General features: G+C 48.6%; 14 protein-coding genes and 3 long non-coding RNA genes across 41 annotated transcripts in view; 7 read left to right on the forward strand and 10 right to left on the reverse strand.

The window, feature by feature from the left end:
- The window catches only part of SP1 (Sp1 transcription factor), a 33,929-nt gene extending 1,853 nt beyond the window's left edge, over positions 1 to 32,076 (reverse strand). The window contains exons 1-4 of one of the 3 annotated variants that reach the window (XM_069580713.1): positions 31,879 to 32,076; positions 30,665 to 30,819; positions 28,847 to 30,362; positions 2,221 to 2,389 (exon numbers count right to left, since the gene is read on the reverse strand). In XM_069580713.1, coding sequence (XP_069436814.1) covers positions 2,221 to 2,389; positions 28,847 to 30,362; positions 30,665 to 30,819; positions 31,879 to 31,885 — 1,847 coding nt within the window. In that variant the 5' untranslated portion in view covers positions 31,886 to 32,076. Of the gene's footprint in view, positions 1 to 2,220; positions 2,390 to 28,846; positions 30,363 to 30,664; positions 30,820 to 30,912; positions 31,376 to 31,878 lie in introns of those variants that run through there. The other 2 variants (XM_069580715.1, XM_069580714.1) reach the window with 2 other exon arrangements.
- On the forward strand, positions 31,522 to 34,748 carry LOC138435737 (uncharacterized). Its single transcript, XR_011255212.1, has 2 exons — positions 31,522 to 31,608; positions 34,574 to 34,748. It is a non-coding gene; the product is annotated as an uncharacterized lncRNA (long non-coding RNA).
- Positions 34,749 to 72,832: 38,084 nt separating this feature from the next.
- SP7 (Sp7 transcription factor) lies at positions 72,833 to 80,491 on the forward strand. The gene is made up of 2 exons (XM_069584304.1): positions 72,833 to 72,897; positions 77,584 to 80,491. Exons 1-2 carry the CDS (start codon positions 72,877 to 72,879, stop codon positions 78,856 to 78,858), a joined length of 1,296 nt encoding a protein of 431 aa, XP_069440405.1. The 5' UTR covers positions 72,833 to 72,876; the 3' UTR covers positions 78,859 to 80,491.
- Positions 80,492 to 84,795: 4,304 nt separating this feature from the next.
- Positions 84,796 to 98,890, forward strand: AAAS (aladin WD repeat nucleoporin). Of its 4 annotated transcripts, none has more exons than XM_069584308.1 (17): positions 84,797 to 85,095; positions 85,722 to 85,849; positions 90,829 to 90,884; positions 91,196 to 91,287; positions 91,475 to 91,521; positions 91,664 to 91,687; positions 91,778 to 91,876; positions 92,193 to 92,336; positions 96,542 to 96,662; positions 96,972 to 97,096; positions 97,278 to 97,338; positions 97,492 to 97,582; positions 97,769 to 97,862; positions 97,949 to 98,016; positions 98,165 to 98,246; positions 98,349 to 98,433; positions 98,557 to 98,890. In XM_069584308.1, the coding sequence occupies exons 1-17, from the start codon at positions 84,973 to 84,975 to the stop codon at positions 98,782 to 98,784; spliced, it is 1,668 nt and encodes a 555-aa protein (XP_069440409.1). In that variant the 5' UTR covers positions 84,797 to 84,972; the 3' UTR covers positions 98,785 to 98,890. The 4 variants fall into 4 exon arrangements, with proteins under 4 accessions (XP_069440411.1, XP_069440409.1, XP_069440410.1 ...); XM_069584307.1 differs by having other exon boundaries at positions 84,847 to 85,104; XM_069584310.1 differs by lacking the exon at positions 91,664 to 91,687 and having other exon boundaries at positions 84,796 to 85,095.
- A 190-nt stretch (positions 98,891 to 99,080) lies between these two features.
- MYG1 (MYG1 exonuclease) lies at positions 99,081 to 106,198 on the reverse strand. Its single transcript, XM_069584311.1, has 7 exons — positions 105,749 to 106,198; positions 105,456 to 105,568; positions 102,781 to 102,940; positions 100,006 to 100,158; positions 99,758 to 99,880; positions 99,459 to 99,640; positions 99,081 to 99,306 (listed from the first exon to the last, which is right to left on the reverse strand). Exons 1-7 carry the CDS (start codon positions 106,088 to 106,090, stop codon positions 99,108 to 99,110), a joined length of 1,272 nt encoding a protein of 423 aa, XP_069440412.1. The 5' UTR covers positions 106,091 to 106,198; the 3' UTR covers positions 99,081 to 99,107.
- A 395-nt stretch (positions 106,199 to 106,593) lies between these two features.
- On the reverse strand, positions 106,594 to 110,592 carry PFDN5 (prefoldin subunit 5). Its single transcript, XM_069584312.1, has 6 exons — positions 109,985 to 110,592; positions 109,676 to 109,778; positions 109,342 to 109,373; positions 108,164 to 108,238; positions 107,970 to 108,075; positions 106,594 to 106,796 (listed from the first exon to the last, which is right to left on the reverse strand). The coding sequence occupies exons 1-6, from the start codon at positions 110,054 to 110,056 to the stop codon at positions 106,720 to 106,722; spliced, it is 465 nt and encodes a 154-aa protein (XP_069440413.1). The 5' UTR covers positions 110,057 to 110,592; the 3' UTR covers positions 106,594 to 106,719.
- A 954-nt stretch (positions 110,593 to 111,546) lies between these two features.
- ESPL1 (extra spindle pole bodies like 1, separase) lies at positions 111,547 to 133,248 on the reverse strand. The gene is made up of 31 exons (XM_069584306.1): positions 133,195 to 133,248; positions 132,674 to 132,766; positions 131,452 to 132,495; positions 131,067 to 131,171; positions 130,787 to 130,907; positions 128,354 to 128,490; positions 127,256 to 127,449; positions 126,736 to 126,975; positions 126,370 to 126,514; positions 125,917 to 126,055; positions 125,577 to 125,716; positions 124,198 to 124,332; positions 122,901 to 123,020; positions 122,231 to 122,402; positions 121,734 to 121,862; positions 121,447 to 121,603; positions 120,722 to 120,831; positions 118,688 to 119,685; positions 117,944 to 118,271; positions 117,592 to 117,747; positions 117,013 to 117,226; positions 116,721 to 116,911; positions 116,013 to 116,140; positions 115,767 to 115,889; positions 113,665 to 113,820; positions 113,384 to 113,554; positions 113,155 to 113,259; positions 112,870 to 112,985; positions 112,520 to 112,603; positions 112,198 to 112,362; positions 111,547 to 111,912 (listed from the first exon to the last, which is right to left on the reverse strand). The coding sequence occupies exons 2-31, from the start codon at positions 132,752 to 132,754 to the stop codon at positions 111,711 to 111,713; spliced, it is 6,306 nt and encodes a 2,101-aa protein (XP_069440407.1). The 5' UTR covers positions 132,755 to 132,766; positions 133,195 to 133,248; the 3' UTR covers positions 111,547 to 111,710.
- A 6,268-nt stretch (positions 133,249 to 139,516) lies between these two features.
- Positions 139,517 to 142,365, reverse strand: MFSD5 (major facilitator superfamily domain containing 5). The gene is made up of 3 exons (XM_069584319.1): positions 142,337 to 142,365; positions 141,683 to 142,256; positions 139,517 to 141,105 (listed from the first exon to the last, which is right to left on the reverse strand). The coding sequence occupies exon 3, from the start codon at positions 141,085 to 141,087 to the stop codon at positions 139,735 to 139,737; it is 1,353 nt and encodes a 450-aa protein (XP_069440420.1). The 5' UTR covers positions 141,088 to 141,105; positions 141,683 to 142,256; positions 142,337 to 142,365; the 3' UTR covers positions 139,517 to 139,734.
- Positions 142,366 to 144,629: 2,264 nt separating this feature from the next.
- Positions 144,630 to 155,642, reverse strand: LOC138437298 (uncharacterized). The gene is made up of 3 exons (XR_011255852.1): positions 155,593 to 155,642; positions 147,132 to 147,309; positions 144,630 to 145,537 (listed from the first exon to the last, which is right to left on the reverse strand). It is a non-coding gene; the product is annotated as an uncharacterized lncRNA (long non-coding RNA).
- Positions 147,307 to 147,978, reverse strand: LOC138437297 (sperm mitochondrial-associated cysteine-rich protein). Its single transcript, XM_069584320.1, has one exon. The coding sequence runs from the start codon at positions 147,898 to 147,900 to the stop codon at positions 147,388 to 147,390; it is 513 nt and encodes a 170-aa protein (XP_069440421.1). The 5' UTR covers positions 147,901 to 147,978; the 3' UTR covers positions 147,307 to 147,387.
- A 55-nt stretch (positions 155,643 to 155,697) lies between the features above and the next one.
- Positions 155,698 to 176,499, forward strand: RARG (retinoic acid receptor gamma). 5 transcript variants are annotated; one of them, XM_069584313.1, is made up of 11 exons: positions 155,698 to 155,750; positions 155,861 to 156,083; positions 156,836 to 156,902; positions 160,102 to 160,433; positions 171,493 to 171,641; positions 171,849 to 171,990; positions 172,650 to 172,810; positions 173,006 to 173,182; positions 173,564 to 173,768; positions 174,384 to 174,542; positions 175,209 to 176,499. In XM_069584313.1, exons 4-11 carry the CDS (start codon positions 160,250 to 160,252, stop codon positions 175,406 to 175,408), a joined length of 1,377 nt encoding a protein of 458 aa, XP_069440414.1. In that variant the 5' UTR covers positions 155,698 to 155,750; positions 155,861 to 156,083; positions 156,836 to 156,902; positions 160,102 to 160,249; the 3' UTR covers positions 175,409 to 176,499. The 5 variants fall into 5 exon arrangements, with proteins under 5 accessions (XP_069440414.1, XP_069440416.1, XP_069440419.1 ...); XM_069584315.1 differs by lacking the exon at positions 156,836 to 156,902 and having other exon boundaries at positions 155,730 to 155,750; XM_069584318.1 differs by lacking the exons at positions 155,698 to 155,750; positions 155,861 to 156,083; positions 156,836 to 156,902; positions 160,102 to 160,433 and adding an exon at positions 166,768 to 167,210.
- A 1,874-nt stretch (positions 176,500 to 178,373) lies between these two features.
- On the forward strand, positions 178,374 to 193,151 carry ITGB7 (integrin subunit beta 7). Of its 3 annotated transcripts, none has more exons than XM_069584321.1 (15): positions 178,374 to 178,608; positions 184,207 to 184,410; positions 186,167 to 186,368; positions 186,453 to 186,623; positions 187,752 to 187,993; positions 188,356 to 188,514; positions 188,766 to 188,861; positions 189,030 to 189,119; positions 190,132 to 190,281; positions 190,584 to 190,777; positions 191,108 to 191,331; positions 191,568 to 191,787; positions 191,911 to 192,119; positions 192,443 to 192,603; positions 192,881 to 193,151. In XM_069584321.1, exons 1-15 carry the CDS (start codon positions 178,393 to 178,395, stop codon positions 192,959 to 192,961), a joined length of 2,619 nt encoding a protein of 872 aa, XP_069440422.1. In that variant the 5' UTR covers positions 178,374 to 178,392; the 3' UTR covers positions 192,962 to 193,151. The 3 variants fall into 3 exon arrangements, with proteins under 3 accessions (XP_069440422.1, XP_069440425.1, XP_069440424.1); XM_069584323.1 differs by having other exon boundaries at positions 178,587 to 178,908; XM_069584324.1 differs by lacking the exon at positions 184,207 to 184,410 and having other exon boundaries at positions 178,538 to 178,608.
- A 1,974-nt stretch (positions 193,152 to 195,125) lies between these two features.
- Positions 195,126 to 204,355, reverse strand: ZNF740 (zinc finger protein 740). 5 transcript variants are annotated; one of them, XM_069584334.1, is made up of 7 exons: positions 203,308 to 204,355; positions 202,142 to 202,454; positions 199,629 to 199,778; positions 199,202 to 199,291; positions 198,298 to 198,421; positions 197,883 to 198,001; positions 195,126 to 196,902 (listed from the first exon to the last, which is right to left on the reverse strand). In XM_069584334.1, the coding sequence occupies exons 2-7, from the start codon at positions 202,148 to 202,150 to the stop codon at positions 196,813 to 196,815; spliced, it is 582 nt and encodes a 193-aa protein (XP_069440435.1). In that variant the 5' UTR covers positions 202,151 to 202,454; positions 203,308 to 204,355; the 3' UTR covers positions 195,126 to 196,812. The 5 variants fall into 5 exon arrangements, with proteins under 5 accessions (XP_069440435.1, XP_069440436.1, XP_069440439.1 ...); XM_069584335.1 differs by having other exon boundaries at positions 201,942 to 202,454; XM_069584338.1 differs by having other exon boundaries at positions 199,629 to 199,810; positions 201,942 to 202,454.
- On the forward strand, positions 202,727 to 228,152 carry CSAD (cysteine sulfinic acid decarboxylase). Of its 7 annotated transcripts, none has more exons than XM_069584332.1 (17): positions 202,751 to 202,888; positions 202,987 to 203,075; positions 203,315 to 203,413; positions 218,555 to 218,691; positions 218,978 to 219,104; positions 219,182 to 219,272; positions 219,593 to 219,699; positions 220,125 to 220,240; positions 220,910 to 220,989; positions 221,301 to 221,355; positions 224,636 to 224,752; positions 224,828 to 224,892; positions 225,180 to 225,261; positions 225,684 to 225,883; positions 226,013 to 226,064; positions 226,214 to 226,303; positions 227,378 to 228,152. In XM_069584332.1, the coding sequence occupies exons 4-17, from the start codon at positions 218,566 to 218,568 to the stop codon at positions 227,549 to 227,551; spliced, it is 1,482 nt and encodes a 493-aa protein (XP_069440433.1). In that variant the 5' UTR covers positions 202,751 to 202,888; positions 202,987 to 203,075; positions 203,315 to 203,413; positions 218,555 to 218,565; the 3' UTR covers positions 227,552 to 228,152. The 7 variants fall into 7 exon arrangements, with proteins under 7 accessions (XP_069440430.1, XP_069440427.1, XP_069440433.1 ...); XM_069584331.1 differs by having other exon boundaries at positions 202,825 to 202,888; positions 203,315 to 203,562; XM_069584329.1 differs by lacking the exon at positions 203,315 to 203,413 and having other exon boundaries at positions 202,727 to 202,888.
- Positions 228,153 to 246,073: 17,921 nt separating this feature from the next.
- SOAT2 (sterol O-acyltransferase 2) lies at positions 246,074 to 256,126 on the reverse strand. Of its 4 annotated transcripts, none has more exons than XR_011255213.1 (15): positions 255,891 to 256,114; positions 255,387 to 255,442; positions 254,736 to 254,872; positions 254,329 to 254,388; positions 253,871 to 253,978; positions 251,924 to 252,200; positions 251,440 to 251,509; positions 250,772 to 250,856; positions 250,241 to 250,344; positions 249,902 to 250,031; positions 249,207 to 249,304; positions 248,038 to 248,136; positions 247,388 to 247,523; positions 246,742 to 246,887; positions 246,074 to 246,525 (listed from the first exon to the last, which is right to left on the reverse strand). XR_011255213.1 is itself a non-coding variant. In XM_069580717.1 (15 exons), the coding sequence occupies exons 1-15, from the start codon at positions 256,009 to 256,011 to the stop codon at positions 246,475 to 246,477; spliced, it is 1,620 nt and encodes a 539-aa protein (XP_069436818.1). In that variant the 5' UTR covers positions 256,012 to 256,126; the 3' UTR covers positions 246,074 to 246,474. The 4 variants fall into 4 exon arrangements, 3 of the variants coding, with proteins under 3 accessions (XP_069436818.1, XP_069436821.1, XP_069436819.1); XM_069580717.1 differs by having other exon boundaries at positions 250,241 to 250,286; positions 255,891 to 256,126; XM_069580720.1 differs by lacking the exons at positions 255,387 to 255,442; positions 255,891 to 256,114 and adding an exon at positions 254,956 to 255,185 and having other exon boundaries at positions 250,241 to 250,286.
- On the forward strand, positions 251,080 to 252,487 carry LOC138435739 (uncharacterized). The gene is made up of 2 exons (XR_011255214.1): positions 251,080 to 252,173; positions 252,266 to 252,487. It is a non-coding gene; the product is annotated as an uncharacterized lncRNA (long non-coding RNA).
- Positions 256,127 to 257,276: 1,150 nt separating the features above from the next.
- Positions 257,277 to 261,447, reverse strand: IGFBP6 (insulin like growth factor binding protein 6). The gene is made up of 4 exons (XM_069580731.1): positions 260,688 to 261,447; positions 258,594 to 258,733; positions 258,317 to 258,436; positions 257,277 to 257,587 (listed from the first exon to the last, which is right to left on the reverse strand). Exons 1-4 carry the CDS (start codon positions 261,010 to 261,012, stop codon positions 257,462 to 257,464), a joined length of 711 nt encoding a protein of 236 aa, XP_069436832.1. The 5' UTR covers positions 261,013 to 261,447; the 3' UTR covers positions 257,277 to 257,461.
- Positions 261,448 to 265,126: the final 3,679 nt, after the last annotated feature.

Here is a 265,126-nt window from a genome sequence, read left to right on the forward strand (position 1 = left end):
CTTGTGCCCCTTGCAGTGAACGTGCAGAGTCTTAACTACTGGACCACAAGGGAATTCCCAAAAGCCTTCACTTTTAATATCAACAGCTAAATCTTTATAGTCAATTCCAATGTGTGATGTCATTTTCAAGGTGACTTGTGAAATCTATGAGGCATTTTCCTGTATTTTTCTGGATGTTAAGTCTCAATATATGCATTTTCCATGGTAGCCACTGTGAATATGGTGATGTGGTGATATTTTTGACTGGGAACTTATTAGTGAACAAAAGGTCTCTCCATTAAGCATTTGGTGGAGAACTTTAAAACATAATATTTTACAACTACAAAGCTTTCCCTTCTCCAAAATAAAGGTCAAGAGCCAAAAGGTAAAGATTAAAAGCTGAAAAGATAGAGTACTATGAGAGACATCAGTGGAAGAAGATGGGATGGAAAAAAGTTAAAAAGGGGAAAAAAGGACCATAACTAATTCAAGGTATATTTAAAAAAAAAAAAAATTCCCTATACGGAGCAAATCCTAAGCTCCTCTCCGGAAATCAGTTCTGAAATGTTTTTGCCAAACCAATTTGTACCATGTGTGATCCATTAGTGGGCACTATGGAGATTTCCAAAAGAGATTTGCCTTGGGTTTTAACAGCACACATTAGCAGAGGAGCAGAGAAAAAAAACATAACAGAAATGAAATCATACTTAGGTGGAAGTCAGAGAATTTCTTTCAAAAACTTAAATCCACTTGAAGCTTTGTGAGAGGGAAACTCTACTGTACTCAAGAGCTTTTTTTCCCCTTTTAATTAAATTTTGGGGGGTGCTATGCAACAGGCAGGATCTTAGTTCCCCGACCAGGGATCGAACCCATGTTCCCTACACTGTAAGTGTGTAATCTTAACCACTGGACCACCTGGGAAGTCCATGTACTTAAGTGTTTTTGATTCGGGTTTTTTCCATAATATAGAGTAACCTACAAAGAATTCAAATTGGTTTTTGTTTTTGTACATTTCTTATTTTTGTGCTTATTTTTTTCTTAAGTTCTTTTTAAAAAAAAAAACGTAATTTCTTTACTTTGGCTGTGCTGGCCCTTCGATGCTGTGTGGAGGTTCTCCAGCTGCAATGCGCAGGGGCTTCTCCCCAGGTGCAGCGGCTTTTCTTACTGCAGGGCACGGGGCTCAACAGCTGTGGCACCCAAGCTTAGCTGCTCTGCAGCATGTGGGGTCCGCCCAGATCAAGGACTGAACTTGTGTCTCCTGCCTTGGCAGGCAGATCCTTTACCACTGAGCCACCAGGGAAACTCTGTCATATTATTATTATTATTATTTTAGTATTTATTTATTTACTCAGCTGTGTCAGGTCTTTAGCTGCGGCATGTAGGATCTTTCACTGCGACACATGGACTCTCTAGTTGTAGCGTGTAAGCACAGTTGCTTGGCAGCATGTGGGACCTTAGTTACCTGACCAGGAATCAAGCTGAGTCCCCTGCACTGCAAGGCAGATTCTTAACCACTGGATCACCAGGGAAGTCCCCTGTGCTTATTTTTAATGGGGCAAAACTTTAACAGACTTTTTTCAAAGGCAATTAGAAACCTATATGACTTTCTATTCTCTTTCAAAGTCAGTGACTTGAAGAAAAGAGAAATAACCTGGAACTCTTCAGAGATAATATTGTATAGCCAGCACACTAATGCGAAAATCTATCAGAAGTCTGTTTTGTAGGCGATATTAGATTATTTGATTGAAGAATTTTCTACCCAGAATAAGTAGTTTTATCTATTTTGAGGAAGAAAAAAAAACAAACTCATGATTTTCACACAGTCACTGTAAAATAATCATTACAGTAGGTATGTTTCCGTTTCTTTGCCAGGCTGTTTTATAAGCTATCTTGTTAAAACCATCTCACCAACAGAATTTTTTTAAAGAGTAAAAACAAACATCTCAAAACAGACATAAAGTAACACTCATTTGACCATTTGGCTCCATGTGACTTCCTTGTCTCTAACAGAAAGCAGGCATCTCTGAAGGTCCAGGGTCTAAGAGTTGATGAAAGGACCAGAGCTGGAATCAAGACCACATGCGGCCTAACCAAATGCACTATACTATCTCTGATCCCTGTGTAACCCTGCCAAGTCTTAAAGTTAAAACAAAACAAAACAAAACAAACCACTTATTTTTCCCTCCTAATCTACTAATTTTTCATCCTACACTCTTAAAGAGACCGGCTGAATCAACTTACCTTCCTTCACTATCTTTACAGTAGGGGCAAGTGCATGCTTCCCGCCGGGTCCTCCGACCAGCTTGGGGTTGGGGATCTGGACTGTTCTCTCCTTCCTCTCCACCTGTTGGGTCATCATGTATTCCATCACCACCAGCCCCATGGAGGCCAAGCTGAGCTCCATGATCACCTGAAATTAAGAGAGTACAAGGGTCAAAGTGGGAAGGTCATCATAGCCACAGGTATCATCACAGCCACAGTGACCCTTGACTTTTACAGCACCATTTCTTCAAAACTTTGAAGTCACCTTCACTGATATTGCCTATACTTGAAATCTCAAAAATCAGCACTGCAGAGACAAAGAAACAATAAGTCTATGAAAACATACTCAGTCTCAAATTTTAAAACACAATTCTATTTGACTTTTATGATTGCTCTAGCCTACCAGGTTAAAAAGGTAAAACTCTAACAGTGTACAGCACTGGCAAAGATACAGGGCTTCCCAGATGGCTCAGTGGCAGGTGATGATAAATTAGCACAACCTTTTTTTTGGGGGGGAGGGTGCACCTGAGCTGTGTAGCTTGTGGGATCTTAGTTTCCCAACCAGGGACTGAACCTGTGCCCTTGGCAGTGAAAGTGCAGAGTCCTAAGCACTGGACTGCCAGGGAACTCCCTGTATGATCTTTCGAAGGCCAATGTGGCAATATCATTAAGTGCACATCTTCAAAGAAATTTCACTTTCAATCACAATGTCCTAAGGATGTGTTCATGAGAACACAAACATACGAGACAGTAAAGTTTTCTGTAGCCTTATAACGAAAAACTGGAAAAAAATCAAAATGTACACAACTGCTGAACTTCTTAAGTAAATTACAATAAACTTATGTGGACTACTATATATGCATTAAAAAGAATGAGATAAAGTTACACACTGCTATATAAAGAGGTTACAACAAATCTCTTACTCATTCCCAGAGCTAATGTATTATGGAACCAACAAAATGGAAGTGACTAAAAATAAGACTTCACGGGACTCTAAACTAGAAACTGTTCAAAACCAGAAAGGGGAAACTTCCTGAAATGAGCAAAAAATTGTTCTGAATATTCAGCGGGAAACAGTACATACATATTACAAATTTTGACATACAGAGAAAATGAATGAGCTGAGGTCAAAGTTAATTCCTTTTTTTTGGCCATGTGGAGCAGCATGTGGGATCTTAGTTCCCTAGCCAGGAATCAAACCCAAGCCCCCTGCAGCGGAAATACAGAGTCTTGACCACCAGGAAAGTCCTCAAAGTTAATTCTGCGTAGCTAGCTATATACATGCCAGGAAGGTTTTGGTTTGGGATTAGATGCTTTTCAGAATGCTACAAAAAAGAAGAAAACACCATACATACATTCTGTTAGTTGATGTCATTTCCTTTTAAAGATAAATTTGTCTTAAAATCACTATAATTTCTCTCCTGGTAAAATTAAAATAGATAAATTCTATGAAGTTCCAGGACAGTGTTTTTCAAACTTTTCAAACTTGCAACATACAATAAAAATATATATATTTGACAATGTAATCTAGTACATATATATATAATTGAAACAGTAGTTTCATGAAAACGTCTATCCTTATGTTAAGCAGTGTATTCTAAAATTTTCTAGACTCTATTTTTTTTTTCCTTAATGCCGGTCATGACCCAGTATATTGATTTTATGAGTTACTAATGGGTCGCATTTGATATTTTCAAACAGTGCTCTAGGCCAATAGACAGAAACAATGGTTTAAAGGAATAGCTAACATTCTTCTCCAGCTTTCAAATCTACTATCAATAAGCATTCACCTATGAAAGCATTTTGCAAATAAGTTAAAAACTCTATATCCATACTTAAGATTCTAATAAATGGGGAGTGTTGAACTGGCCTGCTTTATCTATTTTATAAAGAAGGAAACTAAATAAACATCTAGAATCCTAGGCTCCTGACTTGTGTGCCTCACTGCACTCTTCTCAGCTGATCACCAGGACTCTAGCAGATAGTGGGCAGCTCTCCCTGCGCTTCTCACTCTGCCACTCCCCAGCGCCAGCTCACCACAGTGAGATAGACTCGATTTCAATATTCTGAGATTTCCATGATACTGGCAGAACGAAAACTGGGAAGTACTGGAGTACAAGTTAAAAACCAGTTTAGAAGTAAGACAGACCCTAGATATGAGTCCCTGCACTACGTACGATTAGCTTTTCTGGTAATGATCAAATAAGTTCTCTGGTTATCAATTTCCCCATCAGTAAAGTTCGGATGAAATATTATCAATCTCATAAAGTTACTGTGAAAAACAAATATGGACATTGCTGAGCATAACCCAGAAAACACTGCGCTGCCACACAGCACACATTCAGTACTCTGCATCCATCACTATTGGGGAAATACCCTGTGGAAAAACACAGTGAGAAATCACAGAACAAGATACGCCAATAGTTCATTCTGCTTAAAAATTATGTGCGGCCAAGTGGAAACTCCCCCTAGTGGGGATGGAGAATTTATCCTTTAAAATAAGCCCTAACAGCTCAGCAGATAAGGTAGGATTCTAGTTAGTACTGCCAATGGTTACCTACCAAAAATTACCTTCAGAAGAGAAATTTATAAAACTATAGATCTGACTATCTATAATAGGTCTTTAGAAACAAGATAAAATTGTGGTGCATATAAGCAAATCATCTTCTTTGATATATTTTTCAAGCTAAACTAACTATTAAAATTTGAGAAGCAACTTATCAATCCTCAAAGTTCTCCCTTGCCCCAATCAACTCAAAAGAAGCAAACCTTTCTCCATTTTATTGAAACATAAGAATAAAATGGACTTCCCTGGTGGCTCAGACGGTAAAGCGTCTGCCTACAACATGGGAGACCCAGGTTCAATCCCTGGGTTAGGAAGATCCCCTGGAGAAGGAAATGGCAACCCACTCCAGTGTTCTTGCCTGGAGAATCCCATGGATGGAGGAGCCTGGTGGGCTACAGTCCATGGGGTCACAAAGAGTCGGACACGACTGAGCAACTTCACTTTAAGAATAAAATACTTAGATATCAGAACTACTAAAAGTAAATCTCTAACCCTCTTTCAATTCTTACAAAATGGACAGTCAAAAATTAATATCCTCCTGGACCCCTACAATGATTTCAATTTTTTCAAGCTAAGAAAATTGAGAATGGGGTTAAATCGAATGAACAATTTTTAATTTCATTTAACAAAAAGAAGGGATAAAACGTCAACAGAGTATCAACATCAGACCAGAATCTGTTTCCTGCCTCTTTAATAACAGTTTTAGAATAAGAACAGTTTTATCTTAAAATGTGGTACTGGTTAGGCAATGAAATAAATTAAAGATTTTCCTTTCCATGATTAAAATAACTAGTAAACCAAAGGCACAGCTTAATGACAGTTTTGCCCAACTCAGTGGTTGCCTCTAGCATCGGTTTCTGAAATACCCATGGCAGTTACACACTTTTTTAGTTTCCTCAAAGTGAAGAAGTGTGCTGAAGTTATGAACTTTCAAGACCACCACCTAGCAAGTCAAACACCCTCTTCTTCTCTGAGAAAAAAACTTGGGTAACACTAAAATTAGATGAAATAAGAAGCTTCTCAATAATTTCCAAAAGGGCGGTTCCCATACACTTCCTTATTTATCTGCTTTCTGAAATGACTTTGGGAACATTGTGTTCTTTAATTCGTTAAGTATTAATACAGTAAGACTGAACTTTAGAATGATACCTATATTAAGCACACACTGGGTTTTCTCAATGTTTCATTTTACACAACAGATTTAACTCAAAGAAGAATATCTCAGACCACAAAATGTTTGTGTCTTTTCAGCTATGTTGAGACAGAATACTGGTAACAATACATGAGGAACAAGGTAACCAGAATAAGGCTCCAAATCAAGAAATAAAAACCTCCACAGTGTAGCATTTCCCTGGTGGTACAGTGTATAGGAATCCATTTGCCAGTGCAGGGTACATGGGTTTGATCCCTGGTCTGGAAAGACCCCACGTGCTACAGAGCAACGAAGCCAGTGCGCCCCAACTACCAAGCCTGTGTGCTGCAAGCACAGGGGGCCGAGCATGGCAATGAAGAGCAGCCCCCGACACAGCTGGAGAAAGCCTGAGCGCAGCAGCGAAGGCCGGGTGCAGCCAAAAATAAATAAATGAAGATTTAAAAAGAATGGAGAATGGGCACCAGAAACTTAATTTCCTTCTGTTCCAGAATGCAAGCCCTTGCTAATTCATCAGTAAGTTATGCTCTATAAAAATTTACATATACACATGTATCTTGCTTCTAAACTTAATTACACATTAAATATTTCCTGTTCATCATCATAGCATATTTTATACCTATAGACATGTATAAATGATCATTTATAGGGTTTCCTATATACAAACTTCCTTAAGACCTTATCCCTACAGTGCCATGTGGACTCGTTAACTGCAATCTGTAAAAGTGCTTATCAATTGTTTCCTGTCTACTGATCCAGGTACTACACTAAGCTCTGAAGATTCAAAGAAATAGTTTTCACTGTGGAAGAGCTTGCAGTTCACTAGAGAAGAGAAACAGATAATTTCAAAATAATGATATAAACCTTATACTAAAAGCCATTCAAAGATTTTCCAGAACTGAAAAGGGTAATTTCTCCAGTTTAGAATTTCAGAAAAGGCTTGTTTCCTAAAGGAACAGAGATTTAGGCCGAACTTCAAAAAATGCACAGGAGTTAGCCAAGTGAGGAATGCTGGCAAGGGAAGGGTAGTTCCAGGCAAAGGGAAGACTACGAGCAGCATAAGGAATGTAGTGGAGTGTGGGATGGCGGAGGAGTAGAGGGAGGATGTAGGTGAAGAGATGAACTTCAAAACAGATGATATTATTAGATGCAAGACAGATATTTAAATGACTGATTTTTTTTAAAGGTGATGGTAGAGAAAGTATGGACAGATAAGCACTTTCATACATCAGCCAGGGAAAGAGCACGTTTCCTGTGTGTGTAGGGCACACTGGCAATATAGGGCAGGTCTTTAAGATGTGACTAATACTTAACCCAACAAATAAGGACATGTGCCAGACACTGTAAGCTCTGGAGAGACTCCGATATAATCCTGGCCATTGAAGAGCTTCCCAGCTTCATTATCTCACTTGGGAAGACACAAAATGAAACCAACAAATATAATATCTGTCCTATAACTTGTATAATAAAGTGATAATAAAACACTCTATTAAGAGAAGTATTAGAGTTGGGAGGGAGAGTGTTGGAAGGGGAAAAATGGAATATACTGGTTACTCCATTTGATAATAACGAGAGGTAATAAAAGTCTAAAGTAGGGCAGTGGTTCCGGTAAAGAAAAAGGCATGAGTAAAAAAGTATTGAGGATTAATGGGACTTCCCAAATGGTCCAGTGATTAAGAATCCATCTTCCAATGCGGGGGACGTGGGTTTGATCCCCAGTGGAGGAGCTAAGCACACCGCAACAAAGACCCAGCACAGCCAACAGGGGAAAGGTCAGAGTACATAAAAATGCTCATCAATGAAAAAAAACCAACTATGGAAAATGTCAGGTTTCCCAGGTGGCGCTAGTGGTAAAGAACTTGTGTGCCAATGCAGAAGACCCGATCCCTGGGTCGGGAAGATCCCCTGGAGGAGGAAACAGCAACCCACTCCAGTATTCTTGCCTGGAGGATCCTATGGACAGAGGAGCCTGGCAGGCTACAGTCCACAGGGCTGCAAAGAGTCAGACACGATGAGGCAACTGAGCAAACACATGGAAAGAGTCATCTGAAGAGACAGTCATCAAATGATTTACAACAGCAATACAAGAAATGGATTAAAATGTAAATAAACTGTTCAAGGAACCAGATGGACTACTAGGCAGTCAGCAAAATTATGATTAATTGAACTCAGAATAAATGCTTATACTGTATTATTCTTTAATGATAGGGTTATATATATTACAACAACCTAAAAAAATGCTTATGCTACATTATTACTGAACAAACCAAGAAACATATAACAGGCATACTAAGAAAGTTATGCTAAAAAACGCATACATTAAAATTTATATCAAGTAGAGCAATTTGGTCACACCAAATCGGTGACTGCAATGGGCAGTGCTATTAGTTTGTTTTTTTCCCCTTTCTCTTTCTCATATTTTCTATAGTATAACTCTGTAACTTTTATCATTAAAAACACCTATACAGCAGGAAACAAATTAGTCTATGCATCTTCTCATATTAACAGTGTTAAAAAAGTATGAAGATAATTCCTTAGTGAAAGTGAAAGTCGCCCAGTCCTGTCTGACTCTTTGTGACCCCATGGACTATACATTTGATGGAAATCTCCAGGCCAGAATACTTGAGTGGGTAGGCGTTCACTCCTGCAGGGGATCTTCCCAACCCACAGATCAAACCCAGGTCTCTTGCATTGCAGGCAGATTCTTTACCAGCTGAGCCACCAGGGAAGCCCCAGAATACTGAAGTGGGTAGCCTATCCCTTCTCCAAGGGGATCTTCCCAACCCAGGAATTGAACCAGGGTCTTCTGCATTACAGGCGGAGTCTACCAGCTGAGCTACCAGGGAATCCCTTAATTCCTTAAGTACAGGGCAATCTACACAAAGATGGCAAAGGCTTTCACCAGTAGGTGTCACTGTAACTAAGCGATAGATGTTTTAAAAGCCCACCCTCCAAGGACAGAGGTTTAAGAAGAAACAAAGATGGGCATGGATGTGCAGTATATGCACAAATTTGAAATGCAACCATTTAAAAAACTATAATTCAGATGGCTTTCCATCAACCATCATGATTCCAAAGCTACAGATTTCCCTATTTTTCATCTCCAAGAAAACCAAGGATTTGAAATCTGATTATTAGTAAAATAGTGAAGTTCTTGTAAATTCCAAGACTTTCATCTACTTCCCATCTCTGTCAACATCATTCCATAGTGAAAACTGTTTTTCACGACAAAGAAATGAACAAGAATTGTCTTACCTTTCCTCCCAGCTCTCACCATACTGATATCCTGGGAAAGGGGATTCACTTTAACATCCCTCCCAAACTAACTATAATTACCTATTATTATTCAGATTGTTATGATTAAAATTTAATTTAGGGAATTTCCTGGTGGTCCAGTGGCTAAGACTCTGAGTTCCCAATGCCGGGGGCCCAGGTTCCATTCCTGGTCAGGGAACTAGATCCATACGCTGTATCTAAGAGTTTGCATACCTCAACCAACAGTCTGAATACCACAACTAAAGATCCTGTATGCCTCAACGAATATGGAAGACCAAAAATTCCAAGTGCTGCAACGAAGACTCGCCGTAGCCAAGTAAACAAATTTAAAAATAAAATGAAATTCATTCAAATATATATTAATATATACCAGAGGAAAGCTGTGGAGGAGGAACACAAAGGTTAAGAGAACCAAGTTGGGAATTCCCTGGAGATCAGGGGTTAGGACTCTGTACTCTCACTGCTCAGGGCCCGTGTTCACTCCTTGGTCAAAGAACTGCAAGCAGTGCGGCACGGTGGAAAAAAGTTAACACACACTTTAGATGAACTGACGGTCCAGTGGTTAAGACCCCATACTTCCAATGCAGGCGGCACAGGTTCGATCCCTGGTCAGGGAACTAAGATCCCACATACCAGGCAGCAGAGTAAAAAAAAAAAAAAAACCAAAACAGATAAAAACAGATAAACATTAATTCTAACTGTTCATATTCAACAACTGACATTTTAAATTACTGAGAGCCTCTGATGATTAAAATTAATAAGGGCCATTACATGCACTGTACATGGTACAACTGGACAAACCTAGGTATGACTCCTGGTTTCATCACTTTCTGTCAAGGAACTTCTCTGAGCCTTCACTGGCAAAAAGGATACTGAGATAACTACTGACATTACCTAGCACTGTTCCTGGCACTTAGGAGGTGCTCAACAAATCACTATATAGTAAGAAAATGAAAGAAAGGTTAAATGTGAATTTTAATGTTGTTTTCCTCCCATCTATACATGTACCCTTACTATCCACAGTATGTTCTTTTGAATTTATGTAAGGGAGTTATAACATCAAGTTCAATCATTGTTTAAAATAGCAACAATAAAATACTATAAAGCCAAGAATAAAATGCATAATACTAATCTAACATTTTGTTTCTACTCACTGGATTTACCACTGAAAAAGGATAATCATATTGAAGTCTTCAAATTATATATAACTCATTAATTACGATTAAAACTCACTTGGGGTTGATTAGTAATGCAAAAATAACTTCTGAATGCAGTGTAGTTTTGAAAAGAAAAGTGTGGATAAAATTTCATGTTTTCAGAAAATTTCCTAGATAAAATATAGCCAGGAGATGCTGTGTGACAATAAAAGCATGAAAAAATGCTGAAGCAAAGCAGAGATATACACAGTAGAGAGAAGTATCTCATACTCAAATATCCTAGAGGCTCTCAGTAACAGGACCAAATTAATTTCTCTAGTGGGTCCCAAAGAAAAATTCATAATAGTAGCTATCTACCAAGATCCCCTGGAGGAGGAAATGGCAACCCACTCCGGTATTCTTGCCTGGGAAATCATGGACGCAGAAGCCTGGCGGGCTGCAGTTCACAGGGTCACAAAAGAGTGGGACACAATGTAGCAACTAAACCACCACCACCATGTTCTAATAAAATTCCTTTTTTTAAGCTTTTTATTTTATACTGGAGTACAGTTGATTAACAATGTTTTGACAGTTTCAGGTGTACACCAAAGTGATACAGTTTATATCTACATGTATCTATTCTTTTTCAAATTCTTCTCCCATTTAGGCTGTTACATAACATTGAGCAGAGTTCCCTATGCTATACAGTAGGTCCTTGTTGGTTATTTATCTATTTTTTTTTTTGGCGTGCCACATGGCATGTGGGAACTTAGTTCCCTGACCAGGGACTGAACTCAGCCTCCACAGTGGAAACGCAGTCTTAACCACCGGACCACCAAGGATGTCCTTGGTTATCTATTTTTAAATACAGCAGTGGGGGATTTCCCTGGTGGCATGGTGGATAAGAACCCGCCTGCCAATGAAGGGGACATGGGTTTCATCCCTGGTACGGGAAGATTCCACATGCTGCAGAGCAACTAAGCCATGTGCCACAACTACTGAGATCACGCTCTAGGGCCCACAGGCCACAGCTGCTGAAGCCCACACACGGCAACTACTGACTCCCATGTGCCCAGAGCCTGCACTCTGCAACGGGAGACACCACAATGAGAAGCTTGTGCACCACAACTAGAGAGTAGCACCCGTTCTTAGCAACTGGAAAAAAGCCCACACGCAGGCAATGAAGACCCAGCACAAGCAAACATAACAAACAAATTATAAAATAAATAAATACAGCAGTGTGTTCATATCAATCCCGAACTACCCACAATCCCTTCCCCCCCTTCTCCCCTGTGAATAAGATTCTTAAAAATACAAGCAGAATAGTAATAATAAAGTACTATTAACAGTGGTGGTCATTTAGTCACTTTAGTCGTGTCTGACTCTCTGCAACCCCATGGACTGTAGCCCACCAGGCTCCTCTGTCCACGGAATTCTCCAGGCAAGAAAACTGGAGTGAGCTGCCGTTTCCTTCTCCAAAAAAGGGGGTGAATATATCAAAAATTGTACCATCCCAACAAATTATTATCTTTTTCCATCTTCCCCTCAACTACTACTTATCTGCACAAATAAGCTTTACATGTAATCATAATACAGTAGCTTTAAGCATAAAAATCTGAACCGATATTAAGAAGTAACTCTTTAGAGGACTCCTGGCGGTCCAGTGATTAAGATGCTGCACTTCCAAGGCAGGGGGGTGTGGGCTGGATCCCTGGTCAGGGAACTAATATTGTACACGCTACATGGCACAGCCACACACACAAAAAGTAACTCCAGATCCATACTATCCTGAGATGCCTGAAGTGAACATGTAAATAGGCACTTACATGTTGGGTACCTTTTAATGATAGGGCTAAGTTTATGCATGAGTAATGCCCACAGTATAATTATATAATATGATGTAGTACAGCTGATATTTTAACACTCCCCACCATAAACTGCAAGCTAACTTTTAATATAACTAAATTTCCCTTCGTCTTAATTTGTCCAGATTACTAGATAAATACTGAAAGCAGAAAACTCTCATTTACACCTAGTGTTACAGGAACACATCACAGCTTTAAACTGTCAATGACAGTATGAGAAAAGGAAAAAAGACAGAAAAGTTACTCCATGAAAATATACAGATGCTCATTTATGCATCTATGTACTCCTTTTCCTAAATGGTTTCCTTCAACTTTTGCTTACTATGACAATGAATAATTTAGATGTATGCATTTTATTCAATATATTTTGAGCTTTCTGTTCTCTGTTCTTTTAATATTGATTATATAATGAACCAATCAGCAAACATACTCCTAAGGAATATTCTTATTCTAAGAAAATGACTTAAAATAAGAAAACTATGCTCTATTATATTCTATATTAAAAATGTAGAAATTTTTAAACTACTTGAGTATTTAATATGACAAAAGAGAAATAAGCTGTGGCAAACAACTTGATAAAATATTACACAGTAATTTAAAATCACTCCTCTGGAAGTGAAATATATAACAAGGATCCCTACTATTGTGATTGTTATTTAACAAGAATGAAATGAGGTGTAAATATTAGCAAGGAGTAGGTAAAATTATTTGTAGTTGACATGACAATATACCTGGAAAATCACTAAAAATTACTGAAAGCAGTAAGACTGCAATGTAGCCATTATAAAATGAACACACATAAACCAATATTATTGGCTGAATAATGCTTCATCAAATGGATAGACTACTTTTGTTTACCCACTGGACATTTAGGTTGTTTCCACCTTTCAGCTATCATGAACAGTGCTGCTATTTCTGTGTGGATGTGTGTTTTCATACATTTCTGTGTGAATGTATGTTTTCATTTCTCTTAGAAATATACCTAGGAATAGAATCACTCACTTAATAAAATTTTTATCTAAGAAGTATGAACAGTGATGTTCATCACAGCATTACTTGTAACAATGAAATTTTAGGGTGGAAAAAAAGTACATCAGTAGAGTTAAGCATATCCTAGTACTAACATCGGAGAAGGCAATGGCACCCCACTCCAGTACTCTTGCCTGGAAAATCCCATGGACAGAGGAGCCTGGTAGGCTGCAGTCCATGGGGTTGCGAAGAGTCCGACACGATGGAACGACTTCACTTTCACTTTTCACTTTCATGCATTGGAGAAGGAAATGGCAACCCACTCCAGTGTTCTTGCCTGGAGAATCCCAGGGACGGGGGAGCCTGGTGGGCTGCCGTCTATGGGGTCACACAGAGTCGGACATGACTGATGCGACTTAGCAGCAGCAGCAGCAGCAGCTGCAGTACTAACATACCATGAAATTTCCATACAATCATTTTAAATGATGATGATGTTTATTATTTATGAAAAATGTGTATGATATACTGTTCAGTAAAAATATTATGAAGCACTATAAAGAGTATAATACTATTTTAGTATTAATAAAATATATAGACTTCTTTGTAAATTGTACACAAAGGTACAAAAACATGGCTGGAAGGACGATCACCAAAATTTTAACAATGATTATCTTTGAATAGTTAAAGTTCAATTAATTTTTACTTTATTTTCAGAATTATTTTTATTGTTTAATGTTTTTACCAATACCACTTAGCCAAGTTATTTAAAAATATATTTAGGGAGTTTCCTGGTGGTCTAGTGGTTAAGATTCCAAGCTTTCACAGCCTTGGCCTGGATTCAGTTTCTGGTTGGGGAACGAAGATCACACAAACTGAGCAGTGTGGCCAAAAAAAAATTAATTAATTAATTTAAAATATTTTTTCCTATCATCAAAGGTAATGCTCAAAATCCTTCAAGCTAGGCTTCAACAGTAAGCGAGCTGAGAACTTCCAGATGTACAAACTGGATTTAGAAGAGCCAGAGGAATCAGAGATCAAACTGCCAACATTTGCTGGATCATAATGGGGAAGGAAATGGCAACCCACTCCAGTGTTCGGAGCCTGGTGGGCTGCCATCTATGGGGTCGCAGAGTCAGACACGACTGAAGCGTCTTAGCAGCAGCAACAGCTGGATCATAGAGAAAGCAAAGGAATTCCAGAAAAACACCTACTTCTGCTTCATTGACTACATGAATGAAGTCATGTGGATCACAAAAAACTTTGGGAAACTCTTTAAAAAAAGATGGGAATACCAGACCACCTTACCAGTTAGAACTAGACATGGAACAATGGACTGGTTCAAAATCTGGAAAGAATACATCAACACTGTATATTGTTACCCAGCTTATTTTATTTAACTTCTATGTAGAGTATATCATGCAAAATGCCAGGCTAGATGAATCACAAGGTGGAATCAAGATTGCCAGGAGAAATATCAACAACCTCAGATATGTACACGATACCATTCTAATGGCAGAAAAGGAACTAAAGAGCCTCTTGATAAGGGTGAAAGAAGAGTGAAAAGGCTGGCTTAAACTTCAACATTCAAAAAACTAAGATATGGCATCTGGTCCCATTACTTCATGGCAAACAGAAGGGGAAAACAAGGAAACAGTGACAGATTTTTTTTCCTTGGGCTCCAAAATCACTATGGATGGTGACTGCAGCCATAAAATTAAAAGATGCTTGCTCCTTAGAAGGAAAGCTATGACAAACCTAGACAGTTTATTACAAAGCAGAGACATCACTTTGCTGACAAAGCTATGTATAGTCAAAAGCCATGGTTTTTTCAGCAGTCACGTATGGATGTGAGAGTTGGACCATAAAGAAGGCTGAGGACCAGGACCAAAGAATTGATGCTTTTGAACTGTGGTGCTGGAGAAGACTCTTCAGAGTCCCTTGGACTGCAAGGAGATCCAACCAGTCCATCCTAAAGGAAATCAACCCTGAATATTCACTGGAAGGACTGATGCTAAAGCTCCAATACTTTGGCCAACTGACGTGAAGAGCCAATTCACTGGAAAAGACTCTGATGCAGAGAAAGACTGAGGGCAGAAGAAGGGGTGACAGAGAATGAGATGGTCTGACACCAGCATCACCCACTCAATGGACATGAGTTTGAGCACACTCCAGGAGTAAGTGAAGGACAGGGAAGCTCGGCATGCTGCATGCAGTCCATGGAGTTGCAAAGAGTCAGACATGACTAAATGAATGAACAAGTTTTCTAATTTTAGCTCTAGAGAGCTCTATAAAGTAAATGCTTTGAATTTTTCCATTTTCCATACTGAACTGTAATTTACCTAGCAGTCCTTTGTGAGCAACCAGTGTTTTCCCTTTAGATAAGTTATTCTGTATCCATAGGTTTGTGCTACCAAACATGCTCTGTATAAAGAAAAGCAGAGGTGGTTCCTGCCCTGTTTCTGTAGGCATTTAAGATCTAAAACACTGACATACCTAAAACTGTACAAAGAACAGCTACCAAATGTCTCAGATATCCGTATGTACTACAGATATCTACATTAAGAATCTACATTACCACAAAGAACTGAGAAGAATATAATCATCATCCTTGCTCTGTAGATGAACAGAAGTCAAGAAGTTCCAAAATCAGTAACTTAAGTTGGTTCAGCCCTAACCAGTTTCTCAATTTTCTACTCTGCTTTTGCAACAGAAGATTGAAACAAGTGAGTTTACACACACAATCAAAACAATCATTAACTGATAAAACCACACAGTTTAGCAGCAATTTTTTATAATCTTAAGAGGGCAGACAAATTTTGTGAGTTTTAATATTTGTAATATATCATTTTGTGAACTGGGATAGGGATAAAAAAAAAAAAATTTCATTGTATTATCCTTCAAACCTGCCTAGATGTCCTAAATCATTTCACAATCAGTTTTGAAGGGGTGGGCTTTTTTGGGGTGAGGGGGTGAGATAGGTGAGACAGGAATTAGCTGAGAGTGAAAAAGAAAGTAAAACAGTGATTTAGTAAAACCAAGTTCTAGAAAGGTAAAAGGAAAAAATGAAACTGTCTCAATGTATAGAAAACCAAACAACTCAAGAACACAGGGACAGAAAAATAACTCACTGAAACAAAAATTAAGAAACCTAATTATCATTAGATGGAGAGTCAACAAAGTGTTCATCAAGAATGTTTTTCTAGCAAACAGTCTGCACCAAGGTTATAACTGATCCAACAAGAGATAAAGAAACAGAAAATTTATGGGTAATTCAACTGCTGTTTTTACCAGAATGGTTTATGAAAGAACAAAGCATACTGGCTGGAGTTTATTCCCTTTGGCAGTTATTGTAGTTTAATGACTACACCAATGGTCAAGAAATATAATGGGCAAGAAAGAACGCAAAGATCTTAGACACAACTTTAAAGAGCAGCCTTCAGCTAAGTAATCAAAATTCTGCTTTTAACTGAATGGGAGGACAGAACTTCTACTGAGATATGGGCACTAATGTGTGTTGAGGATCAATATTATGTTATCTGATGCTGCTAAGTCGCCTCAGTCGTGTCCGACTCTGTGCAACCCCATAGACGGCAGCCCATCAGGCTCCGCCATCCCTGGGATTCTCCAGGCAAGAACACTGGAGTGGGTTGCCATTTCCTTCTCCAATGCATGAAAATGAAAAGTGAAAGTGAGGTCGCTCAGTCATGTCCGACTCTTCACGAACCCATGGACTGTAGCCTACCAGGCTTTTCCGTCCATGGGATTTTCCAGGCAAGAGTACTGGAGTGAGATGCCATCGCCTTCTCCATTATGTCATCTACCTCATTTAATCCTAGTAATTCCATGGGGGTATCATACTAACCCTCTAGTATAGAGGAGAGGATGAAGAACTTCCCCTAAGTCACGTAGCCAGCTAAGCAGCAAAGCTATGATTTATCCAGATCCTAGTATGTCACTCCCCTGTCCATACTAAGTATCTCCCTCAGGACACACTTTTTCTTTCACAAAGGATTTTCAATTACTGCTAGTTTCAGAACTGGACTTACTTCATCCAGCTAAACTGTTTCACCTTATACAACACAGGATGTGAGATGTGTTCATCTTCAAAAACAATATTTCAAACAAAACCCCACAGAATTTTGGCTCTAAGATCCCACTTATAGTCAGTCATCTATTTCTCATCCAAAACAGTACTAACTAAACAGAATAACTTTCCAACAACTGTTCCCAATCTCTCAATAATTTTGTGGATTTTTATATTGTACTTTCAAAGAGTCATTTCATTTTCCCTCCTAACAGCATCATAACAACAACAAAAAAAGAGTTCTCTTGAGCAAGCACCTGAGTTTGTTCATAGTACCATGTCTCACAGAAAGTTGGGAATAGAAATAGGGGTAGTGGGGAGGGGATATAAGAAAACAGGAGACAGGACACAATATGACTCATTCATAAACACACCTATTCATGTGCAGCGGTAGGTTTCATCACCAACTTCCATTTCAGGTTTCAGAATGCAACTGCAAGGGCCGGATGGTGCTGTTTGAACCAGAACTAGAAAAAGCCTCTAAACCTGACTTCTGAAACAGAAGCTTATGCTTTCCAAACATAACCTTTAATTGGGTTGGCCAAAGTTTGTTCAGGTTCTTCCATCACATCTTATGGAAAAACCCAAACAAACTTTTTGGTCAACCCCAAATTTTGGTTTCCTCTACGTACAGTACTGTAGAGCATACTGAGCACAATGCCAAGTATGTCCAAACAATCTTTACAGTGGCCCTGGGATGTCTTCCTTTTATGAGGGGGTTTTCAGATGATGCAACATTAGTAATCCTTCAGTGACATTGTTATCAAGAGAATCATTCTGGACAAAGTTATCTATAATACTGAGGTTTTATGGGGCTTAAAAAAAAGTCTGCTATAAGTTTGATGCTTAGCTTTTTGGAAATGGACAAATCTCTTGGCTGGTACCACTTTTATTTAATATTATTTTTAAGAACATTTATTTGGCTGTGCTGAGTCTTAGTTATGGCACATAACATGGGATCTTTAGTTGCAGCATGTGGGATCTAGTTCCCAACCACAAATTGAACTTGGGCTCCCTGTCCTGGGAGTGCAGAGTACTAACCTCTGGACCACCAGGGAAGTCCCAGTACCACTTTTATTTATTTAATAAATATTTACTTATTTATCATAGCACAGGCTCGAGGGCAAGTGGGCTTCAGCAGTTGTGGCACATGGGCTCAGCAGCTGTGGCTCCTGGGCTCTAGAGCACAGGCTCAGTAGTTGTGGCGCATGAGCTTAGCATGTGGGATCCCCTCTGGATCAAGCCATGTCCACTACACTGGCAAGTGGATTCTTTACCACTGAGCCACCAGGGAAGCCCCAGGACCACTTTAACCAGCATCAAATTCCTTTGCAAGCAAAGTAATGATTAAAACCAAACAGTCCATGGAGTGATAATTTTCAGTACTAAGAAAGTAGTACTGGAAAAAAAAAAAAGAAAGAAAGTAGTACTGGAAATGAAGGTGCCTATTTCATATAATCTCTATTGCATGTGCCTACTTCTTAAAAGTTTAAATAAATGCCTAGTTCTTAAATTTTAATGGTAAGACACATCTAGATAATGTGATAGAATAATATTTTATAATACCTCCATCCTGGTTATTCTAATAAAATTTTAAGACTTAATTAGTCATCATGATGTTTTCAGGAATAAATCAAAGACCTATTAGTAATTAAAGTCTGGATGCATCTGAATTTCACATTTCAGTTAAAAATAATACAATGTGATCATATGTTAGTGCTTTTATTAAAGATAGCTCTGATCGGGTATTTGACTAAAAGATTAATTACCACTACACCAAGATACCTGGCCATGCTACAATTTCCTAAACCTCTATATGAGCTAGAGGAGGATATCCAATATGGGATAAAAGGACAATTTGTCATTTTCTGGGGCTCAGAGGGGTCAATGAATCAATTCCAAAAAGGGAAATGCTTGCCAGCAACAAGCCATCTTTGTTTTCTGCAGTCATTTGTATATAAGGAATCAAAATAAGAAGGTAAGCAATTACCAGTTACCTAAGCATGATTTATCTTTAAAAGTACGCTTGGGACTTCCCAAGAGGTCGAGAAGTTAAGACTCTCTGCTTCCACTGAAGAGGGCCCAGGTTCAATCCCTGGTCAGGGAACCAGATCCCATGTGCTGCAACTAGGAGCTCACATACTATAACTAAAGATATCACGTGCTCCAATGAAGACCTAGAGTAGCCAAATAAATAAATACTAATAGATAAATAAGTGACTTTTTTTAAAAAGGAAGGAAATCCTGTCACATGCTACAATATAGTTGAGCTTAGAAGACATTATGCTAAATGAAATAAGCTTGTTGCAAAAAGACAAATACTGTATGATTCCACTTGTATGGTATACCTAAAGTAATCAAATTCACTGAAATACAAAGTAGAATAATGACTGCAAAGGTCTGGGAAAGGAGGGGAAATACAGATCTTAAGAGGTATAGACTGTGTTTCAATTTTGTAAGATGAAAAAGTTTTGGAGATCTGTTGCATAACAACATGAATATACCTAACACTACTGACCTGTTCACTTAAAAAGGGTTAAGATGGTAAATTTTATGTTACATGGTTTTTTTCCTAACAATAATTACTTAGGGACTTCCCTGGTGGTCCAGTGGTTAAGAATCTGCCTTCCAACTCAAGGAAAACAGATGTGATCCCTGGTTGGGGAACTAAGATCCCACATGCCACAGAGCAATGATCCCGAGCGCTGCAATGACAGGGCCCATCTGCCACATCTACTGAGCCCACGCACCGCAATTAGAGAGTCTGTGCGCCTCAACGAAAGATCCCACATGACTCAACTAAGATCTGATGTAGACAAATAAATAAGAAAAAAAAATCAGTTTTAAAAAAAAGCAAACTATATTGCCTTGCATATTCTTTCATTTTAAACAATTTTCCCCTAAAACTACATAAATGCCAGGGATTTAACAGTGACCAAAGAAAAATATCATTAAGTACATCACAAAATTTATACAAATTTCTTCCCTCTTGCCATGGATCTGCTTTTACAAACTTGAGCCAAAATTATAGGTAAAAACAGTTTAAGTATTTAAAGGGCATGGCAACATTTTTAATTAAAAATTAATAACTGACAATACATGACACAGTACAAGAAGACTAATTTAAATCCAAAATACTGTGGAGCCTATTATCTCATTTACTTTGCTGTAACTCTCATGATTAGTTGTGGAAACTGTATATATGGTTATTTGTTCAGTCATATCCAACTCTTTGTGATCCCAACAACTGCAGCCCACCAGCCTCCTCTGTCAGGCAAGAATACTGGAGTGGGTCGCCACTCCAGTGGGATCCCCTGCTTCTCCAGGGGATCTTCCCAACCCAGGGATTAAACCCAGGTCTCCCACATTGCAGGTGGATTCTGAACTGGTCCCCCTTAAAATGTATTAAGTGTAGGTAACTATAGCACAATAGCAACTGGAGCTCCAAGAAGGCAAGAGACAATATCATCTGTTCAATGAATTCCAAGAGCCTAACACATTTGATATACAATAAATGCTCAATAAATTTCATTAAACTTGTCTATGAACGAAGCATCAAAGTTAGAACCCACTTCCACTTAACACTTTTGCATCTAATTCTTAAGCCTTGTAGGGAACAGTTACATTACTAAGTATACTGGTGTTAGTTAAATGCCTATGTAAGTTAACTGAACCATGAGTATTACTGCATTTCTTAACAGCATTTAAGAATAAATAAGGAGGCCATTCAAAACGTAATAATGCCAACAGATAATCCTTTAAAAGAATACCAAAAGAAAAAAATTTCTTGACAATATAAAAAATTTTCAAATAGTTTTCAGAGTTACAGGCTTTTTACCTTCTTTAAGACGAATGGGATGAATAAAGATTCAAAAAAAAAGAAGACAAGTGGTCTGTATACATTTGAAGTACATTTTTCTTCACAAATGCAAGAAACTGCCAAAGAATCCTAAGCAGATTACTTTCAGATGTATCACCAGTAACTGTAAGAAATATTATGCATTGTCTGTCTAGGGCCTGGACAAAATCAGGCCCTATACAGTTTCTCCAAGGTTTTTTTAGGACTTCGCTGGTGGTCCAGTAGTTAAGAATCCGCCTGCCAACCCAGGGGACATGGATTCAATCTCTTGGGGAACTAGATCTCACATGCTGAAGGGCAACTAAGACCATGCACCACAACTACTGAGCCCCCAAACCCTAGAGCATAGGCTCCGCAACAAGAGAAGCCACCACAATAACTTGCACACAGCAACCTGAGTAGCCCCACTTGCCGCCAACTAGAGAAACCCCATGCACAGCAACCAGCACAGCTAAAAATACATAATTTTTTTAAAAAAAAAGGTTGTTAAACCATATCCCCTAGTACATCAAGAGATATACATATACTATTTAATCAGAAATATGGGAGCAGAAGGAAGGCACTGAAAGGAAATTTTCAGAATAAAATGGAAAATAGTAGGGACAATAAGGAGAAAGTTTGCTATCAAAACGTCTCAAATCCATCAAGGAAAAAATTAGGTACAATCAGGGAAACATATCACATCTTCCTAGTAAGGGGAAAAAAAAAGGAGGGTTGGGTAATGTGCTGTGCTGTGCTTAGTAGCTCAGTCGTGTTCAACTCCGTGACCCAATGGACTGTAGGCTGCCAGGATCCTCTGTCCATGGAGATTCTTCAGGCAAAAATACTGGAATGGGTTGCCATGCCCTCCTCCAGGGGATCTTCCCAACTCAGTGATCGAACACAGGGTTCCCCCACTGCAGGCATATTCTTTACTGAGCCACCAGAATAACACTCTCACGTCAATATAACAGCGGACCTTCATGCTTTCAAAAAACTGATTATGAAAATCTCTGACTTCTCTTTTACCATCTTGCTCCTTCCTTCCTTAATGTACTCATATCATTGATTATTTACATTACATTTAATTACAGATTAAATAAATTCAAATTAATAGATCTGGTTGTAACAATTCTGATCCATAACAAAGTTTATAAAAAGGCTGTTGATTTAACCATGCTTTTTGCTTCTTTTTTTTTCAATTTTTTGTCTTAAGTTACAATTTAACTCTTCAAAATAACTGAATTGGGTCAAAAAACAAATCGATGTTTCTACAAGAGAGTAGTAGTGTGGTGGAAATGATATTGATCTGAAGTCAAAAGATCTGTCACTGTAAATTTTGTCAATGACCTCTGACAAGTTACTGAATCTTTCTACACCTTAGGTTTCAAAAGAAGAGTATTGGAGGGGATGAGGGTTTCCAACTCCAGCAATCTTCAGTTTAACTGCTATTAACATGGAGAGTCTGGTTTAATTACAATATGTTTGCAAAGAGCTATAACTTCTAAGCAATCCAAACAGTGTCAAGTTAATGAAGAACACATGGAATAATCTGAAAAGCTCCATCTCAATAGCATTTTACCTTATCTAGATTACTTGCAGCAGACATTTGATTTACTGTGAAAACCATTAAATTTTTTTTTCTCAGAAATGTAGATTTGTTTGCTTTGCTTTTGTTTTGGTTTGGCTGAACCTCGAAGCATGACCAGTGATTGAACACAGGCCCACAGCAGTGAAGGCCCTGAGTACTAACCACTGGACCTCCAGGGAATTCCTGGACATGTAGATTTTTAACTGATTCTCTCATCTCATAAAGGGCACGTCTTTGTCTTGACCTGGGTATTTTATATTTTAACCCCTTCTTCGAAATTGTTAAATTATTATTTATTTTGTACATGTTAAATTATTAATTTTGTATACAGGTATAGGGTGAGAAAGATTCAGAATAAATCAGATAGGTATACCCAAACTTGTCAAACAAGTAATATTGCCAGAGCTTAAAAAACACTGGAACAGAAGTACAAATTCAAATTATAGTCCAGATTTGCAACCAATTCTGAAGGAAAAAACTTCCTTCAGAAACTTTTTCAGGGTCTTCTAAAAGGACCAATTCTTAAAACCTAGCATGGCATTAACAATGTAGTCACAGTATGGACATGTACCTGTTAAATAATGCTGCAGATCTAGTATAATAATGTTAAATGTTAGGGATAATACTATTCTGACATCGGTTCAGTTCAGTCACTCAGTCGTGTCCGACTCTTTGCGACCCCATGAATTGCAGCACGCCAGGCTTCCCTGTCCATCACCAACTCCCAGAGTTCACTCAAACTCACATCCATCAAGTCAGTGATGCCATCCAGCCATCTCATCCTGTGTCATCCCCTTCTCCTCCTGCCCCCAATCCCTCCCAGCATCAGTGTCTTTTCCAGCGAGTCAACTCTTCGCATGAGGTGGCCAAAGTACTGGAGTTTCAGCTTTAGCATCATTTCTTCCAAAGAAATCCCAGGGCTGATCTCCTTCAGAATGGACTGGTTGGGTCTCCTTGCAGTCCATGGGACTCTCAAGAGTCTTCTCCAACACCACAATTCAAAAGCATCAATTCTTCGGCGCTCAGATTTCTTCACAGTTCAACTCTCACATCCATATAGGAGACAGGGATCAAGACCATCCCCATGAAAAAGAAATGCAAAAAAGCAAAATGGCTGTCTGGGGAGGCCTTACAAATAGCTGTGAAAAGAAGAGAAGCAAAAAGCAAAGAAGAAAAGGAAAGATATAAGCATCTGAATGCAGAGTTCCAAAGAATAGCAAGAAGAGATAAGAAAGCCTTCTTCAGCGATCAATGCAAACACATAGAGGAAAACAACAGAATGAAAAAAGACTAGAGATCTCTTCAAGAATATCAGAGATACCAAGGGAACATTTCATGCAAAGATGGGCTCGATAAAGGACAGAAATGGTATGGACCTAACAGAAGCAGAAGATATTAAGAGGTGGCAGGAATACACAGAAGAACTGTACAAAAAAGATCTTCACGACCCAGATAATCATGATGGTGTGATCACTCACCTAGAGCCAGACATCCTGGAATGTGAAGTCAAGTGGGCCTTAGAAAGCATCACTACAAACAAAGCTAGTGGAAGTGATGGAATTCCAGTGGAGCTATTTCAAATCCTGAAAGATGATGCTGTGAAAGTGCTGCACTCATTATGCCAGCAAATTTGGAAAACTCAGCAGTGGCCACAGGACTGGAAAAGGTCAGTTTTCATTCCAATCCCAAAGAAAGGCAATGCCAAAGAATGCTCAGACTACCGCACAATTGCACTCATCTCACACGCTAGCAAAGTAATGCTCAAAATTCTCCAAGCCAGGCTTCAGCAATACGTGGAACCATGAACTTCCAGATGTTCAAGCTGGTTTTAGGAAAGGCAGAGGAACCAGAGATCAAATCTCCAACATCTGCTGGATCATCGAAAAAGCAAGATCGTTCCAGAAAAACACCTATTTCTGCTTTATTGACTATGCCAAAGCCTCTGACTGTGTGGATCACAATAAACTGTGGAAAATTCTGAAAGAGATGGGAATACCAGACCACCTGACTTGCCTCTTGAGAAACCTGTATGCAGGTCAGGAAGCAACAGTTAGAACTGGACATGGAACAACAGACTGGTTCCAAATAGGAAAAGGAGTATGTCAAGGCTGTATATTGTCATGCTGCTTATTTTTACATACCTTCCACAAGAAATATGAAAAATACACTTTTCAATTAAATGGCAAACTGAAAAATTTCAACTAATTATTATCTATTAATGTTTACACAATCAGTAACTTACAGAACATTATGTAATACAGCTTTTCTACAGGTGTTCCTCTTACATTTAAAATATTTTCAAGGAGGGACAACAAAACAATTAGAACCAAGAAATGAGCAGAACTACATTTTTAGTGCCAACATTTATATGCTACTTTACAATGTAGAATAAAGAGAAAGGGAGATCTGAGAACAGAACAGATACTAAATTTTTCCAAAACACTAGGCACCCTTGTGCTCTTGTTATTTAATTAAGAACTAAAAGGACCACATTACACAATGCAATGATATTTAACAATGACGTCATTGACAGAAAGCCATTGGAATAAATAAATAGGAACAAATGAAAAACTCTCAAGACTGTCTTCTCAGTCTTTCCAAATCAATCAAGGCACCTAGATTTTAAAGATCTTTTCTACTTACACTGAACTCATTTAAATTACACTTATAAAATCACACTAAAGAAAGCAAATGATGCTGAAACATTTGATGTTATAGTCAATAGAAGTATATTATTTTAAAATAGAAAATTCTCTTGTATGACCCTTTGCACTAGAATGATAATTCTGGACACATTTAAACCAACTAAACCCACTTAACACTTATGTTCAAATGAACTAGTCTAAAATACAACTCTGTTAACAAAATAGGTCTCAGCAATCTGACCCCAAGTTTAGCGACACTGTTGGCAAACCAACTCTGGTATCGCATTCAACTTAACTTCTAAGAGGAGACATTTTCCTGACCCCAATAAAACTAAGCAGATGTGAAATTTTTATTTTTAGTGTCTGAAATTTGCTTCATGAGTCAATTATAGCTATCAAGGAAATATGTTTTATTCTCTTGCCAAAGCCCAGTCCCGCACTCTTTGTTAGGCAGAACTCCCACGAAGTCATCCAAACTAAGTCTTTCAAAACTGGCCCCTCCTCAACCTTGGGGAAGAGTTTTTTGAACTTAGCCAGGGCTGAGAAAAAAGTCTGAAGCTTAAAAAAAAAAAAACACAAAAAACCCAGAACCGAGATCAGAGCGTATAACTACCAAATGAGAGGAAAAGAGTGTTGATACAAGGATAAAGGGGACAGGGTGTTAATTTTTTAAAAAAGGAAAAGCTGCTCACTTAAAAAATAACAACAAAAACTAAGAGCCAATAGATCATTCCACGGGTGGTCCCTACTTCACTATCACCCACCAGTGGCAGAACTGTGAAAAACAGGAATACAGAGATGGGTGGCTGATTTGGGGTCTAAGTTTGTGCCTTTGCCTGTATATTCAAGCTAACAAATAAATATAATAAAAGTCAACAAGAGAACTTAGAAAAGTTTTAAAAGATGACTTTTAAAAATAATAAATGTGGAAATTCCCTGGCCGTCCAGTGGCTGGGACTCTTCAATTTCACTGCTAGAGGTGGGAGGTGGGGGTGTAAGGGTTCAATCCCTATTTAGGGAACTAGGATCCTACAAGAAGCCATGCGGTAGGGCCAAAAAAAAAAAGACTAAATCTATTAAGTGACACAGAAGCTGCAGTCTTCCACAACCATTTAAAAATAATGGCTCCCTTTGCAGAATGCTATCTACTTACCTATCTTACAACATGAGCTCATATTAATCGCTCTTTCCACTACATCATACTGCCAAGAGGCTGAATTTTTCTAATAAAATAACTATATACCAGAAAAAGGGGTAAAATGAGAGACTTTGTAGCAGCCAGGCAACAGCTAAAGAGCACTAAGCTTCCAGGAAATGACTGCATTATCTTTCATTAAGGCTGAAGTCAGATCAATTGAAGGGGAAAACATGTTGCACAACTATGACTAACCAGAAAGGAGGAAACACATATCTTCAAAACCACTATTAACAAAGCAATCTCAACTCTCACAAAATGGCCTTTCAGAGCTTCATTCTCTTCTTAGTGAATGTCAAGCTGCTACTATCTTATAGAAAGGCATGCGTTTTCTAGAGCTCAGAGACCATCAATAACAGCTAGGAAGGTAGCCCTATCCTATGACAAAGTAAATGGCAGACTTCCCCAGACCATGATTTAGCAATGAAAGTGTCTCATAACTGTTCCTTGGAGCTCAAGTTATCAACCGTTTACACACTGCAAGGATCCAAATTAATACTATCTGCAACAATCTCAATAACTTGAGACCAAAGAGAAAACAAACACACAAACGTAGGTTGCCCAGAAAGTGTCTAATTTTCAAAGCTGTTACGTTCAGTTTTTATAAACTTTTCCTATTTCTACTCACATAATTTTTAGTCTATAAACACTTGCCAGCTCTCTAGCCTTAAATTTCAAACTAACAAAAGATATATTTTCCAAAAGATTTTTAACAATTTAAAGCATGTCCCAAGTTGAAACATGACATCTCTTGTCCCAAGTTAAAATTAATAGGTAATGGATGCGCCAGACTAGAACTAACAGTGAGTAGTCTCATAACATACGTGCTTCCAGTATCTCAAAGTCCTTATCGGGAAAATAAGGCAGGAGTATGAGATGATTCCTAAGGTCTCTTTCAGCTCTAACCTTCTATTTTAAAAATTCCAATTCACTAACAAAATTTCTGTCTGTTAAGGCTCAAAATGTAGTAATTTTAAACATACAAGACTGTAAGAAAGCAGTGAACTTGAGCAGAACTCCCCACCACAGATTTTCCTAAGCTGCAGGAAGCAGGAAATATGGTTGCCTATTTGTTACCCTCTCTTACATAAGAACCAATCTAAACAGAATGAGAACTCTATAATAAAAGTAAACAATTAACAAATCCACAGATACACCAACAGAAGTAGAAGTTCAGTGGTATTAAACTACTTCTCATCATAATTTCTATATATCATGCCAGAATATAAAGATGCATATGTATCCTAATGTGCTTCATTAAAGATTAGTTCTATCACCATGAAATTTAAAATGATAAACTCTAAATAAATTCTCACCGTTTTAAATAGAGGTTTTAAATTTCAAATTAACCAATACTAGTAAAATACAGTTTAAAATAAATGACTGAATAGTGTCAACTGATTCAACATACATTCCAATATATACATCTCCTTCCTTGACAATTCTCTTTCCCCCTCAAAGTTCTTACTTCTAATTCCTCTCAATTCCATCTCCCCACTCCACTCTGTGCCCCACTTCTGTTCTCTCCTACCTTTCAACCATACACTAGTTTCAAAGCAGTCTAGAAAGTGGCTCTCTAATCTAGAAAGTATTAGAATCACTACCTAGGAGGCTTAAGAAACAAAACAGAAGAAAATCACCTAGGAAGCTTATTAAAAATACACATTAATACTTTCAAGCTAAGTAGGAGTTGAAAAAATTAAACCTCAAAGGGTAGCTCTTCTGGTTAACTAAAAGATTAACCAGGGAACTTAGTTTGTTGAAGTCCTTTGGAATCCATCAGTTTTCCCCTGCTTACAGTTTGTGAGAAATATCTGATGATTTAATAACTACCCTACAGATAAGTTTATAATCCATTCCTATCAGCAGAGAAGAACCCTCAAGCCAAATAAAGCCCTCAAGGTAAGAATATTTTATATTTTTAAAAGGTTGCAGAAACAAAAAAGTACACATAACTGAGAACTTATGTGGCCCACAAGGCCTAAAATATTTACTATCTGGCCCTTTAAAGAAAAAGTTTGCCCACTCTTGTACTGTAGTACCAGGCACTGAAAGTACAGACCCCAAGGACACTGCCCAGAAATGCTCCTTTCTGGACAGATTAACTGAAGAGGAAAAAGTTCTTATTAAGTCAGCTCCAAATGACTTAAAATCATTGCTATTTCTCTAAATGACTTGCCCTCAGAAGCACTGCCCTCAAAAGATTCTACTCCCTCTTCTTTAGACTCAGTGGTTTCAGCTGAGATGCTAAGTAGCTCTAGAGATAAATGCACAAGATTTCAAGTCTTACCTGAGGCATTTGCTATCGCCAAGGGCAGGCTTGGAAGCTGGTGGACCTGGATTCCTGAAGCACCCAATGCACTGAGGTTAATGGTCTGGAGGCCAGGCATGGAGGAGAGCTGAGCAGCATTCACAGTGACTGTGCCGGCAGGGATGGAGGCAGCTGAGGCAATAGGTGTAAGGGTGGTATTGCTGCTGCTGGTCTGCCCCAAAGAAACACCCTGCATTGGGGCCAAGGTGATTGTCTGGGCTTGTGGGTTCTGAACTTGGAGGTTCTGCAGCTGAAGAGTCTGCCAACTGACCTGTCCATTGGGCCCCACTGTTGGTGTCCGGATGATGATGGGGCCAGAGTTTGGAACAGCCTGAAGCTGAAGGTTCTGGAGGGTTTCCTGGGAGATAGCTTGAGTTGTAAAGGTCTGCCCTGACAATGGGGCGGCTTGGAGGGCCTGAAGAGCCTGTCCCCCTTGAACCAGCTGAGGCTGGATGAGAATTTGTTGTTGTTGCTGTGTCTGCTGGTTTTGCTCTCCCTCTTTTTGCTGACTTGCTTGCAGTGAACCTCCAGATGTCTGGTTCTGCTGGATGTTCAGAGTATCAGATCCCTGAAGCCCACTGACCCTCTGGGGTGTCTGGCTCTGAGAGTTGGTCCCTGCTGATCCGCTGGTGGTGAAGTTCATAATTCCCATGTTGCTGGTGGTAGTAGTTGTTGAGTAGCTATTGGCATTGGTGAAAAAGGAGCTGGAACTGGCTTGTGAAGATACCAAACTGGCAGAACTGATGGCAGTCCCTGAGGTGACAGGCTGTGAGCCACTCTCCTGGGACCCAGAGCTGCTGATCGTGACTGCCTGAGAGCTAGGAGTCAAGGTAGCTGCAGAAACGCTGTTGACAGGCAGCAAGGTGATATTCCCATTCAGGGCCACTGGTACATTGGTCACATACTGAGTCTGTCCTGAGAGTACATTATTAGCCAGGCCTTGAAGGGGGACAGCCTGCTGGAGTAGGTTTGGCATAGCAGCAATGATGTTGCCTCCACTTCCTCGATTTGTGATGATCTGTTGGTTTGCACCTGGTATGATCTGTATCTGACCTGAACCATCCTGCTGCACTTGGGCCCCAGTGGCAGCAAACTGCAGCTGTTGCCCATCAACGGTCTGGAACTGTGGGATTACTTGATACTGAATATTAGGCATCACTCCAGGTAGTCCTGTCAGGACTTGCTGGTTCTGAAGGTTAGAAGTGGCAGCCACAACATACTGCCCACCGGAGACCGTGCGATTCTTTGAAGACTCACTGCCATTGTTGCCGTTGGTACTGCTGCCACTCTGTTCCTTCGAGGTAGGGGTAGCCCCAGAGGAGGAAGAGATGATCTGCCAGCCATTGGCACCCTGGGAAAGTTGTGTGGCTGTGAGGTCAAGCTCACCTGTGCCCCCTGACTGGCTTGGGCCCTGGGAGTTGTTGCTGTTTTCATTGGGTGACTCAATTCTGCTGCAAGTTGCTGCCAGCAGAGCCAAAGGGGATGGCTGGGATTCCTGGCCAGAAATAAGGGAGAGGAAAGGAGTTACTTTAGTGATACCCATTTGCCAGACGAGGGGGCAGTGTAACAGCGCAAACGGGGAAAAAAAAGAAAAACCCAACCAACCAAAAAGTTGGATCTATCTATACTGTTGAAACTCTCATTTAGGGGGATCTCCAAGTCACTTGTCTCTGTGCTTACTTCCCTATTATAAAATGGTTTAGCCCTTCCCCAAAATTTTTTCTGTAAAAAGACAGTCATCTAAGGATATTTACAGCCTCTCAGCACCTTCCCCATTCTGTCAGGATCATCACTTACCTGCCCTCCTCCTCCGCTGCTGCTGCTACTGCCTGCGCTGCTGCTTCGAGCCTGAGAAAAGGCACCACTACCATTTCCATTGCCCCCGTTATTGCCACCAACTCCTTTTTCAATCTTCACCACTGCTGTCATTTCATCCATGGAGTGATCTTGGTCTAGAAATAATTTTTAAATAACTTAAAATTGGATAAAGCAAACTTAAAAAGTGAGAAAGGATAAAAGAAGCTGTGATGAAACAAATGACTAACAGGAAGGTGAAAGGCGCCAGTATTAAAAAAAGGATTCGGGGAGAAGGAACAGTTGCAGACCAGTAGGATGTGATCTAGGCTCAGTGATGCCAAAACTGGACCTCAATTCTCCCTTGCACAAAATTAAACTCAGAAAACATTGAAAAGGTGCTTTTGGTACAGGAAATACGAGGGTCGGCGGGCATGTTGAAAAAGTAACTTAGGGGGGAAAAAAGGATAGATAAGGCATAAAACATGTGGGTGGATGGAAAGTTTGCTAAAAACTAGGGTCAAAGGAAATGGAGAAAGAGAAAAACTCAAGTGTAAAAAGTAACAAGAGGAAAGGAGGAGAAAGGGGAAAAGAACAGATAAAAAGTTTGGGTGGGGAAACATTTATAAATACTAATAAGGGGCTAAAGAGGTCCAGGGGTTAGAAATCAAGCGATTCGGGGCGGCTAGAGGGCGGGCCCTAGAGGGAAAGGGCGGTTTCGGGGTGTGGGGCGTGGAAAGGGCGGGACGGTAGGGGGGAGGGGTAATTTACGGGGGGAGGGGTAATCTACGGCAGGGGGGGAAGGGAGGAGGGCCTTGGGGCCGGCGGCGACCAGAGGGCGGACCAGGGAGACGGTTGGCCCGGGCGGGGCCTGCTCTGCTCGGGCCGCCCCCGCGGCTCCAGCCCCCGGCAGGAGGAGCCTCAGGCGGGCAGCCGAGTAGTGGGGGGTAAGGCCCGTCCCCCGTGGCCGGGGCGGGCAGGGGGCGGGCGAGGCCACGCTGCCCCCTCCCCCGGGGCGGGTGGCCCATCCCCCTCCTCCTCCTCGGAGGCCCCGCCACTGCCCCTTCTCCCTCCCTTCCCTCCGCCCCGGGCGGGACCAAGGCCGCCGCCGCCGCCTCCCGCCCGCCCCCCCTCACGGCGGGGACCGCCCGGTCAGCCCTCGCGCGCGCCCCCTCACTCCCCTCCCACCCCTAAGCTTGGAGTGGACTCATCCTTACCGCTCATGGTAGCAGCTGAGGGACGAGCTCAAGGGGGTCCTGTCCGGGGGGGTTGGGGGGGGCCAGGAAAAACGCGGACGCTGACGAGGCAAGCGAACCCGGACCGGACAGGGAGGGGGGGGTAAGGAGGAGGGAGCAGCGCGCCACAAGCCCGGCCTAGGCCCCGCCTCTTTACTGCTGCCCCGCCCAATGAGGGAGGGAGAAAGGAGGGACTTGCAGAAGAAAGACGGACAGATTGCCCAATGCCAAGGCTCGCTTGCTCTCTAAGGCGTGTAAGACAAAGTTGCGTGCGTGGTGTCCGCCCCAAAAGATCGGCCTCTCAGTTTTAGAGGCCAATGAAAGAGGCAGGAAGTGAAGGTGGGCAGGAACTAAAGATGATGGGCTTGGGGAAGAAGCCAGTCAACTGCCAGGCGGGCTCCGTGAGTAGGAGGGATTGGAAGAGCTTTCATTGGAATGACAGAACAACAACCAACCAGGAGCTCGGACGTGCCTGGGCAAAGTCCTAGTGGGAGGAGATAAGAAGTAGACAGGAATGGGATAGGATGAAGCAGATCAAAACCAATCAGAAATCAGGCGGGCAGCCAGGAAAGTTATGATTGGATTAACACTGAAAAGAGACGCGATAGGACGCAAATTGACGTGTATAAAAGCCAATCCAAAGCCGCCTGAGCTCCGAGGGCAAGAACCTGGAGTGGGCAGAGGAGAATTGGCCTCTGCCTCAGTCGTTCGGTCCAATGAGGTGGCGCGGGGGAAAGTCAGCCACCGCCTCCACTTGGCTGATGGGCGTTACCAGAGCCGGGAGGAACAGGGCTGTGCCAAGAGGAGTCCGTCGCCATTTTGGCCCTCCTCTGGGGACGTCTTTACAGTGATTAGGTAGCAACGCTTCAGCTGAATCGTGCAGCTCAACAAGTGTCAGGCCGAGCCTCTCGGCGCAAAGTTTTGCTTTGACACCAAGGCTCCTTTGAGTCTTAATTTAACCGCTCTTAAAAGTACTTCTCGAGTCTCACCCCTTTAGGGGTGGGCGGAGAGGCAGGCGGATGCCTCTAAATGTGGTGTAAGCCCTGTGGGTACAGGCGCAAGAACTCTGGTGAGAGTTCTCACACAGCCAGTTAATGAGGTGACCGATTTGCGAGGTCTTTGTGAGACTCCACCAAACGCCATTTTATTAAATTCTCCCAATTTGTCTGGTGCTGGCTACTTAAGGGGTTAAGTTTTCAACAGCTTGCATTTGGAGCTAAACTATGTTGGAGAACCTCCCATAATCAAGGTCTTATAAGCCACTTTCCGCTGCCGCTGCCGCCTTAATTGTAAATACGCTGTAAGCAAAGCAAAGTAGCAAAATAAAGTTCTTGCTTTTTGCAAGTGCATAAAAGGATTTTTCCTGAATTTCTGGCCTCCCATTCTGCCTTTCCTTTATCCTAGTTTTTGTGGCGGCAGCCTGGGTGACTTGTCAATAACGTGACAAGGTCATATGTTTTCTCACTTGTATGTTATATGTTGTCACTTTATTTATCTACAGTTAAGCACTTAATATGTTTTAAAGTCTGGATTCCCCGAAACTGAGGCTTCATGTTTCTCTGGGCAAGACCAGAAGGTAAAAGCCTACAGAGTTAGGTGCCTAGATCAGCTAGGTATCTTGCATTCCTAATGTCATTCTCATGAGGAAGTTATTAGTATTAGAGGCTAGTAACTATTTTGTACGTTGAGATAGTAGTATTTTTTAAGTTAAGAAATTGAGGCTAGGAAGTAACTTCCCCAGGATCACAAATCTAATGAGTTGTGCCAAATTTCAACTCAGAATAATCCCACCGGAAGTCCTATACGTTCTTAAATGAATAATGCCTGTATAACCATTTATAAAATTGAGCTTAATTTTTTTTTTGAGCTTAATTTTTTAAATGGGTTTAATAAACTTTTTTTTTTTTTAAGAAAAGCTTTTTGTTACCTTCTAGCTCTTAAAAAAATCCTGCACGTACTTCCTGGATAGCTTACATGGTATCATCTTCTTTTATAACTTTATTACAAAACATCACATTACATTTCTATTACTAGCATTTCTAAGTCAAAGTTTCTCAAAATAGAACATCAAGGAATCTTTATCTGTATCCTCTGGACTGCTTTTTTTTTAAAAAGGTAGATTCCTAGACCCCATCTTAGGCCTAATAAATGATAGTCTCTGGAGAGGGACAAGAGAATACAACTCTTTCAGGTGATTGGTCCCTAAATCACAGTTTAAGAAGCACTAAAGGAAGAAACTTGAGAGAAGAAACTTCCAGAAGGAAAGAAACTTCCTGGAGGGAAGAAACTGCATTGCTCATCTTTGTAAACCAAGCTCTGGAGATTCCAACAGCTGTTTAGTTTATTTAGCAAAAGACCACACCCAAACTTGCTGAGGCGGGAGGAGGGAGGAGGAACTAAAACTGTGGTGTAGTCCTCCGAACATTTCTAATTTAATCCTTTCAACCAATGTAAGAAATTGTCATGCTCTTCTCCAGTACTTTAAATTATGACTGTTTTGGTTAGTTTCAAAGCTTTTTTTTTTTTTCCTTTTCCCAATAGTTCTAAGCTAGTCTAAGCCAAAAATGGGAACTAGGGTTTGGTTTTATTCCAGGTAATGAGAAAAAAGACCTAGCTTTAGACCCAGAAATTCAAGAGCCACGCTCCTTTACACAATACTCTCTCTTTGCTTCTCCAGGAGGAGACAGAATTCAGAACCTGGCCTGTGAGGGACGTCCTCAACATAAGCTTGTTTAATAACAGTTTCTGAGAGCAAATGGACATGTTGTCCAACTCATCTGTGAAAACCTGAATAGATTTTCTTTCGACTAAACAAAAAAAAGAATAAACTTGTTTCAAGTTTGTTTTCATAACCGTTGGTGAAATCATTTAAATAACTCCTAATGACTGTGTTTAAAAAGAGCCATGTGGATTGAGGGTTGTCTTCATTCAAAACCACTCATAAGAACGCAGGCACCAAGTGCTGACGCTCCAGTGTGGTAATCGGCCTGCCTTGCACCTATTCAGGCTCATCTTCCCTGTCTACTACACTTTGAGCCTTCACTTTGTTCTTTGTTGAAGTTTTCTGCTAAAACATGCTTTCTTGGGTCTCCCAAAATTTAAAAGTACAGTTCACTGAGCTGGTCCTCCTTCTGGGCTCATAACTCTTATCTTTGATATAAACGAATTTTAATGCAGTCTTTGCTAACTCCCCCAGTTACCGTAAACTCTATCCACCATGCTCTTTTTACATACATCCATTAAAGGTATCTAAATATCACATCTCCAGTCAGACAGAGTAATCTTGAGGGCAGGGGGTGATGCCTTTTCACTATGTATCCTCAAGGCCTAGGATATAGTTCACAGTAAACACTTGATAAATGAAAGGGGAAGCCCAGTCCCCCAAATCCTGAATAGGTCTTCAGATAGTACAACGCCAAGGATTGATTCTCAGCCTTGGGTTGGTTGCCTTTTTCAAGTTAAACCTGATTTTGAAGATACTCTTTGAGTTTAGCGATTTCCCATTTAGCAATCTGGTAACAGGAATATTTTACAAATTAAAATATACAAATTCAAAACTCTTCTAGCGTCATTGTAAACTTTAACAGCTGTTAAGAACAAAACACTAAAATTCTGTTTACCTGTCGTACCTACTCTAAGATAAAGAAGCTTAGGAAAGAAAAATAATCTCTGACAAGAAAATAAATTCTCAGAAAATCTTTATTTTTCACATCATAAACATTTCAGGTCATTTACAAGGTAACTGGTGACTGGAGAAGCTAAATGGATCATCACACATCCCTCAGTCTTTTCAAGACCCTGAAAACGCAGGTAACTAAGAACTCTTAAGAAGTCAGGTTTCTTTGAGAAGCTCAGAAACTGTTGATGAGAAATTCAGGACAGGCTACAGATATTCTTTACTATTATTATTTAAAATGACTCATTCTGCATCTTTGCTGGGTTTGTTTCCTTATCTGAGAAGCATTCAGGTTCATCCCTGCCTAGAACTAAGAAGCAACTAGTACCAGTGCAACTAGTCCTGGTCCGTGGCTCTGGTGGTCTTGAAGGTGCTGGAGAATAAAGAAAGGCTGGAGGTAGGGGTTTCTTTTTAGAGCTGAGTGGCATCGGCAAGAACACTAGTTATTGTTGGAGCTGAACTCTGGCCCAACTTTCTGGAATATTCTTTTCTGAAGACTGCAAGAACACAGGCCTGACAGTAAACTCAGTTCATGGTCCCTGCAGCTTGAAGACCTTTTGGCAAATAAAAGCAGAGGTGGTTTAAGGGATGGTGAGAAAGAGGAAGAGAGAAACTGTCCAGAGACACGATCCATCTGCATTCTTGAGAGCTAGAGGAGGCAAGCTGGAGGAACCCAAGAGGTTCAGAGAGGAGTCTGGACCCCACTGTGAAAAAGCCGCTTCACTGAACAGTTAAATCTGACCCCTAGGGACTCCAGCTTAAAACAAACATAATCAAAACATATCCCTCACCCCAAATATCTAACCTTTTCTGGCTCCTCTGCTCACCAGTCCTGGAAACCTATGCTTACTGCCAAGTTACCCTCACCAGTTACCCCCACCCCCACTCGGCTTCGGACTTCTGCACCCCAAGGGTGAGTGGGGTCCTGCCTGACAGCATTTAAAAAAAAAAAAAAAGTTCCCTTTTTAACCAAAAATGAAGCAGTTTCCTTTTCTCCTTCCTCTCCTGGGACAAGAAGCTCTGCATTCTCTCCAGAATCTAGAGCTGAGGAAAGAGCTAAGCCACCTCCCAGCTTCCCACTCCCAGTAAGGAGACTGGCCCCGACTGGCTCAACAGGTCTATAAAAAGGACTTGCCCTCCACGGACATCCAAAGCCCAGGCTGGAGGAAGGAAGGGGAGGGGACCGGAGGGGGCCGGCCTGGGGCTCGCCCGGTTTCCCCCTCCCACGGGGCCACTCTGAGGGCGGGCGAAGGGCCGGGCTGGGGGTGGAGGGAGCTGGATACATAAACAAACCCGCCTGGCCCACGAGGTGCCCAGAGGAGCGGGGTGGGGTTTGACGGCCTCTGGGACCCAGTCTGGAGCTAGAAGACGGGCGTGGGCCGAGCCTGGGCCTCTCCACCCCCAGCTTCCGGCTAGGGGTGGACCAGCTGGCTCTCCCCAACCGCAAACCCCTCCTTCCTGCTTTGCCCTCCCTCCCTCGGGCCCCAGAAGTCCGCTGAAGCTCCTAGAGGCTTAACACCTGACTTTTCCTCTCTTCTTCCGGAAGCTTTCACTGTCTGCTAGGCAAGTGGGTGGTTCCTGTTGGGGAAAGGCTCTGGCACTGCCTGTTCATGCCTTTTTGGGTGCCCAGAGAGATGGTGGAGAGGGCCGGAGCTTTGCAGGCTTTTGCTTCCAAGAGACATTTTCCCACCGCTACCCTGAGGCTTGATCCCCAGCCTAGAAGTAACCTTTACCACAGCCAGACTTCTCTCTGTATTCCTCTCCTGCACCATTGTAGGAGATCAGAGGTTCCTGGACAAAGGTCCTTGGGCGTCTTCCACGAAGAGCTTAACCTTCAGTCACTCACAGCTAGTAACTGATACTTGTAGATAGTATAGTGTCTCTGTCCAACTCTTTGCGACCCCTTGGATTGTAGCCTGCCAGGCTCCTCCATCCATGGAATTCTGGCCAGAATACTGGAGAGGGTAGCCTTCCTTTCTCCCAGGGATCTTCCCCACCCAGGGATCGAACCCTGGTCTCCCGCATTGCAGGTGGATTCTTTACCACCTGAGCCACCAGGGAAGTCTCTTTCTTACTGACTGGGAAATAAATTTAGGACTTAAGAAGTGTGTCCAACCAAGGTCTCAAGGCAGAGCGAGGTGGGACTCCCTGATGCAAATTTTTCTCTAGCATTTCTTTTCCAAAGTGTGGTGGCAATGAACATTTTTGTATGTTTTCTTTTAATAAATTTTTAGAAAGAAATTGAACTACCTATGAAGCCTGTCATTTCACAGGTGTTATTGTTTAAGATGAAAAAAAAATAAATGGTATGCTATGGAACAAGCATGGAGAAGGCAATGGCAACTCAGTCCAGTACTCTTGCCTGGAAAATCCCATGGGTGGAGGAGCCTGGTAGGCTGCAGTCCATGGAGTCGCAAAGAGTCCCACACGACTGAGCGACTTCACTTTCACGCATTGGAGAAGGAAATGGCAACCCACTCCAGTGTTCTTGCCTGGAGAACCCCAGGGGCGGGGAGCCTGGTGGGCTACTGTCTATGGGGTCGCACAGAGTCGGACAGGACTGAAGCAACTTAGCAGCAGCAGCAGCATGGAACAAGGGGAACCTGATCATGGTAAAGATAAGAAGGTGGCATGTGATGGATGGACCTAGAGATTATCACATTAAGTGAAATAAGCCAGACAGAGAAAAACAAATATCATATCACTTCCATGTGGGATCTAAAAATATGGTACAAATGAACATGTTTACAAAACAGAAATAGACTCACAGACATAGGAAAAAAAAAACTTATGGTTACCAGAGAAGATAGTGGTGGGGGCGGGGGTGGGGAAGGATAAATTAGAAGTTTTGGATTAACATATACTCACTACTATATATAAAATAGATGAACAACAGGGACCTGCTATATAGCACAAAGAACTATACTCATCTTGTAATAACCCGTGATGGAAAAGAATCTGAAAAAGAATATATGTATATAAAACAGTCATTTTGCTGTACACTTGAAACTAACAAAATACTGTAAATTAACTAGACTTCAATACAAATTTTTAAAAAAGAAGAAGAAAGTAGAATGTGAATGACGACTGAAGAACTACATGGTAACAATCCTGGTCTCACCGTCTTACAGCAGCTGTTTTTAAGAAGGATAAGGGAGAATGAGGATACTTGGGTGAGGGGCTAGTCCAGATGATCCACAAGGGTTCTTCCAGCCCTGACATTTTAAACTTTAAAATCAGTCAAAGCGTATTTAAAGCAGAAACTGCAGGTTAGGAGATAAGAAAACCTGAGCTAACAGAGGCAGGAATTTTCTGACCCACACCACCACCACCACGGCCACTATAGATTCCAGAGTAGAAGAGGACACTTCCTGCTCTCCATAGTGGAGAGTGCAGGACATGGTGAACAGGTCTTGAAATGGTTTTTCTCCCCTCAGTCCTGGGGAACTCTGCCTGGTTAGTCTCCTCATTTCTGCAAGGTACACACAGCAGGGCTGAAAGGAAGAACTGCCAGTGTGGTATCCCTATCCCAGAGGACGGGGCCAGTCCAGGCTGCCAGCATCAAGCTGATGCTCCTGAGTGGCTCCTCCCTGACTTCAACCCACGCTGTGTTGCCAAGGGCAGCAACCACGGAGACTGGGGTCCAGTGGGAGCTCAGCCTCCAGATCCATAGATGGTTAACTGCCTGTATCCCCTCAGGCTTAGCTTCCCCCCAGCTAGCTTCAAAAACACAGAACCCCAGACCACCAGCCACAAGCTTTATGCGGCCCTGATGTAAGGCAATAAGAACACTGCTCCACCTAACAAATATTCTTCCCTGAATCTAAGGAATTCTTTAGATCTAATTTCCAGTTTGCAGAAAATGTGGGGGCTGGAGGAACAAGGTAAGTGAAAACACAAAGAAACTAATTAGAAAAATTCCAAAGGCAATTTGGGGTGACTGTTTCTTCAACAAGTCAATGGCATGGAAAAGGAGGAAGAGCTGCTCTTACTTAAAGGAGACTTAAGAGGCAAAACAGTCACAAGCAACGTGATCTTTGAACAAGACTACAACAGTAAAAAGATCTTTGGGGGATAGTTGGGAAAATTTGAATATGGACTATTAGGTCATATTAGGGAATGATTAATGGGAAAGACTGAAGGAAGGAGGAGAAGGGGACGACAGAGGATGAGATTGTTAGATGGCATCACCAACTGGATGGATATGAGTTTGAGCAAGCTCCGAGAATTGGTGATGGACCGGGAAGCCTGGCGTGATGCAGTCCATGGGGTCGCAAAGAGTTGGACACGACTGAGCAACTGAATTGAAGGAATGATTGTTAATTTGGGGGGAAACGTAAGAGCATTGGGATTATATAAGAACAAGTTTTTATTAGCAATGCATATTAAAATATTTCAGGATTTAACTCAAAATGTCTGTAAATTATATTAAAATACTTTAAAAAAAAAAAAGAATAACTGAGGGAATTCACTAGTGGTTTAGTGGTTATGACTTTGAGTTTCCACTACAGGGGCCAGGATTTGATCCCTGGTCAAGGAACTAGGATCCCTCAAGCTTCATGGTGAGGCCACACACAAAAAATAATAAGTAAATAAATACTAACTGACCTAAATGTGGCAAATATTAATATAATTACTTTTTGACCCCCCCTTCCCAAATAGTAATAATTGTTAAGTCCAGATGATAGTTATATCAAATTCATTTTCTTCACCATTCTGATTTAAATGCTTTTTTAGTAATACAAATAGTTTTTAAACTAATTAAATAATAATAAAATTCCCAATTTCAAATGTTTATTATTTGGTTGTGTCAGATATTAGTTGTGGCACACAGGGTCTTTTTAGTTTCAGTATGTGCGATCTGGTTCCCTGACCAGTGATTGAACCTGGGCCCCCTGCTATGGTTTTTCAAGTAGTCACATATGGATGTGAGAGTTGGACCGTAAAGAAGGCTGAGCGCTGAAGAATTGATGCTTTTGAACTGTGGTTGTTGGAGAAGACTCTTGGGAGTCCCTTGGACTGCAAGGAGACCAAACCAGTCAATCCTAAAGGAAATAAACCCCAAATACTCATTGGAAGGATTGATGCTGAAGCTCCAATACTTTGGCCACCTGATGCAAAGAGCCGATTCTTTGGAAAAGACCCTGATGCTGGGAAAGATAGAAGGCAGGAGGAACAGGAGACGACAGAGGACAAGATAGTCGGATGGCATCAGCAACTCAATGGACATGAGTTTGAGGAAGCTCCGGGAGATGGTGAAGGACAGGGAGGCCTGACGTGCTGCAGTCCATGGGGTTACAAAGAGTTGGACATGACTAAGTTACTGAACAACAACAACCCCTGCATATGGAGCATGTACACTGACCACCAGGGAAATCCTCACTTCTCCTTTTATGGCTGAAGTCTCAGGCCCATGATCTCCTTTCCTTACTGCAGGAGCTCACACTCCTTTGGTTATCCTCTTTTGCCCCTGCTTTACCAGCCTATGGCATAGTACCAAAGACATGCCACCTCTGGCCATGTCTCTCTCGCATTTGTTGATTTAGAAGAAGGGAGTAGAAATCTGAGGCTCCTCCCGTGGTGCCTTTTTAGAATCCTTTTCTGGGTGGTGGTAGTAGAATTTGGGGAAGACACTCTTCCCCACACAGCAGCCACCCATGTGTGAGCAGTCAGCATCACAGCATCTATCACACACTGTGGCTAACCCAGAAAAGTAAAGAACTCAGGGGGAAAAATGAAGTAATTTCCCGAGCGGCAGGCTTCTGACCAAGGCTGAACAGGGAGGCACTAAGCTGGAGAACTTCCTGCCTCCCAGCTTGTGTGATTATCCCCCACCAAGGAATTTCCTAGTGGTCCACTGGTTAAGACTTCTCTGTTTTCACTGCCAGGGTCCCAGGTTTGATCCTTGGTCGGGGAACTGAGATCTCAGGCAGCCAAAAATAAAAAATAATTGTATCCCCTACCATTCCTTGCTCCCCAAACGAAAGCCAGTCTCTCTGCTGTGCACTTTTATTCAGAGTTGAACATTTCTATACAAGATAGGGCTATAGACACTGGGGAAAATAAAACAAAGGAGACACGATACTCCCTTAAGGAAATCATGGCTTAACAGAGGAGGCTGACTCATACTCAGCTAATTATAACATCCTGTCTCAAAGGCGTGCTTGCGTGCATGAATGCTTAGTCCCTCAGTCATGTCTGACTCTTTGCGACCCCATGAACTATAGCCCTCCAGGCTCCACTGTCCATGGAGTTCTCCAGGCAAGAATACTGGAGTGAGTTGCCATTTCCTCCTCCAGGGGATTATATCCTGTCTTACATGCAATGAAAGAGATATGTACACAAAGGATCCTTTTTGGGGGGCCTACCTGTGCAGCTTGTGGGATCTTAGTTCCCCTACCAGTGATTGAACCTGGGCCCTTCACAGTGAGAGTGCAGAGTCCTAACCATTGGACCACCAGGGAATTCAGAAAAGGATTCCATTTTAAGGGATCTTGTGCTCAGTTTTCTCCCCAACAAATTTGTATTCTCTCTTCAGACCTCCACCATCCTCAGTCACTGAGTCTCATCTTCTATCGTCAGTCACTGAGTCCCGTCAATCTTACTCCACAAGTATCTCAATTTCATCCCTTCCTCCTTCTCCATATTCTTAGCCACTATCTTAGTCAGGTGACCCCAACATTGTTTATTTGTTACTACAGACAATAGATTCCTTATCTCCAAGTTGACCCTCTTCAAGATAGGCCCCAGGGAATCTTATATTGATAAGAAATAGCTCATCATCCGTTCAATTCAGTTCAGTCACTTAGTCTTGTCCCACTCTTTGTGACCTCATGGGCTGTAGCACGCCAGGCTTCCCTGTCCATCACCAACTCCCAGAGTTAACTCAAACTCATGTCCTTTAAATCAGGGATACAATCCAACCTTCCCAGCCTCTGTTATCCCCTTCTCCTCCTGCCTTCCATCTTTCCCAGCATCAGGGTCTTTTCCAATGAATTGGCTCTTCACATCAGGTGGCCAAAGTATTGGAGCTTCAGCTTCAGCATCAGTCCTTCCAATGAATATTCAGGACTGATTTCCTTCAGGATTGACTGGTTTGATCTCCTTGGAGTCCAAGGGACTCTCAAGGGTCTTCTCCGACACAACAGTTCAAAAGCATCAATTAGTCAGTGCTCGGCCTTCTGTATGGCTCAACTCTGACATCCATACATGACTACTGGAAAAAAACGTAGCTTTGACTAGACAGACCTTTGTCAGTAATGTCTCTGCTTTTTAATATGCTCTCAACTGGCCAGAGTGCCCCGACCAGTAAGGAACAAGAGACTTTATTGACCTCTCTCTTTTTCCTCTACTTAACCCTTCTTATCCTTCCCTGTTTTTCTGGTCCCCTGGTCCTGGACGCAGGAATCTGATTGAAGGGCCCTCAGCCTGAGCTGAGGATTGGAGACTGATCACCTCCTCTTGGCAGAGAACTCGAATTCTGGTTCCGCTCTGGTCTGATTTCTGATAGGGCCGAGTTCCAGTCCTCCCTTCTCTGGAGGCCCAGGGAAAAGTCCCATAGCACCTGGGCATCTGTAGGTGGCCACCCCTTTCAACCCCCTCTCCCCCTCCTCCCCCTTCTTCTTTCAACCTGGCTTCCTTTCCTCCCTTGAAATCTTTGATGTTAGTACTTGGATCTGAAGTTCTGTGTCTCTATAGGAGGTTTTCTGAGAGACTGTATTCTTGTATTTAAGGGCTTCCCTGGTGGTGCAGAGGTTAAAGCGTCTGCCTGCAATGTGGGAGACCTGGGTTCGATCCCTGGGTTGGGAAGATCCCCTGGAGAAGGAAATGGCAACCCACTCCAGTATTCCTGCCTGGAGAATCCCGTGGACGGAGGAGCTTGGTGGGCTACAGTTCACGGGTGGCAAAGAGTCGGACACGACTGAGCGACTTCACTTTCACTAGTAGGTTGGTCATAGCTTTTCTTCCAAGGGGCAAGCTGCAGTCACCATCTGCAGTGATTTTGGAGCCCCTCAAAATAAAGTCTGTCACTGTTTCCATTTTTTCCCCATCTATTTGCCAGGAAGTGATGGGACTGGATGCCATGATCTTATTTTTCTGAATGTTGAGCTTTAAGCCAGCTTTTTCACTCTCCTCTTTCACCCTCATCAAGAGGCCCTTTAGTTCCTCTTTGCTTTCTACCAGGAGGGTGGCGTCATCTGGATTTCTGAAGTTATTGATATTTCTCCTGGCAATCTTCCAGCTTGTGCTTCATTATCAGTACAAGTCAGTCAAATGTTTTCAGGACTAACCTTTCACCTAGAAAGCAAAGCTCTCCCACTCAACTATCATTCATAAAGTAGGTCAAATGGTTTGCTCCATGCCATCCTATTTACACACATACAGATGTGTGCCTGCAGTGGCCTTCCTTGTAGTAGTAGTTCAAGAACTCACTTTCTGGGAATTCCCTGGTGGTCCAGTGGTTAGGACTCTGGATTCTCATTGTCAAAGGCCCAGTGGAGAGAAGTGAATTGGGTCTTGGAGCCACAGATCAAAGCTCATATCCAGTCTTAGAAGGTATGTAACTTGAGGCAAGTAACTTTTTGGAGCCTTAATTGCTCATCTATAAAATGAGAATATTATTACTTGTCTGGAAGAGTTGTAGAGAAATTAAGTGGAAATGTAGTCAATCTTTTTTGCTTTTGTTGTGGGGGTGGTTTCTTTCTTTCTTTCAGTCTGCTTGGTTTTTTACTACTCAAGTAATACATGACATCAGGTCTTTGTATAAGATTTGAGACAGTCAGTTTGCTCCCATCATGAACCTACCCCCCACACACATAATAGATAGTAAATATTTGGCCTTTTGATTTTTTACTTTATACTGCAGTGTAGTTGATTAAGGTAACTCAGATGGTAAAGAATCTGCTGCAAGGCAGGAGACCCGATTTCCATTCCTGGGTCGGAAGATCCCCTGGAGAAGGGCTAGGCTACCCGTTCCAGTCTTCTTGGGCTTCCCTGGTGGCTCAGTCGGTAAAGAATCTGCCTGCAAAGCAGGTTTTGATCTGGGTTCAATCCCTGGGTTGGGAAAATCCCCTGGAGGAAGAAATGGCAATCCACTCCAGTATTCTTGCCTAGAGAAACTTCACGGACAGAAGAGCCTGGCAAGCTACAGTCTATGGAGTCTCAAAGAGTTGGACACAACTGATCAATTAAGCACAGCACATGGCATTTAAGACAGCAGCGAGCTGTATAGCATAATGGTTCAGAGTACAGATTCTGGAGACAGGTGCTAATCCTGGCTCTGTAGCTATTATGACCTTGGGCAAGTCACTTAACCTCCTTTTCTTCCTTATCTATAAAATGAGGAAACAAGAGTATTTAGTGGGTGGAATGGGTGAAGTGTGGGTGGAATGGGTGAAGTATGGTAGGAATCCCAGCACACAGTTAAGTACATGTCAGTATTATCAGTATGAAAGTAAGTAAAAGTGTTGGTAGCTCAGTCTTGCCCCACTCTTTGCAACCCCATAGACTGTAGCCTGCCAGGCCTCTCTGTCCATAGAGTTCTCCAGGAAAGAAATGCAGAGTCAAGACATATTTAAAATTTGATACATTGCTAAATTATCTTCCAAATATATTTCTAGTTGCACTCATATCAACACTGTGAAGGTGAAAATTTCCCTGAATTCTCAAACAATTTTTAAAATTGCTGTTCAGACTTCCCTGGAGGTTCAGTGGTTAAGACTCTGCGCTTCCAGTGCAGAGGCCAGGGGTTCCATCCCTGGTTGGGAATTAAGATCCCTAATGCCTTTAGGCTAAAACATTACAAAAAAAAAAAAAACTTTGTCAATCTAACAATTCCATTATTGAAATTTGTTTTTTCCTGATTAATTGAGATTTACAAGAACAGGCGTCTTCTGTTACTGTGCATTTGTGTTTTGTCTTCTGTGAGTTGTCCTTTATGTACTTTGTCCATTTTTCTATTGAATCCTTTGACTTAAGCTCTTACGTATATGCCGTATTCTTTGTTAACAATATGTCAAATATTTTCTCCCTGTCAGTTGTCATGTTTTTGTTTGCTTGCTTTTGAGATAGAAGACAATCAACTTCAGTGAGGTATGATTTTTATACAATAAAATGCCTTCATTTTAAATATGCATCTTGATGAGTTTAGACAAATGTATATATCCATGTAACCATCACAACAATCAAGATACAGAACATTACCCTAAATAGTTCCCCATGCCCCTTCCCTTTGAACAATCCATGCCAACTCTCTTCTGGCCTCAGTCCCTGGGCAGCCACTGACTTGCTTTTTGACTTCTAAAATTGATTCTAGAAAAAATTATATTTATCTTGTCTAGGGTTTCCCCAGAATATAGTCTTACGCTATGTACTTTCTTTTTTGCCCTAGCTTCTTTCTTCAACATAATGGTTTCAAAATTCTTCTACATTGTCAGGTGTATCAGTAGCTTAGCTATTATTACTTAGTAGTATTATGGTGGAGAAGGCAATAGCAACCCACTCCAGTACTCTTGCCTGGCAAATCCCATGGACAGAGGAGCCGGGTAGGCTGCAGTCCATGGGGTCGCTAGGAGTAGGGCACGACTGAAGCGACTTAGCAGCAGCAGCAGCAGTAGTATTATGGTAAAGATATGTTTGACTTTATAAGAAACTGCCAAATTGTTTTCTAAAATTGCTGTCTTTTATTTTGTTTTAATCTAATTTATTTATTTATATTTATTTTTGGCTACAATGGGTCCACGTGGCTACACTGGGGCTTTTTCTGGTTCCTGTGAGTGGCGGCTACTCTCTAGTTGTGGTGCATGGGTTTTCATTGCTGTGGCTTCTGTTGTTGTAGAGCACAGGTCTAGAGCGTGGGATTCAGTGGTTGTGGTGCACAGGCTTAGTATGCCCCTTGGCATGTGGAATCTTCCTAGACCAGGGATCGAACTCATGTCCCCTGCATTGGCAGGTGGATTCTTAATCACTGGACCACTGGGGAAGTTCTATTTTACATTTTTAAATATACATAAATACTAGATACTAACCCTTTAAAAAAAGTATTAGACATATTTTCTTCTATCAGTTGCCTTTTACTTTTGTTATTGTTATCTATGCAATAAGACCTGTTTTTTAACAGATCAAATCCATCTTTCTTTTTGTACTTTGTGTGTGCGTATTCACTCACTCAGTCATGTCCAACTCTTTTCTATCTTATGAACTATAGCCCACCAGGCTCCTCTGTCCATGGGATTTTCCAGGCAAAATAGTGGAGTGGGTTGCCATTTCCTATACCAGGGGATGTTCCCAATCCAAGAATTGAACCCACATCTCTTCTGTGTCCTGCACTGGCAGGTGAATTCTAAAGGTCCATCTAGCCAAAGCTATGGTTTTTACAGTATTCATGTATGGACGTGAGAGTTGGACTATAAAGAAAGCTGAGCGCCGAAGAATTGATGGTTTTGAACTGTGGTGTTGGAGAAGACTCTTGAGAGTCCTTTGGTTGGAAAGGAGATCAAACCAGTCCATCCTAAAGGAAATCAGTCCTGAATATTCATTGGAAGCACTGATGCTGAAGCTGAAACTCAAATACTTTGGCCACCTGATGTGAAGAACTGACTCATTTGAAAAGACCCTGATGCTGGGAAAGATTGAAGGTGGGAGGAGAAAGGGACGACAGAGGATGGGATAGTTGGATGGCATCGCCAACTCAGTGGGCATGAGTTTGAGTAAACTCCAGGAGTTGATGATGGACAGGGACGCCTGGCATGCTGTAGTCCATGGGGTCACAAAGAGTGGGACACAACTGAGCGACTGAACTGAACCTGGGAAATCCTTGGGTCATATTTACCAAGTATCACCAGCACCTGGATGTGCTGGAACAAAAAAGACCCTCAGTTAGTGTTTACTGGATGATGCAACAACAGTGAGAAGTTACACTGCCATTCTGCAGGAGTCAGTAAATACAGTTCAATTCTAATCCTTTAGCTAACTAGTCACAGAGGATGGATTTAATCATCAGTAAAAGACTACAAGAGGAAGATCCCCGGAAATAGGGAAGGGCAACCCACTCCAGTATTCTTGCCTGGAAAATTCCATGGACAGAAGAGCCTGGTGGGCTACAGTCCATGGGGTGGAAAAGAGTCCAACAGGACTGGGCACACAAGACCTTGCCAGTTGTTGCCCTGCTGCACATCATCAGTGTGAACAGACTCCAAGATATCATCTGCAAAGGAGAGGCTGATAAAATTTGGGAACACTCAAATCTAATCTTGGCTCCACTGTATATCCGCGGAGAGTGTTCTTTAAAAAGTTCATCTGATTATACTACACTGCCTTGCTTAAACCTTTTCTAGGCCTTCCGGCACCCTTGGGTTAAAGTCTCCCAACTTTAACTTGGCCTCTAAGTCTCTGAGTCAACTAGGCTTCAAGTTTGGCCTCCATTTCCCCCTTCCCGCCCATACATGTTTTCAGTTCTTCGCACATACCATGATCTTCCCCCAGCCATTGTCCTACTTCCGCTACTCCTTCTGCCTGGAGCTCTCCTCTCTCCCTCCACCCCCAACTAACTTCTAGTGTTCTTTCTGCACTCAGTTTAACTCTTAACTCCTGGGGAAACCTTCCTTCTCCAACTCCTGAAACAGGAGTTTCTATAACCCTGTAATTATTCATTCAACTTGTGTCTTCCTCCCAAATTGTAAGCTCCACAAGAGAGATTGTGCTCCTCTTACTTGCTTCTTTGTCTCCACTGTCTTCTAGAGTGCCTGACTCATAATAGACACTTGATGAAGATTGAATGGATAAATGCATTAAAGGTGAGCTGGGAGTAGGAGGAGTTGTAGGATTCATTAAGAAGTATGGATTTTATCTTGGGCGGTAATGGAAGTCATTAAAAGATTTGAAGCAGAAGAGTAAAACATAAAAGGCTCAATCAATCCCACTAGGCTGAGATGAAATATTCAGATAACTGAACAATAGAAATTGCACAGTGATAGAGCTGAACGCTGAAGAATTGGTGCTTTTGAACTGTGGTGTTGGAGAAGACTCTTGAGAGTCCCTTGGACTTCAAGGAGATCCAACCAGTCCGTTCTGAAGGAGATCAGCCCTGGGATTTCTTTGGAAGGAATGATGCTAAAGCTGAAACTCCAGTACTTTGGGCACCTCATGCGAAGAGTTGACTCATTGGAAAAGACTCTGATGCTGAGAGGGATTGGGGGCAGGAGCAAAGGGGACGACAGAGAATGAGATGGCTGGATGGCATCACTGACTTGATGGATGGGAGTCTGAGTAAACTCCGGGAGTTGGTGATGGACAGGGAGGCCTGGCATGCTGCGACTCATGGGGTCACAAAAAGTCGGACACGACTGAGGGATTGAACTGAACTGAACTGAGAGTAAACACATAGAAAGTGTTAGTCACTCAGTGTTAAAGTGTTAGTCCGATTCTTTGTGATCCCATGGACTATAGCCTGCCAGACTCCTCCGTCCATGGACTTATTCAAGCAAGAATACTTGAGTGGATAGCCATTCCTTTCTCCAGGGTATCTTCCTGACCCAAGGATCCAACTCAGGTTCCCCATAGTGCAGACAGATTCTTTACTGAACCACTTTTCACTTTCTTTTTCTTTTCTTTCAGATAATTGGACAATAGAAATTCCAGAGATAAACACATAAGGGGACCTTAATCTAGCCTGGAAACCCTGAACTGAGTTGGAGTTCATGATTCTTAACTTACCTGCGGATCTTTTAAAAACTGCTCATACATGACCCCACTCCATTCCAATTAAATCAAGTACCTCTGGGGTTGGTTGAGGCTCAGGTATCTATATATTTTTTTCAAAGTTATTATAAAATATTGATTATATTCCCTGTGCTGTGTGTTACAATCCTGTGACTTATTTATTTTATAACTGATAGTTTGTACCTCTAGGTATCCTTCACCTCTGGCAACCACTAGTTTTTTCTCTGTACCTGTGAGCCTCTTTCTGTTTTATTTACTTGTTTTGTTTTTTTAGATTCCACATATAAGTGAAAATATACAGTACTGGTCTTTCTCTGTGTCTATACATTTTTAAGGCTTGTAACATCATTTCAATGTGAAGCCAGAGTTGGAAACCAGTTATAAGGATATTTCAGACAGAGCAAAGGCAACATAGCTAAGTATTGCTAGACACTTAAGTTCTAGACATAGAGAGACTTGGACTTTATCTTCTAGATTATGGAGAATTTTGAAGTATTTTAAATGGGAAAATGAGAGTCCAGAACGTATAATTATTAACTTTTTCAATCTAGGTGCAAAGAGTCAATAAGTTAATCATATTTTTTGGTTCATAGTGAAATAGGAGGAAGACAGTAGGGCACAATCTTTAAAAGAATGACATATTATGGCTATGAGGTTAGAGATATGTTGTAGGAAGGGGGACCCCTTCCAGGGCCCCAAGAATTGTCCAAGGAGACATGCTTGCTGACAAAGCAAGAGACTTTATTGGAAAGGGTCCCCTGGGTGGAGAGCAGTAGGGTAAGGGAGCCCAGGAGAACTGCTCTGCCTTGTGGCTAGCAGTCTTGGGTTTTATGGCGTTGGATTAGTTTCTGGATTGTCTTTGGCCAATCATCCTGACGCAGGGTCCTTCCAGGTGGTGCACTCATTGCTCAGCCAAGATGGATGCCTGCGAGAAGGATTGTAGGAGGTGATCGGACACGTGGTGTCTTCTTTTGACCTTTCCCGAATTCTTCCGATTGGTGGTGGCTTGTTAGTTCCATGTTCCTTACAAGGACCACCTGTCATAAAATAACTCACACAAATGGTTACTACGGTGCCTGGCCAGGTTTGGCAGTTTCAGTCAGTGTGCGTCTCCTAACAGCTAGATGGGCTCCTGGCTGGCCAGCTGATGTTTGTCAAGTGAAGTAAAATTGAAGCTTTGTTCTCACCCAGACACTTCAAGGACAAAGCCAGTGGCAGAAGCTGAGCTCTGCTGGAATGAATAGATACGATGAGCACTCCTGAGATCAAGGAAAACTTCCCTGTCTACACATACTCAGGAAGGCTCCTTGAGGGGTCAGAAAGGGAGGCAGTGCAACCCCATAATAAGTGTGGACATACCCACAGGCCTCTGCAGTAGGATCCATTTTAACGAAAAGTTGCAAATGTATATTGGGGAGAAATCCTAGAACAGATTAGGTGTGCAAAAAGAAACAAGATAATTGACCAAAGGTAAACAAAAACCTGGAAGGACTATTTTATATAAAGGATTTTTAAAAATATTTTTATTTATTTCTTTGACTCATCAGGTCTCAGTTTCAGCAGGCCAGATCCTTTAGAAGTGGCATGTGGAACCTTGTTCCCTGACCAGGGACTGAACATGGGGTCCCTTCATTGGGAGTGCAGAGTCCTAGCCACTGGACCACTCAGGTAAGTCCCTATAAAAGAGATTTAAATCACCTCTTGGGCTTTTCTGATGGTCCAGTGGCTAAGACTGCACTCCCAACGCAGGGGGCCCATATTCAATCCCTGGTCAGGGAACTGGGTCTGGCATACCACAACTAAGTTTCCACACCCTGCAACTGAGATGGAAGATCTCACGTGCCGTAGCTAAGACTCAGTGCAGCCAAATAAATTAAAAAATTTTTTAAATAAATCACCTCTTTACTGAACTCCACCTCATCAGAGAGGATGCCCATACATTTCTCTCTGGATGTGTATTTCTGCCTTGCTTTTTACTTAAATAAAACAATCTTCTCAGTGTGCTGTCACACTTGTAATGTGTCTCTAATGATGAAGCTTTTACAATTTTTGCCTCCTTGAAACATTTTTGCTTTCAAACAGGAGAAAGAGCCAGGGCCACTTTGCTTCTAGCCTCTAGCCCTTGGTGGTTTAGTAGCTGGGATTCCTGAGTTTCATTGAGGCTACCCTTAGTTCCTGGGCAGGGAACTAAGATCTCTCTTCAGGACTGCTCACTGTAGTTTCTTCAAGATCAATTAGAACCAAAGAGGTTCAAGATAACAGAAGATTTAACATCTAGCAGACCTTAGACCTCATTATATACTCATTGTAATACATTCCTGGAGAAGGAAATGGCAACCCACTCCAGTATTCTTGCCTAGAGAATCCCATGGATGGAGAGGCTTGGTGGGCTACAGTCCACGGGTCGCAAACAGTCGGATACGACTGAGCGACTTCACTTTCACTTTCACTGTAATACATTTGTTGTTGTTGTCTTTGTTCAGTCGTGTTGGACTCTTTGCAGTCCCAGGAACTGCAGCATGCAAGGCTTCCTTGTCCTTCACTATCTCCTGGAGTTTGCTCAGACTCATGTCCATTGAGTCAGTGATACCATCCAACCATCTCACTTTCTGTTGCCCCTTTCTCCTCCTGCCCTCAATTTTTGCCAGCATCAGGGTTTTTCCGTATGCAATACCTTTTAGCATATGCTAAATGACACACCCATTAGTGGCATGACAGCTCTGAGGCCAACCATAAAAGGCCAAAAGTGGGTGGTGGCCCAATTCCTAGAAATCTCCGCCCCTTCCCTGAACTAACTGGAATAATCCTCCCACTCAGCCTGAGTTCTGGCTGGGTTTGAGTTCCTGCCCCCTGGGTTCAAGTCCCATTTGAGGTGCATTGTTTTTCAGTAGTACACTATCCTGACAGTTAGTAAAGAGAAACCTCATTCAAAATGGAGTCTGGAAGTGAGAAGAGGGAGCTCTCACACCCTACCACTTACTATTATCAGCAGGAGGAAGAGTTTCTCCTTGCCCAGCACAGCACTCAACTTCCAGGGGCCCTCAATAGACTCTCTGTAACAGGCGCTCTATATAAAGTAGGGCTCCTCTCCTTCTCTGTACTTACCTGTGGGTCACCATAGATTGCAGGCCACCGTAGATTGCTTGTCCTGAATTGCAATTCTTTGCTGTTTCAGAACAAACCTATTTTGATGGTAAAATAACTGTTTTATTGTTTTAGGTTAACATGGTCATCATTTGAGTTCATACAAGACCCCTCTCCATTTTATTTTTTTTCCCATCTTCATTCCTAGGCCGTCTCCCTCCTCCTTATAAGCATCACGCTAATGTATTTCTTTGTCCCTGAATATATATACATGTTTGTTTTGTGGATGTGTTTAATTTGCATGTAGAATTTAATTGTGTTGTAATTGTTTTATCACACAACACTGTAAGATTTATCCATGTTACAATGGATATGTCTAGTTCATCACTTCTGTTGCACAAGCTTCTCTTAGGGATAGAGAAAACAGCTTCTCAATACCAAAAGGCTTTCATGAATATCCTCACACATGTTCCCTTTTGTTCCTGGCAATATTTTCTCATGGTGATAGTTTTAAAATTAAAATGTGGTTGAAACTTCCATGGAGGTCCAGTGGCTAAGATTCTGCACATCCACGGCCCAAGGCACAATTCAAGCCATGTTAGAGAACTAAGATTCTTGCTTGAGGCGCCACCGAAAAAGGATAAAGGTATGGGGGGCGGGGAAGAAACAGAACAATACTTACCTAACTGATAAGGTATTTGTAAAGATCAAATGAGTTACTGCAGGGGACGTGCCACTATAGCCTGGAAAGAACTGTGAAAAAACAATTGTATTGCTAGACTGTCTTTTAAGGTTTTTGGTTTGTTTGTTTTTTTTTCTCCTCACAGCAAGCATGTTTATTTTAGCTAGACTTTGAGAAAGTGAAAGTGAAGTCACTCAGTAGTGTCAGACTCTTTGTGACCCCATGGACTGTAGCCTGCCAGGCTCCTCCATCCATAGGATTCTCCAGGCAAGAATACTGGAGTGGGTTGCCACTTCCTTCTCCAGGGGATCTTCCCAACACAGGGATCAGGGATCGAGCCAGGGTCTCCCACACTGCAGGGAGACTCTTTACTGCCTGAGACTTGAGAGGAGTGGTGTAAAAATGTGGGTGTTAGGGACTTCCCCAACAGCCCAGTGGTTAAGACTCCATACTTCCCCTGCAGGGAGTGCAGGTTCCCTCCCTGGCGGGGGAACTAACATCCCACATGCCTCATGGTATGGGAAGCAAAAAAACAAATCTGTGTAGTAAGGAGTGGGCAGTCCACCACAGATGGACTCAGTATTTATTGGGTATCCTGAATGAGAAGGCCAGAGGTAAGGAGGGTCAGACTAGCAAGGTTTAGAGCAGGAAGTATGGGGCCCTGCCCTTTTATCTTCTCTACCTCTGCAGGCTTCATGAGATAAGAGGTCAGGCCTTTATTTATTTATTTTTCATTTATCTTTGTTATTTCTTACAGTGTTTGAAATGTTTGGGGACAACAGAGGATGAGATAGTTGGATAGCATCACCATCTCAATGGACATGAGTCTGAGCAAACTCTGGGAGTTGGTGATGGACAGGGAAGCCTGGCGTGCTGCCATTCATGGGGTCAAAAAGAGTCAGACACAACTGAGTGACTGAACTGAACTGAGCTGAACAATGTTTGAAAGAGGCTCAGAGTAGGTACTCACTAAATGCATGTTGATTCCTGGAGAGAATCCAGATTACATCAGCCTGAACTCCAGACAGTAACCCTTTTCCATGTCCCGGTTGCTGGTAAACTAGAGTGTGCATTCATCCCCCCAGTTTGTCCATCTACTCCTTCTCTGGGAATCTCCCTCTATCCCCACCCACTGATACCTCTTCTCCCCCCTTACTCTCTAAATCTTCCACTCATCCTTCAACTTTCAACCCAGAGGTCACCTTCTCTGGGTGGTGACCTCTGGGTAGAAAGTCTCCTCAAGAGTAAGCTGGGTACTGTTTCCCTAGTGTTTAGCACTGATAATAAGAGTTATGTGAGTAGTGAGTTCTTAGTCTTGTCCGATTCTTTGTGAGCCCGTGGACTGTAGCCCGTCAGGCTCCTCTGGTCCATGGGATTTCCCAGGCAAGAATGCTGGTGTGGGTTGCCATTTCCTTCTCAAGGGGATCTGCCCGACCCAGGGATCGAACCCATGTCTCTTGTGTCTCCTGTCTTGGCAGCCAGATTCTTTACCGCTAGCCCCGCCTGGAAAGCCCCATCAGCTATGTGGCAGACAGTGAATTTTATTTCATTTAAAAAAATTTAGGCAGTGAATTTTTATATAACTTCTTTTGGGTCTTCTATGAGAGTCATTCACTCCCATTTTGCAGACAGGCAGACTGAGGCTTACAGAATTTGCACAGTTAGCAAGTGGTGGAATTTGAATTCACACCTAAGTCTGTCTGACATTTAAGACAGCCACTTTTACTACCCCAGACTGCCGCCATATCACAGAAGCATGGATGTTTACCAGGTTTCCTTCTACTAGATTGCACATTTCCTGTAAAATACTATTGTGGACACTTCTAGCACATGTCTGGCACATAGTAGATGCTCAGGGAATGTCTGTGAAAGGCTGGTGGGCTGGTGGGTGGGGCAAAAAAATAGATCCCTGCTTGCTGAATTCTGGCCTAGGAATCTGGACACTTTTAAACCTTTGACAAAAGTCTTGCCTTCTCTGAGTCAAGACTGGAGGAGAAGGTGCAGAACCAGAACCAGAACCCTCAGGATTCTTCTCACCCCAGCCCTTACCTTGGCACTGGCGACTCTGCTGATGCCACCTGCAAAAAGCGCCCATGCTGTGGCGGTGTGAACAAGCCCTGGAGAGTGGGAGCTAGATCGGGTCACTGGGCAGCTCACTCCTGCCACCTGGTGGTACTGAGCAAACTTGAACCCTCTTCTTTTAGACCTTAGGATCTAGAAGTCTGAAAAAGTCTAAAAGCTATTTGCCCACTGCCCTTATCACCAAAGGTCTTTCTTTCATTGGAATCCCTTTCCATTTGCAGAACACACTGCGCTGAGTTGGACGGAGTTAAGACTTTAAAGATCCTAAGATCCAAAAAGATTACGGTACGGTGTACCTCTCTAGCAAAATGGCTTCAAGATACAAAAAAATACTAAGTAGGAGTAAGGGTGTGACACAAAATTCTGGCTTCTCTTTTGATGACCATTTTAATGCTTTTATTTTTTTTAATGACAGATTGTCTCAAAATTTCCATTTATTTTAGTGTCCCTGCTTTGCTGCCCTGTGTACTAAGCACTACTGGGTAATGCTAGGTACTAAGGTAGCACCCCACAGACCCTGCTTCAGAAAAGAGAATCTTCCTAAAAGGTAACACACCATGGCCTCCGCCTTGGAAAAGAGACTAATTTAAGCCTGTGAGCTACTCGAGGATGAGGGTTTTTGTATTTTAGACATATTTGTCTTTCCTGGGACCCCACAGTCCCTGGGAGGTGATAGGTCTGTGCGCTCAGTTGCTCAGTCATGTCTGACTGTTTGTGACCCCATGAACTGTAGCCCACCAGGATCCTCTGTCCATGGCATTTTCCTGGCAAGAATATTGGAGCAGGTTCCCATTTCCTACTCTGAGGAGTCTTCTGGACCCAGGGATCCAACCCAAATCTATTGTGTCTCCTACATTGGCAGGCAGATTCTCGACCACTGTGCCACCTGGGAAGCCCCAGGATATAATAAAAGATACTAACTAATGATTTTTTTTTTAAATCTTTAATTGAAATGCAGCCTTGGCTGGCCTGTTGTCAGGACACTTGGGAGACCATCTCTATGTGGTCACTGTCTATCTGGGTGTTTAATACCTACCTGCCTATCTCTCTGCATCTTTAATTTTTCTCTTTGCAAGTCAGAACCCTCCTTCCCCACTCCAAGAAACCTGATCTCAGTTCAAAGAAAGGATTTCAAAACCCTAGAACTTTGGAGCTAGAAGGACCCAAGATATTAATAACCCCCACCATTTGTTGAACACAATTTTTTTCAAGTGCATTTTATTAAGAATAGTCATTTTTCAGGGACTTCCCTGCTGGTCCAGTGGTTAAGAATCTGCTTTGCAATGCAGGGGACACTGGTTTGATCCCTGGCCTGGGAAGATTCCATGTGCCAATGCGCAGCTAAGCCTGGGTACCTCAACTACTGAGCCTGAGTGTTCCGGAGGCAGTGTGCCACAATAGAGGGTCTAAGGGCTGCAGCTAACACCCAGTGCAGCCAGATAAAGTTTTTTTTAAAAAAAGAATAGGCGTGGGGTGGGGACAAAAAAGAAAGAAAGAATAATCATTTGGGGGGACTTTTCCTGGTGGTCCAGTGGTTTAGACTCTGAATCCTAAGATCCCACATTCTGCACAGTACAGTCAAAAAAAATTTTTTTCTAACTATCATTTTGCTTTTTAAAAAAAATTGAGGGGAGAATTTTTATTTTTTCTTAAAAAAATGTTTTTAACAATAGCCATTTTTAATTTTGTCAAATGTGTTCTTTAGTTCAGTTCAGGTCAGTTGCTCAGTCATGTCTGACTCTTTGCGACCCCATGAATTGCAGCACGCCAGGCCTCCCTGTCCATCACCAACTCCTGGAGTTCACCCAAACTCATGTGCATCTAGTCAGTGATGCCACTATCCAGCCATCTCATCCTCTGTCATCCCCTTCTCCTCCTGCCTCCAATCCCTCCCAGCATCAGGGTCTTTTCCAATGAGTCAACTCTTCGCATGAGGTGGCCAAAGTATTGGAGTTTCAGCCTCAGCATTAGTCCTTCCGATGAACACCCAGGACTGGTCACCTTTAGGATGGACTGGTTGGATCTCCTTGCAGTCCAAGGGACTCGCAAAAGTCTTCTCCAACACCACAGCTCAAAAGCATCAATTCTTCGGCGCTCAGCTTTCTTTATAGTCCAACTCTCACATCCATACATGACCACTGGAAAAACTATAGCCTTGACTAGATGGACCTTTGTTGGCAAAGTAATGTCTCTGCTTTTCAATATGCTGTCTAGGTTGGTCATAACCTTCCTTCCAAGGAGTAAGCGTCTTTTAATTTCATGGCTGCAGTCACCATCTGCAGTGATTTTGGAGCTCAGAAAAATAAAGTCTGACACTGTTTCCACTGTTTCCCTATCTATTTGCCATGAAGTGATGGGACCGGATGCCATGAACTTCGTTTTCTGAATGTTGAGCTTTAAGCCAACTTTTTCACTCTCCTCTTTCACTTTCATTAAGAGGCTTTTTAGTTCCTCTTCACTTTCTGCCATAAGGGTGGTGTCGTCTGCATATCTGAGGTTATTGATATTTCTCCCGGCAATCTTGATCACAGCTTGTGGAGAAGGGAATGGCAAACCACTTCAGTATTCTTGCCTTGAGAACCTCACGAACAGTATGAAAAGGCAAAATGATAGGATACTGAAAGATGAACTCCCCAGGTAGGTAGGTGCCCAGTATGCTACAGGAGATCAGTGGAGAAATAACTCCAGAAAGAATAAAGGGAAGGAGCCAAAGCAAAAACAATACCCAGTTGTGGTGGATGTGACTGGTGATAGAAGCAAGGTCCGATGCTGTAAAGAGCAATAGTGCATAGGAACCTGGAACGTTAGGTTCATGAATCAAGGCAAATTGGAAGTGGTCAAACAGGAGATGGCAAGAGTGAACGTCGACATTCTAGGAATCAGCGAACTAAAATGGACTGGAATGGGTGAATTTAATTCAGATGACCATTATATCTACTACTGTGGGCAGGAATCCCTTAGAAGAAATGGAGTAGCCATCATGGTCAACAGAAGAGTCCGAAATGCAGTACTTGGATGCAATCTCAAAAACGACAGAATGCTCTCTGCTCGTTTCCAAGGCAAACCATTCAATATCACAATAATCCAAGTCTATGTCCCAACCAGTAACACCGAAGAAGCTGAAGTTGAACAGTTCTGTGAAGACCTACAAGACCTTTTAGAACTAACACCCAAAAAAGATGTCCTTTTTATTATAGGGGACTGGAATGCAAAAGTAGGAAGTCAACTGATACCTGGGGTAACAGGCAAATTTAGCCATGGAGTACAGAATGAAGCAGGGCAAAGGCTAATAGAGTTTTGCCAATAGAACACACTGGTCACAGCAAACACCTTCTTCCAACAATACAAGAGAAGACTCTACACATGGACATTATCATATGGTCAACACCAAAATCAGACTGATTATATTCTTTGCAGCCAAAGACGGAGAAGCTCTATACTGTCAGCAAAAAGAAGCCCAGGAGCTGACTGTGGCTCAGATCATGAACTCCTTATTGCCAAATTCAGACTCAGATTGAAGAAGGTAGGGAAAACCACTAGACCATTTAGGTATGACCTAAATCAAATCCCTTATGATTATACAGTGGAAGTGAGAAATAGATTTAAGGGACTAGATCCGATAGATAGAGTGCCTGATGAACTACGGACGGAGGCTCATGACATTGTACCGGAGACAGGGATCAAGACCATCCCCATGGAAAAGAAATGCGAAAAAGCAAAATGGCTGTCTGGGGAGGCCTTACAAATGGCTGTGAAAAGAAGAGAAGCGAAAAGCAAAGGAGAAAAGGAAAAATATAAGCATCTGAATGCAGAGTTCCAAAGAATAGCAAGGAGAGATAAGAAAGCCTTCCTCAGCGATTAATGCAAAGAAATAGAGGAAAACAACAGAATGAAAAAAGACAGTTCAAAAGCATCAATTCTTCAGCGCTCAGTTTTCTTCACAGTCCAACTCTCACATCCATACATGACTCCTGGAAAAACCATAGCCTTGACTAGGCGGACCTTTCTTGGCAAAGTAATGTCTCTGCTTTTGAATATGCCATCTAGGTTGGTCATAACTTTTCTTCCAAGGAGTAAGCGTCTTTTAATTTCATGGCTGCAGTCACCATCTGCAGTGATTTTGGAGCTCAGAAAAATAAAGTCTGACACTGTTTCCACTGTTTCCCCATCTATTTGCCATGAAGTGATGGGACCAGATGCCATGATCTTCATTTTCTGAATGTTGAGCTTTAAGCCAACTTTCTCACTCTCCACTTTCACTGTCATCAAGAGGTTTTTAGTTCCTCTTCACTTTCTTCCATAAGGGTGGTGTCATCTGCATATCTGAGGTTATTGATATTTTCCTGGCAATCTTGATTCCAGCTTGTGCTTCTTCTAGCCCAGTGTTTCTCATGATGTACTCTGCATAGAAGTTAAATAAGCAGGGTGACAATATACAGCCTTGACGTACTCCTTTTCCTATTTGGAACCAGTCTGTTGTTCTATGTCCAGTTCTAACTGTTACTTCTTGACCTGCATACAGGTTTCTCAAGAGGCAAGTCAGGTGGTCTGGTATTCCCATGTCTTGCAGAATTTTCCACAGTTTATTGTGATCCACACAGTCAAAGGCTTTGGCATAGTCAATAAAGCAAAAATAGATGTTTCTCTGGAACTCTCTTGCTTTTTCGATGATCCAGCAGATGTTGGAGATTTGATCTCTGGTTCCTCTGCCTTTCCTAAAACCAGCTTGAACATCAGGGTGTTCACGGTTCACGTATTGCTGAAGCCTGGCTTGGAGAATTTTGAGCATTACTTTGCTAGCGTGTGAGATGAGTGCAATTGTGCGGTAGTCTGAGCATTCTTTGGCATTGCCTTTCTTTGGGATTGGAATGAAAACTGACCTTTTCCAGTCCTGTGGCCACTGCTGAGTTTTCCAAATTTGCTGGCATATTGAGTGCAGCACTTTCACAGCATCATCTTTCAGGATTTGAAATAGCTCCACTGGAATTCCATCACCTCCACTAGCTTTGTTTGTAGTGATGCTTTCTAAGGCCCACTTGACTTCACATTCCAGGATGTCTGGCTCTAGGTGAGTGATCACACCATTGTGATTATCCAGGTCGTGAAGATCCTTTTTCTACAGTTCTTCTGTGTATTCTTGCCATCTCTTCTTAACATCTTCTGCTTCTGTTAGGTCCATACCATTTCTGTCCTTTATCGAGCCCATCTTTGCATGAAATGTTATCTTGGTATCTCTAATTTTCTTGAAGAGATCTCTAGTCTTTTTTCATTCTGTTGTTTTCCTCTGTTTCTTTGCATTGATTGCTGAGGAAGACTTTCTTATCTCTCCTTGCTATTCTTTGGAACTCTGCATTCAGATACTTACATCTTTCCTTTTCTCCTTTGCTTTTTGCTTCTCTATTTTTCACAGCTATTTATAAGGCTTCCCCAGACAGCCATTTTGCTTTTTCGCACTTCTTTTCCATGGGGATGGTCTTGATCCCTGTCTCCTGTACAATGTCACGAACTTCATTTCATAGTTCATCAGGCACTCTATCTATTGGATCTAGTCCCTTAAATCTATTTCTCACTTCCACTGTATAATCATAAGGGATTTGATTTAGGTCATACCTGAATGGTCTAGTGGTTTTCCCTACTTTCTTCAATTTAGTCTGAATTTGGCAATAAGGAATTCATGATCTGAGCTGAAACTGATGATATGACTTTTCTTACTTAACGTATTAACATGCTCTTTATTAATGACTTTCAAATTATTTATTTATTTATTTAAATTGGTGGATAATTACTTTACAATATTGTGATGGCTTTTTGCCATACATCAACATAAATTGGCCATAGGTATATATGTGTCCCTCCCCATCCTGAACCCCCCTCTCTATTAATGCCTTGTATTATTAAAGGCATATTCTAGCAGTCCCTAGATGAATCAGAAAGGAAACTTAGTGCTCACTGAAGTCAGTGTTTCTCAGTTAGATGTAGCCAAATTTGTTTATTTTCAAATGAGGAAAATGAGGAAAGTGGGTCATCTATGCTTTCAAACATGGTCCCATGTTTTTTCACCTTTTTTCCTTTGCCCTACCTAGGTTGTTAAGATCCTAAAGTGCAAGCACTAAAGGTTCTATGTAGCATTTTCTCTATAATATTTCACCCAAGGGTCCACTCAATAAATCTTACTGACTACTAAATTGATTAGTAGGCTTTTATCGCTGGAGCTAGAGCAAGAGGATGAAATGGTTCGATAGCGTCGCTGACTGAATGGACATGAATTCGAGCAAACTCTGAGAGACAGTGAAAGACAGAGGAGCCTGGTGTGCTGCGGTCCATGGGGTCACAAAGAATTGGACACAACTTAGCCACTGAACAAGAGCAAGAAGTTGCAGGTTAATAGGTAGATGGAAGATAGTAGCTATAACAAATAGAGGCCTTTAGATAGTCTAGAGGTAAACCATTCAACAAGTGAATAAAAATGGCTTGAAGCATACCCTCCTCAGGTGAGCCTGGGGATTTGCCTTCTAACTAGGCCACAAGACTGAGGGAAGAACTTAATGAGTTTTGGCTAGGCTGATGAGCTTTGATTCTTCTTACAATTATCACATTCCCTCATCTTCTTCCACTGTACTCTAGAGGTTTTGGAATTTTGTAGCTTCAGATATTTTCCTTAAACCAATGTGATGTTCCAGAAACAGCAGACAATGTATCTCCATCCTCAGCTTTTCCAATGCTCTGTCCCATATTGTATCCATGCCCAAATCTATACCCTTCTTAGCAAATGTCAAACACATAGGATGTAACAATTAGGCTCTTGAACTGGAAAGGCAGTCGGCAGGAGAGGGAAAGGCTAAAGAATGGGCTGAGTTGAATATAACAAAAAAGAAAAAGACTTACAGATATAGAGAACAAACTAGTGGATACCAGAGGCGAGGCGGAAGCAGGCAGTGGCGATATAGGGGTAGGGGATTAAGAAGTACAAACTAGTATGTAGTTTGTGCGTGTGTGCTAAGTTGCTTCAGACGTGTCGACTCTGTGATCCTATGGACTGCAGCCTGCCAAGCTCCTTTGTCCATGGGATTCTCCAGGCAAGAATACTGAAGTGGGTTGCCACGCCCTCCTCCAGGGGATCTTCCCTACCCAGGAACGAACCCATGTCTCTTATGTCTAATCTGTATTGGCAGGCAGGTTCTTTACCACTAGCACCACCTGGGAAGTCCATTAGGTAGTTTACTTACTTATGAAGTGAGCTACAAGGATATATTGGGAATATAGCCAATATGTTATAATGATTGTTAAGTGTAGTATAACCTTTAAAAACTGTGAATCACTATATTGTATGCACAATCAGTAGCACATTTGGCTATTAACTGAAAGACTGGTGGTTTGTGCCCATGCATGGACGCATCTCAACCTGGGGCTTCCCTGGTGGCTCAGATGGTAAAAAATCTGCCTGCAATGCAAGAGACCTGGGTTTGATCCCTGGGTGGGGAAGGTCCCCTGGAGAAGGGAATGGCTCCCCTTCTCCAGCCACAGGTGCCCAGGTCCCCAGGCTCCTGAAGCTCCTGGAGCTGCACCTTCTTGCCCTCTCTTTATCTCTTGGCTGCCATGACTGAGTCCACTGGATATCATATACTTCTTCTGCAAGGATTTGGAAGTACCCAGAAGATGGAGAAGGAAATGGCAACCTGCTAAGAGTCGGACACGACTGAGCGACTTCACTTTCACTTTTCACTTTCATGCATTGGAGAAGGAAATGGCAACCCACTCCAGTACTCTTGTCTGGAGAATCCCAGGGACGGGGGAGCCTGGTGGGCTGCCGTCTATGGGGTTGCACAGAGTCGGACACGACTGAAGTGACTTAGCAGTAGCAGCAGAAGATGCTTCAGAGAAGGCGATGGCACCCCGCTCCAGTACTCTTGCCTGGAAAATCCCATAGACAGAGGAGCCTGGTGGGCTGCGGTCCGTGGGGTCGAGAAGAGTTGGACATGACTGAGCGACTTCCCTTTCACTTTTCACTTTCATGCACTGGAGAAGGAAATGGCAACCCACTCCAGTGTTCTTGCCTGGAGAATCCCAGGGACGGGGGAGCCTGGTGGGCTGCTGTCTCTGGGGTCACACAGAGTCAGACACGACTGAAGCGACTTAGCAGAAGATGCTTGGAGGGTAGCACTGAGGGGGAGCATTGCAGTCTTCCTCTACCCCAGTTCTCGAAACCCTGGGAAGAGGGGTCAGGCCTGAGAACCATCCAGAAATGGAATGAGGTGGTAGATGCTGTCTAGCAGGGTTGGATGTCTCAGTCTGCGCCCTAACCTCTGTTAAGTAAGGCCTGCCTGCTCTATCCAGAATTCTTGGATTCCTAAGGTCTCTTAGATGGCAGGGAAGGCCCAGGGCCAAGGAGACTTCAGAGGAGTAAGGGAGTGGAAGGAGAGAGGGAGTGTGTGTGATCATCCATGTGTGTGTTGAATGTACTTATTTGACTTTATGTACGTCTCCTAAGACCTGGCCCTTGTGGTTGTCAGTGTTGCCATGAATGCCTATGGGTGTGTGATGGTGGCATGTGGTGTGTGCCTTTGTGTCGGGGCAAGGGCTCCCTGTGGTGTGCATGTGTGTTGGGAGGGGGTGATGGTGAGAGCCTGGCTCCCTCTCTTCCTCCCCCATCCTTGCTCCCATCTGGCCTTGATCAGTGGGTCCCTGGGGAGGGAGCCGCGGTTTCGGATACAGGAAAATGTTCCAGGAAGCGGCCACTGTGCTGGGCCCTGCTCCGGCTCCCCCAGCGGAAATTGTTCCAGGAGGGAGGGGGAGAGTGTTGAGATAGGATTAAGGGAGGAGGGGGTGGCTCTTGGCTTCCCTGTCCATTGGATAAAGCAGGATAAACTGATGGGAAGCTCAGGTCAGCCAGGAACCTGGATGCTGCCATCTAAATGTGTAAGAAAACTGAGAGTCCTCAAGAGGGTTCCTTTATCTCTTTATAGTGAAGTTTAACGACTGAGATCTGGTTGGTGCCTGGAAGACAGAGACCCCTTTTCGGGCCCTGCTAGCCTGTACCCAAAGCTGGGGACCAGAACACCTGGCTCTTGTCTGAAAGTGGTGTAGATTGATGGGGTGGGGGTGGGGGTGGGGGTGGGGGTGGGGGTGGGGGTGGGGGTGGGGGTGGGGGTAGGGGTGGGGGTAGGGGTGGGGGGGGCGTAAGCTTCAGCCCCTTCTCCTCACTGAAGGGGCTTTGAAGCTTGGATCCAGGACTGGGAGGGCTGCCTAATTGGGATAATGGAGGTTAATGGGGCGCCCGGAGGGGGTGGCCACGCTCCTAGATCAAAGAGGCCAGCTCTTCCCAACCACCACAGCTGGAGGTCACAGCTGGAGGGGGAGGGGCAGGGGCTTCGGGCCAGCCAGCAGGGGGTGCTCTGGCCCCTGAATGTGGGTCCTTTTGAGTCTGACCCATTCTTCGCTTGGAACTACTTTTGCCTAGAGAGTGCTTGTGGGAAGCGGGGAAGGGGGGTGGTGGTGGTGGGTAGAAGTCCTGAGATTCAGACTCTTCTTTGTGTGGGTGGATAGGGAAGAGAAAGGGCACGAGAGGCTGACAGCCTGGGGTCAACGGGATGTTAGCGCCTTCAGGATCTCGGTCCTGCAGGGTCCAGAGGAGGACGCCTGGGTTGGGAAGGCAGGACTCCGGTCCCAGGTTCAGGCCACGGAGAGAGGTCTGGGCGGGGCAGCTGGGGGCGCTGGCTGGGGCGGAGGGGAAAGGGGCACACAGAGCTCCCCGCCGCCGCCTCCTCCCCCTTCCCCGGGTTGGCGCTCCCTCTCGGGCTCTAATCGGCGCGGCGGCCGCAGCGGGCAGAGTCAGCGCCGCCAGTCTCCGGGACGCGACTCCCAGCAATTGTGGTCGGGACCGCAGATATGCAGCTGCCTCCTGCCCGGGCGCCCGGCCCGGCCGGCCCCGCCCGCGCCCCGCCCCTCGCCCCCCGGCGGGCCCGCCCCTCCGTCTCCAGCCGCGCGCGTGGACACTGAGGCACGGCCCGGAGGCCCCAGGCCTCGTGATCTGCCGGTCCAGAGGCACCCATCCGCGCAACAGCTGGAGATGGGGCTGAGATCACCAGACTTGCCTCGGCTATACCGCTCGCCCGTCTTCAAACCTACCCGCCAAGAAACTCAAGCAGTGCTTGCTTGGGGATCCAGCGGGGGGCGTCCGACTGAGAGTGCTTGGGGAAGAATGCCTGAGCCTCAAGGACTCTCATTAACCCGGGCAGTGGAGAAACGAAGGATGGAGAAGGGTGGCCTGTGCAGAGTCTAAACTTACAGAGAGTTCCTTCGTAGGAGAGGAGAACGGCGGTGGGTGCAGGTTGAAGGCGGTTGTTGGGGAGGTGGGGGACAGGGATGGGGGAAAAGGAAAATAAAGAGAGGCTGGGGCTGAGTGTGTACTAGGGACCCTCCTGGGAGACTGGGAGCAGGTCCTCAGATGCAGCACGGCCCTTCGCTCTGTACACCAGGCACAGCGGCTGGCTATCAAGGGCCACCCTCAGAACTGAGTAGGTGCCTGTCACATGCTCACATGTCCTGTGTGCCCGTGCCCACACCAACACACGTAGCAAGAGAAGTCACCCTCGATTGCTTGGTCTCCCGCATTGCTTGGTCTCCTTCTCATAGCTGATCATTCACCATGTTCTCTCTATACCAGCTCCTTAAATATCACCTTTCCATTGACTTTTCCTCATGCCCTCTGCTGGTGTGGGCCACACCTTCTCACCTCTTGCCTGGACTGCTGTGGTCAACTGGTCTTGCCTCTGATTTTGCCCTCCTCCAAACTCTGACAATACTATTAGGCACCATTTATGGAACAGCTACTGAGTGCCAAGCCCTGTGGTAAGAGTTCCACACGTATTATTCCTAATCCTTATAACAACCCTGGGAGGTTGCTGTATTAAGTTTCCCCATTCTAAAGAAGAAGGATCCAAGGCATCAAAGGTTAAACAGTGTGCCCAGCCTTACACCATAGTAAGCGGTTGATCTGCCCAGAACTGCCTGGCTCTAAGTCCCTATTCCATTCTCTCCTCTGCAGTCAGGGTCATCTTTCGAAAATACCAATATTCCCATATGTTGCCCTGAGCATCTGGTTCAGATCCCTTGTACAGTTGATGAGACCTTTTCCATCAGCCCCTACTCTTCATACTCTAGTTGAGCTCAACTTTCAGCTCCTCAAAATGTCATTAATCCCTCAGACTTCTGGGCCTCTGCATACACTCTTCCCCTTGCATATAACACTTTTCCTCTCTTCACTTGACTCCTTTTCACCCTTCAGTTTCTTCTTCTTCTTTTTTTTTTTTCCTTCAGTTTCTTTACCTGTGCATCCCTACTCCCAGGAAACCTTCCTTGATTCTCTCAATACTGACTTAGATTCATTATTTGGTTCTCCCATAACATCCCGTACTTACTCTCTTAAGATACTTCCCACTCTTTAGGTTGGTTGTAGGTTTGTGTGGCAAAAGACTGGATCTGTCCGATTTGTGATTGCAAGCCTAAGTTTAGTCCTGCTATGCCTGGCACAAAGTAGGTGCTTGCTGAGCATTTGTTGAATGAACGAATGTTCCTGGATCTAGTCTGCATTAAAAAAAAAAAACTGTTCTCCCAAGAAGAATTTAAGCAGGTCAGAGAAATCAGGGAGAGTGGGGTGGAGTATGTCTAAGACTTTGAAGAACCGTTTCCTTGAGTTGTTCAGCCTCATCACTAAGGATAGAAACGGTGATCAGGACTCTATAACCTCAAGTTCTCTTTGTTTAAAGACAGTAATATATGGGACTTCCCTGGTGGTCCAATGGCTAAGACTTGGTGCTCCCAATTCAGGGGGCCTGGGTTCAATCCCTGGTCAGGGAACTAGATCCCACATGCCTCAACTATGATTTTGCACACCACAACTAAAGATATCTTGCATGTCACAACGGAGATCAAAGATTCCATGTGCACCGACTAAGGCCTGGCACAGCCAAATAAATATTTTTTTAAAAGACAGTAATATATTTTGTGTATCAGATTCCAGGGTATCATTCTTACACAGAAGCACTTGCTGGTGATAACCAGGGTCTTTTTAAATTTTAAAAAATATTTTTTCAACTGCATCAGATCTTCGTTGCCACCTGCAGTCTTTCATTGCAGCATGCAGGATCTTAACTTCCTAACCAAGGATTGAACTCATGTGCCCTGCATTGGAAAGCAGATTCTTAACCACCGGACCACCAAGCAAGTCCCTGGCCAGCATCTTAATTTCAGGCTGAGCCTTTCAAAATGCCTACCCAGTGCAGGTTCCTCTATTCCCTATCAGGCCTCTCAGTGTTACCCTTCCCTCTTTGTCTCCTCTCATCCTTGCTCCTTCCTAGCCTTACCAGCGCATTTCTTCTGATTCTAGATCTGCGTCCCCTGGAACTGCTATATTATCTCCTATCCTGGGGCTCAAATGTCAACTAAAGAGACTGAGGCTCAGAGCAGAGAGGAACCAGGGCCAGCAAGAGGAGTCCTGCCTTGTAACCCAGGCACTGGAAGAGGGGATGGGGAGAGCCAGTGGAGAGGGAGGGAGCTGAGATAACACAGATGTGTAAATATGCTTATGTGAACCTTAGGGTGGGGATCTCCTTTTTCAAGCAACCTTCTATAGAGAGGTTGGGGATTCCCAGGTGGTTCAGTGACAAAGAATCCACCTGCCGATGGAGGAGCCCCAGAAGATATGGGTTCGATTCCTGGGTTGGGAAGATCCCCTGGAGGAGGGCATGGCAACCCACTAGTATTCTTGCCTGGAAAATCCCATGGACAGAGGAGCCTGGCAGGCTTCTTCCCTGTATCCTCAGCTTTGCCTCCCACAATGGGATTCTCTTGTCCAAGCTTCCTGAGCCTCAGCTCAGAATGTCAAGGCACTGGGCAGTGTCCACATCCCAAAGTCATGAGTGGACATTCCCCCGGGTCATCAGCCCTGTTACTTTTGGAGGACCCTCTTAGATTAGCAGCTGTCCTTCAAGGCCTCTGATCTGCATCCCTACCGTCTCTGTTCTTCCTCTTTCCCTTGGTCTTTCTATTTTCCTGACTCTGGGTGCCTTCTTTCCTGTCCCCTCTGTGTTCTCTGTCGCTAGTGTATCCACTGGAGACAAGGGCTGGGCCTGGGTGCACGGGGGTGGGTAGTGGCCAGACTAGGGGCCCGGGACGTGAGTGCAACTTTCCAAGCGTCTCTTCCAGGCCCCTGTGGTTGGGGAGCTCCAGAGAGGGAGAGATGAGTCAGCGGGCCGCAGAGCAGGGGGGGGTCTGGGTGGGGGTGGGGATGCCGGGGTTCCCCAGGGCCAGGGAGTTTACCGAGCCCATGTGGGTCTCTGACTTCTGGTGGATATGGAGGATAAAGGATCAGCAAGTCCCCAAAGTTACCGGCGAGTTTCCTACACTGGTAGGAATTGCAGGCAATAATGTGTAGGACTGGCAGCGCCTGCCACATCACCCTTATGTCCAGATTCTTATACGAAGAAGAGTTCCTAAATCCCCTAGATTTCTAGAGCTCTAAGGTTGTGATGACAGACCTGTGTATGTATATATATGTGATATTTGCCACATATGTAAAAATGTGTATTGAGAGTCTGTGTGAGTCTCTGTAGGTGACTGTGGGTCTATAGGCATGTATAGGTGCTAGTGTGTGCATTTTTGTGACTGGAGGTTAGGGTCAGTGTCTTGGTGTGAGCATCATCTGTACAATGTATGTATATATATCAGTGTGTGTCAGTGTGGATGCCTGCAGACTGTATGTATATTCATAATTCATGGCATGTGCAAGAGCATATCTGAAAGGGATACAGACTCATTAAGTCTGTATCAGAGAACGTGCTGATCTGTATCTCAGGACTCTGTTCCCGGTTTGCTGGTGACTCTCTAGGGTAGCCAAACCCGTGACAACAACAAAGAAACAGTTAGCAGTCCTCTTGGATTGGGGCTGTCAGAGGAAGCCCAGGGTGGGCAGAAGGCAGGGAGGTGGGAGGAAGCACTTCCCTGAGGAGAAGGGAGATATAGGTCTCCCACTCTCCCAAGGGTCCACTTTCCCTACCCCCACCGACCTTTCCAAAAAAGAGCTAAAGAGAACTGAGGCAGGTTCCAGATTCAACCCCCTCTAACCTAGAAATCCCACCCTGCTTCTTCTAGGGAAGGGAGGCAGGGAGGGAAGGGAGCGTCCCTGTGGTTCAGCTCGGTCCTGGGGTTGAAAGATCAGAAAGGCACCATCCCACCCCTTCCTTCAGGGGCGTCCATCTCTGGAGCTCAGTGTCTGGGTGGCCATGGGCGGAGGCTGAGGGGCCCCCAGGGTGGTGGGGGGTGGTGGATAGAAACCAGATGCCTAGGGGGTTTATACTGGAAGGACCAGAGCCGCAGCCTCTACCCGCCCCTGCCACATGGCGCCTCTGCCTGGGCTGCCCCACCCCCTGGGAGGCCGGGCTGAGGGAGGCCTGAGAGAGTGGAGGCAGGTCCTTGGTAGGGCTCCCAGTTGCTGACCCCAGCCCCTGGGGAAGCTGGGAAGGGCGTGTGTGTCTGGGCCCAGGAATAGCAGGGTCTGGACTACAGGACTATCTTAAACAGGGTGTGGAAGTCAGAGTCCAGGGTCCTGAGGGAGGGAGCTGGGAGCTTCAGGCAGCCCCTCTGCCCTGGTTTCAGCACAGACGTTTGGGAGGGGGCTCTGAGTCCAGGCACTGTCCCACTGGGGTTGACACATCAGGGGCCCTGGCTCACATCTTCCAGGGATCCTGCTCCTTGCCCTTCCCTAGCACTCCTGCTCCCCCTACCCCAGTAGGATTAGGGATCCAGATCCCCAAATGAAGTGGAGACGGCTGGCCATACCTGTCTCCCCTTACCCTCTTCAACCCCATACCTCCTCTCCTCCTGCCTCCATTTCCTTTTCCGTTGCTTCCTTTCTTCCCCAATCTAGTTGGAGCCTCAACCTCTCACTCACCTACCATCTCTTCTCTGGAGTCTAGACTTTGCTCCTCTGCCTCAGTGGCCTGCCTGGTCTAAAAGCGGGATGGCTTTCTGCTGGTGATGAAGTAACTTGCCCAAAGCTTCCCCTTTTCCTCACCAACTTCGGAGCTGGGCTTGGGGAGGGGGGCCCAGAAATCCATCTGGCACCTCAGGCTCAGAAACACCCCCCACCAGGGGGAGACTTCGAGGTCATGGGACACCCCACCACGGGCACTTCCTCTTGGGCAGACGGGTGGGGTGGCCCGTGTAATCATCGGACACAATTATGGACTATTTATACTTCATCCCCGCCCCCCACCTGCCTGGCCGCTTTAACCCTCTGCCTCCGCTGGACCTGGCCAGGCCTCTTGCAGTTCTCCGTCTTGTTCTTCTGAAGCCATTGTCTCCTCATCTTTGTTTCTCTGGGCCTATTTCTGTTCCTTTTTTCTGCTGTTTGTGTGGTTTTTTTTTTAAGCCACATACTGGTCTTGTGTTTTCCTCTCTTTTCTCCATATTATTTCTCTAGTGTCTCTTCTGATTTTATTGGATTGTTTCATTTGCTCTGTATGCCTCTCAGTCTTTCTGTGTTTCTTCTTTTGCTTCTTTTCCTTTGTCTGCCAGTCACCTTGCTTCCCTAACCCTCTCCTCAAAAGTTGAGTCTACAGGGTTCTGTTAGAGAAGTCAAATCCTGGGGCTGGAAACCCTAACTCCCCCACCATCCTTCCCTGAACATTGACCCTGTCTGCTGGTTAAACTGCAGGTAACTCTCCCAGGACTTCCAGCTGCTCCTGCCCCCTCCTCAAGTTTGCCTTGAGAAGCTGAGCTGGGAGAGTATGAGGAGCCTGGAGGTGGGCACCCAGGAAGAGCAAGTGAGGGGACTGACTGGGGAATAAGAAGAGCAGGGAAGGACCAGGCTCCATTCCTCTGCTGGGCAGGGCTGGCCCGGGGAGAGGGGTGTGTAGGGGAATAACTTGCAAAACAACCTCGTCTGGCTGGGCCCCTCAGTGGGAGACATGCTGGTTCTTCCACTTGGCTGCCCAGTCTTCTCTCTCCCATAAACTTATCTCAGGGTCCAGGTTTCAATTCATAGACTTTTTTGCATTCCCCTCTTCCAACTGGGTGACTTTCTTTTCTTCCCCATTTTGATGAGAAGTCAAAGTTTGGAAGTCCTGCCTAAGCTCTAACTTCAATTCTTCCTGCTGCAGGGGGAATCAATGCATGACAGTGAGAAAGGGAACCAGACCCACTCCCAGGAGAGCATGAGCGCTCATGAGAACGATCCATCAGAGGTTGGAGACTGGATGTATGTGTGGCCAAGAAGGGCCTAGGACTGGTAATTGGCAAGAAATGATGGTGTCTGGGGTCTGTCTTTGGGGGAAAGGAAGTTGATCCTAAAAGGCCAGGCTCGGGCACGGATGCGTTGACCCAGTGACTTCCTACCCCCTACCCTCCTGCCTGCCTTAAATTTTCTCAGATATGCAAGATCTAGCTTCTGCCCCACAAAGGGAGGTAGGCCTAGGTGTCACTTCTCAAGACTGAAACTGAGGTACTGGGAGGAAGACTGGGGAGTCCCAAGCCTGTGCCAAGCCCTCCCCACCCTGTCCCTCCCTCTAGGCCTTGCTCTGGAACCTACCTACGTGACCCTCAAATGCTTGGGCAGCAGAAAGCCTCAACCCCAGAGCACACGCTCCCTCCTGACTTTCACAACACGGCTCTCCTGCTCTCGAGGTCGGTGACTGGGGAAGCAGGCATCTCTGTGGTCAGCTCGGATGTGTGTGTGGGGCGTGCGCGCCTACAGCCATGTCACTGCGATCATCTGTGTGTGAGTTTGTCTCTGTTCATTCATGACAGTGGCCGTGCCCCGGTGGGGAGCCCTGCGCGCGTGGACGTGCACATGTATCGTCCTGTGTTTGTCCGTGAGTGTGTATGTCAGTGTGTTCCAGTCTCTCTGTGTGAGTGTCGTCCCCAATCCCCCATCCCCCCCCTGGATCTCTAATTAGTGGTTTGGGGTTTGTTCCTTTTCCCTCCTGTTCCTTCCCTCGGCGGCAGCAGCGGCGGCGGCAGGAGCGGCAGCAACAGCAGCAGCAGGAGCAGCAGCCGCCGCCGCCACCCGCGGACCCGCAGCCAGGACTCCGGAGTCAGAGCAGGATTCTAGGATCAGAGCCTGAGTGGGAACAGGAGTGCGGCTGGCCTAGGAGAGGAGCGGAGCCCTCCTCGGACCCGCAGGCGACCCCTTGCCAGCACTCCCAGTGCCAGACCTCCAGAGAGGAGAGACTCGAGACACCCAGCCCCTTATCCCCCAGGTACAGGACACTCGGGAGCTCTGTCTGGGAGGGATTCCCACAGCCGCCTATGGGATGGCTGGGGGCAGGGTGTGGGGCACCTGGGCCCACTCTGCATCTGCCCAGACCCTCAGCGCCCCTGGCATGCCCTGACACCTTGCCCTGTCCCTACCCCTCTTGCTTCCCTGGGAGCCCCGTTTCTCCTCTCCCGCCCAGATCCCTTCTTTGGGGGAGCTCAGCAAATGGAGCAGGAAACTTGGGCCCTCTGCCTCCCTCTCTCGCCCTGCTCATTGGATCCGGAGCCTTCTCCGCTGGGAAAGCTGTAATTAGAGGGTGGATCCCTACAGACAGAGAGCAGCCCCCCCACCCCCACCCCCTAGTCCCTTCTAACTTTAGATCTCTTCTCTCCCATTCTCCCATTCTCCCTCCCTCTCCCACTCCCTCTCTCCGGCTCAGCTCTCTCCATCTGCCTGGCTCCCTGGGACCCGTTCCCCAGCCTCAGGATGGCGTCCTCCCTGCTTGAGGTAACTGCCCCCTCCTTCCCCCAGGACACCAGCCTGGATCTTAATGGTCCTAATCCCTGTCCACTCCCACCTTCTAACTCACACAGACAGTTGCTGTGGTGCTTGTCACTTCCAGGGATCAGAGGACGGGTGGGGGGCAGGAGGCGGAAGAAAGGGGAGGAGAGAGAGCAGGGCAAGGGGTCACGGAGCAGTCAGAGGAGGACAGAGGGGATTAGGTTAGAAGAAGGCATGGACCCCTGAGGTCTGCCAAGCACACCAACTCTGAGGAGTGGACTAGGGATCGAGGGATTGAGAAAGGAAGGGGAGGGGAGTGAAGAGAGAGGAGTGGGAGAGAGATAAACTGGTAGGGGACGGTGGAGAGAAATAGGCCAGAGGACTGGCTGAGTGGGCACTGGGCAACAGTGAGTACATGGTTCTCTGGGGGTCCTGGCTCTCAGGACTCACCCTAAGCAGTGTCTTGTCTGGTTTGTAGGTGGGGAGGGGGCTGGGCTTCTGGGCTGGTAGCAGAGGAGGTGGGCAATGAGAGAAGGGAGAGGGCAGTCCATGTATGTGGGGGGGCTGACCAGAGGAACTGGGCCCAGGTCTGAGAGGCAACCAAGGAGGAGGGCCAGGGTCTGAGGCCGCCTGCCCGGCTCACAAATATTTAGCTTTCAGCCAAAGACAAACTCAGCTCTATTTTGGGAGTGGGAGGCTCCAGGGCGGACCGGGCCACTTCCCCTCCAGGCTGGGACCCCAGCATCCCTTGCCTCTGGCACTGAGGATGGAGGGAACTAGGGTACCATGGGGGTCAGGGCTTGGGGGCTTGAGAAACTGCTGACTCTGCCAGGGCTTCTGAGGGACTCATGGCACATCACAGTTGGAAAGGCGGACTCAAAGTCACTCAGAGGCTGTCTGAATGTCCTGAGTTCTCCTTGCTTCTGGATCTCTGACTCTGTGTCTCTGTTACCACTTCTACTTTCTGGCTCCCTCCATAGGAATTTGGGACCAGAGAGCCCTTCCCAAAGATCAACTCCCGTCAGTGGCCTTGACCTTCTCTATTCTTGGGCCCCTCTGAAGGCCCCATGTCTGCTCCTAGTATACCAGCTCAGGTCCAGGCTGACTCATTCAGCCTTGCAGGAGAGGTGTGTGGGAGATGGACCAGGAGTCTCTTAACATCTGTGTTCACTGGCCTGCCTGTGAGTGTCAGAATGTAAAGCAGCACACCTGCATGTGTGGCTGGCTCTGTGGGAGCACAGGTGTGTGTACAGGCTGGGTCACCCAAGTATCTGTTAGTCCAAGTGGGGAATGGTGTGTGTAAGGCTGGTGGATAGGGAGCCTGTGCCTGAGTTTGAGGGAATGGCATGCGAGGCAGTGGGGTGGACACCATGACCTAGTTGGGGGTCCTCAGGGCTATGTCTACCCTCTGCTGCAAGGAGGCAGATTGCTCACCCCACCATCTCCCCAAGAGACTCTTGATTGGGCCATCACTGAAATGCTGTGCTTGGTCTTGAGGAAGCTGGAGGACTAAGGTGCATGGAAATCCTGGGTCCACCCAAAGCAGGGGCCGTGTCAATGGGCGTGGGCTTCATGCCAGAGTTGCCAGCGTGGCACTGGTGCCTGCGGGAGTGGCTGGGCCAGAGGTCTGCTGGAAAGACATGGGATCAGGGTAGCATTTGGCAAGAGGAGCGTGTCCTGGAAACTGGACTTTCTTGTCCCTCACTCCCTGTAAGCTGGAGATGCCCCTAATACCAAGGCTTCCAGCCTCTGTCTCTTTCATCTATCTTGAGGGGCACCTGGGCCCTCAAGCTTCTTCTTATACCCCCATCAGGAAGTCCTCTTGGACAGTGGGAAGAACTTGGGGGTTCAGAGAGGGAAGCTTGACAGGAGGCTCACCTGGGCTGAGTGAGAGATGCAGAGAGAGGATCAGGGAGGAGGGAGAAATGGGGATGGGGGCTAATGAGGATGGAGACTTGGAAGCTGGAAGAACTAAACAATTTGGGAGGAGGCTGAAAGTGGAGAACTGGAAACTGGGACCTCAGGTGGCCAGTCAGCACTCAGATGTCCAAGTGAGCCTTGCAGTGCGAGGTCAGGGGAAAGAGGGCGGGGTCCCCTCCCCCTGTGAGAGTGAGAGCTGGGACAGCTCCTTGTCTTGTTCTTTCTCCAGAGATTCCCCCTTCAGTACTTAAAAACCTGTACTGGTGTGGTTGCCATTGTTTTCAATGGATGTGGGTGGAAGCAGGAGGAAAAGCAACTCGAAGGCGGGCTCCAGCCCCCGGCTCCCCCACATGGGGACACAGACGCACATATTTAGAATCCTTAACCAGGACCCTCTCCCTAGTTCTCGGGAGAGCCCAAGCAGCACGACAAGGACACTGAGGCTGCGATGAGCCTTAGCCAAGTGCCCAGCTCTTGGCCTCCAGAACCTTCTGAGCTGTCTGGTGCCCAGCTCCCCCTTCTCTGTTCCCCGGGCCCTGGGGCTCTCTGTTCCCCAGGGCGGGGGTCTGCTGTTGGCCTGGGGCTGCTTGCCTTCTCTCACCCCTCCTTCCCGCCCCATGGCTGGGTGGGGTCCTTGGGCTTGGCTGAGGCCCCTGTGGCCACAGTGTGAGGGCCGGGCGGGGGGGACCGCGTCGGCGTTTTTAAAAATAAACCGACCGCAGGGAAACCAACGGAGCCGGGCCAGGCAGGCAGAGGGGGAGGGGGTGGTCAGGGGGAGAAGGAGGGAGGAGTGGCCTGGTCTGGGGGTTTTCTGGAGCCCAGCACTGGGGGGATTTTCTCTTAGGTAGGAAATCTGCCTCCCCGGGACCTCCCCTCTTTTCTTCCTTCCCCCTCCTTTCTTTTCTCTGCTTTCCTGTGCCTTCCTTGCCCAGTCTGTTTCCATCACCTCTCTTTCTTTGTTTATTCTGCTTTCCTCTCTCTCCCTCCTTTTGTCGTTTTTTCCTTCTCTTCTCTTTCGCATCCCTGCCCATTTCTGCCCCTGTGGGCCAGCTCCCACTGTTTTCACTCCCCACCCCACCCCCTACCACCAGGGGCTTTAAGGTCAGGTTCTCTGCTCTGGTTCTATGGGTCTCTGCCCCTCTCCTTTGCACAATACGTTTCGACCTTTCCTTTCCACTAGGATTTGCCTCCTGCCCCAGCAGCTGCCCTGCCTTGCCCACCTCTGCTTGGGAGGTGGGAGGCTCCAGGGACACCCTGGCTGGGAAGGATGCAGGGCTTCTGTCATGGCCAGATTTGAGGACACTTTTGATGGTTCAAATTTGGGAGTCCATGCTGTCATCAGGACCTCAGAAAGAGGTCACTGGGCAGGGGAAACAGCAGGTTTCCCTTTGGGAGCAGGGCAAGGCTGGCGATTGCACACGCAGCCCTCACTGCAAGCCTCTAAACCTCAGATCTTCCTCTAGGATTGGTGTCACAGGCACAGACTATGCGCTAGGAGCTAGCAGACTGGCCTGGGAACCCTGCATTCTTGGGTTCTTTTTCAGTTTTACTGGGAAGGTACCAGGCACATTTTTGCTGTTGTCGTTGAGGGCCCCCGTCAAGGGACTATACAGGGTCAGCTTCTGACTTGCTTTTGGTGGGATTCTCAGTAATGGATGCCTATGCATGCCAGCCAGAAATCCAGGAGGGCACCATTTCCTTCTGGGATGCCCCAGAGCTGACTCAGGGAGGGGCACCATGAGTTCCTGAGGGATGGTGATCTCGGGGGGCTTGGCCTGGTAGCAACAGCACAAGGGGCATTTGGTATTCCTAAAAGACCCCTGTGCCCTGCATCTATACACGTTTCCCTCATTTCACTGTGCTGGAGGGGTCTCTACGTGTTAGGGGACACTGAGGCATGGAGGGAGGGGTGTGGCTATGAGCCACGATCATAGCCAATCCAATTCCCTGCCCTGGAGGGGTGTGAGGATTTCAGCTCTCCAAGCCCTCCCAAAGGGGTACCAGCTGGCTCCACAAAGCAGGAGGTGCCTAATGCCCGCTTGAAAGACATTCTTGCCTCAGCCACAGCCCTGGCTTGGCGGCAACCCTGTTCCCTCTCAATGTCCCAGTGTCTCCGCCGTCGCTTCCTCTTGCTCCCTGGCCCAGGGTTCCTGCCAGGAGAAAGAGATTCCTTACCAGGGACATGAGGACACTGCTTTAGGGTGACTAGGCCACTGCCTTAGTCAGGAGATGAAGTAGAGACAGGAAGTGAATAAGGGGTCAAGCTGGGAAAACCTGGAACAGGGGCAACTACGGTCCCCTAAGACTTCGGCTTTTCCCCACGCTGCTCTTTCAGCCTCGTCTTTCCTCTCCAAGTCCCCCACCATGGCCTCTGCTCCCAACCCACTTCCAGGGGTCAGGATCCCTAATACTCACTGCATCCAGGTGCTGCCTTGACCCCTGGCTCTTCTCATGGCTTTTTAAGAAGCATCTCCTGTTCCTCAGAGGCCCTTGCACATCCCCAGCATCACAGGGAGCTCTGCCTCCTGCCTGTTCGGTTGGGTGTTACCGCCCCTGTCTTGGTCCTCTGCTCTTTTTCCAGACTCTATCTGAGCTCTTCCCTGGGTCCCAGTCCTCACTGCCCATCCCCCTCCCTGACCTTACCTCTGAATCCCCGTCCTCTTCACCTCTTCCTCACCACCTTTGTTCTTCTGTTCTCCAGGTCTCCAGGCCTTGCAGCCCTTCTGCACATCTCCTTTTCTCCACCTAAACACTGCTTCTCTCTCCCCACAGGAGGAAGCTCACTATGGCTCCAGCCCCCTGGCCATGCTGACAGCGGCGTGCAGTAAATTTGGCAGCTCCAGCCCTCTGCGGGACTCCACGACACTGGGCAAAGCAGGCACAAAGAAGCCATACTCTGTGACCAGTGACCTTTCAGCCTCCAAAACCATGGGGGATGCTTACCCAGCCCCCTTCTCCAGCACCAATGGGCTCCTCTCCCCCCCAGGCAGCCCTCCAGCACCCACCTCGGGCTATGCCAATGACTACCCTCCCTTTTCCCACTCGTTCCCAGGGCCCACGGGCACCCAGGACCCTGGGCTCCTAGTGCCCAAGGGGCACAGCTCTTCTGACTGCCTGCCCAGCGTCTACACCTCTCTGGACATGGCACACCCCTATGGCTCCTGGTACAAGGCAGGCATCCACGCAGGCATCTCACCGGGCCCAGGCAATGCTCCTACCCCTTGGTGGGACATGCATCCTGGGGGCAACTGGCTCGGTGGCGGGCAGGGCCAGGGTGATGGGCTGCAAGGGACACTGCCTGCAGGCCCTGCTCAGCCTCCATTGAACCCCCAGTTGCCCACCTACCCGTCCGACTTTGCCCCCCTTAATCCAGCCCCCTATCCAGCTCCCCACCTTCTGCAGCCAGGGCCCCAGCATGTCTTGCCCCAGGATGTCTATAAACCCAAGGCAGTGGGCAACAGTGGGCAGCTGGAGGGGAGCGGTGGAGCCAAACCCCCCCGGGGTGCAGGCACAGGGGGCAGTGCTGGCTACGGGAGCAGCGGAGCAGGGCGCTCCTCCTGTGACTGCCCCAACTGCCAGGAGCTGGAGCGCCTGGGCGCTGCCGCAGCCGGGCTGCGAAAGAAGCCGATCCACAGTTGCCACATCCCAGGCTGTGGCAAGGTGTATGGCAAGGCCTCCCATCTGAAGGCCCACCTACGCTGGCACACGGGAGAGAGGCCTTTCGTCTGCAACTGGCTCTTCTGTGGCAAGAGGTTCACCCGTTCGGACGAGCTGGAGCGCCATGTGCGCACTCACACCCGGGAGAAGAAGTTCACCTGCCTGCTCTGCTCAAAGCGCTTTACCCGAAGCGACCACCTGAGCAAACATCAACGCACCCATGGCGAGCCAGGTCCGGGACCCCCAGCCAGCGGCCCCAAGGAGCTGGGGGAGGGCCGCAGCGCTGGCGAAGAAGAGGCCAGTCAGACGCCCAGACCTTCTGCCTCACCGGCACCCCCAGAAAAAGCCCCTGAAGGCAGTCCGGAGCAGAGCAACCTGCTGGAGATCTGAGCTGGGTGGAGGTCTCCAGCCCCCTGAGGCTGCCTTACCAGCCTCTCCTGGCTCTGTGGACCACTGCTTGCGCCTCACCCCCTCTGCCCCATGCATGTTGCCCTTTGCAACTCTATCCATCTCCGCCTCTTCCCACCCATTCTGGGCCTGAGTATCACCCTGCATGCCTCCTCAGTTTATTTCCTCCCCTTGCCATGAGACCCTTCTGCAAACTCTCATCTCAGGCCGTCACCTGGTGCCTGATCTCTGCACTCAGGGCTTCAGAAGCTCTTTCCTGGCCACTGCACAGTTTCTCTGCTCTTACCAAACCAACTCACTTCCCCTCCATCTGGGCTCCCAACACTTCATTTCTCCATTTCACTAACTCCTTTACGTGCATCTTTTATGCCTCCCAAGCTTATTTACCACTATTCCTTAGCTTTCAGGCTCCAATCTTCTCAACTTTGTAGTCCACTGCCTTCTATGCTCCAGAGCGTTTTTTTACAAACAGTCATGATGATGATAATGATAATTTATTGCCCCCTGGTGGCCTCTTCATTAGGGACCAGAGTTCGGGGGATTGGGGTAAGTGACCTGGCAGGGAGCAGGGTGCCAAGAGGGGGCAGACTGGTGGGGATCTGATCCCAAAGATGGGGTGACCCCAGGGTCAGGGAGGCTGCCCCCAGGCATGTATATTTAACCCCTATGTTCCAAGAGAAATGAATAGTAATAATAATAATTCTATTTATCTAAGTTATGATGACAGGTCAGGTAGAGTGAGCTAGGGAGGGAAGGGGGTCCATTTCTGCTATGGAAGTTTTAGCCAAATGCATCTCTGTCTAGAAAAAGTGATAGTGGAGATCTTGTTAATAGAACTTCTATCATCAGGGTCTCAGTTAATGGTGTTTCTCTTAACGGAATCTCTAATAGAGTGAATTAGCTAGATCTCTGTTAATGAGTTGATGGGGTATCTCACAACTAAGGGATCCCTAATATTTCCAGTCCTGGCCAGAAGCTGTGAAAACTCAAGCCCTATGGAGGGGAGAACTGGAATGTACTCCAGATTCCTTGACCCCAGAGCAGGTTCTTCCACTGCCCCTCCTGACACCATGACCCCATTAGGCTAATCCCTTGTTGCCGCCTTTAACAGAGCTTGCAGCTGCCATCTTAGACATGCTCTTTGGGGAAGCCCATCTAACCCAAGGAGGACATTAGTTTGGAAGTGTCTCTCCTGGAGAAAAGGCGAGGAAGGCTTCCTCTGGGATCAGATCAAGAAAATCGAGTATTTATTGAGTGCTTACTCTGTGCAAGGCACTGTGATAGGCTGGTGCCCAGAAGTCATGAGAAAGAAGAATTTATAGCTCTAGGAGGACAGAAGTCCCCAAGCTGACTTGGGGTTGCATCCACAGGCCGGCAACCTGGGACTTCCGATGCTCCCAACTTCACCTCCAGTGACTTTTAAAGCCGCTTCGTGCCTTTGAATGCCTTTCCTGTGACTTTGGATCCTCCTTTTCTACTTCTTGCTCCCTCAAGGCCCCAAGTTAAAGGGTTAAAGCCGCCGGAGCTTGGGGAGAGGGTAATATTGTGGAAGGGAAGGGATCAAGCCCTCATGGAGTCTTTTTTTTTTTTAATTTAATAAATAAAAGTTTGATTTTACATTTTGTCATGCTGAGGGAAGAGGAAGAAGAGGGGAGAAAGGTGAGCCACAGGATTTCTCCTTGGCAATCCGGGGAGTCACCAGGGGCATTGTGTCCTGCCTGTTTGCACGTTACGCCTGGGATAGAATACTTCGGCCGTCCCGCCTTGCGGCGGAGGTGTTTTTAACAGCCCAGAGCTCTCTGCGGAGTTGGAAAAGCAAAGAGGTTTCTTCCCCGGCTCTTCCTCGGGCTCGGAACCAGCGGACCTGGCCCGGCATTAGCCGGGACGCGCGCCGGCCCCGTGCGGAGTACCGCGGGGCCAGAGCCCGGCGCGGTGCGGCTCCCGCGGGCGGACCCGCCTGGCACGTAACCCGCCCCCGACCCGGGGCCTGCAATCAGTCGTGCCCGCCACGGAGTTAGAGGCGGAACAAAGGGCACTCTGTGGCGGCCAGCCCCCAGCCACAATAGGGCTTTGTGCGGCCCCCGCCCCCTAGGGCTCCCCCGCCAGGCAGAGGGGCTCACCCGCAGCTCCCCCGGCCTGGGCCCGACTGCGGGCGGCGCCCCAGTCCGCCGGTACCCCTCGGGGGCTCGGGAGAGGCCCGCCGCGCTGCAGCGGGGAGGGGTCGGCGGGTCCCAGGCGGCGATCCGGCCGAGCTCGAGCTGCCGGCCCCCTTCCCACCCCGCCCCTGTCCAGGTGCGAAATCTCCTGCCCTCGGGCGGGGCGCAGGGCTTCAAAGGCGCTTTGAAGAAGGATCGGAGTTCCGAGGACTCTCCCGCGGGCCGGGGGCCGCGGCGGAAGAGAGACTGAAAAGGGGCGGGGGACGCCTAGGCTCGCGGCGGCGGCCCGAAGTGGACCCCCGGGCTCGGCGCTACCCCGCTGGGCCGGCTCCTCGGGACCCCCCAGGGCCTGGCCTTCTCGCCTGCCGGTCTCCGCCTGTCCGGTGCCAGCTCCCGCCCGCCGCAGCCTCGCGGTCGTCCCCTCCCCGGCCCCTCGGCCCCTTTCATCTTCCCTAGACTCCGCTTGGGGTTTTGCTGGTTTCTGGGAGATAAAAACCGCCTCAAATAGCGGCGGCGCGCTGCCAGGACAAACAGGGCCGGGCGGGCCATGTGCGCCTGGTTACCGGCCCCGGGCCGGGGCGCCGGGCTTCGGCGGGCCCGGGGAAGGGGCGGCGGGCCGAGGTCCAGGCACCCAGGCTCCCGTGATGCCTCCCGCCTCTCAAAGTAGGGGGCCCATTTTAGAAGTTTCGGGCAGCGGCAGGGGCGCTGCCTTGGTTTCCCGCCCAGGTCGTAGGGAGGGGCTGGGGTGGAGACCGCCTGCTGAGAGCTCTGCGCCCCCGGGACTGTGGGTCTCAGTCACTGTGTCGCCGGGGCCACCGCGCCCCCTGGTGAAGTTAGTGGAGAGTGCGCTAGGTCCGGACTAGCCTCCCAAGACTCTGGGAATGGTGAAAAATCATTCAACAAACGTTAAATATGTATGGGCTTCCCTGGTGGCTCGGACGGTAAAGAATCCGCCTGTAATGCGGGAGACCTGGGTTCGACCCCTGGATTGGGAAGGTCTACTCCAGTATTCTTGCCAGGAGAATCCCCGTGTACAGAGGAGCCTGGCGGGCTACAGTCTACGGGGTCACAAAGAGTCGGACACGACTGAGCAACTAAGCACACACATGGGAGATGGTGACTGTGTGTGAATACACAGAGCACCGTTTCCTTCTCTCCAGGTCACATTACTGGTAAGAGGCAGGCACCTAACTGATAATTATAATGCAATCTGTTGGTGAAAATCAGGCTTCATTGAAGGGAGGGTGGAAGGTGCAGGCCCAGGCTGTAGTGAGTTTTGGGGGTTGGATGGTGCCAAGGTTAAGATACAATGAAACTGTTTGTGGGTGGGACTTCCCTGGTGGTCCAGTGGTTAAGAATCCGCCTGCCAGTGGGGGGGACACGGGTTCCATCCCTGGTGCAGGAAGATTGCACACAAGGAAGAGCAACCAAGCCCCATGTTGCCGCAACTCTAGGCCAGTGCTCTAGAGGCTTTGTTCCCCAACAGTAGAAGCAATGGCAGTGAGAGTCCCAAACACAAGGAAAGAGTAACTGCGACTGCCAGCAACTTGATAAAGCCCTCACACAGCGAGGAAGACCTGGTGCAGGCAAAAATAATTACATTAATTAAAAAAAAGTTTGGGAGTGGCATCTCACTGTTCTCCACAGATCTGTTGCAGTCACAGACTCCCACTTTCCCTTCAGTCCTATACTGCTTTCCTGTCTCAGCAAGTGCTTTCTCAGCCAGTTTCTCCAAACTACCCCGTTTTTATATTCTGCTCTTTTACACCTTTTGTGACTTCCTAGGCAACAGTAAGCTAATGGCCAGAGAGGGTACTCACAGTGTTGTCCGTTTCGTATCACCTGGGGACTTTTTGGAGCTACAGCTTCAGAGCTCCACCCCAGAATTTGTATTTTAACAAGATTCTCAGATGAGTCCCATGTTTATTAACCTTCTGGAACCCCTGGTTTTCTGACTCAGGGTATAAAGCTTGAGGGGAACTTTTCATGTAGAAAAGAGGGGCAGACAAAAATATTAAACCAGAATGTCTCTCCAATGAGGCTGGTTGCTCTTGGGAGTGGGGACTATGCCTTATACAGTTCTGTGTGCCCAGAGCCTGAGCCTTGGTATTGTTGAGTGTGTGTGTGCACACACATGCACACGTGCACGCACGCGTGTTCGGTCATGTTCAACTTTTTTCGACACCATGGACTGTAGCCCGCCAGGCTCCCCTGTCCATGGAATTTTCCAAGCAAGAATACTGGAGTAGGTTGCCATTTTCCTCTTCAGGTCATCTTCCCCACCTAGGGATCAAACTCTTGTCTCCTGCATCTCCTGCAGGGGGATTCTTTATCACTGTGCCACCTGGGAAGCCCTGGAATTGCTTATTAATATTTGTTAAATGAATGAACCAATGTCCAGGGTCACCTAGTTTGTGGCAGAGTTAGAGCTGTTTATCTCCTGTATCTGCTTAGTGCTTTACAATTTATTAAATGGCCTTGTTTTCATTTTTATGTATGGGAAACAACCATGTGTGAGCGCCCTCTGCAAGTGAGGGAACTGAGGCTCAAAGAGTTCAATGATTTTCCAAAGTTACACAGCTGTAAGAAGAGGAGCCTACAGTCTGCATTAGACACCAATTCTATTAATAACTCCATTGTTATGAATTAGAGTAAGATAAATATCACTTAAAAATTGCAGCATAGTTGATATACAACATTGTATTAGTTTCAAGTGTACAATTCAGTGATTTGATACTTTTATAGATTATACTCCATACAGTTATTATAAAGTATTGACTACTTTCCCTGTGATATATTGGCTACAATGTTTCAAGTGTACAAAGTAGTGATGTTATTTCTTTAAACTCCACACAAAGTTATTATAAAATATGGGCTATATTCCTTGTGTATTGCTGTTGTTCAGTTGCTAAGTCGCGTCCTGACTCTTTGTGACCCCACCAACTGTAGCCCTTCAGGGGCCTCTGTCCATGGGATTTCCCAGACTGGAGTGGGTTGCCATTTCCCTCTCAAGGGGATCTTCCCCGACCAAGGATTGAACCACAGGTTCTTGCCTCTCCTGCTTGGCAGTCGGATTCTTCACCTGGAGAAGCCCTGTGTTGTCATTACATCCTTGTAATTTATTTTTTACTTTGTAGCTTGTACCTCTTAATCCCCTTCACCTATTTTTGCCCCTCTCCTCTCCATCTCACTTTTATTCTGAAGGCAGAATTCCCGGTTTTGGTATTCTTAAGGTCCGATCTCCCCTGTGCCTCACTTTCCTGTTGGTAGTATAACAGTACCCATCTCATGGAGTTGTAAAGATTAGTCAAGCACTTATCATAATAAGTGCTCAGGAAATATTAGTTTCCCAACTGTTCCCGCTTTTCCTTCCAGGAAGCCTAACCCTGTGGCCTTTAGGTTCTGGCGGGCGCAGTACTTTCCCTCCTGACTTTCCTCCTAAGGGTGAGCGTCCCTCAACTTTCCAGCCAGCTGCCCGTGATAAGAGTCAGTATTTTCCTCTGGGCGATTCACAGTTCTGGAAGGGTTTAATTTAATTAGGTACTTCCCTGAACGTGGCTTATTTGGGGCTTTTCGAGTGCTGAGAGTGAGTGGGAGACTATGCTGGGGAATTCGGAACTGGGAAAACAGCAGTCTCACAGGAAACAAAACAAAACAAAAAAACCCGCTCCAACTCTTAACTAGGGGTCAGCGCTGCGGCTGTGTCGGCGCCCCTCCCTCTCCCACCGCCAGGCGGCGCGCCAGGACGCCGGAAGTCGATCCCAGAACTGCGCATGCGTCCTTCTTCTCCAGTGCTCTTCCGTTTACTTTCTTTGAGCTTTGTATTGCCGTTTGTCCCATGCGCCTACCCGTACGCATCCGAATCTAGCCCGGGAACTAAAAGTCAGAGGAGCGGGGATCTGGGAGTTTTCTGATTCCGGACGTCCTCGGGACCGGCAAGATGTGCTCCCTGGGGTTGTTCCCTCCTCCACCGCCTAGGGGACAAATCACCCTATACGAGCACAATAACGAACTGGTGACAGGCAGTAGCTGTGAGAGTCCGCCTCCCGACTTCCGGGGCCAGGTGGTCGAGGCGAGGAGGGAAGGACCTTTAGGCATGGGGGGCGGTGTCGGAGGGTATGCGGGAGCAGAGGCAGCGTGGGGGGTGGGGGGCGCGTCGCGGTCCCCAGACTGGAGGATTGGAAACAACCTCTCCCATGGTGGAGAAGAAGAGAAGAGATGGAATGTATTTTAGAGCTGGGATTGGAGGATGAGGGATGCTGAGGAGCTGTGGGGCGGGCCTAGCGGTGATGGAGAGAGTAGGGGCGAATCTAGGGGCCGTGACTGTGCAGGAGGACTTCTGAAAAGTTGGAGACAGTATCTGGGACAATTGGGAAGGCCCAACCTGGGGAGTTTTTTCCCCCGAGGTTTTCCTGGCAAGGAAAAGGAAGAGAAATGGACGTTTATTGAGCGTTTGCTGTGGAAAAAAGAGGCTCTGAGTCAGGTGTTCTCCACAAATGTTTTAATAATGTGATTTAATAATCACAGCATCCCTATGAAATATTATTCTGGTTTTACCGATAAGGGAGAGAAGACTTGTTTCCCCAGTTCCACAAGTGTTTCTTTTGTGGAAATGGGAAACAGGGGGGTTCAGTAGAGATCTGGGAAGGAGAACTCACTCACTGTCATACCTCTCATTTTTGGCTATAGTGGATCAATCTTCCTGTCCTAAACCTGACTAAGGAGCCCTTGAAGACCCCTGGAAGGCTGGACCATGGCACAAGAACTGCCTTCATCCACCACCGGGAGCAAGTGTGGAAGAGATGCATCAACATTTGGTGAGACTTGGCAAAGGGTCTCCTGGGCCACTGGCCTGCAGATCCTGGACGCAGTGGGGTCACCACCTCTCTGCCCTGGGCTTCCTGGCTCTCTCTAGCTCAGAGCTGTCTGTCATTCAACACATCAAATTATCAGTCCTTTCTGTGGAACTCAAGGCTGTGCAGCGGTAGTTCTGTTTCATCTCCAATGACTTGCTTTCCTTTCTGGTTTAATTATGTAAACTGGATCCCTCATGTCATTGTCACTTTCTGAGCCTTTACCTTAAGCTCAGAAAGAATAGGTATAAGGTTGCAGTGAATAATCTCATACATGGGTCATGCATTTTGTATGTGGATTCAGTTCCTGGCTGTGCCGCTTTTTAGCTGTGTGACCTTGAGCAAGTTACTTAATCATTCTGTCCCTCAATTTCTTCATCTGTAAAATGAAACCTGTCTTACAAGGTTCTAGTGATGATTAAATGAGTAAAACACATGTTAATCCCTTCAAGAGTTAGCCATTATTAGTATTATCCTCATCATTGTATGTAGGGGTTCAAAGGGTATGTTCATTTGTAATTTCATGAGCTGTTGCCATACAGTCCTCTAAGTTGTACATATTTATAGACCCACCAGCAGTGAGAAACTATGCTCCAAAAAAACCCTAAAAATGAAACAAAGCCAAAAAAGTGTATGAGAGTGCCTGTTTTCTGACACTTGTCTTACCAAACTTTGATATTTGATTTTGCATAACAGTTTCATTTGCGTGTCTCCTTGAGTGAAGCTAAACATCAGGTTGTGGTCTGAAAACCCATTCAGTCCTGGATTCTTTCTTGATTTCTGCCTCTATCGAGCTGCTGCTTCTCTTCTTGCTGTTGTGGTTTTTTTTTTTTTTTTTAATATTTATTTGGCTGCTCTGGGTTCTTGTTGTGCAGGATCTTACATCTTCGTTGTGGCATTTGAGATCTTTTAGTTGTGCTGCAGGATCTAGTTTCCTGACCAGGGGCTGAACTCCGGCCTCCTGCATTGGGAGTATGGGGTCTTAGCCACTGGATCACCAGGGAAGTTGCTTCCTGCTGTCTTTTATATGAATAGCTGTTTTTTTTTTTTTTTAAGTTCTGTTTATTTTATTTTTGCCGCGCTGGGGCTATCTCTAGTTGTGGCAAGCAGGGATTACTCTTCCTTGTGGGGTGCTAGGGCTTCTCATTGCAGTGGTTTCTCTTTTTGCAGAGCAGTGGCCCTAGGCATTCAGACTTCAGTAGTTGTGGTGCACAGGCTTAGTTGCTCTGTGGCCTGTGGGATCTTCCCAGTGCAGGGGTCAGACCTGTGCCCCCACATTGGCAGGTGGATTCTTAACACTAGACCACGGGGGAAGCAATGTCCCTGCTTTTTAATATGCTTTCTAAGTTTGTCATAGCTTTTCTTCCAAGGAGCAAGCGTCTTTTAATTTCATGGCTGCAGTCACCACCTGCAGTGATTTTGGAGCTCCCAAAAATAAAGTCAGCCACTGTTTCCATTGTTTTCCCATCTGTTTGCCATGAAGTGATGGGACTGGAGGCCCTAATCTTAGTTTTTTGAATGTTGAGTTTTAAGCCAGCTTTTTCACTCTCCTTTTTCACTTTCATCAGGAGGCTCTTTAGTTCTTTGCTTTCTGCCATAAGGGTGGTATCATCGGCATATCTGAGGTTATTGATATTTTTCCTGGCAATCTTGATTCCAGCTTGTGCTTCATCCAGCCCTGCATTTCGCATGATGTATTCTGCATATAACTTAAATAAACAGGGTAACAATATACAGCCTTATTGTACTCCTTTCCCAATTTGGAACTAGTCTGTTGTTCCATGTCCGGTTCTAACTGCTGCTTCTTGACCTGCTACACATTTCTCAGGAGGCAGGTAAGGTGGTGTGGTAATCCCATCTCTTGAAGAATTTTCCACAGTTTGTTATGATCCACACAATCAAAGGGTTTGCTGCTAAGTCGCTTCAGTCTGGCATAGTCAGTAAAGCAGAAGTAGATGTTTTTCTGGAACTCTTGCTTTTTCTATGATCCAGTGGATATAGGCAATTTGATCTCTGGTTTCCTCTGCCTTTTCTAAAACCAGCTTGAACATCTGGAAGTTTGTGGTTCCACATATTGTTGAAGCCTGACTTGGAGAAGTTTGAGCATCACTTTGCTAGCGTGTGAGATGAGTGCAATTGTGCGGTAGTTTGAGCATTCTTTGGTATTGCCTTTCTTTGGGATTGGAATGAAAACTGACCTTTTCCAGTCCTGTGTCCACTGCTGAGTTTTCCAAATTGGCTGACATTTTGAGTGCAGCACTTTCACAGCATCATCTTTTAGGCTTTGAAATAGCTTAGCTGGAATTTTATCACCTCCACTAGCTTTATTCGTAGTGATGCTTCCTAAGGCCCACTTGACTTCCAGGAATTCTGGAATTCCAGGAAGTCTGGCTCTAGGTGAGTAACATACCATCGTGGTTATTTGGGTCATGAAGATCTTTTTTGTATAGTTCTGTGTATTCTTGCCACCTCTTCTTAATATCGTCTGCTTCTGTTAGGTCCATGCCATTTCTGTCCTTTATCAAGCCCATCTTTGCATGAAATGTTCCTTTGGTATCTCTAATTTTCTTGAAGAAGAGATCTCTAGTCTTTCCCATTCTGTTGTTTTCCTCTATTTCTTTGCATTGATCACTGAGGAAGACTTTCTTATCTATCCTGCTGTTCTTTGGAACTCTGCATTCAGATGGGTATATCTTTCCTTTTCTCCTTTGCCTTTAGCTTCTCTTCTTTTCTCAGCTATTTGTAAGACCTCCTCAGACAACCGTTTTGCCTTTTTGCATTTCTATTTTGGGGGGATGGTCTTGACCACTGCCTCCTGTACAGTGTCACAAACCTCCATCCATAGTTCTTCAGGCACTCTGTCTATCAGATCTAATCCCTTGAATCTGTTTGTCACTTCCACTGTATAATTGTAAGGGATTTGATTTAGGTCATTCCTGAATAGTCTAGTGGTTTCCCCTACTTTCTTCAATTGAAGTCTGAATTTTGCAATAAGGAGTTCATGATCTGAGCCACAGTCAGCTCCTGGTCTTGTTTTTGCTGACTGTATAGAGCCTCTTCATATCTGGCTGCAAAGAATATAATCAGTCTGATTTCAGTATTGACCATCTTGTGATGTACATGTGTAGAGTTTTCTCTTGTGTTGTTGGAAGAGGGTGTTTGCTATGATCAGTGCGTTTTCTTGGCAAAACTCTATTAGCCTTTGCCCTGCTTCATTTTGTACTCCAAGGCCAAATTTGCCTGTTACTCCAGGTATCATTTGACTTCCTACTTTTGCATTCCAGTCCCCTATAATGAAAAAGACATCTTTTTGGGGTGCTAGTTCTAAAAGGTCTTGTAGGTCTTCATAGAACTGTTCAACTTCAGCTTCTCCAGTATTACTGGTTGGGGCATAGACTTGGATTACTGTGATATTGAATGGTTTGCCTTGGAAACAAACAGAGATCATTCTGTCATTTTTGAGATTGCACCCAAGTACTGCATTTTGGACTCTTTTGTTGACTATGAGGGCTACTCCATTTCTTCTAAGGGATTCTTGCCCACAGTAGCAGATATAATGGTCATCTGAATTAAATTCACCCATTCCAGTCCATTTTAGTTCACTGATTCCTAAAATGTCAATGTTCACTTCTGCCATCTCCTATTTGACCACTTCCAATTTCACGTCCCTGATTCATCGACTTAACATTCCAGGTTCCTATGGAATATTGTTCTTTACAGCATCGGGCTTTACTTCCACCACCAGTCACATCCACAACTGGGCGTTGTTTTCGCTTTGACAGCAGGGAAGCCCTCTGCTATCTTTTAAATGTTGGTCCTGAACTGGACTTGCACCACACCTTGGTGTTCACTTGTCTGTTCAAAACCCTCAGTTGGATATTCTACAGGCTTCACACACTCAGCACGTTCAAAATCAATCTGTTTTCCTCTCTATGCCAGTGTCTTCCTTGTGTTTTTCGTCTCAAGGAATGCCCTTCCTAGTCATATAAGAATAAGTGGTTTGAATGTAGGCTTTGGGACAGACAGACAGATTGAATCCTGACTCTGCTTTTTCCTACCTAGTTCACCTTTGATAATCAACCTTTCACACTCCCTGTTCTCTCATCTAAAAATGCAGACAATAACAATCCCTGTTGTATAGGGTTGTGGTAATAGCTAAGTTAGATGTTGCGTGTGAAGCTGTAGCCCAGCCCTGGCACAGTGTAATCAGTGTTGGATGCTATAATTATCATCTAGGTGTTTCCCTTGATATTGCTCTTTACCTTACTAATGTTGAATTAGTCCTCCAGTCCTGTCCGTTCTACTTCCTCAAGCTCTCAAACTTGTCCTCTTTTCTCAACCCCCAGTGGTTTAGGCCACTTTGGCGTTTCTTCTAGATTCCTGAAGTAGCTTCTTGATCTATTTCTTTCTCCCATTCTTGTCTCCCTCTAATCTGCAGCCAGACTGATCTTTCTAAAATGCCTGTGTGATCAGTTTATTTCTCAAATGAAACTCCTTCAGTGGCTTTCCATTCATTGTCTTCGGGCAAGTCCTGACTCGACAAAGCCCTGACAGACCTCTGAGCCTTAATTGTCTCATTGAGGAAATGGGTAGAATGAAAGGACAGTATAAAGTGTTTGACATATAGTTGCCACTCATTAAATGGAAGTGCTCTTATTTATTTTTTAAATATTTATTTATGTATTACTCACTTGGCTGCACCAGGTCTTCGTTGCAGCATGCTGGATCTTATAGTTGCAACATGTGGGGTCTAGTTCCCTGACCAGGGATGGAACCTGGGCCCCCTGCATTGGGAGTGTGGAGTCTTAGCCACTGAGCCACGAGGGAAGTCCCTGATCTTATTCTGAGTACATGTTGCTTGAATGAATGAATGAATGGAGGAACTTAAAGGGGAGACTGAAGGGATCAAAGCTGTCTAACTCACAGTTCCCTCTCCTCTTCAGGCGTGATGTAGGCCTTTTCGGGGTGCTGAATGAAATTGCAAATTCAGAGGAGGAGGGTAAGTGTGTTTACCTCCAGCCTTCTCTAGTTTTGTGGTTGCCATCTCCCCTCCATATTCTCCGTGGTTCATCCCAATACCTGTTGGCCCAGCCCCTTTCCCTTCAGCCCTGTATTTCTGGTCCAGTTGTCTCCACTGGTGCTATCTTCTCTCACCTCTACCTACCCCTCATGCCGCAGAGTGGGTGTCCAGATCACTTGTTGGGTGGAAGGGCCTGGAGAGTGCTTGCCCTTGCTCAGCCCTTACCTAGGAGGGTGCCCAGTGAGAGCCCTGTGAACGATTTAATCACAGCTGCTTCCTCAACCCCACAGTGTTTGAGTGGGTGAAGACGGCATCCAGCTGGGCCCTGGCACTCTGTCGATGGGCCTCCTCCCTCCACGGGTCCCTGTTTCCCCATCTGTCTGTAAGTTTGGCTTCTGCCACTGGCTCTCCCTATTGCTACTCCTCTACTCCTACCATTTTCTGTGCCTTAGGTTCAGGCTGTGATGGGAAGATGGCAGAGGGTGGGAATGGTCCAGCTCCCCGTGGGAGCTTTGAGGGGATAAGCTCCCTTTTTCCCAAGGCATCCTCTGTCTGCTTTGTTATTACAGCTTAGGAGCGAAGATCTGATTGCTGAATTTGCTCAAGTCACAAATTGGTGAGTGTACCAGCTCTGGGGCTTTTGTTAAAAGGAAGTCCTGAACCTTGAAACTTCTTTTGGGGAGAGGGAAAACAAGGCAGAGACTCCTCCCACCCCTTCCCTGACTGTTCCTCATGTTCTCGTTCCTTCTACCTCCCAGTAAAGAAAGAAGCAGCAAAAAATGGTAAACGGTCTCATGTGGAAGGCAGCCTGAGCTCTGGGCCCAGGTATGGTGAGGTGCAGTTCGGACTCTTCACTCTCACTCCTGCCCCAGGTCCAGCTGCTGCTTGCGGGTCTTTGCATGGCACCCCCACACCAACAAGTTTGCCGTGGCTCTGCTGGATGACTCAATCCGTGTGTATAATGCCAACAGGTGTGTGTGGCACACTGGGTGGGCTCTGACTCTTTAGTCTCCATCTCTCAGCCCCCTCTTCCTTCTCCAGCTCTGGTGCCCGGGGAGTCCTGTAATTCCTGAGCCTGCTTTGATGGCTCTTTTCAGAACTGGGGTCAGGGAGGCCCCACAGCTGGATGCATCCTCTTTCCAAACCCAGCCTTTATCCTCCTGTCCCACCAGACCCCCAGGCGCTGGATGGCCTGCTTTCTTCTCTGGATGTCTGTCCTCAGTTATACTCAGGTCCCCTGCACCTTAGCGTCCCTGATTGACTCTGTCCCCTCCCATTTCACCCCAGCACTATAGTCCCCTCCCTGAAGCACCGGCTGCAGCGCAATGTGGCAGCCCTGGCCTGGAAGCCCCTCAGTGCCTCTGTCTTGGCTGTGGCCTGCCAGAGCTGCATTCTCATCTGGACTCTGGACCCCATGTCCTTGTCTACCCGGTGAGTCCCAGCAGTCTCTTACCTTGGCCCGAGGCCATGGGGTGGTGAGGAGGTCTGGGAGGAAAAGTTCTTTATCCTCACAGCACTTCCCATGGCTATGGAGAGCAGACCTAAGGCCAAGGTAGAGGTTCTACCAAGCGGTAATCTAGAGAAAGGGGCAGAATAGGGGCTTCTGGGAGTGTGGGGAGTGTGCACCTGTGGATCATGAAGTGTAAAGAAAGTCTCTTTGGGAGGACTGCCAGATGCAAGTTTAACAGAAGGGAGAAAGGCAGTTAATGTAGATATGGAATTAATAGGGATTTGAGCTGAAACCAGTGAAAATGGAAAAAGAATCTAACTAACTAAATCTAACTAACTAACTAACTAGAACTAACTAAATATAAAACCAGAAACTGGTTCTTTAAATTTTGAGTAAAGATTTTGGCTCACTTTATTAAGGCAAAAGAGAAAATCAAAGTATACTATTTTCAGAACGGGAAAAGAGAGAACCACGAATATGGAAGAAAATAGAATTATTAGAGAATATTTTATACATTTAGACCAGCACATTTGAAAATCTAAGGAAATGTTTGATTTTCTACCAAATATGTGTTACCAAAGTGGATGAGTTGTACCACTAAAAAAGATGCCAGACTGAGATGATTTTCTGATAGTTTGTCTAATTGTCAGAGAAAAGATAATCTCCATGTTATTGGAACTAACCCAGATCATAGAAAAATTTGGAAAGCCTCCTGATTTGTTTCTTCCTTTTAATAAACTTTCTATGGATAAAGTTTTAGATTTTTGGAAAAGCTGCAAAGATAGGACAGAGGGTTTGGCTGTACCTTCACAGCATTTCCCCCATTGTTAATATCTGACATTACCATGTTATATCTGTCAAAACTAAGAACTGACATTTGAACGTTGTTATTAACTAAACTGTAGACTTTGTTTACATTTCACCAGTTTTCCCATTAATGTCCTCTTTCTGTCCCATCCTGATTTGTTTTTTATAAAGTTAATGTGACCCTAAAACTGAAACCTGACAATTACTGATTTTAAAATCCTAAATAAAAGACTATCAAAAAGAATCCAAAAGCATATATTTTTAAAAAATTTTAACCTAGTGGAATTTTCCAGAAATTAGAAACTATTTACCATTAGGACATATATTAAAATGATTTATTACACTGGCAAATTAAGGGAGAAAAATGTTTGTGTTAATAAATGCCCTTGAATAAGCAGACATCCTGCTGAATGCATAAAGTAAATAGGAGTACAAAGAGATGACCTAAACATAAAGAGTATATACTCAAAATGAGTGGCTGCCATATTAAACGGTGAAATAGCAGATACTAAGTTTTTCCAGTAATGTCAAGATAAAGACAGAAGTATCATTGCCACCATGTTAATCAACAGTAGTTTTCGATGTTCTTGTGAGTGCAGTAAGACAAGAAAAAGGAATGTGGTATAAGTCTTGAGAAAGATAAAATTAATTTTTATTTGGAGATATGATTTTACACCTAGATAAAAGAAGAGATTCAACTAAAAGAAACCTGTTTAATCTGGTAAGAAATGTAAGTAGAACCGTAATTGGATCCAGGAAACTGAAAAGGTCATAGCTTTCCTTGTACTAGTAAGAATCAGCTGAGAAATTGTGATGAAAAATATGTTCTATTACAACAGGTCCAATAATTACTATAGGTTACTAGGAATAAATTGTTAAATTTATTTAATGTTAGACATCTGAAGAAAGTGGTTGAAAAATATTAAAGGAAGAAAGTGAAGTTGCTCAATCATGTCCAATTCTTTGCAACTTCATGGACTGTAGCCTACCAGGCTCCTCTGTCCATGGGATTTTCCAGGCAAGAATATTGGAGTGGATTGCCATTTCGTTCTCCAGGAGATCTTCCTGACCCAGGAACTGAACCTGGGTCTCCAACATTGTAGGTGGACGCTTTACCGTCTGAGCCACCAGGGAAGTCAATATTAGACAAGAATATTAAACAAAAGCTTAATTAATGGTGGGACATGCTGTATTCCTGGATAGGAAAATTTAATCATAAAGATGTCAAGTTAAGTGTATTTCCGATTAGCATTCTACTGAATTGTTTTTGTGAACCTGACAAAATGCTATTTAGAGTTTTTATGAAAGCATAAATATAGAAGGATAGCCACGAATGTTTGCAAAGGAAGCATATTGAGAGGAGACTTGCCTCTAGGTATTGAAATGTTTCATGAAGTCACAGTAATACAAAGATATTGTCATAAGATAAGACAAACAGATCAGTGTATCAGAACAACATTCAGGAACTGATCTAGGAATTTATGGAAATTTAATACATAATGAATTTGGCTTGCATTGCAATAGACAAGTTCAGATTTCTTTTTTTTTTAGTGGTTTTGACAAAATTGGCTATCCATTTAGAAAATGATAAAGTTCGGCCTTGCTTCACATTTTATATACAAATAAATTCCAAGCTGATAAAAAAACTAAGTGTAAAAATACATAATTAAAAGGACTAGAAAAATACATGATTTTTTTTTTTGCCCATTCAGAATGACAGTATTATTAAAATTGAAATGTTTGATAACATCCATTATTAGCATGAGTAGGAAAAATGGCACAGTGTGGTACAAGCTTTTTTTTAATTAATTTATTTATTTTGGCTGCACTTGGTCTTTGTTGCTGTGTGGGCTTTCTCTAGCTGCAGTGAGCAGGGGCTATTCTCTAGTTGCAGTGTGCGAGCTTCTTATTGCAGTGGCTTCTCTGATTGAGGAGCACAGGCTCTAGGGAACACAGGCTTCAGCAGTTGTGGCACCTGGGCTCAGTAGTTTCTGCTCCCGGGGTCTAGAGCTCTGGCTCAGTGGTTATGGTGCACTGGCCTGTGGAATCTTTCTGGACCAGGGATTGAACTGGTGTCCCCTGCATTGTGAAGCAGATTCTTAACCGCTGGGTCACCAGGGAAGCCCCACAAACTTTTCAGAAAATAATTTGTTGGAAAAAATTTGTTGGCATATTTATCTTTTGAAAGGTGCAATTCCACAATGCCATTTTAATACTGTATTCTACACAAATAATGACATGAGTACATAAAGATATAAAGAATACTTTTGCAGTACTATTTGTAATTAAAAAATCACCAACAACTGAAGTGTCTGTGGAAGCACGACTGAATATATTATAGTTCATCTATTCAGTGGAATACAGTGAGGCCACCGAAAAGAATGAGATGGATCTCTGTAAACTGATGTATTATAAAATTAAGAGAGTAACTGTAGACTGGTGACCTCATTAGAGCTAAAGGTGGGTGTATAGTTGGGAGGAAAAGGGACAGAGTGGCATTAATTCAGATAGTAGCCTGCGCTTTTTGGGCCAAGTATGTCGCTCTGGAGATTCAGAGCTGACTGACACAGCTGGTGGCCTCAGTTTGTTCCCAGCCTAGTCACACGCGCCATCTTTGATGAGCAGAAAACGAGGCAGAGCACCGAGGAGGGAAAGTAACTGTGACAAGGAAACACAGAGAGAGAGGTTTGGGAGCACAGGGTGAACTCTGAGGAGTGGCAGATAACTAGAAAGATAAGAGATGGGAGCTGTGAGGTGATGTCATGGGCTATCCTGGCCTCCAGGCAGGATGGTCCTGTGGAGAGAGGGTTCTCACCCAGAGCAGAGCATGCATCTCCCCAGCCCAGCGCCACCGAGCTTTACTTGTCACAAGTTCTTGTCTCTTTCGGACCTCCCTGATGGCTCAGTGGTAAAAAATCTGCCTGCCAGTGCAGCAGACACAGGTTCAATACCTGATCCAGGAAGATTCCCACATTCTTCAGAGCAGCTAAGCTTGGGAGCCACAACTATTGAGCCTGTGCTCTAGAGCCCAGAAACCACAACTACTGGCCCACATGCCCTAAAGCCCATGCTCTGCACCAAGAAGCTCCTCTAATGCAGCTAGAGAAAACACCCACATAGCCACAAGGATCCAGCACAGCCAATAAATAACGGGAATAATAAAGTTCTTGTCTCTTTCAGGTTTACCCCCTTTCACCCTTTCTGGGCCTCCTCGTAGTGACTGCCCTTGCTTCCTTCTTGTTTTCCTTTAACTTCCATTATTCTTATTCCTGCACTCAGAGGGGCCACAGGGATTGGGCATTTTTAGCAGGCGGAGGCAAGGGAATAGTCACAAGGCTTTCTTCTTGTCTTCTGACCCGACACCGTTTCCCTTCTGCAGACCCTCTTCTGGCTGTGCCCAGGTGCTCTCTCACCCTGGGCACACACCCGTTACCAGCTTGGCTTGGGCCCCTAGTGGGGGGCGGCTGCTCTCAGCTTCCCCTGTGGATGCTGCCATCCTGGTAAGTTGGTCCCCACACCTCTTGGGGTCACTTCAGCCACACCCCTCAGACTTGAGGGAAGAGCTGCCTTTGCCTGGTGGTGGGAAGTACGCTGGGGGAGGTGAGGAACAGTTATCCATTCAGTCTTAAACTTATCCAAGGTGCAGCACCAGCCCTGCTCCTCACATGTAAAATTCTGCTCGCTGTTTCCTCCTGTTTCAACCCTTTCCCACTTCCTCCCCTCTCTGGTTCTTTGTACCTCAGGGAAGGGGGTCTGTGAGGTGTTGGGGATACTGTCTCCCTGTCTCACTCTCCCCGCCTCTCTCCTAGGTATGGGATGTCTCAACAGAGACCTGTGTTCCCCTTCCCTGGTTTCGGGGAGGTGGGGTTACGAACCTGCTCTGGTCCCCAGACGGCAGCAAAGTCTTGGCTACCACTCCTTCAGCTGTCTTTCGGTGAGTGTGGGGAGAGCGGGAGTGGGCAGCAAGGACGTGGAGAAAGGCACTAGGCTTCTGGAACTTCAGCTGCACAGCCTTCTGTCCCCATCCCCATTCCCCTGAACCTGGGACTGACAGGCAGGGAGGTCTGAGCTGTGAGACCTGGAACTCTAAGCTGTGGCCTGCTTCTCTGGCACAGAGTCTGGGAGGCCCAGATGTGGACTTGCGAGCGGTGGCCTACCCTCTCAGGGCGATGCCAGGTAGGAGGGAGTATGCGCTGCAGGAGCTGGGGAGGAGGTTGGCTCTACTTCCCCAGGCGTGTCCCCCCCACCTCCTCTACTTCTCTTGCGCCTGTGCGTCCTTCTGTATTCCCATAGCCCACCCTTTTCCTGCCCTTTGCTCCCTGACCCCAGACTGGCTGCTGGAGCCCTAGTGGAAACCGCCTGCTGTTCACAGTGTTGGGGGAACCGCTTATTTACTCCTTGTCATTCCCAGAACGGTGTGGTGAGTCAGGGGGAAACACTTTTGGATGCACAATAGCTGGGGTAGTCGGAGGGAGGAAAGCGCCATCTGGAATATGCTGCTTTGAAGGAAAAAGGGAAGTAAAGAAGCGTTGATGCCTGCGATGGAGAGGAGACGGGGGAGAGGGGCCCTTTTCCTATACTTGAGAGCGCCTGCTCTGATCCACAGGTGAGGGAAAGGGGTATGTTGGAGGCGCCAAGTCTGCTACAATAGTGGCAGATCTGTCTGAGACCACCATACAGACGCCACATGGTGAGGAGAGGTAAGCTGGGTGGGTGAGGAAGGAGCGGTGAGACAAAGCTGGGAGGGACCATGCAGAGCCCCTCAACCTGCTGTTCTGACTCACAGACTTGGGGGAGAGGCCCACTCCATGGTCTGGGACCCAAGCGGGGAGCGGCTGGCTGTGCTCATGAAAGGTAAGAGGTGGAGAGGAAGGCCTCTGCGGAGGCTGTGCCATCTTCCCATTAATCAAGTGTATCCGTGTCCTGGCAGCAGTTCTGCTGTGCCCCTGCCCTGGGATTCGGCCTCCAGAGTTCCTTCCTGTCCCTCGTCCATCTCTTACAGGCAATCCTCGGGTCCAGAACGGGAAACCAGTCATCCTCCTTTTTCGCACTCGAAACAGCCCCGTGTTTGAGCTACTTCCTTGGTAAGTGCTGGGTTCCTCACTGGCCCTCCCATACCAAACCCACATCCCGCTATACTTGCCTGCTGCCTCCAGCTGCCTGCTCTCCTTCTCTTCTTCGTCTAGTGGCATTATCCAGGGGGAGCTAGGAGCCCAGGCCCAGCTCATCACTTTCCATCCTTCCTTCAACAAAGGAGCTCTGCTCAGCGTGGTGAGTAGGCCAGCTGCTGGGCTGCAGGAGTGGGGAGGAGCTGAGGGCCACAGCTGCTGGGTGGCTCTGCCATAAATAGCCCTTCTTTGGACCCAGGCTGACTTTGCTCCCCTCTCTCTGCAGTGCTGGTCCACAGGCCGGATCACCCACATCCCTCTGTACTTCGTCAATGCCCAGTTTCCACGCTTTAGCCCGGTGCTTGGCCGAGCCCAGGAGCCCCCTGCTGGGGGTGGAGGCGCTATTCACGATCTACCCCTGTTTACTGAGACATCCCCAACCTCTGCCCCTTGGGACCCTCTCCCAGGGCCACCCCCTGCTCGACCCCACTCCCCTCACTCCCACTTTCAGTAATATGAGTGTCCTTTCTTGTTTTCCACTTAATTATGAGACTCTGTCTTTTCCAGTGAGTTGCACTGGGGTACACTGAAGGAAAAAAAAGGCATGGACTTCGGGTTTAGATCTTGGCTCTTTCGCTTTTTAGTCACTCCTTGTGAATCGGGTCATTATTTACCCTTAAGAACTGGATAGTTTTCAAATGATTTGAAAGCAAAACTGAGAAAATATCTAGCACCAGCTCTGGCACGTAATACATGTTGCACTTTCCCCAAATTTAAGCTCCCAGAATAGTGCAGAGCAGTAATAGAACATTATTTGGTCAGCATGAGATGGGAGTTTTATTGGACTAGGGGATTTGGGGCAGGCGTAGGTGCTGGGCGCTGGGCCAAGGTGGCACGGGCCATGCTCAGGGCACCCTCTCGGGTACGGTGCCCACCAATGAAGCCGCTGGCATGGACAAAGATGCAGCCAGGAATTCCACTGATCTGGTCCAGGGCCTCATCCCGAAGACCCCGCCATGGCTCTAGCAGGGGCAGCCTACGAGTGAGCAGAAAGAGGGAGTTGGTGGGGGCAAATGGAGGCTGTGAGGAACTGGGAGAGGGGGAGCAGAGGCCTAGGTTAGTGGCTGCGTCCTCTGATGGGGGTGAAACATGCCTGAAGGGCTGCAGGGTGGACCCCTAGGCCCTCACCTGCTCTGGAACGAATGGGGCTCCTTAGGCACACACTGCACCCGCCACTGTCCAGCCTGGTCTGTGTAGATAACGAAGGCGATGGTCCCTGCGGGGGATAGCCCTGATTCCAGCTGATAGAGGTGCTCCTTCCAGGGGCAGCCACCCTTTTCCAGTTCTATTATCTCCCCGCTTGGGTCCACCTGCAGGGGAAGTGGAGCCGGGACAGAAGGCTCAGGATAGGAGCACGAGCCCCAACAGGCCAGCAGCCTGCCAGCACGTACTCTCCAGGGCCACAGTGCCTCCTCCCGGGCCCATACCTGGAACCTCTTGGCCAGGGCCTCTTCCACCAGGGCCCGCGCTGGCAGCCAGCTGTTCTGGTAGAAATCTAGTCTCTGCAGGAACTCCTCTCGAACCAGGTCCATTGCACGCTTGAACCCGGCCTGGAAATGAGAACCATGGTGCTGGCCCAAACTTCTAACTCTGCTAGGGCTGAAGAGGCCAAGCCCACTCACTTCCTGCCCTGGTTTTCACACACCTCAGCCTCTTTTCCCCAGGCCCTCCTTACCTCAGTGTCTTGGTTGGGCTGGTTCCAAGTGGGATTAAGCCGAGCAACCCTGGCGCTCAGCGTGGTGGTCAGCAGGTACCGAGGCTCTCCCTCCTCCCACTGGGAAATCCCATTGTCCACCGCATCCACTTCCTCCACGAAGTTTTCATACATCTAAGGCAGCAGTAGAAGAAGGGCTCTGGAGGGCACTGACTATTTGCATAAAGCTTTATAGATCTCAACATGTATGCAGATACAGTCTTTAATCTTCACAAGGATCCTGCAAGGATCTCCCAACATTACTTGGACGACGAGAGGGGGAATTGCAGAGTTCAGCAACTTCCTAAATGGCAGAGATCATACAGCGCTAGGGCTGAATTCAGATCACCTGATTTCTGATCCAATGCTCACTCTACTACAGCTCAAAGCCAAGGCCAGCATGTGTGGGGAGGGAGCTGCTGTTTTCTGAACAAGGAAGGTCTTGAGTTCCATGATGGGCTCTGTGGGGTGGATCCTCATGGCTGAGGGCAGGTAAATGTCCAGGTGGGCTGAGCAGGCTATTCACTGATCCACTTATTGAGCTACAGGAGGGTCTGATCAAGCATACCCATCAAGTGGGAGAAGATGAGTACTAGACATCAAGGGCTAGACTGTGGTCCCGGGGAAGCCCATGATGTACCAATGGCATCTCCTGAGCCTAAAGAAATGGTAGGATTCCTCAAGAGTCTGGGGGTAGAAAAGGACATGGGATATCAGTATTTAATGCAAAACTGCCTTACAAAATAGGCCTACATTTAGACACATCTGTGGTATGTAGAAAAAGTGCTACTCAGGGAGAGCTGGAAAAGAAACTCCTCTCTGCCCAGCACCAATTGGTCTGAACCCCCAACCCGAGGCTCAGTTAAAACTTGGGTGTAATTTTAATATCCAAAACATACAAACAGCTCGGACTTCCCTGGTGGTCCAATCACTAAGATTCTGTACTTAGAATATAAATAAATAATAAATATTAAAAAAACAAAAACACAAAACAGCTCATATAACTTAACACCAAAACCTAACAACCCAACTGAAAAATAGGCAGAACTGGATATTTTCCCAAAGATCTACAGATGGCCAAAAGGCCATCAACATTACTGATTATCAGAGAAATGCAAATTAAACCACAATTGAGATGTTATATCACACTTGTCGAATGGCTATCATCAAAAATACCACAAGGAACACATGTTGGTGAGGATGTGGAGAAAAGGGAACCCTTGTACACTGTTGATGGGAATGTAGATTAGTGCAGTCACTGTGGAAAACAGTATGGAAGTTCCTCAAGAAGTTAAAAATAGAACTATCATATGACCCAGCAATTCTACTCCTGGGTATTTATCTGAAACAAACAAAAACACTAATTCAAAAAGATACATGCATCTCAGTGTTCACAGCAGCATTATTTGCAATAGGCAAGGTGTGAAAGCAACCTAAGTGTCCATCAGCAGATGAGTGCATAAAGAAGATGTACACAATATGACTTAGCCATAAATGAAAATGAAAATTTGCCATTTGCAACAACATGGATGGACTTGTAGGGTATTGTTTAGTAAAATAAGTCACAGAAAGACAAATACTGTATATCAGTTATATGTGGAATCTAAAAAACTAGTGAATATAACAATAACAAACTCACAGACAGAACAAATTAGTGGCTACCAATCGGAGGAGGGAAGACAGGAGCAAAATGGGGTTGGGTTAAGAGGTACAAACTACTATGTGTAAAATAAAAAAGCACTTCCCCGGTGATCCAGTGGCTGAGACTCCAAGCTCCCAATGCAGGGGGTCTGTCTGGGTTTGATCCCTGGTTGGGGAATTAGATCCCACATGCCACAACTAAGACCCAGCACAGCCAAAAAAATTAATAAACATTAAAAAAAAGAACATGCTTAAGCTACAAGAAAATATTTTATAGCACATGGAATATAGCCAATATTCTATAATAACTGTAAGTGGAGTATAATCTTCAAAAATTGTGAATCACCATGTAGTACACCAGAAACAAAACCTTGGGTATAATTTAGTTCAGTTGCTTAGAAACCCCTCAGCAGTAGAAGGGAAGATTGACCCACGCAGTCTAAAACCTATTCCAGAAGCTCCAATTTAAACATTCACATTTATTCAACTTTTTTGGATCATACTAATGCTGTGTCACAGAGGAGACAAGCCGAGACAGAGAACTGAACTCAACAGCCCATCTGCAAAAAACAGAGTTGACTGCATTTGAACTTTGACTTGTGAACTTCACAGGTGCAGGGTCAAGTAGCTGACCTCAGAATCATGGATCCAACGTGCATGCCAGGGCCACTAGCCCTTGTTGCTTCCCCAACCACAGGCACCTGAACTGCCTGCAGGGGGCGCTGGTGGAACCTGAAGAGGTTTTCATAATCAAACCCACGCCAGTTTCCCAACTCACTATGCCTTTGCCGCCCTCCACCTTCAGGCCAGCCAGCACCTTAGTCACATGCTGCCAAACACAGGCAGCCTGGTCCACTACCAAGCTGCTGAACAACTGTTTTTATGTGTGTCAGGGCATGCTTTACAGTTTTCATTACCTCATCCATGTCTCACAACCACCCGAGAATGGAGGCAGGAGAGATTACCCATCCCCCTGCGAGAAGATGGGCTTGACTGAGCGAGAGGGCGGTGGGCCAGCACGGGTCAGGAACTCTGACCTGAGCGTGGTCGTGAGTGTCGCTCTGGCCCACGGGGGGGAGACGCACGTGGGGGGCATCTCTGTCCTCGGGTCCCCACCTTGTCATAGAGGGTGCCCACCATGCCGTCCTCTTCGCTAGCACCCAGCAACTGGGCCAGCAGCTTGTGCCCGAAGTGCAGATAGATGAGTCCCGCACTGCTCAGCTTGGTCTGCCACGGCTTCCCAGGGGACAGGGAGCTCATGGTCTCTGTGAAAGACCTGAGGAGCACAGGGAGGGGGGCTAGCGCCAACCGCCCCGGCTCACCCAGGGTGTGCAGGTGTAGGCACAGCGCGGTGGGGAGGCTGGGGAACACCAGAGGGACCGGGACAAAGCCTGGCTGGGGAGGCTTTGGCTTGTCCTCGGGGGTTAACATGGACTTGAGTTTGGAGCCCCCATGCATCCACTGGGCTTCCCTGTGGCTCAGATGTCATTTGACAAGGATTAACTCAGTGCTTACAAGATGCCCAGACTTTGTTGTAAACATCAGAGATGAAAAAAACTAAGACTCTGTCCCTGCCTTCAAGTTTATCTTCCTAAGGCACACGGACAGGGACACATGGCCACACACAGCCCCCACGCACACTCACATGAGCAACCAAAGGAATGCTCCAGCTGGTTATAAACAAGGGCTCAGGAGAGGAAAGCACTTAGGAGAAGAACCTTCAGGTCATTCTTGGAAGATGAATTAGTGGGTGTGTGCCAGACACATAAAGGGGGAAGGAGAAAAGGCATTCCAAGTAGCAGGAACAACATGTATAATGCCTAAGAGAGAGGTATCCATGGATCTGCAAGAAAGCAGCTTGGGATGAGGAATGAGAGGCAAAAGATAAAGCAGGAGTTGGACCAGGGCAGGCCTTGAATGCTACACTTCAGAGTTTGAAGTTTATCTGTAGGTAAGGAGGAGCCACTGAGAGACTTTAAGCAGGCCGGAGCATGTCAGAAAGTGCGTTGTGCCAGCCAGCATGGAGAAGAAATCCAAGATCACCTGCAATGTGCCGGGTGAGTGAGGAAGGCAGGGACTTGAACAGCCTTGGGACAGAGGGCACGGAAATGGTATGATAGTTGTTAGAACAGTAGAAACCACAGCTCTAATTTCTAAATACCAGTCCAGTGGTATCACCAAGGAAGCTCATTTTTTCGTTCTAATGACTTTTATTATTAAATATTTATTAAGTAAACACAAAAGTACCTATAAAATACTCATAAGGTATAAAGACTAATAAAAATAATGTCCCAGAAAAGATTCAGGAAGAAGCAAAACTAAATAAATAGTTGATGCAAACAGATAAGACATAAGTGCTAAACTGTACACAAGAGCAAGCAAGGACATGATGAACACAAAACTCAGGATGTTGCTTACTCTTGGGGAGGTGGGGTTGGGATGGGGAAGAGGCACACAGGTACAGGTGCTAAGATAATGGTCTATTTCTTCAGCTGGGAGATCAGTTCTTGCGTGTTCATTTTATATTCCAGAAATATTAAATATATTGTTTTACATGTCAAAAATGGCACAATTTTTTTTTAAGTATATAAAATTACCAGAAAAAGGACGCAGTCAATTACATCAAGTGCCACAAAGAAGTCAGTTAAGGTGAGAGGGTTAAGGTGACAGGTCAGTCAGTTAACCCTCAACCAGCAACCTGAGTCTGGCATTGAGGTCACTGGTGCCCTGTCCACCAGCATTTCCGGTAGAGAGATTGGAAAAGACCCGGCTGAATGAATGATAGGATGGATAGAAGCAATGAACTGAAAGAAATGTGGAGCCAGGGTCAGCTCTTCTTTTGAAGAATGCCTGAGAAGTGAGGGTGAGATTAGGTTGTACACACTGGGAGCATTCCCTCTCCACATCAATATGAAAAATAATATGTATACTTAAAGAAGAGAAAGACAGGGAGGGAAGGAGAGAGAGAAAGAGAGAAACAGACTTCAAATACCCTCATGATACCCCAGAGATAACCATTTTAAACAGCGAGGTGTATGTGAGGGAGGGGGTTATGGGTTTTTTTCAGTCCTTTGTTTTCAAGACAGGAGATGCGTAAACAGAGTTTCTTTCTTCAGATAAGAAGTAGAAACGCTGATATAGAGTCCCAGAGCAGGAAGTGATACACTGGAAAAGGGGCAAACAGAACGGTTTCCTGAATTGGAAAGAGGGAGTTGATTCAGGAGGGAGAAACTGAGGAAGTACCCGCAGGAAAAGCTCAATTTCTTTTGAAAGAAGAGAGACAGGATCACTCACTGAGAAAGTTTGATGAGGTAGGGGCTTGAGGCGAGGGAAAAGGATTGGAGAGGTACTGGGGATTCTGGCCTCTCGGCCAGAACGATTTCCCAGGGGTAGAGTGTCAATGACGTAGAAGACAGCACACACTCACCACCTGCCACAATCACGTGGGCCCAGCAGCCTGAGGTAGGGCAGCAAGGGCACAGGAATGGATTAATCTCTGCTGGGGTATTCAGTGAGGTAAAGATAAGGCTGCTGGGAGAAAAGCCTGGCGGAGCCAAAGAAGGAAGTGAATCGGGAAGGGCCCCGGGGGTGACCAAGGGACGCCACGGCAGACGCGAGGGCTCAGCGAAGCACAAAGCCACCTAGATGGGTGCAGAGTAGGTGGAGCACTGGAAGCATGGGAGACAGCAGTCCCATGGGATTCAACGATGAGGCGGTTCCCTTCGCTGACAAGAACCACGGCAGTGGCCTGGGGCACTGAGAAAATTAAAGGAATGGTAGTGAGTCCTCACCTCTGGTGATGGTCATATCGGTGTCTCTGAGGGTCGTACTCGCCACCCACGTCTACCACGATGTCACAAGCAGCCAGTTTCTCGGGGTCTCGGGTCCGCACGATCTCTGCATCCTGCAGGAGACACAGGAGGTGAGGGGGTTGCCAGGGTCGCACGGGTAGGGGATTAATGTCGGGCTTCCAAGGAGCAGAGGAGGGGAGAAGGGTGCTCGGGCGGGACACCTCTAGGAGGACGCGGTCCACCCCGGAGATTTGGCGGCATCCCCCGGGTCAGTTCGCGCGGCCTGTACCTACCCGGTACTCCGGCAGGAGGCGCAGCAACGCGCACGCCAGCGCCTCATCGCAGTGGAAGGTGCCGTTGTGCGTCCCGATTCGGGGCGGGGCCATGAGGTGGCTGCGGGGTCGTTTGGAAGGTGGGACAGGCTCCAGGCTGAGCTTGAGATGCGGGCTCCGGAGCGGTGGCGGCGGCAACAGCACAGGGAAGAAACCGCGCAGGAAGCGGCGGCCCATGCAGCTTCCTCCACGAGGAGTTAGTAAGAGCGCCGACCCGGAAGGGGAAGCGCCTGCGCAGGCCCACTTCCGGTTGCCAGCTGTTCCTATGGCAACGGGCCGCGCAGAGGGCCTGCCACCCAGCATTGAATTTTTAAAAATTATTATTGCTTTTATTTTACCCAGGGCTGGACCACTGCTTTTCTACCTGGTGCCCAAAGTTGCATTAAAAACAATGCTGAGAGATCATACCTTGAAGTATGGCATTTTGATGGCATTTTCCATCTTCTCAAATTTCTATACCACAGTTCACTTATTTTTAATTTAATTGGAGGCTAATTACTCTACAATATTGTATTGGTTTTGCCATACATCAACATGAATCTGCCACGGGTGTACACGTGTTCCCCATCCTGAATCCCCCTCCCCATACCATCCCTCTGGGTCATCGAAGTGCACCAGCCCTGGGCATCCTGTATCACCAGCATTGAATTTTGACTCTAGTTCCTCACAGATTCCCAAGTGAAACCCCCAAGATGAGCACTGCATCACTCCTGCTTATCAGGTTCTGGGCAGGGGCACACCCTCTTAACACCGCCCTCCTACCTCCTCACTAGTCCCTTGCCTAATGCAAGAAAAGACCACCACTCTGCCCAGTTGGCTCATTTATTAGCATTAAACACAGACCCTCTTCTTTCCCCAATCCGGGAAACCACATCCACAAAGTCCCAGGCCCCGGAAGCAGGCACTCTCTGCCCCATTTCTGAAACAAGCTCTCAGGCCTTAGCGGTAGCCTGAGCTGCTCCCAGGGTTGTGAGCTGCTGAATCTTCTGGCTCATCATCTCCATGACAGCTGTGGAATAAAAGAAGAGTCAGACCCTGGGCAGGAGCTAAAGGGGAGAGCTCAGAGTTAAGGAAAATTGACAGGTAGACTACTACAGTTATTTAACTTTCAACACAGAGATTCACTGTAGAGGGCAAACACAACACCAATTTAGAATCTAAATTGTCAATAATATGAGATGTGAAAGTCACTCAGTCATGTCTGACTCTTGGAGACCCCATGGACAGAGCGGCTCCTCTGTCCATGGGGATTCTCCAGGCAAGAATATTGGAGTGGGTTGCCATTTCCTTCCTCAAAGGCTCTTCCCAACCCAGGTCTCCCATATTGCAGGTGGATTCTTTACTGTCTGAACCACCAGGGAAGCTCATATGAGAATAATATGAGAACCACTGGGATATAAAAACGAACAAAATACAGTTTCAAATGAGTCACATATACCCAGAAATTAATAATGTGGAAAAGATGTTTGCTTTTGGAACAGTGGTTCTTAATCCTGACTGTATATCACACAGGGAGCTTTAAAAAAAAACAAACAAACACTCTTCTCTGGAATCTCACCCTACTGATTCACAGTTGATCCTTGAACAATACCTGTTTGAACGGTGTGGGTCCACTTACATGTTTTCTCCCCCCAGTACTAAATACTATAGTACGACATGATCTACAATTGGTTGAATCTGCAAACTTGAAACCGAGGCTCCAGAGGGGCAGACTATAAATTATATGCAGATTTTCTTCCACTTCACCAAGGTTTGGCACCCCTAACTCCCACGTTGTTCAAGGGTCAACTGTAGTTGGTTTGGAGTCGCCCAGGTTTTCTTTTTAAACTATCTGGGTGATTCTAATATGCAGCCAGGGCTACAACTGCTAGTAGTTGGCTAGTTAAGGCTGTATTTCTTTGCTATGTATTCATTTACATGCACCTGCTCCCTCATTCCATCCCCATTAAATAGGAACTCAAACACAAAAACACATGATTTCCTTTCTCTAAATTTCTCAAGCACCAAAGGTAGTGGGTATGTTAGACACAGAATCTAAGGGGTAATGCATCAAGATACCAAACAGAAAACCACAGTTTTAATCCAGCAAAGGGGATACTCCCTCCCATGGTTCACACTGCAATCCATGTTTGTTATTATGGAGGCAGAAAGGGTCTGAAGAGGTGTCCAAGGCCAAGCTTACCCTGTTTCATGGCGTGCTTCTCCTGCAGAGCTGGCTGGATTTTTTCCATTTGCTTGGTGAGGAAGTCTATCTTCCTCTTGAAGAAGTCCTTGGCATCCTCAGCTGTCTGCAAGGTCAGAGTGAATGAGAGGTGACCCATTCTGCACGCTAGCCCTCCCCCTCAGAGATGCATTCTTACGTTCCCTTCTACTCACCTTCTCTACATAGTAGCCAGTTCCCACATCAATAAGCACATGTTCCACATCATGTAGCTTCCCTGGGACATACATCTGAGAAGCAAGGATTAAGGGAAAACTAGCCCAGTATGAGTCATGATTCCCTGTCAGCTAGTTCAGCTTGACCTACCAACACCCTCCTTTTCTAAAAAAGGAGGCAGGAATTCCCTGGAGGTCCAGTCGCTAGGAGTCACTGCTTTTACTGCTGGGGCTTGGGTTCAATCCCTGGCAGGGGAACTAAGATCCCACGAGTCATGGAGTCAAAAAAATAAAATAAAATAAAATAAAAGGAATAAGCTATAAGGCACATGTGAAGGCCTACAAACTCCACATGAGGAGAGACAGGGAAGCTGGTTCCTTATGGAGAAAAATCACATGTGCTGATCTTGTTCTGATCCCATCTGCCATCCTGCAAGCAGTTCTTACTATTCTTACCATTATTCCTTCCAGAAAGACTAGATATTAGAGCAATTAGAATGATAGATAGATCATTAGAATGACAAAAGAGGATAATTCTTTCCTGCTGCTGTTGAGTAATAGAGGGAAAAGCCAGCCTCACTTTCTTTTTAACACTCCAAGACATGAATTAGCTAATTCCTGATGGATTTAACGTTGATTATTTAAGTAATCCCTACTATGCCGATATTCCTGTGTTTCCTTTTCAGCCTGTCCATTCTCAGGTAGTTTATGGGTGCCCTACTGCCATAACTTACTCAAATACAACATGCAACAGGTAAGACATAATCCAGGTTTCTTAGTAACAAGTTAGGAATAAGAGCCATAATTAAACTGAAATTGAGGATTAATAAACAGAACCAACCCCTTTGTTTCCAAATCCTCTATTCTTCTATTGCTTATGTTTTCTAAGTTACAGTAAAAATGTAAACCACCAGTTCTACCTCCCTACTAGGTTATATCCTCAGAGAGCAAAGGGAAATAATCACACCTCAATTCTAAACGCATACACCTGGGTGCTCACCAAGCATTAATTAGTTGCTGGCCTTAGGTTAGACAGCAGAGCTAAGCTTGTGTTAACAGCAGTCTCAGAACCATCTAGGCACTCTGGAATAATCAAAATCTCCCGCTCTTTTTTGAAGGTTGTTAGGTGTGAGGGAGAAAACGAGAGGGCAGGGAAAAGGCTCCTGCGGAAAGGATACAGAACTCGTCAGTGGGACAAGTAATTCTTTACCTGTGAAAGCAATGAAGACAAACATGTGGGGGAGGTTGGCAGCTCCAACTTTTAAAGGGAGTTTCGAAGCGGCACGGCGCCCGAAAACTATACGAAAAGGACGAAAATAGAGGCAACAGGAGCAGAAAAATGTCCTGGACATTTCAACTCTAGATAAGCAACATGCAAAGGGCTCCTGCAGCGGTATACAATACGTGATGGACTGCTCTCTCGTCTCAGGTAAGAAAACTGGATTAGGAGGCGGGAAGAGAGAAGCCGGCTCGCCACATCTCCCAGGTTCCCTTCGCACGCCTACCCCGTACCCTCGTTGTTTTTCTTCAGCACGTTCAGACAGTCCTTGGCTTCCACATACTTGGTCTGAACCACCTTGAGCTGGGCAATGGACGTGGACAAGAACTCCACCTCCTACAGAGAACAGGAATGAGGGTCAGGGTGGGGGCTCGCGGGAGAAGCGGGCACTGCCAGAGAAGGGGCGGGTCCTGGGACGGGGTGGGGGTTTCGCCTGGGAAGGGAATTCTCCCCAAGAGGGGAAGAGTGGGGGGCAAGGAAGTACGCGCTGGGGGGGAAGGGAAGTGAGGCGGGAAAGGGGTGCTTTTGGAGCCTATCCCCACCTGGTCCAGTTGGTTCTTCAGCATTTCTAGCTGCGGCAGATTCAGCTCGGTGATGTTAACCGACTGCGCCATGTTGGGAAGGAGGGCTTATGAAGCGGAAACCCTCCGGGAGAGCAACGCTCTAGCCGTCCTCTGCGTATCTCGATGGCTACGCCTGGAGGCCTCGCAGTGCTAGACGTCTCTATGGTCCTTCAACCCAGAAGAGAAGGAAGCTCGCGGCGGGGCGGAGGGTACGGAATCTTCGGCGTGACTTCCGATGGAATAGAAAGGGCTGCGGCGTTTTCTTTTCGCAAAATATCCCAAGCCTCGCATAATCAAGTTCTAACGAACAGGATTCTTATGCTCAAGAAACTTAATCTTACTCAGGCCTTGGGACTTCCCTGGTGGTCCAGTGGTTACGAATCCGCCTGCCAATGCAAGGGAAAGGGGTTCCATCCCTGGTGCGGGAAGATCCTACATGCCAAGGATCAACAAAGCCCCTTGTGCAGCAACTGCTGAGCACAGCTCCTGCAAGGGGCAGCTACTGAAGCCTGGGCGCCTAGAGCCTGTGCTCGGCAACAAGAGAAGCCACCGAAGTAAGTCCACACACCCACTATGAAGTGTAGCCCCTACTCCCTGCCACTAGAGGAAACCCGCCCAACACCATAACCACAGCGGTGGTATAAACCTGGTGACAACAGGCAAGGAAGAAGCTTGGGAAGTTCTAGGAGCAACGGACAGGAGGGACAGTAGCATTATGAAAGGGATGCTTCGCGCAGATGAAGCCAGAGTCTGGCGGTTGAGAGAACAGGAAGGAGGCACGTTATCACCCACAGTACAGCAGTAGCTTTATTAATCAACACAGTGTTTTACCATGTGCTAGAAGTGAAGGATCCATGAGTGTAAGATACATAGTTCTGAGCTTAACAATCTAGTTGGGGAGAGGAAAATCATACATAAGTCGCAAAACTTCCCAATGTGTATGTGTGTGTTAGTTGTTCAGTCGCGTCCAACTCTTTGCGATCCCGTGGACTGTAGCCAGCTAGGCTCCTCCAGGCAAGAATACTGGGGTGGGTTGCCATTTCCTTCTCTGGGGGAATCTTCCAGACCCAGGGATTGAATCCAGGTCTCCTGCATTGCAGGCAGATTCTTTACCATCTGAGCTACAAAAACTCTCCAGAACCTGCTGCTAAAGTGCATGGCACTGACAAGCGTAATAGCTGAATGTGGGGGAAGGACAGTATCCACTTAGGAGGGGGCAGGGCAATTGAGGCAGTAAAGCTAATGTCATTCTGAGGATACCAGAGGCAGGAAGTCAAGATAGATATGAGTGTACCTGGCCAAGACATTCTCAATGGATCTATCTCTACCTTTCCTCAGGGCTTTGTCCCCACTTAGATCATTTTGATGCCCTGCTCTCCTTTAGCTTTGTCTGCTGAGGCCAAGCCAGGTCCTGTGGTTCGCCTTTCTTCCCAATGCTCTCAGACTTGGACTGTTGCAAGTTATTCTTATCTATAGAACCATATAGTGGGAAGTGGGCATCTTATCTTCAAATGTTCTCAGAGAAACTACACAAAACAGGATTTTAAGTAACGTATCTTTATTATATTAAAATTAAATCAAAACGAAATCTTTCATGTAAAACACTGGGGAAAATCACTTAAAATATTTATCTTCAGGGCCAAACCTAAGTTTGGAGGTAGAATAGTCATATAGCTTCTATCGGCAACAGGAGAGCTCCAAGGAGTCACTGCAGGGAGACAGGCAAGCCATAGGCTACAGGTGCAGCCCCAATAAGGTACTTGAGTCGGGGAGCCTGGCGGGCCTGGCTGACATAGTACAGAAGGGGGGCTCCTGAACCTGCTCTAAGCCAGCCCTGCAACAGAGCCTCTGTGTAGCGGTCAATGTCACGGTCAGTCACGTCCCAGAGGTTACCTAGAAACAGGGGGCTGGGAAAAGAGAGGGAAGAAATACAAAGTAAGGGCTCAAAAACGGAACCTAGGGCAGGCATGATTTGTGGTGGTGAATGAGTTGAGAGGGATTAAACCAATGAGAAAGCCCCTTGGCCCATAGTTCCAGGAGGAGGATAGATGATGACAAAGGGGTAAAAGCCCAAGTATGCCAGGGAACTAGGATGGGAGGAAAATGGGGCACAAAAGAGCAAGGATTTAGAGTTCAGACCTGGGAAAGCACTTGGGGTCAGGACCTTGAATAGATTGCCCCTCGAGACTCACCAGCCAGCCATGATATACTTGAGCACGATGCCAGCCCCCTCCAGGTTTCCATGCACAGCCAGGGCTGCGCTGCTGCAGCCGAACAGCAGGGTCACTGCCCGGCAGCTCAGCCGCAGGACAGCCTGCCCATCCAGGAAGCGGGCACCGGCGCCATGCCCTGCATAGCTGAGGCAGAAGGAGGTGAGATGAAACTGACCTCACAGGGCCAGGCCTCCAGAGTTGTCCAGAGTCAGTCAGGGGCTCCAAAGCCCCAGAGCAGACCGTGATGATACCCACCCTCTGGGACTGTCCCTTTCCCCACCTCCCTGCCCTGAGCACTCACATGTACAAGTCACGCTCCGTCAGGGCCGTTTGCACCTGTTCCGGGCTTGGCACCTCCCCAACCACCCCTTTCCAGCCAGCTTCACTGCAGGGAAAAGGCAGTGAAAAGGGACTTAGCTGGAGGTGCAGTGGTTAAGACTGCACTCCCAGTGCAGGGGGCGGGGGATCGATCCCTTGTCGGGGAGCTAAGATCCCACACGCTGTGTGGTGCAGATGGGTCATGTGGCAAAAAGGGCAGAAGGAACACTGGGAAGGAGGTGGGCTGCAACATTTGATTCCAGAGAAAAGGACATTTACTCCTGTGTTGCGTCTACCGTTCCCCACCACCCTTCTTACTCTTCTCCCCCTGACCTGCTAAAATGGGCTCGGAATTGCTCCTCTGTGCTTGACAGGTTATTGTGAGGGTTCAGGACGTAGAAGGTACTTCGAGGATCCACTCCTTGGCTCAGCACTGATGAGGCCCCGGACTGATGGAGATCCCAGTGATCAGCATCCCAGTTTGGTCAGAGCACCCAAGCTTCAAACAACCCAAGTCCCTTTCCATTCTTAAGACCACCTTCCTCTCTTGCGATGTCTCTCTGCCTTTTCTTGTCCAATTACCCATCACTCCCACCTTCCATTCCCAGAACCCCACACCTCTTTGATGACGGAGTAGCTGAGTAGGAATCGGAAGGAGGGCAGCCGAGTGACAGGCAGGGCCCGGAGGCTGGGCATGCTCTCCCACGGCAGCTTCTGTAGGTCCTGGGCAAAAAGCACTCAGACGTTACTGTCCTGAGGCAGGGGTATGCAGGAGGCAGGAGGAGCATGGTTGAGAGGAAGTGCCCACTGCCCACAGATGCTACCCATGTGGCCCCTGGCTCTTTACCTTGTCCAGCACTAACACGAGATGCCTACTGCTTGTTGCCATCTGACCTTGGAGACGCCCTACTGCCTCACCCAGGAGCTCTTGGGCTCGGGCTGGCCGGGCTGGGCACAGCCCATAAGCCAGGGCCTGCAAGTCCTGCGGGGTGAGGGTACTGGCACCGCTGAGCATGATCTGCAGGGGACCAGTGGTCAGTGAGTACAAGAGCTCCCCTTTCCACCCGCAGTGGCAGGTGGGAAAGAGGCAAGGCGTACTTCATCCTCTTCCCTGATTTCTCAACTCACTCTCAGCAGAGTGGGGTCGGGATATTTCCAGCCACATTGCTGTAGTGACTCTTGTAGACGGGAGGCCTCCTGGACAAGGCCAGGGTCCTCACTGGATGGCAGCAACAGCCCCCGCCAGCAGCCCAGCACGTACTTCTCTAGGGAAGTGGTGAGAACCTGGATGCACAACAGAACCGTCAGTGAGGGAAGAAGCCAAGTTTCTCTCCCCACCCTCTTGGAGACAAGGAAATGCATCTTCCAATGAGTGGGTGTGTCTTATTTATCTTACAACCAACATAAAAGGCAAGAGAGAAACATTTTTCATTTGCTCAGACTCTAAGAGAGTATTGATAAGGTAAGATTTGTAATAAATCACTACATTTGGATAAATACAAACAGGTGGGCAAAAGCTAAGTCAGGAAATGAAATGAAAATTATGGCTGGGAGTCTGATGTGCTGCTGTGCTTAGTTGCTCAGAGGTGTCCAACTCCTTGAGACCTCCTGGACTGCAGCCCGCCAGGCTCCTCTGTCCATGGGGATTCTCTAGGCAAGAATACTGGAGTGGGTTGCCATGCACTCCCCTGGGGAATCTTCCCAAACCAGGGATTGAATCCAGGTCTCCTGCATTGCAGGCGGATTCTTTACCGTCTTAGCGACCACCAGGGAAGCCCAAGAATACTGGAGTGGGTAGCCTATTCCTTCTCCAGGGGGTCTTCCTGACCTAGGACTCGAACTGGGGTCTCCTGCATTGCAGGCAGATTCTTTACCAGTTGAGCTACCTGGGAAGCCCTGGGAGGCTGATATTTGGCCTTAAATTCTTATTTTGTACTCATCTTTAAACATTTCATTGCCAAAACCCCTTCAAGTCTTCGGCTCTTGTTTATTTGGTTTTGTTTTATTGGTTTTTTTTGTTTGTTTGTTTTTGCTGCACCACATATATGTGGAATCTTAGTTCCCAGACCAGGGATTGAACTGGTACCCCTAGCAGGGGAAGTATGGAACTTTAACTGCTGGACCGCCAGGGAAGTCCCCTTGTGCTCGTGGTTCCCAAGTAACAGTTTTTATTTAGGCCTACACTTCCAGAAATAACAGTTAGAACTGGACAAGGAACAATGAACTGGTTCAAAATTGGGAAAGGAGTACGACAAGGCTGTATACTGTCACTCTGCTTATTTAACTTATATGCAGAGTACATCATGTGAAATGCCAGGCTGGATGAATCACAAGCAGGGATTAAGACTGATGGGAGAAATATGAACAACGTGAGAAATGCAGATGATACCACTCTAATGGCAGAAATGGAAGAGGAACTAAAGAATCTCTTGATGAGGGTGAAAGAAGAAAGTAAAAAAGCTGGCCTCAAACTCAACATGCAAAAAATTAAGATTATGGCAAACAGAAGGGGAAAAAGTGGAACCAGTGACAGATTCTCTTCTTGGGCTCCAAAATCACTGTAGACGGTGACTGCAGCTATGAAATTAAAAGAGGCTTGCTCCTTGGAAGGAAAGCTATGACAAATCTAGACTGGGTATTAAAAAGCAGAGATATCACTTTGCCAACAAAGGTCCATACAGTCAACGCTAAGCTTTTTCCAGTAGTCATATATGGATGTGAGAGTTGGACCATAAAGAAGGCTGAGTGAGAAGAACTGATGCTTTCGAATTGTGGTTCTGGAGAAGACTCTTGAGAGTCCTTTGGACTGCAAGGAGATCAAACCAGTCAATCCTAAAGGAAATCAACCCTGAATATTCATTGGAAGGACTGATACTGAAGTTGAAGCTCCAATACTTTGACCACCTGATGTGAAAAGCCAATTCATTGGAAAAGACCCTGATGCTGGAAAAGACTGAAGACAAAAGGAGAAGCAGGTGGCACGGGATGAGATGGTTAGATAGCATCACTGACTCAATGAACATGAATCTGAGCAAACTCCAGGAGACAGTAGAGGACAGAACAGCCTGGCATGCCATAGTCCATGGGGTCGCAAAGAGTCTGACACAACTGAAAAACAGCAACACCTCCAGAAAGGACTTGAGGTAGTTCAGTACAGACCTAGGATGGACCCCTGAGAGAGGAGATATTCTAGGGCAGGCCCAACCCCATCCCACACTGGGAACACACACCTCCATCCTGCGATCCAGCTCTAGCCGGCCCGTCCACCATTCTCGCTTGTCAGTACAGCTGCTGTTCTCTTTCTGCTCCTTCTGGATGGCGTCAAACTCTTTCAAGGCCGAACTCACAGAAAGCTTTGGAGATGGGGTTGTCTAAGTTCTGCTTGTCCATGTGACCACCATCTCTCCATCCCCCAGCCACAGGTAGACCAGAAGCCTGCCCCAGCCCAACTCTGCTCCCTGACCCCGGAAACCTACCTTGCTCTGGGAAGTGGGGATCTGTACAGTGACCGGGGGTTTGTCTTTCTCCAGCCGAGTCAGCAGGAGGGTGTTGCCCACAGTTCCAGGCTGGAGGGTGGCCAGGGCCAAAACACACACGGTCACCCCTGGCACACAGGACATGTCCTGAGTTATTTCAGCTGTTACATGGAATTCCTTTCACTGTCTTCTGCACTCAGTCCCTGTCCGTCACTTAAGACAACTCCTAGAAGTCTTTCCTGATCACTGGAGTTCAAAGTGCTCTCCCTTGCTCTAACAAGTCCCTGTAGATAGACCATGTTCTGTGTTTCTTTGTGTCCCTACAGAAACTAACAAAATTGCCTCCTCTGACCTGCTCCCTTCCCCACTTCCCACTCACAGTGAGGCACTCAAATCATCAGTGAACATGTTTCATGTTAGCACAGGAAAACTCCAGACACCTGACTTAGCTCTAAAGAAAGAAAGACATTGAACTTGTGGGTAACTCAAACTTGAGATTAAAAAAAAAATAAGATTTCCAGATTTAAGGTTATGTCTATTTGGTGAGAGTAACAAAATGACTAATCAGTGGCAAAGCATGACACGCCCTTCTACTATAAGGATCATAAATCTGTGTGTGAACTAATGCCTGAAGATCCTTCACCCAACTCTTTCCTAAGAAGAAGATGCATCAAAGAACAGCATAGCCAACGATGCCTGCCACCATACCACTGGGAATCAGAGCAAGACGCTCCTGGAAGCTGTCCTTCTCAGGCTGGGGGAAGTGGCCAGATCCCAGAGGCCTGAAGGAAAAGAGGCGCTGGATTCGTGCCAGAGGGATGTCTCCAGGCTTCTCCTGGAGGTGCAGCCCCTGCAACTGGTCTGCTATGTCCGGCGGCCCTCGGCGCTTCTGGGCCTTGCTGTAGGCGACACGAGTGGAGGTGAGGTCTCCCTCCTTCAAAGTCTGGAGCCTCCCCTCTAGTCTGTCCCAGCACAAGCCTGAGGGATGGGGGGCACTCACTTGAGCTGCCTGTGGAGGTGGGTGAGCAGCTGGTGGCGACAGGTGATGGAGACAGACTCGGTGATAAGGCAGGCGGTGGCATAGGGATCCCGGTGGCCCAGGCACAGGGCCAGGAGGCGGCAGAGGTGGGCATAGAGCCCACTAGGAGGGCAGTGACTGATGCCACGGAAGGCACCACTCAGTGAGTCACAGATGGAATCCAGGGTAGACAGATCTAAAGGAAAGACAAGACATAGATGAATCCCTGACTTCCTGAGAAAATCTTTCCAAGAACCAGTGCCTATCTCCCCTCCCACGTGGAAAACAGCAGCTACCATTTCTGAAGGGCAGTATGCCAAGCGCCGTGCTGTGCAATTTACATGCAGCCACTCTCTCCACCCTGTCCCAATTCCATTTGACAGTTAAATAAATTGAAGCTCAGAGAGGCGGAGTGACTAGCATTCAGCTAGTAGAGACTGCTGGGATTCAGACCCATGTTCAAGGCTACTGGATCCAGACGGGGATCCAAACCCAGAACCAAGGACAGAATGGAAAGGTACTGGGATCAGGTGATCAGATCTCGGTGGTCAACATACTTACCAATGGCTATGGGGGCCGAAGGGAGTCTGCGCCGGGGACCCAGATCCATGTCTCTCTCCTTGTCTGGGCCGGGCAGCTCCTCTTTGCTGGCATCCCGTCTCAACACCTCACATTCTCCTACGGCTGTATCAGGCGCTGGAGCTGGTGTCTTCCCACCTAGGCAGACGACACAACTTTTCTATAGCGTTCCCTCTTCCTGCCATCCCCTTGCTCTCCCTTCTAGGGTCCAGTCCCAGAGCCAGCAAAAGAACTTTCTTTCTGTTCCATCTTTGGCCCCAGTTATTTCTTGTGTTTTGACCCCAGGGCAACCTCGAAAAAAATGGACTTCTGCCTTCCACCCTTGCCCTCACACCTGAGGCTAAGTCTTCCCCATCAGAACCCCTGAGGATCTCAAAGCTCATTTCCATCTGGTTGTCAGTCAGTTCCTCCTCAGGGATGGTCCTCATCATCTCAGGGCCCAGCTCCTCACAACGTCCTGATGCCACCTTCTTGACCCTCCGGCTTCTGCCACTGAGGCCGGGGGCACTGCCTGACGTGGCCACTGAGTTGGTCTTCACACTCGGGCCCTTTCTGGCCCGGCCCCGGCCCCGGGAGGCAGTGCCCTGTCTCTTGGATCCCTCTGCAAGCTGTGCTTCAACTGAGACAGGGTCTTCCAAGTCACTGTCGTCACTGAAGTTCACCTAGAATGGTGGGAAAAGGAAAAGGGCCAGGAGGTGGCGCTGTGGAGGCGCCATCACCGAGGCCCTTGAGAAAGATTTAGGAATTAACCTCCTGCATAATCGGCCATACTCAATCAGGGGCAGTAACTCCAGTGTGGAAGGAGGGAGAGGGAGAAGGAGCAGAAGATCCAGAGGAAGGATGAAAAGGGAAAGGAACAGACTAGAACCGAGAAAAGTCCCTTCTGTCTGAAACAAATGAGGTCTTGAACTAGGTCTCGTTATGGAAGATATAAGGGGTCCTGTGATAGGTAACAGGAGAGCTACAGTTCCCACCCGGCCCTGGGAAGCTATTCCATAGAAACACCTGCCCTGCAGAACTCTTCTCCAGGACCATCCTCACCCAACACCAGTACCACCTAGCTATAGTCCCACCTCACCTTGAGGCGTGTCTGGACCCTCCGTTGTACCCTGGGGGCCTTGGGAACCTCAGGCTTGGTCTTTGTAAGGAAGACTTCCTCAAATACGGTGAAGGGTACCCCAGGGCCAGCCTGCCTGACCCGGCCTGGGGGCTTAGGTGTACAGGGTGGTCCTCCACCTTCCAGACCTTTCAGAGAGGTATGTGAGAGGGGCAGGGTAGCAGAGCCCACTTGCTGGCATCCTCGTCTGGACTGTCCTGACTGTTTTTGGTTCCGAGGCTTAGAGGGTTCTGAGCCTGTGGGGTTATTTATTGATGGCGGCTGCCAGCCCCAGGAGCTTGCAAAAAGTTGGGCAGTGCAGCAGCTGAGGCTGGTCAGCTTTGCAAGGGCCTGGACCAAGAGCAGGTTGGCTCGCCAGGGCTCCAGGTGGGGTATCCGCGCCACCACAAACGTTAACCCTGACTCCAAGACCTTTCCCAGGCTCTTGTTTGATGGCTGGCTCAGCCCCTCCAGGGCCAGCTGTGTATATGCCTGAGCCAAGATCTCATCAAAGAGGCCTGGGACAGGGGAGGGGGGTGCTGTGTGATTCAGGGAAGCCTGCAGCGCTTGGGCAAGGCGACTACCGGCTGCAGGGCAACCCTTCAGCACCACCTGCAGCAGATCCAGCCCTTGGGCCTCATGGCCCATGGCCAGTCTCAGCCCCGCTGTGACCAATGCCCAGCGCAGACAGACCACCGAGAGGACAGGGCTGGCACAGAGCGAGCAGTCACAGGTGGGCAAGTGGGTCAGGAAGCTGGGGCTGGGCTGGGGCTTGGTTTTCAGGATCGGGGAGGAGTTAGCAGAGGGTGCTACAGGGCCAGGTTCCTTGGCCACGGTGGCCACCAGCTCCAGGGCAGGGCCTTTTAGAATGAGCTCTTCCTCCGGGAGATCTGGAAGATGGGGCACCCGAGCCCGCTGCTTCCCCTTCTGCAGGTGGACCTTCTTCACAGAGTCCGGGTGCTGCGCTAGTCCGAGGAACTCTGAGCAGAGAGTGGGACAAGCATTACGGAACTAGGAGGAATGACACCAGTGTGTCTACCCAGCGGCTGATGCCCTCATCTGCATTATTTTAATACTTACTAATGGCTTATATATATATTCCTGTACTAGCACATTAGATATTGGCATAGCTTACTGTTTTTTAAAATATTTACTTATTTGTTCATCTGTGCCAAGTCTCAGTCGTGGGGGGATCTTCTTAGTTGTGGCATGTAAACTCTTAGCTGTGGCAGGCAGGCTCTAGTTCCCCCGACCAGGGATGGAATCTGGGCCCCTTGCATTGGGAGAGTGGAGTCTTAGCCACTGGACCACCAGCGAAGTCCCATAGCTTACTGGTTTTTGATGAAATCCTAACAGTGTCTTCCCTTCTAACAGTGGATCAGCACAACCCACAGAGCCCCCATTTCTGCAGCTCAGAAGGCTGCACGGTGCAGGTTGGCAGGCCAGCACCCAGAAGCCCAAGTCTTAATCCTGGCTCCTGCCCCTGACTAGCCCCATGATCCTGGCCCAAAACACTGAATTTCTCAACTTTTCTGAATTTATGAATGGAAAAACCTGACATTCCCATTTGACTTCCCAGGGTTTTGTATGGGTCCAGTGAAAGACTACAGGTAAAAGTAGTTGATAAGAAAAAAAAGCACCATAAGTACAATATTTTATCATTAGCCCTAATCCTTTCTGAGGATGCTACACTTGTGCTGCCCAATATAGTAACCACACACGTGGCGGCTATTGAACACGTGAAGTGTGGTGAGTACCCAAGGCACTGAATACTCAATTTTATTTAAATTAAAATATATTAGTGCTGCAAACTAAGAAGCAGGTAGGGTTAGTCCTGGACAGGCCATCTGAAGGAGTGAGGACACCAATGGTCTGACTGAAGTGAAGGGAGCTACGTCCTGGGACCAGAAGTCAGTCATGATTTAGAAGGGAACCAAACCTTGACATGTAAAGCTGTGTTACGGTGCATGCGTCACCCTGACCACCACCCACGGGCGTGGGGGCCTGGCTGCTCACCTGTGCAAGACTCGAGCAAGAACAGAACCTGATGCAGGTCCGACTGACAGAGGTCCATGTCATTGCGTGCCAGCTCCAGCTCCCCCTTCAGCACCAGGAAGAGGGCACACCTGGTTGGGAGAGGGGATGACAGACCCATCAGTGGAATTCCTTGTTTCCCCAGAGGGTCTCTTTCTGCCCTTTCCCGGGCAGAGCCATCATAGTCTTTTCCAGCCTCCAGAAAGCCTTTACTTCCTAAAGCTGACTTTAGGCACTCCCTGGGGAAACCCTCTGTGCTCATCTCTCAAACCAGCCCATCCTGGTGCCTAAGGACAGGATTTCCCAAATCAAATTCCTCACTGAAAAGATCCTCTTCCAGGCAAAGAGATTTAGGGAATCACTGTGTACTGAACCTCCCTTCTGGAGATTTATAATGTGTATTAGCATACTGGAGGATATGATAAGTCCCATAGGAAACCTCATGGACAGAGGAGCCTGGGGGCTACAGTCCACGGGGTCGCAAAAGAGCCGGACACGACTTAGCAACTCAATGACAATCACAATAGGAAAAAAAAAACATCTAATCTTGATTAGCTCAGCATTTCCCACTTTTTGCCATGGAATGCATTCTACCATCAACCCCTCCAAACATAACATGTTAATCTGTGGACCAGTTTGGGAACCCACGGTCAAGGTCGTAGGCACTGAGGTTTGGGAATCACCAGGCTCTTGGGCCCTGTACTCACTGGCGTGGTATCTGCAGCTTTGTTGTAAGTTTCAGGGCCTCCAAGCAAAAGGCTTTCGCTTCGCTCACATTACCAAGGCGGCCCAGGCGGGAGACCAGCTTCTCCGAGCAGCTCAGCACCTCAGAAAGAACCTGCCATTTTTGTACCAGATTTTCACCTGCAGCAAAGGAGATGAGATCATCATCACATGGAACCAGGATCCATAGCCTGAATCCTCTGGAGACAAAACCGCCAGCCCTACCAACCAGTCTGCTCATTCCCACACTGGCTCTCCTCCTTGGGCTTACCATAGTCCAGAAATGGCGTCTCCACAGCTGTTTTCTGAATTGAGAGCACATCGCTGCCCATGAGCAGGAGGATGATACTTCGGAGAAGCTTATGGGAGTCGATGAGTGCTATCTCAGGTGTCTGCCAGCCTGGGCAAGTGTGGGGAGAAGGTGGGAGGGACAAGAAGGGAGATGATGTGGCCAGAGCTTCCACCATCTTCAAATACTAAGACAGCAAATGCAGAGCAGGCTGTCACTCTCTCCGTCCGTGCTTAAGGCAGACAGAGATAATCAGTCACAGAACTCCTTCCCCCTAAGACCAGTCTCAGAATCCTTGTCAGTTCAGGGGAGTCATTGAGCAATCGATTAGAGTCAGCAAGTGAACTGAAACTCATGTGCTATCCCAAGCCTACTCTGGGCAGCTTCTAGGCTGGCTCGTCCATGCAGCTGGACAGCAGAGGGGACAGCGGACAGACCACACACACCCAGCAAGAAGGCCCACTGCCCGCTTCTTTCACCTTGGGCACACAGTTGCTCCCACAGCGGGGCCAGCAGGCTGTCTGGCGAGAGGCTCAGGTAGGCCGCCACCAGCTGCAGGGCCTGGACGCGCAGCAAGTACCAGGCCTTGGATGCCCTCTGGAGGGCAGGGTCCTGAAGCACAGACAGCAGCAGAGCAGCACCCTCAGCCACCTGGAGATAGAGGGTAGGGGTGCAGAGGAGAGCAGTGAGTGGGATCGGATCAGCAGTTCAGAGCTTGGGATACCCCTAGAGATCACGTGGCCCAAGCCCCTGCTTTTCAGATGTTAAAAGCTGGACCGAAAACTAGAGTCACAAAGGGTACAAGATACCCAGTCACACAGCTCGTGTGTGAGAAATCCCAGCCTTTTAGATCCCTCAACTGGATCCCAGCTGAGGGTGTCAGCGTCATCCCAATTTCTAGTCACCGGACAGACTTTGCCCCTTATCCCTGAGAGAGCTAGAAAAGGATAAAAATGGTAGAACGGCTCCTAGAGAAGCACTGGTGAATGATCCTCGGGAGAAGGTGAGGTGAGGAGATGGCTCTGCTTCTCAGGGTCAGGAACATTCTCCCCAGCTCCAGAGAAACCTCAGGAGCCAGACAGATATCTGGAGAATCCTAAAATCCTTCCAAACCCCAGGACCTTCGGAGATCAAGAAAGTGAGAAGCACCTTCTGGCGAGCGCAGCAGAGTCGACTTCGCAGGAGGTCACAGGTCAGGGAGAGGAGCAGATATGTGTCTGTGGTGTGATCCAGAAGCTTCAGACGCGACTCTGCTTCTTCCAGGTGCACCTGGGGACGCAATCAGGGTTTCTGTGAGCGTGCTGGTGACCAGGCAGCCAGACTGTTCCAATTAAAGTGGATTAAAGTATTCACAAGCAAAATGTTGAACACATCCAGTTAAATATTAAATTATCACAAATGTTTTAATCCATGGACAGAGAAGCCTGGTGAGCTACACTCTATGGGGTTGCAAAGAGTTGGACACGACTAAGCAACTAACACAAACATACGTAGGAATTATTCTCTAACTAAAGTGCTCATTTAGTAGCTTTCAGTTAACCACTAAGCTAGAGAGATAAAGCTGGATAAGCAGTAAGCAGGCCCTTCCATCCAACAGCTTGCAGTGCAGTGAGGCGGGGGCAGGGGGGTAGGGGCAGGGCATACCTATCTTATCATGATACAATGCCATCAGTGGTGTGGGGACACAGGAAAAGTGGCTGATTTTGCCCGTGAGGAAGAGGACATTTAAAATGCTTTACGAAGGAGGAGACCATTTAGCTAGGCCTTGAAAACAAAGTACGTGTTTGCTGAACAAAAAAAAAAAAAAAAATGGGAGAAAAGCTACTATACCCCAATTAAAAAAAAAATGGGGGTGAGGGTGTATTTAGGGTGGAAGGATTAACATAGGCAAAGGCAGCAAGGCCCATACAAGGAATATAGTGGTACAGATGGGGTTCATGGCAGGGAGCGGCCAGAAAAAGTGAACCAGTGTACAGAAAGCGGGCAATTCAGAATAAAGGATCTGGACCATATCCCTCAGGTAATGGAAAAGTCCACGAAACTCTTTAAGTAGGAAAGAGTTAATAAGATCAGATCTGTGCCTGAAAGCATCATGCTGGAACATGGAGTGGAGAAGGAAGGAACTGGAGGCCAGGAGACTGGTTAGGACACATTGTAACAGCCCTTAGTAAGCAAGCCAGGGCACCAGAAACCACTGGGAAATACAGGATTAGTAAAGGGCCTTCTGCCGTTCTGTCTCACTGGGCTATGTAAGAGAGTGAACAATTGGGAGATGGAGAGAGATGCCTCCTCTTCCCACAGCCGCCTCCCAACCACCCTGTACGATCCTTCAGCCAAATGCAGTGCAGAAGGCAGAGAAGCTGCCCCTTTAGTGTCCCATCTTCTCAGAGAAGAGAAGCCAGTCCCTGAAGCCAGGTCCGCAAGCTGGGGTGACTGGCACTTGTACCTGGGCGTAGCTGGGACAGCCGAGGGTCAGGAGGAGCTGGGTGACTTGGCAGGAAGAGCCGGCTACCTTCGCATGGTCCTTCAGTCTCTGTGAGACGATCTGGACGAGCAGGAGGACCTCCAGAGCCTGCAGGGGCTGGTAGGCCGGGAGCAACGCGTTTACCCAGCTTGTACTCAAGCCTTCATTTCCACCCCCTCCTCTCCAGCCCTGTGGTCTAATCTGAGGGGCTGGCTGGAATGCAGCCACCCAGATAGAGTAACCATTGGCCATCCCTAAGGAGCCAGAGAGGAGGGCAGCCAGGGGTGTGTGCAAGCCATCCTGCCCCCTCCCTTTCTATTCTAAAGCCTGCATGCCAGCCATCATCAATAGCCAGGATTTACTGAGCACTTACTATGTGCCAGCCACAGTACCAGCTCACTTTATCTTCATAACAATTCTAATCCTAATTTTACAGATGAGGAAACTGAAACTTAGGTAGGATTAAGCTGCTTGTCTAAGCCCACATAACAGGTATTCGATAGAGGTAACATTCAAATCTAGGGCTCAGGCAGCCTCCCCAGGCTCCTCCTGCTAGGGAAGTGGCCTAACACCCATAGTACAAAGATCCTTTTCGTTTTTTCATAGGTTCTTAATGTGGGGTCCAGAGAAGAACTTCAGGAAGTCCTTGACACCTCCCAGCACTGCATGTAAAAATGTAAAATTGTGTCTACAGGTGTTTGTGTATTTTTTCCTGAGTATACACATCTCAAATTTTCTGATAATTAGGACTTCCCAGATGGTCCAGTGGCCAAGATTCTGTGCTCCCAACGCAGGGAGCCCGTGTTCGATCCCTGGCCAGGGAACTATATCCACGTGCCACAACTAAGAGTTCACATGCTGCAGCTAAAGACTTGGGCAGCCAAATAAAAAAATAAAAATAAATATTTAAAAAATTATCTGATAATTACTAATAATTATGGCTATCATTTGAGTATTTCATTTACACACACCATCTTCCATGCATTATCTTATTGAATGCTAACAAGGCAGAGTTAATATTATTGTTACCCTCATTTTATCTTATTTTTACTTTATTTTTTTGGCTACACCGTGTTACATGTAGGATGTTAATTCCATGACCATAGATCCAACCCACATTCCCCTGCAATGGAAGAGTGGAATCAGCCACTGGACCACCAGGGAAGTCCTGTTACTCTCCTTTTAGAAATAAGGAAATGAGGGCTTGAAAGGCTAGGCAACTTGCCTAAGGCCTTGGGGTTAGACTTGGGGAAGCTGGTGACAGAGTGTACACTGGGTGACATGACTTCCCAGCTGGGACACAGGCCAAAGAAGGTGAAGGAGCTGAGTCTCTGGTCTGTGTCAACACGCTGTCCCGTTACCTTTGCCAGCAGCTGATAGAGGGCCGCTAGGATCTGCAGGGAGGCTGCTGTTTGCTGGAGACACCGTATACCGGGCACCTGCCCCTTAGTAAGCACCTCCTTCCACAGGGCCAGGGCTTGGTCCAGACATTTGGATTGTGCTGTAAATCAGAAGAAAGGGACTAGTCATTCTCTCAGTGTGGGCCGTCTGGGGAAATGTGGTCATCTTTCCCATAATAGCCTCTGCCTTGTGCCCACCTCCCACTCTCGGGGAGCCTCTCCCACAGCTAGGGGACCCATCCTGTTCTTAGGAGGCCATCGAGGAGGCCGCATCCGACCTTGCTAAGTTCACAGCCCTCACCAGCATCCGCAGCCAGGTTGAAGGCAATGTTACTGTATAGGAAGCGATCTTCCTGGAGTTTATCTTCATAATTCAGGTCATTGGCTTCAAACTCCTCCAGGTTACAAGGGGCCTGGGCTCTCCGATCCCGCTCGATACCCTGAATGGGGCAATCAGGGTGAAAAGCAGGGCTGGTACTAGCTTACTGGGCTTCCCAGGTGGCTCAGTGGTAAAGAATCCACCTGTGATTCAGGAGAGGGGGGTTAATCCCTGGGTTGGGAAGATCCCCCAGAGAAGGAATTGGCAATTCCCAGTATTCTTGCCCAGGAAATCTCATGGACAGAGGAGCCTGGTGTGCTACAGTCCATAGGGTCACTAAGAGTCAGACATGACTGAACAACAGCTAGCTTGCTGGGGTCCAGGGAAAATAATCCCTGAGCCCAGTCCTGCTCAGCCCAGAGCAACCGTGCTCACCTCCTGCATTTTGGCCTCCATGGTGCATATGTAGAGCCACAGCAGGGCCTGGGCTTTATCATCCAAAAGCCGATCCTTGTCCTGGGCCTCAGGCTTCACAGATTCCAGAAGCTGCAGAGCTTCCCGGATGGCATCGAGGGCAGTGCTGTCAGGAGAAGATGCACTTAAGCCCGGCTTAACCATGAGATCTGGCCGCAGTGTCCCGGGAAGGGCCTTCTGCCACAAGCTGGCCTCACCTTTCAAGAGTCCCCATGACCACAAACTACAGGGGGCGCTCAGGGACGTGGAGAGGGAAACAGACTCGGAAAAGGGTAAGAGGACCCCGGGCCAGAAGCAGGAGTGGCCTCCCCTGCCCTTCCTCCTCACCAGTCAGTCTGCTGGGCAAAGTTGTGATAGCAGAGCACCTGAGCCAGTTCCACCAGGTGGGTGGCTCGGGCCCAGGCCCCGGCTGGTGTCTCCTCGGGGCTCAGCTCCAGCAGGTCACAGATGACATTGAACCGTTCCTGCCCTGTGTTGGCCCGCACTGCCTTGTAGGCCTGCAGCTCCTCCCTGAGCAAGCGGGCCAGGGTCTCCGGGTCCCAGCCACTCAGGCTATCTCGCAGCGTCCTGAGAGAGGGCAGGCTCAGCACTCGGGAGACTTGGCCCCACGCCAAGGAGTCCCCGTCTTGGTTTGCTGAGCTCAGTTTCCAGGGGTGAAAGCAAGAACACCGCCTGTCACTGCTGTCCCCCCAGAACCCAGCCCCGTGCCTGCTCATACTCGGCAATCAGTCAATCACAGTGAATGGAGGGAACAGTGCCTTTCTCAGCCACGAGAATGAACATGACCTTGAGTGCCAAAAGCAGTCGTGGCCAGGAAGCTGGGTCATCCCCTTCCCCACCAACTCACTTCAGCTGTAGCTCCTTGTCTCCAGCTCTGGCAGCATCCATCTTGACCCGAACCCAGAAGGTGACTGGCTCAGTCATGTGTTCGGGGCCACAGGGCTGCAGCGCCTCCAGCCACAAAGTCACCATCTTGCAGCCCTGGGCCTGTTTACCCAGTTTCTTTAAACTCTCTATGTGTAGCCGGAAGCACCTGTGCAACTGACCAGAGGAAGAAAACAGACCAAACTGAAGAGGCATGCAAGGAGTACGTACCACGGAAGAGTATGTGCGTGTGTGCCCACGGTCCTCCTTGAGGCTTCAACTACACCCACAGATCCATCACCCACACCCCTGAAAACCTGCTCCTCCTCCTGACCCTCCCCCTCCTCTCAGCAAATCGCCACCTTCTCCTGACTTGGAAAGGCGAGACCATCCTGGCCTCTTCCTTCCCCCTCTCACACAGCCAGTCACTCTCCAGTTAGTCCTTGACTTCCTGCACCCACCCACTTCTGTCCATCCCCCAGGAAGCTGCCTCAGTTCAGATGCTTGCCCTTTTCTGCCTGATCTGCTGGAGCCACCTGGGTGCCCACTGTTGTCCCTGCCCTCCAGTCATTCACTACAGCGATGCTGAGAAACCCAAGATGCCACATCAGTCCTTGAGAGGCTCATCAGATGAAACCCAAGGCCCTCTATGACCCGTCTCGCCTGTTAATCCAGCCAGCCCATCATTTCTTGGGTATATTCTTGCTTTATGATAGTGGTTCTCACTCTGGTTGGGCAAAGGAACTCCTTAAGGAACTTAAAAAATTCAGATGCCTTGGCTCCAGTGCCAGAGAGTCTGAGGCAATTAGCTTCGGACAGGCTTCAGAATTTTTTTTTTCAGTTCACCCAATTCTAACATCTAGCCAGGATGAAAAGCACTGGCTGGGGATCAGGCTAAATATAAAAAGTGAGTCAATCAAAAAAGTAAATAACAGTACAGGTGAGGTCTGGGAAACACTGCCCCAGGTACCAGTGCCAACATGCAGCTCCTGACTCTCTACTCCAAGGTCCTGGCCAGGCCCTTGCATGCCACTCAAGTCCCCTCCTCCCTCTCAACATCACCTCCCTCGTACCCGCGTACCTTCTCAGGTGGCACCTCAGGATAGGTGCCTGGCTTCACTGAGCCCAGGTGCTGACAGAGGGGCTCGGAGATGGCACAGGCTTCGGCATAGAGCTTGTGACTGTAGAAGCTGTAGGCCAGGTTACTGGTGTACGAGACTGCAGGGGAAAGAGGACAGAGGACCACAGGAATAGCTCCATGCCCTCTGCCATTGGAGGGGCAGTAGAGAGATGCTCAACCTGTGTGGTCAGCTCGGCAGCCCCCAGATTAGGCAGCAATGCCCACTGCTAGGGAGTGAGAACGGGGCCGTTCTCCCCTTCTGGGTTTCAAGTCTGCCTGAGCCCTCCATTCCGGAAGGCAACCTCACATCACCCAGCCCCTCTGTGCCTTTTTTTTAAAGAAATCTTTATTTGACTGTGTCAGGTCCAGGTTGCCAGCTGCAGGATCTCATTGCATCACGTGGGATCTTTAGTTGCGGTGCACAGACTCTCCAGTTGTGGTGTGAGGGCTCACTGGTTTCTGCGGTGCACAGCTCTAGTTGCTCTGGGATCCTAGTTCTCTGACCAGGGATGGAACCCAGATCACCAGCACTGCGAGGCCAATTCTTTACCGCTGGACAACCGGGGAAGTCCCACCTCTGCCCTTGTTTTACGAGCCAAGTCCTCATTCCCATACAGGGCCCATCCCTTCTCACACACTGATCTGTCTTCACCTTGCTCCAAAGGTCAGCATTTGGGGGGAAACACTCTGGCCTGTCCCTCACTTCCCTCTTCTTCCCTCAGTCCACTGAAGCCTCACTAGCCTCCCTGCTAGTCCTTGAATACACACCACCTCTGTCCTGCCAGAGGGCCCTGGCACTGGCTGCTTCCACTGCCAGGGATGTACTTTCCCAGATGCCTATTTGGCCAACTCCCTCCCACACTCCAGGTTGTTCTCATGTCACCCTCTTCATGAGGCCAACCCTGACCACCTATTTAAACGGTGACTTGCCCCCTCATCTATCCTGAGCTCCTAATTCCCTTTCTTCTCCTGTTCCACTTTTCCTTTCTCTCCATATTTCTGATCATTTTCTAACAAGTTGTACTTCAGTTATCCTACTGGTTATGATCTTTCTCCCCCAACCAGAATGTGGCTCCATGACAGCAGAGCTCTTTGTTTTGTTTACCGACATACCTAAGAACTCGAAACAGTGCTTAGCAGCACACAGTAGGTACTCAATAAATATTCACTGAATCAAAGAATACACTCTTCCTAAATTCTAGTTTAGGCAGCTTCCTGGCTATCGACATAGATGGCTAGAAGAAATAAAGTAGGTCTTCAATATTCTGTGGGAAGAATTTTCATACTGTTAATTTTTGTGACTCCTTATATTTTTTCACTTCTGTGGCTAGATTTAACCTGAAAATATGAATATGAAAAATGTCCAAAACCTTCTAGTGACTGAACTCTTTAGGTTTATATAATTTAAACTAAAGGGCCATGCTTTTTGTAAATTAAGGGGGAAATTTATTATGAAATACAAAAAACAGGCAAAACTAACCAATGCTGTTAGGATAGTGGTTACCGTTGGGGTGCGTGGACCAGAAGGAGGAACAGAGGGGTCTTCAGGGGGGTTAAGTCATATTCTTTGAGTTGACCTAGATGCTGATTACAAAGTATGCTTCCTTTGCAGAAGTTCATCAGACTGTTTGCTTATGACTTTAGTATTTTTCCCTATGTTTATTTCAATTAAAAAGGGTGGGGAGAAAAAAAAAAGATGGAGAAGTATATATGCCTGTTGGCTAATATATACAATTACATAGTATATGCACATATAGTAGATATACATAGTGTATCTCTAGCAGGATGCATAAGACATTAACCGTATTAGCTGCATCTGCAAAGTGGGAGTGGGTTACTAGGATTATGAGGAGGCAAAGGGACTTTTCACTGCCTGCCCTTTTGTGCAATTTGAATTTTGAATGATGTGAATGTTTTGCCTGGTTTTAAAAAATTTAAGTTATGACCATTCTACATGGGCTTCCCTAGAGGCTCAGTGGGTAAAAAATCTGCCTGCATTGCAGGAAACCTGGGTTCAATCCCCATGTCGGGAAGATCCCCTGGAGAAGGAAATGGCAACCCACTACAGTACTCTTGCCTGGAGAATTCCATGGACAGAGGAACGGGACAGGCTGCAGTCCATGGAATTGTAGAGTCAGACACGACTATGCAACTAACTTTCACTTTCACATATTCATGAAACACATGCCAAGTCAGATTTCAAAGTCAATGAGAAAAAAAATTAATATCTGCTCTGGTAAATTAGTCTCATCACTTCTCTACTGATATTAAATACAGAGTAATGGATACTTATAAACATCTTTTCACTGCCTCCAAAAACCACAGGGAATCCCAAAGAGGTCAGAACTATTCAGCAAGTGCTACTTGCCTGCATCTGACGCCCATGGTACTAACCAGTCATCCCCAGGTAGTCAGTCAGCTCTTGGCCAGGTAGGCCCTGTAAGGCCTCCAGCATCCAGATACCAGTAGATCTGCAACTGTCCGCTAGCTGGGCCAGGTCAGCCAAATTAGCTTCCTGAAGGAACAAGAGAGGTGAGAGGAGACAGGAGACATACGAGGTCCAAGGTGATGTCCACCCAACTCCATGCCCAAAGCAACTTCAAAGCTCTACCAAGGACAGTCAAGCAACCCCAGATCCTTGGACCTGTCCAGGTTTTTTGATTCCAGAGGGTACCTGACAGCTTTGGGCAAAGTCATAAACCACCGCAGTGTAGAGGTGAAGTCCCTGAAAGTGTATCTGAACCAAAGCCTGCAGCTGCTTGGAGGAGTCCCCACAGACCTGAGGAAGGAAGGGAAAGGTTGGTTTGAGGGGCAGGGAGCTCCAAGCTGAAGCCTGGCCCAGAGCCCTGGAGAACCGACAGAGCCTGGGGAGTAGGAAGGAGGACATCAGAATGGACCCCTGCCAGCATATACTAGGCTGCTTGCTGGCTGGCCAGGCATGGTCCAAAGAGCAGCTTACCAAGGCAGAACCCAGGGTCTCCAGATCTTACCAGAGACCCTAGCCCGATAGAGAGGCCACAGAACCACATTCCCACCCGACCTCTGGGTCCTGAACTCACACCATCCTGCAGCTTCTGGATGAGGGAACAGTAGCTGCCAAGAAAAGCAAAGAGGCTCAGAATGGCATCAAGTCCATAGCACCTCTTGGTGCCTCGCTCCAGGACTGAGAGGAAGAACTGGCAGCTGTCACACAATGCTCGCAGTGGGGGTGATGGTGCCTCCAAGCTGTTCTTCAGGATAGCTGATGCCTTGATCAGAAGCTTGGCCAGTGCCTGGGGTCCTCCTTCCCCAGCCAGCAACTGTTCAACTGCCAGCTGGCATAGCTGGAGGCTGGGGGCCAGACTGGTGTTCCTTAGGTAATCATGGGCCTTCTCCACTGTACTTGTGGCCCTGGTGTGGTGGTGGTTCCAGCAGAGGCGACGACAGTGTTCCAGGGTGAGCTCCAAGAGACAGAGGGCCCTCTGGGGGGAAAGAGGACCAGGAGAGGCTCCTTCACCCACCAAAGCTGTGATCACATGCCTGGAGAGCAGGTCATCTAGGAAATCAGCATCTGCTTCATTTAGACCATGCCCACTGGCTTCAAACAGCTGATGGGCAGCTACCACTCGACAGGCTGTTGGAGAAGCAAAGTGGGGAATCTCACAAGGGATACTTTCATCCTCCAAGAGTACTAGAAAGCTCAAGGCCTTTAACCGAGCTGAGAATGCAGCTCGCCGCTCCATCAAGCCTTCTGCCCCCTTCCAAAGCAGAGAAAAGCTGCCACGAGCCACAGCCTCATAGTCCTGAGGAGCAGCTTGGCGAGGACATTGCACCAAGCAGGCATGGAGGGGCTGAGCAAGTCGGAGAGTGGCTTCTGGGTCTCCCTGTGCAGCAACGTTCCGTAGAAAGATGAAAAGAATTCGTTCCAGGTAGAGGGGTGGGCGCTGTGGTGTAGACATCAAGTAGCCATCGCAAGCCAGCTCCGCCAGCTCCAGAAGGCTTCCCAGGTGCCTAGGGCAAGCCAGCTTGACAGTCAGCTGCTGGTTGCAAGCCCTCAGAATGGCATCACAAGTTTGTCTCCTCTCGGAATCAGACCGGCAGCTGGGAAGCTTGGTCAGGAACTCCTAGGAGGAGAGGAAGATGTGAACGAGGCTAACAAAGAAGAAAGAGATATGGAAAGGAAACAGAAACAGGACTGCCCAAGAGAGGATCTCCTACTCATCTGTCTCTTCAAATAAGTTACAAAACAAAACAGCTCAGCTTGGTAAGCCAGGTGTGTCCACAGTCGAACAGCGCGCACACCTTCAAGTCAGGCAGCAGCTCTTCAGCCTCCTTTGGACTGCTTAGCAGGGTCCCAAAGTTGACTCCTCTGAAGCTCCTCATGGTGCCGGAGGGCTAGGGGAAAGGAGACGGATTAGGAAAGGCAGAGATCTGTAAAGGAGTTAAATGAAGGGCGGGAGAAGGGCTTGAAGGTGCGGAAGATGGAGGGCAAAGAAAGCCATCAGAAATCCTGTCGGGAAAAAAGCCCAGCCAGGAAACCGGGTTCCCATTATAAACCGACGCTTCTGCTATGCCTTCCTCCCAGCCTATCCCCGGCCTCACTACCCATCCTACCAACCAACGCACCACAACAGAGGCCTCCATCCAGCTCTCCAGCGCCCACCAGGATGCTCCGAGGACTCCCGACTTTTTTAGTGGAGCCGCCCAGCCTATCCCTCAAGTCAGCGCTGGGGCTCCATTCACCTCGGCGCATACACCGTTCACGAGTACCTCCAAGCCTTACCGTCCTAGAAATCATTCTTCTTTCCAGGGCCAGGACTTACCCACCACACTGAGTACTCCTCAAGGATCCAAAATGTAACCTTCCTTTTCCGCGCCAGCCCCTCCTTTCAAATATCCCCAGCGACCAATCAGCGAGAGTTGCGTAACGCCGGCGGGTCGCGAGGCTTTCTGGGAGTTGTAGTTTACCTGCCGCGCTGCGCCATCACGTGATGCCTGCGGACCGGATCCCGCTGCTCTGGACGTTACGACCTCTTGGGGGCGCGGATTTTCCCACCTTTTCCAGTTGGGGCTGACCTCCTCAGTTTCCTGCGGCTTATCTGCAGTCGTGAAGGCCAGCCCCCTGCCTTTGTCACCTCCCCTTTATCGTCAGAGCTCGGAAAGAGTTTAAATTTCCAGAAGAGGAGAAGTAAACTAGACAACAAGAAGAACTTACTTGGAAACTCTCGATTTGGGTTACTAGCAAAAAAAGGGCGTAGCCTTTCAAGGAATTCTTTATTATTATTTTTTAAATAATTTTGTTTATTTTTGGGTGCGCTGGGTCTTCGTTGCTGTGTGAGGGCTTTCTCTAGTTTCAGAGAGTGGGGGCTGCTATTCATTGCCGTGCATGGGCTTCTCTGGAGTGCACAGGCTCTAGGCACGCTTGCTTCAGTTGTTGCAGCTTGCAGGCTCTACAGCACGGGCTCAGCGGTTGTGGTGCACACCTTAGTTGGTGCACAGCTTAGTTGCTCCACATCATGTGGAATCTTCCTGGACCAGGGACTGAACCCCTGGCCCCTGCATTGGTAGGCGGATTCCTATCCACCGTGCCACCAGGGAAGTCCTCAAGGAATTCTTTAAAACTGTAGTTTTCTGAGGGCCACTGACGCAAGTACTGTAGCGAGTTCCAGCTCCCTCTGCCTTCCAGCCTTGCTCCCTCCATCAGCGGGATTGTTTGAGAAAGAATTTTCTTGATGGGGGTGGAGGGTAGATGGGTAGGGGTAGGGGGTGTGAGTGAAGAACTATGAAAATTCATTCAGTGAAATATTTCACAGGTTTTAATGGCTTGTATTTGGTGAGTACAAACTACGTCCCCAAACATGCACATTCACTTGACTGCTTCTCTTCCCTTCCTCCCCTAAAGAATTCAGTTCACAACTCTGTTCCAGTTTACTCTGTTGGATAACTCATCCTTCTGTGTTACTGGTTTTCTTTATCACCGTCAACCGCTTTTAACAGCTGAGAATCTAGCCGGGAAGACCACTTAAACAAACCAACAAAGCAAAAGAATGACTGGAGAATCTCATCATTGAAATGGTAATATTACTTCAGGGGTTCAATGTGTGTTGCAGAAGATACCCATCTCTCATAGAGTGAGGGAACCAGCAGAGAGGAGAGGTCCATAAATGATTAACGATACATCAGTTCTCTCAATATTTATTTGAGAGATGATTACACCTTAACAGGCAATGCCCTGACAATGTTCTAGAATTTTTCCCTCTTTAAGGGAAGAAAACATCCTTTCTTATTCATCTTCTACTTTTAACAAGAACTTTAGAGATCAAAAAGTGTTGACCAATGTCAATTTGAGTCACATAATTCAAACACTCAACAGCATCCCTGATGCTTATAAAGAGATAGTAAAGGGATGGTGGAAAGAGCTTTCAAGTTGAGCCTGGACAGAGGAGCCAGGTTCTAGTCCCAGCTTAACTTATTATTAATCTGTGAAATAGGGTAGTAACATCAAGCCTCACTCACTCTCAGGGGTTTTGCCAGCATCAAACAGAAAAGCCTTGAAATGCTTTCCAAAGGCCCAACAAGGCTTAGCGGCCATTAAAAGCATGTTTTATATATATATTGACATATAAAGATGTCATAGATATATGAATGATTGTTACAGTCTTGTGGATTTCAATTATTTATTTATTTTTAAATATTTTATTTATTTGACTGCATCCAGTAAGATGAGACAGAGAAGGCAATGGCACCCCACTCCAGTACTATTGCCTGGAAAATCTCATGGACAGAGGAGCCTGGTGGGCTATAGTCCATGGGGCCGCGAAGAGTCGGACATGACTGAGCGACTTCCCTTTCACTTTTCACTTTCATGCATTGGAGAAGGAAATGGCAACCCACTCCAGTGTTCTTGCCTGGAGAATCCCAGGGGCGGGGAAGCCTGGTGGGCTGCCGTCTATGGGGTCGCACAGAGTTGGACATGACTGAAGCGACTTAGCAGCAGCAGTAAGATGAGATGGTTGGATGGCATCACCAACTCGATGGAGATGAGTTTGAGCAAGCTCTGGGAGTTGGTGATGGACAGGGAAGCCTGGCGTGCTGCAGTCCCTGGGGTCGCAAAGAGTTGGACACAACTGGGTGATTGAACTGAACTGAGTCTTAGTTGCAGAACAGGGGACCTTTCATTGCTTGGGCTTAGTTGCTCCTCAGCATGTGGAATCTTAGTTCCCCAACCAAGACCAATGATTGAACTTGGGTCCCCTGCATTGCAAGGTGGATTCTTAACCACTGGGCCACCAGGGAAGTCCCTCAATTGTTTTTGTTTTTAATAAATTTATTTTTAATTGGAGGATAATTGCTTTACAATATTGTGTCAGTTTCTGCCATACATCAATATAAATCAGCCAGAGGCATACATATATCCCTTCCCTCTTGAACCTCCCTCTGCCCTCCCACCCCATCCCACCCCGTAGGTTATCACAGAGCACCTGGTTTGAGCTCCCTGTCTCAGATAGCAAGTTCCCACTGGTTATCTACTTCACGTGGTAATGCATATGTTTTAGTGTTACTTTCAATTCACCCCTCCCTCTCCTTACCCAACTCTGTCCACAAGTCTGTTGTCTGCGCCTGCCCTGCAGATAGGTTCCTCAGTACCATCCCCTTAAGCGTTTTTAAAGAGAAAAATAAGGTATACTTTAATAAATAAAAAAAAGTTGGAGAACAGCATGAATGGTATGATTCATTTTTATTAAAAAAAATTAAATATATGCCCTAGACTACAAACATTTGACACTGGTATGAAGGGGGGCTTAAGGGAGCCTATAATTTTATATGTCTATAATTTTATATTTTATATGTCTATATGTATATTTGTAATATATTTATATATCAATATATGTATTTTAACACATGGACATGTATTTACATTCACATATTTACATTAATACATCTGTATTTGCCTTTGACTCTTTTACAATTAGCCCATATTTATTGTTAAAAAAAATCATTAAAGTGAATGTGACATATTTTGATAACATTAGGTCTGATCCCAAGCATGACAAACTTTCACTTGTCTTATAATTCTATTCTGTGGTTCTGTGGGGAAGTGGTGGCAAAAAATAATAAACAGACAGGGAGAACCACAGGATTGGGGTTAGGGGAAGAGTGTATTGGGAAGTGGAACCCAGACGCAGTGGAAGGATCATGGCCATCAGCTGGGAGCAGCCCTCTCCCCTCCCTGAGCAGGGGCTGTATTCCCAAGGAAGAGGTCACTCTCCAGCCTCAGAACTCAGTACTGTCTTCATGCCCCAGGCCTCCTGCCTTCTTGCTCATTGGCTCCTGCTTCCTTGGACTGTTTCTTTTCTCCTCAGGATCACTTAAAAGCTCCAAATAAAATAATTATATACCAGCTGGATGGAAAGGCAGAAAATCAGGAAACTCTCTTAGGGAAAAATGGTGGTGTATATCAAATCTGACACCAAGCTGACCTTCCCACTTGAGGAAGAGGAAATGAGTTCAAGTGGAGCACACTGACACCCTCCTCAGCTACTTGCACACCCCAAAGCAGAAGGCCTCTCAGATAGCCTGATCCTGCTCTCTGGGCCAGGACCAAGGATAAACACTGCTGGGAATCACCCAACCACAGGGAAGTGTTGGAAAGTTGTTCACCCCGTTACAACCCAGTCCACTCATTCTCACACCCAAATCTGGGTAGGCTCAGCTGGACTGAAAAAGTTAAAAAATAAAATATGAAAACAAACACTTAGTAGTACTTACACTGGAGGCCAACTGCTGTTCCAAGTGCCTAATTTAACCCTCACAAGCACCCTCAGGGTAGCTACTATACCATCACCCCCATTTTATAGATGAGGAAACTGAGGCACCAATGTGAACCCAGGCAGTTGGGCTCGGGCTCCATGCTCTTCACCAGTTCCCTGCACTGCCTCTCAGCAGTGCAAAGCATCACGAGGACTGCTTTGCAGGCACCGTGCACCTGGTGAATCAATCCCTCATTCACCTCATATGGGCAAATATCCAGAGGTGGGCCAGGTAGCCATGGCTAAGTGCTCCCACTCTCATGCCCTTCTCCAGGGACAGGGCTTGGGAGAAAAGAGCAGGGCTAGAGGGGGAAAGTCAAGTAGGTGAAGGCCCAGGGAGAGGGTCAGTACATGCCATAGAAGGGACACTGGGGGGGCAGCAGGAGGCAAGGTTTGCTGTACGCCCTTTAAGTGGATTTTCCTCTTGGATAAAACAACTTTCACCAGCACCTAGTAATACAATGTATGGTATATAGTAGTTACTCAATAAAATGTTTACAGCTAAATGGACAACCTTAAAGATACCTGCCAGCTTGTCACACCCAATGAGTCTGCCAGGAAGAACCCTCCCCACTCTATCATCTACCAGCTCCTTTGAAGAGAACTCAGCAGGGACAAAGCTGAAGGAACTTCACTAGTCTGTCTCCTCGACCTCTCCTCCCTATTTGCTTTTCACTTAGGAACATGCTGCCCCCCTCATGCTTCCATCAGTAAATAATCTCATTCAAAACAACAAATCATTAACTAGTCTCTGGATTCCAGTCTAATAGAGTTCCCAAACGGGCTACTCTTGAAAAGCCCGGAGTTAGTTAGCCTGTCTCCTCTCCATTTACTGAGCACAGCCATGGGCCAAGCACCCACTTGTGTATTTATATGGGGAGACAAGGGCATATAAGACACAATTTCTTCCTGTCCTCAAGGACAGAGAGTCTACAAATAACTATAAAATACAGGCAGAAAGGGGAAGTAGAGTTATTGCAACAGACTGTTTTAGCCTTAAGATGGGGGAAGGAAAAGCTTATCTGCTTTTTTCATACTTAACCTCAGAATCTATTCCCTGCAGCTGGGTGGGGGAATGTGTTTTTTTCCTTCTCTGAGCAGAGATCTGAGACCACTACTCTTTCCTCCCCTTGGCCTCACCCTGCAGGCACCCATCCATCAGCATTCCTCCCCCAGTGGGTGATGCTATCTCCCCACACAGGTTTGGACTTGCAGGTCCTGGAAAGTTTTGCTTCTTCCTGTCTGGGAATTCGTCTGGGACCCAAGGAAAGGTCATCAACCTCTTTTCTAGGACAGGTAGGTCCCTCATGCCCACCTCAAGCACATTCCAGGACACACCCTGAGCTGACCCTCCTTCCATTCCCCACCCTGCTTAACTGCTGGCTCTCCTTCCTCTGAGAAGCCCTGGTTTGGGTGGGAGGAGGAAAGGCAGATACAATCAGAGGTGAGGCAGGGAGGGGCTCACAGAACTTGAGTTCCTGGTACTGGTACTGTTTCCTGCCCTGATGCCTCCCTCACCCTCACTCACTCAGGGTGGGGAACAATCAGCTACAGACACGATCACGGTCTGTCAGCCAATCACTGCTCTCTCCTCTTCAGCCCTTCACTTGGGTTTCATGCAAGCATACAGGCCCTGATGGACCCAGGTGATGTGGACAAGGGGTGCATTTTTGGTCAGAGAGGCAGAAGGCAAGCGGCACGCATGTGCTGAGCTGCAAGCCTATTCATGCAGCAAGCCTCTGGATTTGCCGCAAGGGGTGGTCACAGAAGCAGCTCGAGCCCCTGGAATCTTTGCTCAGTGGCTTGGACATCTACTCCATAGGCTCCAGAGATTGTCTCACTCTGGATGTGGAGTAAGGTTTTTGCTTGGCAAATGGGGAGGGTGCCTGTCTCCAGGGTAACAAGATATGGAGGACCTCAGAGCCTCAGGCTTTTCCCACCCATTTCTGTTGAAAGGCAATTCCACAGTTCTCAGTTTAAGGTGGAGGCAGTCTTAGAGAGGGCTTCCCTGGTGGCTCAGTGGTAAAGAATCCGCTTGCCAATGCAGGAGACGTGGGTTCAATCACTGGGTCAGGAAGATCGCATGGAAAGGGCAATGGCAACCCACTTCAGTACTCTTGCCTGGGAAATCCCATGGACAAAGGAGCCTGGCAGGCTACAGTCCATGGGGGTCACAAAGAGTCAGACACAACTTAGCGACTAAACAAGTCTTAGTGAAGCTAGAAAGACAAACGTTCCACTGGTAACCCCACCTCTCTCCTCACAACCTCCAGCTGCCCCCTCATAAGAACTACTGAGGTGGGTACAGGTGAGGATGAGTAAATGAGATCAATGATCAATTAAAATTGTTTATTTTAAAGTGGAAAGGGGGATGGGAGTGACACAGAGGCAACTTTTGGCATCTTCTTTCCAGGCCATCACCCCATGTGCTTCCCAACCCAAAGCACTGACAGGAGGAGCCCCGGACAGGCTGAGGGGTCACAGAGAGATCTGTTCAGCCCTGGAGAGGTGGGGTTCAAGGGTCCATCCCAGCTCCCTGGTCCTAGAACAGGGTCAGAGCTCAGGAGTGTAGGGCTCCCCGGTGGGCGAGGGCACCCGCAGCTCAGCATCGTGCCTGACCACAGTGAAGAGTCCCACCACTGCCAGCAGAGCCATCACCATGACGGCGGAGCAGATGCTGAACATATTCCGAGTACCCGTTTTGCGATCGCTGTCATGGAGGACCAGGAGCCCCAGGCAGGCCAGTAAGTGCAGGGGCACCCGGAACCAGTTGAGGACACCAGCTTGCTCGGTCTCAGGGATCACTTTTCTCCGCAGGAAGCTCATGCTGGGAAAGTACAGTCCACAGGCCAGCTCGATAAGAAGGAAGGCTATGAAAGATTCCACTGGACTCTCCTGGCCTGGGCTGGTGGAGAACGTCAACATGAAGAGGGAGAAGACGACGATGAGGACAGCGAGGGAGAGTAGATGCATGGGCTGAAGGTGGTACCTCTTGGAGGTAGCGATGCGGTACAGGGAAGAGCCAAGTAGGCTGGCTGCCATGAAGCTGGAGAAGATGATGCCCAGCGGAGCCCCATGTGGGTCCAGCACAGGCGTCCAGAGGAAGACAAAGATGAAGATGACACTCTCAAACAGGGCCTGGATGGTGCCTAGCAGGAGCACACGACGGTCCGACAGGAGGCAGCGTAGGCCACCAGCACAGGTCCTAGAGAAGGCACGCTGCCGATCATAGTTCTCTCCCCAGTTGTGAAGGGCCAAGGCCCCAGCCAGAGCCAAGAGAGGGATGGCGGCCACAAAGGGCGCTACAGGCCCCAGGCCCATCCAGCAGGCCACGGCCTCAGCTGCCACACCTGCCGCTACAGCCAGCACATGGTTCCAGAAGGCAGCTCGGGCAAAGGTAGCCGGGATCCATTCGGCGGGGAAGTCATGCCGTTCCAGGTGCTCATGGATATACCAGGCCTCAAAGGCTGAGAAGAGCAGGGCTGTAGATAGCCCACCTAGCGCTCGGCCCACCAGCAGCACAAAGTAGTCTCGGGAGAGTTTGGTTAAGCAGCAGAGTGAGTAAGTGAGGGAGAAGAGGACACAAGATTTCTTGCGACCCAGCCAATCCACCAGGGAGGAAGCCACCAGTCCAAAGAGGACGGTGGAGGCAAGGCCACAGACGTAGAGGATGGCAATTTGTGCCTCCAGGAAGTGGTAATGCTGATACAGTTTGTAGAGGTAGGGGGCCTGCAGCCAGTCAGCTGCCAGGGCCAGGAAGTAGACCTGATAGAAGTCCAGTTGAAACCGAAGAAAAGAGGGATTGCTGCAGGCCCTTCCAGAGGGCTTAGCCCGGCATCTTGACAGCTCCAACCCCAGGCAGGAGGCCAGGAGGACCACAAAAGCAAGGTAAGCAGTCACCAGCATGGCCGGCCCCCGGACGACCTGGGAAGAGAAGGGGGCTTCAGAGTCACATCCATTGCCCGGGTAGCGCTGTCCAGGGGCTGCCTGTCTAAGCAGAAAGCGGATCCACCCAACCCCCCCCCTGCCAACAGCACTCCCCAACCCCTCAATTCCACTCCCCCAGAGCTCAGACCGGAGGGACCAGTTGGGTGGGTGGGAGGAGTGGCCCGCCAGAGCGGGACACTCTGGGGCAGGGAGGGGTGTGAGAGGAGAGAAGATTGAGCATTCGCCCCACCCTTTCCTGGCAGAGCAAAGAGGGAGTACCTAATCCCAGCCCCGCAAGTTAAGGGGCTGCTGCCCTTCCCCGTAACAGCGTTTACACACTGTACTTCCTTCTGTTACCTCCCATCCTCTCTGGGGAGCCTGTTTTTGTCCTCGAGGTCTCGTCATCTGTCCCAGGCATCCCTACCACCCGCGCAGGCCTCTAGAGTTGCTTCAGGCCACGCGCGTGCATCTCAGATTTCCCCCTCCTTCGGGTCAGGGCACCCCCGCCTGCGCCCCCTAGACCCCGCTTGCCGCCGCCACACACGCTCGCGCCTTGCCCAGACCCTGGTCTCACCTGCTGCCCCGGTCTGCGGGGACGCTCCGGACACGTCCGGCTCCAGGCCGCCCGGCCGCCCTTCCCGCTCTACCTCCTGCTCTGGCTCCGGCTCGGGTTCCACCAGCGCGCCCGCCCCTCACAGCCTGCTTCCGGGAGCCTGGGAGGCCTCTGGCCGCCGCCATGATGGCCCCATCACGTGACGGGGGCGCGGCGTTCAAACCCCGCCCCTGCTCCGCCCTCTAGCCGCGACTCGTCTGCAACCTCCGGACGCCGGAGAGGCCAAGACTGGAGGCGGTGGTGGTCGCCGTTTCTGCTCCTGGTTCACTCCCATCCGTGGCCTTCCCATGACACTCGCTTCTTCGACTCCCGGATACCTACCGAACCTCCTGGAAATAAAGACCCATTTTCAGTCTCTTCCTCCGTGTCGTGGGTTACGGAGCGCTGCTGTGCCTAAGACAATGCCAGCAGTTCCGCAGAGTCGGGGTTTGATCTTCTTAAGGAACATCGTCACCCTAAGCCGAGACGGGCTTCTCGATTTTCTTTTCTCCCACGATAGTGACTTCCTGGCCAGAAGTCAGTATGGCTCAGACACCTGAGGGAGGCAGTGTGGTGTAAAGGACGTGGACTTGGCTTGCAGACCGCTAAGGCTCAAATCCCACCCCTATCACTTACCAGCTGTGTCGCCTCGGGCAAGCCATATGACTTCTCAGTGTCCCAGTTTCTTGGTCTGCATCATAGGAGAGCAGCGCCCAACTGAAAAAGGCTTAAAGTTCAGTGGCAGTCAAGAGTTAAGAACTTCAGCCTTGGAGTTGGACGCCCACCCTCTGCTACAGCTGTGGTACCTGGGAAAGGTTTATTTAACTTCTTTCCAGCTTTAGTATTATCTCCTCAAAACCATCCCAGGGGGAACTTCCCTAGTGGTCCAGTGGCTAAAACTCCTCCTTCCAATGCAAGAGGCCTGGGTTCCATCCCTGGTCAGGGAACTAGATCCCACATGCTGAAAGGAAGATCCCACCTGCCATAATTAAGACTGGAGGAAGCCGAATAAGTGAATAAATATTTTAAAACGAAACGAAACAAAAAAACCACCCTCCAATGGCTTCTTATCTCACTAAGCGAAAAAGCCAAAATCATAATAGCCTACAAACTCCTTTGTCCTCTTTTCCGCTGCCACTTCTCTGACCTCATCTCTTACCATTTTTCCCTCCTGCGCCTTCTACTCCATCTACACTGGTTATCACTAGGGCCTTTGCACACTGTGCCCTGTGAAGCTCTGGTTCTCCCAGATATCCACATGGTTCCCTCCTGCAGCTCCTACAATTCTCTGTTCAAGTGTCATCAGAGAGGCCTTCCTTGCTCATGCTGTTGAAAAGGCAGCACCACCTCTGCCATAGTAACCTACCTGCTTCCCTTCCAACTCTCTATTCTCCTTTGCTGCCTTTTCTTCATAGCACTTAGTACTATCTGGCACACTATATATTTCACTTACTGCTGCTTCTCCCTACAAATTTCTGCTTTGTTCACTTATATTTCCAGTACTTGAAACATTTAATGGGACATAAAAGGCATTCCATAAATATCAGATGAATAAATAAATTAGTAAGATAATACATGTAGATTATTCTAAAGAGTGCTGGTCTTTATTAGCTGGTAACACTTATCAAACTTTTTTTTAATATTACTTATTTATTTTTGGCTGGACTGAATCTTTATTGTTGCATGGGCTTTCTCTAGTTGCAGCCAGTGGGAACTACTCTAGTTGCAGTGTGAGGGCTTCTCTTTTTGCAGAGCATGGGCTCTAGGGCATGTGGGGTTCAGTAGTTGGGCATGTGGGCTTGTTTGCCCCGTGCTATATGGAATCTTCCTGGACCAGGGATTGAACCTGTGTACCCTGCATTGGCCAGTGGGTTCTTAACCACTGGACCACCACGGAAGTGCATCAGTTATTATGTATTACACCTAAGCTCTGTTTTAGGAAGTCCTGGGCCAACTGCTATAGATGAAGTGTTTAACTGTCTCAACGACTTGTTAGGTAGGTACTTCAGAACTGGAAAGGTTAAGTGACATGACAAGACTTACATGGTAAGAGGTCGAGTCAGAACGGGGACCCAGATCTTCCCAATTCCATTCTCGTGATTTCTGAGAAGATTAAATGTGTTCACCCACTTGCACAGGTGATTAGTAAGTGCTAGTTTTCTTTATACTAAAGAAGGGTGGGAGAGTCTGGAATTATAACTTGAGAAATACTTTCTTATGATAAACATCTGAGATTTATATTCCATAATTTCCAAAGTGCCTTTATCCCTAACTGGCAAACTTCTAGAGAATAGAGAAGGGTATCGGTTCCCATGCTTCGTCTAGAAGCACAAAGCTCAAAAATCATGATTTCCCAAGGTCACTCAGTGAGTGAGGGCATGGGGGAATCCAAATGCCCTCCATCCTGGTCCTGGACTGAAAATCCTTGATCTCCTGACGCCCAGTCTCTCAGTTCCTGGTGATCTTTTCTTTGAGGGAGGAGGTCACCCTGAATGATAGCAGGGAGTGGGACAGGATGGCCTTACATGCCTTGTCTTCTGTTTTCCGGGATGGAGGCCAATGTTCTCCATTACTGAGTTGTAGTTTTCTCAGAAGCACCTAAGAAAGACTTTAGGAAAGGTTACATTATTTTGGATTATTTTTATCATAGGACCTATTCAAAATACGTTTACTCTTTATGGTTCCCCTGGCCCCTCAGAGCTGTGAAGCACAGCTGAGAAAGATCCTTTACATGGGATATGTGCCTGCAGAGCTGCAGAGGACTGGAAGGGATAGAGAATATCCTGGGAGGGCAAATCCATCTCTAGGACCCACTTCCAGTAGAGGGCAAGAAGGACCAGGATCTGTATGTGGGGAGTTACAGGGGAAGTCTGGCTTTCAGAGCAGGCAGGGAGGATGCTCTGGGAATTACTAGGAACCATGCCTACAAGAGGAGCATCATTTAAAACTTTTATTATGAAAATGTTCAAATAAAGGTAGAGAGGTTCTATGAAACCCTATATACTTAATTCAACAATATTGATTTTTATCCCTTTGTTCCTTCTCCTCCTTTCTTTTATTTGCCAAAATACTTAAATACATCACTTCATTCCATGCTTCAGTATGCATCTCTAGGAAATAAGGACCTTTTCTTACATAACCTCAAGGCCATTTTCACATTTAACAAAATCAACACTGATTCCTTGGCATTGTAAGTACTCAGTTCATAATTAAATTAAATGTTTAATTAAATGTTAAATAAATAATTAAATGTTTTCAACAGTCTAAAAATGTCTTTTTACAATTGGGAGGTTCCCATCAGGAATCAAACAAGGTCCACTTATTCTGTGTAGTAGCTGTCTTTGTACGCCCCCCTCTCATTGACCCTCCTCTTCAGCCATTGACTGGTCAAAGAAATCAGGTCAGATTTCCTTTAGAATGCCCCACATTCTGGATATTTTGTTTTACTTCCTTGTTGTGCCATTTAATTTGTTCTCCACCCCCCCCATATTTCCTATTAAATGGAGGTTAGCAGTAGGGTTTGATTAGAATCATGTTCAGTTTTTTTTTGTTTGTTTCTTTGTTTGGCAAGAGTCCTTCACAGGTGGTGCTGAGTGCTTCAGATTGCATCATATCAGGAGGTACAGGCTATGTGGTGGTGCTCTTTTTAGTAATGCTCAGATTCATCAGTAGGGTCAGGTAGTTACAGCTTCATTCCTCCATCGTAAAGTTCTCCATCAACCACCATCCTTAGCTTCATCCATTGAAGAGTCTTGTTTTGATCAGTTATTTCATTAGGGGTTGCAAAAATGGTGATTTTCCTAATTCCATATTTCTTCTACATCAGCTGGAGTTCTTCTGTAAAAAAAAAAATTTTCTTCACCACTTGGAGCTATTTGACCACCCTGAAATATAGTTTACACAGGACAGGTAGCATAAATGCATAATTCTTTTTTTTTCAGTTGCCAATTTTCAGAATATGAAGTTGGGAGAAAAAAGGTTTGGACTTAGAGCTGAGTGAGGATAAGATGGCCTGGACAGTGGGCAGGGACAAAGGGACTGTTTGGTGGCTATGTCCAGCCCTTGCTCACTCCAGGACATGGGCTGTTTGGAGGACAATGGAAGACTTGGTGTCCTGGCCCTTGGACAGCAATGAGATGGGTATGACGTAGGCCTGTGTGCAGGAAGCTGCAGGACCCAGAGAGATAGGGAGAGACAGACAGAAAGCCGGATTCTGGGGAGGCAGAAAGAGAGATAGGAATTGAAAAACAGAAGAACAGAATTGGGAAGGAGAATTGGACCCAGAAAGACAGGAACAAAGACAGAGACACAAAGAAGGGAAATAGAAATGGAAAAGATCTAGTGACTTGCTCCCAGAAGCAGAATAGGACAGAAAAGGAGAGAAATAGGAGGTGAGTCAAAAGACCAAGGAGAAGATCTTAATTTATCTACTTAAAAAATAATTGTAACATATAGTAGAACTATATGTAACTTTGTCCTGTTTTAAAAAAAAAAAAAAGACCAAGGAAGAAAACAAACATGAAGATACAAAATGAGACAGGGAAAGGGGAAAGAAAAAGACATGTATGTTAAGTAGATTTTAAATTAGATGGGGAAAAGAAGGGACAGAGTGGGAGAAACAGATATAAAGACACAAGTTAGGTGGAGGTAGAGTGTCCAGGTGATAGAAAAAAGGAAACAAATGGAGAGAGTGGCGTAGAAAGCTAGCAGGAAGGATAAGCAGAAGGATTACAGGGATAGATATGTAAGAACAAAGGGTCCCAGAGAACGAGGCAGAGAAAGAGAAGACTGAAGCAGATCAGTGTCAGATAACTTGGAGAATATGACCCGATGCTTAGGGGCTCTAAGCTTAAGATCCAATTCCAGGCAGATACCAGCATCTATCAGCTCCATCTTTCTCTTTGTGGCTTCTCCAACTCCCCAGCCCCACTCCCAGGGACAGGGGACTATGATTAGCTGCGTGTGGATGGAATCACTGGGAACCTGAGTCAAGGGCTCCCAGCTTCCATCATCCCTTGCCAGATGAGCATGAGTGTAACAGATAGGATTATTGCTGGAAGATTGGGGTCATGAGGCTGGGCAAGCCCTCAGAGATTTGAAAGATAAGACATCCAGGTGGAGAGCACCGGGTTCCTAGAAGTAAAGGACCATAAAGGATGTCATGATATCCAAGGGGAGGGAGGAACCAAGAATCCTCTGTTCAGCCTCTTCTTCTGGTCCAAGAGCCACTGCTCTTCCTCCAGGCTCACAATGAGAGGTAAAGGGTTCAGAGACTCTTGGGTTATTCAGGGATATGGGTGAAGGTCCACGAGGCAGAAAACGTGGTCCCTAGATGAAGAAGCCATCTTATCCACGCAAACTACAGAAAAGATGAGCCAAGAAGGGTCTCCCAGGGAGGTCAACTAGAGGGGGAAGTGGTCAACTTGCTCACCTTCAGGGACCACAGGAGAGGCCCTGAGAAGAACATTTTCCATTGCAGAAGTTGCAGAAGAGGAGATTCTGGAACCAGTGAGAGCGTGTCCAGAAACTAGCTTCAGAACAGATGCCTGGCTCTCACTCTCAGGATTGAGGAGGCCGGGGGGCTCTGAGCAGCCTGCCCCCTTCCCTGCCTGGGAGAGGGTCCAGCTGATCTTCTGCCTGCAGAAGTGCTCCAGGAGATGGGCACTCTCCCAGGGGGCAACTGCCCCCTAGACAATCAGACAGTGCCGAGAGGTGCGCTGTCCCCTAAAGCAGCAGCTGCAGTGGCCAGTGGAGCCTGGAGGTCCCCAGGCAGCCCCTCGACCACAGCCACAGCTGTCACTGCAGCCCAAGCAAGAGCTGAAACAGGTGGCTCGACCCCTGGAGCAAGGGTACATGGGGCAAGGAGAGGGGCGGCAGCAGGTCAAGTGCTGGCCAGAGCACTGGCCGCAGGCACTGTGGGGATAAGTCAAGGGAGGACAGGCGGGGCAGGGAGGGCAGGAGCAGGTACAGGGTGGGCCCGGGGGGCCAGGACAGGAGGGGCAGGGAGCTGCGTAGGAAGGAAAGGTGGTGCAGGAGCAGGTGGGAGGGGGACAGGCTGGGCAGGGGCAGGCACAGGCAGAGGCGGGGCAGGACGGACAAGGGGAGGCAGCTGGTGGGCAGTGTCCAGAGGGTGCAGGTGGCTGTTGATGGCTGGCTTTCTTGTTCCGAGGCCCCAGACGCAGGCCCAGAGAGAAGTCCATTCAGTGGCGGGGAGCGGCCAGGCTGGGGGTTGGGTGAAGGGGAGGGTACGGGTGGGGTCAGAGGGGGAACTGTGGGGAGCAGGGGTGGGGGCAGGATTAAACCTAAGACACTGCTGAGCCTCTCTGAGCCGGCAGGAGCTCAGACCTCCCCAGCTAGCCCTCCCCTTCCCTGCTTGCCGGCTCCCCTCCCCTCCACAGAGCACCTTCCATGGGCACCAGATTAGACCAAGTCCTCTAACTATGATGTGCACTCTTCTGCAAGCAGTGCCCTTTCTCTTTTCTCCACCTGGCAAGATCCTTTTCATCTCTGAAGATTTCCCCTTTATTCAATCAAAAAGTATTTCTTGAGCTCCAGGTACCTGACACCTGCCCATCACTCTCCAGTCCTGATGGCCAGAATGACCACTTCAGACTTCCAAACAGTCCCCAGAGGAGACTCAGGGCAGTAGCAGCAGCACAGCAGATGCTCTGAGACTCTGCCTGGGATATTGATGGGAGCTGGTGGGGCAGGGGAGACCTAGGTTCTGGGAGTTTCCAGACAGGGCAAGTCCTAGGTGTTGTGGGGAGGAGGAGGGCCTGGCTGTCTCTGGGAGCCTGACAACCAGCCTGGACAATTATTTTTTCCTTAATTTAAATTTATTTATTTTAATTGGAAGCTAATTACTTTACGCTGGACAATTATTATTGGAGGGCCTATCATGCAGCAGGTACTGGTCATGTTATAGAGCAAGACAGTGAGGTTTCCACTTATGGAGTGCCCTTTAAAGTGAGGGGTGGGGCTGGGTGGGGACAAAAAGCAAACAGGTAAACAAATAAATACATTAGCTTGTCTAGGAGCATGGAATGGCCGTGAAAAAAAACCCAGAGTGATGTGATACAAAGTGACTCAGAGAGGTGGATCCTTCAGAAGGAGCAGCTAGCCACCACACAGTCAGCTCCAAGTGCCCTTAAGGGTTTAAAGTGAAGTGAAGTGAAGTCACTCAGTCGTGTTCGACTCTTTGCGAACCCATGAACTATAGCTGACCAGGTTTCTCTATCCATGGGATTTTCCAGGCAAGAATACTGGAGTGGGTTGCCACTTAAGGGTTTGGGAGGAGATAAAAGTCCTGGCAGATCACAGGAGAGCAGCCTGAGGCTCACTAGAACCCAGATGGCTGGACTGTGAGGAAAACAAAAGCTGAGAGGAGGGTAAGGAGGCCTGGAAAATTTTGTAATAGAAAATTCAGTGGCCAGGGCTCCCTGGTGGTCCAGTGGCTAAGACTGCGCTTCCAATGCAGGGGGCCCGGGTTTGGTCCCTGGTCAGGGAACTAGATCCCACATCTCAGCTAAGAGTTTGCATGCCTCAAGTAAGAATGCACAGGCCACAACTAAGCCCTGGCACAGCCAAATAAATAAACAACTATTTAAAGAAAATTCAGTGGTCAGGGACAGTGCCACTGGGAAGTGACATTCTAGCAAGGACCTGAAGAAAGCGAGGGAGAGAGCCGTGGAGATGGCTAGTGGAAGAACATTCCAGAGAGGAGGACAGCAAGTACAAAAAGCAAAGAGGAGAGTCATATGGCACAGGTAGAGAGCCAAGAAGAGGCCCTGGGAGCCACAGCAGTGACTTGGATCTTATTCCAAGGAAAAGAGAAAACCACTGAGAGTTTTAGGCAAGAAAGGAGTATGGGTCTTGATTTTACACCTGCTCCTGATTAGAATGTTCTACATTATCTGATAAAAATTGAGATTGCCTGCACACACACTCTGACTCTTAGCTTTATAGCCTAGAAAAACTCTTGCATGTATATATTGGGAAATATGTACAATCATGTTTTTAGTAGCATTATGATAGCCCAAACTGGAAGCAGCTCAAACTTTCACCAACAGTAGAATTGAAAAAAAAAAATTGTGGTATATTCATGCAACTGAATACTCTGCCGCAATGAAAAAGACAGTTATGTGCGACAATTTGTGTCTCTCTCACAAACAAGCTGAACAAAATAAGTCAGACAGGAAAGGGCAATACAGCGTCATTCTGTTTATACAAAAAACAGGCAAAATTAAATAATATTATAAAGAGATGCATATGTAGGTGCTAATACTATAAATAAAAAGAAGGAAATAATTATCCGAAAAGTCAGGATGGTGGTTACTTCTTCAGAGAGGAAGAGGATGATGGGAGAGGCACATGGGAACCTCTGGAGGAGGAAATACTCTATTTCTTGAGCTGGATGGCAGTCGAGTAGGTATTCATATTCCAATTTACTCTGTACACTGTTCATAATATATTTCTATACTCTTTTATAAGGAGAAAATAGAAATACTATTTCTTTTCTTTTTTTAAAGTTTATTTATTTATTTTAATTGGAGGATAGATAGTTGCTGTACAATATTTTGATGCTTGTTGCCATGCATCAGTGTGAATCAGCCATAGGTATGTAAGTGTGCCCCTGAACCTCCCTCCTAGCCACCTCCCGCCACACCCTGGCCCTCTAGGTTGTCACAGAGCACCAGCTTTGTGTGCCCTCCTTCATATATCAAGCTCTCACTGATCATTGTTTCACGTATGGTAATGTATATGTTTCAGTGCTATTCTCTCAAATCATCCCTCCCTCTCCTCCCACTGAGTCTAAAAGTCTGTTCTTTACGTCTGTGTCTCCTTTGTACTATTTCATTCTCTACTCCACACCACCTTGCTCATATCATTCTGCTGAAGTTAGACACTGAAGTTCACACACCTATCTCTCCCACCAGACCTTGAGTCAGCAACCTTCCAGATTGCTGGTCTGGCACCTATCAGTGCCTGGCACAGAGCAGATGTTCAATAACTATTTTCTGAATTGGGTTGAATTGAGCTGAATTTTCCAAGTCTCATCTCATGGAGAGGTGGGCAGCTGCAGATGAAGAGGAAGCCTGTGGTGGTGAGGAGAGCTCAGGACCACCAAGACCTAGGTTCCCATGTTAGCTCTGCTATAGCTGTGTGATATTGGGCAAGCTGCTTACCCTCTCTGGTTCTCAGTTCCCTCTGTGAAATGGGATGATAACTGCTCCTTCTCTGGACTGCTCTGTGGATTAAGTGAGTAATATGCAAGCCAAGCATAACGCCTGGCATACAGTAGGTGCTCAACAAAGGATAGCTTCCCAACTCCCTCCCCCCAGCCTCACATCTTTTCTTCAAAGGAATCCACTAGAAAGGGCAGCCAGACATCACAGATGGTCCCTGAAGGTGGTCCCACATCTGCGGGGCCTCCTTGGGGCTAAGGCAGAGATGTAGTCTGGAGGAGAGCTGGCAGACAGGGAGATCCCACTGTAAGTGAAGTGGGAGAGCTGGCAGAGGAGGCAGGACACCAGGGTTCTGGGAGTTTCCATCTAGGGGAAGTCCCAGATGTGGGCGTGGAGGTGCCAGGTCGGCCCCACCCAACACCCTGGCCCCAGGGGGTGTGGGCCCAGGGAGGAAAAATGGGTCATCAGAACAGGTCTAGAACTTAACCCCATTTGGTCCCATGACCTCTGAGCCAGTTCTGGAGGAGGAACAGCCACAAAGAAACCTATTCTCTCCTCAAAGGACCCTCCATCCCTTTTCTTCAGAAAGGAAGAAGCTTGGAACCTTGGTGTCTAAGCTGGAGGAGCTGGAAGCCCCCCAGTGGACAGAGGAGAGATAAAACCCTGTAATCCAGGATGGAGGTTCTGTACCAAACAGACTGCTCCACCCACCCACATGGAGACTGGCAGACACCTGGAGCTCTTAGCTCACATGCTCCAGGCAACCTTGGAGGCAGACCTCCTCCTCGTTCCAGGGAGCGGGACAGGTCAGGGCTGGATCCCAGGGCGGGAGGGTGCACCATCGAACAGTTCAGAGTAGACAGGTTTTCTGTCTGGTGAGGCTACAGCAGGGCAAACTCGAGTCCCTCCACCTCAGGGTGGGGCCTTGTTTTCTGTATGGAATCTGGGGCCTAAGCTTGTGGATTGTTCCTCTCTATCTGTGCCTGTTTCCCTTCCTGGAGGAAGAGATGAAGGGATGGATGGAATCTTTCCAGGGCAGGAGCACCAGATGTCCTAGGGTCCTAGAGCACTTTGGCCGTTAGGAGGTGCTCACCATCCCTCCCTTGTAGTGAATCAAAGTCCAGCAGAGGAGCAGGAGTGGAGGGCCCCTCTTCTTTCTGGGGGAGCAGGGTGGTTTGGAGCCAGGACCCTGATTCCAGGGCCTTTGCACATACTCTTCTGCTGCCCTCCCTTCCCTCTCTTCTCCTCCTCACTTCCTCCTGTCCCCAAAGTCTTTCCTGATTTCCTTGGATACTTGGGCCCAAGGAGATTCCTACGGATTCCTAGGGCCTAGCACAGTGCTTCGGAGAAGGCAATGGCACCCCACTCCAGTACTCTTGCCTGGAAAACCCCATGGATGGAGGAGCCTGGTAGGCTGCAGTCCATGGGGTCGCTAAGAGTCGGACACGACTGAGCGACTTCACTTTCACTTTTCACTTTCATGCATTGGAGAAGGAAATGGCAACCCACTCCAGTGTTCTTGCCTGGAGAATCCCAGAGATGGGGGAGCCTGGTGGGCTGCCGTCTACGGGGTCACACAGAGTTGGACACGACTGAAGTGACTTAGCAGCAGCAGCACAGTGCTTGGCATACAGTGGGTGTTTAATAAAGATTTGTTGAATTAATGAATGGTGCGTGTTCAGGGAAGAAATTCCTAGAGTTGTTTAGGGTAGTCCTAAAATCCTGTGTTGCAAAGTCAAGGCCTTATTCTGTGCGGATCTGGGTATTTCTGATGCTGGTAAGACCTTCTACACAGAGTCATTTACCGGGACAACCAACAAAGTGGCAAGGAGCAAAATAGGCCTGATACAAGGGGTAGAATTGAGAAGCACTCAGGGCAAGGCCGGCACCAGCCTTGGCACAGAGCAGGCCTGGGGGAGAAGGTGGAAGGGGAGGGGAGGACGGGAAAGGCACGTGATGTACAAAACATGTTTTCATCATGGTCTCCCTGGGTGCCCTGGTCTCCAAGCCCCGATGGCACTTTCATGCTTTAATGATGTCCTTGGGGGTTGTAACAGAGCTTTCCCCTCCCTTTCAAACCCCCTCCCCACCCCCACCCCCAGACATCTGCCAGCCACCTCTGAGTGTGGTGTGGGACGTCCACCCAGTAGCAGACTGGGCTTGGGCAGATTACCTATTCAGTGTCCTGATGCTGCTGGGGAGGAGACAAGGGTGAAAATTAGGGGTGGACTATATGGCAAATCAGGGCAGGTAGGCTGGAAGTTTGGATCCATTTTCTCTCCTTTTTGCAATGTAAGGAGCGAAGGAAGTCTGGTTCTAGGGCCCCCAAGATATCATTTCTCAAGTTGCCAGGGTGATCAAGTGGAGCAACCACAAACAGAGCAAAGCCTAGAACTAGGGATGACCCAAGAGAAGGAGAAATGAAGGGAGCGAACTCCACCAGTTTCCAGAGTGGGAAGCCCTCTTCTCAAGCTTCCTCCTGGAATCTCTGGACAGAGCACAGACTGCAGTGCAAGGCGGAGAGAAGAAACCGACCCCCTAACAATACCCCTCTTCTCTGCTCCCCAATCTGCCGGTTTGGTTTGACTTCCAAACCGCCGCAGCCCACAGACCCCAGTCACTGGGTCCTGAGGGAGGGGTGGGGGCGGGGGCGGGGGCGAGGCAATCCCTAGGGGAGGGGCCGGCGCAGGGCGGGTCTTCCTGGGCATCGCCCCCTGACTGCTGTCGTTGGCTGGGGACCGTAGAGGCCAGAAGGGTGGAGCCACAGTTTCCAAGACGGATCGATGGACAAACACCCACCAGAGACAAAGACACAGACAGACAGACAGACAAACCAAGACAATGAGGAAGGCAGAGACAGATGGAATTCCAGACCACTCCCTCTTTCCAGGCTATCCAAGAGTTTTGTCCCCCACCCCCACCCTCCGCCCCGTTAGCTTCTGTGGCCCCATTCGCTGTCCTGGAAGCCTAGTCTCAGAGCTCTAGCTCTGGCGGACCAGCCCCCGAGCCCCTCTAAGAAGGGTAAGGGGAAGAGTTGGGAGAGGGCTACCCAGCAGGGAGAGCGCTCCGGGGGTGGGTGGCGCCCGATTCTGGGTCAGGATGCCCGGCCAGGGGCCAGGGAGGGAGCGGTGCCCTCACCCGGTTCATGAGGACAGGAGACTCATTCACTGTAAACCAAGTACAGATGTGCTGGGAGGGGGAGGGGGAATCAGGGCCACATTCACAAACCGCAGTTGGGCCCGCCCTCCTTCGCCCGCCGCCACCATCACCAGGGCAGGAGGGGTTAACTTTACAGCCTCCTGGCAGGATCCCTGCCACACAGGCTGAGTGCCATCCCACCCCGGCCTGGATGCCTGGGTCCAACCCCCCAGCACCCGCCCCTCCCACACTGCTGAGAGCTGCTCCCAGGGTAACCAAGCAAAGTCAACAGCAGCCGGGCCACCTGGGGACGGGACCCTGGAGTATCTATTCCCAGCTCTTCCCAGCCCCAGAGGAAAAGGGAGAGCCTGTCAGCACCCCATCAGCAGCTCCTGTTCTCCTGAGAGAGCCGCAGCAGGCCCCCTCATCCCCCTCCTCTTCATCTGACTCTGGCTACCAAAAGTGGCCTTTCCCTCTCCTGGGAGGGAAGATGCCTGGTCCTTAGGGTAGCAGTATGGACAAGGTAATTCCAGTACGGAAAATGTGACGCGACCAAGTCATTGTCCCCAGTGCCAGCTACTTGGGACTGTTGCTGGGAAGGTCCTTTGGGTGCCTCTCTCCTGCTCGGCCCAGCCCTCCCTCCTACTGCTGCCCTTCTCCACTCTAGCGCGCCCACCCTCGTCCCTGTAGGAGTGCTGGGGCTCTGCACAGAGGTTGGACTTCACACTCCCTCCTCTTCTCTGGCTCTGTCCTCAGTAGGATGGATGCTGACACCCCGGGGGTTCCGACTGTAGGGACTTAGAGTCTGTGGTGGTCACGTTGAAGTTGGAGGAATGTCCCCATCAGACACTGACATTCACGCTGGGTGCGTGAGCGCGCAGGCGTGCGCGCGCGCGCACACACACACACACACACACACAGACCTAGCGTCAACAACATTCGTGGCGCATCCACCAGGCAGGCAGGCAGGAGCTAGTTAAGACAGACACACACCCTCGGCTTTGGCTTTCTCTCTCACACCCAGCGCAAGGCTCCTCCCACCCCCAGCTACAGTTCCCTGGCCCTCCTCCCCAGCCTCTCCCCTCCAGACACAAGCCTAAAGGTGGGGATGGCGTTGGCAGCCAGCCGGGGACCCAGGAGACCTAGCTCCCACAGCTTACTCAAAGCAGAGAGAGGTCTGCTCAGAGGTCTGCTCAGAGGTCTGTTCTGAGCAGAGCCTCAGAACCCCTACAACCTCCACTAGTTAAACCAGTTTGCTCCTGGGACCTAAGGACCGGCTGGGGTAGGCATGGGGAAGAAGAGTCTACTTTGACACGCAGGTGAAGGCTAAGCGCAGGGTGAAGATAGTGGCTTCTGCTCTGGCGGATCCCTGCGCGGTCAAGCCACCCCTGGGAGGACGTGGAGACAGCTCTCACTGCCTGTCCTGAGGAGGTACAGAGACTAGCCTCCGGGAACCACAGTCCGGCCAGAGGACTCAACCAGTAGCCACCCCCCGCCCCCCTCCGCAAATGGCAGGAAGGGAGAAAGTGCCAGAGAGAAAGGGTGGCATCATGGGCCCAGGACACTGACCTCTTCTGCCAGCCTTGCCCGGCCTCCCGGGGACTGAGCCACGGAAGCCCAGCAAATGGGAGGGGCAGAGACCCAGGCGTCCCGGACCGCCCCGCCCAGTCCCCCGCCCCCCAGCCCCAGGGCACCGAGGAGGGAGCCGGGCAGGGGCAGGCGGCAGGGTAGGGAGGAGCGAGGGCGGGAGGGGGAGGAGGGAGCCGGGCTGGGAGGGAGGTGGGGGGGTGGGGAGGGAGAAAAAGAAAGAAAATATTTTCCGTGTCCCCGCCTGCAGAGTCAGTGTGCGGTTTGGGAGAAAATGTGTCGGATATTTTGGGGCGGTCACGTGGGCGGGCGGGCTCCGAGAGGCCCCGGGACCGTCCCAGCCTAGAGTCCGTGCCCCCCCAGAACCCCCCATCACCGCGAGCCCCTGCCAGTGCGACGCTCCATCCCCGCGACCGCCCGACGCCGGGATCTCGGGGCTCGGCGGCCTCCCTTCCCCCTCCCGCCCCCTCCAGGTGAGTCAGGCGGGGAAGCAGGCTCCGCCGCCGCGGACGCCCGGGTCCTCCTCGGGCGAGGTGGGCTGGGGGCGGGGGCGCCGGGAGCCACGCCGGCTCGGTTCCTCCCCGCGCGGGTCTGGCTGTCCGCAGGGGTGGAGGGGGGCTTCCTGGCCCCGACTTGGGGGTCAGCCCTGAGGTGGGAAGGGATTGGGGAAGGCTGGCTGGGCTGGGCCGGGCTGTATTCACCCTTCGCTGTGGTGAGTATTCTGGGAGAGCTTTGGGAGAAGAGCCTCCAGCCAGCGGGCTTCTATCCTTATTTTTGTGCCCAGAGTGTGAGGGGAGATAGGGTCCCCTCCTGCAGGGAAAGTCCACCATCCGCCTCCCCTCAGGCTTCCCCTGGGGAATCTGAGGGCAGGATTTTTGGTCCACGCTGATCCAAGTTCCTCCTTCCCTAGTGGAATGGCACCACTTGGACATCAGAAGAGCCAGAGGCAAATGATTCTGCCCCTTTGAGTCCGGAAGTTTGGAGAGACAAGTGGATAGGATAGGGGTCTGTATAGCCGATGGCAGTGGATGTGAGCCGCAGTGCCGGAGTCCCTCTCAGGGCTGCCACCTGGTCCTGAGTCCTGGCTCCCTCCAGCCGAGGTGGGGGGCTCCTCCGGAGTACTCCTGAGGGGAGCCTGAAGGGAACAAGGGCAAAGCAGGGAGACCGGGGAAGGGACCCAGGAGCTCCAGTCCCAGGGCCTTACTGGCGCTGCCTCCGTTTCCAGCTCTTACAGCCCAGTTCCCTCCACCTGACCCAGTCTGTAGGAGGGAGTCTCTGCAGGTGGCCAGAGGGTAAGAGGGTGCTGGGGTCAGGGAGGGGGGCAAGTAGCCTGAGGAGGGGTCTGTGGGGCAAGAAGCTGAGATGGTGGTGTTCCTTCAGGGCCCACATCTAGGGCAGGTGATGGTACCAGTCCCAAAGTCTGAGGTTTGTACCCTTATCATCACTGCTCAGATGCTGACTTAGGGTTGAGGACCACAGGTGGTGTCTCATTTCCTTGAGGTGAGAAAAGAGAGGACAGGGGAGGGGGCAGGAGGCAGTGTGGGAGGGGTCCTGGAGCTTGGGTATCCCAAATAGACACACACTCTCACACACACATATGCACACACATGCTGTGGCTTGGAGCCTAGTAGGCAGCACAGGGCACACACCCCCATCCCGGCACACCCCCACCCCTGGCTCAGAAAGCCACCCAACTGGCACCTCCAGTTCCCCCCTCTGCCCCACCCTACCCATGCCCTCCGATGCCCACACACATTCCACTGGCATTGCCTGCCTGCCTCCTGGGTACTGCCCCTCCCTGGGGCCAGTGAGGTAGAGGGAGGGCACACACGGGGATGGGAGGTGGAGACTCAAGGGTCTGGACTCCCCCGAGGGTGGCAGGAGGCCAGGGAAACCCAGCCTGCCGTTGCCTCCTGGGGAGCAGGCTGGGGGCCCAGGCCAGAGCAGAGGATGCCTGGGTCCTCCGCCCAGGCTGGGGATGGGGTCATGGAAAAAGGTGGTCGTGTTTATACAGAGGGGAGGGGGGCAGCGGGTGGAGAGCCACCGACAAGAGCAGCTTTGTTCCAGGCTCTGGAGCGGGCAAGCCAGCAGAGAGACACCCCCGCCTCCATCCGGCAGCCCCCTTCATCCATGCCCTCCCCTCAACTCCACCTCAACTTGAAGAGAAGCAGCTTTGTAAGGGCCCGCTCTCCCCTGGTCAGCCCTCTCCACCTGAGGTGGCATCTTGGGAGGAAAGAAGTCCGTTCTCCCTTCCTCAGGTCCCCCTGAAGTACCGTGGCCTCTGGGTTCCTACTTTAGAATTCCCTTTTACACTGTGTACCACTGTCTTCAAGTCATTGGTCCCTTCCTCTACTGAAGACTTAGGACCCTCCCCTTCTCTTCCCAGCCAAGGCAGAGAAACCAAGGGTCAGAACTGGGATGAATCTCTTTCCCCTTCCTCTCTTCACTCAACTCTCAAGTTCCTTCTCTGAGGCAAAATAAGAGGAAGTTCCTGGGAGAGCTGGGCTGTCCTTCACTCACTCACAGCTTCACTCCCCCGCAAGGACTAGGAGCCTGAGCATCCTTCTCTGGGACCCTCAAAGTCCTCCTGCTCTGCCCTCAGTTCTCTGTTTCCCACCCACAGGTGAGAAGCAAAGACAGAGAGTGCTGGACCACACAGCCAAGTGATCAGCCTAAGCCAGTCTGGGGAAGATGGGGGGGCCTCTAGTAGCTTCTCACCCTTGGCATTGGAGGGGTTAATCCACCTGGAATGTGGCCCAGCCTGTTAAGCTGTGGCCCAGGGGCCTCAGGGGCCTGGACTCCTGGCTCTACCTTGGCTTAACCTGGGAAGAGGACTGCAGGGAATAGGGTAAGGTGAAGGAGATATACCCTGGGGGCTCAGAGCTCAGGGTTTTAGGACTTAGGGAGACACTGGGTTGAAGAGTCAGGGTGCTGGGGATCTGAGTGGTGGCAAGTGAGGGGCAGCGGCTGCTTTATGCATTGGGACTGAGTGATGGCTGGTGGCTTGGGGTCTGAGTTCCTGTAACTGCCATGACAATTTACCTTCAGGAACTTGAAAGCCAAGGCAGATGAGAGATAAAAAAGAGAGGGGGAAAAATGAAAAAACAGAGGTACAAAGATGGAAAGATATTGATCTTAGAAGCAAAGACTGACGGAAAGAGATGTAAAATACCCATTATCTACCTCTGGGCCTGCCTACCTTGAGGACTCTGTGTTTCGCTCTCTTCCGTCCTCGCTCTCTGACCTTCTTCATCTAGTCCATCATGGTTCTGGCTGGTAGAGGAGGCACCTAGGCTGAGATGACTCTCCTTTCCCAGTCCCTAACTCCCGAGACAGGTGGGCGGTTCTGGCGCTCCTAGGAAAGCCTACAACCTTCCCCTTATCAGAGCATCAGGAGAGGAACCACCTGCCTAACCTAGGATTCTCACTTCCTCTTTCCCCCCATCCCCCTCGCCCTTCTCTGGGCTCAGGGGCCAGGCTATATTAGAGGAAGGGGGGATGTAGAGAGGGCTTGCTATATGTAGAGGGCTCAGAGAAGAGAGGGAAGAGATGGAAAATCAAAGTAAACTGAGGACAGAGAGAGGAGCTTCCTAGCATCATGCCTGCCACAGAGCCGGGCTTCCATCAACCTCTGTGGATGTGAAGAGAGGTTAGGAAGTGAGGCATAATTGGAGACAGAGACAGACTAGGAGGGGAAACTTGGAGAGGGAGCACTGAGGAAAGATGGAAAGAGAGGAGTGCAAATTAAAGGAGGTATGGTGAAAGAGAAGGGACAAGGAAAAAGAACACGAGATACACAAAGCATTTAGTATGTGTCCTATGTTATTCTAGACACTTTACATATGGTAAATTATTTAATCCTCGTAATAACCTTATGAAATGGGCCTTATTATTCACAGTCGGCAAAGAAGGAAACTGAGGCCCAGAGAGATTAAGTAACGCTAATACATCAGAGGTCCTGCAGTTCAGAAGTGGTAGGGATCATTTCAGATAGTCTGGCTTCAGGATCTGTGTTTCAGAGAGGTGTAACATTTTTTGATAAAAGTGTTAAAACATATATGGTCACTTTCTCCAGAGTGGTAGAGTTTGAATCTTGGCTCTACCATTTACAGCCATGTGACCTTTAATCAGTCCCTTAACCTCAGTTTTCTCATCTGTGAAATAGGAATCATAATTCCTACTTCGCAGGATTGATGTGAGTGTTAAATCAAGAGTTCAGCCCATGATGGTGTTCAGTGGTCTAGCTTAGGAGTCCTTTCTGCTGTGAGTCCAGAGGCTATCATTCACCTTGTAAACTTAGTTTACCCTTTCGGGGCGAGTTTCTCTGAGCCTGCATCAGCTACCACCCTGTGTCCCCCACTGTGTACAGAGGGCCCTGAGCAGTACAAACTGTGGCAGCTAGGAGAGAAGACTAGCTGGGTGAGGGTCATGGGGCTTGGAACCTCAAAGTGATCATTCTCTCATCCCTCCTTTTCCTTTCTTTCTCCTTAGGACACTTGGAGACCCAGTGAGCAGGCCAGGCAGGGCGGGCACGGAGCCTCCCAGGCCAGGGCAGTGGGCATGGGCGGGGGCTGTGGCTGAAGAAGTCCCCCGCCCACAGCAGACCCCAGGGGACTCAGCCTCCCACACTGCAGCGGCCATGGCCACCAATAAGGAGCGACTCTTTGTGCCTGGTGCCCTGGGGCCTGGCTCTGGCTACCCAGGGGCTGGCTTCCCCTTCGCCTTCCCAGGGGCACTCAGAGGGTCTCCACCTTTCGAGATGCTGAGCCCTAGCTTCCGGGGCTTGGGCCAGCCTGACCTCCCCAAGGAGATGGCCTCTCTGTGTGAGTCTCAGGGATCATGGGGGATGAGGGCAAGTGGAAACAGGAGGGCATTGGTGGGTGGATGAGAGAGAGAACTGGTGTCCCCGTTAGGAAGGCAGGCAGGCTTAGGGCTTTGATCTAAAGGAGTAGCCATGAGGGGGTTTGGATATGGAGCAAATGAACATCTTTGCAAATGAGAGTCCTTCTGTACACCTAGGATGGGAAAGTGGCATGCCTAAAATTTGGGACTCTGAAATTGCCTCCTGAGCGAGTCAACTAGCAGGGAGAACCGCTTTGTATGGGCAGCCAAGGGTGGGTCTGGAGAAATCTGAGGCTGCTGCCTGCCTGCAGTAGCGGGGTGTGGGGAGCCAGGCTGTGAAGTGGAGGAACCTGGGAGGACAATCTGCTGACTCTTGGATCAAGAGGTGAAATTGTCCTGAATTAGTGGGAGGCTGCAAAAAAGAGGAACAGAATCTAGTGCCAGGTACCCAGGGATGTCTGGGGTCAGGCAACTTCCCTCTTGCTTCTGGTTAAGTTAAGTGAAAGTCGCTCAGTGTCCGTGTCCAACTCTTTGTGACCCCATGGAATTCTCCAGGCCAGAATACTGGAGTGGGTAGCCATTCCCTTCTCCCGGGGATCTTCCCAACCCAGGGATTGAACCCAGGTCTCCCACATTGCAGGCGGATTTTCTTTACCAGCAGAGCCACCTGGGAAGCCCCTTGCTTCTGGGAAGGGTGGAAATAGCCACAAGGAAGGTAGCTCTTGTCTCATAAGTAATCCGGGGAAATGGAGGGGCGTCCCAGCAGCATCCTCTCCACCAGCCATGTGGGCTGTGGACTCCTCTCTCTCTCTCTCTCTGGTCTGGCCCGGTGCCCACATGCTGTGCAGATCCCTGCTTGTCCCTCAGGCCTGCCCTCTTTGGGTGAAGCTGACAGCAGCAAGCTGAGGCCTCTCTTCTTCCCTCTGGGTCCCCTCTCCTTCCTCTTGGGAGTGGATCCTCCTCACCAGGGTCATTTCAGGCATGGATGCCCAGGAGCTGGAGGGCTAGGATGCTGGCCTCCGTTGGATAGAGGGTCAGCGTGGGAGCCGGTGCAGAGAAGGTCCTACCTGGAAAGGAGGGGAGGTGATAGACAGAGGGGCAGCTCCAGAGAGAGAAACAGAGAGGGAGAAGAAAAGACCAAAAGATAAAGATACATCCCTTATAGCTCCACAAGCTCAGAGAGAGAGAGGTGGAGAGAAGGGGCCTATGTTCAGGAGCTGGCACTTGGAGGTGTGTGTGTGTGTGTGTGTGTGTGTGTGTGTGTGTGTGTGTGTGTGTGTGAAGGGGTGATTAGACAGGACTGGGGCTGGCAGCTCTGCTGGAAAGAGCAAGCTCACCTAGAGAAGGCATGTGTGTGTGTGTATGTGTGTGTGTGTAAGGCCATATGCAGTTGTATGCACAGTGTGGCCCTGAGACGCTGCTCACACACAGAATTCCAGGGTTGCAACAAAGAGTCAGTGTGAGGAGTGAGGTGGTATTTCATGGGCTGCTGACGGTGTGTCTGGGGTTTGGTGAGGCCTGCTGGTGGCCTGTCTGTAGTCCAGCAGGGGTTATTTGGGTGGCATGCAGGTGAAGGAGGGAGCACAAAGCCCCCCTTTTTGTAAACCTCAGCTGGGCTTCCCCTACCTCATTTGCACCCCATGAATCTGTCCCAGGGTCTTGGAGGTGGGAGGGAACCACCCTCCCACATGAATGCCCTTCTTGCAAAGAGCAGTACAACTTAGTCCCTTGGGACTTGATTTTCCCAAGTTTCCCGAGGCAACTAACAGAGTAGGGGTAGAAGGCTGAGGAGAGAGAATGGTGTCAGGGAGAGTGTGGAGAGCCAGGAGCCAGCCCCCAGGAAGTTCTCCATGTGTCCCTGTGCCCTGGACACGTGGAGAGCAAGGTCAGGGTTCAAAGTGAGGTCAAGGCAGGGGAAAGGGTCAGACTAAGCTCTGTCCCCAAAAGCTGCCCTGAAGGAGGGGGGCTGAAAGAAGAAATCCAAGGGAGGAGCCAGAACCTGGGCTGGTAGCTGGGGAGGGTGCGGCTGGCAGCGGGGGACAGGCCTGGGCAGAGAGGTGGCTGTGGGGAGGGGAGGAGGGAAAGGCCTGGGTCCAGACAGCTACCTGGGAGTGGGGCTGCAGCACCTAGTGGTGGAGGAAAGGGAGGCAGCTGGGAGAGTCTGAGAGACCTCCCACAGCGGGGCAGCAGTGGCTGAAGGGGGAAAGTGTAATCTCCCTTCCCTTCCCTTTGTGACTGGGCCATCTAATGGAAGGGGACTGGAGGCCTAAGTCAAAGCCATGCTCACTTGGTGGCTGGCTCTCTTTCCTCAGCCTCTGCTGCTGGTCTGCGGGAGGGAAGGTGGTCTGTGAAGGATTCTGGAACTTCGCCCCGGGGCTGGCTCCTGGATCCCACCACTGGGTCCCCAGCACCTTGGAGACACTAATGTTGAGAAGGGCAGTCTTGTTTCATCTCTTGGGGTGCCGCGGGGGCCTGAGTGGGTAAGGCATCTCAGAACCGCCTGTTGGAGGAGGGCAGGAGAAGGGAACACGTGCTGCCAAGGCAAGCACAGGCCTGCAAGTGTGGAAAACTGGAGGGGGGTGTGTGTGTACACATGCGCGAAGGTTTGGGTGTGCTTGCTCACTCATACACATGAAACCCTGGTGTCTGTGTCCCTGTGCATCTCAGTGTTATGACCACTGGTGTGGTCTATGTTTGTTTGATCAAGACTGCAGGGAACAGAGTGTGATGGAAGGGAAGGGAAGGCCTGCCCTGCCCACCTCCCCCTCTTTAGAAGATAGCTGGTGTCCTGACGACCTAGACTTGCTTGTCCTCTGAACTTGGTGACAGTGTCTCTGGGTCACGGAGCCCAGGCTGCACCATACCAAGTGACATGGAGAAACTGAAGACAGGCTGGCACAGGAAGAAAATGAGTTCTACTTAAAAGAAACTGAAAAAGAGAGACTCAGAGACGTAAACAAGATGAGAGGGAAATATACAGGCTGGAAGGCGCAGACACAGAGAGAACCCAGACTCCGGGAGAGGCCAGGGGCCTTGTTAAGCGGGCGGGCCTGGTGGTGAGCAGGCGGCAGCGAGGCCTCCTCCAGGAAAAAACCCCAGCCACTGCCTCCTTCCCCTCCCCTCCTGGTCTCTCCTGCTCAGGCTCGAGCTCCAGCTCCAGGCCGACACAAACGGGGCTTTGATTGCAACAGGAAACCTCTCTGGCGGGGGGGAGCTGGGCGAGCCGCTGCCGCTGGGGCCCAGGCTGCACCCCCCTCTCCTGGCCCCCTACCCGGTCCCAGCCCCCATCCTGCCCAGCGCTCCTCACCGCCCTGCTTTGGGCCCCGGTCCTATTCACACCTCCCTATCCCTCAGCTCCACTGCTGCCCCCACCTCCGGAGACCCCTCCCATTCACTGCCCTTCAGGTGGGAGTCCTAAATTAGGACTTATCCTTAGGGTGGGGCCTTCTCTGCTTTAAAATGCCCCCTCTTCAGTTTTTTGGGGGAAGGTTTTGGAAGAAAAGGAGAATTCAGCATGAGGAATTCAGAGCCAGTTATCCTCAAGCCCCTTCCAGAAGGTGGCGGGAGGGGAGCAAAGGAGAGGTGCAGAGAAGGAACTAGCTCTCCCTGCCCCCCCACAGCCCCTAGATGGCCAAATGCATCCTTTCCAGGGTGGTCGAGGCTCCGAGGGGTGACCATGCCAGGCTCAGTGTGAATGGCTTCATTAGTGGGGGACGGGGTACACTCTTCCTTGCCTCTGGGACCATGCTTTGTGGGGCTCCAGCTGGGAGGGGTGCGCTTTGGTGGCGGGGATCATAGGGAAGGGGGTGAGTCAGGCAGCAGCCCCCCCTTATACTCCCACCAGGCTGGTGGAGAACATCTGGTTCCCATGAAATGCTAGAAGGCTAATGGGTCTAATTGCTGCAATAAGGGCCGGGGGGACTTTGGGGAAAAGAGGGGGCACTAGATTCCCCCATCCTTTTACCTTCTCCTCAAGGCTGAGGCTGTCTAGAATGGGGGGTTGGGGTTGGGGGTTAGGGTGGGCCTGACACCGCATTGCCTAGTCCCTTCTAAGGACCCCTCTCCCTCTAGTGCTTGGGAAACACACACAGATGGGGTGATGAGGAGTGGGGTGCATCTGGTGAATAGAAAGGGGGGCTATTGAGGACTCATGACTTCTCCGAGCCCTCCCCCCACACCTCCTGTGCCCCACTCCCAACCCCCCTCCCTGTGGCCTGGCCACTTCTGGTTCTAATTACCAACCAGGCAGGCCTGACTTAATTGGGACCTTTCAGATTTCTGAGGGGGAAGGGTGGGGTGGGGTGGGGGAGACTGGCAGCCTGGAGTTGACTAATCAGGGCTTCCCCTCCTTATTTTTGGGGTACTCCTTATTTTGCACTTAATTGATGTTTTTGCCACTGGCCAGGTTCTGAATCAGAAATCTGTCACCCCTTTTTTCTCTTCGTGGGGAATGGCTGCATCCAGAGATGGCGTATTTGGGGTTGAGGGCAAGAACTGGGAGCTCAGGCAGGCTGAATTGGAAAAGACCAATACATTCCCTCTTCATCCCTGCTTCCAGCCCCCCAGTCGGCCCTGCCACCCCAGACTCCCCCATCCGCCAACCAGGCCCTCCTTCCCAGCCCAGCCCCCTTCAGTCCCCGGCAGCCACCCCGGCCCCTCCTCCGCGCCTGTCTTCCCTTCCCTCGCCTACTCTGGCACCCCTTCCTGCTCTTTATTCTTCCAAACTGGCGCCCCACTCCAGCGGCACCCCAGTGTGCCCCCCACCCGGTACAACAGATTCTTAGAAAAGCGCGCCCCGCCCTGGCCCAGCCACCGCCACCGGGCGGGGGAATGGGCCGGGCCGGGCGCCGCTCCTGTTCCCCCGGCGCTCCCCGTGTGAGCGGCGCTGACAGAGCCGGCTGGGCCGGCCCGCCGGGCGGCCGGGCGGCGGGCGGGGCGCGGAGGAGGGGGCGGTTTCCGGGAGTCGACGCCGCTGGCGCTGTCCCGGGGCCAGGGTCCCCGAGTCGGCCCGGCCCGGCGAGGGCAAACTCTTGACGTGGCCAAACCCCCGCCCCCTCACCCTCTTCTCCGCCGGGCGAGGGCGCTCAGTGCCCGGAAGGGGCCCGCGAGGAAGGAGTGGGGCGGCCCTCGGAGATCCGAAGGGCACTACATGTGGCACCAAAGGGGAGAAGGGGCAGTTTGCCATTGGTGGGGGTATCGAATGGCTTTGAGAACAGCTACCGACCAGACCCGCAGTTATTGCTGAGAGGGGCACTGGGCACTTGGGGGCATTGGCACTCTGGGGGAGGGGAGTTGGCACTCAAGAGGGCAGTGTGGTCTGAACGCAGTCGGCACGGTGGGAGCAGCCTTGCGCCCTACAAGTGATGTCAGTGTCGAGGAAGGGCCGCTGGGAGAGGCACTGGAGGCGCTCAGGGAACCTCAGCCCCAGGACGGGCCTTGGGGGACTCGGAGGGAGGCGACCCGGGCCGCGGCGGAGGGAGGACCGCTCGGGCTAGGAGGGGTAGACTCCGGCTGCGCAGGAGGGCGGGGGGACTCCGCGGCGGCGCTGGCTGAGGCCTGGGCGGGGTGGGGCGGGGCCGGGTCAGGGGGAGGTGAGCGCGCCCGGCCACCCGCCCCGAGGGGGGTTCCCGGAGAGTTCACGGCGGGAGCGCGCTCCGGCCCTCGGACCGGGGTGGGGGGAGGACGGGAAGGAAGGAGCAGGCCGCGCGCGCCCAGCCGCAGGAATGTACTGTTCGGCCCTGCGGCGCGCGCGCGGAGGGAGAGGGAGGAGCCAGGCCTGGGAATGAGGGGGTGGAGGTAGTGCAGGTCCCTGGGCTCTGGAGAACTGCCGCGCTCAGGGGACCTCCATGTTCCCCTCTCCCCAGCCCTCCGTGAAACCCCTGCCTGTACAGACTTGTGTAAAAAAAAAGGACTGTTGGGGGGAGGGGGCAACTCGAAAGGAAATGCGTGTGCTTGGTTCCTCCACTCCTTCCCCCATCCCCGGTCGGGGCACGCGCCTGAGTGCAAAAGCTTGCAAAGCCTCCCGGCTGTAGAGAGAATCCTTGCAAGCATTCTCCCGAGCCAGGTGTGTCTGCAAAAACGTGTGTGTACACCTCTGATTTTATGCGCGTGCAGACATGCATGTGCACTAGTGCATATTTGCAAATGCGTGGTACCTGCCAAGATAAATGCATGCACGGATGTGTGTCTTAAGCAAGCAAGCGCGCGGCGGTGCAAGTGTGTGTGTGTGTGTGTGTATGTGTGTGCGCTCCACTCCCAGCTCTGCTCATCTTGGTGCCCGGCCCCCTTAGCTCTCTAAGCCCCACCCCCCACCCCTCTGGGCTTCGCTTTTACAAAAGGTCTCCCCAGTGCTAGCTGCCAAGGCGCCCAGAGTGAGCTAGACCGCGGCTGGAGCGGCAGCCCCGGCTCTGCGCCCCGCCCAGTCCCTTTCCCCTGCTGGGGATCCCCCTCTTCCCCGCCCACCCCTTACCCCCCATGCAGCCCGGCGCCCTACGCTAGCCCTCCCCCTCCCCCCCTCCAGGAGCGGGGCGCCGCCGGGGGAGGAGGGGGAATCGGCCGCGGGTTCTCGGTGTTCCCAGCACCCAGCTTCCCTCCAAGCCGGGTCGCGATGTACGACTGCATGGAAACATTTGCCCCGGGTCCGCGACGGCTGTACGGGGCAGGCGGACCCGGGGCTGGCTTGCTGCGCAGAGCCGCCGGCAGCTCCTGTTTCGCCGGACTCGAGTCCTTTGCCTGGCCGCAACCCGCCAGTCTGCAGTGTAGGTACCCGAGCCTGGGGGTGGGGTGTGGGGTGTAGGACAGGCAGCGGCTCTCGCTCTACATGTGTAAAAGGTGGACCTGGGGTGCAAGCGGGCATTCCGACTGTTTCCATGTGAGGGTCGGGTGTGTAGGAAAGAGAAGTACTGGCCCTTTAAAAGTGGGGGCCTCAGCGACTCCTTTGGGTGTGGGCAGTAGTGTTTGGAGTGTGTGTGTGGTTTCGATGGTGGGTATATAGCTAGGACCTGTGGTTGATGCCCCTCCAGGGTTCCCGGAGATAGGGAGAGGCCGAGGTGCGTTGGTAGTTTGGGTCGGCAGGTTCGTGGACCCGGAGGGCAATGGCACCCAGGACCGTGGGTGGCGTTTGTAAAGTCCATGTGGGAAGTCGCGAGTGTAAAAATATATATATTGTTTGCGAAGCGTGGGCATTCCTGGAGTGTGCAGCGCCTAGCTTAGGCAGTGCGAGTGTGGGTGCAGGGGTCTCTCCACGCAGCATCACCCTCCGCCTGCGCTGGCAGGTCCGAATGGCCCCGTGTGGAATTATTTGTGGCGTGAGGCCGGGAGGGCGTGTGCCTTGCGTGGCTGCGGGGGCGGTTTTGGAAAGGGCTGTGTTGGAGCGTGCATCCTCTGGGTGTGCTGTGTGCGGGGTGGAAGGGGCCAGATTGGGTTCTGGCGCCCCCCCTCCCCCACTGGGAAAAGAAATGTTAGGAAATGTGTATAGGGTTGTGTGCACTTTTTCCTATGGCTCCAGCCCACAACTTCAGTAGGAAGGGAAAAGTTTCAAGCAAAGTTTGTGTATGGTGAGGAGGGGCCTGGAGGTAGCAGCGGCCGGGGAAGCAGGACTCCTGGGTCCCCAAATACACATCTTTCCCTCTCTGTGAAATGGGAGATGCCAGGCCTGGGGCCCTGGAACCCCTTTCCAGAGCGGTAATAAAAAGCCGGGGACTGAGAGGCAGTAAAAATGAAGTCCAGATGAGAGGCGGCTTTGAAGCCCGGGCCGAAGTGCCTGGCGGGGGTGGGGGGGAGTGGGGAGGAGCTGGGAGGGGAGCCTGGAACACCCCCGAAGTTCCCCGGGGCTGGGACGGCGCTCCAGCCCGGGGATGCGGGACTGGGGGGCACTCTGGGAAGGGGCTGGCGGCGGGCGCTCGGGGAGTGTGCGCGCGGGGTCACTGAGCCCCCGCCAACGCGCCTCGCTCCTTGGCACACGGCAGCGCTGTTTACGAGATCGCTTTTTTTTTTTTTTTGGGTCTGTTGGTTGCAGGGCAGAGCTGCTCAGATTTAACAACTGGGAGACTGGAAGAGGGAGGTGGCAAATAGGAGACCGAACTGTGGGGTGGGGCAAGAAAAAAGAAAAGTGTAGCATTTAAAGGGCGGAGAAAACATGAACTAGTGCCTTGCACCAAACCAAATCCTTGTGAATTCTTAGCTTTCCGCTCATGGTCGGATAGGATGGGGATTTGGAGTATGTTGGGCAATATACTGAGATGGAAAGAATCTCCCAGGAATGGTTTTTGCAGGGACCCGGCAAGGACCTGGTTTTTTTCAGGCCCAGAGAAGCCCATGGGACTTGGCTGGCAAGTCAGTTTGTGGCTTCTAGGGCCTTGGGTAGGGGAGTTCGGGCCTACTCCACACAACTTTCAGGGAAAGTAGTTTAGACCTGTGTGTCTAGACCAGGGAAGGAAAGAAGTCCTTTGGTGAGTCTGCGAGTGCTTGGCAGCTCCAGTATTCTGGTGCTGTGTTGGCAGGCCACGGGTGTCTGTCTGGTGGCAGAGCTTCTTGCTTGCAGCTGGGAAGCGGATGCTGGGTGTTGTGCATCCCCCTCCGCAGTGTGGCTGGAGTGCGTGTGCCTCTGTGCCTACCTGGGTGTTCTGTGCCAAGGTCCCCTCTGGGGTATAGGAGCTGGCTGGGAATGTGTCTGCTTTTATGCCCTGTGTGTTGTTGATGTGTGAGAGTGTCTCCAAGGAGGTGTGTGTCGTCAGATTGTGAGTCCGGGCTTCTCAGCCCTGGGCCTCGCAGCTGGGAGTGTTTACAGCCGGTTATAAAGAGTTTGTTTGAAGCTCCGCTCAGCCTGGCCAGGAATTTCCTCAATTTCAGCAATTTGGGCTTTAAAAGGAGAAAAACCCAGAGCCCACCCCCCTCCTCCGCAGCAGGGGCCCCTGCTTAGCCCGGCCAGGCATCGTCATGGTGGGGTCTCTGCCCAGGGCTGAGAAAGGAATCCGAACAGAGCTGACCCACTTAGCCTTCCTGTGCCCTTCGCTCCAGATTGACCAGAGCCACTGGGCTGCACTTTAGGGTTCAAGGGTGAGGGTGTGTCAGAGGGGTACCGAGAAGGGACCACAGTATCCTGAGTACGAGAAAAGCTGCCCCTGGCCTGTCTCCCTGCCACCCCCACTCTCATGATTGGCTGGCACGGGCCCATGCCAGTCTGACCGCACCCAGGCCCTTTCGCAAGAGAGGAAATGAGGCAGCGCTCTGCGGGCAGGGAGGGCGTCAGTGCGGGTAAGCACCACCCCACGCACTGGCCTGTGGGCAGCACATGTGCCCTCAGACACCAGGGCCATCCTGAAAGAAAGGTATCCCAGCCCACCCCCCATCTCCCAGCACCAGCCCCCGCCTCCATCTCCCGCCTGGTCCTGAATAGACTTCAGGCACCCTCCTATCCTCTAGTCCTCGCTCTCCTTTTTCACTGGGGAATCTCACTCTAGCTGGATTCTTATGCTAATTGAGTGTCTGTGTGTGTTGGGGGGTGGGGAGGGCTTCCCTCCTGTGGGGAGGGTGGAGCTAATCCGGAACCCCAGCATCCTGGCATCCCAGTCCTTTCTGTCCTGGCAGCCTGGATGGACTTCTGACCAGATGGGCTACAGCAGGTTAGAAGGAAGAAGGTGTTTATGAGGTGGGTGCAAGCAAGGGACACTCGTTAGGTTTTAGGGTTTTCTTGCATTAATTTAGGCCTTCCAGGTTTGGGCAACTGGTCCTACAGATTGAATAATTTATAGATTTTTTTTTTCCACCCTCTGAAGACCAACCACACACTCAAAAGAGGTTTACTCAGCAGCCTCCTAAAAAGAGGGTGTCCTCCCCACAAACTCCTTGCGTGGCATGGGCTGAGATCTTTTTTGAGCAGTGTGTGGCTTTTACAGGGGAGGTTTAGGAGTGAAGACATAGCTCAGAGAGGGACCAGAGGTACTCCCCTCCCCTATCAACCCTGGTTACAACCCACTGTCACCTGACTTCTGGTTTGCTACACCCCCAACAACTTCTAGACCTGAGAATCTGAGCAAATACCTGTCTCCCTTTCCTAACTTCTCTCACTCCTGGCCTGGCCAGTTAGATCTAGACCTGAGATCTTCGGCTCCCCGCTGCTGCTTGCTCCCCGCACGCCCTCCCCTCCCCCATAACTGGCAGTGTGGCACTGGGCCGGCCCCATCCCTCCATAGGCCTCCATTTCTTCAGGTGTAAAATATGGCTTTTGCATGTGCCCTAACCTACTTTCCCAGTCCTTGCGTCCCATTTGCTTCATTGTCTTAGTGGTTTCTAGGGAAAAGGACATTGGTGGTTATTTGGGGGATGGTTTGAGGGGGGACTGGAGAAGGAAATGAAAACCCCATTCAGTATTCTTGCCTAGAAAATTCCATGGACAGAGGAGCCTGGCATGCCACAGTCCATGAGGGTGCAGAGACTGCACAGGCACACGCACATTGAGGGTGGGGGGAGATCCAGGACTGTCTACCCTGTACTGCTTGAGAGAGGATGAGGTTCTCTTCTGCCTTCTGAGTCTCCTAGCAGGTGACTTAGCGAGATGATAGCCACAGGTGACCTGGAAGTGCCTCTTCACCCCCAGATGTGTGGCCTCTTGAGCAGGAGAAGGGTAGGAGGGCGCCTACTGACAGGGACCCAATGTAAGAAGGAGTGACTAGAGAGTTCAGAACCACAGGCCAATACCCCTTTACACACCCACTTTGTAGCTGGGCAAACTGAGGCCCAGAGAATTTAACTTCCAGGATGGCTTGGACCCAGAATTTGGAGAATTGAGCAGTTGTATAGGACATTATTATAGGGGGAGATGGCCAGGTTGGGAGGTAATAGTAGTCATTTGAGGGTTTCTGAAAGTGTTTACTCTGGGGCAGTATATGGGTTGTTGGGACTTTAAATCAATGTGGTGGCAATGGTGTCATCGCTGAGCCAGAGGAAGAAGTGGGAATGTGGGGTGTGTATCTGATGAGGATGCCTAGAGATCTGAGGTGGGGCTTCTCCCCTGACCCTCATATCACTGCTTCTCCCCAGCGGTGGAGACGCAGAGCACTAGCTCAGAGGAGATGGTGCCAAGCTCGCCCTCACCCCCTCCACCTCCCCGGGTCTACAAGCCGTGCTTCGTGTGCAATGACAAGTCCTCTGGCTACCACTATGGGGTCAGCTCTTGTGAAGGCTGCAAGGTGTGTATGGGGTGGATGTGGGTGCGTTGGGCATCCAGAGTTGACTGGGTGAGATCAGAGACTGTGTGGGTGGGTGTCCCTCTGGGGTGGGAGGGATGCTGCTTTGCACAGACGGGGTTGAGCCTGGGACCTCCTGCAAGGCCTGAGAGAGGCTGATACTCCCAGCATCCTGCTTCACTGACCCTCCCCCCTAACCCCCAACCCCAGGGCTTCTTCCGTCGCAGCATCCAGAAGAACATGGTGTACACATGTCACCGCGACAAAAACTGTATCATCAACAAGGTGACCCGGAATCGTTGCCAGTACTGCCGGCTACAGAAATGCTTTGAAGTTGGCATGTCCAAGGAAGGTAGGCCCTTAGGCCTGCCTGGGCAGGAGCACTCCTATCCTAGCCTGTGGCTGCCACCCTCTTCCCACTGGCCGCCCCCACTTTCCTGACCTCTTCGATCAGCCTCCAGCCGCCCTGGAGTGCTGCCTCCTCCCGGGCCAGTCCTATTTGATTAGTTCCATTCACCCAGGAGACCCCACCCCTTCCCATTCCCTCTTCTCAGAGCTTAACCCTTCCTCTGAATGAGGGAATGGGGGTTACCATTGCACATTCCTTATTTCATGGGCAAGTTGGGGGGCTTGCCAGTCCCCTCCCCTGCTCCCAGCCCTGAGCCTGAGGTGGATCTGGGGTGCCCCCCCCTCCCCTGCACCATTGTGCTGCCAAGGCTATAAGTGGATATCCTGCCGCCTGCATATCCTGCCCCCCCTCCCCAGCTCCTGCAGGGTGACAGGAAGGGCAGGATGGAGCCGAATGGCCTGGGGAGGGAGTAGGGGCTGCAGGCCCTGGGTGGGGCTGGGGAGAGCCAGCCTGGGAATGGGAGCTAGTGTAGGAGACAGAACCCGAGGCCCTGCCCTAGGGTCCCAGGGAATGGATGATCTCCAGTGTATTGAGCGTGAGAGGGGATACGGGAGGGAGATTCTGAGGGTCCTGACCCTCTCCGATCTGCCTCTACCTCCAAGCCGTACGGAATGATCGCAACAAGAAGAAGAAAGAGGTAAAGGAAGAAGGGTCGCTTGACAGCTATGAGCTGAGCCCCCAGTTAGAAGAGCTCATCACCAAGGTCAGCAAGGCCCATCAGGAGACCTTCCCCTCGCTCTGCCAGCTGGGCAAGTACACCACGGTGAGGAGTGGGCAGGGCCATGGTGAGGGCAGGGACCGCTGACTTTGGTGACTGGGTGGGGGTGGTGTTGGAGGCCGTGGTCTGGTGCTGACAACGTGGGCATCTGGATGCAGAGGGAGAGCCAGGGGTCTTGGCAAAAGGAAGACGGCCCCCTGGACGAGCCTTCGTTTGCTTTCTAACCTGCTGTTGCTGCAGAACTCCAGTGCAGACCACCGGGTGCAGCTGGATCTGGGGCTGTGGGACAAGTTCAGTGAGCTGGCCACCAAGTGCATCATCAAGATCGTGGAGTTTGCCAAGCGGTTACCTGGCTTCACCGGTCTCAGCATTGCTGACCAGATCACTCTGCTCAAGGCCGCCTGCCTGGACATCCTGGTGAGTTAAACCCTGGGCCCTGTCTTCCATCAGAGCCTGACCCTCAGACGAGACCATGGAGCTGGTCCACACAGAGATTTCGTTATCTCTGTTCCCCGCTCCAATCTGGGACTCCACCAGATATCCTCGAAACCTAAGCTCTTTCTTGTCTTAATCTCTGCCCCTGAGATCTGATCCTAGACTTCTGCATGCCCTACCTTCTGACTTCTCTTCTCTTCCCCCGACTTCGGACCCTCCATCTGTCTGCCTTCCTTCTGCCTGCTTTAGGTGGCCCTCCTTTAGTACCTAACTGCCTCGCTTTTTACCTGCACCTCATGCTCTTTTCCCTCCCACCTGTGCGCTCCTTCCCAGAGACAGCACTAACCCTCCCCCCACCTCCAGATGCTGCGGATCTGCACAAGGTACACCCCAGAGCAGGACACTATGACCTTCTCTGATGGGCTGACCCTGAACCGGACTCAGATGCACAACGCCGGCTTCGGGCCCCTCACAGACCTCGTCTTTGCCTTCGCTGGGCAGCTCCTGCCGCTGGAGATGGACGACACAGAGACAGGCCTGCTCAGTGCCATCTGCCTCATCTGCGGAGGTGCGGGGGCGCCCCCTGGCGCTGACTCAGATTACTTTCCCACCGCACCCCACACCTGATCTCCAGCCTGGCTGGAGACCTTGGTCCCACCCCGGACTCCTCAGCTCCAGTTACAGATTGCCCAGCAGCCTGGAACAAGAAAAGAGAAGACGGGGAGAGCCGGGACAGGGGGCAGGGAGCTGAGGAGACCCCTGGTACTAGTGCTGACATAGAGGTCTGTGCTTAGTCACTCAGTCGTGTCCGACTCTTTGTGACCCGATGGACCATAGCCCGTCAGGCTCCTCTGTCCATAGGGATTCTCCAGGCAAGAATACTGGAGTGGGTTGCCATGCCCTCCTCCAAGGGATCTTCCCAAGTCTCCCGCCAGGTCTCCTGCATTGCAGGCAGATTCTTTAATCGACTGAGCCACCAGGGAAGCCCTGGGCAGGAGTGATTTACCAGAGAAAGCCTCTTGCCAGAGAGGGATGGTATAGGGATTGGAACAGGAGAGAAGGTCTGAATGGGGGCTCATGGTCAGGTTTGGGGCCTGGAGGGCCATACGGCAGGGCTCCTTGGGATCAGCCACTCATCACTGTCTTCCACATCTCTCTCGCTCACCTGTGCGTATTCCCAAAGACCGCATGGACCTGGAGGAGCCTGAGAAAGTGGACAAGCTGCAGGAACCGCTGCTCGAAGCCCTGAGGCTCTATGCCCGGCGCCGGCGGCCCAGTCAGCCCTATATGTTCCCCAGGATGCTCATGAAGATCACTGACCTCCGGGGCATCAGCACCAAGGGTTAGTCGGGAGCAAGCCTCCCCTCTGTCTTCTCGGAGCTGCTGGTCTCCCAGGTCAGGCAGAGACAAGAGCAGAGTGGGTTAGAATCAGGCAGCCTGCACTGGCATCCTCGCTCTGCTACATGCTAGTGGGAACACTTGGTGCAAAATACCTTTCCTTTTTGAACCTTGTTTTTTCTGTTTGTGAGGATGAAACAAGTTAACACACAACAGGCTTACAGCTGTGCTGAGTTATAAAGTTCAGTGCCTCCTGCCCTGGATGGAGGAGATGTTTCCATCATCATAGGAAGGTTGATTGGATGCCTGGCAGTGTTTAATGAGGCTTAGTCCTAGTGATAAATGTTATTGAGAACAGCCCTAAGAGCAGCTGGCAAGCCATGGGCTTACAGAGGGGGTCCAGGGTGTGTGGCTGGAAGGTGGGCACTGTGTGATTTTGGAGGAGACAGCCTGAAAGGAAGGATGGGCAGTGGGCTTGGCAGAGAAGACAGGCAGAGTCTCCAGGCAGAGGAGTGGTCCCCAGGAGCTCTACAGTAGAAAGAGGGTGAGACAGAGGCAGAGGTAACAGGCCTGTGCTGGGAGCCCCCAGAGGGCAGTCAAGCAGAGTTAGGGAGGCCGCCATAGGGGCTGTACCTCAGCCCCCCTGAACCTCCTTGTTCCTCCACTGCAGGAGCAGAAAGGGCCATTACCCTGAAGATGGAGATTCCAGGCCCGATGCCTCCCCTGATCCGAGAAATGCTGGAGAACCCCGAAATGTTTGAGGACGACTCCTCGCAGCCTGGCCCTCACCCCAAGGCCTCCAGCGAGGATGAGGTTCCTGGGGGCCAGGGCAGAGGGGGCCGCAGCCCCCATCCTGACCAGGGTCTCTGACTTCCCCTGCCTTGGGGGTTGGGGCTCCAGGCAGCAGACTGACCATCTCCTAGACACCACCAGTGGCTGGGGGAGGACCTGCTCTGCCCTCTCCCCACCCCTTCCAATGAGCTCCTTGTTTTTGCCAAAGTTTCCAGGGGTGCTTCTGTGTTCATCCCCATCTTGCTCTAACCGGCTCCCTTTCCAGTCCTGGGGGCCTGCCCTGTTCCCTCCAGGAGAGAGGGCAGAGGAGTGAGCCTGGGTTTGGACTCTGAAATCTTAGCACTGCCCCTCAGACACCAGGGTCCAGGCTCCCCAGGGCAGGAGGAAGACCCTTCATTCCACAGCCCCTTCCTCTGCTGGGTGCTTAGGCCTCTGGGAGCAAACAGGAACACTAGAGACCAAAAGGGGGCCGTAGGGGGAGGGCTGAGCCCACCCTCTTGCCCCTGTCCTTGGTGCCTAATGCTGCATGAGGCACCTGCCAGGTGCATCCTGCCCGCTGTGCCCCATCCTCATGCCAGGTCAGAGTGGGGCAGCCTGGGCCCTGCATTTCTGTTGGGGGGGCAGAGGGTGACAGGGACAGATGTGGATCGCTCCGCACCTCTTCACTGGGGCCTCCGTTACAAGCCCCTCCCCCAGCCCTGTCACGTGCCTTGGGCCCCCCCTGCCCCTCATCTCAGCCTTGGGGCAGGGACCCTCCTACACTACAGAGGGGCCAGGGGATCCCTCTCCCCCTAGTGCCTTCCCCGTTGACCCCCCAGAGCAGCTTGGCCCAGGGAGAGGTGGGGTGGGCACTGCTTAGCTGATCCCGCCCTGACCCAGAGGAAGCCTCTATTTATTTATTAGCTTTTGTTTACACCCTGGAATTGACCCCTTCCTCCAGGGGACTTGGGAGGGGGAGCCCAGGGCCCCTGTGACCCCTCCCTTCCTCCAATCCCCAGTTTGTATTTAGCTGCCAAATAAGATTCCCACTGGCTCCCCTTTTTCTCTGGGGGGTCCGGGTGCTGTCCCCTCCCCTCTGTTTACATTTCTCCTCCACTCCCCACCCCCGCCCCGCTGTATCGCATATTGCTGAGTTTTCTATTTTTGCAAAATAAAGTGATGGAAACTCATGTAATGTGGCTCCCTGGGGTGAGGGGGAAGCAACTAGGTGACCTGGAGAGGGACTGGATGAGGAGGGTGGATTATGCAGGCTTCTTAGGGCAACTGGGAAATAGGATGAGATGCACTGGGTGGGTGTGGTGGGAGGGGTACCCAAAGGGAGTCCCCAAGGGCCCATTCTGAGTGTCTGGGCCTCCCATGTTCGCCAGGCGAGGGCCCTTAGATTGGGCTTTGTGAACCTCCAGGAAGGTGCTGGGCCTCAGAGGTCTTTAAGCTGTCCCCACCCCCCGTTCTGTAGACGTGCACATCTGCCCTTCTCTGCGGAGGGGGTCGTTGCCATTTCATTTGGTTCTCAGGAGGGTCCCTGGCCCCAGAAGAAAAGCACGGTGCACATCTCAGTTATAGTGTGTCTGTTTTACGCCAACCCCTCACCCCATGAGCCGCGCCACCCCCTCTACCCCTGTGATCCCAGGATCACCTTCTGAGTCACCCTTCTCTCCATGACCCTGCTTGCCCTCCACGACCCCACTGTTACATTCTGTCCTAATTCCTCTCCTTGCCCCTGCATGCCATAGCCCCTGCAGCACCCCAGCCTCAGCCCCACTGCCTTTGACCTCTGCCACTGTGCCCCTGGACTCTCCCTGGACCCCTATGACTCCCCATCAACACCCACCCCTCCCTTCTTCCCTGGAGTAGCGCCTTGCCTACCTGTGCTTGGCTGTCTCCTGAGGACCTGTGCACATAGGGGAGAGAGGTTGAGGATGTGGGAGTAGGGAACGAGAGGAGGGGGGGAAAGCAGAAGAAGAAAGTGAAAGAAGCTCTAGAGGAAACCACAGGGCCTGTAGGGAAGGAGGGGTCATTGCTGTGGCAATGCCGGTTGTGGGGGAAGGGCAAGAGGTCTGAGAGCCAGAGGCTGGCTGAAGCCCACCCGGAGGAGGAGCCCCTTCTCCCCAGTTGCTCCTCTGGCAGCTACACCCCTCCCACCCACTTGATGCTCACGGAACACCCTGCCAGGAGATGGGCTCTGTGGTCCCTGCACAGTAGAGGAGACAGACCTGTGAATGGACATCACGTGCAGTTCCTTCTTAAAACTCCCTGTGGTCAGCTGCGGGCCTCGACCTCTTTTCCTGGCAGCCTCGTCCTTGCCCGACTCCAGCTGCCATGCGGGTGCTCATTTTTGCCCAGTTCACTTCTGCCACCCCCATCCCAGGCTCCACCGTTTGACTCCTTGGACTCCCAACCTCATCCTTTGAGCCTGGCCCTGTGCCAATGTCTCCCAACTTTCCAGCATCTGGATCTTGAATTTTACATTCTTCCATTGCTATTACTTCTCACCCATCAATTCTCACTCTTATCCAGCCCCTGGTAAGTGCCACATTCTCCACTAAACAATTGCTACAAATAATCTCATTTCATTCTCACAACAATCATATGAGTTTCACTTGACAGATGAAGCAGCCACGGGAAGGGTAAGTAAGTAACTGGGGGGCCCATTACTGGTAAATGACAGAGCCAGGGATTTGAACTTGGGCAGTTTGGCTCCAGAGTCAATGTAGTTAAGCACCCACTCTAAGACAGTGGGCGCCAGGTTTTCAGAAAGAACAATAGTCATTAACTTCCCCCTCCTACAGTACTTACTGCCTCCATATTTCTTCCTTCCCGTCATGTTCCTATATGAGGAAGTAGAGAGATCAATTTGGGAGGCAGGCGGACCTGGATTTAAATCCAGACCAGCTAGTTTGCTAACTCTGTGATCTCGGGCAAAATTCTTTACCTTGTACTTCTAAGCCTCTACGTCTGTAAAATTAGGGGGCTGGGGGAAGTTTCACACCTATGTCATGAGGTTCTTGTGCGAATGAATTACGTTATGATGATATATCCAGCTCACAATAGGCATCCAGTAGATGAGCTTCCTTCTTCCAGATCCCTGTGTCACCAACTCCCTTGATCCGTTTTCACCCTTATCTGCTCCGTCGTCTCCTAGATCAGTCACCCCCACCACCCCCAAGTCTCCCCCACCCCGGGGTGTGTCACTTCCTCCTCTGCAGCCTCCCAGATCAGTACACAAAGGCTGCTGCTACTGCCGGAGGAAGGGCTGCTCCGCACGCAAGCACGCACCTGTGAGTACCAGGGCACCAGCCCTTCTGCCTCCTCTCGCTACCCGCCCAGGCCCCACCTGGTCGCACGCAGCCTTCTGGGAAGAGGGCCTTGGCCTGAGGACACCCAGGGTTCAGCTGAGTCTTGAGAAGGGCTCTGACATATCTGCATTCCCAAGATCTCCTGTCCTTTCCCCTCACAAACCCTCCCTCCCCCCACCCATCTCTCGGGTTGGCTTCCCAAGAGTGGGACTGGAGACAGGAAAAGGAGGGCGGGGATGTATGAGCCCATCATTTGCTTTACAGCTATGTGTCAAGGACAAGGTAAGGTTCTCCCTATATTACTCCCCAGCCGCTACGCCTGCTGCCTAATGCTTTGTGCTCCCCTCAGGCCTCCCCCCCTTGGGCAGATCCCACACTCCTTGGAGACAGTGGCTCAGTAGCTCAGTTCTGTCTCCTCCTGCTGAGTGGGCAGCAGAGTTTCCTCCTGACTTGGGAGTCCTGGATGGGTGGGGAGGATGCTCTCTTTCTCAGCTGCTGCGGGGGCAATAGGGTATTGGAGTCAGAATTAAGTCCGGGAAAATGGACAACCCAGAGGGAGCGAAGGGAAGATCCAAGAAGACCCCAAGGGAAGAGAAAGGGGATTAGGTAGAGCCCATGGGGACTGGTGCGGAGAAGGTGAAACTTTCCATGAAGATGGGGCCTGGGTTGGAGGGGGCAAAGCAGCATGCAAAGTGAGAGCCCTGGTCGGCTTCAGTCCCTGCCTCTGCTCAAGTTCGCTGGGGACCCTGGGCAAGTCACTCACCACTTCTGGCATTCAGGTTTCCATCTGTGAAAAAATGGGGTGGAAATATATTTCTCCATTCTATGTTTAGGATCAGAGGGGGAATGGAAGTAAAATGAAGAACTGTAAAGAACTGGAGAAGAGAAAAGCAGACTAGAGGTGTAATCAGATTTCTGAATAGGAAGGGGAGAGAAAGGGAAAGACAGATTAAGATACAATTGGTGGCAAGTCCTGCATCCCAAGGAGGGGGGAAGGGGGTTGGGGGGACATGTCCAGGGCCCCATTTAAGGGAGATGAGCAACTCCTGGGGAACCAGTGTGGCCCAGAGCCCCACCTGTGAGAGATGAGTCAAAACGCTGTTCGTGCAGTAGCATCCATAGCCTGGGCAACCACAGGCGAGCCAAGCCAGCAAGCCTGAGGTTAAGCGGAGGATGAGCCCTGGGCTGGTCTCTCTCGAAGAGGGTGGAGGCTCTGTTAAATATATATATACTACGCCTGAGGTCACAGGTGGTGGGGAGCAGGACGGGGGCGGTCAGCGGCTTGACACCCCACCCCTTCCCCACACCCCATGTCGAGTGTCTGGTACTGAGTCTCAGCCCAGGCTGAGAAGGATGTTGATGCTTCCTGAAAGAGTGAGCTGACATTTCAAATGCACTGCTGATGGTTGTGGAAACTGTTGCAGCCCTTCAGGAGGTCATGTTGGTTAGGCCCGCACTGCTTACCAGTATTACAAATGATTCCTATTTATTAGCCCTACAAATCCTCTTCCAGGGTTTATCCTATTAATACAACATACACACCTGTGAAATGATAAATCCAGGAATTTTCACTGCAGTATTGTTTATAATAGTGAACAATTAGAAACAACATAAATTCTCATCACAAAGACTAAATACAACATGACATATCCGTGCAATGGAAATCTATACAGAACAAGGGAATTCTTTATTTCTTGGGTAGTGGGAACTCCAAGAAAAGTAGTGAAACTGAGGAAGATGCAAAACTGGGTGCAAAGTATTCTAGCATTTGCTGAATTCCATCATTTGATTATATCACTTGAAGACTATATATATGTTCATGTTAGTTTGTATATACACTAAAAATCTCTTGAAAGATGACAAGAAAAAAAATGCTAATAAATGATGGTTATTTGCTTGGTATAAGTGTGGAAACTGGGGTGGGTTGGGAATAGGAGAGGACATTTCTCATGATCTTAACTTTGATTTTTAACGTGGTGCTAAAATACACATCAAATCGATCATTTAAACCATTTTAAGTGTATAATTCAGTGGCATTAGGTACATTCACAATACTGTGTAACCATCACTGTTATCTAGTTCCAGAACTTTCTCTTCACTCCACAAGGAAACTGCCCATTAAGCAGTCACTTCTCATCCTCCCCTCCTCGCCAACTGTCAGCAATCACTAAGCCACTTTCTGTCTCCATGGAGTTGTCTAGTTGGGCTGCTGCTGCTGCTGCTAAGTCACTTCAGTCGTGTCTGACTCTGTGTGAGCCCATAGACGGCAGCCCACCAGGCTCCGCCGTCCCTGGGATTCTCCAGGCAAGAACACTGGAGTGGGTTGCCATTTCCTTCTCCAATGCATGAAAGTGAAAAGTGAAAGGGAAGTCGCTCAGTCGTGTCTGACTCTTAGCAACCCCATGGACTGCAGCCTACCAGGCTCCTCCGTCCATGGGATTCTCCAGGCAAGAGTGCGGGAGTGGGGTGCCATTGCCTTCTCCCTAGTTGGGCTAATTCATATAAATGGAGGTGTATAATGTGTGCTTGTCTGTGACTGGTTTTTTTCACTGAACATCGTGTTTCCAAGGTTCATCCATATTGTAGCATGTATCAATACTTCATTCTTTTTTATGGCCAAATAATATTTCATTGTATGGATATGCCATAATTTACCCATTCATCAGGTAGGCATTTCTGGTGGGCATTCATCAGGTGGGTTGTTTCTGCCTTTCAGCTATTGTAAATGGTACTGCAATGAAGAGTCCTGCACAAGTCTGTGTTTGCTTAAACATCTGTTTTCAGTTCTTTTAGGGATATCCTTAGGGGTAGAATTGTCAAGTGCCAGGGTGATTCTGTGCTTTAACTTCATAAAGAATCACCAAACTGTTTTCCACAGTTGCTGTACCATTTCACATTCCCACCAGCAATATATGAAGGTTCCATCTTCTCTGCATTCTCATCTACACTTGTTTTCTATTTTTTTTTTAAGTCTAGCCATCTTAGTGGGTGTGAAGTTGTATCTCACTGTGGTTTTGATTTGCATTTCCCTGAAGGCTAATCATGTTGAGCATTTTTTAATCTGTTGTTCATCACTTATCAATCCTCTTTAAAGAAACATCTAAGTCCCTTGCTTATTTTAAAAGTAGGTTGTTTTTCTCTTTCTTGTTGAGGTGTAAGAGTTCTTTATATATTCTGGATACTTGACAGATACATGATTTGCAAATATTTTTTCCCATCCTGTGGTCTGCCTCTTCACTTTCTTGATAATGTCCTTTAAAGCACAAAAGTGTAAAATTTTGAAGTTCAGTTTATCTAGCTCCTTTTGTTGCTTGTGCTTTTGATGTCATAGCTAAGAATCTATTGTCAAGTCCAAAATTATGAAGATCTACCCCTATATATTTTTCTAGGAGTTTATAGTTTATCAACTTATACTTAGGTCTTTGGTCCATTTTCAGTTAATTTTTCTGTATGTTGTGAGGTAGAAGTCCAACTTTATTCTTTTAAATGTGGATATCCAGTCATTCTAGCACCTTTTGCTGAAGACTTCTTTCTGTATTGAATGGTTTGGCATCTTTGTTGAAAATCAATTGGCCATAAAGGGATGGACTTGTAAATTTCTTTCTTTTCTTTATTTAATGCTTTTGGCTGTGCTGGGTCTTCCTTGCTTCGCAAGGGCTCTCTCTAGTTGCTTTGAGCAGGGGCTACTCTGTTGCAGTGCGTGGCCTTCTTATTGGGGTGGCTTCTCTTGTTGCAGGCACAGGCTTTAGGAGTTGCAGCACACTGGCTTGGTGGTTGCAGCTTGTGGGCTCTAGAGCTCAAGCACACGGGCTTAGTTGTCCCGTGGCATGTGGAATCGTCCTAGATCAGGGATCGAACTTGTGTCCCCAGCCAGATTCTTAACCAGCGGATCAACAGGCAAGTCTAGATTTGTATATTTCTGAACTCTCAATTCGATTCCATTGATCTCATTGCCTGTCCTTATGCTGATACTGTGGGCTTCTCAGGTGGTTCAGTGGGTAAAGAATATGCCTGCAGTGCAGGAGATACAGGAGATGTGGGTTTGATCCTGTGTTGGAAGATCCCCTGGAGAAGGGCATGACAACATACTCAAGTATTCTTGCCTAGAGAATCCCATGGACAGAGGAGCCTGGTGGGCTATAGTCCATAGGGTCACAAAGAGTTGGACATGACTAAAGCTACTGAGCATGCATGCACGCATGCCAATACCACACTGTCTTGAATACAGCAGCTTTGTAGTAAGTTTTGAAAGTGAGAAGTGTGAGTCTTCCAATTTTGTTCTTTTTCAAGATTGTTTTGGCTATTCGTGCAATGCTATATGAATGTTAGGATCAGCTTTTGCATTTCTATAAAAATGGCCATTGGGATTAACTCTTTTGATTTTTGAAGTGTGATACTGAATTGCCTATTCAAATTTTAGTTAGTAAGTTTCTGTTTTGTTTCGCAGCAGTGCTAGGTTTTCATTGCAGTGTGCAGGCTCTTCTTTGTTGTGGCAAGTAGATGTTTCTCTACTTGCGATGCACAGGGGCCTCTCTAGTTGCAGCATGTGGGTCTAGTGACCTTGTGGCATGTGGGATCTTAGGGGTCTCTAGTTGCAGCGTGTGGGCTTAGTGGCCCTGTGGCGTGTGGGGTCTTAGTTCTCCAATCAGGGATCAAACTTGCATCCCCTGCATTGGAAGGCGGATTCTTAACCACTGGACTACCCTGGAAGTCCCAATTAATAAATTGTTAAAATTCTCAAATTTGCCTGGTCTTCCATACAGGTCATTCCAGGAATTACCCTGACTTCAAGCTCTTTCTCCAAAACTCTAGATCCCCTTTGTGCAATGTACAATAAAGAGAAAAATTTACCAACTCTGGCCTTCCTTTCTTCATTATCTCAGACTTTTAGACAGCTCTTCTTAAGGTCTAACTATGATTCCTCTTGCTGTCATGTTGGTTAATTACAGCTGATTTCCCTGCCTTTTTCACATACTCCCTCATCTGCTCCAGCATTCTTTCCTCTCATTCCTAATCCCTGACTTCCCACCCTCCCTTATTTACAGCCCCTGGCCCTCTTCCTTTAGAATCCAAGGTTATGAAAGCTACAAGGAATGTCAGATTTTTTTTTTTTTTTCAGCTCACTTACTTAAAGTTATGGAAACTAAGGCTCAGAGAGAAAGTTTGACTTGACACCAGCCAGTGAGTGACTGAGACTGGACCAGACCTGGTCCATTTCCTCTCTGTTTTGTTCTCTTTCCACTATAGCTTGGAACTGGTGAAGAGCCCTGTGTGCACACCTTCCTGCACCCATGTCCCCTCTCCAGACTCTTGCTTAGGCCATTTTGCCCACTCTGGCCTCATAAAGTCTGCACACAGGAGGGACAGGTCTTTTCCAAGGCTCCTACCCCAGCCTGGGACGTGCCCTTTCCTGCCATTTTGAAGAAACTGCTGAATCCACAGGGGGAAGTGAAACTATGGGGGGAGATAAAGAGTTGGGGTAGAGTTTTGAGAGGGACAACCACAGGCTAAGTTTAGAGGACCAAGAGTTTGGGGGCCCTTCCTGAGGACCCACGTGACCCCCTTTATATCCTATTACAGACCATGGTGGCTTTGTCAATGGTCCTTGTTTTCCTGCTGGCCCTGAGCAGAGGTGAAAGTGAGTTGGACGCCAAGAGCTCATCCCCACAGGAGGCCACAGAGTGGAGGGATCCCAATCTGTCCCGGCCAGGGTCCTGCCAGCCAGCTCCCTCCTGCCAAAAGTGCATCCTCTCACACCCGAGCTGCGCCTGGTGCAAGCAACTGGTAAAGATGGGCTTGTGACCTCTGAACTGTGTGTGTGTGTGCAACCTGGATATACAAGTATGATTGTGTGGGTACATGTGTGGCTTTCTGGGTATGCTCTAGTCCTGTATATGACTGAGTTTGTGCACATATGACTTCTGTCTATGATCGTATGTGTGTGGGCACACACATGCATGCAAGAGTCCTCTGCATACATGTTTGCATCCGTGTATCTGTATATATGGAGAAGACTTGTGACCTTAAACTTGGAGGAAGCATGTTCTCACCGAACTCTTGCTTGTGTATAGCGAGAGGGATCTTTTGTGGGTATATCCATGAGAAAGTGTATTTGTCAGCTTGGGGCTGTCAAAATACCATAGACTGGGGGGGGCTTAAGTGACAGGAATTTATTTCACAAACAAATTGATTGAGGATGTGAAATCCCAGATCAAGGTGGTAGCTGATTCAGTTCCTAGTGAGAGCTCTCTTCCTGGCTTGCCGATGGGCTGCAGACAAGCTCTCTGGTGTTTCTTCTTATAGGGGATCTAATCAATAGATCATGAGGGTGCTACTCGCATGACCTCATCTAACCTTAATTTATTCTCTAAGGCCCTAACTCCACATACTATCATGTTGGGGGTCAGTCCACTGCAAAAAGTGTGTGATTGGGTTTCTGGATCTGGGTTGGGGGTGGAGGTGTGTTCCTGGGTATGCAGCAGCCTATGACTGGGAGGGTAGGCTGGAAGGAGCTGGAAGCCTATGGGCTTTGGGGCAAAGGCTTGAACTACCTAAGTGGCAAGAAGGATGTGGGGGGTGGGGGGGAGGGTGTCTCCCTGGCTGGTCAAACAAAGCTGTTCTTTGTTCATGCCTTAAAGAGACAGGGCTCTGGTGTAGCAGAGCACAAGGGGTGCCTGAGCTGGGGGGATGGGGCAGAACTGTCTCACAGGAAATGGGGAGTTAGATGAGATAAGAAATGCGGGCACACTCATGGGAAGACAGAGCTCCAGAGCTGAGTGGGTCCAGGAGAAAGGCACGTAGTGAATCTGGGAGGCCTGGAAGGGGAAGACAGAGTCAGCGGGAGGCAGAGAGCAGAGGTGCCAGGCCAGAGGAGCCAGGCAGGGACTCTTGGGCCAGCTGGGTACGTGTCAGTCTCCTCCAGTCCCCAGACCAGACCCTGGCTGGCACCTGAGCCAGCTGAGAAGCTGTTCTAACCATTTCCTTCCCCTGTGGCTCCCCAGCTAGTCCCAGGGTACCAGACACACTGAGGGGAAGCGGGTATTCTCTTCTGTCGCTGTCGTTTCCCTTCCCAGGGACTGTCTTAATCTGACCCCCTTCCCATTTTGGCCTGAGTTTGCCGGGGGGGGGGGGGGGGGCGGGGATGGGGGGGACTCCGGTGAGGGTGGGGTGGGGGGCGGTGGGGGGTGGACTAGGAAGACAGGTTCTTCCTTTTTTAATGGTAGTGAGGTCCCTAAGATCTCTGTCCTGCTGGGGGAGGTGAGAGGTAGGTATCTGGAGGAAAGGGGGTGTAGAGATAAGGGTAGGAAAAGGGGGATGCTGTAGGAAGTGGGCTCTGGACAAGGAAGTAAGTACGAGGTTCGAGGTTCGAGGGTAGCTGTGGAAGGAAGGGAGGGGAGGGAACTGGGGGTGGGTGCAGGGCTCAGGGAGTTGCCTGACAGGGGAGGGCTTGGAAGTGGCCGGGATGGCAGGGTGGCTCTGGGAGCCGGGCTGAGGGTTTCGGGGGATCAGGGTTCCACACGCGCCTCCCCTTACCGCGCAGAACTTCACGGCGTCCGGGGAGGCGGAGGCACGGCGCTGTGCTCGGCGAGAAGAGCTGCTGGCCCGGGGCTGCCTCCCGGGGGAGCTGGAGGAGCCCCGCGGCCGGCAGGAGATGCTGCAGGACGACCCGCTCAGCCAGGGCACCCGCGGCGAGGGGGCCACCCAGCTGGCGCCGCAGCGGGTCCGGGTCACGCTGCGGCCGGGTGAGTTAGGGGGTGGCGGGCAGTCAGGCCGGGGGCTGGGATTCCACCGCGCCCGGCTGACCTCCCCACCACCTCCACCCGCAGGAGAGCCCCAGCAGCTCCGGGTCCGCTTCCTTCGAGCGGAGGGATACCCCGTGGACCTGTACTATCTTATGGACCTCAGCTACTCCATGAAGGACGACCTGGAGCGCGTGCGACAGCTCGGGCACGCGCTGCTGGTGCGGTTGCAGGAGGTCACTGACTCCGTGCGCATCGGTAAGCCCCGCGGAGCCCTGCCCGCTCCTGCGTGCCCTCTGCCTCTAAACAGCCGCACCCCAGCCTCTGCCAATGCCTAGGAAACACAAGGGCCTCACCTGCCCTCTCCTGCCCACCCCCCACACTCCAAGAAAGTAATCGAGAAGATTCCCTGGAGAAGGGATAGGCTACCCACTCCAGTAGTCCTGGGCTTCCGTATGGCTCAGACAAAAAGAATCCACCTGCAATGAGGAAGACCTGGGTTCGATCCCTGGATTGGGAAGATTCCCTGGAGGGGGGCATGGCGACCCACTTGTTATTCTTGCCTGGAGAATCCCATGGACAGAGGAGCCTGGCAGGCTCCAGTCTATAGGGTCGCAAAGAGTCGGACACCACTGAGTGACTAAACATAGGACAAGAAAGTAAAGCGAGGGTTTATTTACGTGAAAGCGTGCTCTTAAGGGGAGAGAGAACAGGCAGACTCAGGTGAGAGGCTGTCCTGAGTTGCTTTTTTCCTGCAAGCCGGTTCCCAGGGGCATAGAAATGAAGCCTCGGAACACTCGTGGCCTCTCCTGGTTTCTAACAGACCTGGCCAGGCCACGGGTTCCTGATATCTATCCCCAGAGACATCTTCTAGGTCAGAGCTAGGGGAGCTTTAAGAGTCGGTCCTGTAGGACTTCTCATTTTACTGGAAGGGTAACTGAAGCCCCAAATCTGGAGAGACTGTGTTCAGACAGCTCCCAGCATCAGATGTACCACCTGGACACTCCCGATGCCTCGTCTCCTGGCCAAGGTCTAAATGCACCATCCCTGCTACACCTACTGCTCGCATCCCTCTGTTCACCATCCCCTGGGTCGTCTTCTGCTGCTGCTGCCGTTACTACACTGCACACTCGAGCCTTCTTTAGCTTCCACCAAACCCCTGCCACCATCATGTCCTCCTCCTCATATCCATTCCCCGCTTCCCTGAGCCTGTGCACTCGCCCCTTTGCCCCTGCTGGGTCCTGGGTCCCTGGCCCTTTAGGAGCACCCTCTCCCATGAGCTCCTCTGTGACTGCCCCCACCCCAGTTCTTGGGGACTCCCTTCCTGAGTCCTCAGCGGCGGCCCCCATCCAGTGATGTCTGCCACTGCCTTCATGACTCTCCCAGGCTTTGGCTCCTTCGTGGACAAAACGGTGCTGCCCTTCGTGAGCACAGTGCCTTCCAAGCTTCGCCACCCCTGCCCCTCCCGGCTGGAGAGCTGCCAGTCACCCTTCAGTTTTCACCATGTGCTGTCCCTCACTGGGGATGCAAAGGCCTTCGAGCGGGAGGTGGGACGCCAGAACGTGTCCGGCAACCTGGACTCGCCCGAAGGTGGCTTTGATGCCATTCTGCAGGCTGCCCTCTGCCAGGTGAGGGGGTGGGGAGGATCTTTGAGTTGGATGAGCTGGTTGGAGCCAAGATGGGCACCTGTGGTTAGTCAGTGCACAGTTCTAGGGGGTGCCCTTTGTACTATAGTCCCTATAGTTTGCACATTTGACAATTTCCTGGTGGATTGGAGTGAAATGTCTAGAGGAAGAGGCATACTTTTCTAATTTACAAGGCCTCCACTAGCAGCAACCCTATTTGGGGAGAAGCAAGGAGCTGGAGACAGGAGGATGGACAAACTGAGTCAGAATGAGGCCAGCCAAATCCTTGGCTAGTAGAGCTGGTGGGTGTAGCTCAAGGGCCCTCCATGGCTCAGGTGCACAGCCTACCACCCACCCCACTCCAGAAGCAGATTGGCTGGAGAAATGTGTCCCGTCTGCTGGTGTTCACGTCAGATGACACATTCCACACAGCTGGGGATGGCAAGCTGGGCGGCATCTTCATGCCCAGCGACGGGCACTGCCACTTGGACAGCAACGGCCTCTACAGCCGCAGCCCAGAGTTTGTGAGTCACTACCGTTCCCTACCCTCCCTGTGGGACCCACACCTCTGCTCCTCCCAGAACCTCTCCCTGTAGCCTCACTGTCCTTACGATGGCCACCCCACCATCCTCCCCAGCAGCTCCTCCTCTCCACGTCCCTCCACTCCCCAGCCCCTCCCCTCCTTCTAGCTGGTGGAACCCTGGAGTTTCAGGGCACCCCCTGCATTCTGTGAGGGGGCCTGGGGTACTCACCTTGTACCTACTCCTTGCTCCAGGACTACCCCTCCGTGGGTCAAGTAGCCCAGGCCCTCTCTGCGGCAAACATTCAGCCCATCTTTGCTGTCACCAGCGCCACACTGCCTGTCTACCGGGTAAGAGCTGTGTGAATGCCAAACCCTCCCATGCCCAGCCTTTCTCAGCTCCCTCAAAGGCCCATTTTCCCCTCCCGATATGCTCTTCTTCCAGAGTCCCCCCTCCATCCGCAAGCTTATTTCCTGAGAGTTGTGACCCACCATTTCCTTCAACTCCCCCCATCGCAGGAGCTGAGTAAGCTGATTCCCAAGTCTGCAGTAGGGGAGCTGAGTGAGGACTCCAGCAATGTGGTGCAGCTCATCATGGATGCTTATAATGTGAGGGGCTGGGTGGGTGGGGGGCACTGGGGAAAATGGAAAGGGACCCCCAGGTAGGATGGCAGAACCAAGAGGACAATCACCTGTTGGTATCACACCCCACAGCTCCTGCCTATAGTCTGTGTGTGTGGCCGTCATTAACAGCTCAGTCACTCAGTCTTGTACTCATTCATAAATCTTAAATGCCTGATTTGTACAGAGCATGAAGCACTGCTCTGGGCAAGAAAGGGAATTAATATTGATTGAGTTTTTATTTCATGCCAAGCACCATCCCAAGTATACACTGTTTGATGTCTCTTTTACTCCACTAAAACCCCTCCCTGCTTGGAAACTATTTTTCTAGTTTTATCCATGGGGATACAGACGCAGGGAGGAGGCTAAGTGACTTGCCCAAGATCACACAGATAACAGACACAAGGGCTGGCACTTGTCTATACATAAAGAATGTCATATCTGGAGATTGCCTTCACTATAAGCTTATCAATAATTCAGAGATAATCTTCACAGGAACCATAGAATTTTACAGGTAGACAGAACCATAAAAATTCATGTTTCTTGGGGTTAGGTCTTATCTCTGCAACTCGACTGCAGGCTTCTTGATAACAAAGACTGTGTTCTAAACCCATGGTGAAAAAATGTGAGACAATATCAAATTTCCCAGGACAAACTCAACTGAAAGAATCTGCTCTTTAGACCTTGTATGCTCACAGATTACATGTCCAGACATGAGGTTTGAAAAAGCTAGCTACTACGTTTACAGTGCTGGCTAGCCCCTGAGCCCCACCAGGTCTTTGCCGCAGCGGCACTGAGATGCCGTGTTGGAAACTTCTGGACCCTGTGTTCTCGCTCAAGGTCATCCCAGGTCCTTCCTGCAAACTCCTCCTGACTGGGCCGAGCAGAAGGAGCCCCCAGGTGGGCTGAGGGCGGGGTTCCGGCAGGATGCGGAACAGCTGGAGAGGGCCTGAGCTGTAACCAGCCTTCACATGGTCACTCTCTCTCGCTCTTTCCCCAGAGCCTGTCATCCACTGTGACCCTCGAACACGACTCTCTTCTCCCTCCGGGGGTCCGCATCTCTTATGAATCTCAGTGTGGGGATTCTGAGAAGAGACTGGGTGAAGCTGCCGACCGGGGCCAGTGCAACCACGTCCGAATCAACCAGACGGTGAGAAGGAAGGGTGTGGGGTGTGGGGTGGGGGTTGGGGGAATTGAGCAGGCAGGAGGGGATGGGGGGACAGGCCTGGGAAACAATGTAAAAAGCCTGAGGTATCCTCCACCCGTCCTTTCTGAGACACTTTAATGAGCAGCTTCCTCCAATGGTTCTAGGAGATGGGTGTTGGCATGACCCTGTCCCTTCATTCGCTAAGCAGGGTTCTGGATGACCAATGGGTTTGCAGTGTGTGCACGCGCACAGGAGTGTGTATGCACACAGGATCTTAGTATGAATCCCCCCTGCCTTGTCCTCAGGTGAAGTTTTGGGTTACTTTCCAAGCTACCCGCTGCCTCCCAGAGCCTCATCTGCTGAGGTTCCGAGCCCGTGGCTTCTCTGAGGAGCTGACTGTGGAGCTGCACACACTGTGTGACTGTAACTGCAGTGATGCCCAGCTCCAGGCTCCTCACTGCAGCGATGGCCAGGGGCACCTCCAGTGTGGGGTGTGCAGGTGAGAGCCCACTTCCCTCACCCATATGGCTCCCCCGTACTCCTCCCACCTCACCCTCCATCCCTCCACCCGCGACTGTCTCTAGGTATCTTTTTCGTAGACCTTCCAAGACTCCACCCTGACTTTCACCTCCTGAAGCTTCTTCCCTCCACTCCAGCTCCCCCTGCTCTTCTGCTCCTCAGAACTCCGTTATAGTCCATGCTCCTCTCAGCCTCTGCTCTCTCTCCAGCTATCTTGAGATCTTAGGTTTAGAGAGTTTGGGGAAAGGCAGGTCAAGACATGGTCAAATTCTCTGATCCCTCCTTTCCCTCTCTTCCCTTCCCCTCCCAGCTGTGTCCCCGGCCGCCTGGGTCGACTCTGTGAGTGTTCGGAGGCTGAGCTATCCTCCCCAGATCTGGAGTCTGGGTGCCGGGCCCCCAATGGCACAGGGCCCCTGTGCAGCGGGAGGGGACAGTGCCAGTGTGGACGCTGCACCTGCAGCGGGCAGAGCTCTGGACGTCTGTGCGAGTGTGACGATGCCAGCTGTGAGCGACACGAGGGCATCCTCTGTGGAGGTACCTGGAGACCTGGGGAGAGGGCTGGGGTCAGAGTGGCCCCCCAAGGGCATTGAAGCTCTGGGAACTTCTTAAGGGCAGGAATCAGGCTGTGATGTAGGGGTTGGAGGTGGTCTGACACACTCGAGGGAAATGGATGCACAGGAGCAGATCAGCTCTAGGCAGCCCGTGCTGGCATGTGGTGCCCAGTGGCTGTGGGGAGGATGGTTGTCACCCTCCATGTGGCCCTACCTCAGGCTTTGGCCGTTGCCAATGTGGAGTGTGCCACTGTCACGCCAACCGCACGGGCAGAGCATGTGAATGCAGCGGCGACACGGACAACTGTGTCAGTCCTGACGGAGGGCTCTGCAGTGGGCACGGACACTGCAATTGCAACCGCTGCCAGTGCAACGACGGCTACTATGGTGCCCTCTGTGATCAGTGCTCAGGCTGCAAGACACCATGCGAGACACACAGGTGAGCCCTCAGGCCTTGACCTTGGGCACTGGGCTCACCGAGCCCCTCCCGCCCACCTGCTCTTTCTGTGGGTCATCTGGTGACAGCTGTCCAGCTGGTAACTTACTGGCACCCACTGGACAGGGACTGCGCAGAGTGCAAAGCCTTTGGGACTGGTCCCCTGGCCATGAACTGCAGCACAGCGTGTGCCCACGCCAACACGACTCTGGTATTGACCCCTACCCTGGATGACAGCTGGTGTAAAGAGAGGACCCAGGACAACCAGCTCTTCTTCTTTCTGGCAGAGGATGTAGCTGGAGGCAGAGTTGTGCTCACAGTGAGACCTCCAGAGGGTAAGTGGGGAGGGATACTGTGGACATGCCACATGAAGCCCTGCAAGTTTAATGGGTAGGGGGCCAGAACTCTGGAGGTGAAGACGCCAGGCAATCAGGCTGGGGACTGAAGCAGAGCTGTGAAGCAAGCAGAGTACAGATGCTGGATCAAGTGGACCTGGCTGAGGCCCTGAGTGCTGGGATAACCCTGATCCTGTGGAAGTTCCCTTTGTTTTCAATGACAGGCAGGACTAGGGAGGGTGATGGGGCTGGACACATTGTGGGTGACGGGTGATCAATTCCTAGGCCCTGGCCCCCAGAAGTCCATTGTCTCTTCCCCATAGAGGGAGCAGACCACACCCAAATCATTGTGCTGGGCTGCGTGGGGGGCATCGTGGCGGTGGGACTGGGACTGGTCCTCGCTTACCGGCTCTCAGTGGAGATCTACGACCGCCGAGAATTCCATCGTTTTGAAAAGGAGCGGCAGCATCTCAACTGGAAGCAGGTGAGGAGGCTGCCTCCTCCCCGACTGGGTGGGGTCTTCCATGCTTCCCCTGGTTACAGGGGTTTTGCTTTCTGCTTCACCATCCCCAACTCCGCCCCATTCCTTCTACACACCCCACACCCCAGGCCTGTGCCGCCTCTGCAGGCTTACCCTGGTTCCTCTGCTCACTTCCATCAGTTCCTGGGGTTCCTGCTGAAGTTTCTAGGCTGGCCTCTTAGACCTAGATAAAAGAGGAGTCCTGGGAGTTTTCCTCATCACTGGCAACTTCTTTCCGCAGGACCACAATCCTCTCTACCAAAGCGCCATCACGACCACTGTCAACCCCCGCTTTCAAGAGGCAGACAGCCCCCTTCTCTGAAGTGGGGAGAGAAAGTCACTGCAGGGCTCTTCTCTGGGACAGAAGGAGTTGAGGCGTGAGGTGGATCAGGCTACAGCTTGGCAGGGGCATTGAAAGGGCTGCCTCCTGCTGCAACCTTGCTTCCCTAGCTACCTCACAAGGAGTGGGGGCTATCCCACCCAGGTCTACAATAAAGTCTTGACTGAGAGCACACCTGTCAGTTTGTTTTACCTCAGGCCAGGACATGTTGTGGAGCCTGGGCCTCAGGCAGGCTCACATGCATTCCTCCCCCTACCACCTGAGGGCAGGGTGAGGGAGAGTTTATCAAGCATAACAGTGCTTGATATGACAAGAATGACATGGGCTGCATGGGGGGCAGCAGCACCGGGCTGGGTGGGCAAGTGAACCCTCAGCTAAGCTGACCAAGGAGCGCAACAGACCACACTTGGAGAAACGCTGCCTCGGCTGGTGTCTAGCCTCATTCTGTCCTGCTACATTTATTTTCTTTCCTTATTCAGAACTGATAGCCTGTGTTTACTGCTGCTTGTTGTGCCTCTGCAAAGGGGAGCTCGTAGGGTGCTGTAAGTTGTGGGGTGGTTGGTTACATTTGGTGGGAAAAAATAAAACTACTTTGGCCCCAGTGAAAAAACTTCTCCCAAGGATGTTCCTCCCAAAGAGGAGATAGTAGGTACAAAAGCCCCGTTTTTTTTTTATTTAAATATCCTAAATATATCACGAAGGAACATACACTGCACTTTAATGGTAAAAAGATACAAGTTTATAACATCTTATAAAAACTACCATTTAAAAGTGATCTTGTTCATTTGATATTCCCCTCCCCTAATAGCAAAATAAGTATATTAAAAAAAAAAAAAAGGTGGAGAAGGGTGGGGTGGGAGGGATTAAGATAAAAGCCCCAGGGCCACATAGAGGCAGAGAACATCTGGGGAGAGGGTTAAAAGTTGTGGTGGGACCCCACACCTCATTTAACCCTCCAACGTCAAGCCATGGGGCACAATCAGTAGCTAAGTGATGACAAGAGGTTGTTGGAGGCAGGGTGGACGGAAAAGACTTGAGGTGCTGGGAAGGGCAGGGCTGGTGGGGTCCGGTCCAGCAGCCCACCCAGGAACTGGCACTACTCTTTCCCAGGTCCCCGAATCCCATGTCCTGGTCTCTTAAGAGCTGGCCCCACCGCCGTTCCCTTCACTCCAGACACACCTGAGGCATCTTTCCAGTGCTAGACCCCACCCAGCAGAGGGGTGGAATGTTGGGCCCAGGAGCCTTTGCAGCGGTCTGTGATCTCCCTGGGGTGTAAGTGGGACTCTTGGGCGCTAAGTCACTCCTTCTGCCTCTCCGTTCCCCTCTCCTCACAAATCCATGGCCTCATGAACATCAGCACCTGGACAACTGAGCTAACCACCTGCTCCTGAGTTTCCACTCACCCAGTCCTCGGCAGGGGTGGTTCTGGTATGGCTCTCTGCACATATGCTTAGAAGTTCCCTCTCCCCCACACATCTAAGCAGGAAGCCGAGGCCTGTAGGGGGCTAGGGCACATTCGGACCTAAACACACATTCGCACATGCAGGGGCACACCTCACTAATGTGATTCTCTCCACACACACCCCCAATCCTAAGCTGACTAGCTACAGGCGGCAGGGAGCGAAGTCTTCCACTTTTTAAAAACATCGTCTGGAAGGAGTTTTCTAAGTGTGTCCGAGACAAACACTAGCCCCCAGCAGAGCTCTCTAACAGAGAGGGCCTGGCTCACATGCAGAAAGAGGCCCTACTTGCAGGGACCAAGAAGGGCTGGTTTCAGGACTCACCGTCTAGTTTCTGGACCATGTCAAACATACCAACACAAAACCAGGCAAGAGCAGGCTGCAGGCACGTTCCCCAGTGTTTCCCCACAGGATCTCAGATGCTGTCAGGGAAGAGCTAAAGGGTGCCACGCTTCCCTTCTTTTCCCCAAATCCTCACACCTCAGAGGAATGGAGACCCCCCATCTCCTTCAGAACAGGCAACAGGAGTGTGCTGCTGCCTACCTTTTCTGCGAAAGGAAATCACTTCCTGCAGACTGCCATCTCAGACACCCCCCCTCCCCGACAGCCCAGTCAGGTTCACCAAATTTCCATGATTCTTCTGTAATTACTCACCACACCCTCATAGGTCAGGACAACCCACAACCTGGGAGTCAACCAAACCCCCAGAACCTCCCATAAGGATCCTTTCCTTAGCAGGAAGAAAGAGGGTTTTTATTTCACTTTAGAAAATTCATATTCACAAGCCCTGGCTTGGGTTAGCAACATCCTAACCAGCAGTCTGTTGAATCAATCTTAAAAAAAACCCCTCCAAAACGAAGCCCTCCAGTCCCCTCAAGCTGAGTTCTTCAGCTCCTCTTGAACCTCAAGGTTCAGGCCTTCAGGTTTCGGGGGGAGGGGCAGTCAGGAGAAGCTGTTTCATGCTCATCCTCCCCAGCTGGGGCTAGAGAAGGGTTTGGCTCAATATGCCATCTCCAAGCATACGAACACGAACACTCACATACCACACACACACTCACTCATACACCCCTGATGACTTCTGGGGAGGGTGTAGATAAGGTGGTGGTGTTGGAGCAGAGAAGAGCAAAGAATATAGTTAACAGTAAAACCTACATTAGGTTCCTCCTTCGGTGTTTTCTCTGCAGAGACCCCCACCCCCCCCACAGTTCTTTATTGTGTAGGGCCGGCCATCAAGAAGGAAGCCAAGATCTTTTCCTTTGGGACCAAAAGCTAGACCCCTATCTCCTCTACCTGAATACAGTGATAGGACGTGAGCGAGAAGATCAGCTCAACGCTGCTCAACAGTCACGTCAGGGGACACCAAATTTCTCTGTTTCTTGAACAGCTGTCACCGAACTTGGGGTTAGTCTTGGGTGGTTCCTAAGAGGGCACAAGGAGAAAGAACCCACTGTGACATCCACGACTCCTTGCTCAACACCTCTGTCTGGCTTAGGAGTCAGTCAGTATCAGCGAGGTAGCCAAAAACTATCTCCAAAATCAACTACCCAGAGAGAGAAAGGGAAGGGGCTTCAAGGGCCACGCTCACCCAAGTTTCCTCCAAAAGGCACTTGAGCTGACCCCATTAGGTACCAGTGTGGCACCGGCCACTGCAATAGCCCGGGCCACAACTCCTGCTCTTCCCTGAAGGAAATGAGAGGTACCTGCCCAGTCTTCCTGGATCCAGCCCTTGTCTGGTCCCCTCACTGCTCTTCCTTTTGTCCCTACAGTGAATAAGGAGGCCAAAGTAAGCACAGCTGCCATCCCTGATCCTATTCTCCTTCAAACAGGAGGTGAGGTACAGGGCTGTGGAACATTAAGGATCAACTGCAACTAAAAACTCAAATTTGGGGGCGGGCTGGACCAGCCATAGTCCCTGCTTTGACCAGGACTCTATACCTCCATGTTACCTATTTCCACAGTGTGCCTGTTCAAACTGCTTTTGGATAAACAAGAACAAGAACAGAACCAACCAACCCCTCTCCCCAGTCTCCTCCGTTTCAGCTGCCAGCAGGAGTCCAGGGCTGTGGGAGCCACACTTCAGTCTTGGTCCTGCACCTTGAGTCCCCACCTGTGACCTCAGCCGAGGGTCTGGGGACTAGCTTCCCTACCCAGGAATGCTGAAGGAACTTTCCCAAGATACTCAGAGTCTCAGATTATTTACAGAGCTGAAGCTCTGGGGCCTGCCGTCCCCTGATGCACTCTTCCGGTCTCCTGGGTCCACTCTTCCAGGAGGGAGACAGATACAGACGGGGCGGCGGTGGGACCATCCGACCAGAGGGGGTGCACTCTTCGGTGGATTCTTCTGATCACTCCCACCACCCGGGGCCCCTGCGCCTAGAGAGAAAACTGCCCGTCGGAAGTCTTGGACTGGCACCCTTGGCACATCCGTTTGTGTCTGAGTAATCGATCTGTCCGAGAAAAACACTGAGAAGAAACGGAGGGTTAAGCGCCTGAGAGAAGAAACGTGGTTACCTATTGGCTAGAGCTGTCCTTCCCAAATGAGAGAGGCGCAGGTCCCATTCTGCGTTCCCTTGGCATGTACAGACAGCATGAGTGGACAGTGGTTAGGAACACAACGCTGAAGTCTCAATCCTGGCCTAGCGCGCAGGAGCCATGCAACCTTGGGCAATCTATCTCAGCTCTGAATGTGTCCACGCATCTGTAAAATGGGACTAAAGGTACCTACTCACAGAGCGGCTGCTTCATTTATCATGTATTTATTCAGTATCTCAAGGCAGGTACAGTTCCTGGGGCTGAGGACAGAGGGGAGAACCAGAGGGACAAAGTCTCTGCCCCACAGAGCTTTCATTCTAGTGTTCTGCAGATACAACCTGAGAGTGTGGAGCAAAGCTTGAGACCCAGCAAAGCATCCAGTGTTCACTGTTATCATTTCTCCTCTCTTGTTCTTGTCTCGTTTTGGTCCTGGATTTTACAGTCACAATACATCAGATATTGACCACTCCCCCAGGGCAGGAATTTTTCTCTCTTCCTCCTAAGTGCACCTGTCCTGAAGTTCCATTCAATGTGTCTCTATCCCTGATCTGCTGTGTCCTTGGGAAACCCAACCTCTCTAAACCTCAATCTTCCCATGGGCAAAATGAAGGCAACAAAGCTACCTCACAGAGTTAATGTGAGGTCAGCGTCATACATGGTCTCACTGGGCCTGGTGCACAGTGAGCACTCAAGAAGCACTATTGTTAACAATTGTTCTAATGGCTCCTCCCCAAGGGACCAGAAAGGGATGTCTATATAAGGCCAGAAAGATATACCTCGCCCCGATGTACTAACACCATCATGGCCAGGAATGCGAGATGGCCCCTTGTCAAGCAGGGAGTGGGGGCGAGCCCTGGCTATTGGGGAAGAAAGTTTGTGTGTGGGTGTGAATGCATGACACGTGAGCTTACCTGGTGACACCGTTCACACTGGTAGGGCTTTTCCCCACTGTGTACACGCTTGTGACGCTCCAGGTGGTACTTCTGGATGAAACGCATATCACATATGTCACACTCAAATGGCTTCTCACCTGGCCCAATCAGAGAGAAGGGAGCATCAGGAGGTATACATGGCAGGGACCTCAATCCAGTTATTTTCCCAGAAATCTTTACCTTTTAGTAATGTGTAAACAGCTAATGGGGAAAGGTCCCCAAAGCTGCTGGTCTCAGCAACACCAGATACATACAATCTCTTCCACCTCATTCACTTACCTTCTTCCCCTATTTCTAATAGTTACTCCTTAAAATAAACCCAACAGAAGCTACACACAAACATAATAGAAACTAAGGACTACGCCCCCCCTCTGAACGTGAGCAAGACACTTACCGGTATGAATAAGGATGTGCCTCTTGAGGTGATAACTGCTCCTAAAGGCTCCAAAGCAGTGTTCACAAACAAAATTTTTGGGAATCTTTACTTGAAAAGAACCATTTTGTTCCACTACCACCACCTGGGGGCAAGAGTCAGGCACGTCATGAGGCTATCCTATCCCTCTGCCCCCTTCTTGCCTCCATTCTGCCCTGGCCCTATTTTCAACTGCTGGACAAAGTAACTTCTCTGATGCTGTCATCTCCCATATCCCTCAGAGTTAAGAGACCCTTGGAGGAAGAAGGTAGGGTGAGCAAGCTGTCTGCTTGGTCAAACCTCGCACTCTGAACTGACCTTAGAGGGAGACTGCCTGCCCCTCTGCCACAGGACCTCATGCTCCTCCGACCCTCCCCTTACCAAGGATGTTTCACAGAGGGCAGAGATCAATTGCCAAAGTGGTCTCTGGATGGGGTCAGGGTGGCTCACTCACCAGCCCTGAGGAGACCTCAGGGCTGAACCAGAGACGCTCAGTCGTGTCCGACTCTTTGCGACCCCGTGGACTGTAACCTACTAGGCTTCTCCGTCCATGGGATTCTCCAGGCAAGAATACGGGAGTGGATTGCCATTTCCTTCTCCAGAGGATCTTCCTGACCCAAGGATCGAACCCGGGTCTCCTGCATTGGAGGCAGACGCTTTAACCTCTGAGCCACCAGGGGAGTGTGTAAGAAAGAAGAGGGCTGCCTTATTCCCAAACTGAATCAGTTTGGGGGTTTCCCCATTACCTGCCTTCTTCTTCTTTTTTTGGCCACTCTGCGTGACTTGTGGGATCTCAGTTCCCTGGCCAGGGAATGAACCCGAGCATTCAACAATGAAAACGTGGAGTCCTAATCATTGGACTGCCAAGGAATTCCCCATTACCTGCCTTTTTAACAGTCTTTTTTGAATGAGAGGCCTCAGCCAAGCTGTCATCGTCTTTGCGGCTCCGGGATTTATCACTGTCTTTTCGGTGGCCCTTTAAATACAAATCAAATCTAAATGCACAGTCAATCTCAGAACACAAGACAGGAGGCCAAAAAAGGTGCTTTGAGACAACTTGTGAATCACCTGCCCCAGAGGTTTAGAGAAAGTACGCATCAATCGCCTCTCCAAGTACCTTGGTTTTAATGAGCTGTTGTACAGGAAAGACCTTCCTTTCTTGTACCCTCTAAAATACCCATACTCATGGCCCAGCTGTATCCCCTTTCCCACTTCCCTAAACAGAAGCACTGAGAACTCAAAGCTGGGCATCTCCTGGCAGAGAGCTTGGGCCACCCGACCCCCAGGTGCCGCAATGGACTCAAGTGCTGTACCTGACTCGAGCACCTCAGCACATCAGGGCTACCTGCCCGCTCTCCATTCTCGGCCTGCTTGCTGGCAATCTGGCTCAGCATCATCTTCTTGCTGGCTGCAGTGGGAACCAAACTCACACCTGCTAGGCCTTCACAAGCCAGGAGACTTGCCTAAGTTGAAAGGAGATGAGGTGTCAGGTCACCTGGCAGGGCAGGGCAAAAACAGACTGCCAATTTCCAAAGAACTACCTTAAACACCCAGCTACTAATGTGCGGCTTCTCTCCAAGGAGCGTCCCTCCTCACCACAAAACCCTGCTTCCTTCGAGAGTCCTCCCTAACTCATCTCACCAGGACTAGTTATCCATTTTGTCAGCTGTCAGCATTCAGACACGGACCAAGAGAATAATCAGATGCTACTGACACTTATCATTAGCACTGTGCTCGGTAAAGTGTGTATCTATATACTACTTTGAAGCTACACGAGGCTTAGAAATACCAAGAGTCTGTCCTGCTGACCCACTGACATGGGAGATTTCTAGGGGAACTTCCTTCTTTCCTTCTTGATGACACGTAGCTACACAGAACCCGCTTCTGACTGGCAGATCTCACTGGTGCCAAATGTACAGTCTCAAGCTCTACAAACGCGTATCAGTAAAATCAGGTCATTTCTCCCCTTAGATTTAAAATTCTCTAAGTGTTGTCAAATATAAAAATTTTATATTTTATAACAAAGATAAAAATTAAACCACTTGGGAAGACTTTGGAGTTGCATATACAATTTCTCCTCCTCCTCCCCGTCCTCACCATTCATGTATGCATATTCATATTTCTCACAGTCCTTGCTATACATAGTTTAAAAACTACTTAAGTAAGGGATATTTAGGAAAATTGCTACATTCTTCAAACTGACTTTATTTAGCCAGCACTAGACAATATCCTTTTCTTACTGAAGAAACACTTTTAAGAAACAGTTGGTCAGCAAACTTCCGCAAGAAATTGAAAAAGAAATTCCTTTCAGGTGATCAGCACATCCCAGAAACCCCCTCTCTCATCTTCAAGGACTTCGGAGGGAAAGGTTTGGAGGCAAGACTTAACTCTGCTGTTTGCACTGTACAATCTCAGGCAGATTACTCCACCTCTTTAAGCCTCAGTTTCCTTAAATGCAAAATGTTTACCATGGTATCTACCCTCACAGGGCTGATGAGTTAACATACAAAAGCAGCACCCCAGTACAAAGTTAGCAGTTAGGGAAAAGCAGTCTTCTCAGAGCTAGAGTGAACAGGATGCTGTGAAGTGGGTTGCAAACAAAGGAAGAAGAAACTGCACGGCTCCTCCTCTGCATGGAAAAGAAGGAAGCTATGCATGCAGCTGGAAGAAAGCCAGCGATTTCTTCCCGGTGAGGCTGGTAGGAGAGGGTCCCTGGAAGGAAGCTGGCAAAAGCTCCGGGGATGCTACAGGCAGCTTTTCTCCCCAGATAACTACAATAACCTGTTGAGCCATCCTGTCTCTCCAATCCATCTTGTGTCCCCACAAAGGGGATTTGGAAGGACAAGTACCTTCCAAATACACTGATCTGACATCACTCTCCTGCTTAGCACTCTTCAGAGAGTCCCCATTCCTTATGGAATAAAGTTTAATTTCTCAGCAAGGGATAAAAAGCCCTTCAGTCACACTCAGCTTACTTCTCCAGGAAACAACTCCCTCACCCTAACGTGGCCGTCTATCACTATCTCCTGTCTTTAACCATCCACTCCCCCCACCCCAATCCTTTCCTCCGTAACTAGCAAACTACCCGCGGTACTCCCCACCTCACCACATCCTCCCAGGACTCTAAGTCTCTGCCCAGGCAATTGTCCTTGTCTGAATGCCCTGTTCTACTTGTTTATCTAGCAAACTCCTATCCATCCTTCCAGCTTCAACTTCTTTTTTCAACCAGGCAGAAGGCTCATTCCCTCATCTATGGTGTACATACCTCTATTATTGCATATTCCTTCAATCAACAGACTCATTGAGTCTGTACTACTAGCCAGCCACCAGGCAGTGTTGTGTATATAAAGATAAATAACAGATTGTCTCTTCATCTCCCCCAACCCCAACCCAACTAGCCTGGAAGCCTGCTGGGGTCAGGGTCAATTTTATTCATCTTTGTATCCCCAGCACAATGCCTTGCATGTAACAGGAGCTCAATAAATTCCTGTTGAAAAAAAACAAATGAACCATTCACCAGACTGTTTACTCCCTCATGCCCCTCAAAAGTTGCTGTACCAAGTGTAAACTGAGTACATGTTGCTTTGTAAATGTCCCATCAAGGCCTGTGATGCAGTATAGCCTACCTCCTTCATTTGACTGGAAGCTCCCTGAAGGCAGGGGCTGTGGCCTGTCTCCTTTCCTTCCTCTAGATCTCCCCCTGGTGTTTAATACAGAGCTTGGCTCACTGGGTTGGTCAGTATGTTGACTAAGGCAGCATTCAAGAGTGAAACTGCAAACACGCTTCCCAGTGATCTTGAAGGAGGAGGACTCTAGAGCTTTTTACCTGAGCCATGCTGATTTCTCACTTAATGCAACTCAAAAGTTCGAGTTTCTTGCTCCACCTTTCCTTAAGACACTGTTGTTTGAAGAACTGTCACCAAATCACTGTAACAACTCTTTCGTGTCCCTTCAGTCCTGCTGCCATACTGAAATGCCTTTGTCTTCAAACAGAATTTAGTGTCCTCCAAAGTAAAGATAGATGTTCCAAGAATCCCTGGTCTCTGCTTGGCTCCTGCCTATTGTCTGAAGAAAAAGTCTGCCAGTCTTGGTTTTCCAGCTGAATTCTCTGAATGAAATTCACGATTTGTTTCAGAAACCTGAAACCAGAAAGGGAAATGGAGCTGTTAGGTGCAACATTCTCAGGCCATACAACCTTCAGTGGGCTGAACTATTTTGCCAGGCAGGCGCTCTCTGTGCGACTCTCAACGAAGACATCAGAGTTCTCTTTCTAGGTCATGAGAAGAAACTGGTCTCCAGGCCATCGACAGGAGCAAAAGTAACTTCGGCCTCTAGTGGAAGCACTGCAGCAGGATTTGCCAACTTAGGACTGGAAGAAGGGGGCGGAGGCCCTCTAGGGCTTTTGTGTCCAGTGGGCCGGCCCGCGAAGCTCGCACTCTATCAAGGCGACCCGAAGTGGAGTGGAGAAAAGCTCAGGGGTTAACGCTGGGCGCTTGAGCAGCACGCAGAAACTGGACCAGCAGTACAAGCCCAGGCCGGCTCACACGTGTGCATTCTCCGAGACCGCCCCAAGGTACGTAAACTCGCTGCGGAGGTGGAAGACAAGGAGGCGAAGCCCAACGCTGCGCGTTCCCTCCCATCTTCCCTCCCTCCCTCCCTCCCGCGAGCCAGCCAGCCAGCCAGCCAGCCAGCCAACCATCCGCCAGCCAGCCAGCCGCTGCGCCCGCCGCACGAACCCGGAGAGCCCAGGAGCGCGCAAGGTGCGTGCTCGCGCCCGCGTCCCTTCCGAGCAAGCCCCCTCAGTCCGGCCGGTGACGCGACCGCACGGCGGTGTGCGCGCAGCCCCTACCTCTCCTCGGGAGCGCCCTCCCTTCGCCCCGGGCCCCTTCTTCCCTCCCCTCCCCCTTCCCGCGCGGTGCCCCACGGCCTGCGAGCTGCTGGAGCGCTGCCGCCTGCCTCCACAACGCTGCGCTCCCTGGGGCGTGCTCTTACCTGCCAGGCGCGGCCTCCCGCTGTCTCCCCCGCTGCGCGGCGCCTCCTCCAGGCCGCAGCACTCCGTGCCAACCCCGTGGCCGCCGCTGCCCCCGCCGGGACCGAGGCAAGTTTACAAACACCAACCCGGGGCCCGTTTCCCCGGAAGCACTTCCCCTCCCCCTCCGTCCTCTCCTCTGTACAGCACTATCCACTTCCGGGCGGGGGCCGACAGAAAGGGGGTGAGGCTGAGGGCGCACCGAGGGAGTGCAGCTGGTGAGTGGGCAGTGCCGACGGCGCGCAGAAGGACGGGAAGAGGGCGGACCGGCGGTACGGCGCGTGCGCCGTGTTGCGGGCGCGCCCTCGCGGCCATCTTGATTCAGGGCAGGAAAGAAGGCCCCGAAATGTTGGGGTGCAGAGTGTTTGTTGAGGGTTTTGCTAGGTGAGTTGGTTACTTGAAGAAGCGTCATCACTTTCCCTTCCTCGCAGATGTTCTCCCTTCGCTTATGAGTCTGGAGCCCCAAATACTGCCAGAATAGTTCGTACCAGGCCTTTCACGTAGCTCTGTCGAGATCATCTTTACCCGAGCTTTCCATCAGGAGCAGATCTGCAGATTCCGAGGGCCACCCGTCAGCTGGGAGGGAAGTTTTTTGCACGCTCTTGCTGAGTACACTCAGCTCCAGTCTGAGAAAGGATTCCGTGGCATGTTCAGAGCACTCCGAAGCCTTTGATTTCCTCATACCACTTCCGCCTTTATTTCTAGACGGTCCAGTATGTCATAATGGCTTCCTCACCTCCGAAAATGCATAGGACTCTCCTGTTGTTCGGTCGCTCCGTCGTGTCCGACTGTTTGGGACCCCCCTGGACTTAAGCACGCCAGGCTTCCTGTCCTTCACCATCTCGCAGAGCTTGCTCAGACTCATGTCTATTGAGTCCGTGATACCGTCCAGCCATCTCATCTGTCGTCCCTTTCTGCCTTCAGTCTTTCCCAGCATCAGGGTCTTTTCTAGAGCCTGCTCTTCGCCTCAGGTGGCCAAAATACTGGAGCTTCAGCTTCAGCATTCAGTCCCTGCAATGAATATTCAGGATTGATATCCTTTAGAGTTGACTGGTTGGATCCCCTTGCAGTCCAAGGGACTCTCAAGAGTCTTCTCCAACACTACAGTTCAAAAGCATCAATTCTTCAGCGCTCAGCCTTTATGGTTCAACTCTTACCTCCGTACATGACTACTGGAAAAACCATAGCTTTGACTAGACGGATCTTTGTTGGCAAAGTAATGTCTCTGCTTTTTAATACCAGATTGGTCATAACTTTTCTTCCAGGGAGCAAACATCTTTTAATTTCATGGCTGCAGTCACCATCTGCAGTGATTTTGGAGCCCAAGAAAATAAAGTCTGTCACTATTTCCATTGTTTCCCCATCTGTTGGCCATGAAGTAATCGGACCGGTGCCATGATCTTAGTTTTTTGAATGTTAAGTTTTTGATTTCCTCATAGCGCTTCCGCCTTTATTTCTAGACCATCCAGCATCTAACTTTGGCTTCCTCCCCTAAAAGGCATAAGCTCTCCTCAGTAGGAAACTGTGGTCTCGTTGGAGATTTGGCAATGCAGGGTGGCCCGTTGGCCCGGCTACATTAGGAAAACTCCTGAGCCTTTCTTTAAATTCTGTTCCCAACTTTCCTGCTAAAGATGGGCTTCCCCAGAGACTCAGAGGGTAAAAAAGTTCTGCCTGCAACGCAGAAGACCTGGGTTCGATCCCTGGCTTGGGAAGATTGACTGAAGAAGGAAATGGCAACCCACTCCAGTATTCTTACCTGGATAATTCCATGGATGGAGGAGCCTGGCGGGCCACAGTCCATGGGGTTGCAGAGAGTTGGGTGCGACTGAGGGACTAACACTTTCAGTTTCTGCTAGAGATGGACTATGCGTTAATGCACTTGATGGAAAGAAATGTTCATTTTATTTAGGTGCTGTCAGGTTGTGAGTGTAGGGGAATTAATGGAGATGCCTAAATAAAAAAAAACTTTATGAATGAAGACAATTTCCAGCCACTTTATGTACATAGATTTCATTTCTGTGAGCACTCCATTTTTTTTTTTACCAATTGACAGCAAATCTTTGTGGTCTTAAGATCATCATAGAACAGCTAAAATTGAGTGAGATTATCAGAAGTAAATCTTTAATTAAGAAAAAAAAATAGCTCAGGGACTTCCCTGGTGGTCTGGTGATTAAGAATGGCCTGTAATGGGAGTGGGTAGGATGTGAGTTCCATACTTGGTGGAGGAACTAAGATCCCGCATGCCATTGGGCAGTTAAGCCATATGCTGCACTTCCCTAGCGGGCTGCTGAGCTAACACCTGATTCAGCCAATAAATACTTTAAAAAATAGCTCATGCTTATTTTAATAAATCCACACAGCACAAAAAAATTAAAAGGCAAAAAAACATATTGCCATCTGTATGCTACTCCATGCTCCTGAAGGTAGTGACTTTTATCAGTTTGTTGTATATACCACCAGGCTTTTTTCTGTGTTCATAAAAACTTTTTTATTTCATCCAGAATTTGTTTTTGAGCACCACAGTGGACCAGACAAAAGTGTTTCACACATCTTCTAAGTAGTTTCACATTTTAAAAATTGTTTCAGTATTCCAGCAATTTGTATTTTAGTTTGTCTAGGCCCATCCTCAATGAACATTCAGGTTAGTTCCAGTTTTTTTGTTTTTTATAAACCATGCTGTATGAACATCCTTATAGTGATCCTTTTGTTTTTATAGATAGATTTATAGGTAGGAAATGGGCATTTAAAATTTAATAGGTTCTGTGGAATTGAATTTCAGGGGTTTGTAACAGTTTACACATTCAGAGCCATGTGTAAAAGTCCCCAGTTCCTGCAAACTGGATGCTATGAATTTTTTATACAGTTGCCAACTTGATAGGTAAAAAATAGTAATTTCATTATTTTAATTTGCATATCATTAATAGTGAAGTTGAGCATCTCTTGTTGCTTTTTGACCATTTTAATCGTTTTTGTTAACTCCCTGTTCACATCTCTTGCCTGTTAAGGAAAAAGTAGATCGTTTGTCTATTTTGTATTGATTGGTAGAAATCTTCTCCATGTTACACTAACTTTTCATTTGTCATGCTTTTAACATTTTTTCTCTTATTTTTCATTTATCTTTGAACTTTTTTTTAAGAGTGGAAGTTGTGTTTTGTGGGAAAATATTTGAAACATTTCTATGAAAATAGTTACAAGAAAAGAATGTTTGCAATCAAAACTAATATTCTATTAGAGCTGCTGGCCACCCAGAGTCATTATTATTATTTATTTATTTTTGGCTGTGCTGGGTCTTCGTTTCTGCAGGTGGGCTTTCTTTAGTTGCAGTGCATGGGTTTCTCATTGCAATGGCTTCTTATTTCAGAGTGTAGACTCTAGGGCGTGTGGGCTTCAGTAGTTGCAGTGTACAGGCTTACTTGCTCCACAGCGTGTGGAATCTTCCTGGACCAGGGATAGGACTCCTGCCCCCTGCATTGGCAGGTGATTCTTAACCACTGGACCACCAGGAAATGCCAATTTTCATATTTTTATATTCAGTATTTTCACATGATATATCCATTCACAAAGAGAATCAAATTGACAAAATACTAAAGCCAGTGAGTTCAGCTGCATTGCCAGATGTATGATTAACAAACAACTTATATAAATAAAATGAGAATAATAATCAACCATAAAAATATCGTAGAAAGATATCATTCACAATAAAAAAGTTTACATTTATAGACGTAAATTTAAGGAAATTGCAAGTTATGTATTAAAATCAGGTTATTTTAGTGGAAGACAAAAAGGGCTTGATTATTATGATTTTTGACTGTGCTGCATGGCTTGTGGGATCTTAGTTACCGGACCAGGGATTGAACCTGGACCAGGGCAGTGAAAGCACCATGTCCTAAGCACTCACTGGTCTACCAGGAACTTCCCCAAATGCTTGATTAGGTGGAGTTTTATCATGTCTGTGAATAGGAAGACTTAATATTGTAGAGACAAAGTTTTTGCTTTAGATTAAGTTAAATTCTTATTAAAACAGGACTTTGCATGGAATTTAAAGTGACTTTTACATTTGCAAGGAAAGGAGTAATTGCAAGAGAGCAAAGACCATTTTGGAAAACAGTGAGTAGGTAAAATGATGATGGGGCAGGGGAAGTAAAGCCATGAATCAGCTTTAACCGCTTTAATGCGTCTTTCTTTAAACAGAATTTTTCAAGTTTTGTGTAGTCAAATCTGCCTGTGGTGGTGGGGTTTTTGTGAAATGCTGCCTCAGTGTTATAAGAATATTTCCCTGTATTTCCTTCTGGTGTTCTTAGAGTTGTATATTTTCAGTTTTACACCTTTACCTCAGCTGCAGTTGATTTTTGTGTGGTGAGAAGTAGTGAGAAATGCCAGACTTAAAAGGGACCAGAGATGTAGTCTTAGCCTAGATGTCACCTTTGTAATCTTGGATGAATTAATTTCGCTCTGTCTGGTACAAGAGTCCTTGACTTGAGGATGAGAGTCAGGCTAATTTCTAGCACTGCTGGGAAGCCCAAGTGAGATCATAGGTGAAAAGTTCTTAAGAAGGAAGAAAACACCCTTTGCATATCTTCTAAAGTATCATTAATACTGATTTTTGGTTTATACACATCATATGTAAGTGAAGTGAAACATCATTTTTCAGAACCTGGAAACAGTTCATTCAAGTTTGTGCAAAAGACATCTGTGCTGCTGTCTACCTATTCCCTCACCGGCTCAACACCCACATTAGTAATGGCTCCAGTTCTTATGTGTAGTGTTTTCTCCCCTTCTAGATTGTAAATTCCTGGGTGAGGGAGAGAGGTCTAAGTCTTATCCTTAAGTAAAGCACCAAATAGAAAGTAGGCATTCAGAAAAAGTATTAATTTTCATCTTTTCCACTACTACTACTACTTGGCGGAAGGAAGAGAAGAGTGGGAAAGATGAAGACGAATATTTTCCTGAATGCTTATGTTGTATTTGGTGCTTTATTTAAAGGGCATCCCAGGTGGCACAGTGGTAAAGAATTTGCCTGGGCTGGGAAGAGCCCCTGGAGAAGGAAATGGCAACCCCCTCCAATAGTCTTGCCTGGAGAACTCTGTGGACAGAGGAGCCTGGTGGGCTACAGTCCTTGGGCTTGCAAAGAGTTGGACACGACTAAGTTTGCATGCACGCATGGTTTACTTAAAGAAGCATAAGACATAGACCTCTCCCCGTCCAGGAATTTACAGTCTTTCAGAAGGGCAGAAGACACTGTACACACAGGAACTGGAACCACTATTAACGTGGGGGTTGAGTCTGGAGTAATAGGTAGACAGCACAGAGGTCAGTGTTTTCACTTTCTAACAGTAAATAAACCTGACTGAAAGTGCTTTAAGAAGCACGTGCCCTAATCCCTTTCCCCTCATGCAGGCTTCCTCCTGAGCAGCCTTCCTCAACTTCCTTGGTACACCCTCCCTTCAGGCCCACCCCATCACTTTTTCAAGTTGTGTTTTAATGATTACCGATTAGATTGGCCTTTTCAAATTAGTCTTTTCCTCCACCAGCTCTCTATCACCTTAAGGAGGGTCGGAGTGTTTTTCTCTTTGAAGGCTGCCCTGGGCCAAGTGAGTGGAGTTAAGCAGCCTTCCCTTTCTCCAGGGAGTGAGCATGCCTTAATTTTCGGCACTGGCCTCCTTCGTGACTTGTTAGCTGAAGTGAGCAAAGCAGACACACCACACAGCACCTGGGGCAGTGCCAGGCAACAGATACTCAGTCACTGTTGAACTAGCTGAACCCGTTCCTCTCTCAGAGCCAGTTGGGCTGCATAGTAGAAATGAGCGGTATTGGCTACCTCGGTCACCTGGGAGACCTTTTAGATGGGAGTGAATTTTAGGAGTTAGGAAACCACACGATGTAATGGGGTCATTCCTTGAGCCTGGTATACAGTTTGGAATTTTTGTTGCCCCTTCAATTCCTCCTTTTATGTTGCTTAAAAATAATCTTTATTTTAATTACATAAGTCAATGGAATTATCACAGAAAATTATGAAAATATAGAAGTACATAAATAAGAAAATGAAAATCGTCTATAATCCCAATACCTAGAAATAACCACAGTTAATATTTTGAAGACTTTTCCAGTTTTTTAAAAAAATGCATGGGGAGTGACTGCTAATAGATATGGGGTTTCTTTTGGGGATGATGACAATGTTCTTGATAGTGTGATCCATGTGCAACTTTGTAACTATACTAAAAAGTACTGAATTGTACATTTGAAAAGGGTGAACTTTGTGGTATGTGAATCATATCTCAATAAAGCTCTTATATTAAAAAAAAAACCTTGTAGGTGCGTACACATAGTATTGTTTTCTAAACTGAGAGAAAGTGCATATACTATGCTCCTTTGCTGCTAAATGTTTCAGCATATGTTTCCAAAGAATAAGAACATTCTCTTCCATAACTGCAATGCAGTGATCAGGCCATTCACAGATTCCACCAGTTCTTCCAGTGACTTTCTTTACGGCAGTTTTTTTTCTTCCTTATCCAGGAACCCATTTAAGATCACGTGTTCCTTTTGGTTGTAATGTCTCCAGTTTCCTTCAATCTGGAGCAGCTCCTTAGTTTTTCTTTGATTTTCATGATACTGACATTTCTGAAGATTACAGGCTATGTTGTTTTGTAGAATGATCCTAAATTTAGATATGTTTCCTCATAGTTAAATTCAGGTGGTACATTTTTGGCAGCAGTGATGCTGAGAGCTTTTCCATCCCTTGCGTCAGGAGACCCACAATGACTGTCTGCCCCACCACTGGTGATGTAATTCCTCAGTTACCTGGATAAAGTGGTGTCCATCAGGTTTCTCTGCTGTAAAGTTACCACTGCTTTTTAAAGTGCTTTTAAGGAAAAGAATTTTACAACATCACCCAGAAGAAAAAGCTTTATTCAGGTTTTAGTGTTGTGTTGATGTTTTGAATGAGAGAGAAAGACAAAGTAACCTTTGAAGATTTTTAAATAAAAAGGAAAAAAAAAAGTCAACCAAGGAGGAGGAGGGAGGCACTCAGTTAGCGTTTAGGGTTCAGAAGATGGTACCATTCATGTAACCAGGGAACTCGAGGACAAGAGATTTGAGAAGGCTGATAATGAGCCCACTTTTGGACCATTTGAGTGTGAAGTCCTGTGAGACTTCCAAATTAGGCAGGCGGCATCATGGATCTGGGCTGGTGAGAGAGCTCTGGGATGGAGGAGTCACCGGCCTGTAGGCCTGGGAGCGGATGAGCATCCAGGGAGAGGTGCAGAACACAAGTGAAAGAGGCCCTGGAACAGAACCCTGAGCAGCGCTCGAGGGAGGCCAGAGGAAGGCGAAGAGGCAGAGAGAATTAAGGAAGTGGCCAGGGGTAGTCATATGGAAGCCAGTGAAAGAAAATACTTCAAGATGGAATGCAAACTGTATCTAATGGCCCCAGAGGGGTCAAGAAGGATAAAGATGATATGTCTCTATTAGATTTGGATGCAGGGACATTCTTGTTGGCCTTGAAGGTGGAAGCTGCATGGTAGTGGGCTGAGGAAAGTATGAGAGGAAAGAAATGGAGTGGAGCTAACTGTTTTAAGAAGGTTGGTTGAGAAGAGGAGGTAGCTGGAGGTGGGAACATGTGAAAGGTTTAGACAATGTAAAATGCTATGATAAAGGGGTAGTGGGAAAGAGAGTTGAAGAAATGGGAGGGGTAATCAAGAGGGTATCCATGAAGGAAGAGGAGAGAAAGTCTTTAGATCAGTGGTTCCAACTCAGCCGTCTACAGGGCCAGGTTGGTAAAGCAGATGAGTGAGGTGGGCTATGTGGGCTAAGGGGAAACAATGCAAAATCCTAAGGGCCTGTGGCCAGTTGTGAGGATTGTCATGCAGTTGTCAACCATCGCCTCGCGCTTTGCAGTGCCTACTTCTGGGAGGATTATACATCCTTACCCCACTCACCCCAGGGCTTGTTTTGGTCAACTGGATTTGACCAGATGTGCCATGTGCTAGGTCTGAGCTGAAGTTTTAGGATTGGTGCATGGTGTTCTCTGCCTTTTGCTTTTTTTCCTCTCTGCAGTGAGAACGTTGTGTCCCCAGTAGGGGCTGTTCCTTCAGCCTGGATGTTGGAATAAAGGTACATGAATCAGAGCTATAGCTAATCCAGTGTAAGCCATGAAAGAGAAATAAATCTCTGTTGTAAAGCAATGTTTGTTTGTTCATTTTGCTGTGCCATGAGGCCTGGGGGATTTTAGTTCCCCAACTAGGGCACCCCTGCGGTGGAAGCACCAAGTCTTAACCCCTGGACTGCCAAGGAAGTCTCAAGGCAGTGGAGTTTTGAATCCATTATTTATCACAGCAAAACTAATACAGGAGTTCCACTAAAACTATATTAAGGTAATTTTTACTCCTACGGTTTAAAAAATTCAGAAGTTTGACAGCACACTCTTACTGAGGCTGAGAACACAGGCTCTTTCATACATTTGGTATCACTTCTATGGATGTTGGCAATGCTTACTGAGCTTACAAATGCAGGTGGCTGTAATTGAAAAGACAGACAATAACAAGTCTGGCAAGGATGTGGAGAAATGCAAACTCTCATGGCAATATAAAACAATGTAGCCACTTTAGAAAACATTTCAGCAGTTCCTCAAAAAGTTAAATGTAAAGTTACTGTGTGTGTGTGTGTGTGTTCAGTTGCTCAGTCACGTCTGACTCTGTGTGACCCTATGGACTGTAGCCCGCCAGGCTCCTCTGTCCATGGGATTTTCCCAGGCAAGCATACTGGAGTGAGTTGCCATTTCCTTCTCCAGGGGATCTTCCCGACCCAGGGATCAAACCCACATCTCCTGCGGCTCCTGCATCGGCAGGGAGATTCTTTACTGCTGAGCCACCAGGGAAGCCTGGAGTGTATATACCAGACACTGAATAAGGGAGGGCTCCAGAGTGCAGGTGACAGAAAGAGTGAGTTTGGATGGCTTTTTATTTGCTATGAGAAATTTGAAGTGAGAGGGAAACAGGGACAAGATTGATGGGTCAGTCATTTGAGAGGTGTGGAAAATTTTGAAATCGTAGCTCCAGAGACTTGGAGGTAGAGCTGTCAATAGCAGAATAGTGATTTTGCCAGGCAGTGTTGTGTGTTCAGTCAAGGAGAGTCACTGCTGCTTTTTGCCTCTGAAGATGGTTACTGCCCTCATCATAGTCCTGGGGATTCCCTTCGCCTCTCTCCTGCATTGGGCAAAGTTTGCTGTGGTCTGATTCTCTGTCCTTTGTCCACGACCTGCTTTGCTGTGTTTGTTTAGTCTTGTCTCTGGAAGTCTTGGATCCTCCATTGTTCTGAAACAGTATTATAATCTGTCTTTCTGTTGGTCATTCAGTGGATCCTTTTGGTCTATCCTTCGGTTCTATAAAGTTTTTCTTTTTAAAAATTTTTAGTATTTTCCTCCTCCCCCGCCCCGCCCCTTCTCTTCCTATAACTTGTTAGTTGACTCTTGAGACTTTTGGATTGATCTTCTAAAGTTCTTTTCTCTTTTACTGTCCATCTCTTTATATTTTATCTTCTGTGTGATTTTCTTGACTTTGTCATTTCAGTTGTCATAGTTTTAAAACTCTAGAGCTTCTGCTTCTCTGAGTACATATGACAGCAATCTGTTTGTTCTTAATGGATTCAATATCTTCCGTTTTCTTCTGCTTCCTGGGTTTCTCCTCTTCTACCAAATGCCTTTTTTCCCATTTGTCTGTTTTTGCCTCTGTGGTTCACATTAGGGGCTTTGCTCAAATGTCCTGTAGCCCCGGACTGTGTCTGCTCTCATTTAAGAGTAGGCACTAAGGCATATTGGAAGGCCCAAGTGCATAGAGGATGTATTTATTGACGTGTGGGCGTCATTGACTAGGTGATTGGTCAAGGACTGAAAGAAGAGTCTCACTGAGGTCGGTGTCTCCAGAGAGGGAACACTGTAGTCTCCTGGAAGCTTTACCTCTGGCCGCTGATTCTGAACATTGGTTGGGAGAAAGGAGTTGACGCGGTAGGTTGCTTCCTCCTAATCTTCCCGTATTCATTACAGCTTCATCCTCACCTCCTGCTGTGCTTGACATCCTTACGTCCCAGACTTTCAGTTTCTCTACTTCCTGCTTCTTTGGAATCAGGTGGAGGAGAGGGGAGTCACTTGGCTGAATGCGCAGGGGAGGAGAGTGGGGGTCTAAATGTTCCTTTTAGAAATTTTCATCTAATTTTCATATTTTCAGTTGTGCTTCTCCGTCCTGTCTTCCAGGATACCTAGCGTTGTAAATTCCTGAGCCTTTCTGGGCCTTTTCCCTAAGAATCAGTTTATATCCCTCTGGCATAGCCCCCTACAGACAGACTTTGACTTTCTGCTATTTGCTGAACCAGTTACCACTTCTCATCTGCGTTCTCTCCTCTACAGTTATTGACATCCCTCACCTCCTGTCTCTCATTTGTTTTATTCTTCAGGATTTAAAATTCCACTGATGTAATTTTAGTGGGGTTTCAGGAAGGAGTAGTGGTAAACATATGTGTTTAATCTGCCACGTTTAATTGGAATGAGCACAGAGACCATGAATTTATAGCAAAACCAATTTGAATGTTGAGGTGGTTTTTCACTAGCAGAATCCACAGTCCAGGTGGATTTGGTAAGAGAAGGACCGGCCAGCTGGAGTGGGATCCTGCCAGGTGAGTTTGGTGGAAGGACATTAGGGCTAGGGAGTTGAGGATTTTGGACAAAGGGTGGTTGAAGCAGCAGACTGTGCTCCCCGGGCTGTGTAAATAAAGGAAGAAAGATACAAAGGAGTCTGTGGTTGGAGGAATTTATGAACTGGAGATCCCGTGAAGTCAGAAAAACTTGTCGGTTTTCAAATGAACCCTGCTCGGCCCTTGCAGCATCTTCTCAGCTAGGGGTGAAAGCTCCCTCCCTAAGTTTATTCTTGTTTCTTGGCTTTGTTATTCTATTTTAGGGGTTAATGTCCCTCTTACTTCACCACTCCTCCCCACCGTTGCTTTTTAAAAAGAAGACTGTGTGTGTGCAAGGGCTGTTTCCTTCCTTGGGTCCCCAAGACAGGATTCTGTATGGAGTGTGAGGGTATGGATGCCTCATCTCCCCATTACCCCTGGAGGAGACTGGGTGTTCAGAGCCCTCGCCTCAACCTTTCATTTCTTTTTTAAAACCTTTTTTTAATTTATTTTTTATTTTTGACTGTGCTGGGTCTTCATTGTGGTGCAGGCTTTTGTCTAGTTGCGGCAAGGGAGGGCTGGTCTCTAGTTGCAGCGCTCGGCTGCTCATTGCAGTGGCTTCTCTTGTTGCCACAGGCTCTAGCACATGGGGCTTCCTCGGTTGCAGTTCTGGGCTCTAAAGCGCAGGCTCAGTGGTTGTGGCACATGGGCTTAGTTGCTCTGAGGCATGTGGGATCTTCCTGGATCAGGGATCAAACCAGTGTCTCCTGCATTGGCAGGCAGATTCTTTACCACTGAATCACCAGGGAAGCACCCACCTTTCATTTCTGAGCAGTGACTTTGGTCAGATGGATACAGAAGGGGCCGGGTGGACACAGCCACATCTTCCATGCAGACCTCTCTTCAGAGCTTTGGAAAGAGCCCCCGTCCAGGCCGGGGTCTCCCTTTCTTCACCAGCTGTTCCCTCCTGTTTTTTGTCCTACTGGTCTGCTTGTTGTATCCAATGACTCGAGCTGATCAACACCAGCAGATGTCTTGGCGGTTCTCTCTTTGAAGCCCTTATTTCATAGAAACAGGCCCTGAGGTGTCCTCACTCCTGGCCCAGAGGTGTTTGCACCACAGCAAGCTCTGGCTGAGGGAGCCCTGTGTGAGACTGTGGAACGTGGTAAATTAGGATGGGGGCTTCAAAGTCCAGACCCAACTCAAGACACATGCTGGCTGTGTGACCTGGACAGGTTATATCCATACTGTCTCTGAAATCTGTTACCTCATTTTTTAATAAAAATTTTTTTATTGGAGTGTAGTTTGTTTATAATGTTGTGTTAATTTCAGGTGTTTAGTTCATTTGCTCAGTCATGTCTGACTCTTTGCGACCCCATGGACTGCAGCACACCAGGCTTCCGTGTCCACCACCAGCTCCCAGAGCTTGCTCAAACTCATGTCCCTCGGTGATGCTATCCAATCATCTCATCCTCTGTCGTCCCCTTCTCCTCCTGCCTTCAATCTTTCCCAGAATCAGGGTCTTTTTCAATAAGTCAGTTCTTTACATCAGGTGGCCAAAGTACTAGAGCTTCAGCTTCAGCATCAGTCCTTCCAATGAATATTCAGGACTGATTTCCTTTAGGATGGACTGGTTGGATCTCCTGGCTATCCAAGGGACTCTCAAGAGTCTTCTCCAACACCACAGTTCAAAAGCATCAATTTTTCAGCACTCAGCTTTCTGTATGGTCCAGTTCTCACATCCATACATGACTCCTGGAAAAATCATAGCTTTAACTAGATGGACCTTTATTGATAAAGTAATGTCTTTGCTTTTTAATATGCTCTCTAGGTTTGTCATAGCTTTTCTTCCAGTTCTTCAAGCAAGAATACTGGAGTAGGTTGCCATTCTCTTCTTCAAGGGATATTCCCCACCCAGGGATTGAACCTGGGACTCCTGCATTGCAGGCAGATTCTTTACCATCTGAGCCACCAGGAAAGCCCTAACTTCAGGTGTACGGTGAAGTGAATCTTATACATATACATATATTCACTCTTTTTTAAAAAAATAGGATTCTTTTTCCCATGTAGGCCGTTAGAGAGTATGAATAGAGTTCTCTGTGCTATAGAGAAGGTACTTGTTAGTCATCTATTTTGTATATAGCAGTGTGTATATGTCAGTCCCAACCTCACAATTTATCCCTCCCCTGCCTCATTTCCTCATCTTTAAATGTGGGTCATAAACTTACCCTCGATGATTGTGAAGATTAGACTAATGCATGTTATGTTCAGAGTGAGGCATGTGGTGAATACTTCTATGGTGCCGATTTTTACTAGCCTCTGCACCTAAAACGCCCCATCAGGGGAACCAGAGTGAGCGCTGATGAAGGATCGAGTGTCTCGTTCTCAAGGCTGGCCAGCTCCTCTGGTTTACCCAAACCCAATCTACTGGGGAGAAGTCTAAGCATAGGACCGCTGGTTCCTTGGGGTCCAGTGGCTTCTGACAGTGGATTATGTCAGATCAGTCCACTTTGAGGTTGATTCCTCCTTTCCATGTTTTCTGGATCCTCTTGCCTCCTCATTTGGGGGTTCCCTAGGCCTTGGTTTTGCCGCTCTCTCCTTGGCCATGTCTCTGAGCATTCTCTCCCCAGGCGGAATGGAGCCCATCACCAGGCTTCGGTTATACCCCAGCTCCCAAGGGTGCTTTTCTCTCACATCTCACCAGAGCGCTGAACCGGACTTCCTCCCAAATGAGTGTTTGTAGCCCCTGTCCCCTCCACTTGGATGAGTATTTCCAAGAAATAACAATTTTGCTTTCTATCTAGCTTCTGCTTTGCGCATCCCTATTTTTTTTAGGGGCACTCTTCTTTTTCCTGTGGCTTGAAGCCCCAGGGTCATTTTTGACCCTTCCCTCCCCTCCCATGTAGATTCCATAAGTGTTAAATTGAGCGTAAACCGGCAAGTGGTTAAGCCTGCATGCTCCTCTACCTGTCTTTTCCTACACACACCTCCCTTGTTCACATGTGGGTCACTCTTTCCTGGCTTGCACCAGTGGCCTTTTCATTCTTCCACATCCGGCTGCTATACTCTGGTCTTCTGAGTGCATCGTTTTCATCACGAAATCTTTCAATGGCTTTCCATTTTCTGCAGATAAAATCTAGATTCCTGGCCTGGCTGGTACTCAAGGCTGTCCATAATGCGTACAGCCCTGCCCTCCTCGCCTTTCTCCCCATGATGTCCCTGCAGATCTTTCCAGTGGCCAGGTGCCTTCACGGACCCAAGAATCAGCACACTCACCCCCAGTGTCAGCTCGTGGCCTTCCTTCCCTGGCCCTGCGTGCCTCCTGTCCTCCTTCAAGACACAGCCCCAGTTCCCCTGCAGATCTTCCCCTGTCTTCAGCCTTCATCCGTCTCCTCTTCTCCTGAGTGGCCTGGGGATCAGCATCTAGACGGTGCCCCCTCCCCCCGCACCCAGGTGTGAACACAGTTGGTGCTCACTTTAGACAGCCACTCCCTGTTGAGCGGCTCAGCCTGCAAGGTACAGTTTATCGAACTGCTACCCTCAGTGTGACCTTCTTTCTTCCTTCTCTTCATAGGAGAGGGCTTTAGAAATCAGGACAGTTCTGAGAAGACTCCAGGGGTTGGGATGCAAAGAGATTGGCCTCTGAAAGTGAAAATCGCTCAGTCGTGTCTGACTCTTGGCGACCCCATGGACTCTACAGTCCATGGAATTCTCCAGGCCAAAATACTGGAGTGGGTAGGCGTTCCCTTCTCCTTGGGATCTTCCCAACCCAGGGATTAGAACCCAGGTCTTCAGCACTACAGGCGGATTCTTTACTGGTTGAGCCACATCTGAGGCCTGCCTAAACCATTTTACCTCCCTAGTCTTGCTCCAGGTCGCTCCCCATCTCAGCCTCTAGGGTCAGCAGCTACAGTTTCCTGCCTCTGCCCTATTCCCTGCCCTTATCTCTTAGCTGAGCAGCCCTCTCTCTTATCCCCTCTCCAGGCCCTTTGGTTCTCGGTGGGAAGTCCGATGTCCTGCTGGTTCTCCTCTCTGCTCCCCTCCAGCCTGAAGTGGAGGTGTTTCTGCCTTATATCTTCTCTCCTCCCTTCATCGTGTCAGCTAACGATTATTCAGGAAACTTATCTCAACCTGCTGGCCCTGTCCCAAATCTTTAGGGCAAGGGTCATGAGAGTGATGTCACGGTCATGTGACTGCTGCCTATACCTTGCCCCCTCTGCTGCGCTGGTCCTAACACTCTAAAAAGCCGACTGTGTCCCCTGCCTCCAGTTTATCTGGACGGAGACCTGAGCAGAAAGGTAAGCTTCCCACCTTTGCCTTTGGTGAACAGGGGCCACTGGATTCTACCTGCTTAGCACTAACTTCCTTTTTCTTTCTCGCCCATCTCTGCTGACTCTCTCCCTGGACGCTCTCACTTGCCGTTATCTGTACAGTGAAGGCTGGGCCTTAGGCCCATTCTGGAGTTGAGGAATGGGTTAGGTTAGGTCTCACTGGTTAGGTCTGGGTGGGGTCCACAGGCTGAGTAGGGAATAACTCCTGCTCTGCTCACAGATTTTCTCCTGATGGCTGACTCTCAACCGTTCCTCTCCCTTGATGGGGACCCTGTGGCTGCAGAAGCCTTGCTCCAGGATGTGTTTGGGATTGTGGTGGATGAGGTTATTCGAAAAGGGACCAGTGCCTCTGAGAAGGTGGGTCTTTTCTCCCTCCTCTTCCTGTCCATCAAACCTGACTCAGAACTTTCCTTCTCTGTCCAGGCTTCTCCCCAGAACCCATCACCGCCTCACTGTGTACCTCAGAGATTGCATACTGGATCAGATTCTGTTTATTTACCTTTGTTCATGTGCTGCTTGAAAAACATTCCAAACTGGTGTTGAGTGCCAGTTTGTGGTGTCTGTTGTCTGTTGAGATGTGGTTTAGGCAGCCAGTCAGTTGGGTGCCTCGGTGGCCCCGGAGTCTCCTGTGGTGCTCTCCTAGGTCTGTGAGTGGAAGGAGCCCGAGGAGCTGAAGCAGCTGCTGGACTTGGAGCTGCGGCACGAGGGCGAGTCACAGGAGCAGATCCTGGAGCACTGCCGGGCCGTGATCCGATACAGCGTGAAGACCTGTGCGTCTGGGGCTTGGGGGAGGTGTGTCTGGAATTTGTGCCCAGCTCCACTCTGAGCCTGCGTCCCCCTTCTCCAGGTCACCCTCGTTTCTTCAACCAGCTCTTCTCAGGGTTGGATCCCCATGCCCTGGCCGGGCGCATTGTCACAGAGAGCCTCAACACCAGCCAGTGAGCCATCCCAGGACCCCCACCCTCTACCCCACAAAGGATTTGGGTTTGCGGGAGACAGACCCCAGGAGCAGGATAGGAGAATGGTGTCTGCCCCCTCTTTTCGGGGAATCTCTGCTGGCTTTCCCCTCCTGCGCTTCGGGTTTCCTTTCCCAAACTTTCTCTTGTATCCCGGCTCCAGTGTTTTCTCATTCTTTCTTTCCTGGTTCTTTGTCACCAAGCCAGTTGTCTCTTCAGCCCCTCCTTTCACTCACACTCTCCACTCCTCTGAGGGTCCCTCCCAGTCTCTTTCCCATTCTCATCATTCCCTCCCCTGGCAGGTACACATACGAAATCGCCCCTGTGTTTGTCCTCATGGAGGAGGAGGTGCTGAAGAAACTCCGGGCCCTGGTGGGCTGGAGCTCTGGGGACGGGGTCTTCTGTCCTGGTATGTGAAGAGGAGGGGGCCTTTTCGAGAGTTCCTCCTCCCCCGCCATCCTCTTTCTCTGGGCTGGCCAGGAGGGGTGATTCTCCTTTGTTTCTTCTCCAACTGGGCTTGGGCCAAACCAGAGAGAAGCTGCCCAGTCTCCTGTATCCTTGTGTTTGCCAAACAGTCCACGGGATTGGTTCCTGCCGTCCTGGCGGGGGGTGGAGGGAGGCTCCTGGATGGGCCCAGGGTGAGGAGCGGGGTGATCAGGAGATCTGCAGATGCTGCCATCCTGGGTCACTAGCATGCCATTTGTCAAATCCTCGGAACCCATGGCCAGGTAGCCAGTCACTTGTGCTTCTGGGTGGAGAGTTCAGGAGAGCCAAGCTCCAGTTTTGACCCACTGCCACTCCCTCTTGCCACCACCCCTTCCTTCCCTGTGACAGGTGGCTCCATCTCCAACATGTATGCTGTGAACCTGGCCCGCTATCAGCGATACCCAGACTGCAAACAGAGGGGCCTCCGGGCACTGCCGCCCCTGGCCCTCTTCACATCGAAAGAGGTGGGAAGCGGCACAGGCCTACCCTGGGCTCCCGGTTCTAATCTCCAGCCAGCTGAGTCCGGGACCCGCAACTCAGCCTGCCCAGACCCTTCTCCTCTGAGGCTGGCCTCCCCTCTAGGTGGATGTGCTTCCTTCCAACCAAAGGGGCTGTGTGAGGGCCCTGTTCACCTTGCCTGCTGTCTGGGGTAGCGGAGCGGCGTCCAGTGCCGTGCACACAGTCTGAGAGTGTGGTCCATGGACCAGTGGCATCACTGTCACTTCTGGTTGTTTAGTCACTAAGTCGTGTCTGACTCTTTGCAGCCCTGCGGACTGTAGCCCGCCAGGCTCCTCTGTCCGTGGGATTTTTCAGGCAAGAATACTGGACTGGGTTGCCATTTCCTTCTCCAGGGGAGCTTTCCCACGCAGGGGTCGAACCCGTGTCTCCTGCACTGCAGGCATATTCTTTGCCACTGAGCCACCAGGGAAATGAGTATCACTTGGGAGCTTGTTAGAAATGCCGAGCCTTGGGCCCCTGTGCAGACCTACTGAATGTGAATCTGCCTCTTTACCAGACACACTGGTGATTTGCAGGCATGTGAGTGTTTGAGAAGCCCTGGTCTACAGGGTCCCAGCCATTTTTAACCAGTCCCTTTCCTCCCTACCCTCCCTGCCCTCTTCCCTCCCCCACAGTGTCATTACTCCATCAAGAAAGGAGCCGCTTTTCTGGGACTTGGCACCGACAGTGTCCGAGTGGTCGAGGCAGATGAGAGGTGAAGGTCCTTCTGTCTGCGTGGCTCAGGCCCAGCCTGGCACAACATGTCTTCCCCTTGCCAGAGGCTCTGGCCTTGGGCCCACGCCGCGGCGGACTTCTCTCCCTGCTCTCTTCCCTCCGAGTTGCCTCTTCTGTCTGCCAGTGCCTGCTAGAATCTCCGCCCTGTCCCCTGAGATCTGTTTACCCCTCTTAGGGAAAAATCAACATTGTGGCCTCCCCATTGCTAACCACATGTTACCCTGCTCTTGAAAGTTCTGCCACCTAGCCTAGAGAATCTATTACTTCTCTACCCACTGTTTTCTCTTCCAGAGGGAAAATGATCCCTGAGGATCTGGAGAGGCAGATCAGCTTGGCCAAGGCCGAGGTGAGTGAGTGAGAGGCCCTGGGCCAGTGGAGTGGGGCCCCTCTGCTCCTTTCTCGGAGGGTCTTTGACTGGACCTACTCAAGGTGCCCCTCCCCCCTCCCCCTGCACTCTATGCTTGTCTTCCTGGGCGGGCTGAAGTGACCCCTCCCTCACAGGTGATCCCAGTCCTGCCAAGACCCACGAGCAGGATCAGACCCTGGGACAAGGGCAGAACTGAGTCCCTGAGTAGAGTCGCAGGGAGCACTGCAGGGGGGATGCTGGGGACCTGGAGGGTAGCACAGAAGGTTTCTGTGAGCTGGGAGGGTCTGTGCAGGGCGAGCAGCGTGGACTTGGAGTGATGGGAGACGTGGAGGCCCCTTCACCTGGGGGACACAGAGATACTGCAGCCATCTTAGAGGGCATTTGAGCACTGTCTATACCATTTTTAAATGTATCTATCCACTGACTCAGAGTCCTACTACTAGGATTAGCCCATAAATTTTCATTACAAAGTGCTTAGAATTGTGTGCACTGGGGCGAAGTGTAAAATTTTAAGAAACATTTTAGTATTCATCAGTAGATAAATTATGGTGTATATGTGTCAGTTTCTTCCTTTGCAAAATGAGCATGATATAGAACTGATCACGGAGTTGTTATAAGGCTGAAATTAATGGTATGTAAAGCACATGAAAATGCCTCAACTGTGTACTTAAGTATAAATTTTAAAAATATGTTTATATCACCACATGCAAATAGTTGCAGCACCATTTTTTCTTAAACTTTATTTTGTGTTGGGGTATAGCCAGTTAACAATGATGTGATAGTTTCAGGTGAATAGCAAAGGGATTTAGCCTTACAGATACATGTATCCATTCTCCCCCAAACTCCTCCCGTGTCCATGCCGCCACTTAGCATTAAGCAGAGTTCAGTTGGTCCTTGTTGGTTTTCCGTTTTAAATATAGCTGTGTGCACATGTCCATCCCAAACTCTCTCATCCTCCTTTCCCCATCCCCAGCAATCATAAGTTTGTTCTCCAAGTCTGTGAGTCTCTTTCTGTTCTGTAAGTTTATTTGTATCATCTCTTTTTAGACTCCTCATAGAAGGGATGTCATAGGGTATTTCTTCTTCTCTGTCTGACTTACTTCATTCCGTATGACAATCTCTGGGTCCATCCATGTTGTTGCCAGTGGCATTATTTCATTCTTTTTATGGCTGAGTAATATTCCACTGTATACGTGCACCACGTCTTCTTTATCCATTCCTCTGTCGATGGACATTTAGGTTGCTTCCGTGTCTTGGCTATTGTAAACAGTATGCAGCACCAGGTTTTGAAAATGTCTGTTTTTCCCCAGCAACTTGTCTTGGGATCCTTGTTAAAACCCAAAGAGTGTTTAAGTGTGAGGATTTATTTCTAGACTCTCAGTCTATGCCATTGATCTGCATGGCTATCCTATTGACCACACTGTCTTAATGTGGCTCTGTAGTGAATTTTGAAATCAGCGTTTGTGAGTCCTCCAACTTTGTTCTTTTCCAGGATGGTTTTGGCTTTCTAGGTCCCTAAAATTTCCACTTGAATTTTAGGCTCAGCTGTCAATTTCTGCAAAGAAACCAGTTGGGATTTTGATAGGGATGTGTTCAATTTGTGGATCCATGAACATGGAATGCCTCTGTTTACTTAGGTCTTCTTTGATTTCTTTCCAACAGTGCTTTGTGCTTTTCACAGTATCTGTTCTGCATTTCTTTTGTTGAATTTATTCCTAAGTATTTTATTATTTTCAGTGTTCTTATAAATGAAATTTTCTTGTTTCCATTTTTGATTGTTCGTTTCTCGTGTAAAACTACAACTGATTTTTGAATATTGATTTTGTACTCTGCAAATCTGTTAAACTCATTTATTAATTCTCAGTCTTTTTAATGGGTTCCTTAGGATTTTCTAGATATAATATGTGATCTGTAAATACAGATAATTTGCTTTTTTCCTTTTTAATATGGATGCCTCTTATTAAAAAAAAAACTTAATTTTCTCTTTAATCACAAACTAGACAAGATTGGCATTAACACGCGTTTATTTTTCGGCTGTGTCAGGTCTTTGTTGCGGTTCGAGGGTTCCCCCTAGTTGTGGCACAGGAGCTGTAGAGCGTGTGGGCTCGGCGGGTCAGTAGTTACAGTGCACTGACTTCGGTGCCTGTGGCATCTGGGATCTTAGTTCCTGGGCCAGGGATTGAACCCGTGTCCCCTGCATTGGAAGGCGGATTCTTATCCACTGCAATACCAGGAAAGTCCCTGGATACCTCTTATTTTTAAATTTTTTTAAACCTAATTGCCCTGCTAGAACCTCAGCACAGTGTTGAATAGAAATGAGGAGAGTGAACATTCTTATCTTGTTCCTGGTCTTAGGGGGAAGGCTTTCAGTCTTTCACCACTGAGTATGATGTTAGCTGTGGGTTTTTTGTAGTTGCCCTTTATCAGGTTAAGAACATTCCCTTCAGATCCTTTTTTATTTTTCTGAATGTTTTTATCGTGAGGATTTTGTCAAATGTGTCTGTATGTCTACTGAAATGATCACTATACCACATTGAGATATGTTTTTTTTTTCCTTTATTGTATTGATAGGATATATTATATTAATTGATTTTGGGATGTTAAACCAAACTTGCACTCTTGGGACAAATCCCACTTTGTCATGGTGCTTGATTCTTTTTCTGTGTTGCTGATTTGGGCTTGCTGGTGTTTTGTAGATTTTTATGTCTTTATTTAGAAGAGATATATTCTATATTTTTCTAGTGATATTTTGTTGGTTTTGGTATCAGGGTAAAACCCATTTCATAGGATGAATTCAGAAGTGTTCCCCCCTCTTCTGTTTTTTTGTAAGTTAATGAAGAGCTTGTATCAGTTCTTTCTTAAATGTTTTGTGGAACTCATCAGTGGAGCCATCCGGGCCTGCCCTTTTCTTTGTAGCAGTTTTTTTAAATACTAATTCAATTTCCACAGAAATTTTATCCTATTAGAATATTTAAAATAGTATTTTGATCTTCCTGTAAGACATTCAACTTTTTTGAAAAAGTATAAGCTTTGGAGATAGACTATTAGACAGACCTCGGTTTGAATTCCATCTCTGGAGTTGCAGCTGGGGGTGGGGGGGGCAAGTTTCTTAACACCTCTGAACCCTAGCGTCCTCACTTGCAAATTAAAAGGGGGCGGTAACACATAGTAAGGTTGCCAGGGCCCAGGTCAGGCCTGTGAAGAGTTCCTAGAGCTCGGCGCCAGGCTCTGGGTGGCTCCCTCTTCATTTTTGCCACAGGGCGCCGTGCCATTCCTGGTCAGTGCCACCTCTGGTACCACAGTGCTGGGGGCCTTTGACCCCCTGGAGGCAATCGCGGATGTGTGCCAGCATCACGGGCTGTGGCTGCATGTGGACGTGAGTTGGGACGGGGCTGAGGATGGGGTGGGCTGAGCCAAGGCCCAGGCCCATGTTGTTCCTTCCGCTCCACAGGCTGCCTGGGGTGGGAGCGTCCTGCTGTCGCAGACACACAGACATCTCCTGGCTGGCATCCAGAGGTGCATATGGCCCCCTACACCCTGACTCTCACCCTTCAAATCCTTGGAACAGAGAACACTCTTGGGCCGGGGAGCTCAGATGGGAATAGGGGAAGGAGGCTGGTGGGAGGGACGTGGGAGAGATGATTGATTGGGGCTGGGATGTTAGACATCAGATTTGGGAATTCTCCTCTGGGCTGAGGTGAGACTAAAGTCCCTTTTACTGGAGATCTGGAAAGGGTGGGGAGGCTCTAGTTGGGCAGCTTAACTGGGAGCTGGCTGACCCCGCTTTGCTCTGCCCACCCCAGGGCTGACTCGGTGGCCTGGAATCCCCACAAGCTCCTCTCCACAGGCCTGCAGTGCTCAGCTCTTCTTCTCCGGGACACCTCGGTGGGTCTGCCCCGCCCCTGCTCTGGCCCCGCCTCTGGCCCTGAACCTCTGTTTCCTCTTCTGTCTCACCTGAGGGGAGCTCCAGGCCTTCCATGTTCTCCTTAGCATCCCATCTGAAGCTGATTATCTGTGACCACCCTAATCCCTGGTAGTGGGCTCTCTCACTCCCCCTGTCTTCAGGCAAAGGAAAAACTTCCCAACAAAAGTTTTAATCAGAGGGATTCCGGGTCATTTGGGAAGAACTCTTGAGTGTTGGAAGAAAACCCAGAGAAAGGGTTTCAGTAAGCCGGCAGCTGTCCCATCAGTGCTGCCTGGTTTCAGGGAAAGAAACACATGGACTGAGCTAAGAAGTCACCCAGTGCAGCCCTGGAGGGAAGCTCAGTGGCGGGGGGAGTCTGACTGTCCCCCCCTACCCTCTGCAGAACCTGCTCAAGCGCTGTCACGGGTCCCAGGCCAGCTACCTCTTCCAGCAGGACAAGTTCTACGACGTGGCTCTGGACACCGGAGACAAGGCGGTGCAGTGTGGCCGGCGTGTGGACTGTCTGAAGCTGTGGCTCATGTGGAAGGCACAGGGCGGGCAGGGGCTGCAGCGCCGTGTGGACCAGGCCTTTGCCCTTGCCCGGTAGGAGTGGGCGCTACAGCCCTGCACCCCTTTGCTGGGCTGCACCCCTTTGGTTCACTCTGGGTCGCTTCTGTTTCTGTATCTCTGCCTCTCCTCCTCCCTGCATGATTTCTCACTCTCTGATCACAGGTACCTGGTGGAGGAGCTGAAGAAGCGGGAGGGATTTGAGTTGGTCATGGAGGTACGACCCACCTTGTGCTCTTCTGCATCCTCCGGCCCCCTGCCCCCAGCCGGTGTCTCACGCAAAACCCTGATGGGAGAAGAGGGGTGGTGAGAGGGGAACGGCCCCTCTTCCTCTGCTCACACCTTCCCCCTGTTCATTCCTCCCAGCCTGAATTTGTCAACGTGTGTTTCTGGTTCGTGCCCCCCAGCCTGCGGGGGAAGAAGGAGAGTCCAGATTACAGTGAAAGGCTGTCTAAGGTAGGCTTTCTCCCTGCTCTGGTTAACCAGTGCAGCTGGTGCGTTTCCGCCCCCTGCTGGCTCTGAGCAGCATGGCAGCTACCTTTGCTAGTCTCGCTCTGATGTGGGGACAGTGAACCAGAAGATGACACCCGCTTGTCCCCACTTCCGTGAGCCTGGGGGATGGAGGATAAGGTATGCTTCTATAAAGTAAGAAGAAGACAGAGAGGGACATTACAGAAGTCACCAGTCAGCAGTACATAGATTGGCTCTGTGGGGTGTTCTGGGAGCTGAGTGAGGCAGAAAGGTCTCAGAAGTTCTCACTGATGCTGGGTACAGAACAACCCTGTCAGGCCAGGAGATATGTCCTGGCCCCTAGGGTTAGACTGGTACTAGCGCTGGCAGATGGTCAAAAGGACAAGAATATTCTCGCCCTTAAAGTGAAGTCGCTCAGTCGTGTCTGACTCTCTAACCACCCTATGGACTGTAGCCCTGCAGGCTCCTCCATCCATGGGATTTTCCAGGCAAGAATGCTGGAGTGGGTTGCCGTTTTCCTCTCCAGGGGATCTTCCTGACACAGGGATTGAACTCGGGCCTCCGGCATTGTGGGCAGACTCTTTACCACCTGCGTCACCAGGGAATCTCACCCTTAAGGAGTCATTTATTTAGAAAACAAGCATTACCTATTTGAAACTGGTGTGCTCAAGGCAGTCTTGGAAATTATATATTAGGTCACAGGTGCAGGTAAAAAATGTTACAGGCATTCAGAGAGGGGAGAAGAAGGTGTCAAGGATGACGAAGGCTTGAAGTTAGACTGAAAAAGCAGTTGTTGAGATTCAGCAAAAAGTCAGGATTTAGCAGAAAATGGCCTGTGTGACAACTTGGAGACTGGTGAGTTGGAGGAGAATGCAGGAGGTAGAGAAGGTCCAGTGGGCCAGGTGTGGTGGGAAAGGTAAACTGGGGCCACGGTCAGAATCCAAGCAGTGAGTTGCTCTCTCTGGAAGGCAGCTAGGTGGAGAGGGATGCGAGTCAGGGAACCCATCCCTTCCCCTGACCCCAGGCTGCAGCTAGAGGGTCCCTCCACTCCTCCCGCAGGTAGCCCCAATCCTCAAGGAGCGCATGGTGAGGAAGGGTTCCATGATGATTGGCTACCAGCCCCATGGTACCCGGAGCAACTTCTTCCGCATGGTCGTGGCCAACCCTGCGCTGACACGGGCTGATATGGACTTCCTGCTGAACGAGCTGGAACGGCTGGGCCAGGATCTCTGAGTCGCTCCATCTCGCTGCTGGCCTGGACCCCTCCCCCCACCCTCGCCATCTCCCTGTATCTTCTCCCTGCGTTCTCCAAGAAGAAACTCTAGGAAACAAAGCGTATTCATTTTTCTGTGCTTTGACCCACTAGCTCGCCTGTAAATTTCGGGCTGGCCAAAAAGTTGGTTCTGGTTTTTCCTCGTAACATCTTACAGAGACACCCTAATGAACTTTTTGGCCAACCCAATATTTGATATTAAGAGGATGTTTAAATAAATGGTAGGATATCTATATAGTAGAATATTGCTCTGCCATTTAAATTGTGTTTACAAAGAGGACTTTTATAGATAGGAGAAAAATAATTTTAATACAATGTTATGTTGAGAAAGCTGGATATGACTGTATATATGGTAATATCTGACCTGTATTCAAAAATACATAGGAAAAGACTGATGAGATGGAATATGCCAGAATATTAAGTTTTACCTGGGATGGGATTGTAAGCAGTTTGAAAATGAACTTCTTTATGCTTTTTGTGCTCCCTGCTTTTATGATATAATGAATATCTATTGCATTTATTAAAAATAGGAAAATAATAAAAGTTAAATTTTCAGCCATATTATTTAGGTATATTGTAAAGTTTGTTACCTTTCAAGAAAATGGCGGGGAATGCAAATTCATTAAAAAGGTATAATAGAGGCTAAAAATAGGGGGAAAGTTTCCCAGAAATCTTGAGTGGGAGGAGAAAGACCAAAAGTGGCGTTGCTCTGAAGTTAATTGTACCTTAAAGACACTGGAAACAAAATGGGCACTGATTGTATCTTGAGACCAGAACCTTGTCCACTAATCACTCCTGAAAAAAATCTTTATATACACCAGAAAGGTAAGAATCTTCCTTTTCTAATTTAAACAACAGAAACCAAGCTGGGGGAAAAAAAAAAAAGCCCAGCGATGAAACCAGCCACTGTTATGTCTTCTATCATTGCTATTTTCTTACATAAAAATGTCCATTTAACACGTAAAATCCTAGGCTGGTGTCGCTCGTCAGTCACTTTTTTGGAAAGCGGCATTTAGCTACACAAGTTATTCAGGACGAGTGGCAAGTCTTCCAGAACTTTCTGTTATTTCCAATTCCTAAAAATACTGTTTATGAAAACAATAACGTGGTCATGTAAAAGTCATCCAAAATTATTTGAAGAGGCAAATACAGACTGTACAAACCATTGTAAAAGAAGATCCAAATCTCAAACCCAATTCTCTTGACCATTTGGAGGAAAAAAGATTTTCTGTTCATAAATTACTAATAATTTCCCTATAAACTTGTTATTTTTATTATAAATGATATCTAATTTCTTCCAAATAATAAATTTGTTTTAAGAGTGCTAGTAATCTGAGCTCCAAGCCCTAATCTTAAAGAGTTATTTATCTGAAAAATGTCTTAAAACACTGTAAAAGCAAACTAAAAAAAAAATCCCTGGTTTTCAACTCAAAACCAGAAAGCAAAAAAAAAAAGAAATCTTAGAATTTCTTGAGTCACCTCCATCAGCAAAGTATCTTTTAAGGCTGGAAAAACAGGACATAAAATCAATCACATATTTTTCTCCAGCTTTATGAAACTGATTCTTATTTCCTCCATCCCCAAAATTCAACCTCAAAATCTCTGGATGCAATATGATAACCTCTTTCTTTCTTCTTCTCCATCCACAGTTACTGAGCTCCTGCTGTGTTGTAGTTCCTTTCCCTGCCTTCCAGGAGCCTACCTAAGATTGAAGCAGTCATTCCCCAACTGAGGCCTGTCCCCGCTCCAGAGCCTTTCCGCTGCTGTCCCCTTTGGCCTCAGTGTTCACCCGTCTACATGGTTCTCGCTCCCTCACTGCCTTTAGATTTTTGTTCAGATGTTCTATCCTTAGTGAAGCCTTCCTTGAATTCTTTATTTGAAATTACATTTTCACCCTCTGTTCTTTTATCTGCCCTGTTTTTCTCTATAGCATGTATAAGCATCTGGCATACACTAATTAATTAACATTTACTTACTTCCCCTGACCCAGCAACACCTCCGTCCCTGTGGGTCTCACCCAACTGCTCTCGGAGCAGAGATTTTGTATCACTGCCTCCCAAACTGGAGTCTGGTACTTCCTAGGTGGGAAATGTTGAGTGAGTGTTTAATGAACTCCAGGTACTCGTTGACTTGCTCTCAGTCGCATAACTTTTTTTTAAAATTTATTTGACTGTGTGGGGTATTAGTTGTGGCGTGTGGGATCTAGTTCCCTGACCAGGGATAGAACCCAGGCCCCCTACATTGGGAGCTCAGACCTTACCTACTGGACCACGAGAGAAGTCCCCAGGCACGTCACTCTTAAGTGGTGGGTCAAAGCTAAATTCAGACCGTCTTCCTCTGGGTCTGAGCCGTGGGTCTAGTCTGCTTCCAATGACAGGTTTATATAATTCATAGGTGTGTGCATGTCAAGGCTGTTTTGTTAACCCTGTGCCATGGACCTACTGCTTCTGGGGAAGGATGAAGGCATGCGCAGGTTTGGTCCCTCACCTTGCCCTTGGCCTCAAGAAATCATATTTCTGTCAAACAGGAAATGAACTTTTTGGGAATACCTGGGTGAATTACAATATTGCAATGGGTATTTTTTTGTTTTTGTTTAAAGGGGTCAAGTATTAAAGAGGCTAGCCTCCCCATGGCTCAAGAAGGAAGATGATGACTTTAGAGGGTGGCAAGCCAAGATCTGGGGAACTAAAAGCTGGGTGGGGCACATTGGATGTGGCAGCTCTTGAGACTGGGGTGAGAGTCTTTTTAGGAGAGTGGATGAAAGGGAGCAGACTACAGTAACTTAGTATTTGGATACTTGGAACTGTTCCAGTGCATCCTAGGTCCTCAGTTGGCTATTTCTCTTCTGTTTATATACTTTAAAAAAATCTTTTTATTTTGAAATAATTTGAAACTGCAAGTACTTCAGTATACTCTTTACCTGAATGTATAATTTTCACAAATTTTCTTTATCATTATATATGTACTAGAACCTATTTTTTTCAGAACCATTGGAGAGTCATAAACAATACAGCTCTTTATCTCTTAATATTATAGTTTATATTTCCCAAGAACAGTGTCTTAACCATGATATAATGATCAAATTCAGGAAATTTAACATGACATTATACTTTCGTCTGAAGTCTAAAGTTGTGGATTGTCCCAACAATGCATCTTTTCCCCTTCCAGCATGAGAGTCAAGTCCAAGATCATGTATTACATTTTGTTGTCATGTCTTTTTGTCTCCTTTATTCTCAGATAACTCCAAGACTTCCCTGGCGGTCCAGTAGTTAAGACTCTGAGCTTCTAATGCAGGAGTTTGATTCCTGGCTGGAGAACTGAGATCCCACATGCCGTGTGGCATGGTCGAAGACTAAATTAATTAATTAATTAAAATAGTTCCTCAGCCTTTCTTTGTCATTAGCGCTGACATTTAAAAAAAATACAGGCCAGTTGCATTATAGAACATTCATCGACTTGTTTTTTCCTGCTGCTTCCTCGCAGCTGGATTCAGGTTATGTGTTCTAAGCTGTAATATAATTTGCCATGTGTGTCCTTTTCAGAGAAGCACATCACAGGGTCTGTAACGTCCATCTGCTCCTTATTGGTGATGTAATTTTCAGCAAGGTCAAAAGTGGTCAAGGTGGTATCTGGTTTCTCCATGGCATAGTTACTGTTATTCCCTTTGCATCTAATAATCTGAGGAGACATTCTGAGATTTTGCAAATAGCCTGTTCCTCTTCATATTTTCCCCGCCTAGACTTAGCATCCTCTCATATATCTTGCCAAGCCACCTTTTAGTATAATGGTTGCCAAATGGTACTTTTGTAACTCCAACACTCCCTCCACTTTAACAATTTGGGATTTGTATGGGACTATAAAGAAGAGCCCTCCCTTCTCCTTACTCATTTAGTCGTCTATATTTTTTCAACATGGACCCTTGTTTTATTCAGTAATTTCTAATCCATTTATATATTTACTTATTTTTTAATGCTGAAATTGTCCCAGTTTGACCACAGAGAGCTCCTTTTATCTGGCTCCCATGTCCTTTAGACATGTCTTAAAAACACACAGCTTTTGTTTCTGGCACAGCAAAAACCTTGTCCTTTCTCTGCCCAGTCTTGCAATCTGCAAGGAGCCCTGATTAGTGGAGCCTTTTAGTGGAGAGTGGCGTTTAGAAACCACAACCTAGGCACAGGTGTGTTCATTGATACTGGATGTATTCATGTACCCTTAAAATGTATACTAACATCCTTGGGAGCTCCTAACCCATCTTAACTGTGCCAAGGGAAACAAAGGACCAGAGCTTTAAAGGGGGAAGTGATGTACCCCTGGGAGCTAGAATGGGAATAGCAGAGAGAATGGATTGATAACCTAGGATGGTAGTGGGGGAGGTGAGGTACAGAGTTGGGGTGCTTAGTTTATTCATCTCTTTTTTTCTTTTTGCATTTTTAAAAAATAAATTTATTTATTTATTTGGCTACGCCAGGTCTTATTTGCAGCATTCAGAATCTTTAGCTGTAGCATTTGGGATCTAGTTCCCCAACCAGGGATTGAACCTAGGACCCCTGCATTGGGAGCATGGAGTCTTAGCCACCAGACCACCAGGGAAGACCCTTGAATTTTTTAAATCTTTAAAAAAATTTTTTAAAAATTAGAGTGTAATTGCTTTACAGTGTTTCTGTTAGTTTTTGCTGTACAACAACGTGAATCAGCTATATGTATACATATATCCCCTCTCTCTTGAGCCTCCCTCCCATTCCCCACATCTCACCATGATTCATCTCTTTTTTAGAGGTTTTCTTTTCTTTTTTTTTTTTTTAATGTTGAGTGAAGGACCTTGCCGATTGGGTTTTGTGTAAGGTGGCAATTCTCTTACAGACCCTGGTTTAGCATTAGCATTCCAACTGTCATAGAATTTTCCTTCTTAGAGTTGAGAGGCCAGCACAGGAATTTGTCTGGTACAACCTCGGTCTGTAGGTAGATTTTTAAAACCCTTACTTTACAAATAAGGCAGCTGAGGCTGGGCGAAGTTCAGATTCTTAACAAGGTCATGAAAGTGTCTCTTAAGCAGAGGATGTATTTAGTTCTAAAGAGGAATATCATTGGTTTGTATAAGCCACCATCTCTTTAATTTTATCCCCCCAATGCAATAGTTCTGTGCTTTCTTTTCTACACTGATAATCTTTTAGTTCTTGAGATCCAGTTTCCACCTGTTAGAAGAATCTGGTAGTCTGATGGCCTAGTTTTGAGATTTTCCTGAAGTTCACCAGAGAATTTTTAGCAAATTCTCTGGTGCCAGCATAATGAGCTTGCACATTCCTTAGTTTGTAGCCTGTTATTTTTAGCTCTTTCTTGTTACCATATACATTTTAAAGTTGGCTCAGAGGTTTAAGTGTTTTTACTGTCAACTGGAGGTGTTGTGGTGCTGTTCCCTTTTGCTACATACTGTCACACATCAATGCTGAGACAGGGCCATGTCCTGAACGGAACTTCAGTTACAAAGGAAGCTTTGATGACTGCAAAGCTCCAGTAATCAAGACAGTGTGGGCTACAGAATAGACATGCAGGTCAATGGAACAGACTGAGAATCTAGAAATAAACCCTCACATTTGCACTTAATTGGTTTTCAGCAACGATGCCAAGACAATTCATTAGGGGAAAGAATAGTCTTTTTCAATAAACGATGCTGGGACAACTGGATATCCATGCTCAGAGTTTAACCCCTTTGTCACATTATACACAAAAGTTAACTCAGGTCATAGAACTAAATGTAAGAGCTGTGCTGTGCTTAGTCGTGTCCGACTTTTTGTGACTTCATAGACTGTAGCCCGCCAGGCTCCTCTGTCCCTGGGGATTCTCCAGGCAAGAATACGGGAGCCTTGCCCACCTCCAGGGGATCTTCCCAGTCCTGGGATCGAACCCACGTCTCCCACATTGCACCCAGATTCTTTTACTCTCTGAGCCACCACAGAAGCCAAAGAATACTGGAGTGGGTAGCCTGTCCCTTCTCCAGGGGATCTTCCCAACCCTGGAAATCAAACCGAGGTTTCCTGCATGTAGGGCGGATTCCTTACCACCTGAGCTACAAAATGTAAGAGCTAAAACTGAAACTCTGGGAAGAAAGTAGAGGAGTAAATCTTTGTGAGCTTGGGGTAGGCAAAGACTTCTTAGGTATGACACCAAAGCACAAGCAACCGAAGAAAAAATAGATAATTTTTCTTTTTCTTGGCAAAATTTTAAAATTTTATACTTCAAAGTTTGTGCATCAAGGAGGTGAAAATACAGCCTAAAGAACAGAAGAAGACATTTGCAGTCATATATCTGAGAGGGACTTACGTCTAGAGTAGGCAAAAAATTCTTACAACTCAGTAATAAAAGACAAATAACTCACTTTAAAAATGGGTGAGAATTGGGACTTCCCTAGTGGTCCAGTGGCTAAGACTTTGCGTTCCCAGTGCAAAAGGCCTGGGTTAGATCCCTGGCCAGGGAACTAGATCCGACACGCTGCAACTAAAGATCCTGCGTGCCACAACCAAGAATGAAGATTCTGCTTGCTTCAACTAAGACATGGTGCAGCCAAAAAAAAGGACAAGGGATCTGAACAGACATTTCTCCCAAGAAGATACATACATGGCTAGTAAGCCCATGACGAAATGGTCAACATCATCAGTTATCAGGGAGCAAGATAACACTTCATACCCACTAAGATGGCTATAATTAAAAAGAGAAATAGCAGGTGTTCCTGAGGATGTGGAGAAATTAGAGCCTCCTTCACTTCTGGTGGGATTATAACCTGGTGCAGCCACTTTAGAAAAAAACTGCCCAAAAAGGGAATGGGTACAAGATTTTTTGAGACAGTGATGAAAATGTACTAAAATTAATGAATTCTGGTGATGGTTGCACAAATCTGTGAATGTACTAAAACTGTTAATTTCTATCCTTTTAAAGTAGATAAACTGAATGGTATGTGAATTATATTTGAATAAAGCTGATGAAAAGCTCATCTACGCATATCCTTCTCTCTAAATCAGGGGCAAGGCAAAGATGTCCGCATTCACTCATTCTATTTAAAGTTGTGCTAGAGGTTCTACCCAGGCAATCAGGCGAGAAAAATAGAGGACATAGCAATTGGAAAGGAAAAAGAAAAATCGTCTCTGTTTTCAGGTAATAGAATCATCTATGTAGAACATTCTGATGAAGCTGCAAAATGCTGCTATTAATAGACCTAGTTTAGCAAGATTACAAAACACAAGATACTAAATTCAGAAATTAATTTCCTATATACTGCTGCTAGCAACAGACTATTGGAAGTTGGAGTGAAAAGACAGTATCATTTACAATATCACCCAAAATGAAATACTTAGGGACAACTCTGACAAAAGATGTGGGAATTCTATACACCAAAAACTACATTGCTAAGAGAAATGAAGCAAGATTAAATGGAGAGGTATACCATGTTTATGGATTGAAAGACACAGTATTGCTGAGGTATCAGTTCTCCTCAAACTGATCTAGAAAGTCAGTGTAATCTCAATCAAAATCCTAGCATAATTTTTGTAGAAATTAACAGTTGATTCAAAAATTCATGTGGAGGGACTTCCCTGGTGGCCCAGTGGTTAAGAATCTGCCTGACAATGCAGAGGACATGGGTTTGATCTAGGAAGATCCCACATGCTTCGGAGCAGCTAGGCCTGTGCAACACAACTAGTGAGCCCACGCGCCGCAACTACTGAAGCCTGCATGCCTGGAGCTTGTGTTCTGCAACAAGAGGAGCCACCGCGGCTAGAGAGTAACCCCTGCTGGCTGCAACTAGAGAAAGCCAGAAAGACAGTATGGTATTAGCATGGTAATAGATCAATGGGACAGAAATCAGAGTCCAGAAATAGATCCACACATATAGGATCAATTGGTTTTTGACAAAGTTGCAAAGGCAAAACAGTGGAGAAATTAGTCTTTTTCAACAAATGGAACAACTGGCTGTTTATATACAAAGTTAAGTTAAATATCTCCTGCTCTTAATATGTGAGAAAATCTCAGGCACTGATGGTAAACATGTAAATGACTCCAAGTCTAGCTATCCTGGAGAACTTCTGGCTGCTCTTAGTAAATTTAGTAAAATTAAATATGTCTTAAGAACTAGTTCCTAGGAAATCCCAAAGAGAACCCCAGGCTCCTCAGGCCCATACTAAATGTCCCTACAGGGACTTCCCTGGTGCTCCAGTGGCTGGCTTTGCCTTCCAGGGCAAGTGTTGTAGGTTTGATCCCTGCTCGGGGAGCTAAGATCCCACATGCCTTGCAGCTGGAAAACCAAATCATAGAGCAGAAGCAATATTGTAACAAATTTAATAAAGGCTTTAAAATGGTCCACATTCCAAAATAAATGTCCAAGGAGGGCTTCTCTGGTGGCTCAGATGGTAAAGCGTCTTGTCTGCAGTGCGGGAGACCCGGGTTTGATCCCTGGATTGGGAAGATCCCCTGGAGAAGGAAATGGCAGCCTACTCCAGTACTCTTGCCTGGAAAATCCCATGGATGGAGGAGCCTGGTAGGCTACAGTCCATGGGGTCGTGAAGGGTAGGACACTACTGAGCGACTTCATTTCACTTCAAATGTCCAAGAGATATATAAAATGCAGTGCATAAATATGATGGAAGGAACTGTCAGTAGAAATTAACTAAATTTACTTGTAACCTTGGTGGAGGAGGTGGCCTGGATAGAGCCCAGCTGTGTACAAGTGTTGGTATTAAGAACAAATGGGAGAACCCAATATAAGAGGAGGGGATGATACCTCCCTGGAACTGGATTACTTTCCGTGCCCCCCAAAACAGTATCATTTTGAAGAAGATGAAGGAGGAGGGCTTGGATTGGTATATTCTAACACAGTGGTTGTCACTTTGTGGTTCCTGGATCAGCAGTAATAGCGTTCTCTGGGAACTGGTTAGTAATGCAAATTCTTAAGCCCCACCCCAGACCACATGAATCAGAAATTCCTGGGATATGATTCAACCATCCATATTTCAAGCCCTGGAGATGATTCTAATGCATGCTTGAATTTGAGAACCACCGTTCTAAGGGAATTTTTTACTCCCATCTCTGAACACTTTGCTCTCTTTAGCAATATTGCTGCTGGGGCTAGTGGGCAGGGTATGCAAGTGTAGGCTTGGACCTGGCATTAGTCTGAAGGCCTGGTGTGGAGACAGGTGGGGAGTTTCCCCATTCTCACCACGCAGGAGCCTGGAGAGCAGCTTTGGAGAGCCCTGGAGCAGAGGTCAGGTCGGTGGGCATACTGTAAGAGATGACTCAGAAGGCTTTGGCCCTGCAGGAGTGAGATCATTACAGCCGGTCTTTTCCACCAGACAGTGCAGGAACCACTGAAGAGGTATGTGACAACTCAAGGAAATATTAGGAGCAGCTAAAAAGATTCAAGGAGTGTACTAAAAATGTACTTTCTGAAACTAAAACTATTATTTTCAACAACAACAACAAGAATCAGCATATTTATTGAAAGAAAGAAGTCTGTTCACCGCTGGGACTCAGATTAGTGGCTTGGCAGAACAAGTGGAAAAATATTTCAAAGCACAGAGCAAATAATACAAAGAAATGGAAATAATGAGGAAAATATGAGACTTGGAGAACAGACCCAGTAATCCTAACATTCAAGTATATTAGTTCCAAAGAAAAAAGGCATAAAAGAAGGAGAGGCAATAATTTTAAAATAGGATATTTTGCTGACCCGAAGAAAGTTGTGACTTACAGACTGAAAGGGCACCCAGGAAGATACAAAAAAGAGAAGGGAGACATCTACGCTTGGAACTCCTGAATTCCAAGATTAAAGGAAGACATTTTCAAGTATCTAGACAGAAAGAACAAGTTACCTGCAAAGCAAAAAGAATCAGATTGATACAGGACTTTTCATCTGCAGCACTGACATCTAACAGTGCATATATACTGAGAGAAAGGGATGGCTACCCTGGAATCTCATACCGCAGCTGAGGAAGCATCCAACTGTTAGTGCAAAAGAAAGATACATGGAGATGTAAAAGATTCAGAGGGCATATTAATTCCATTTCTCACCTGAGGAAAATACTCAAGAAAATTTTGGTTAGAGAACAGAGAAGTCAAGATTGGGGAAGATGAAAAGGAGAAAGAATACAGAGTGAGCAACAAATCTGGTAAAATATTATACTGTTAAATGTTTATGGAGACTGATAGGCATCTAATTATATCTAGAACCATAAACATACTATTTCAGCAAAACCTAGGAATCAGAAGCAGAGTGAAAGAGGAAAGGAAAGGAATTCTAAAGGTCTCTTTTATTGAGGTGGAAGTGACAGGAAATAAAACACATTAATGAAAGAAATAATTGGTATATTTTCAAATAATGGTAAAGAAATACATATTTGATTATCAGTGCTGGAAAAGAAGATGACTATCAAAGGAATGGAGAAGTATAGTATTAATAGAACTTTCAAAATAGCAAGGAAGAAGAGGAAATGGAATGAGTAACGACTTGCTCAAAACAGCAAAAACACAGAAAGATTGAAGAACAATAAAACATAATAAAATCTGGGACTTCCCTGGTGGTCCAGTGGCCAGAACTTCACGCTTGCACCGCAGGGGGCGCAGGTTCGATTACTGGTAGGAGAATGAAGACCCTGAATGAGGCCTGCTTGCTGCTGCCGCTAAGTCGTTTCAGTCGTGTCCGACTCTGTGTGACCCCATATACGGCAGCCCACCAAGCTCCCCCGTCCCTGGGATTCTCCAGGCAAGAACACTGGCGTGGGTTGCCATTTCTTTCTCCAATGCATGAAAGCGAAAAGTGAAAGTGAAGTCGCTCGGTCGTGTCCGCCTCTTCGCGACCCCATGGACTGCAGCCCACCAGCCTCCTCCGTCCATGGGATTTTCCAGGCAAGAGTACTGGAGTGGGGTGCCATCGCCTTCTCCGAAGAACAGATGGGACAGATAGAAAACAATAGAAAGATGGTAATCATATTAAGTGTAAATTGTTTAAGGACTTCCCTGATGGTACAGTGGGTAGGCATTAGCCTGCCAATGAGGGAACATAGCTTCAGTGCCTAGTCTGGGAAGATTCCACCTGCCGTGAAGCAAGTAAAGCCCGTATGCCGCAACGACTAAGCTCATGCTCACTAAAGCCTATGCTCTGCAACAAGAGAAACCACGGCAGCGAGAGGCCTGTGCACCGAAAGTGCAGAAAGCCCACAGGCAGCAGCGAAGACCCAATGCAACCATAAATAAGTAGATAATAATAAAATGAATGTAAATGGTTTAAGCATTGCAATTTAAAGGCAAATATTAATGTGATTAAAAAAGCAAGACCCAACTATATTCTACTTACAAGAAACCCATTTCAAAGAAACAAATACATTAAAAATAGAATGATGAAAAAAATAGAACGATGGAAGAAGATATAGCATGCTAACACTAATTGGAAGAGAGGCAGTGTGATTAGAATAATATTAGATGAAATAGATTTCAAAGCCAAGTATTTCACAAGGGATAAAAACAGCTATTTTATAATAATAAAGAGGTCAGTTCATTAAAAGGGCATAACCTAATGTTTATGTACTTTCAAAAAGAGCTTCTCAGACTCACAGGTACAAGAGTTAATAGCAGTTACCAGTGAAGGTGGAGGGTCAGGGTAGGGGTGGGGGAGTGGGAGGCACAGACTCTTGGGTGTAAGGTATGCTCAAGGGTGGATTGTACAACATGAGGAATACAGCCAATGTTTCGTAATAACTGTAAATGGAAAGTAACCTTTAAAAATTGTGTAACAATTTAAAAATTACTTTTTAAATAGCTTCAAAAATATGTGAAACTAAAACCAAATATAAAAACCCACATTTGTCTTCTTGCCTGGAGAATCCCAGGGACAGGGGAGCCTGGTGGGCTGCCATCTACGGGGTCGCACAGAGTCAGACACGACTGAAGAGACTTAGCAAGCACAACTGTTTTATCATCTCTCTTTTAGTAATTGATAGAACATTTAAAAAGTCAGTAAGGACATAGAAAATTGAACAATACCAATGAATAATTTGACCTAATTGATATTTATAGATACTCCACCCAACAACATATTGTTTCTAAGTGCCCACTAGACATTTACAAGGTAGACCACATTCTGGACAGTAAAACAAGTCTCAGTAAGTTTAAAACAATGCCAATCAAACAAAGCATGTTCTCTGATCAAAATGATTTAAATTAGAAATATAAAACAGAGGGACTCCCCTGGTGGTACAGTGGTTAAGAATCTGCCTTGCAATGTGGGGGAAATGGATTTGATCCCTGGTCTGGGAAGATCCCACATGCCACGCAATGACTAAGCCCGTACACCAGGGCTGCTGAGCCCATGAGCCACAACTACTGAGGCCTGCACACCCTGGAGCCTGTGCTCCGCAGCAAGAGAAGCCAGTGCAAAGAGAAGGCCCTGCGCCGCAGCTAGACATAGCCTGCAAGCAGCAACAAAGACCCAGCACAGCCAGAATAAACAAACATTAAGATACTCTAAAAAAAATAAAACAGATATCTGGAAAGTCCCCTAAATATTAGGAAACGAAGGCACATACTTCAAAACCACCCACAGACCAAAGATGAAAAGTGAAAATATGAAGTATCAATAATTTTGAACTGAGTGAAACATATCCAGATTTGTGGGAGGCACTTAAAGCACTTCTTGGAGAGAAATTTACACACCAAACACCTATATTATAAAGAAAAAAAGATTTCAAAGACCTCAGCTTTTGCCTTAAGAAAATTGGAAAGAAGAAGAGAAAATTAACCCCAAAGTAAGAAACAAGGGAGTTAAAAAGATCATAGCAGAAATCAGTGAAGCTGGAAACAGAAAAACAATGGAGAAACTCAATGCCCCCAGAAAGTGTTTCTTTTTGTGTGAAGATGAATAAAATTGATAAACTGAAGTCATACATTATCAAGGAAAAAAAAAGAGAGGACACCCAATTACCAATATTAGACATGAAAGAACTTCCCTGGTGGTCCACTGGTCAAGGCTCCATGCTCCTAATGCAGGGGGCATGGGTTCGATCCCTGGTGGGGAGATCCTGCATGCCTGCATGCCCCTTGGCTTGGCCAAAAAAAAAACAAGATAATAAGTACGAGAACGGACGTAACCACAAATGCTACAGACATGAAAAGGATGAAGGAATATTATGAATAAAATTTTGCTCATAAATTTAGTTGCAGCACTTGGGACCTTCCTTGTGGCCCACAGGCTCTCTAGTTGTAGTGTGCAGGCTTGGAGCACGCAGGCTCAGTAGTTTCGCCATACTGGCGTAGTTGCCCTGCAGCACCTGAGATCTTTGTTTCCTGACCAGGGATCGAACTGGTGTCTTCTGAATTGCATGGCAGATTCTTAACCACTGGACCACCAGGAAAGTCCTGAATCTTGCCCATAAATTTGACAATACAGATGAAATGGACAATTTCCTTGGAAGTCACAAACTACTAGAGCTCAGGTAAGAGGAAATAGGTAGCCTGAAAAACCCTAAATATATTTAAGAACTTGAATTTTGAAAACCTTTTTCCAAAGAATACTCTGGTCTCAGGTGGCTTTACTGCTGAATTCTACCATACATTTAATTTTTTTAAATGGCACTTCTACACAAACTCAGAAAATCAGTGAAGGGAGTATTTCCCAACTAATTCTGAGGCCAGAATTGCACTCATATCAAAATAAAGGAGTTACAAGAAAATTACAGATCAATAGCTACAAAAAAGCTAGTGGAGGTGATGGAATTTCAGTTGAACTATTTCAAATCCTGAAAGATGATGCTGTGAAAGTGCTGCACTCAATATGCCAGCAAATTTGGAAAACTCAGCAGTGGCAATAGGACTGGAAAAGGTCAGTTTTCATTCCAATCCCAGAGAAAGGCAGTGCCAAAGAATGCTCAAAATACCGCACAATTGCATTCATCTCACAAAGTAATGCTTTAAATTCTCCAAGCCAGGCTTCAGCAATACATGAACCGTGAACTTCCAGATGTTCAAGCTGGTTTTAGAAAAGGCAGAGGAACCAGAGATCAAATTGCCAACATCCACTGGATCATCGAAAAAGAAAGAGAGTTCCAGAAAAACGTCCATTTCTGTTTTATTGACTATGCCAAAGCCTTTGACTGTGTGGATCACAATAAACTGTGGAAAATTCTGAAAGAGATGGGAATACCAGACCACCTGACCTGCCTGTTGAGAAACCTGTATGCAGGTCAGGAAGCAACAGTTAGAACTGGACATGGAACACCAGCCTGGTTCCAAATAGGAAAAGGAGTACGTCAAGGCTGTATATTGTCACCCTGCTTATTTAACTTCTATGCAGAGTACATCATGAGAAACACTGGGCTGGAAGAAGCACAAGCTGGAATCAAGATTGCCGGGAGAAATATCAATAACCTCAGATATGCAGATGACACCACCCTTATGGCAGAAAGTGAAGAAGAACTAAAGAGCCTCTTGATGAAAATGAAAAAGGAGAGTGAAAAAGTTGGCTTAAAGCTCAACATTCAGAAAACGAAGATCATGGCATCCGGTCCCATCACTTCTTGGGAAATAGATGGGGAAACAGTGGAAACAATGGCTGACTTTTTTTTCTGGGCTCCAAAATCACTGCAGATGGTGATTCAGTTCAGTTCAGTCGCTCAGTCGTGTCTGACTCTGTGACCCCATGAATCACAGCACGCCAGGCCTCCCTGTCCATCACCAACTCCCAGAGTTCACCCAAACTTATGTCCATCCAGTCGGTGATGCCATCCAGCCATCTCATCCTCTGTCATCCCCTTCTCCTCCTGCCCCCAATCCCTCCCAGCATCAGGGTCTTTTCCAATTAGTCAACTCTTCGCATGAGGTGGCCAAAGTATTGGAGTTTCAGCTTTAGCATCAGTCCTTCCAACGAACACCCAGGGCTGATCTCCTTCAGAATGGACTGGTTGGATCTCCTTGCAGTCCAAGGGACTCTCAAGAGTCTTCTCCAACACCACAGTTCAAAAGCATCAATTCTTGCAGCCATGAAATTAAAAGATGCTTACTCCTTGGAAGGAAAGTTGTGACCAACCTAGACAGCCTATTAAAAAGCAGAGACATTACTTTGCCAACAAAGGTCTGTGTAGTCAAGGCTATGGTTTTTCCAGTGGTCATGTATGGATGTGAGAGTTGGACTGTGAAGAAAGCTGAGCACCAAAGAATTGATGCTTTTGAACTGTGGTGTTGGAGAAGACTCTTGAGAGTCCCTTGGACTGCAAGGAGATCCAACCAGTCCATCCTAGAAGAGATGAGTCCTGGGTGTTCATTGGAAGGACTGATATTGAAGCTGAAACTCCAATACTTTGGCCACCTCATGTGAAGAGCTGACTCACTGGAAAAGACCCTGATATTGGGAGGGATTGGAGGCAGGAGGAGAAGGGGATGACAGAGGATGAGATGGCTGGATGGTATCACCGACTCGATGGACATGGGTTTGGGTGGACTCCGGGAGTTGGTTATGGACAGGGAGGCGTGGCATGCTGTGATTCATGGGGTTGCAAAGAGTCGAACACAACTGAGTGACTGAATTGAACTGAGTTGAGCCCCTGAGAACAGAGATGCAAAAATTATTTTTAAAATTTAGTAAATAGAAACAAATGACACATTTTAAAATGTAACATCACTAAGTAGGATTTATTCCAGAATGTTAACTCAATGTAATTTACATACTGAAAGTTTTAAAAAGGAAAAAATGTAATCATCTCAGTAGATGCTGAAAAAGCATTTGACAAAATTAAACATCCATTTATTTTTATTTTATATTTTGGCCATGACACATGGCTTGCAGAATCCTGGTTCCCTGACCAGGGAGTGAACCCAAGCCCACAGTAGTGAAAGCACTGAATCCTAACTACTGGACTGCCAAGGAATTTCCTAAACATCCATTTCTGGTAAGAAAAAAAGGAAAAAGAAAAACTCTTAGCAAACTAGAAACAGAAAGGAACTTTCTAAACTTCATAAAGGGCATCCATGAAAAACCTACAGCTAACATTAATGTGAAAATCTGAGGGCTTCTCCCTGAGATCAAGGCAAAGATGTCTACTATCATTACTTCTTTCCAGCACTGGAGGGTGTAGGTAGTGCAATAAGGCAAGAAAAAGAAATAAATGGCATTAACATTGGAAAGGAAGAAATAAAATTATCTTTATTTGCTGATGACATGACCATCTCTGTTGAAAATCCTTTGGAATCTTCAAAAGTAAGCAACGCCTAGAAATAATTAGTACATTTAACAAGGTTTAAAGATACAAGGACAATACACAAAAATCAGTTGATTGGGACTTCCCTGGTGGTCCACTGGTTAAGAATCCACCTGCCAAGACAGGGGACACAGATTTGACCTCTAGTTGGGGAGTTTAGATTCCCATACCTGGGGGGCAACTAAGCCTCTTTGCCACAGCTACTGAGCCTGCACGCCCTAAAGCCTGTGCTCCACAAGAGAAGCCACCACAACAAGAAGCGCGTGTGCCACAATTAGAGAGTAGCCCCTGCTCGCTGGAACTAGAGAAAGCCCATGCTCAACAGTGAAGACCCAGGGCAGCCAAAAAAGAGGGCTGACTTCACTATACTAGCAATTAACAATCAGAAGTTGCAATTAAAAATATCATTAAAACATATGAAATACTTAGGGGAGAGTCTGACAAAATGTGCAAATCCTGTGCACCAAAAGCTACAAAATGTTACTGCCATAAACTAGAGAAGACCTCAATAAATGGAGAGCTATAGTATATCAATGGATGGGAAGACTTAATTTTGTTACGATGTCAATTTTATCCAAACTGGTCTCAGCTATAATGTGTAATTCCAATCAAAATCCCAGCAGACTTTTCTTTCTTTTTTTTAAAAGAAACTTACAAGCCGATTCTAAAGTTTATAATGAAAATTCAAAGGACTTCAAATAGGCAAAATGACTGAGAAAGAAGGTTGAGTGACTTACACTACCTGTTTTCAAGACATTATAAAGCTACAGCAATCGTGAAAGTGTGGTGCTGGTGTAAAGAAAGACCAAATAAATAAATGGAACACAATAGAAAGTTAAGAAATTGAATTACAATTGCAAAGTCAAATGCAATGAAAATCACAGCAGGGAAAGCATCAAACCCTAACCATTAGACTACCAAGGAACTCCCTAAATGTCCATTTTATAGGTGTGGAAGCTGAAGCTCATGAACTTAAAAGATCTGGCTAAGGTCTGTATAGGAGGGTCTTCTCCTGGGTCCTCTGAAGGAAAGGAGGCCCCCAATGTGCTCTCTGAAAGCGTGCTGGAGATTGCCAGGATTAGCAGGATTAAAGGGTTGTGGAAATGTGATCTGAAGGAGTAGAGGGAGAAGGAGGAGTGACTTGAGTTTTGGGCAGATTGGGGTGGCATAGAAAAGATAAGGGAGGATGTCACTCAGCCCCTCGGCCCCTCCCATCACAAAAGTCTTGCCTGTGCAGGCACACTCTTCAGTCATGCCTGTCAAAAGCGGGTCGTCAACATGCTGTTCAGTTGCTAAGTCGTGTGTGACTCTTTCTGACCCCATGGACTGCAGCGCTCCAGGCTTCCCTGTCCTTCACTGTCTCCTGGAGTTTGCTCAGACTCATGTCCATTGAGCTGATGATGCCATCCAACCATCTCATCCTCTGTTACCTCTTTCTTCTGCCCTCAATTTTTCCCAGCAGCAGGGTCTTTTCCAGTGAGTTGGCTCTTCACATCAGGTGACCAAAGTATTGGAGCTTCAGCTTTAGCATCAGTCCATCCAATGCATATTCAGGGTTGATTTCCTTTAGAATTGACTGGTTTGGTCACCATGTACACAATGCTATATTTAAGATGGATAACCAACAAGAACCTATTACAGAGAACTCTGCTCAATGCTATACAGCAACCTTAGATGGGAGGGGAGTTGGATACATGTACATGGATAGCTGAGTTGCTTTGTTGTCCACCTGAAACTATCACAATAGGCTATACTCCAGTATAAAAGAAAAGTTTTTTTTAAAAAAGATGGGTCTTCACATAGAGAACAGACTTGTGATTGCCAAGGAGGTGAGTGGGTTGGGGAGGGATGGACTGGGAGTTTGGGATTAGGAGATGTGAACTATGATATTTAGAATGAATAAGCAACAAGTCACTGCTATATAACACAGGGAACTATACTCAAAGTCCTGGGATAAACCCCAATGGAAAAGAATATAATTTGAGTTTGGGGCACACACACACACACACACACACACACATATGTAAAAAGAAGTCACTTTGTTGTACAGCAAACATTAACACAATATTGTAAATCAACTTATACTTCAATTGTAGAAAGTTTTTAAAAGTGGGTCTTCAAGGGACTTCCTCGGTGGTTCAGTGGTTAAGACTCTGTGCTTCCAATACAAGGAGGATGGGTTGGATCCCCGGTCGGGGAACTAAGAACCCACATGCTGTGTGGCATGGCCAAAAAAGTGGGTCTTCAACAAATGAATGAATGAATAAAAAGTGATACATACAGTTTATTATTGTATTGGAAAGAGTACAAAGAAACGAATCCTTCTCAGACCTTGATACTCCAGCTTGCTTTAAGTCAAGCCACATTCACCAAATCTGAAAGGTCCTTCGTGTCTCTGCCAGTCTGAACAGCCATGGAGTGAGAGGGGGCCCTCTGCCCAGTCCACAGGGAGGGGGGTTCAAGAGTCATCACCATTCTGAGTCTATGGTCACAGGTCCACAGATCTCAGTCCCTGGAGGTCCTTGGTGGGGTCAGGCATGGCAGGCCCTCTTGACTCAGAGCTCTGTCTGAGAATGCAGAGAGGAGCCCTGGTCCCAGACTTTGCAGGCAGAGAAGAACTTGGTGGTGTCATCTGCGCAGTGACAGTATCCTGGCACTTAGGTATGGCAGGACCAAGATCGAGGTGTCACCAGCCCCCAGAAGGTTGTCTGTGCCAGAGAAAAGTGAGTTGTGAATAAGATCCCTCCCAGGGCTTACCCTGTGCATCTAAGACACAGGAACCCATCATCCCCAACCCAGGCCCTGGCCCCTGACCGTGGCTGTTGAACAGGGCACCAATAGGGGGCTGGCTGTTGGGGAGAGGAGGCGTGTCCTCCTGGGTGAGGAGCTGAGCGGGCGGGGAGGGGGGTGTCATGGCCGCTTACCTGGGGCAGGGGGCAGTGGCGCCGTGCATACCACTCCTGGCAGTACAGGCTGACTTGGATGCCCTGGCCCAGGAAGAGCAAGGTCCACATGAGCACGTTCCACGCTGGGCCCGTGCGCCGGTCGTGCATCGTGAAGTTCAGTGGCCCTGATGCAGGAGGAGGGGTGGTCACCTCAGCTCCAGACACCTGTTATTTATCTTCCTGGCTGCCTTCTTATCTCAGGGCACAGGGGAGAGTTGGAACAGGAAGGCTGAGGAAGATCTTGAGCCCAACTCCAGGCACCCACGGAGGTCTCAGGCATTCCTCAGGGTTCCTCAGTTTGCACTTCACTATCCTGGCTCCCTTGCTGAGCCTGCCAGCCCACACCGGTTTTCTCCCCTTTGCCTCCCTCTTTGTGTGCCCTGCCAGAAGTGTTTTCCCACTGTACCCCCCTCCAGGATACCCCTGTGCTGCCTCCCGATGCGGCCCCCTTCCCAGCTTCCAAGTCCCCTGCCCCCCCAATGCTCACAGACAGCACTATGCCTTCCCCCAGGAGGCATGCACACCCCCCTTCTGTCTTGGCTATGTGGCCTCTCCCATCAGTCTGGAATCTCCAGGACTCTTCCCTCGGGATGTCTCTACAGGGGCATATAGAGGCCAAGCTCACCTCCAAAGACAAGGAAGAGCAACAGCATGACGGGGTAGAAGAATCCCAGGACAAAGCAGAAGATGTACTCATGGACCACTGCTGAGACCAGGAACACGCCCAGCATGGCTGCGCCTCGGGCCCGGCCACCAAGGAGCTGGCAGGGTTCGGGGGAGGGGGGTAGAGTGAGTCTCCCTAAGCACCCCCTGCAAAGAACCCCCTCTTTAAGGAAGCCAGAGGATATCTAGTACGGTGGAAAGAATATGGGCTTTGGGATCAGAAAGGCTGACATGTCTTGCTTAAAAGCATTATATTAGTCTATTGGGCCTTAGAGGCCACTTTGAAAAGGGGGATATGATAATACTTACTTCTCAGGCTTCCGGTGCAGATTATATAGTGTGGGAAAATTCTTGGTAACTGAAAATTGCTATATGCATGTTCCTTAGAAGGCTAAGGAGGGGAGACATGCCCTGTGGAGGATATAGTTGAGGACAAGGAAGGAAGGAAGTCAGATCATAAGAAGGACTTTCTTTCTGCCCACTGGGTTAGGTAGAATGAGGAAGGTGAAAGCCAAAGGGGCCCTTAGGTCTAGAAAAAATGGAATGTGCAGAGAAAGGGAAAGAGAGGCTGTCCCAGAGAGGTTCTATTAATCGTGGGAGCTGAGCCCGTACCCAAAGCCCATCTTGATACACGTAGCTGTACAGCCAGTCATGGACCACCACGTTCCATGTGCGGTAGTAGTTGGAGAAGGATGTTGAGTTCCACCAGTCCTGGGGGCGGGGTGGGATGGGGTCAGGGCGGGGGAGGAGGTGAGCGTCAGGGCCCCGGCTCTGCCCAGTTCCCAGCTGCCCCTCCCTGCTCCCCACTCCTTGCTCTCTGCAAGGGCTGGCTCCCGGCAGGAGAGAGACAGCAAGCATCCGCCTAACTCCCTCCTCAGGCCCTGGGGCCCCTGCCCTCCCTCTCTACTCTCAGGAGAAGAAGATTCCAAAGTACCATCCCCACAAAAGCAATGAGCCCTGGCTGGTCAGGAGGTGGACGGGTGACATTATAAGCATACCCAGAGGAGCACATTTCTCACTGTGGGAGACTGCCAGCACAGCTGAGATGGAATTGTGCCCCTTGGGATTAACAGAAACTGGTGACTAACAGAAATTCTTGAGCTTGTCTTACAGGATAGCAGGTAAGGAACAGTTTGTTAAAAATTCTTCTGCTGTAACCTGCCTTCACTGACAAAGCCTTTTTTTAAAAAAATTTGACTCCTTAACCATCCCTGTACAGATGGCAACAGGAGGCATACATTTTCCAGCAACTTGAAGTTGGCTCGTGTCTAGTTCAAGTGGGCTAAGACTGGCTAGGACTACCGATCCTAAAACTGGGCCTGTAAAGCTGTTGGATGAATGATTTTTTGACATCAGAGAGCCAAAAACTCCACTCTCCGATCTTGCCAAGTGCCTCCATTCTTTAACATGCATCCCATGAAGAAGCATGTAACTCAGATACGCCTGTGCAGAACACTGATTACCTCACCTCTTCTCTACCTCCGATCACTTTTCCCAAGCCTAGGATCTCCTTGATTCTTTATCCTGTAAATATCTCAAGCCCTTGGCCTTTGGGGAAGCAAATCTGAGCTTGTTCTCACTTCTCCTTACTTGGCTGCCTTGTTGAAGAAACCGTTTCTCTGCTGTAAATCTCGGTATCTCAGTGTTTGACTTAGTGAGAATTGGGCAAATGCACCTGGTTTGGTAACAAGGTGAGAACCAACATAGCCACCATCCTCCCCTACATCCTTCCCTAGCTCTCCTTGCATCCAGCTCCCAAGTAGCCCAGGTCCAGGCCCCACCCGATAGAACATTCTGTCTCCAAATCGTAGCATCTCTGCGAAGGCGTTGAGCCAACAGTGAAGGAAGGCAAAGAAGATGAGCAGCAGCATAAAAATGCCTGGAAAGTGAAGACAAGGGGCTGCAAGTCAGACTGGTCTCCCTGGTCCCCTACGAACCTCTAGGGTCCTCCCAGGAAGCCCTCACCCAGCAACCTACCAATCACTTATTAACCATTCACTAATTTATGCATTCATTCATTCAATCCATTTGCTTATGAAGCCCATGCCTGATGTTGGAACATCAAGATGAATGTTAAACCCTCTGCCTGTTGGGAGAGTTTGGGGAGAGGACAGCAATTTGAAGTGCCACTGCTTTTAGTCACTAAGTTGTGTTCAACTCTTTGCGACAACATGGACTGTAGCCCGCCAGGCTCCTCTATCCATGGAATTCTCCAGGCAAGAATACTGGAGTAGGTTGCTATGTCCTTCTCCAGGGCATCTTTTCGACCCAGGGATCGAACCTGTGTCTGCTGCACTGGCAGGCAGCCACCGGGGAAGCCCAAATCTGCAGTGAGACTCTGACAATGAGCAACCATAGGAGCGGGCAGATATCAGAGGGAGAAGGTGTTGAAACTAAGAGTGAGAGGAGAGGGGAGCTCCCTGCTAAGCCTCCTCCAGGGTGCAGCCTTCCGCAGCTCTGCCTCCAGTGGGGATACCTGGCAAGGTGGCATGCATGATGGAGAGCACCAGGGCACGGGTGCTGAAAGGCTCCTGGCTCATGTTGGCAAAGATAGGAACACAGAGGCGGCCCAGGATGAAACAGGCGTAGAGCACGCAGCCCAGGGCCTGGAGAGGGGCAGAGGACACATAACTTTGAGAGGAGTCACTGGCAACTGCCCTCTTCCTCTGGAATTGGACTCTGGCCCAGCATCTGCTTCCCTTCTCTTTGCACAACCCTTTGACCTCTTCCCGCGCCTCCCCTACTTCGTGCCCAGAAATGCCTCCTCAGCCACCATGAGTCACAGGTAGTCCACGCTTCGACTCTGTCTGCTGACCTGGGCAAAGTTCTTGGCCACATAACTCCACCTGACGTTGGGTGTCCTGTTGCAGCAATGGAATGGAGACGGTGTGTTTCCCATCGTTTTGTCTTGTTCCTCCCCTGCAGGCATAGCATCCGGGGCCCACTATCCACAGCTCCCTCAATTGCTCAGGCCGGGGAGGATTACCTGGGGAGGTGGGGATCTAGAACACTTTGGATCTTCCTTAACAAAGATGACAAGTGGAATTTTAGCTTAAGCGTCCACTAAGTTTGCTCCAGACAGGGGTTTCCCAGGACATAGGAATTTCAGTGCTAAAACTGGGGCAGTCTGGGCAAACCAGGACAGTCAGTCACCCTGGCATCACCATGCCCTGGGGCAAGAAGAAGGGGTAAGGAATCTGTCCCTTATTCCCATCTTTATTGTGAGGTGCTTCCTGAGAAAGTGGCCAGTGTCTGGATTGAGATTAAACACCTCAGGGAGAGGAGAGTAGAAGGGTTGGGTCCCCGGTGGGCCTGGGCATGTGGGGAAGGGGGTGCAGGCTCTTACCTGGGGTAAGTTTCCCTATAGATGAGTGTGGGGCAGAAGAGGAAATAGAGGTAGCTGGAGAAACTGGGGGCCCGGATCCCCTCACCTGAGGAGGAGTAAGAGGGGGCTGTCAGTGAAGAGGGAAGGGAGAGAGGACACAGGTGGGTGGGGTGCCAGGGAAGGGCAGCGGAACTGGTGAATAGAACTGGAGAGTATAGAAGTGTGGTGTGGGTCAGCACCTGGATATGGGATCCGAAGGTGGGGGGAGAAGGTGAAGCTGGGCAGGAGTTAACCTGCTTTTTAACAGCCCCCTTTTGCTTCTGTTCCAGGTACCTCCCCCGTTTGCTGGCACAAGATCGATGGGGGCCAGAGCTTCGTTTGGCAACCACAGGTCCCACCATCCGATTCTCTCTCTTTCTGGTTTGACTTTCTCATATAAGGCTCTCATACCCTGGGTCTAAATAAGGATGAGCCAGAAGTCCTGGGCAGTAGAGCAGCCTTCTCAGAAGTGGGACCTAAGAGAACGCCGATTGGCTAAGGCCCAGAGAGCCCAGTTGGCGGCTGGAGGTGTGCCCTGTGGGCAAGATGGGCTTAGAAAGTTGGAGCTTTTATGAGGCTCTTGCACCTGCTGGCTTCATTCAACCAACCAAGAGGACTGAGTTCACAGCAGTGCCTGCTGAAGGCCTCACCTCCTCTGGCCCTAAGTGTCCCAGGTACTGTCTCTCTCAGGAAGGAGTAGCTTTTCATCAGGAGCCTGACCTAAGGTGGAATAGGAAAGAGGTTAAGATGCTGTGGGACTTTGCACAGATCACTTAACCTCTCTGTGCTCACGTTTACACAGGGAGAAGGGCAGGCAGACTGTGAACTTTGTATAGTCAAAGCCACACTTTTATCTTTTTGTTGGACACTCTTATAGCCTAACACAGACGGCTGCTGTGATGAATCTAGGGTAAAGGATTACCAGAAAGGGCAGAGCCTCTAGCCAGCCAACTCCCTGCGATTATATGATTATATTTGCATAGCAGTGTCCATTTGTTTACATTTCTTTGGAGACTGCTGGTTGGCTCACAAAGGACTCTGCCCCTGATAATTAGCTCCACCCCCATCAATACAGTATGCAAAGCCCTCTCTCCCAGGGGCTCCACCCTACCTTTGGTCCCGCCCATCACCTACCTGCTCAAAGACTAGGACACAGCGGGAGGCTGGCGGGAGCTGATACTCCACTGCCACGTGGACCGGGAGGATGCCAAGCACCACGGTGTGGGCAGCCAGCAGCAAGCAGCCCAGGCCCACCCCCAGGGTCCAGGCCGCTCCAGACTGGGGCCTCTCCCACAGCCGCAGGGCCTGGTAGGGCACCAGCAGAGTGGACAGGAACATGGGGACCCATGTCACCAGAGCCAAGGGCAGCTGTCCGAAGCTGAAGGTCAGTAGATCAAACTCCATCATCAGCCTGGGAGTGGGGAAGGCGACAAAGTAGACAAGCGTGAGGCCCATCCCTGTTCCCTTCCTCTGCAGTCAGAGCTCTTGGAAGATAAACTCCTGAGCCCACCTGCCGCAACTACTGAAGCTCTCGGGCCCCTGAGCCCATGCTCTGCAGCAAGAGAAGCCACCACAATGAGAAGCCCTTGCACCACAACCAGAGTAGCCCCTGCCCTCCACAGCTGGAGGCAGCAAAGAAGACCCAGCACGGCCTAAAGTAAATGAATAAAATTATCAATATTATATATAGGTATAAAATTATACAACATATATATTATGTATATAGTTTGGGAAATCCCTGGAGATCCAGTGGTCAGAACTCTGCGCTTTCACTATGGCGGCTCAGCTTCAATCCCTGGTTTGGGGAACTAAGATCCAGTAGGCCACACAGTGTGGCCAAAAAAGAGCGCACGGCTTGTAATGGCAAATTAGAAGCGATTTATAGGTCCATTAGTAAAGAACTAAAAGATCAAAAGCTGGCAGTTTCAGACTTTGCAGCCATTAAAATCAATGGAGCAACATGGAAAGATCTCTAAGGTGGGTCTTTAGGGAGTGTAAAGGAAACAAAAGGTACTGTAAGTATCTTAGTAATGTAAGCACCGCACCCCCCCCCCCAATACATCCCCTTGGTTCTTACATCTGGAAGTGGAGGCGTGGAAAATGCCCTGGAGAGAAACTCTTACAACTGTTAAATATGTTACCTCTGGGGAGCAGTCTGGGATAGAGGGGATGGTGGAGGAGTCGCTCTGCATATATTTGAAAATTTACTGAGATTTGATCCTTAATTTTAAGGACTGACAACAATTTTATCAAAAGGAAGTGCTGTTGCTGAACCTGCAAATCTTTGGTCCTTTTCCTTTTACTGCTTCCTAAGCTATCTAGCAAAGAGTCAGACATGACTGAGCGTCTTCACTTTCACTTTTCCCTTTCATGCATTGGAGAAGGAAATGGCAACCCACTCCAGTGTTCTTGCCTGGAGAATCCCAGGGACGGCGGAGCCTGTTGGGCTGCCGTCTCTGGGGTTGCACAGAGTCGGAAGCGACTGAAGCGACTTAGCAGCAGCAGCAGCAAGCGATCTGGAGGGTGAGGCGGGATCATGCAAATCCAAACCCCCAAGGGTCCACAGTCCCCTGAGGCTCATCCCAGAGAGGGAAGGGGTTTTGTAGGGAAACCTGGGCTCTTGTGTGCATACATCTGTCTTCCCCACAAGACTGGGAATGCCTCACAGACGGGCATGGCCTGTCCTCTGGGCCCCGGGGCTGGTACTTAGGGGACTCACTGGAGGTTGCTTGAGCTGAACAGCACTGTCTTGGAATGGAGTGCGTGAGAGCAGTGAGGTGGGAACCACACTTAGGAGTGCATATACATGCATGTCTGCCTCAGGACAAGGGTTCCAGAGGAGGTGAGTGGGGGCCTAGTGTCCCCAGGGGACTGATCCTGGGTAAACAGGCCAAAGGCCATCCAAGGCTGTGCAGGGAAATCTAAGAGGGCTTTGGGGGTAGGAAGGTGGTTGGAAGCAATGTCGATGTGTGTCTAATAATAGAATGGACCTGCTGTATGGGGCCCCAGTGGCGGGTGCAGTTCCAGGAGCCCAGGTGGTCTGATCTGGTCTGTGGGCCTATGAGAGGGAGAGGTGCCTACCTGCCCTCATCAATGAGGTCGATGGCCAGGGTGCTGATGATGAAGACACACAGGCCGGCGACAAACATATGGTAGATGGTGCGGAAGTGTGGCACCTCCATCAGCTCGCTGGAAGGACAGGGCCCCGAATGTCAGTGGGAGAGTCCTTGAGGTGGTGCAGACCAGCGCAGGCACTGTACACAGCGGGGAGGGGGCCTAGTGACTGGGAACTTGAAGCGACAGGCTGTGCTACAGCTGGCACTTCTGTCCAAAGCCCTTTCCAGCCCACTCAACTCTCATCCTGGTGGCCTTTCTTCCATGATTATGCCCAGGGCAAATAGAGAAACAGAACCTTAGAAACCATCTCCACGTCCTCTCCCAAACCACCTAGAGCCTGAGGATGACAAATGAGGTGTCCTGGACCCCCAGACAAAGCGCTTTCTTTTTTTTCCCATCCCCTGTCCTCACCCCTGACTTACTCAAGCAGGGACTTGCGGATGATGAAAACTTTTCGTTTCCCCAGGGACGGCTCCCGGGTCCTGAATTGAGACAGTTGTTCTGGGTTAGGAACCAAAGGAAGAAGGCTATAAGCAGAGCATAGGGCTTTGCAGGAGGTCACTACTTGGGAGCCAAGGGCAGTAGTAGGGGAAAGTCAGGGTTAGGGCCAGCAGGCAGGAACAGGTGAAAATGTCATGGCCAATGGAGAGCAAAGCCCAGTAGTCAATGTCAGGAAGTCAGAGGCGATAAGGGAAGAAGAGGGAAGACTGAAGTCAAAGTTACATCCATGCTGGAAAAGGGCACGGGAGATACCATCTGTGGCTCATAGTCCTTATGATGGAGGAGGCTACACAGCCGCTCCTCAGCCCCCAGCTCCTGAGACTCTTACTTGTGCAAGGAGTCTGGAGGGACGGAGGGCACTGGTCTGTCTTGCGGTGGGTAAGCTTGAACGGCCTCCCACATGGCCTGATCCAGCAGCTCCATCAGCTGGCCCTGCGCTTGCTCCAGCAACTGTGTCTTGACAGCCTGCAGGACAAAGCAGGGCAGAGTGCACGGTCCCTCCATCCAGTCAGCCTTCCTCCCATTCACCAAACACTTCCTGAGCCTACCTCCATGCCAGGCACACCGCTAAGGGCCCAGGATGGACAGAAGAACAAGCATGGCTCCTGCCCAGAGGTCCCCCCCTACCCTCAATTTAACTCCCTCTGGTTTCCCAGGGCAGCTGTGAGGATCCGGGAAAGACGCTTTCAGTCTCTGGATCTGACCCCCAACCACCTCGTCCTCTCTGATCCTACTCTTTTCTCCCTGACCCCAGCCTTTCCTCTCCTGACCTCCAGTCCCGCTAACAGAAGACTGTTTACTGGCTGACTTTGGGCCCCTCCCCTGATGGCCTGTGCTTCACACTCCTCCGTCTTAACCCTTAGCTCTACCCCGATCTGAGAGGTTTAACCCAAGAACAAATTGTCTATCAGTAAACAAGTCCTCACCCTTTCCTCCCTCTACTCCCGGACCTGTCCATTTGACCTCCGACATCCCTCACCTGCATATGCTGGGTCCATTGCACCAAATCTGGGCCTCTGTGCACCTCCACATTTCCTAGGAAAAGTAGTTAGGGTTCGACTGTCTAGTGCAGACCCAGAGGCTTTCTCTGTCCAGCAAGTTTGCTTTCTGTGTGCTCAACAGCCTCCCCCACCCACAACCAGTCAATATCTAGTATCATGGCCAGGGTAGGGAGGGTGAGAGGGGTGGGGGTAGTCAGAAGGAGGGCATTTTTGCAAGGGGTGAGCAGACCACTGGCAAGCAGGGAGCCTGATGACATTACTGGAAACAGGGTACCCAGGGAACAAGAAGCTACTCTAACCATCGACTGGGGTGAAAAAGAGTCAGAAAGACAAGGCAAGGCACTGAATAGCCGGTTTCTCCTTACTTCCCCAGCTGGGGAGTTAGGAGGCAGAGGCTGGGGTCTGCCTTTACTGGCCTCCCAGGACAGCAGGAAGGATTGAAGGTGGATAGCAGGAGCCCCCTCTCGCCAGCGCATCCCCACCTCCGATGCCACCTGGGCGTCCTGCTCCCCCAGAACAGGGTTCTCCTTCTCTGGACGGCCGGTCCTTCTGCTGTCTTCCTAGCCTTTCTCTCCTCCGCACTTGGGCCGCCCTTGGCTCCATGATGTGAGTCTTGACTGGGCAGTGGCGGCTGATCAGTGTTTTCTCCGTTCCTGCAAGCTTGCCTGGCTGAGCGCTTATCTCGGTACCTCTGACAGCACCAGCACCGAAGACTAAAGTCCTTTCAGGAGGAGGGGTTATAGGTTGTTCGATCCCCTGTCCCCATCCAGAAGGCAGCACCATCTCAGCTACAGGCTCTGCTTTGCTGCCTGTCACAGGACACTCCCCTACCCCACCCCACCCCCACCCACAAGCACCCCCGGCCACCATCCAGATGCCCAGCTCTCTCCCACAGGAATGGGGGCTCTGCACCCATACACGTCATGGGGAGGGGGACTTTGCCCCTCTGAGGCTTATCACCTGGTATGGCTGCTTCACCTGCTCAGTAGGCTGAAGGTTGGGGAGGAGTCAGCAACATCTTCAGGTATCAGGGCACTCAGCTCCCTGAGGCCATAAGGTGTTTGAAAGAACCTTGTCAACACAGCTCTGTGTGCACATGACTACTATTCTATGAGGTGGGTACCTATGACAACTGTGGGGCTGCGGCCTCTCCGGGGAGCTTGGGGCTGGGGGCTGGACACCAGCTCTTCCTTACACCTGCTTGGGTGAGCAGGTAAGCAGAAAGGAGACAAAGCAAAAACTTATTCAGCACCTGGCGATGCCCAGCATTATCATGTATGGAAGAACCCGATTTCAATCCTCCCGCGATCATTGGCTGGCTGTGGAATTTCAGGCAAAGGACCCAAATAATTTAAGCTAAAGTGTCCTCCTCTGAAAAACAGGTTCAAAAGTCCCTGTCTCACAAGGTAAGCACAAAATAAGGTAGTCCAGGTAAAAGCAGATGGTCCAGGGCATGGTCCATGGAAGAGCACAATAAATACTAATTCCCTTCCCTTTTTAATATGAAGTAACAGAAGGGTAAGTGCCTTGAGTTTCTCTTCATTGAACTCCTGGTGGGGATTAACTATTAATCCTTCCTCTCCCTTTGTGTCAAAAGATCAATGGTAGAAACAAGGTCACAACTTCAGACCAAGGCCTGCCAAGGCCTCAATGTCTCCCCACCCCCATCTCCTGCTTCCCACTCCCTGGTGGGCAGTTGGGTGAGATTTGAGGCTGTGTGGCTGTCTTTGTCATTACAAGTGTGGCAGGAAGGACTGAAGGCAGTCCACAAGAGAAGAGAGCTTCTATGGGGGGACTGGACGGAGGTAGAAAGAAGGGCCAGTGACTCCATAAATGTGATAAGTGAACACAGAGACATAAACCAGAGATCCCCCCCAACACAGCTTTATTAATACCCCAGGCCGACACCAACAATCTTTCCACATGTGAGGTCCCAGGGGTGAGGGGGGCCGTGGGGCAGGGCCTGAACGTGTAGTTGCCCATCACTCAACAAATAACCCAAAAGGACGGCCCCATGCTCCTGCCAGTGGCCCTGCAGCCCCTCAGCCCAGGCTTAGCCGCTGCCGCCGGTGGGGCAGAGGGAACTTCCATCGCCGCCTTCTGAGGACCCGGGCAGGGGCTGGCCCATGCGATCCACACACCAGCAGGGACCTCGGCGCTGCCCCTGGGAGGAGCGGCACTAGGGAGAGAAGCACACGGATCAGAGGTGCCGCGAGGCTCCAGCGGGAGAGATGGGAGGGGCCCCGGGGTGGGGAATGGGCTGTGGACTCTTGAGTCTGAGTCTGTGGAAACATCTGAGTGTTCTCAGGATAGTGAGGCCCACTGGCTTCCCTTCTCCACCCACCAGAGCGTGCCCGTTCTTCCAGGGTAGAGCCGTGGTTCTCAAAGTGTGGTTTCTGAACCAACAGCATCACTAGGGGCCACATTAGAATGCAAATTCTCAGGCTCCGCGGGTGGGGCTCTGCTACTGGTGTTTATGGCAGGGTGATTCTGATGCTTATGTGAACCTCTCTCAGAGTTAGATGTTTCTTAGATAATCTAAGAGGTTCCCTGGTGGCTCAGATGGTAAAGAATCTGCCTGTAGCACAGAAGACCTGGGTTTGATCCCTGGGTTGGGAAGATCCCCTGGAGAAGGCTACCCACTCCAGTATTCTGGCATGGAGAATCCCATGGACAGAGGAGCCTGGCAGGCTATACAGTCCATGGGGGTCACAAAGGGTGGGACATGACTGAGCGACTTTCAGTTTCACTTAGATAATCTAACCCCTCCCCACAGCTGCGTGGCCCTAAAGCTGGGAGGGCGCTAAAGGAAGGGCAGCGTCTTATTTATACAACTCTGTAAACCCCCAACTCTGTAAAACCCAATCGTCTTGTACGATGGGCCAAGGGAGGGGAGGAATGGCCTCACCTGCCGCTTCCGATAGAAGCCCCTATGGTCACAATTAGGCACGTAGAGGGTATGAGACCCGCGGAAGACCTCGGTCTGGAGTTGCTGCAGCACGGAGTCCAGATGTTTGCGACAGGGACCCTGGGGGGAAGGATAGCTCCGCTGCAGAGCCTGCTGGGCCCACCAGCCAGGCTCCCAGGACTGGGATGGGAGACTTTGCCAAGCCCAAGGGAGTGGTCTTAGAGGAGAACCTCCAGGGCTCCCCACCCCTTCTGCACCCTGCCAGCCCCAAACTCACCATCTCAGTGTCTTGTACGCCCCCAGAATTGGGCCGGACAGGAGTGGTAGAGGTCCCCGAGTTCCTCTGTTGGTCTCTGCGGTTCACGTCCTGCGAGCGAGCAGTCCCTGCTTGGGGCTTACTCTCCTTAGGATTCTCTCCTACAGCCGCAAGAGGAGTGGGAGAAGAAGAGCTCGGAAATCATAGATGTCAAACAGAGTCAAGTGGAAATGAGCGGGGTTTTCAGAGCAGTGATGGGGTTTAGAGTTTGGCTCCACTGTTACCTTCTCAAGGCCTCGGTTTCCTTCTCTGAACAATGGTGATATTACCTTTCATGATAATATCCCCAGGCTAGTTTTAAGGCTTATAAAAGACAAGTACTTTGGAAAGCGAAAATCAATACCATACATGCGTTGATAGAGAGCCTTGGGGCTTTGGGTGAAAAGGCCTGGTTGTTCCACCTGAGGCCAGCAGGGGGCGCACCAAGCCAGGGAGATGGGGCAGAAGGGAAACGGCGATGCGAGGGGGTCAGCAGGGACCCAAGTGGAATGTGTGTCCCCGCTGTGAACCTAATGTGACTCAGCCTAGCACTCCCAGGCCGGAGACACATTTAATTTAGGGGCACTGCAATGGGGGCCTTTTGGTCCCCTGAGGCTCAGCCAAGCTCAACTCCCGCGGTCCCAGGAACCTGTGCGATTCAGCCCTTCACCAGGAGGTAGAAGGCGGGCAGGCTGTAGAGGTGCAGAAATGAAAGGTTCCAACCTGCAGGCTGCTCCTTTGTCTGAAAAAAAGTTTCACGCACGGTACTGGGGGGTTTGGGGAGAGCTCAGGATGAGAAGGGAAAGTCAGAGTGTCGGGGCGAAAAAAAGACACGGAGGAGAGTTGGCGCTGCTTGGAACCTGCCCCAGCTAGAAATGAAATAATGAGCCCTGAAGTGATGTCTCTCCCTCTCCATGCACAAAAACAAGCTCTGCTCAGCTCCCAGACCTCAAGCCTAGACAGTTGCTCCCATCTCAAAACCCAAGAACCATTTCTTCTGCAATCCCAAGCCTGATCCTTCTTCCTCCACACTTCTCAGATCTTGCCTCTCATTCTCTCTATTCAGTATCCTACCATGACCATGCTCCCAGCTGCCCCCTCTGACCCACCCAGACCACCACTTTCCAGGAGAACCCCAAGCAGCTTGGGCCCAGGCATTTGGGACTGAAAGAAACTGAAAGTTGATTTCCCATCCCTTCCCATGGAAGCGCTCAGATGCCTTGGGGTGGGGGCCGTTTACATTTCCTGCTCTCCCTGCTGCCCCCCATCTTTCTGGTTCTGACTCACTTCTGTCCCACCCACTCAATGACTCAGCCTTCTATTCTCCTCTCTGGCTTAGGGTGCGGTGAGGTGGGTGGAGGGTTCTGAAAAGCTTTAAACCATAACCCTGATTTGGCAGATTCCTTCTTTTCCCACCTCTAACCCTCCCCCTGGGGGCGGGGGAGAGGGCCAGCGCCAACCCTCTGACCCTAGTCTAGTCTAAAACAGCTCTGGACTTGAGCCATCTTCCATTTTTCACTCTATGTTCAGGTGCTTTGGACACCCTGATATTAAAAGCAGATATTTCTCAGTGTGTTCAGGGTTTGGGAGTCTGGAGTTCTCTTCCCTCTTTTTCTAACTGGAAGCTGGGAACAATGTCTGGGTGCTTTCTCCAGCTTGGGCGTCTAGGGCTGAAGGAGCTGGGCTTCTGTGGCATACAGCAAGCCCCTAAACCCTTCCAACCCTCCCTTTCCCCTCAAGAGAAAATAGGCTGAGGGGGCAGAAAAGGTTGCCAGGTCAGACGTCTCCCTGCTTCATCCCTAGGGCCGGCAGCCTCACTCCAGCCCTGTAGGAGCTCCCCGCACTTGCCCTTTCACCCCCCAAAATATACCCCCCCACCCCCGGAGCTCAGGATGGGAAGGGAAAGTCCGGGTGTCAGGGCAAAGCAAAGACAGGGAGGGGAGCAGGCACTGCTTGGAATCTGCCAGAGATGGGGAGAAGGAAGCGTCCATCTGCCCGAGCTCATCCCTTGGGACCCAGTCTGCAGAATTGCGGGGCTCACGTGGGCGTGGCAGGGGCGGGGCGCGGCGGACTCACCCGAGGGCGTGCGCGCCCGGCCGCAGCGGCCCCGGCCCTGCAGTAGCGCCCGCAAAGGCAAATCCTCTTTCTCCGGCGGCTGGCACTGCAGTCCTGGGGCGCAGTTGGGAGTGTAGACCCCGCACTGCTGGCCCTCCCTCCTGAGACAGCCCCCAGCTTCCGCACAGCCTTCCGCCGCCGGCCCCCCATCCTCCTCCGCGCAGCCCCCTGGACAACCCGCCGACACCCCCTGCCCGCAGCCTGGGCACCTTGCCAAGGCGCCTCCTGGGCGGGCAGCGAGCAGCAAAGTTAGCAGCAGTGGCGGCAGCAGCCTGTGGGGGGTCATGGTCAGGAGTTTCGCCCCGTCCACTCCTCCCAGAGCAGTCGCAGCAAAGCTGCTGCCCGCCGCCGCCCCTCTGCCTTAAGTAGCCGCCGGCAGGGGCCGGGCCCTTTAAGAGCCAGGTGAAGGGGGGGCGTGTGGAGAAGGCAGGGGCATTCCCTAAACTGGGTGGGACTGGAGAGGCCCCCCCTCCACCTGGGTCCTCCCCACTCTTCTCTACCTCCTCCCTTCCCAGTGTCTGTTTTCTTCCCAAATTACTCTGATTTTTCTTGCTTTGTTCCCGGGAATCTCGCCCGGAATTTGGGAGCTGGACAGCTGGCTGGAGGCCCTGGAGGGTGGGAAGGGGTGGAAGCAGGAGAGGACCGGAGTTGGGATGAGGGGGAAGCCTGAAAGCCAGTTCGGGTGTGTGTGTGTGGCGGGTGAAGGAGACCCAGGGACTCCGGTGGGGAGGGAGAAGATGGCGGACTTAAGTGGACGGAGAAGGGGTGGTGTGGGGGTCGGGAGGGGATGCGGGCGAAGAAAAGAGAGAAAAGGCGGCGACGACGGAGAAGTGGGGTCTTGGGAGAACCGACTGCTGATGGGAGAGAGTAAACCGAGGGCCAGGAGAGGAAGAGCAAAGCTGAGGGAGGAGCAAGAGAAAGTTTCCCTGAGACGAGACTGAGGGGAAGGCAGGTGATGGGGCCAGACTTGGGTAGGATGCTGGAATGCTGGAAAAGGGGGGGAGCACACCTGGAATGAACTGTCAGAAATCCTAGGACTATATTGGGGCCATAAGAGTCTGGAAGGATTGTGGGGCGTGGAGGGGGAGGGAGCGAGGCGGCAGTGTGGCAACAGGAGAGCTGGCGGAACACCCGGGAGGTACAGACGGGTGACTGACCAGCTGAAATTATGGGGGGTTGGGGTGGGGAGGCAGAGGAACCCACACTCTGGCTGCTCTAAGGGACGGTGGCCAAAGAGCAGACCTCAACCAACCTCTGTCCTTCATCCAAGTCAGCCCACCCCTCCATTCCTCTCATTTCCCAGAATCTGGCCCCCACTCCATCCCCACCCAGTATCATCCACTGGGTTTTCTGGATTATTCAAGCTGTTCTATGCCAAGGGGGGTTGGACGGTGATGGGGCTGAGTGTTTCGGGTCAGCCTGCTTTCTGGGGCTTTCACTCCATTGGTCTGTCCACCCCACCTCCCCCACCCGTGGCCTCCCTTCCCCAGGCAGTGCCCTGCCCATCCCCAGAACTAGCTGAGCCTTTCTTCCTAGAGGGAGGAAGAAGGACCATTTCCTTCTGCAGCCCCCACCCACACAGCTCTGAGTTACGCAACACTGGCCATCTCATTCTTTCCTAAAACGAGGGCTCTGGGCAGTGACTAAGTTTAAATTCTGGGCCCCCAAGCAAGAATGTCAGCAACAGCTTCCCGAACTTTTGTGTAAATGAAAAAAAAAAAAAAAGCTACTCCCAGCCCCCTCCCCGCAGGGCTACCCCAGGACCCTAGGACATTTAGGAAGCAGTATCTTCCAATAGCCCAGAGACAGTGACGCAGATTGGGCAGGCAAGGAGGAGGGTGCTGGGGCAGTGGGGAGGGGCAGCTCTCCTCTACTCTAGCAGGCTCTGGGGCCTCCTACTTCAAGCTCTGACCCCGGGGTAGTGTGCTCCATCCTGTCCCTCCGTCCTTATCACTATTTATTTTGCCCAGCACATGTCTCTGGCTAGGGCTTTTCTCCTGACTCCACCTTGTTGCTCTCGAATAAGATGGAAAGTTCTACGGAAAGTTGGGATGGGAAAGAGATGGCCACGCTCCCTGCAGGATCTCAGTGTGGCTTTTAAATAAAGTTTGGGTAAAGTGATTTTGCAGGTTATATTGCACAGAAGCCCAGTACTCTGCTAGCCTCTCACATCCACCGCTCCCTTCCCAAATTCCCCCATGCACCCTCCTACATGACCTCTACAGATTTCCCCTGGTTATATTCCACTGCCCAGCTTGGTGCTGCCACGTAGTCTCAGCACAGCCCTGAACAGCCCATTCCCATCTGCCTCCCCAGCACTGCTCTTCCCTCTTCCCCATGCCTTCAGCCTAGGTGTGCAGAGCTGTGTGCTTCCAGTGCTGAGATCTAACTAGGCTCTTTCTTGCAGACTGAGACTCTCAAACTCTGCTTTCCTCCCTTTGGGATGCCTTTCACCTCAGCACCCAGAGCAGAAGTCTGAAGGTCACAGTAAGTGCTCAGGATGGAGCGTGGGTCAAAACAGACCCTTGGGACCCTGTCTGGCCTCTGTGGAGAGAAAGCTTCTGTCGGGGCTGTGAAAAGGCTAGACAGCTTGGGCTGTTACTTAGGCTTTTTTATAAATAAACCTTGACAGGACTTCCTCCTCTTGCAGGTTACACTCTGTCCTCCTACTCCTCTCACCCAAACCGGTCCCTCCAAACCCACAGCCCCATCAGGTGCTGACTTCCTTTTGAGAACCAGGGGTAAAGGAGGGGGTCTGCCTGGATCCTTTTGAGTGCTGAGTCTGCAGAAAGACAAGTGGTAGCACAGTCTACAGATGGAAAGCCCCAGAGAGATGGCTAAATGATCACATCATGACGTGGCCTGAGTCTGGTATGGGTCTGATGGGAACTGTTGTGATAACCTCAGCTGGTCTCCAGCTTTGATTTCTGCCATCTGTCCCACATGCAGCCTCCCAATTGGTCTTGCTCCTGTGGCTCTCTCCTCCTCAAGCGCCTTTGGTGGTACTCTGTGCCCCTCTTCCCTGAAAAGGACCTGTGCTCCCATATGGCAGTCATGGCCTGGTGGACAGTTGGCTCTGGAAGCACACTCTGGTTCAACGAGTTGGTGGGATCACCCTCCCCAGAACCCCTTGGCAGTTTCTCATCTCTGAGTCTGAACTGAGATTAGCGGAAGTGAAGGTGTGATGCTTAGAGGTAATCTGGACTACAAGTCTTCAGCTCATAAGGACGAAACTCCCCGCTGCGATTCCTCTTACTGCAGACCAGATTCTGCCACCTCTTCCCCACCTGCTTGGCCAGCGGTCTGCCTTTCTCTGATTTCATCCGTATTATTGTGTTGCTGTCTTGAATGTCTGCTTATCTTTCCTTGTGTCTTATTTTTCCAATTAGATTATGAGTGTTTTGAGAACAAGAGCCCCTTACCTTCTTCACCCCTGGACCCCCAGCTCCTAGCTTATGTTTGGAATTGATACAAGTAAAGGTTGTTGTTTCGGGTGAGAACAAAGGCAGTCCTGGGGGAGGGCCTTGAGAGGTGAAGGGGGCTCACTGTAACTCCCTGGAGGCTCCACTGGTGCTTCTGTACTTCTGAGCTAGCCCAGGCCGCCCAGGGCAGCTCTTGGCTTTCTCAGTCCTCCAGCCCCTCTCGCTTTCCTTGTCCCTCCTGTTGTTCTCAGAGTAAAGGCCAAAGAGACTGAGAGGCCCAGTGTGGTCAGGGTTCAATAAGAGAGGGAAACCTGGCCCCAGGATAAATCAAAGTGGGTTTCCTGGAGAACAGGTCTTTAAAATAGAATTTAGGAGAAAGATAGGTTAAGATAGGTTGAAGAGAGGGAAGGGTAGAGGCTGTCTCAGAAACGCACATCTTTGTGTAAGAGGTATGAGAGTATAGGGTCATGTAGCGGGTGTCTGTGCATGACTTGTTCTGCCTAGATTCCCAGTGTCCCAGTTATGCCAGAGAAAGGTAAGCCAGAAAGGGAGCAGAGAAGTTTCTAGACGGGGCTGGAGTTAGCCAGATGGTTAGGAGCTGGGAATCATTAGTGAAGAAGGAGTAATAACTGCAGATCTGAAGTTTGCTTTTTTGATAATTACATGAATAAAAATCAATAGATTGATAGAGCATTTATTTATGTGGATGTAACTGTACGACATGGACATACTTAAGGAGGAATTGTATTCACAGGGAGCTTAGAATTAATATCTGTCCATCCAACACATGCTTAACACCTAAAAACATCAAACAGGATGGGCGGGTATTCCAGGATAGAATGCAGACTGTAACAGGTAAATCTAACTGTATTATACAGGTAGGACATAAGGCAACACACTAAGGTGGTGAGGGGAAAAAAGGTGCTGACCTAAGTAACTGTGAAAAACAGTGTTTTGACTGAAAACTGTAAGGTTAAT

Source organism: Ovis canadensis, chromosome 3 (genome assembly GCF_042477335.2).
Source record: "Ovis canadensis isolate MfBH-ARS-UI-01 breed Bighorn chromosome 3, ARS-UI_OviCan_v2, whole genome shotgun sequence".
NCBI lineage: Eukaryota > Metazoa > Chordata > Mammalia > Artiodactyla > Bovidae > Ovis > Ovis canadensis.

Bases quoted from the DNA above. Each gene is read 5' to 3' on its own strand.
- IGFBP6 (XM_069580731.1), bottom strand. From the start codon at position 261,012: ATGACCCCCCACAGGCTGCTGCCGCCACTGCTGCTAACTTTGCTGCTC. The intron at 258,734-260,687 runs GTGAGTCCGCCG...TTGCGGCTGTAG, and splicing joins CCGGGCGCGCACGCCCTCGG to GAGAGAATCCTAAGGAGAGT. The intron at 257,588-258,316 runs GTGAGGCCATTC...TTCTCTCCCTAG, and splicing joins GCTTCTATCGGAAGCGGCAG to TGCCGCTCCTCCCAGGGGCA.
- PFDN5 (XM_069584312.1), bottom strand. From the start codon at position 110,056: ATGGCGCAGTCGGTTAACATCACCGAGCTGAATCTGCCGCAGCTAGAA. The intron at 109,374-109,675 runs GTACGGGGTAGG...TTGCTTTCACAG, and splicing joins GCTGAAGAAAAACAACGAGG to GTAAAGAATTACTTGTCCCA. The intron at 108,239-109,341 runs GTATCCTTTCCG...CTTGCTTCTCAG, and splicing joins TTGTCCCACTGACGAGTTCT to ATGTATGTCCCAGGGAAGCT.
- MFSD5 (XM_069584319.1), bottom strand. From the start codon at position 141,087: ATGCTGGTGACTGCTTACCTTGCTTTTGTGGTCCTCCTGGCCTCCTGC.
- RARG (XM_069584313.1), top strand. From the start codon at position 160,250: ATGGCCACCAATAAGGAGCGACTCTTTGTGCCTGGTGCCCTGGGGCCT. The intron at 160,434-171,492 runs GTGAGTCTCAGG...GCTTCTCCCCAG, and splicing joins CAAGGAGATGGCCTCTCTGT to CGGTGGAGACGCAGAGCACT. The intron at 174,543-175,208 runs GTTAGTCGGGAG...CCTCCACTGCAG, and splicing joins CCGGGGCATCAGCACCAAGG to GAGCAGAAAGGGCCATTACC.
- LOC138437297 (XM_069584320.1), bottom strand. From the start codon at position 147,900: ATGGACTTCTCTCTGGGCCTGCGTCTGGGGCCTCGGAACAAGAAAGCC.
- ITGB7 (XM_069584321.1), top strand. From the start codon at position 178,393: ATGAGCTTCCTTCTTCCAGATCCCTGTGTCACCAACTCCCTTGATCCG. The intron at 186,369-186,452 runs GTGAGTTAGGGG...CTCCACCCGCAG, and splicing joins CCGGGTCACGCTGCGGCCGG to GAGAGCCCCAGCAGCTCCGG. The intron at 189,120-190,131 runs GTGAGGGGCTGG...CTCTTTCCCCAG, and splicing joins TCATCATGGATGCTTATAAT to AGCCTGTCATCCACTGTGAC.
- ESPL1 (XM_069584306.1), bottom strand. From the start codon at position 132,754: ATGAGGAGCTTCAGAGGAGTCAACTTTGGGACCCTGCTAAGCAGTCCA. The intron at 122,403-122,900 runs GTGCTTCTCACT...CTCTATCTCCAG, and splicing joins TCTGCTGCGCTCGCCAGAAG to GTGGCTGAGGGTGCTGCTCT. The intron at 121,604-121,733 runs GTAAGCCCAAGG...CCTTTGCTGCAG, and splicing joins GACGCCATTTCTGGACTATG to GTGAAAATCTGGTACAAAAA.
- SOAT2 (XM_069580717.1), bottom strand. From the start codon at position 256,011: ATGGAGCCAAGGGCGGCCCAAGTGCGGAGGAGAGAAAGGCTAGGAAGA. The intron at 254,873-255,386 runs GTGAGGGATGTC...TTTGTCCTGCAG, and splicing joins AATGGACCCAGCATATGCAG to GCTGTCAAGACACAGTTGCT. The intron at 249,305-249,901 runs GTATCCCCACTG...TTCACTTTCCAG, and splicing joins CATGCATGCCACCTTGCCAG to GCATTTTTATGCTGCTGCTC.
- ZNF740 (XM_069584334.1), bottom strand. The intron at 198,002-198,297 runs GTAAGTGTCTTG...TGATTGGGCCAG, and splicing joins GCACATCCTTATTCATACCG to GTGAGAAGCCATTTGAGTGT. The intron at 196,903-197,882 runs GTAAGCTCACGT...GTTTCTTCTCAG, and splicing joins AGTGTGAACGGTGTCACCAG to TGTTTTTCTCGGACAGATCG.
- MYG1 (XM_069584311.1), bottom strand. From the start codon at position 106,090: ATGCTGGGTGGCAGGCCCTCTGCGCGGCCCGTTGCCATAGGAACAGCT. The intron at 105,569-105,748 runs GTAGGTACAGGC...TGTCTCCTGCAG, and splicing joins GCCTCCTGCCGGAGTACCGG to GATGCAGAGATCGTGCGGAC. The intron at 102,941-105,455 runs GTGAGGACTCAC...TGTGCTCCTCAG, and splicing joins CGATATGACCATCACCAGAG to GTCTTTCACAGAGACCATGA.
- AAAS (XM_069584307.1), top strand. From the start codon at position 84,973: ATGTGCTCCCTGGGGTTGTTCCCTCCTCCACCGCCTAGGGGACAAATC. The intron at 85,850-90,828 runs GTGAGACTTGGC...TCTCCTCTTCAG, and splicing joins AAGAGATGCATCAACATTTG to GCGTGATGTAGGCCTTTTCG. The intron at 91,288-91,474 runs GTAAGTTTGGCT...TTGTTATTACAG, and splicing joins CCCTGTTTCCCCATCTGTCT to CTTAGGAGCGAAGATCTGAT.
- CSAD (XM_069584329.1), top strand. From the start codon at position 218,566: ATGGCTGACTCTCAACCGTTCCTCTCCCTTGATGGGGACCCTGTGGCT. The intron at 218,692-218,977 runs GTGGGTCTTTTC...GTGCTCTCCTAG, and splicing joins GGACCAGTGCCTCTGAGAAG to GTCTGTGAGTGGAAGGAGCC. The intron at 225,884-226,012 runs GTAGGAGTGGGC...CTCTGATCACAG, and splicing joins CAGGCCTTTGCCCTTGCCCG to GTACCTGGTGGAGGAGCTGA.
- SP7 (XM_069584304.1), top strand. From the start codon at position 72,877: ATGGCGTCCTCCCTGCTTGAG. The intron at 72,898-77,583 runs GTAACTGCCCCC...CTCTCCCCACAG, and splicing joins TGGCGTCCTCCCTGCTTGAG to GAGGAAGCTCACTATGGCTC.